Below are 288,358 nucleotides of genomic sequence, written 5' to 3'. Positions count from 1 at the left end.
ATGGAACAGCGATCCGAAGCTTGCAGCTACTTGAGAAGAGAAGTTGTTCAGGCAACTTCCTGTTTCCTGGAGACCTGCTTTATACCCTTAGGTAGCCATCCATTGGATGAGAGAGTCAGCTGAGGGGTGACCAGGCTATCATTGGTGGAGGGTCTGGTCAGGTGAGACAGACAATATGGCTGTGCCCATGACCGCCGCCGCAGGAACGAGGATTGCGTGGAAGTCATCAGACCCCAGGGATAATAATCAGCTTGTCACCCACCACCGCACCTGGTGACTGAGCGCGCGGCTAGTCAGGGGTAGTCAGCGCCACAGTGAGTAACGCCTGATCCCAGGTTGAATCCTGACAGTGTAGTTGTACACAAGTGACAGATCGGTTTTAATGTGTACAGTAGTTGTGAGCAGGTGATCAGTTTAACTTTAAAGTTAAACTGTTTTGATGAGAGATTGGAGATGTTAAAAAAACAGCATTAGTCTTAACTGCCTGTCAAGTCCTATTATAGTGAATTGGAAAATGAGGGAATCTTAAAACTGAGACTACATTTTTTTTGTGACTGTATGAATTCAAGACAGCATAAATCTAGAGCTTATAAGTAGATGTGTCACTAAAAACATTCCCTTACTTAATTCTGTGTTAGAGGTTAGCCAACATAAAATGCAGCTTTGCAATTCCGTATGAAGCTGAATCACCCCCTTGGTCATCCACCCTAACAGTCCAGGTTTTAAGGATATCCATGCTTGACCACAAGTGTCTTAATTAGTACCTCAGTCAATTTGATTTAACCACCTGTGCTCAACCATGGATATCTCTAAAAACCCGAACTGTTGGGGTGCCTTGAAGACTGCGTTCGGGAACCTCTGGTATAGGCATATTAAAAAGAAAAAAAAACATAAATGCAATCGTAAGTAGCACTGACTGAACATACTGATTCAAGAACAGAGAGTTCAGGTTACGCATTTTTCCACTATAGCTAATTTCATCTGGTATTAAAAGATTGGCTCCATTTCGCTTTGCTTTGTTTGTTACGTTTACTGAAATAATGATCTCACAACAGGAATTTCCTTAACATCTGTGCTGTATAGGACAAGGACTGCTGTCACTGCATGCAATACTGTTTTATTCTCCTTCCAGGAACTTCAGCATCCAATGAGCGCTCAGATTAGAAGACAGAGACATATATGGGGTAGATGTACTAAGTCTTGGAGAGAGATGTAGTGGAGAGAGATAAAGTACCAACCAATCAGCTCCTAACTGTAATTTTTCAAAACAACCACTTTATCATTTTCCAAAGCTTAGTACATCTACTCCATAGCCCTGTATTGTACCCAGCGATAGCGGAATCGTTATGATTTACCGCGAGACCCATGCCCACTGGTTGGAATCCCGACAGCGACATCCCGGCAGAGGAGGAAATCCAGATTGTCTAAGGTAAGTATATACTAACCTATTTCTACCCCCTAACCATAACCCTCCCTTAGGGGGGCCTAACCCTAACCTTCCCCCCCAGCGCCTAAACCTAACCCCCCCTTCCCCGCCGCCTAAACCTAAGTCCCCCGGGGGGTGCCTAACCCTAAGTCCCCCCTGGGGGTGCCTAATGCTAACCCCCCCTTCCCCTAGCCGAAACCTAACCTTACGGGGGGGTGCCTAACCCTAAGTCCCCCCCGGGTGCCCTAAACCTAACCCTCCCCCCCGCGGCTATCCGCACTCGGCGTCCGGCGTCCCTTTGATCGGGATGTTGGGCTCCCGGCGTATGTCTAATGACAGGCGTCGGCATATTGACGCCTGTCTTTAGACCCTTGCTGGGATATGACAGTCAGGAAGCCGGCTGTCAGGATTAGGTCCGCCGGCTTCCCGAATGCATACAATAGCAGCGCACATTATTAGCTGCTTCCATAACTGTAAGCAGTAGGCAACATTCCTGGGAAATAAATATAGTATATATCCATCAACGTAAACGGAACACAGAGAGAAGAGGGTGAGTAGTGCAGGCCAAGCAAAGATGTTTAACATTGTGGTCACATAAGGCCATTATTGTAATGACCACTGGGAGCAGCTAAAAATGTTGCCATGTTTTCAGGGCCGACTCTAGGGGTGTTCGAAAAGTGCGGTCGACCAGGGGAGCAACACGTAGAGGGCACACCCTCCCCAACATCCCGATTTCAGCGAGACAGTATTATCCCACTGTTCCACCCGTGGGCCGAAATGGCCCACAGGTGGTCAAATCGGGAGGTGCCGGACCCCGGAGTCTGAATAGATGCTGCTCGCATGCATCCATTCAGTGACGGGAGATGGCTGGGGGGAAGCCCAGCTAGTGAGGCTCCCCCCAGCCTGACATTATTTGGAGGCGTGCCATGCGGGCAAAACTCCAAATAACAGTAAAAATAGGGTATGTGCGCTCTAATCATCAAACCTGGTGGTATTAATGGGAGCAGCTTAATGGTCGGGTCACCACTTAACCCAAAAGTAAATACATAAACAAGCAAGCATAAAAGCTTAGACCAGCAAGCGCTCAATCTTAAACAATAAACTATGTGGCACTCTACACAATGTAAACCTATGTCTGTCGTGATTCCCCACACCAATCAATAGATAACCATTGCTAAAATGAATGTGATATGTATAATAACAATACCTGATCAATCAAGAGCGTGGAAATACGTTTAATATTATGTACAATTCAGACAGGATGGTCTAAATGTACAGTAATGCAAAATAAATGAAATGAAATAAACGGAATAAAATAGGAAGTACCAGCGATAAGTAAATTAATAAGTTTACGGACCAAACTGAACAGGAAATCTAAAATAGATAAAATAAAAGTAGCACAATACACTAAAGTTGTAGATCTGATCGTAGCATAACAATCTACAATGCAATTATCAAAAATAAGAAAAATGAATGCAATAAACAAATAAACACAGGTGACACATAAGGAAGGGGAAGGAGAGTGGACAAGTGGGGATGATACAGTTAATGATGTATCAGAGAACAAGTATTAAAATAATCCAGTTGGATAGCAAAGTTTAAAATGTTAGAATAACAAAGTCTTGTGATGCAAAAATTCAGTTGACCATACAACTAAAGGACAAATAATGCTGGAGTAGTACATGAGTCTTGATGCACCATATAATATCCGTGTCCAGTAAAAATCAGGCTGATGTGACTAACATAGTCCGGCATACAAATAAAGGTCAGTCCTGAGAGGCACTTGAGTCCGGATAGCCTGGTCTGTGAGATAGTGAATACGGGTGACCATGGCTCTGCAGTAGCCAAGGCCCGCACAATCTGCTTCACTGCTGCCCGGATGCGTGCTGGAGGTGCCCTAGCAGGAGCGCACCTGGTCAGCCTGGAGCAGTCGCGAGCGGGGACAGCCCACCAACACCTACAATCGAGATGGTGTGCGCGCTGACGGTGTGGTGGACGCCCTCACTCACTAAATCCCCTGTGTACGTGCAGGCAACTATGGTGCACCTAACGCCGCCGCGACCGAGTGCATGAGCCTCAGCGGCAGCAGGGCAGGTGGAGACCGTAGGCCAGAGATGGAAAAGGGGGATATGCTTACCGGCCGATGAGATGGTAGGCACTGCTGACAGGGATCCTTACCAGCTTCCTCCGGCAGCTAGTGGCGATGAGCGTGCGTTGCGATGTTCTTCCTTATTCCAGGATTCCACAGAGGCTGGAGTTTGCTTGATGGTCAGTGTGCATGTCTCCAATGCGTTTCGGCCGAGTTACAGTTTTGATTATCAGGGGGGTTTTTTGGGCTCCCGATATAACAAGGGTCCATTTTCCTTCCCACTTTCTGATGTTTTCTCCAAAATTCCTTGTTTTTGTTTTCCCTCACTGTGGCTCACTGCACTTACTGCTCGTAGGAAATATGTTTCCCGTGGTTCCATAACAACGACTACCAGGAGGCGCGGCTTAGCAACTTCCTCCAATCAGAAGATTAGAGGAGTGTCTTCCAGCTACACAAATACAGACACGCTACAACTGACCATTATCCTTGAAACAGGCCGCCATTATCGGCCGAAACGCATTGGAGACTAGCACACTGACCATTAAGCAAACTCCAGCCTCTGTGGAATCCTGGAATAAGGAAGAACATAGCGACGCATGCTCATCGCCACTAGCTGCCGGAAGAAGCTGGTAAGGACCCCTGTCAGCAGTGCCTACCATCTCATCAGCCGGTAAGCATATCCCCCTTTTCCATCTCTGGCCTACGGTCTCCACCTGCCCTGCTGCCGCTGATGCTCATACCCTCGGTCGTGGCGGCGTTAGGTGCACCATAGTTGCCTGCACGTACATGGGGGATTTAGTGAGTGAGGGCGTCCACCACACCGTCAACGGGCACACCATCCTGATTGTAGGTGTTGGTAAGCTGTCCCCGCTCACGACTGCTCCAGGCTGACCAGGTGCGCTCCTGCTAGGGCACCTCCAGCACGCATCCGGGCAGCAGTGAAGCAGATTGTGCGGGCCTTGGCTACTGCAGAGCCAGGGTCACCCGTATTCACTATCTCACAGACCAGGCTATCCGGACTCAAGTGCCTCTCAGGACTGACTATGTTAGTCACATCAGCCTGATTTTTACAGGACACGGATATTATATGGTGCATCAAGACTCATGTACTACTCCAGCATTATTTATCCTTTAGTTGTATGGTCAACTGAATTTTTGCATCACAAGACTTTGTTATTAACACATTTTAAACTTTGCTATCCAACTGGATTATTTTAATACTTGTTCTCTGATACATCATTAACTGTATCTTCCTCACTTGTCCACTCTCCTTCCCCTTCCTTATGTGTCACCTGTGTTTAATTGTTTATTGCATTCATTTTTCTTATTTTTGATAATTGCATTGTAGATTGTTATGCTACGATCAGATCTACAACTTTAGTGTATTGTGCTACTTTTATTTTATCTATTTTAGATTTCCTGTTCAGTTTGGTCCATATACTTATTCATTTACTTATCGCTGGTACTTCTTATTTTATTCCGTTTATTTCATTTCATTTCTTTTGCATTACTGTACATTTAGACCATCCTGTCTGAATTGTACATAATATTAAACGTATTTCCACGCTCTTGATTGATCAGGTATTGTTATTATACATATCACATTCATTTTAGCAATGGTTATCTATTGATTGGTGTGGGGAATCACGACAGACATAGGTTTACATTATGTAGAGTGTCACATAGTTTATTGTTTAAGATTGAGCAATCGCTGGTCTAAGCTTTTATGCTTGCTTGTTTATGTGAAAACTCCAAATAACATCACATAGGGGGCATGGCCTGTGGTAATTAAGTCACGCCCCTATTTTTGGTCAGGGTGCACTATAAAGAGCCGGCACAGGGTGCTCCGACCCCTGGAGCCGGCCCTGCATGTTTTAGCACATTGTGAGGGAGATGTGCTGTATTAAACCTTCAAAAGAGGACAGCAATCTCCCCAGTAGGCCTTATTTGTTGTCTTACTCTTTAAAGGAACTTTGTAACACCAGTCCTTATCTACAGTACAAATGCCTATGAAAGCTGTCCCCTCAAAGTTCCAGAAGCTCTGTTACATGTTATGGATAAATGAGTGTAGAAAGATCTACCAAGTGTATTACTGTTCACTTTAGAGCTTTTAGATGTGTAGATTTATATGGTAAACTGTGCAAAGAGAGTCTAACCTCCATTCCATATTTAACCCAGAAAACAATAACAGCAATGCTAAACTCTCTTCCATAATATAACATGTCTGTAAGACTGCCGGGACAGGGAGTTCAGGAGAGAGGAGGATTGGACTCATTAGAAGTCAAAGCAGAGGCCAAGGCAGCAATTCAAGAGGGAGTTGTCTACTTGTGGTTTTAAAAACACCAGCTTTGAATTCTGCTTTATCCTATAAGCAGCACCCTTTATGGACTGTGGTATGCTTGTGAAGTTTTTAGACAATGAACCATAGTCGGCTGGCTGTTTTTGTATTCAAGACCCATTCTGCACTCACAGAATTAATATTACATAGTTCTGAGATATCTCATGATACCTCCTGTTGTGGTAAGCCGGTATTACTGCCCAGTGCTGATAATTCACATTTTAAATGTAATAAATGAATATAACTATAGTTGCTACAAGATCTTCTAAAACCTGTATATTCTTTGATACAATTATTATTTTAAAGAAGTTAGTCCATCAAATATATAAATAACATTTTCACTCAAATATTGACTGGTCAGATGTAGTCATAATGTCGACATCACAATGTCTGCAGATATATCTGTCCATCGGCTGTGCCTCACAGCTGACGCAATGTGTCTGTGAACAACGTCACAGATATATCGCTGGTACACACTGGCCAATGGGCACCAGATATACTGACCGATCAATTGATCTGTCAGTGTGTACCCAGCTTTAGTCACCACTAGACCACCTGGGATGTTTTGTCAACACTCTAATCATGTCAACGTTTCATCAGTGTCAACATGATAAATGTCGATGTGATCAATGCCGACATGCCAAGCATGTTGACATTCTTATATCGACATAATGAATGTCGACAAAATATACCACACCCTGACTGCCACTAAAGGTCAGAATAATAAGTACAGTGAATAAGGAGTGATTTTGGGGCCTTTATAGAAATAGAATACAATTTTTACTTACCCATTATATTGATTTTGAGAGCTCTGTATGGTTGATCACACACTAGCGTACGCATGGGGGGTTTCTGATTTTCCCCTACACTGGCAGCAGTGGAGCTGGAGCCAATACAGCAAGCCCCACCTAATGATGCAAGATGCCCACCCCTATTAGCAGCCTGCAGCAGCTGCTGCCTCAAAAGTGTAAGCATGTATGTGTAATGTGTATATATGTGTATGTATGTGTTACTGTGTATGTGTTAGTGTGTGTATACTGTGTATGTGTTAGTGTGTATATATGTGTTAATATGTATATATGTGTATGCGTTAGTGTACTTATATATGTGTATGTGATAGCCTGTATGTATGTGTAAAAATATACTGGTAGGCTAATTGGCTCCCAACACAAATTAACCCTAGTGTGTCTGTGTGTGAGCATGTGGTAGGCAATATAGATTGTAATTTCCACTGGGGCAGGGACTGATGTGAATGGCCAAATATTCTCTGTAAAGCGCTGCGGAATATGTGTGCGCTATATATATATAACTGGTAATAAATAAATAAAAAATGTGTATACTGTGTATGTGTTAGTGTTTGACAGTATACACACAGTAACACATACATACATTCTATGATGACAGGGGCAAACACAGTGAATCCTCCGTTTGCCCCTGTCATCTGCACTTGTTCTGGGACAGGGCTTGGTCACACACTCCTTCCACACTACTATCTGGGTTCCCTTCAACATTCTTTTGGCTGCTATAGTTTGCAACATGCTTTTTGCAATAACCTCTCCCTCTCACCTGTTTGATTTACTGAATATTACAACCAAAGCCAGGAATGACAAGATACAAGCACTGTGAGTGATAGCAAGGGAGAAAAGGGGGCCCTGCAAACATATATTTAGCAGGCACTTGTAGCCACAATAAAAATCTCCTACAGTATGAGTACACATAAGTCTATTAATAATAGGTTTAATTTTTTTTTGTCTTTATAACCACTTTAAATAATATATAGTTTACCATAACTTACACTGAACCAAAACCCACTTGGTAAAGTAGATAATTTTAATGATCAACTGGAGCAACTTGGTACTTGCTAGTGCTGACATTATATGTTTTTGTATACAGTTCGGTTTGAATGCTTTCTAACTCCCTTGTGGCCCTTTTATATAAAACATGGTTATGTGCACAACATTTCTTTTCTTACCAGATTATTTAACAATAATCCCACAGTCGGGTCTTCCGTTAAAGCACTGTGGGGGTCATTCAGAGTCGGTCACAAACGCTGAGCGCTCGCAACCGACTCGATGTTGCCCCACTGGGCATGCGCACGACGGAGCTGAGATATATATCACCAACCAATCAGCTTCTAACTTACAATTTGCAGGCTGTGTTTAAGAAATGATAGGAGCTGATTGGATGGTGATATAATTTCACAATTTTATCACACATCAAGCTTTGATACATATGCCCCATGGTCTCTGGAAAAAGATGGTTAACAACCTGCATTTTCTGTGGTTTTCTATAATTGCTGAAACTATCAATAACCAATCAATTACCCTTGAAATAAGGTACACACGTTTTTATAATGTATAAAAAAAATGCAACAAAGAGGCTGAATTGAATTTAGCCACACATTGCTAGCACGACACATTCCCAGCATCATTTTTTCTGACAAATCCTTTTCAATAATCAAGCAGAGAAAAAAGCGCTAATTAGCAAATGCATCAGCATCTCTATAAATCAAAACCACTGTGACCAGACAGGATTTTCTGACTGCCTATTGTGTTTGGAACTGGCAACATCCTATCTAATTCCCAGATGGGTTCTGCTTTAGTAATCCATTTACATACTTGTTCATTGTCTCTCTCTGGTTACTGAACACACGTTTTCAGCACTAATTTGACATTCAGTTATCCTCAGAAACCGAACCTTGGGCTTGTATTAGAAATAATACACAAGGACAGAGAACTGGAGGACACACTAGATTGGAGATATGCAACCTCATGTTAAACTACAACTAAAATTATAATAAAAAGTGTGATAATAAAAAGTTGTAGGCTTATAGACCAACAGCATATTGAAAACTATCACAACTGGACAAGTATGTACAACAATATAAAAGATTTGTGGACAGGTCATGCAGGCCCAGGATTAGGACTGCAGATAGTTAGGCCACCAAAAACTACAGCTGGCCCTGATGGATGTTTGGGTACCCAAAACCAGGATTTATCACACATTTCTGCCGGTCTCCTCAGGAGGAAGTTAGCAGAAATGTTGGCGCTGGCGGCTGTTCACACCCTAATGGGGCAACAATTGAATTGCTCTGTTGGGCACTTAGCACTACTAGCCGTCGGCGAAAACAACTAAATGGCTCTCTCAGAGCTTAGAAAATTGGTAGCGACAAATCTCCTAGCAGCTAATATGTAGATAATTGATCAGTTTATTTCCAAGGATTGATAAATATAAAAAAGGAATACACATTAAACAAACATATGTTTATGCTATAAAAAACATACAATGACCAAAAATAGACAATCACTGACAGCTCTTGCTATATAAAATTGTAACAGCTAAAGTCACAATAATAAACCAATAATCAACTATCTACATATTTGGCGCTAACAATTTTTTGACATCCACTTGACTAACCGGAGAAGACGCTGTATGTATAACGGATCCCCGGACCCCCGGGGAACATGGACTGCACGAGTAAGGGGAGTTTGCCACTGAAAAGAGCTCATCAGCCCAGACGGTGTAATGGTTAGCGTTACTACCTCACAGCAATGAGGTCATGGGTTCAAATGCCACCATGGCCCTAACTATGTGGAGTTTGTATATTGTCCCTGTGCTTGCGTGGGTCTCCTCCAGGTACTCTGGTTTCCTCCCACACTCCAAAAATATACTGGTACAGTAGGTTAATTGGTTCCCCCCCAAAAAAATTAACCTGTGTGTGTGTGCGCATTTGGTAATATAGGTTGTAAGCTCCACTGGGGCAGGGACTGATGTGAATGGCCAAAATATTCGCTCTGTAAAGTGCTGTGGAATATGTGTACGCTATATAAATAACTCGTAATAAATAAAATAAATAAAATCAGCGGTGCGCACCCCAATAGCAACATCTACGAGCTGCTGACTTGCACACTTACCATACCGGACCATTACAGCAGGCATCTTACTGGTAAGACCGCACAAACTCCATTACACCTGTAGCTTGGATAACAAACAGGAGGAATATAAAAGTCACTTTGAAAGTTTCAGGATCCTTGCTCCAACTATTTAAAGTGAAACTGAAGCAACTTTGCTGCAACTACAGTGGGAACTTGATACTTTATTGCAAACTGCAAACAGTTCCACAATAACAGCATTGGGGAACAGAGGGCTAAGGCTCCCTCTCTATTTATATGCTATTTTTAAGCCATTTTTAGCAATTTTAAGCTATATAAATTATTTTAAACTGTTTAAATAGATGTAATAATTTGAAATGTACATGCTTTTATACAAATGTCTTATAAAGCGCTTTTTATGAATATAAATTTTATTTAAAAGTGTACACAATTCTAATTGTCTTCAGTATAAATTTGTGCATGTTATATCCACTTTTTTCATTATATTAATAAATTGTAATATTTAATATATGTACTTAGTCTCTGTAGATATTGTTTCACATATTTAGGTGAGCGCCAAATAGGATAAACATACCCCTTATGCTTCATAGGGTGTTGGTGGACCTCTAGGATACCTGCCATCCTAGATAGATACTGCACAGTGGGTGCCTTTTTGCTTCCTCCTTTTATTAACTCCTCAGAGCAGCCCTCCCAAGTAAAGTTAGAACTAGATAGATTTAGTTGTGGAACTGCAGCGTGTGTGGCTGTCATAGTGCCCAGAGGTGAGGGACACTAATAGGTCACTACCAGTAGTGGTTCCAGAGGTGGGGCTGCTGTGCAGTCCAAAATTCAAATAGGGGAATCAGACCAACTGCCATTTCAAATGCTGCCAAACATAGATGGCTAGGACTCACTGGTAGTTGGTGTGGCTCCCCTATTTGAATCTTGGACTGCGCTGAAGCCCCACCTCTGAAGCTGCCGCTGGTCACCACCATTCCCCTCTGCCATATTGAAGATCCTGATCTGCTTACCAAAGAGCAGAGTGGAAACTTCTTCTCAGCAAATCTGGCATACCACATGCCTCATGCTCAGAAGTAGTAGGAGGCTCATGCAGGTTCATTGGTGTATTTAGATCATGAGTGCAGATATCTATATAATGGGTGCAGGGCATGATGGTCACCTGGGTCCCTGCACTTATAGACCATACTTAGCTGAACGCCATATAAATCTCTGAGAAAATGGCACCGGCACCATTTTTCCGAAGTTTTGCACATGTGCAGTAGACTCTGGCAGAGTGCCAGAGCCTGATCCTTGTATGCACTAGCTAGAGGGGCAAGGGGCATGGAGACAGCAGCCCCATCCTCTTTTGATCTCCCCTGGCTGGGACCTTACACAGATTTTGTAATAAGGCTAAGTGATGCACTGTTCTGCACCTTACTAGCTTATATGAAGCATCTAAATGGTGACTCACTGACTAAACTTTAACACAGGCAAAGGGCAGACTGTTGGAAGCTGTAACTAGAGCATGTCCAAAGCAAATAATTTGAGCTAAAATAGAACAAGGGATAATTACTTACAGATTATTTGGGCAGGAAAGTTTTAAATCCATATTCAGGGATTGAAAGTGCTGCAGACAATGAAACACAGGTACTCAGAGCTAACTAGGGGTGTGCAACCAGTAGGCTTGAGAGCTCAGATTCCTGGTCCCGGCCCCCGCTTCCGCAACATTATTATGTCACATGTGCTGGGGAGGGGGACGGTGGGGTTGGTCCAGGCAGTGTTAGTGTCCTGCTACATCATTGCAGTCAGCAGTTAATCACATATGTATAAAGGAGAATTGTGATAACTTATCAGGTGAAATATTACAGGAGATAGTTACTAGTATAGAGAAGGATTAACCTGCAAGTACCACTCCAGGATATTACTGGAAAACTGCAGGATATTGCGCCAATGGATTCAGCAGGCACTGCACAATACTGGAATGCAGGGGATGCCAGGCCATGGATCAATTATTCAGTACTGAGAGATACAAAATGGAATTCCCAAAGGTAAAATGTAACACAGTTTGGCAGTTTAGAGCAGCGTCACTGATGAGAAAAATGCAACAGTTGGAGAAGCTGGCAGAGTAGTGGGTACACAAACAGGAGGTCAATGTGGATACCGGACAGGGCAGAGTAGGAGTCACAAACAGGATGTTTGTCCCAACAGTAGACAAGGCAGTGCCAGCATCACAATCTGAAATCAGAATACAGACCAAATTTGCCAACTTTTAGTTGCTCATCATCAGAAGAAACCCGGAGAGGAGATGCAGCTGTCCATTTCAGGGGTGAGGGTGGACTCTTCTTATCATCAGGACCCGACAAATTGGTGTGAATCGCAAGTCCGTGGGGAAGGGGCGGTGCTAAAATGACACAAGTTGCAGATCTGTGGGAAGAAGTGGTGCTAAAATGATGCAAATTGCAGATCTGTGGGAAGAAGTGGGGCTAAAATTACGTGACCCACATTTGGATGGATTATCTCTCCATCCTGCTCATTTCACTTGGAAGTGGGCAGGATGCAGGAGACCCACCCACCAATCGGGGGTGCAGGGGACTTCCAGAAAAATCAGGAGTCTTCTAGCCCTTCTGGGAGAGTAGGTAAGTATGATACAGGCTAAGCAGCATGTGCAATCCCACCCATAAGGCGCCGTCTTAGCCTCACCTCACTAGGATGTGTTTGCTTCTCCTCTAGTTGTGCTATTGAACATTACAACGTCACAATCACGTACTGCCAGAAGCAATGCGCCTGGAGCCAGCAGTCAGTCAGCAATTAAACAGCTGCTGGACTCCAGCCAGCCCCTTCTTAACTGTTGGGCACCCCAGGGCTCATGCTCCACCTAAATCACCCTCCTACGTTCCTGGGCCAGGTAAGACCTGATAGCAGAGTTTACTGTCACTATAATGTGCAAGCGCACTGTGCCGAGAGCAGTATTCCTCCAGACAATAGTTAAACTAGGGTATAATGTGCTTCTCCAAGATGCATGTGTTGATAAATATGTAATGCAGTTGTTGGTGCTGGTAAGTCCACACGTGGCACAGCTTAACCAGTTAGATTTACTGGATCAGGTAGATAGAACAACAAGTGGCAAATGACACAAGGATATTACAGGCGGAAGTAACACTTCTTCCAACAATTCAAATGCAGTGGGAGATTTATCAAATCTTGGAGAGAGATAAAGTGGAGACATTGCCCATAGCAACCAATCAGCTTCTAACTGTCATTTTACAGCCCGTGCTAGATAAATGAGTTAGAAACTGAATTTATATCTCTCCAAGATTTGAAACATATCCCCCCAGTCAGAGCCGTAACTAGACTTTTTGGTGCCCTGTGCCAGAAATAGCATTGGCGCCCCCCTCATTTTTCAAAGGGACATAATGCACCCAAAAAAGGGCCATGGCTTCATGGGACAGGGCCAGGTAAGAGATAGGAGAGGCCAGGAGATGTTGGGGATGAAATAAGAGCAAGCTACAAGCAAGAATGGTAATAAACAGAAATTTGACAGACCCAAACAGCGCCCCCTGACCAGTGGTGCCCTGTGCAATGGCACCGGCCGCACTACCCTAGCTACGTCCCTGCCCCCAGTGTCTAACTGGCTCTGAAGTTCATGCTCTGTACTAAGGGCCTAATTCAGCAAGGATCGCAATTGCGAAGCTGCACGCAGGCTATAGATATGATGTATGCACGCAGGCAGCTTTGCAATGCGATCTTTGCAATCATGCAAATGCAGCAGGAGGTGTATGACACCCACTAATGCATTTGCGATCCCAGCACTGCGACGGAGGTAGCGGTAGTGGTAGGATAATTTTAAAAAAATGGGGTCCTTTTATATATAACTTTTATTTGTTGACAATAAAATGTTTGTTTCTAATGTTAAATAGTGAATTACTTAAAACAAAGGGGGAATTCAATTCAATGCGATGGAGCTCCCAAAGCTATTCAATTCACCGCACTGTTTGGGGGGGGTAAATGATTTCTTCTCGCACCCTCCTAGGGATGCGAGGAGAAATCCGAAAAAAGTTCTGGTCGCGCAGCTGTTTGATGGCCGCACTTTAGGCGGAGAATGCCGGTTCTCACGACTAAACACCCAGGTTCAGTCGCAAGAATCAGCATTTTCTGACAACCAATTCCTGACCAGGCAAACAGCACAGTGTATTGAATAGCTCCGGGAGCTCCCTCCCACTGCTATTCATCATCCCATTGAATTGAATTCCCCCCCCATAGATAGATACAATTTGGTGTGTTGAAACTGTGATTAAGAACTTATTAACCTTTGCATCCCAATTGTGTCTTATTAATTTTGTTGTTCATGAATGCATATAGAGGCCTGGTCTTGTGAAGAAAACACGCACTCTTCAATACACCAAATCATTTTTAAATATTTAGCTATATACCATTATTAACAAACATTTTAATATTAACAAATAAGTTACACTTTTTCACTGCACCACAGAGAGACACTCATCGCGTATTCTCCATTTTTGTTAATTGGGGTTTTTCTGTGTCCTATCACACATTATCTCTCTACGTGCCCATTTTATGCCATCAGAATTCTCCAGATGCTCCTTTTTGGGCCATTAGACTGCTGCAGATACACCTTATATGTCATCAGACCCCCTTCATAGGCACCTTATGTGCCATCAGACCCCCCAAAATGCCTAGTATGTGCCATCAGTCTCCTCCTCATGCTCTTCATGTACCATCAGACCCTTCCACCTGCCCCTTTATAAGCAGCTTCCCTTGATTAATATCCCCTGGTGTGTAATGTGTGTGCATTAATAATGTATGTATGTGTGCTGGCATTAATATAATGTATGTGTGTGTGTGTGTGCTGGCATTAATAATATGCATCCCAATGTGTACACATGCATAAAGTCCCAAATGCTTTATCTCACATTTTGTGAGGTTTATTATTATAATGTGTGTGTGGGATGGGTGATTTTAATTTAATGTGTTTGTGTCATTGGATTATTATACTGTGTGTGTAATTGTATTATTTTCATATGCCTGTGATGGTATTAATATAATGTGTGTGGGGTGTGGTATTAATGTAATGTGTGGGTACTATTAGTGTGAAATAGCAATGGCTATTAAAGTTATATAGTGAGAATATTAATGTAAATGAGTAGATAATAAATAATACTAGGGGGGAGAGAGTACATTTTTAAATCAAGTTAAACTGTTTTAGTGTTGAGGCTAGTAGGGAGAGGAAGGCCTAAAGTGTTCATCTTTCCAGTAGAAAGACCCCTCACCCTCTACAGGGGTTGGGTACGAGATGGGTTTAGCATCCCACTGGCCAGAATCCCTAAACCTCACTCCCTGCAGCCTAAACCTAACCCTCCCCGCCACAGCCTAAACCTAACCCTCCCAGCCCCCACAGCCTAAGCCTAATCTTCCCCTCTAGTGTCTAACTCCTAACCCTCCCCCTAACCCCACTACTTACCATCAGGATGCCAGTGGCCGGGATGCTGGTGCCAGGATTCTGACTGGTGTTGGCATTCTGAGTGCCAGCATCCCAACAGCCAGGATTTAAACTACATCCACTCCACAAGGCCCGGCAACATTTAGGGGTACTCCTAGAAATTTCCCAATCTGATTTTCCATCCCAATCCACCCCTGGCAATATGCCTTGTAATTCAGGACTTATTCAGATAAAACATTATCATTCCTACTAAAGGTCCTGGTAATATACCTATTCTTCTAATAAGAAACATGGGAAAAAGACTTCCTTTTTCAGAGGTTTTCCGTAATGCTCATATGTATCAAGCTCCGGAAAGCAAAACTTTCTGGAGTTTGAGCCTGATAGGTAATGATTTATAGATGGTGTTGCCTACAGAAGCCTATAAGCTTCTTTTTGCAGAAATCTCTGGAGCCGGATCCGAAAGATCCCTCTCCGTCCCCAGTCCCCTCGTTGATTGTGTATGTGCAGGCCAATGATTTTCAGGACCCTCCCGGCAATTCTGGGAGAGTAGGCAAGTATGATTCTACCCATATTGAGGTAAGAAATTATTAATCATAAAATTCGACTCTTACATTTGTGGTATAAATTATTGTTATTGTATTAATATGTATTGAATATTGTCATTATATAAATTTATATGAATGGTTGTGTGAATTGAAAAATTGGATGTGCTGACTGAAAGTAGTTTTCTTATTTACAATGTCAGGGATTTTATAGGAGCAATCTCAATGGAACCCCGTGGCGGTATACGTTTATGAAGCCAGTGGATGGAATTCATACCGCCGGCTTCTAGACTACTAAATCCCGGCGAGGGTTAAAAGACAGGTGCCTGTCATTTTACCGACGCCGGGAGACCGGCGCCCGGCATCCCGATCGAAGGGATGCTGAGCGCGGACAGCCGCGGGAGGGGGGGCGGTTTAGGTTTAGGGCTCCAAGGGGGGACTTAGGGTTAGGCACCCCCCCTGGGAGGTTAGGGTTAGGCTAGGGGGAGGGAGGGTTAGGGTTAGGCACCCCTGGGGGGAGGTCAGGGTTAGGCACCCCCCCAGGGGACTTGGGTTTAGGCGACGGGGAAGGGGGGGGTAGGTTTAGGCACTTAGAGGGTGGATTAGGGTTAGGCACAGGGGGGAGGTTAGGGTTAGGCACCCTTAAGGGAGGGTTAGGGGGTAGAATTAGGTTAGTTTATACCTACCTGGGGATGATCGGGATTTCCTCCTCCGTCGGACTGCCGGGATTTGAATCATACCGATTTCCCTTTGGCTCAGTAAGAAGCGCATTAACCTTGCATGAAAGTAATTTTCCTTTGTATGATTGGACCATAAGAGATGCTGTTCCTATGTCAGAAACCTGTATGAATTGAGAAGAGGGAATTGATACTGTAAGTACAGAGGGCCTGATTCAGAGCCGCTTGCTCTGACAGAGCGCTCGCTCTGAATCAGGGCCAGGATTTTTTTTTTTGGAGCGGCCTCCCACAGCTATAGCGAGCAGCCATGATGATGGTCGCGATGGTCAAGACCATCGGGCTTGCGACGATACCCTTGTGGTAGGGTCTCGTCCATCACAAGCCCCAGAGAGCTTTTGGTTCTAACAGAGCCAGAAGTTCTCCACTGACATCACTTGTGGCAGGTGTGTACCCCGATATGTCTGTGAATGACGTGTCCCAGAAGCAACAATCCCAAAAATCAAAAATGTTGCAGAAGCCCAGATACAAAAATTATGCCTCAGTCTTGAGTGGATATAACTCCAACCAGTGTGTGTCGTAGGCCAAGGCATATACGTGAGGAGGTTTTACTTACCTCCACCTCCCTTGGACAGACAACTGGTAGAAGGTTCTGCTAGTGAACGAAAGCATTTTTTTCCAGGTGGGGGCCCATACATAGTAGACATGCACTGCTAAACCTACAACAGGTTTTTTCAATGCAGGTGGAACCGTCGAAGGCATAGCACCTAACTGGGTTGGGCGACTGAGGAGCCCTTCGAAAGAGAGGCTGCAAACGTTGCAAGGCTTTATCCCCAGACATGGAAGCTGGTTATATCATCTCTAGTCAAACCTCCACATATGTACAACCAAAGTCTATGAAAGCCTCCATGTCCATTTACTGCTTAATACAACAAATGGTGAAGGTCCTAGGGGGAGGATCCACTGCAATACTATTCTAGGGAATGGGGGAGAATTAAAAAAATAACTTTAAATTTAGAAATTACTTTATAAAATATACAGTCAGGTGCATAAATATTGGGACATTGACAGAATTTTCATATTTTGGCCTCTATTCACCAACACATGGCTTTGAAATGAAACAAACAAGATGTGCTTTAAATGCAGACTTTCAGATTTAATTTGAGGGTAATTACATCCAAATCAGGTGAACGGTGTAGGAATTATAACGGTTTGTATATGTGCCTCCCACTTTTTAAGGGGCGGACAGTAATGGGACTATCAACTCAAAAGCTATTTCATGGACAGATGTGAACTATTCCCTCGTTATTTCATTATCAATTAAGCAAGTAAAAGGTCTGGAGTTGATTCTAGGTGTGACATTTGCATTTGGAATCAGTTGCTGTCGACTCTCAATATGAGATCCAAAGAGCTGTCACTATTAGTGAAGCAAGCCATCATTAGGCTGAAAAATGAAAACAAACCCATCAGAGAGATAGCAAAAACATTAGGTGTGGCCAAATCAACTGTTTGGAACATTCTTAAAAAGAAAGAATGCACCAGAGAGCTCAGCAACACCAAAAGACCCGGAAGACCACGGGAAACAACTGTGGTGGATGACAGAAGAATTATTTCCCTGGTGAAGAAAAACCCCTTCACAACAGTTGGCCAAATCAAGAACACTCTCCATGAGGTAGGTGTATATGTATCAAAGTCAACAATCAAGAGAAGACTTCACAAGAGTGAATATAGAGGGTTCACCACAAGATGTAAACCATTGGTGAGCCACAAAAACAGGAAGACCAGATTAGAGTTTGCCAACATCTAAATAAGCCAACATTTGGCTTATTAGAATTTGGGATGTTAGAATTTGCCAACATCTAACATCTTTAGAACATCTAAATAAGCCATTACAGTTCTGGAACAACATCCTATGGACAGATGAGACAAAGATCAACTTGTACCAGAGTGATGGGAAGAGAAGAGTATGGACAAGGAAAGGAACTGCTCATGATCCAAAACATACCACCTCATCAGTGAAGCATGGTGGTGGTAGTGTCATGGCGTGGGCATGTATGGCTGCCAATGGAACTGGTTCCCCTGTATTTATTGATGATGTGACTGCTGACAAAAGCAGCAGAATTAATTCTGAAGTGTTTCGGGCAATATTATATGCTCATATTCAGTCAAATGCTTTAGAACTCATTGGACGGCGCTTCACAGTGCAGATGGACAATGACCCGAAGCATACTGCAAAAGCAACCAAAGAGTTTTTTAAGGCTAAAAAGTGGAATGTTATGCAATGGCCAAGTCAATCCCCTGACCTGAATCCGATTGAGCATGCATTTCACTTGATGAAGACAAAACTGAAGGGAAAATGCCCCAAGAACAAGCAGGAACTGAAGACATTTGCAGTAGAGGCCTGGCAGAGCATCACCAGGGATGAATCCCAGCGTCTGGTGATGTCTATGCATTCCAGACTTCAGGCTGTAATTGCCTGCAAAGGATTTGCAACAAAGTATTAAAAAGTGAAAGTTAGATTTAGGATTGTTTAGTTTGTCCCATTACTTTTGGCCCCTTAAAAAGTGGGAGGCACATATAGAAACCGTTGTAATTCCTACACCGTTCACCTGATTTGGATGTAATTACCCTCAAATTAAATCTGCAAGTCTGCAGTTAAAGCACATCTTGTTTGTTTCATTTCAAAGCCATTGTGGTGGTGAATAGAGGCCAAAATATGAAAATTCTGTCAATATCCCAATATTTATGCACCTGACTGTATTGAAGCTACAGTTTTCATGTATATGCAATATAACCTCTTCAACATATTTATACTTTGATTTTTTTTTTTTGAAGACCCCTTTAGTTTGCTTTTCCTTCCCTCATTTCTACCACCATATCCTCCCCACTGCTTACAATGGCACCCAACCTTTGGGATCTGCTGCTCTGCTGCTTATATGAGTATTATGGCTGCTGGTGCAACAATGTTTATAAGCAATGTCCAAATTCTGCAATATTCTATATTTTATGTAATTTTTGTTCCTGTTTTTGTACACACTGTTTCTGCTTTTGTACTCTGTAAGGTGCTGCGGACGGACCCCTGGTGTTGCTATAAAAATAAAGGATAATAATAATAATATTGATTTTCATCTTTTTTATAAAATAAAATAATTAAAACAATAAACACAGTGCTGGTATAACATACGATGTGTTTTCTTTTCCTTGCAAAATCTGTTGACATTTTATAAGTAAAGTTCAGTTCAGCGCTAACCTCTTGTGAGATATAACAGTTGTTGGATTGCTGTTGCCCAGCTGCTAATAAATCTCCTTCCTGGCTCTGACTTTGTGACTGCCTCCCCTGTTCTATTTACTTGATGGTGCGTAAGTTGCAAGCCTCGGCTGCGGCTAAATTGGCAAAGTTTGGCCAAGGGGGGCCAGCTTCAGCTGAAGCGCCATCTTCCCTCATTCTGATTCTGCTCCCTCATCCCCTGGCATGGCTGCACCTACTGATGTCACCAAGGAATAGCTACTACAGGCCATCACAGATTCTGAGAAGAGGCTGGTAGACAAGGTAGCAAAGGCTCATATTGCCATCTCCCTTCTCCCACAGAATATGCAGAACATGAGGGACAGAATTGGAGAGATGAGAATAGTTTTTCTACTCTGGAGGACTCTAGTGCCCCTGTCCTGGGAAAACTGACTTTTTGGAGATTCAGATGGTGACCTGTCAGCAGAAGGCAATGGATACTGAGGGCCGTCTCCATTGGAATAATGTCAGATTTGTAGGACTGCCTGAGAAAGGGAACAGTACAAATCCTGAACAATTTCAGCAAAGATGCCTTTAGATGGAAATTTGCTATTGAGAGAGCCCATCAAATCCCTCCATGCCCTCTTCTACCTGGAGTACAGCCACAATCTTTTATTGCTAAAGTTCTTGCATTATTCGTGATGCAAATCTTCAATTGGCCAGAACCAAAGGTCCCCTGGAATATAATGGTCAGAGAGTTGCGGTATGTCAAGATTCTTCCACTGACGTCCAAAGTTCTCGCTCTCAGTTTCTTGAGGAGAAGCGCCAACTGCAAAACCTTCAGCTTCCTTATTTCTTGACTTGTAGGTACCAGGTTGAGTTGCTCTACCCTGATATACCTTGCTGCACTTAACTATAATTCTCTCAACTAATGCTAACATGCATTATCTGCTGTTTATTTGTCTGTCTCTGTATTGCTCTGACATTTTTTTCTTTTGATAATTCAGGTAACGGGTATAATTGCCTATTTTTTTCCTTCTTAATTTTCTTCTTGTGGGTTAAGTTTAACAGTCAGGTTTATATTTTAGGGCCTAGGCGTACCTGTTTTGGAGAGGGTATGCTGGGTGGGGGTGGATGGGTTTTTCCTATGTGTTTTTTATTTTCTATATTTTTTCTTTATTTCTTTTCTTACTTTGCGAGCATATGTCATTTTTGTGGTGCAGCTGGTGGAATGTTTGGAGGTGCATATCCCCTTTTTCTGTTTGTGATGGGGTGATGGTAGACCACCCTTCCTGTCCCTTGGTACTTCCCATTCTTATGTTGAATATTTCAACTTGGAATGTAAGGGGGCTTGAATGATAAGGTTAAATGCTACTACGTTTTATGGCAAATGAAAGTCCCCTTCCCGGGGATAGTTTGTCCTTTGTTTACGCATTTGTTGGGTAGTCATGTTCTCTCACTTAAGAAACCATGGGTGAAATGGACTTTTCACTCTACCTTTCACTCGAATTCTAGACAGGGTTCTATTCTGATACACAAATCCATGTGTTTTGTTTGTCATAAAGTACAGGTGGTTCCGTTCAGCCGATTTGTTTTTTTTGCAAGTGCCATTCATGCTTCCCCCTTTGTATTGTTGTTTCTTCAGCTCAGTTACACTCAGTCTGTGATTTCCTTCTGGATTTTCCAAATGCCCCTTTTATTTGTATTGGGGATTTTAATACTGTGTTGGATGAATCCCTGGATAGGTGGTGCGAGAGTACTTAATTTTCATGTCTAATCTCAAAAATGGGTCTGATACATGTATGGCGACAGCAATTCTCACTGGACAATTGCTACTCTTGTTTTTCCAGATCCCATAATGTTTTTTCACGAATAGATATGGCCCTGCTGTCCCATTCTCTGCTCCCCTCTGTTATGGGGGGAGAGAATATTTGTCAAGAGGAGTCTCGGACCACTCCCTTTTGCTATTGACCTTAAACCTTAAATTTCCCAAAGGTGCCTCCTTTTGGAGACTCAATCCATTTTGGTTGATGCAGATGGGAGCGACTTCTGAACTCTTTGCAGCATGGTGGGAATTTTAAAACCCAGTTTTTGGTTTGGGACACCTTTAAAGGTGTTTCTGAGTGGATCCTTGATTTCTAGGGCTGCACAGCTTCAAGTCTTTAATAAAAAAGCGTGAGGAAGAGTTGGAGTGTTAAAGTAGAGCCCTTGAGGCTGTATATATGGCTAGCAGACTTCTGGCCGACAGGGTGAAATGGCTTGTTGTACATAAATGGACAGATTTTTTGTTAGACAAATCAAGATGGCATCTTTGTTTCCTGTCCATGATTATTGTATTAAGGTTGATCGCACCGGCAGGTTCCTGTTTTTTTCCTACCACTATTCACAGATTGCAAGATGCCGCTGGGTAGATTTATGAGGACACCCTCTCCATTGCTGCTGTGATAGGACCCACTATGTATGATGTTTATAGGTCCAGAGCTCAATATTCCTTTTCCACGTTGACCTCCTATTTGGATCAGTTTATTTTGCCCACTCTATCTACCTCCTATCAGCAATATTTACATTCCCCTGTTACACTAGAGGAAATAGAAGATGCTATTAAATCCTTCACTAATAGTAAGGCTCCTGGTGTAGACAGTCTCCACATTGAATATAAAACCCATTTGGGTTTTTTGTCCCTAAGCTGTTGGAAGTTTTTGAGACCATGTTGGAGCAATGCTCTCTTCCTCCCTCTATGGCCGAGGCCATGATTGTGGTTATTCTGAATATGGGAAAGTACCCGATTTACCCTGGCTCCTATCATCCCATCTCATTGCTATCCACTGATATTAAAAATCTTGGTAAAATTTTGGCTATCTGGCTTAACAAAGTTGTACTTGAAATTGTTCATCCGATTCCAGACCAACTGGGTTTCATGCCGGGGAGGTCCACTGCCATTAATCTTAGAAGACTATTTACCTACCTACAGGTGGCTAGTGATTGATGACACAGTAGTTATGTCCCTTGACGCAGCTTGCGCATTTGATTCAGTGGAGTGGCCCTTTTTTTGGGAGGTGCTTTCTAGATTTGGTGTGGGCCCCAGATTTTTGGCATTAAACTGCTATATTCCTGTCCGGCTGCCCGGATAAATGTGAATGGCTTTGTTACTGAGACTTTCCTATTAGAATGAGGGACTAGGCAGGGTTGGCCGCTGTCTCATTTGCTATTTGTCCATGCTATAGAGCCATTGGTTTGTGCGGTTAGAGCCTCCCCAGAGATTTCTTGTTTTATAATTGTGGGTAAGGAGGAGAAAATTGTCCTACAGTATATGCTGATGACATGATTTTGTTTCTAAGTTCCCTACCTGCACTCCTGGACTGGTGGATGGTTAGGGGCTATACTCGGGCATTCACATTAACTGGGATAAGGCCATCGTTTTCCCTCTCCCCTCTACCAACTCTCAATGTCCTGAATATTATATTCACCTCAGGTGGTATACACAATTTAAAAATCTTTGGAAATAGCTCTCATTTCCCGGCTGACTTTATTTTTTTAAATCTTACCTCCCAAATTGACGATTTAAAGATCAAATCTCATGTGTGGCAGAAGCTTCCCCTCTCAGACACAGGTTGTGTCAATCTTATAAAGATAGTGATTCCGCCTAAACTCTTCTGTATACGTTGCCCTATCCCAGTTTGACATAATTGCTAGTTATATAACCTCTTTTGTATGGGGGAAATAGGAAAGCACATATTGCCTATAAGATACTTTGTCAGCCTCTAGAGAAGGGTGGTCTGGCCCTGCCTTATCTGTATCTTTATTATCTGGCAGCTCAGTAAACTCAGTTAAGAAAGTGGGTTGGATCAGAGAGACCCTCCTCTTGTTCTCCTTGTGAAGGCTGGTTTGGATTTTGGCCCCTTGTAGTTTTAGTTGGCTCCCACCCTGCTTTCACTTTGCCCCCTTTTACTGCAACAGGTACGCAGAGTATGGCTTGCTGCTGAAAAAGTTTTGGGAAGCCCACAACTGATCCATGTTCCCCATTTTATAGTAATTCTGCCTTTCCAGAGGGCAGTGGACTTAAGGGTAGTTCATTGTTGCTATTTTATGGAGTGGCAGCAAATATTTTTTAGATATCTACAGCTCCAGCATGCTCTCTGTGTACAGTGGGAGAGGGTTTCTCCTGTCCTTTCTGAAACTCCAGTTTGACTTTTAGTCCATACTCTCTCTGGTTGGAGATCCATTTTCCTGGACTACTCCTCTCTGTTGTCATCTCATGGGGCAGTAAGTCTGTGCAGCCTTAGATCTCATTAGAGCCATTTTATCCAATGATGATTGGAAATTTATCCTGGGTTTTTCTCAGGATGCCACAGCATAAGCCAGATATCAACAAATAGAACTTTATATTCTGCACAGGGTTTTCTGGACCCCAATTAGCCTTTGTGAGTTTGGTGGGTCATCCTTTGACTCTTGCCCCAAGTGTGCTGCCTCCTCTACTGGGTTCTGGCATCAGCTTTGGATTTGTCCTCAAGTAGCTTCCTTTTGGTCTGTGGTGGTTGCTTGTATTCAGAGTACGGGTGTGCAGGTTCCTTTCCTAGCCCCTTGCATTTGCTTCTTCGGTCTCAGCCTGGCAGATTCCCCTCATTGCCCTTTTACAATTATTTAAAAATAATCATTTAACATTAGCCCAGGAGTGTATTGCTTGGGCATGGATGGCTCCCAATCCTCCCTCCTTTCCCTCCTGGGCGGCTCTAGTTAATGTAACAGTTTCTCATGAGCATTTTATGTGCTAAAAATTAAAGTGCCCTCTAAAGTTTGACAAGGTCTGGGTCACGACCAGGGTTTCCTGGCATAAGAGACGACCGGTATTACCTGTGAGGGCGCTGTGGTGTGGTCCTTCCAGCGGAGGGGCTGGTGTTTGGCGGCAGGCGTTGGCTGTGCGAGGTGTTCCGCAGGCACTGAGTCATTCTATCTGGGGTAAGCCTGGTGGTGTTCCCATTCCATTCTGGTATGGGCGCCGCCATCTTGCTTCTGGTCATGTGACTTAGTTGCTCCAATCCTGGCGTGTCACATGCTCTCTCCAGCCATTCACGATCTTGCACAGAGTACTTAAGGAAGTTCAGAGTTTCCATAGTTGGCAGTGCAACGTGTTTCACAGCGCATGCTGTGATAGAGTTCCTGTGCTCCTGAGACCTGTCTATTCCCTGCTCGCCTGTACTCTTGCTAGATCCCAGCTTCCAAGCAGCCTGCATTACTCTGCCTGCTCCCAGTCTCCTGCTGGAAACACCCTGCACCTTCTATTAACCCTCTCCCTGCCTAAAGACCTGAGTGTGCAGTTAACCCTGTCGCTACACTGCCTCCAGTTACCTAGCTCTCTGCAGCTATCCAGTTTCTACACTGAGTCATCTCAGTACTACTCATCAGTTAACCAACTGCTCCTACTATTCAACTACTCCAGTGGTTCTCAAAATTGGTCCTCAGGACCCCACACAGGTCACGTTTTCCAGGTCACCCAGCAGGTGCACAGGTGTAATCATTACTCACTGACACATTTAAAAAGATCCACAGGTGGAGCTAATTCTTTCACTTGTGATTCTGAGGAGACCTGGAAAACATGCACTGTTTGGGGTCCTGAGGACCGAGTTTGAGAATCTATGAACTACTCCATAACCTCTCTGGATTTCATCTCACCAGTATCAATTTGTAACCTGATATCCTGTCTGCAGTCTCGCAGTAACCATTTGGACTACAAAGACTTTTTATTATTTCTGTCACTACCTGGACATTACCCACTCTTGCTTCACTTCAGTTTCAAGTCATCACCCCCCATCTATATTCAGGACTTTATATTAACATTGTACATATCTTCAAGTTCACCCATTAAAAAACCCACTTCTCAGTTTGTCTGTTCAGGTGTCTGCTCCTGTTACTAGCTCGGGTCCACAACAAACTCAGGGCCTGATTCAGACCCACTCGCGAGCGCTAAGCAGGTCGATGGTGGCCCAGTGCGCATGCGCACGACGGAGCCGGCTCCGTCGTGTACACGCACGAGACCCGGATAGCGATGGGCAAACCGTTGCTCCGGGTCTTGTACCAAAGGGGGCGTGCTGTCGATGTTGAGTGACAGCACGCCCCCTTTGGTGGGCGGGCCAGGGGAGTGGCTGCCCAAACGGAGACGTTCCCATGTGAATGCCTCCGTTTGGGGCGGCCCCACTGACATCATGAGTGATGTCAGTGGGAGAGATTTCGGCTCTGTGAGAGCCAAAATCTCTCTGGGGCTTGCGGCAACGAGACCCTGCCGCAAGGGTCTCGTCGCAAGCCCGATGGTCATGATGGTCTTGACCATCGCGACCATCTTCCTGGCCACTCGCTATAGCTGTGGGTGGTCTAAAAAACAAGAAGGCCGGCCCTGATTCAAAGTGAGCGCTCTGTCAGAGTGTCTGGCTCTGAATCAGGGCCTCAGATCCTAACAGTTTGCACTGGTCCAATGGACTCGGCCATGGAACAGGAGTCTGGAACAGATTTAATTTGGTGCATAGCAGGCCGTTTGGAAAACCTAGAAGCTATGCAGCACCAAATGGGCAAGTTTTGAAATGACTTCTTTGACTACTTCAAATGTAACAGTGGTTACTCCTGCTCCTCCGTCTGATAATACAGGTTACAGGACATTTCCCTGGCTGCACCTACCTATGCCTATACCTATGCCAAGCAAATTTTACGGCAGTCCCAAGTTTTGCCGCGGATTTCTTAATCAGTGTGATGTGCATTTTACTTTGCAGCCAGATAACTTTCCTTCTGCCAAAACTAAAGTGGCCTATATTGTGTCCTTATGGTCCGGTTCAGCTTTGGATTGGGCTTCTCCACTCTGGGAGCATTCAGACCCCCTTCTGGATAATTATACTAAATTCCTAACATCATTCAGGAGGATTTTTGATGAGCCAGGAAGAACCGTTTCAACCTCATCCAGTATTATGACTCTAAAACAGGGAACCCGTCCTGTCAGCCAGTTTCAGATTTTGGCATCAGAGCTCAAGTGGAATGAGGAAGCCCTTACCTCAGCTTTTTGGCATGGACTTTCAGACCAATTAAAAGATGATCTGGTCACCCACGAGCTTCCTACTAATCTTAAGGATATGATTTCTCTCTGCAATAAAATAGTCCTACGCTTTAGAGAATGTCAGGCTGAGAAGCATAAAACTGACTGTTGCAAGCCACTCCTACTATCCTCTCCTACCCGCCTACCTCCTTGTCCTACAGATGAAGAGCCCATGCAGGCGAATCATACCCATCTCTCTAAAGAGGAATGGCAGAGAAGAATAGTAAAAAACCTCTGTCTATATTGTGGAGATTCAGGACACCTGGTGGCCTCCTGTTCCCGTAAGTCGGGAAATGCCCGTTCCTAACTGGTCCCGGGGACATCAAGTTAGGAGTAATAAGTCATTCCCCAAAAGTTAAAGATTCAGTCTTAGCCGTAGCTTTAGATTTAACACCTAAACCTGTTTTCGTCACTGCTTTGCTAGATTCTGGAGCAGCGGGAAACTTCATGACCTCTGTAGATGGATGAACTCTCTTAAACGGAACTGTATCTAAGGAAACCCAGTCAGTCTTGGATCATATTGGAGCACTCCATTTGAGCATCTTAGGTTCCTAGTTATACCCAAGGCTTCCCATGAAGTTATTCTAGGATTTCCATGGTTACGACAGCACAACCCCAAGATTGACTATTGCACAATACAGGTCCTCTCATGGAGTACAAGTTGTCAGAAATCTTGTCTTCCCAAAGTACGACCTGTGAGGAAAATAGCATCGATAGTATCTCTAGTAATACCTAAAGAATATCAATCCTTTGCTGATGTCTTTTCTGAAAAACAGGCTAATGTCTTACCACCTCACAGAAAATGGGATTGTCCAGTCGATCTACTACCTGACAAGATGCCTCCTTGTGGTCATACTTATCCTTTGTCCCTGCCAGAGATCAAAGCCATGTCAGAGTATATCCGGGAGAATCTGGAGAAAGGTTTCATTTGACCTTCCACTTCTCCTGCTGGAGCAGGTTTCTTTTTCATTGCTAAGAAGGATGGTGGGATAAGACAGTGTATAGACTACAGAGGCCTTAATGATATTACGGTTAAGAACAGATATCCACTCCCATTGTTACAGAATTATTTGATAGAGTCAAGGGATCTACCATATTCTCCAAGTTAGACCTACGCGGGGCTTACAATCTGATTTGTATCCGCGCCGGAGATGAGTGGAAGACCGCATTCAATACAAGGGATGGAAATTTTGAATATCTTGTCATGCCCTTTGGGATGTGCAATGTACCTGCTGTATTTCAAAGTTTTGTCAATGAGATCTTCAGAGATCTGTTATACGTCTCCGTTGCTGTCTATCTAAACAACATTCTGATTTTTTCTTCATCCCTAGAGGACCACCAAAAACATGTAAAAGAAGTCCTGTCTCGTCTGAGGGAGAACCATTTCTACTGCAAATTGGAAAATGTGTCTTCAGCATTTCAAGTTTAACATTCCTTGGATATATCATCTCCAGATCCAGCCTGGAGATGGATCCTAAAAAAGTTCAAGCTTTTCTAGACTGGTCTCGACCTCAGACATTGATTGCTGATCAGAGACTGCTCGGATTCGCCAATTATTATAGATGCTTCAGCAAGGAATTTTCATCTTTAATGGCTCCCATTACAGCATTAACATGCAAAAGTGCCAACCGTGCTCTGTGGCCTCCTGAGGCAGAAACCACTTTCCAACTTCTGAAACAGGCTTTCATAACAGCTCCAGTCTTTAAACAACCTGACTTGGATAGACCCTTCCTATTATAAGTGGATGCATCTTCAGAGGCAGTGGGAGCTGTCCTCTCTCAATGATTTGAGGATAATCGAATCCATCCATGCGGGTTCTTTTCTAAGAAGTTCTCTCCAGCCGAGAGGAACTACGCCATAGGTGAACAAGAACTGTTAGCCGTTAAGTTGGCATTAAAAGAATGAGGATACCTTTTGGAAAGGGCTAACTTCCCCTTTATTGTCTTCACTGATCATAGGAATCTTATTTCCTTAAAAAATATCCAGTGCGTGAGTCCTCATCTGGCTCGCTGGGTAATATTTTTCACTCAATTTCAATTTACTTTGACTTTTCGCTCAGGAGCTCTCAACCAAAAGGCTGATGGCTTGCCATGGTCTCTGTCCTGTGATAACAATTCTGAGATTTTATGTAGTACCCCAGTGCTAGAGTCAAAAGTATTTGCTACAATTCAACTACAACCTCCTGTCGGGAAAACCTTTGTGGCCCAGGAGTTAAGGAAGCAGCTACTTACATGGGCTCATTCTTCACGGTTTGCAGGACACTCTGGCATTTGGAAAACTTTGGAGTTCCTAAAAAGGTCTTACTGGTGGCCATCAATGAAAAGTGACATAGTGGAGTTAATTTCTTCCTGTACTTCATGTGCTCATCACAAGTCTCCTAGTCAATCTCCTGCTGGTGAACTATTACCTCCACCCATACCATCTCACCCGTGGACACATCTCTCCATGGATTTTGTAACAGATTTGCCAAATTCTAATGGCTATACCACCATCTGGGTTGTGATAGACCGGTTTTCAAAAATGGTTCACTATGTTCCTCTAAAGAAATTACCTTCTGCATCAGATCTGGCTCATCTTTTTGTTCACATATTTCATCTCCATGAACTTCCTGCCTCTTGTCTCGGATCGTGGTGTTCAGTTTGTAGCGAAGTTTTGGAGGGCGCACTGTTCTGTTTTACAAGTGAAGTTGAATTTCTCTACGGCCTATCATCCGCAAAGTAATGGATCTACTGAAAGAGTAAATCAGGATCTTGAGACCTTTTTAAGAATCTTCATGTCCTCCTCCCAAGATAATTGGTCCGAATTTCTTCCCTGGACTATATTGTCGCACAACGCTTCTTATCATTATTCCACGAATCAAACCCTGCACCTTCTATCAACCCTTTCCCTGCCTAAAGACCTGAATGTGCAGTTAACCCTGTCCCTACACTGCCTCCAGTTACCTATCTCTCTGCAGCTATCCAGTTTCTACACTGAGCCATCCCAGTACTGCTCAAACCAACTGCTCCTACTATTCAACTACTCCATAACCTCTCTGGATTTCATCTCACCAGTATCAATTTGTAACCTGATATCCTGTCTGCAGTCTTGCAGTAAACATTTGGATTACAAAGACTTTTTATTATTTCTGTTACTACCGGGACATTACCCACTCTTATTTATTTATTATGTTATTTATATAGCGCACACATATTCCATAGCGTTTTTACAGAGAATATTCGGCCATTCACATCAGTCCCTGCCCCAGTGGAGCTTACAATCTATATTCCCTACCACATGCACACGCACATACACACACTAGGGGTAATTTTTGTTAGGAACCAATTAACCTACCAGTATATTTTTGGAGTGTGTGGGGACACCGGAGTACCCGGAGAAAACCCACGCAAGCACAGGGAGAATATACAAACTACGCACAGTTAGGGCTGTAGTGGGTATCGAACCAACGACCTCAGTGCTGTGAGGCAGTAATGCTACCATTACACCATCTGTGCTTGCTTCACTTCAATTTCAAGTCATCACCTCCCCATCTATATTCAGGACTTTATATTAACATTGTACATGTCTTCAAGTTCACCCATTAAAAAACCCACTTTTCAGTTTAAGTCTGTTTAGGTGTCTGCTCCTGTTACTACCCCTGGTCCACAACAAACTCAGATCCTAACAGTCTGGCTCCCTGGCAGGAATCCCTTTATGCCCTTGCCACTTCTTCTAATCATCATTCTTAATTACTCAGAATCTTTTTTATTGCTGTGCCTCCGACCAGTCCGCATTTCTGATGCTGTTTTATTGTGACTATTAATTGTTGCCCAGTTCTAGATTATAGTCTGTTTGCTAAATTTCACTGCTCTTAATGTACTGTACATTTGTGTATGTATTTGCTACCATACATTTAACACTTTACCATTTTGATGTAATATTATGCTCATATATTTTGGCGATATGTTTTGAGTGGGTGTTTTGTACCCTTTGTTATAGACTTTGATGATTTAAATAAAAATCTTTAAGGAAAAAAAAAATAAATAAAATATATAGTACAGAAGGTGTAATGGTTAGCATTACTGCCTCACAGCACTGAGGTCATGGGTTTGATTCCCACCATGGCCCTACCTGTGTGGAGTTTATATATTCTCCCTGTGCTTGCGTGGGTGTGCTCCGGTTTCCTCCCACACTCCAAAAATATACTGGTAGGTTACTTGGCTCCGAAAAAAAAAAAATTAACCCTTGTGTGTGTGTGAGCATGTGGTAGGGAACATAGATTGTAAGTTCCACTGGGACAGGGACTGATGTGAATGTAATTTTTATTTTGTTTTTATTAAAGTCTATTACAAAGGGCGCAAAACATCCACTCCAAACATATCGACAAAATTTAAACAAAATCAAAATAACATACAGTATAAAACATATAACACATAGAAAAACAAAACAAGATACAACATAAATTCAAATTTGCGAGATAAATAGCTACCAGAATAGAAAATAAGAAGAGCGTGAGGAAGGGGAAGAGAGAGTAACCACCCGAGAGAGTATAAAAAGAACTGATTAAACAATTGAGCGAGTTAACGAACTCCACTAATGTGGCCTGAATAGGACGAAGATTCTTTAAATACGAACCAAGGTCCCCAGATATCACTGAACTCTCTAAATTTAGTAGCTCCAGACATCGTAAGGTCGTCCATAGTCAAACAAAAATCCAGCCTGGAGAACCATTCTTCTATGGTTGGAGGGGTCGGGGATCTCTAGAGCACTCGAATTACAGCCTTGGCTGTGCTATTGAGATGTTTAAAAAAAAATTATAGGATGACACAGGACTATCAATCTTATTAAGAAGCCAGAAAACAGGTTCTGAGCTAACTTACTGGCCCACAATCTCTTTCAATCGCACCAGATGGGAGTAACGATTTCTACATAAACTAAAATCTGTTTTAACCCATTCATTTAATATTTCGTTAAGTTCAGCCCTGGTATGTAGCTAACAAAGAGGCCTTGTGTGTCAGTTCTAGTGATCTAATTTGCTGGAGCAATTGTAGCTTATGGCCCTCTCACTGTTACTTAGGAGAAGAACCGAGCTCTTTTAATTTTTCCCGCAGCACACATTTGTGTGCCTTCCATACAGTAAGGCTGGAAACCTCAGGGGAATCGTTTAACTCAAAATAATCAGTGAGAAATTGGTCCAGCTGGGGCTTTCAGTAAGAATCTGAGAGAAGGCTTTCATTCAGATATCAGGGCTTAGAGGAAGCGAAACTGGTAGAAAGCGTAAAAGTGATCGGGTGTGGTCATACCAAGTCATTGGCTCAATAGATGTGTGTGTAAGAGGTGTAAAAACTGATGGGGCAGTAGAATAGAATCCAGTCTGGAATAGGAGTTAAGAGGTGAGGAGAAGAATGTGTAGTCTCGGTCAGTAGGATATTGGAGTCGCCATTTATTGACCAGCTGGTGCTCATGTAGTGTTTGTCAGATACTCTGGTATAGTTCAGATGGGTGACTATGGGAGGAAGTGGAAGTATCCACATCAGGATGAAGTGTCCAGTTCAAGTCACCAGTGTGAGGATCCCCTCTTTTAGGGTGTCAATGTGGTCTTGTAGCATCTTGAGGAATGAGGGTTGGTTGCTATTGGTGCGTAATGCCCTGGAGCACTTTTCAGGAATGTTGAGCACCTTTACATCAATTGAAAGAACACGGAGGGTTGTCCACCTAGAACTAGTCACCATCAGGTAAATAAATTATTTATATATATATAAATAATGTTCTCTGGTAGGGGAAAGGGACAGGGGAAGGGGAGAAAAAGAGAGAACAAAAAGGAGAAATGAGAGAGAAAATCAAAGAACAAAAACAAAGAGTAGAAAAAAGTGAAAACAATAAAATAGAACAGAAAAAAAAATTCTCCTTAACCGCTGGTATGGGAGAAATGGGGGTCAGTGTCAACAGTTCGCCAAATTAAGAAATACACAGTGAACTAACAATACAAAGATCTACCTAGACATTCTCAGTAACAGAATGCTAATAAATATAGGAAATCGGGTGTCCTTGCAGATATAATAAATCTAATAATACGTCAACATACCATCAGGATATGAAAAATAAGAAAAAAAGGGGATAGCATAGAAAATCTGTCAAAACATACAGATAAAACATCAAGCGTATCAGAGGCAGAGTCTATGAAAAATTCAGGTCACTTGGCTATCAGATGGCCATCGGCGTCATTTAGGACCCTTCATCGTATGCTCATCGACCTACCATTTTTCATCGTCCATAAGTAATGCAGGTGGAATAGAGCCTGTGGTCAAATCTTTCCACTCTGGCAGCTGGGGTAGAAGTAATTCCTAAGGCAGAGCAGAAGGTAGGCAAATCCAAAGGATCTTTAAAGATGATCTAGTTTCCCTGGTGCATTACTTGAAGGCTGAAAGAGAAAACCCATCTGTAGCGCAAGTTGAGATTACGTAATTCCGCTGTGAGGGGCTGGGGACTCTGCAGTCGTGAAGAGTAGACTTCGACAAATCCTGACAGATCTGGATCCTCCAGTCATCTATCTTAAAGGATTCTTGCATTCTCTGCAGATGATTTCCCTAGGCTGGTCTGCCGCTGCACTGTGACCCCTATCAAATACAATGGAGGATTCTGAATCCTTACTCAGGATGTTATTAAAGATTCTAGTGAAATAGTCGGTCAGGCTATTCACAGGTATATCCTCCAGTATGCTCTGGATCCTAAGGTTGTTGCTTCTGCCTCTTTTGTCCAGGTCATCCAACCACTGAGACATAGCATAGCCTGGCATACCGTCACTTCATACAAGCCTTATATGCATCCATGGAGCTGTCCCTAAAGTCCTCACACTGAGAAACCCTCTCACCTAAAAGAGAAATGTCTGCTTTAATCTCCACCAGTTCTGAACAGATTGCTTCCTTTGAGCATAGTCTTCGGGATACTAAGTCCTGACAGATAGGCATAGAGCGCAGTACTTGTGAAAGTCCCCCACCCCCCCATCGGAGACCTGGAAAGACTGAGGGGGAGGAGCAGGGAGGTCAAGTTCCCCAGAGGACTCATGTATTGGCAAGGATAGGAAACAGAAGTAGTCACTGGGCAGTGATGGGCCTTTCGGCTTAAGGAATTGCTGCATACCTGATCTGGAAGGCATAAAAAGAGGAGGACAGGAGTCCTTTTCAGCAGTATGTTTTTTAATCTTCCCCATGGCTCACAGAAATTGGGATGTTAACGTAAAAAGATAAACACTTCTAAAGATCACGAGACGTGTGCACTGAAAGCGTTGAGGCAACTGTTGGCCACATTCCCCTATGAGCAGAGAGGCTAGGCAGCCATAATTTTTTGTTGGGGGCATTCATCCCAGGGCCCTGTCCAGACCCAGCGGGGCTGTAAAGCAGTATTTGAGGTAGGTAGTTACTCAGAGAAAAAGAAAGGGGAGAAGGCAACTGTTCTGTAGTATATGCAAAGAAGGGGACTCCAGTAAAGTGACACAGATCCCCCCCCAGCAGGATGATGTACCTCACCAGGTCCAAACAGCATGGACTGTAGGCAGGGTATGACTAGGTAAAAGCCTACTGTGAGTCTCTTGTAATGAAACAGCTTGTTGTTATAATATGCAATCAGCAGGCAACTCACCAGCACTAGGAAACCATGAAGGAAAACAAAAAGAGACAATCCCTTTCAGCCTCCAGAGTGTATGCTGCAGCTAGTGAGGAATGCAGGACAGGGATTTTATACAAGTGCAGCACCAGCCATGTCGCTGTCCCAGACGACCCCCGGGACCGCAGCCGCAGCCCTTGCAGGAGAGAGGCACACTAGGATGCAGGGGGATCTGGCCACATGGTAGATAGTCAAGCATCAGGGACCGCCAGACAGTACTAATAGAATGGGGCAGGCTGCAGAGCGGAGCGCCGATCCGGACACCAGACAGGAAGCAGGTGAGTATTCCAGCGAGTGACCAGAGCCCACTCCAACCACCGGGGCCCCAGACAGTTGTTGTAGCAGCACAGGCAGGGGTAGGACCAACCAGGACACCGGAGTGGTCCAGCCACAAGTGATCCGAGTAAATGCTGCCATTGGGATCCTCAAGCAGGCAGGACTGGCTTCAGTATGCCCCAGAGGGCTGCAGGGCCGAATGTCAATAAGGGCACTGGAGCTGCGGTGAGTTCCCAGGGGTATGCAGAGAGTGGAGTCTCCTGGAGGGCTAAATCTAGCTGCCTGACACGGAGCTCTCACTAAACGTGTCTGATCAATATGGCCGCCAAATCATACCCCCTCCCATCTATATTTTTTATATGTTTTCTGTATTTCCTGTATATGTTTTTATGTTTCTTATGTAAGTTTTTGGTTTTATTTATTTTTCTTTTAGTTTTGCTGTTTTATTAATGGAAAACTTTCAATTAAAATATTTGATTAAAAAAGTCAATAACAATAAAAAAATATAAATATTTGAATAATTAAATATGTATCAGAATTAAAAACATTTGCATATTTAACCCCAATGAACTGTGCAGTTGTAAGAGTTACAATGTAATATTCTGTTGACAAAGCTCTAGATTTAAAAGAAAAAAAATCAATGTATGCTTAATTAAATACACTCTTTAGTCATTACCAGCCTATACTTTTTCTGCTTCGTGGTTCCAATGAAATGAAAATCAATACACTGCCAATTTCATATGTTGCTCCAAACAAACACTGACAGGACTTAGTAAGTTAAATACAAGTGAAAGAAAATGACCCCCCATTAATAGTCTTTGTTTGTTTTAATTGCATTTGAGTGTTATTATTACTTACTTGTTCAATTTATGCTTCTTTATTTTGGTAAATAGAGAGGTCTCACTTTTGTTTCCCACTATTGTAATGCTTTCATGTACAAATCTTACTATGCAACTTTTGGCATGTCGTCTGCAGTGAGAGTGTTACACTAATTTCTAGGTCCATTTAATGAGTGTTAATTAAGAATGTGTAACGCAATTTCCTGTGCTTAAGATCTTTGTCCGGACTGATAATAAAATTGTAAAAGTTAACGAGTTGGAGTGGTCATAGTTTATATAACTCTCCCATGCTGTTATTTTTGTCAGGTGACAGGATTTATGGGATAGAATTTAGGGTCATAAGGTGATATTGTATAATGGCCCATTATTAATGGGTCTGCATTGCAAAAGCTACAATTGTAAATGCTAGTTTCTCATACCATAACTAACAACAAAACCCATGCCCAGAAAGCCTGGACAGCATATTGAGATAATCTTGTAATACCATACAGTCATTTTAGAATCTATACATTTTTATAACCAGCCCACGAAAAAAATGACTTTTTAGGACATGATCATTTTTATTTGATTTGGATTGAGTGGGAATTAAGTAAAAGACTCCAAACAAAACCTAAACATCTACTTTTTTGTGGGATTATCATTATAATGATAAAGGGCCTTATTCAGTGTTTAGCAGAACACAAGTGGCAGCTTTTTTTCAGGCATAACTCACAACACACTCGTTTGTGTCATTTTCTCACTGTGTATCTTTTCCAACATGCAACTTGGACTTACGAACATGTACAACTAGGGGCCTGGGATAGGGTTGGAGTGGATATGTAGGCACAGCATAAGGAACTGTAGTTGTGGCCAAAGTACAATAAGGGTGTGATAAGCGCATAATGATGTGATGGGATGTAGTTATAATCCCGGCTGTTGGGATACAGGAGCTCAGAATGCCAGCACCGGAAACCTGACACCAGTCAGAATCCCGGCACCAGCATCCCGATAGTAAGTATTGGGGTTAGGGGGAAGGTTAGGATTAGGCTGCGGGGGGAAGGAGGGTTAGCTTTAGCATACCTCCCAACTGTCCTGATTTCAGCGGGACAGTCCCGTTTTACAGGCACATTTATTCTGGGTAATAAATGATTATATACGCTGGTTGTAGTTTATGGATTGCTCTCAGTTCAGAATAAACTATACGAGATCCGTCGGAGAATTGGTGAAATTCGCCATGTTAAATTTCACCGATTTTCAAATCACAACAATTTTTTGATCGTGATCGGCAATTCAGTGAAATCCAACATGTTTACTGCAAAATGGTGCGCGTCGGTCAGGTACTGCATGAAATCCAACATGTTGGAATTCACTGATCCTGCATGAAATCCAACATGTTGGATTTCACCGATCCTGCAACCCGGCATCTCTGGATCGCATGAACACTGCAATCTGTTGCTGGTGTATGGGGGCCATAACTTCCACTCATGTGTGCGCTCTCATTAATAAATCACAGGTCAGTGAAACACCTAATTAAGCTATAAAAACTCTATAATGGCCCCATACATCAGCAATCAATTGGAGCAATTTGGGGTTTTGCAGATGATTGTGTAAAAAACAATCTTCAATGTATGGGGTTTACAGATCACAGATTCCGACCAAAATGTGACTGTAATTGGTGAATCAAGTTGTCCAAAACGTTGAATTTCACAGACCAATCTGAGCTGTAGTTTGCTAGTGTATGGTAACAATCAGCCAATTTGCAGAACGTTACTAGTAAAATGATGAACCTTTCAAGATTGGCAGATCTATCTTTCCTGAAAATGATCGGCAAATCACTGAGAAATATCTGTAATGTATGGGCACAGATTGGTGGATTAGGCAATCTTTAAATTGAGAAAAAAATTCACAGGATCTGTGAATCGTTTATTTGTTGTTGCTGATGTATGGGCCCTATAATTACTAAACATAAATTGTGGTACAAAATAAGAACATTTTACTAGTAATAGTGAAACTGATGCAAAGTTCAGTACAATACTCAAAATCAGGGTGTAAAGTAATAGCACATTTTTACACATATACAGAGATTAAAATGACTTCCGCCTTTTGAGAAAGCAGCTTCTTGTAGAGAAACGCTTTAAGAACACGGAGTATGCACTATTGGGGATACTACTCTAGAGGTGCTTTAACAGTCATCTTATCTCAGCTTTTCAGCACACCACGATTGAGACAAAGATCATTCTGCTCCAGGACCATTAATGAGGTCCGGAACACAGCCAGCATTGTCATCATAGCGGCTGTGTTTCCCAATCATATCAGGAACGGTGAGCACTGTCTGGGATTACATGTCATAGAGCCGGTTGCATGTGCATAGGCGCAGCGGTCACACTGCACTAACACGTTGCAACTTCACTAACACACTGCTCCAAATAGAGGGACTGATACTTACCTACATTCAGATCTCCCTACAGCGGCACTTGTGGATTAACACATGGATGACCCAGCTGAAGCATTACCTTACAGAGTCAAAATGCAGATTGTGAGGTCACCTCTGTCTTTTGGGTGAGCATATTTCTCCCCGATACATTACACTGCAGACACCTATTGCAACCTATTGGGTTGCATATTTTCTGTGGCCTGTGCACACACAAGCCTGAGAAGACATTGGAGAACTGGATGCTGGTCACACAGGTCTGGAGAGAGAAGGTGCTGGGCACAGGTCTGGAGAGGACTTGGAGAGGCTTGACAGCATGTGTTCTGATGAGGACATACGGGAGCTCCTAAGCATAAGCGGTGAGGAGGAGATCATGTGTCACATGACGGGCACAGTCAGGAATGCCACTGTGTATCATAACATCACAAAGAAACTGGCAAGTTGTAATATTAAAAGGTCCCAGCAGCAAGTTATAAACTAGTTGAAGTCTATGCGCAAGATGTTTATCAAGGTCCATGACCATAGTCTCAATAAAAGCGGTGCGAAAAGGATGGAATGGAAATACTATGATGCAAGTTACTCTATCTTTGGGAACTCCACGGTAACAAATCCGGTCAGCCTGTCATCTTCTTTATTCTGCACCACCAGCAGCACCAGTCAAAAACCGGAGGGGGAATGCAGTCAGTCAAGTCCTCAAAGTCTGCTCAGCAGTCTAGCCTGCCCGAAATATCCGTTGCTGCTTTCTGATGAGCATGATACAAGCAAGCATGATTCCTCTGTTGGGATGAACACAAATGATTTAGAGAACACACAGACAACCATGTCGCAGAGCACCATGGCCATGTCGCAGAGCACCGTGACAATGTCGCAGAGCACCGTGTCACAGCCCCCCTGTCCTAAACCAGAGACATCACAGACTACCCAGAATCCTACACTGCATTTAAAATCGTAACTATAATATTTTTTAAATTGTATCTGTTGCAGAGTGTAGCAAGTGTGCATTTGGGAATAGGCCAAATACACATGTACGCTACCTTTGCTTTTAATATATGCTACGGTCTTCTGTTCATTGAAACTAAAATTATCCCTTTAACATATCTGCACCTACGGGGAATGCAAATGTCCCAGCAACAAGTACAAAACAGAGTGAAAAGTCCTGCGCCCAAAAAATATAAGTTCCAGAGAGTAGCTTTTGTGCAGGTGGGGAAATGCCACAAACACATGTACTGTATGCTTACACATCTGCTATGTCTATATATGCCTGCAGAATCTAATATTTTGTTTTGTTTACCATTTTCTAGTGTTCACCATTCCTAGTCGCAAAAAAAACGAATTGATCGGAGAAAATGGTGAAAGCTATGGTCAACCCTACTGGTGGATCAGCTTTGTGAGATGGACACCGATAAGCAGGCGCATGAGGATGCACGCCAATTACGCTTCCTTGAAGCAGAAAAAGAAATGCAGCAATCCTTCATCGCACAGATCATGGCGCATGCAAGAATGCCTAACCAGGGAATCCCTCAACATACATATGGCGTTCCTGGAGTGTATAGTAAATAAGAACCCTACACAATCACTATATCAAGCACCACCGCAGGAGCACCCTTATGCCCAATATAATAGAGGGCAAAGTTTTTATGACCCTTCTGCTACATCGTCAAACCCGAAGAACCAAGATTACTTAATCTACAGGCAAGGAAGGAAATATGGGGTAGGCACATCAAAAATGGCAATAGATAAATCTAGAAGCAGCTCACCAGGGAGGAGTGGCTAACCCCTTTGAAAACCTTATGGAAAAACAAAAATAACTGGGAGTGCTGAATGACACTAGTAGTGTCTAAATTTAATGTATGCAGATATAGTCATGAAATAACAAAAATACATATAATAAAATTCACATATTATATTAAATAGACCTTAAATCAAATCTATAGGGGACAAAAGGAAATAAAAAATAAATACAAATAAATAAAATTAAAAAATAAAAAAAATATGAAAGGAACCACTGTGGCCACAGAAAAACAGACAAAAAAATCAGCATGCATAAAAAAGGGGGATATTTCCCAATGAATAAATGTTAGTATAGATATGTGAGTTTTTTCTTTTTATCTTTTTGTCTCTTTTTCCAGGATTGTATGGAATTGGAAATGAATCAAAAGTCTGTTGGATTTGACTTAAATAATAAGAAATAAAATCAGTGTGCACAGCTACCGAATGATGGGCTTATTCCACAAAATTAAAATCAATTTTTAGTGAGAGTGAACATTAATATAAGTCATGTCTGGGGATATATTGCTGAATCCACCAAATTGTGACTAACAGTCTCTGTGTAACCAATAAACTGGTACCGTATTGCTGCTTTGCAGCGTAGATCTTGGGAGAGGCCTCTCCTAAAAGCATCCAGCAAAAGAATCCTCAGTGTCCGACATGTGTCCAGAGATGCAGACCGTGGTGCAGCGGTGGAGTTCACAGACTGCTGTAGTGCATACCGTGTGCTGGCTAGGAAATCGCCCATCATTCGGTGGCTGTGCACACTGATTTTATTTCTTATTATTTAAGTCAAATCCAACAGACTTTTTGATTCATTTCCATACAATCCTGGTCCTTACCACTCCGCAGTCCCACGTCGGCACGGGGTTTTGGCGCTGTAAAACGACTGGAAAATGGCTGCGGTGGCCATTTTCCCGGTGACCTACGCATACACTATAGACTCTGGGCAAACTCTAGTGCCCAGAGTCTATAACTCCAGCGCTGGCCGCATACAGCTCAGTGCGCTGCTGGCCGCCGGGAGGAGAGGAGGGGGCCTGTGTTGGAGACTGCACACGGGCCCCCTCCTCTCTAGAAACACCCCTGTGGCTGATCATTTCTCACTTTCCAGAGCTTAGTACATCTCTCCTTATGCCTGGTATAATACATTGTCACTACTATAATGTACAATAATGTACAAAAAAATTATTCCAAATTGTAGACTCTTACCTAGCTTTTCACATTTATAACAACAATTTAAATAAACAAAAGTACAGCTATGAAAATTTGAACAAATAACAAAAAATTCTCAGCTCCTTAGGAAACAGTCAGCCATCCTGCTTCTCCTCTGTGAGCCTATAGAGAGCGGAGTTGGCCAGAACTCGTGCATCATGTGTTCGGCCAGGCCATCCCACAAACACATTTGTGAAGCTACAAAATAAAGTTTATCAGATTATGTATCCTAAACCACAAAACAATAAAGCAGTGACAATTGGATATAAAACACACCATTAAAAAATGCTTACCAGTACTTGTGGTCCATGACAGCCTGTAGTACAATGGAGGTCCATCCTTTGTGGTTGTAGTAATCTTCTGAGTTGTCAGGAGGTGCAATGATAGGGATGTGAGCTCCATCGATGGCACCCGCACACTGGGGATAACTGCGCCTCAGGTAGCCTCGGATGGTGTAATCTAGGCGTTCACATTCAGGCAAGCAGATGGAGCGGCGATAGAGATTATCCAGTATTGCTTGCGTCACCTGGTACACAATCTTGCACACAGTGCCGATGCCAACTCCAAACAAGCAATAGATTGTACGGTACTCCCTGGGGGTAGCATGCCACCAGAGAGCAATCGCTAGTCTCCTACTTGGCTCGATGGGCTTTCTGAAATTGGTCATCTGCATGGTGAGTGCTGGGGTGAGTAGGTCCAGTATTTACTGAAATGTAGCACACGACATCCGGAATTGTGCCATCCACTGCTCGTCCTGAAAGGCTTCCGCAGTCATCATGAAAGCCTCTCTGTGCTTGCGGTCTCTGACCCACATTCTCGGTTGTTTTGCTGTGCTTATTCTCAGTATGATTGCCATGGTCGATGAAATCAGGGCTCTCGTCCTGCACAAATACTGACCTCAAGAATTAGCCCTCTATGTCAGAAATTGTGCTCTCCTCCTCCTTAAATGACACTGCACTTGGCAGCACAGTGTCACAAGCTGAATCATGCTCTCAGTTGCTGTGTGAAACAGCAGAAAGCTACAAACAAACAATCAGGAACTCTGGGTTACACACTGGTAACTCATCGGCCATCATTGCTGCAATGCTGTGAGTAGTCCTCACCCCTCCCTTTTGTGCCCTTTCTGTGACCTCATCTTTGTGAGTCTAAATAAAGGCCATTATTTATGACATCCATAACCCAGGAAAAACTCGGGACAAGGGTGCAGTGAAAACGAACGGTGTAAAAGCCGAGTACGACCCGGCAAAATACCGGGTCAAAAAACCTGGGTCAGACCCGGGATTTTGGTGGAAAAGGGGTATTAGGCAATTCCTCAATTCTCTTCCCCCATATCTTTAGCTATACTTCTGCTCCAATGCCCACCTGAGATGCCTTTGGCCCCATTGCCATATTATTGGAACAGTTTGTTCACACAGTAGGGAAACACATAGGATCATTCATGCTCAGTATATGCACTTAGGGCAACATTGTGCTAGATAAATGCATTATGTGACCACAAATATTATTTAAGCATTATTCAAACAGGATAGGTAGTTATGCAGGTTATTGTATACCAACCCACTGCTTCTAGGAATATAATCGGAGATATCTCACATGAAATCACCATTATTATTAGTTACACACCTCATGCATTCATTTACTTAGACATTCCTACAAAGATATAGAAACAATGTAACCTAGCTGCATCCAAGGAGAAACATTATGAAAAGGTTTCCTTTAAAGCTGGGTACAAATTATGCGATATATTGTTCTTGAAACGATATATCGTACAGATCGTGCAGTGTGTACACCCAATTGCGCGTTCACGAGGGTCGATCATGGTATGGTCCCATATGGTGTTCTGCAGAGCAGATGGGACGATGCCATGAACAATGCGGTGCTACTAAATGCGGCATGTCACAATACATTGCGCCGTCGTACACCGGATCGTATATTATGATGTCGTTACATCGCGACAATCCGTCGCCGGGTAGACACGTCGTAGAGTGTTTACCTAGCATAAGTGCTTCCTTAGACCAAGTGCAGTTGCCAGCATAACCTTTAAAGACTGGATACATGAAATACGTTCTGCATGGTTCCATTTCAACTTGGTCAGATGGCTGCAATTGTTATTAGTGTATACAGAGAAACATAAGTGGCAAGTGAGTGATTTGGATAACTTTAGTACCAAGATTTAGAAACATATATAAATACTATTATTATTATTACTGCTACTACTACCACCACAACCACTACTACTAAATTATTATTATTATTATTATTATGGAAATTATAACAAAAAACACTCGCAAATTACTTATTTTTCACATAAGATATCGGTTTGCATAAGGTACCTTATTTGTAGTATTTGGGCCTATAGTCAGTCTGTATTAGAGATTACACAGAACCACCTTGTACACTATAGTGAGTCTCTGTGGCAATGTGTCTTCTGCATCTTTGGAAGAATAGAGACTTGTGAATGGTGAAAGTAACAGAGTATGAACCTGTATGACCCTGTAGCCTCTCTCCTGGAGCCACAATTAGTCACTGTTTAGTTCTCATTTGGGGAAGGGGAGATTAGCTTAACCATGCAGAACTGGCATTTTCCTTATCATTACAATGTCACATTATAATATATTTATGTACTTCTTTTAGGCATGTGTTGCTAGTACTGAAACAAAATTGTTATATACATAAGAAAAAATCATACACAAAGCTTCTACATACACCCCAACACCCTCCTCAGTCATTATCTCATTCCTCCTGCACACTGACTCTGTCTTAGATAACTAAATGACCCTCCCCTCCCCCTTCACCTCCTGTAGAAACTTTCCAAAAACAATTTTCTACCAACTTTCTATTACTGATCTAAGAAATTAAGTTGTTTTCTTTGTGCTCTTTTAGGTACAATTTAATAGAATTCCTCTAGCAGGTTGCCTCTGGATTTGGTAGCTACAGGGTTATGGCAATGAATTCCCCTGAATATATGAGTAAGTATATATGCTTAAGTCCATCCGTCAGATAGGTAACAAACAGCAGTATTAGGATTCAGCACAGTCATTTACATTCTCTTCCTGTGGTTTACAGCCAAACACAGCACAAGTGCCATTGCAGTCTCTTTCTGTAAATATTCAAGTTGACAGCAGTCAGAATTACTTAGTGAACTCCTTTAATTTATTCCATTGGCCAAAAAATAGTTCCTGGTTTCAATACATGTTTAAAGAAATTATACACTTTGTTTTCTGTACCGCTGAAGTTTTTTATGGTTGAAAATAAATATATGGTGCAGGGGCATTTTAAGAGAGGAGGGGGCCCGTGTGCAGCCTCCGTTTGGGCCCCCTCCTCACTGTTAGCGGCACTGAGCGCTGTATATTCTGGCTTCATGAATCTACTGCGGACACATGGGTCTCTGGGAAAATGGCGCCCGCACCTACTTCCCAGGGACATCTTTTCTGCACGTGCGCAGATCACTGGGAAAATGGCTGTCGTCATTTTCTCAGTGAGCCAGTCGGGCTCTGTGGAGCAGCACATCGGGATCGGCGGAGAGGTAAGTATAATTACCTATGGGTGCAGTGTGGGCCCCCTGATGTGGTGTATATACTATATTGAAAATGTTGTTTTGAGATTTGTTTGATGGAGCTCTCCTCTAGATGCTGAGCCTCTTGAAGTTAAACCCATGCCTTATTCTAATATACAAAGAATTATGATTAAAGTCATACTCGCATCCACATTTCAGGGAGGATCCAGAACTCTAGAAGAGTAGGGTAAGGAACAGAGGGCATGATGTTGCGAATCACATTGCCTTGGCCTCGCCCCTAGCAACACAGTACTGAAAATTGCAAGGGGTGGGGACACAACACAAATCTTAGCTCCACACCCCCAGCACCCCACCTGGACCTCACCTCTTCGGAATATCCTGGAGGAGAGCAGAGAAAGTATGGCCCATATGATTACAGTACAACTTATCAACACAATTTAAATAGAATTGTCAAAATCACTCCCTACAATATTTGGGTATCTCCTCAGTTAAAGAGAAGAATCTTCTCAATTAAAATTATAACCCATTATTTAAGCAACTTCAATCCTTGGATAAATAATGAGGTTTTGTGGATGGATAGGATGACAGCTGTTAAAATGTTGTATCTCCCCAAACTTTTATATTTCATTAGGGCTATTCCCAGAATTCTCCCTCACTCCTGGCTTAATAGATTTCGTACTATTTTCATACTATATTCATACTATTTTCAATAGATATATTTGGAATAATAAGAGGGCTAGACTTGCTATGAAATATATCACAATGCCCCAGTCGGTGGGAGGTTTGGCTTTCCTGAATTTAGAACTGCATGGCCAGATTAACAATGGAGCGGATGGAGCTCCAGCTCCAGGCCTCTACATAAAAATAGGCCCATTGTCATGACAACATGATGTTGACTGGCCATCTGCTCTCCACACGGTCAGCCATAAATCATAAGTAGTAAAATTGTATTTCTTTTTACCTCACAAAATGAAACATTTGTTTTCTTTTACATATTTAGGGCAACATTGGGGCTGAGAGTATAGAGGTGTACATGCCCACATGTCACTGGCCACACCCACACAGCACTGGTCACACCTCCTCTGCTTCTCATAATAGGCCCTTTGTCATTTTCAGCTCCAGGCCCATGTGGCCCTCAATCCGGCCCTGTAGAACTGTACAGACTTTGTCTGTTAAACCAAATTAGTGATTGTCTATATTCATCCCAAACTAAACTTTGGGTCTCTTTGGAGGGTGACATGCTTGGTAGTTTCCCCTTGCAGGGCTTGTTATGGATTCCAGCTAGAACCAGACCTCTCCCCACTTCCACATCTAAGGAAAAACTGGCAACCCTTAACGTGTGGGACAAGTTAATTAGCTTTTTGGAGCAGTTCCTCCTTCCCTCAGCCAATTTTCCCTTACTGAGCCTGGGCCGCCGAATCCCTTATTTGAATTTGTCCACCTGAATTCCCAATAGTATTCACACCATGCGTGATCTATATTCTAATGATATACTTATGTCATTCACCCAACTGCAATTCCGCTATTCTGTACCCTCTAGCAACTTCAAAAAATTTCTCTAGATTAGACAATGGATTAATTCCTTCCCCTATTTATCTGTCACCCCACACACAGTTGTCTGGTACAATGGATGTACTAGATCCAGCCAGGAACATGTAGGGTAGCACAGGTGTTGTGCAGACAAACGGGAGCACACACCTGTGTGTATACATACAATGGTGAAAATGTATTCGGCACATGCTGGCATATCTATGTAGCAATATAGCAGTGGTGATATAATGGAACATGCAAAGTCACTGGCCTGAGAAACTACACAGAGTTGAACATAGACCTAACTTTATGATGCTACCATCATTTAGTACTTCATGTTATTAATATCAATAATTGAATATTAAGTTATTGCCCTAGTCAGTGGTGAATTATAATAGGTATGTTATGGGTGGTTTGCTTGTGGTCAAAGATCATTAGGGATACCAAAACGTTTGCCATTCAAATGTGTTCTAACAATGAGATAGCTAGAGCTTGGGTGACAGTGTGCTGTATATTCCAGTGGGTTCTGGTAGCTGTTCTTGCTGTTTATTCCAATTATTTAGCTTATGGGGCATTTAGCGAAGTGACCCACAGTTGATACTAAACATTTACAGTATGAGTATTCCAGTGGGTAAATATCTATGAAAAATATGCTGCCAGGGATTAAGGGGCCTATTCATGATGTTAATTATCGGGGTCCGAACGAACCCCGATAATTAACATTCTAACTCACCACGGCCACCGGAGCAATTCAGCATTGCTCCGGCACGGTGGAAGCTGATGTGAAATCAGCTGCCCCCGCGAACGGCTTCATTGCTCCTCTTGGAGCAGTGAATCTTTTCACTGCTCCTGTCGGAGCAGTGACGGAGGTGCGCATGCGTGACCTACAAGTCACGCATGCGCACAAGAGCCCCGATGTCCGGCGGAAGGAGCCGGACAGGGGCAGAGGGATTCTAAAGGATCCCTTCTCGCAACCCGGACCTTCTTCCCATAGGGAAGAGCGGGTAGCGATCCACAAGCAGAAGTATTCGCCATCTGAAGAATGCGAATGCTCCCGCAGTCAAGCTCCGAAAATATAATATTTGGAGCTTGATGAATTCTGTCCCCATACTAGTGTATGGGGACAGCGGGCCATTCCGCAAACAGAAGGTAAGTAGGAGATATCTGTGATATCTTCTGCTTTACCTTCTTAATGAATGGCCCGAATACTTAATTATCACAATTTCAGGTGAAAATGTGCTTTTTCACCTGCTTTTGTGAAAATTAAGTGATGATGAATAGGCCCCTAAGTACTGTCAGGAGAAAGAAAAAAAAAGAAAAGTAAAATAAAACAAGTCATTGTTTTGATAGATTTGTTTACATCTATAAAATGTTTCCTGTGTGCAGAATTCCTAGCTATTCTATAAATGACAGCTGGCCAAACTATCTATATTGAGTATAGTGTAGTGTGTCATGAACAGAATTTGCATATGTGCTTGGATTAAAATACAATAATATATGTAAATGTGCAAGGAAAAGGTTATCACTTTATTTATTTAAGTGTTATATTAAAAAATATTGTAGGGGTCGCACATTTCTAAAGAAGAAAACTAGAACCCCCATATCTATATCACATTTGTTTTGTTATTGTGACCAACCCACAAACCCTTTAGAGGTTGTAAAGTAATTACAACGGTTGTAACTAATTATATTGATCTGGGTTCATGCTTTTGAATTACCTGATTAACATTCCTACTTTCAGATTTACCGTCATAAAAACAGGTACATATGGGAGCTCTCCCATATGACCTGAATAATGTTCCATTAAAAGCTACTATAGCATGTCTCATTTCAGGTGCCAGATAATGTACAACAACTATAGGGAGCTATTTGCACTAAGGCTGGGTACACGCCTAAATGACCTGCAATCGTGCTTATGTTCAGGGCGATTTGCCTTCACCCTGGACATAGCATGATTGCCGGTACACACTTAAAAGATTTAATGAACAACAGAACTATCACTGTTCCGTCCTTCATTAATATGTACAGCCTCACATGCGATATCGTGTGATTCACTGTGCAGCACGACCAATCACACAATATTGCATGCGACCATGGGAGCGCGCAAATCGGGCATACACACTACATGATATGCCAGATTTGTTGTTCCGATTTAGCCAAATGGGGCCGATATCATTCATGTGTGTACACAGCCTAACTCTAACAAACTTGTGGCCTGATACAGACCTGCTCGCAAGCGGGTCGATGGTTGTGAATTGCGCATGCGTGGCATGCGCCATGCGCAAGCCCAGTAGCGAGTGAGAAATTCACTCGCTCCGGGGGCTCGCTACAAACGGGGCGGCTGTTGATGTTGATCAACAGATCGCCCCGTTTTGTAGGCGGTGTGGGGGGGTGGCTGGACAAACGGAGGCGTTCCTGAAGGAACACCTGCCATTTGTGGGCAGCCCTACTGACATCACCAATTATGTCAGTAGTGAGCTTCCGGCTCTATTAGAGCCGGAAGCCCACTGGGGCCTGCAGCAGACAAGACCCTACCACAAGGGTCTCATCGCAAGCCCGATGGTCGCAATGGTGGCGACCATCACCTGGCTGCTCCCAAAAGCTGTGGGTGGTCACCCACAACTTAGCGAGCGGCCAGCTTTAAAAAAAAAAAAGCGGCCACCCTCATTCAGAGCGAGCGCTCGCTTTTTGCGAGCGGCTCTGAATGAGGTCTTTGGTTCATCAGGAGTGCGAATTTTAGGAATGCAATAGGTCAGACTAAATGATTTCAAGCAAAAAAAAAACTGGGACTATCCTTGGAACAGCTGAGACACAATGAAACTCTATGCATATGATATAGTATGTACTATGTAAACAGCAAATAAACTTAATAAATAAATAATTCCCCATTGGAATAGCTTTTCACATAGCTGCAAATACAGTAAGCTGAATTTCAATGGCTTATTTAGGGCCAAAGCTGCGTTCTGCTGTTGGGACATCAAGAATTTGCTCTTTTCACAAGATAGCATCAATCAAATGTATTTAATTTATTAACATTTATTTATATAGCGTCAGCATATTCTATGGCACTTATAATACAACATTACAGTGTATCCTACATAATCTTTTAATTAGAGATTAGTGAAGCACCTGCCAAATTGCATGTAGTCAAGTTTTGAGGTGGGACAGTCCAAGGCGAAAAATTCCAGACATTTCCAGTTTTGACTCCCCATTCTGTGATATACCAATACTGTATATGTAAGTTTATATTTACTGTGAATCCATTCTGACCTGTGATATTGTTGGGATATTGGAAACCTAGCATATTAAAACTTTACAAAAGTAATAAGTATAGATGTTGACAGAAATGCACTAAAATGAAAGTTACTAGCCCTGGTTATTCATTAATTTTGCTCACTGGCTAGTAACTAACACATCCAATAACGACAGAATGCTCTGTCCTGTTGGATTAAGGAATGGTCTTTTACAAGTTTACAAAAAGTGGCTGTGGCCAAGTTGCTATAGTAGTCAGACTCATCTCTCCTGCCTCAGTCTAGGACTGTGTGCACAGGACAGCATACTGTAGGTGCACAGCACAGCACACTGTAGGTGCACAGGACAGCATACTGTAGGTGCACAGGACAGCATACTGTAGGTGCACAGGACAGCATACTGTAGGCGCACAGGACAGCATACTGTAGGTGCACAGGACAGCATACTGTAGGTGCACAGGACAGCATACTGTAGGCGCACAAGACAGCACACTGTAGTTGCACAGGACAGCATACTGTAGGCGCACAGGACAGCATACTGTAGGGGCACAGGACAGCATACTGTAGGTGCACAGGACAGCACACTGTAGGTGCACAGGACAGCACACTGTAGGTGCACAGGACAGCATACTGTAGGCGCACAGGACAGCATACTGTAGGCACACAGGACAGCATACTGTAGGCGCACAGGACAGCATACTGTAGGCGCACAGGACAGCACACTGTAGGCGTACAGGACAGCATACTGTAGGTGCACAGGACAGCATACTGTAGGGGCACAGGACAGCATACTGTAGGTACACAGAACAGCATACTGTAGGGGCACAGGACAACATACTGTAGGGGCACAGGACAGCACACTGTAGATGCACAGGACAGCACACTGTAGATGCACAGGACAGCACACTGTAGGTGCACAGGACAGCATACTGTAGGCGCACAGGACAGCATACTGTAGGGGCACAGGACAGCACACTGTAGATGCACAGGACAGCACACTGTAGATGCACAGGACAGCACACTGTAGGTGCACAGGACAGCATACTGTAGGCGCACAGGACAGCATACTGTAGAAGCACAGTACAGCATACTGTAGGCGCACATGACAGCATACTGTAGGCGCACAGGACAGCACACTGTAGGTGCACAGGACAGCATACTGTAGGCGCACAGGACAGCATACTGTAGTTGCACAGGACAGCATACTGTAGGTGCACAGGACAGCACACTGTAGGTGTACAGGACAGCATACTGTAGGTGCACAGGACAGCATACTGTAGGTGCACAGGACAGCATACTGTAGGTGCACAGGACAGCATACTGTAGGTACACAGGACAGCATACTGTAGGCGCACAGGACAGCATACTGTAGGCGCACAGGACAGCATACTGTAGGGGCACAGGACAGCATACTGTAGGCGCACAGGACAGCATACTGTAGGTGCACCGGTTGCACAACTGCAGCACACCGGCTGAAAATTTGTACATTTGATCAATATTTGCAATACCAGAGAAGTTATTGTCCTAATCATTCATTGCTTTATAACCGATAGGACTTCAGCCAAACTCATGTCAGGATAATCTAGCCCTAATAATGGAATATACGGCACGTTTAAGCACATTATAATTGAATGTCAGATAGTGTTGTGATTCCTCAAAGATAACCTTATAACATTCAGTCCAAGTCAACTGTACAAAAGCACATCCTGGTTTTCAGTAGGGGTGTGCACCGGCCACTTTTCGTGTTTTGTGTTTTGGTTTTGGATCTGGATCTTTCTTCGTGTTTTGGATCTGGATTGGTTTTGCCAAAACCACCCTTCCGTGTTTTGGGTTCTGGGTTTTGTGTTTTGGATCTGTATTTTTTTGAAAAAAAGCATAAAAACAGCTAAAATCACAGAATTTGTAGGTTTTTCTGCTCCTATGCTATTATTAACCTCAATAACCTTAATTTCCACTCATTTCCAGTCTATTCTGAATACCTCACACCTCACAATAGTGTTTTTATGTCCAAAAGGTTGCACCGAGGTAGCTGGATGACTATGCTAAGCGACACGAGTGGGCGGCACAAACACGTGACCCATCTAGGTGTGAAACTGCAGTGGCAGACAGGATGGCATTGAAAAACTAGGCCCCAAACTGTACATAATGCAAAGAAAAAAAAGAGGTGCAAGATGGAATTGTCCTTGGGCCCTCCCACCCACCCTTATGTTGTATAAACAGGACATGCACACTTTAACAAACCAATCATTTCAGCGCCAGGGTCTGCCACACAACTGTGGCTGAAATGATTGGTTCGTTTGGGCCCCCACAAAACAAGCTGGCAATTAATCTGTCCCTGCACAAACTGGCTCTACGGAGGCAAGATGTCATCCTCATCCTCCTCATCCACCGATTCCTCACCCTCTTCAGTGTGTACATCCTCATCCTCACAGAGTATTAATTCGTCCCTGCTGGAACCACAGGTCCCTCTGTACGTTCTGGAGGCTGGTCTCCCTGGAAGAGTTGATAATTCATTTTATGAACATCATCTTCTCCACATTTTGTGGAAGCAACCTCCTACGCCTTTCGCTGACAAGGTTCCCGGCTGCACTAAACACTCTTTCGGAGTACACACTGGAGGGGGGGCAACTCAGGTAAAATAGAGCCAGTTTGTACAGGGACCTCCAAATTGCTTCTATTTCCTGCCAGTACAGGTACGGACTGTCTGACATGCCTACTTGGATGCTGTCACCGATGTAATCCTTTAACAGACAGACGCACGCTTGTCGCTGCTGCTTTGAGGATTCAAGTGCGGCTACAGCCCACACAATTCACAAAGACAGAAAAAAAAAAAGAATATTTTTATTGTTTGTGGAGCACACTTTGAGGGTTACACCACCCTTTAACAGACAGACGCACGCTTGTCGCTGCTGCTTTGAGGATGCAAGTGCGGCTACAGCCCACACATTTCACAAAGACCGAAAAAAAAAGAACAATATTTTAATTGTTTGTGTAGCACACTTTGAGGGTGTCACCACCCTTTAACAGACAGACGCACGCTTGTCGCTGCTGCTTTAAGGATGCAGGTGTGGCTACAGCCCACACAATTCACAAAGACAGAAAAAGAAGAATATTTTTATTGTTTGTGTAGCACACTTTGAGGGTGTCACCACCCTTTAACAGACAGACGCACGCTTGTCACTGCTGCTTTGAGGATGCAAGTGCGGCTACATCGCACACAAGTCACAAACACATTAAAAAAATAGTTTTTTATTTTTTGGAGCACTTTGAGAGTTACACCACCCTTTAACAGACAGACGCACGCTTGTCGCTGCTGCTTTAAGGATGCAGGTGCGGCTACAGCCCACACAATTCACAAAGACAGAAAAAAGAAGAATATTTTTATTGTTTGTGTAGCACACTTTGAGGGTGTCACCACCCTTTAACAGACAGATGCACGCTTGTCGCTGCTGCTTTAAGGATGCAGGTGCGGCTACAGCCCACACAATTCACAAAGACAGAAAAAAGAAGAATATTTTTATTGTTTGTGTAGCACACTTTGAGGGTGTCACCACCCTTTAACAGACAGACGCACGCTTGTCGCTGCTGCTTTGAGGATGCAGGTGGAATCTAGACGGGATTTGGAACCGAGGACACACTACCTCCATCAATTGTCTAAATCCCACTGCACTAATGTTGGATACCGGACGCACGTCTAACACCAACATAGCAGTCAAGGCCTCAGTTATACGTTTTGCTTCAGGATGACTGCTGTCGTACTTCATCCTCATCGCTAGGGACTGTTGGAGGGTCAATTGTTTAGTAAAAGTAGTGATGTTCCTACTTCCTCTCTGGGATGATGAACAACTCCCAGCAGCAGCAACAGCACTAGGAGGAAGTGGTTCTTGATCTTTCCCTATTTTATTTTTATCGGAGAAAGTTTGGTCCTCCATTTATGTTATATTGATATATAATATACGTGCGGCTAAAGCGCACACAAACACAGAAAATATTTTTTTATTTTTGCTGGAAAGTAGTGCACTTTGTGGGTTACACCACCCTTTAAGAAATGAGCCAGCCGGCTCTTTACTTATGGGACACAGGCGCACGCTTGGCGCTGCTCCTTTGTTGATGCACGTGCAGCCACAGTGCACACAAGTCACAAACACAGAAAATATATTTTTTTTTGGTTTGGAGTGTACTTTGGGGGTTACAGAACCCTTTAACGGTCAAGCCAGCTGGCCCTTTACTTATGACACAGGCGCACGCTTGGCACTACTTTGTTGATGCACGTGCGGCTACTGCGCACACAATTCACAAACACAGAAAATAATTTTTTTTTTGGTTTGGACTGGAGTGTACTTTCGGGGGTTACAGCACCCTTTAACGGTCAAGCCAGCCGGCCCTTTACTTATGACACAGGCGCACACTTCGCACTACTTTGTTGATGCACGTGCGGCTACTGCGCACACAATTCACAAACACAGAAAATATTTTTTTTTTTGGTTTGGACTGGAGTGTACTTTGGGGGTTACAGCACCCTTTAACGGTCAAGCCAGCCGGCCCTTTACTTATGACACAGGCGCACGCTTGGCACTACTTTGTTGATGCACGTGCGGCTACTGCGCACACAATTCACAAACACAGAAAATAATTTTTTTTTTGGTTTGGACTGGACTGTACTTTCGGGGGTTACAGCACCCTTTAACGGTCAAGCCAGCCGGCCCTTTACTTATGACACAGGCGCACGCTTGGCACTACTTTGTTGATGCACGTGCGGCTACTGCGCACACAATTCACAAACACAGAAAATAATTTTTTTTTTGGTTTGGACTGGAGTGTACTTTGGGGGTTACAGCACCCTTAACGGTCAAGCCAGCCGGCCCTTTACTTATGACACAGGCGCACGCTTGGCACTACTTTGTTGATGCACGTGCGGCTACTGCGCACACAATTCACAAACACAGAAAATAATTTTTTTTTTGGTTTGGACTGGAGTGTACTTTCGGGGGTTACAGCACCCTTAACGGTCAAGCCAGCCGGCCCTTTACTTATGACACAGGCGCACGCTTGGCACTACTTTGTTGATGCACGTGCGGCTACTGCGCACACAATTCACAAACACAGAAAATAATTTTTTTTTTGGTTTGGACTGGAGTGTACTTTCGGGGGTTACAGCACCCTTTAACGGTCAAGCCAGCCGGCCCTTTACTTATGACACAGGCGCACGCTTGGCACTACTTTGTTGATGCACGTGCGGCTACTGCGCACACAATTCACAAACACAGAAAATATATTATTTTTTTAGCACTTGGGGGGAGCACCCCTGATGGACAGAGCACCCCCTGGACAACACTACAGCACCCCTTTAGGACTGGGACACTGCACAGGACTTTGGAGTGGACACAGCCCCTATGGAGAACTGACTGCACAACACAGTCCAGCCAGCCCCTATGGACTTTGAAGTAGTGGACACAGCCCCTATTAACAACAGCAGCACAGCACAACACAGCCAGCCCCTATGGACTTTGAAGTAGTGGACAACAGCAGCACTACACTACACTACACAGCCCTAACTCCCACCCTCCCTCTTCACTGTCCACAGCCGAGTGAGAAAATGGTGCCGACGCGGGTACCTTATATAGGATCCAAAACCCGCGAGACTCGGAAGGCGGGATGATGACGTTTTGCCTCGATTTCAGATCCGAGTCAGGCGGGAAAAGTCGAGCCTGATTCGGATCGGACTCGGATCGGGGGGGCTCGGGGGGGTTCGGATTTCAGAAATCCAAACCCACTCACCCCTAGTTTTCAGGTATTTATAATTAAGTCTTCCCAGCAAGAAAACCATATTTTGGAATTGGTGAATCAATCACTACAATTGTCTGCAGCTTTACCATCTTCTGCTACATTAATTAGTGTCAAATGCACTTTGAGCTGTATAATAACCAATTTCAAGTCTGAAAGATTATGGGGCAAATGTATAAAGCGTGGTAACCCTCTGTTTCACCATTTGCGCAGAAATAGGGGTTATTCTCTCTTTTCCAATTGTATTAAAAGGCAGACCCTGGAGAAATCAGACATTTGTACAGCAGCGCCTTTTGCTTCTGTTAATTATGCTGCTGCCATAACTAGCTATGGTGAAGAAGTGTTATAGGCACTTTTTGTCTCTTGACTGCTAGGACATAGTGACATCAGTCCTGCCACCGCCGGACAATGCTCGTTCATGTGCCAGCAGTTCTTGCAATTAGATCTTGCAATTTTACAAGCTCTCAGGCATGCGCAGTGTGGCCACAGAGTCATTCCGTATCACATCATCTCAAGGCTGATGTGATACAAGCACATACCTCCCAACTGCCCCGCTTCCAGTGGGACAGTCCCATTTTTTTGGGGCTGTCCCACCCGTGGGCCGCAGTGTCCAGTGGTGGGAGGGAAGTTCGGTAGAGCACATTACCGCTGCTCTGGTGTGCAGGAGGAGAACAGATGCCGTTTGCATGCACGTGTACGGACTGCCTGGGGGCTGCCCAGCATCTCGGAGAGTGAAAACGCCCAGTTTTCAGTTGACTCCGCCCCTTTTCTGGAAGCCACACCCCCTCCATTCATCTTTGAAATGTTGGGAGGTATACAAGCAGGACAGAGGTCATAAGAGACGTGAGTTAGGGTAACTCCTCTACGGCGACTCTCTTTGTAATACATCTCAGTGCTAAGACATCCTGCATCACTGCAATAATTGGTGATGCAGGATATCTCTTAGCACTGAGACAAATGGAATATTAGTTCATTGACCTCTAAAAGGTATGATACAGGGGTGTAAATACAGGAGGTAAGGGACATTAGTAGTCGCCTATGGGCACCAGGAGGCACACCGCACCAATGTTCATAAAAGGGGACAGGGTAGAGCCTGGAGTGCATGGCCCCACCCTCCATTGCTGTATATTGTAATATATCTATATATATATATATATATATATATATATATTATAGACGGCATACCCAATGCTGCTCAGGAAACTTGTCATGATGCATGCAATATAGATAATACAGATCCCATTCAGGCAGCGCTCCCCAGACTAGTCAGCGACATAATAAATATAGTCAGTACATCACATTCCTTATACCAATGTTTCAGGTTTATTCCAACCTGTCTTCAGGGCACATAAGAATAAACACATAATTATTACCTTAAGTAAACACCCAGTGATTGAACGCCTGTCACCTGTGGGCTCCATCGGTGGCTCAGTCAGGACTTCTGGTACAAGCCCGGCTCACTTTCCCACATGGACACCCCCCCGTAACCACGGTAACTAGATGCTCTATATAGTACGAGCATTCCCTACATCAAAATCAGATGAGAAATAAAGCTCATAAAACAATACAACTAACAATATAACACTACAATCTGGTTACATCTCGTTAGAACTCTATCAAATCATGTGACTATAAATATAGCAGCATATATTAAAAATAGCTTTATCCAAAACATACAGTATCAAATCAGCCGCATATGGGAAAATTAAACTGGATATACAATAACATATTATTAGGAAAACTATAGAAATAGCAACAATGTAGCTTTAATCATTATATGAAAAGATTATAGAATCAACAAGGATTTCTAGAATTATTTCCATATATCCAGATAGAGCAAAAAGAGGAAGCAGGAATCTAAAAGAATATCAACAATATCAAATATATTGACTAAACAAAAGGTGGAAATTTAGACCATGGGGCTTTACAATAACTAGTAGAAATTTAGTTTCAAGCTGCAAAGGTTTTTTATGATGATCGCCACCACGTGGACTATTCAGTACGTGGTTTATTATGATATGTTTAAAACTATGTCTACTTTCTGCAAAGTGCCTTGCAATAGGTTGCCCACCTGCAGCTTTGCAAATCCAAGCATCTGTGTACACAGCCACAGCATCAGCCACAGATCATTTCACTGGTGCAGTCCTGAGTATGCCTATGGTCCCATAGAATGGGCTTGGGAACTGAGACGCCAGAGCCATATTGTGACACACTCCCAAAATGCTAGCAACCCACACCTGCGTTCTTTGCCGCCACTCCCACTTACCTCCCCCAAACTCTCTTTTACTGTCAATCACATTGTGAGTAAAAAGTATCTGCCAGTGCCTATGGTAATATACTGTGACGCATGTGCCATGTAACTTAGACGCAGGGGTGTATCTAGGGATCCAAGCGCATCTGGCAATGTAATGGACTGACGCCCCCCTACCCCCTATGCAGTGCCCCCAGTAGTAATCCCCCAGTAGTAATCCCCCCTATGCTGCATTGCCCCCAGTAGTAGCCCCCCTATACAGTGCCCTAGTAGTAGACCCCAGTAGTAGTCCCCCCTATACAGTGCCCCCAGTAGTGGCCACCCCCCATAAATTGCCCCCAGTAGTGGCCACCCCTATACAGTGCCCCCAGTAGCGGGCACCCCCCATAAAGTGCCCCCAGTAGCGCCCATCCCCTATTTCAGTGCCCTCGCCCTGCTGTGCCAGGCTTACACGCACACACAAAGAACAAAAAAAAATTAATCTTACCTGATCCCTGCTCCTGAGGCGACCCCGCTGTCTGCTATGAGTCCCGGCCCGCTCTTCTCCTGCATGGGAGAGACGTCATGACGTATATGACGAATCTTACATCACATGCTGCGGGGGGAGCCGGAACACGGAGCTCATGAGTGAGCTTCAGCCGGCTCCCTCCGCGGAGGACGCAGCAGCAAATGACAGTCTGTCTGACTCTCATTGCCTAGCTGCTATTACAAACACACAGCCGCCACTGGCTTGTCCACCCCTTGAACTTGTCCACCCTTGGCTGCTGGTGGCACTGCCTGACGGCGCCCCCCTTTGGTCGCCGAAACTGGCGAGTGCCATCCTGGCCAATGGGTAGATACGCCCCTGCTTAGACGCATGCGCAGATTGGCAATTGTCGCTCATCTGCGAATACATCGGCATAGCATACAACTCTGAATCAGGCCTGTAGTACTAATATGCCAAATAACATGACTGCATCCAGCACAATTGATAGCATTGAGTTTGTTCCCTTATTCTGCAACACTGGTGTTTCCTCCACAACAACGATACTTCCAGATGCAGCATCTACTTCAAAGGATAATAAACTTTCTATCGTCAGATGATAGATACGCCCCATAAACTTAAACTATACTTAACTAAAATAATCACGCAAGACCGAGTTATGCCGTTCAGAAATAAGTGGTCAGCTTTATTTTGTTACAATGATAAGTATGGTGGCAGAAGAAACAATAGCGAACTACCAGCATCCACTTGTCTTAGGCAAAAGGATGTCAGAACTCACAAGGGCCAGCTATCCCAATATCAAGGGCAAGTGTGATATTAAAACTTGCAAAGACCAACTCTCCCTTTCTAAGCAAGTGATGCAGTATCTGACACCCATGCCAATGCACCATTCAGCCTGCTCAGATGAGAGGCGCTGCTGATCCCAGTAGGGAGAAATCAGCCTAACCAATGCATTGAAGGGGTGCGCACCGCTCATACTGCCGCAAGATGGATGCTTCAATATTGCCGGTCTTTCCCTGCTATTAAATAAAGCAGACACAAGACACAATAGGAGAGGGTGGGTGGGAGACCAAATTCAAAGAGGCAGAGTTACAAATGTAGATTCCCCACACCCTCTCTCATAACCACACCCCCTAAACCTTTCATCCTATCACTGCTGCCAACCCACTATCAAAACAAACACAACCATACCCCTATCTTTATTAACCCCTCTATCCCTGACTAGAAGTTTATGCGCCCTCGGTTCTAGTCAAACCTCTATTATATCACTGTCACAGAAACTCTTTCTCAGCATGTCTCCTCTATTTTCGGCTGCATGTCTCGTCTATTTTTGGCTGTTCTCTCTTTTTACATCTTTCTCACCTCTCCTTTTCCCACTCACTCATTCTACATTTTTTACATCCACGCACAATATAAACTTTCTGTACAGGTCAGCAATAGCAGTGTATTCAAAATGACAATATTCATAAAATGGGGGAGATGTACTAAGCTCTGGAAAGTGATAAACTACCAACCAATCAGCTCCTAACTGTCATCTAACAGGCAGTTTGAAAAATGACAGGAGCTGATTGGTTGGTAGTTTAACGCTCTCCAATTTATCACTTTCCAGAGCTTAGTACATCTGCCCCAGTATTAGATATCAACTAAAGACATACGTGTGTGTGTGTGTATATATACATAAATATATATATATATATACATATACATATACACACACATACATACACACACATTAAAAAGAATATAGTTTAACACATTTAATATTAAATACAAATTTGATACAAAACCTTGTATAGAGTACTTTAAATAAAGACTGGAGACAGAGGGGTAGAACAATAGAAACTTTGAAGGCAACTGGTAACTTGAATAATATTGTGAAACCGTAATTTGGGCCTGCACATTCCTTACTATTCATTGACACTGCGTATACTCGCCATGGTAACGCCTCAATCACATGATACATTGGCCATTATGCAGTACAAAGGGCCTACTGAATAGACCATGATCCACCATGTCATGTGAACTTTTAAGTGTTTTACAATACTGAGCCCAACTTATCAATTGGATGAAGTAATCATTGTTGGGACAGAAAGCATAAAATTGCGCCTCTGTACTTACTGTGCCATCTTGTTTCAGGGAATTCACCACGGACATCTGTTTCTTTAATCCAGTGTTGGGTTCATTCTCTTTAAAAGCAGTTCACATTTTGCTCAATTATATTTTTAGGTAGACTAGTATAAAAAGCACCAGCCTTTGGCAATAAAGGAGTTAAATTATGTCTTATTCAATATAATAGTGGTAAGTGGAAATAATTTTGGAGTTTCAAAATATATCATAAAAGTCAACATACATTTTTTTCAGAATTTGTGTGAATAAAAAGAAGTAGAGAATTTGGCAACTGATGATAAAGACTTAACAAGGTTTTTGTTTAATGTGATATAAATTTTAAAAACCATCCATTCACAAGTACCTCCCTTCCTCAGTTCAACACAATGAACCATCGCAGCTCAAACTAATAGCAGGTAGAACTCAGGTTCAAGTTCTAGTGCAGTTACTGTGGGCCTGATTCATAGGTGGACGCTAATCGCGTTGGGGCTGCGACTTTGTATGCAGCGGTTCCGCAAAAATATGCAAATAATGCAGCCGCCAGGATTTATACAGAGACGCCCATCGCGGCATCTCTAATCCACCACTTGCTTACAAACACGCACCATTGATCACACATTGGTCGCACCATTGATCACACATTGGTCGCACCATTGATCCTCTGAGCAACCCTACGGTTGGTCAGAATGTTTATCTGAAGTCAGCCGTTGGAGCCATTGCAACTGTGTACACTGACGCAGTCGCTGGATGAGAGATGCCCCTGTGGTGCCCCATTGGTCGCACCATTGATCCTCTGAGCAACCCTACGGTTGCTCAGAATGTTTGTCTGAAGTCAGCCGTTGGAGCCATTGCAACTGTGTATACTGACGCAGTCGCTGGGTGAGACATGCCCCTTTGTGGTCACGGCACGCCTGCATTCGCCTCACCATCCCCTGTTACCTCCCACAAATGCACACTGACTATCAAATTAATCCAACGGGACGTATGCGCAGTGTGACTCATATGCCTGTGCAGTACAAAAATAATTATCTCCGCAAGCATCAACATTGCGTCCACCCTTGAATCAGGATCTCTATCTCAGTGTCTTAATGCCAAGCATTAGGTAGCAAGTTTTAGAATTAAAAAGCTCAGCACAATGGTGTATAAAAGGTAAGTAGTAAGTTTTCCAGCCTTCTCGAAAAGGAAACATACAAAAGATCTTTAGGCCTCCACCACTGCAAGACTATGGAAGACCAATTTGTAACTGGGTTCTGCTAAAGCTTTACTCAAGAACCTGGTCCATTTCACCACCTCAAATGAAAAGGCATCTTAAATCTTTAGGATGGTGGAAGCAAAAAAAAGTCAAAACACCACTCCAAGGGGGTATATTTACGAAAAGTGCAGGTTTTGAGAAGTGGAGATGTTGCCCATAGCAACCAATCAGATTCCAGCTATTTTCTTCTAGAAGGTACTAGATAAATAAGTAGAATCTGATTGGTTGCTATGGGCAACATCTACACTTCTAAAACCTACACTTTAGTAAAAATACCCCCAAAACAAAGACAAAGTAACATTTCTGCTATAATTGTCAGAATGCAAATGAAAACTTACTGAATATGACATACACACACCTAAAAAAAAAATATACAAAAGAATAGAATACATAGATAGTGCACGAACTACAGTACAAAGTAATTATCCAATACAAGCAATGGGTCAGGGATAACAGGGATAACAGAGATCCAGGAATAATTATTATCTGAAAGCAAGGTCAGAAGAGCTTGCAGTCCTGGAATGGTTAGTCTAGAACGAGGTGCTTTACCGAACCTCTGACGTCACAACCACGTGCTTTGTGACAAAAGGGGGAGAGGCAAGGTTCAGAACGGGGGCCAAATGTATCCCCTCATGGACTCGCTTCTCTCGCCACAGATATATTCCCCCTCTATGCCCATGTGGATAGCAGCACTGGTAACGGGCTGGCCCTGCTGTCGCGATCACTTGGTAGTGACGTCAGAGGTCCATTCTCCAACTTGGATCTAGCAACAACCAATCGGGATGCTACTCCCAAAATGATCTACCGATGCAGGATTCGCTGCAGTGTGATCATGTGATCACAGTGCACTGGTCATTCAGCTACACAGAGGTTAGCAACCAAGCAAGTGTGAGTGATTATTACATATAGAGGATCGCTATAGAGCACATCCTAAGCAACTGCTCCAAACAGCTAATTATGTCAATGTTACCCTACTACTGTATATCACTGGACCCAACAAACCCCTCTCAGTGTACTTGAACAAGATCCACAAGTACTTTTCTAATGGGTGAGCTGAATAAATAGGAATATATTTTTCTGTGAATGCAGGATGAATCATGATACAGTTTTCTCTATTTGTGTACATCTACGATCCATGTATGTTCATGGTACATATTTTTGTATATTGTATGACTTTTTTTTCCATCTAGATAATTACACCCCCCACCTGCACTGTTAATGCTCTGTTCACCTCAGGTGAAAGTAAAATATCAAACACATATCTACTGTATGACAAACCCAGTACATTTATATGCATAAACTGCTTAAAAAACTGCATTAAAAAATCATATTTTCTCAGAATTCTGTATCTGCTGAATGGCACTAGCATATTTTGTATGCACTGGTAACAGTAAACTATTGTGCTGCTGCTTTTATTGCTTGTACCAAATGACATTAACTACTTAGAAGCTTGTGCAATAATTTGTATTAGACTCAACAGGCAGTGGGGGCAAGTTGAAGTCACAAGGAAAATATTGAAGCAGAGTAGGACTAACTAATTGCCAGTCACTGAATATAGCAATTAGAACTATTGCTGATCTCTGTAGGAGTTACTGCAAATTCACAGTTACATGTATAGATAGTCAGTGATTGGTAGCACTCACTAGTTCTGGACACTCTGCCTAATATTATCATCTTATTTCTGTCTGACATTTGATCTGGTCTCCCTCATACTCTTAGATCTGCCTCTGATCTGCATATTTCCTGCCTATGATAATTCCGCTCACCTGCTATGTACAACAGTATATTCTACTCCCTATCTCATACTATTCTAACAAATCCATATCCACTCTGGGTCTTTCTAACGCCTACCGTCTCAGTATTGCCCGCTACATCCAGATTGTAAGCGGTCATGACCAGGGCCCTCTGCCTCAAGTCTGCACCTCATTCATCATCCTGGTATATACTAGTTCTGTTTTCATGTATGATTTGTATTTTGTATGATTTCTAATGCCAACTGAAGATGCTAAGTTTTGTGGTACAGTTCCATTAATTAAAGACTATGATGATACATTCCCTCGGTGGTGGGTTTTCAGCATGCGGCCCTCTGGCTGTTGTGGAACTGCACATTCCAGCATGCCCTGCCATAGGAGCAACCTGGAGAACAGAGGCATCAGAGACCATCTGTGTGAATCATTGGAGGTAGTACCACTACCGAAGAGTGACGTCAGCAGCAGGCGCCCGCAGCTAGCCGGCAACCAGACACACCAGGACCCGGATTATTGCTGTCAAGACAAGGAAAGAGGTCATCCATGGCTTGTACACCAGGAGAAAAAAGGTTTGGCAAGCATAGGGTGAGACATTGCTATCTACATTCCACCTTTTATCAAAAAATAGCTGTAAACATTTACTGCAGTGCTTGTTTATATGTTTTGATATTTATGTTCATGTCCACATTTTGGGCCTCATTCAGAGGCGGTCGTAGGATGCAAGCGGTCGTTCAGAAACAGGGCGGCCGCTTGCATCCTGAACGGCGGCCTCCATGTCAGTCGTTAGGCTGTGGGTTAACACCCACAGCTCTAACGACCGCTAAGGGAGATGGTCACGATGGTCAAGACCATCGCGACCATCGGGGCTTACGACGAGACCCTAGGGTAGGGTCTCGTCAATCTTAAGCCCCAGGGAGCTTCCTGCTGTGTTTCAGCAGGAAGCTCCCCACTGACATCACTGATGATGTCAGTGGGGCCGCCCCCAAATGGCTAGTGTTCCGGCGGGAATGCCTCCGTTTGGGCAGGCACGCCCCCTGCCCACCCAGCAAATGGAGTGAGCTGTCAATCAACATCGACAGCTCGCTCCGTCTGCTTCGAGCCCGCTAACGACGGATCACCCGTCGTTAGCGGGGGCTCGCGCATGCGCACGACGGAGCCGGCTCCGTTGTGCGCATGCCCTGTGGACCAACATCGAGTCGGTTGCGAGCGCTCAGCGATCGCGACCGACTCTGAATAAGGGGCCTGATTCAGACCCACTCGCGAGCGGCTGTCCGCTCGCAAGTGGGTCGATGTTATGGACTGAGCATGCGCACGATGGAGGGAGCTCCGTCGTGCGCATGCGCCAGACGCGACGAGCGAAGGAAAGTCCTTCGCTCGTTGTGTCCGATCAAAGGGGGCGTGCTGTCAATGTTGATTGACAGCACGCCCCCTTTGGTGGGCGTGCCAGGGGCGTGCCTCCCTGACGGGGGCGTTCCCACGGGAACGCCTCCCGTCAAAAGCCGGCCCACTGACATCACTAGTGATGTCAGTGGGAGTGATTTTGGCTCTGATAGAGCCAAAATCACTCCGGAGCTTGCGGTTGAAAACCTCAACCGCAGGCTCCGGCTCGCAAATTCGATGGTCGCGATGGTCTCGACCATCGCGACCATCACAATGCATGCTCGTATAGCCTGTGGGTGGTGACCCACAGCTATACGAGCGTCCAGGAGGATGCTCCATGAAAATGGAGCCCGGCCCTCATTCAGAGCGTGCGCTCTGCTCAGAGCGTACGGCTCTGAATGAGGGCCAAGGTCCTTTGTCACTATACCATAATTAGTGTCCACACATATCAGCGCTCATTTGTAATAGCATGCTAAATTTGTGGCAGGGCATGCTGAGATGGGCCACATGTTGGATACCCCCTAGGCAGATATAAAAAGAAGCCCATTTGCTATCCATCCTGTACTGATCAATGTGATTTTGATAAACCACACCAAGGCTTTACTTGATTACTCAAACTTTGCCAGTATTCCAGAATGATGTTTATTTCAAAATGTCATACTCAAGATTCCTGTTGATTTGGATAATCTAAATAGCCCCACCAGTAAAATCTGCCACCACAGTGAGCCAGTTGCAGTCCGTGACTGGCAGTGGCTTCCCATTGGAAATGCTACCTGCCAATCACAGAACAGGCAGCCCCGGGGGAAGTGTTTTCTTCCCCTGGGATCTCCAGTCTGGGCTGTAATTAACAGAGAGGATGCTTTCAATGGGAAGTCATTCCTCTGCCTATTGCATAGCCCTACACAGCTTCTAGGGGCTGCAGTTGAAGCAGTCCCTAGAAATCAGTGTTCTGTACATCCACTGTCCCACTGCCGCATGTGCGCATGCACCGGTCACAACGCCTGCCAGATCCATTGCGCAGGCACTGGGAGACGGCCATCTGGTTCGGGACTACAGTGTCTCCTCCTCTGAGTGCAGGTCGGAGCACCAGCAGCAGCAACGTCCCGCATTCAAGAGGTTAGGAGCCGCTGTTATTTCTGACAAGTTTTTGAAAAACTGACAGAGACAGACACAGAGAAACAGAGATACAGAGTCACACAGAGGCATACAGAGGCAGAAAGAGAGAGGACAAACTCGTAATGAGCAGATCAAACATTTACAGCACTTTTTGCTGCAAGACTTAAAGCTGCAACCTTTTGAAGGCAAAACCATGCAGAGTGGGACAGAGGTAAAGAGACAGACAGACAATTTACACACACACTCTCAGGGACATAACACATCAAGCGGGTATATTTTTCAGTTTGATTTTGCATCCAGTTTTATGTTCGATTTAGCTCACCTCAAATCAAATCAAATCGAATGTAGAAATCTCTGTCAAAATCCCACATTTACTAAAATTCAACTTTAGAAGCCTTTTCTTAATGAATTCGATTTGGTTCAGTTTAGAACAATGATTCCATGTTCGATTTTTCATGCCCATATACAAATCCTACTCAAAAATGAACTTCAAATCCCCAAATTAATAGACCTGCTTCACGCTTACGATTTGGGCATGAGCAGGTATGAATTATACAGATGCATGCACAGATCAGTGAGATCCATGCATGCCTTTGTGTGTAAAAAGCTTGTAAAGTGTTACATTTAAAAAAAAAATTATGTGGGGTTCCCTCCCCCCTTAAAGCACAACCAGCATCGGACTTTTCAGAGTCAGTCCTGGTTGTGTAAATATGGGGACAAAAGATAAATGGGTCCCCCATATTTTGCACAACCAGCACTGGGCTCTGCGAGCCGGTCCTGGTTTTGGAAATACAGGGGACAAAAGATGTAGGGGTCCCCCATATTTTCCAAAACCAGCACTAGACTCTTCCTAGCGGGGGTGTAATATAGTGCAAAAGGTAGAAGTGGAACCTGAAACCAGCGCTAATTGATGTTAGATGTTAATTAGAGCCCGTTTAGAATGCACTATATTTTGGGAAGCAAGGTTGATCACCCAAAAAATAATCTAATTTAATTACACATAAAAAAACACATAGGGTAAATACAATACAAGGCTCTTAAGATGATCGTCCAAAGAAACCAAGGTTTTCAAAAACCAAGATGAATTGCCCAAATTTATGGGGGTAAAATATCTCATTTATTCTCTTAGCAATGCAAAATGACTCATATACTTCCAAATATGAAATTCAAATAGAAACATTAAAGATGGTCTCTGGATTAATCCTGTTTCCTACCCTCAGTGGCCAGTGGGTAGGAGGGTAGAAACAGGATTAATCTAGAGATCATCTTTAATGTTTTTAAGTGAATTTCATATGTGAAAGTATATGAGGATGGTACTTATGTTCGTGGGTCTGGACTTGTGTTTTTTTTGCTTTAAGAAGGCGTGGATGCCTACATGGACAAGAGGATGTGTCCAGGGATTGTAGGGGAGTATGTGTGAGAGGGAGTGTAATAAAGTTATACTTTCATGGTGTGTGTGTTTATTTTATTGCCCTGCAGGCTGGTACTTGTGGTTCTCCAAGTACCAGCATGCAGGGGAGGCTTGCTGGGACCTGTAGTTCTACTGTAAAAGACAATGTTATTATATCTAATTTTAGATTTAGACAATCAACCAGTCAACCACCTTCAAGTGGAGTCAGTGCTAGCCCCCGAGCTATCAGCCGAGGCCTGGGGTGCCCTGGAGAGGGGAACCACTTTATTGGCGAGGTCCCCATCTCCCCAGGGATCCCTGGCCTGGGCTGACTAGCGATTAGGTATAATGCTTTGGCCGGGGGACCCGGTGAAAAGGTTCTCCTGGCTGTGGCATTACACCCCTGCTAGAAAGAGTCTGGTGCTGGTTTTGGAAAATACAGGGGACCCCTACATCTTTTGTCCCCTGTGTTTCCAAAACCAGGACCGGCTCGCTGCGCCCAGTGCTGGTTGTGCAAAATATGGAGGACAGCTATGCCTTTTGTCTACCATATTTACACAACCAGTACTGGCTCTGAAAGGTCCGGTGCTGGTTGTGCTTTTAGGGGGGGACCCCACATAATTTTTTAAAGACATTTTAACATTTTACAAGCTTTTTACACACAGATGCATGCACAGATCTCACTGATCTGTGCATGCATCTCTGTCATTCATGCCAGCTTTTGCTAAAATCGCAAGCATGAAGCAAGTTTATTATTTTGGGGATTTGAAGTTCGTTTTTAAGTTCAATATGGTGTTCCTTTTCAAATCAAATCTTAGTAAATGTGGGATTTGTATTTTGGTCTATGTAAAAGTACCAATGTTCTTCTGATGTTTGATTTGTAGTGGGATTTGAGTTGGTTTTGGTCTTATGTTCAATTTGACATTCCATTTTGTCTTTAGTAAATACCCAAATGCAAATCGAATGTCAAATCACTAAAAAATCTAAATCGAACATTAGTAAATACACCCCTAGGTCTCCTAAATAGAGCAAATTTTATCCGCAAAGCTACAATTTATCTTTCTAAACACCTCTATGTTCAGTGAATCTAACAGTGTTATCATCTAACAAAATCTGACATCCAAAGACAGAAGATGAGGTAATTAAAAAGGAAATCCAGTATCTCAATTTACATTGTTTGCTATAATTTGCCAGGGAACTTTCACAATCCATTAAAAAGAATGGTGTGTCTAACAGTTTTCAGTCATCAATCATTAGGAGCGAAGTATGAGAATTGTCAGCGACATTTGTTTATTTTGTTGTATAAAGAAATGTAGCTACAAATTGTTTAAATCTCTCTGTGAAAAATCTAAATCTGGTCTGAGATAGTAGTGTCTCTCCACATGTTAAACTATAACTCCCGGGCTTTGGTTGTCAGAGGATGTGTAAAGCACAACCCTGCAGGTCCATATCTGTGGCTAAACAAGTAGATCATATAAGGTCTCATGCAGCGGATGATACCTGCACACACATGAGATTATCATCCGATTATCTAGGCAGACCATGTTGGGCTGAAACAGCCTGCAAACCCTCTCTGTGATACAGAGAGGGTTTGCAGGCTGTTTCAGCCCAACATGGTTAGGAACAGCAGGTGACTGCATTGTTCTTAGGGCATTCAGGCTGTCTACAGCTATTCATGATCAGTTTCAGTATTGTTATTATTAGCCGTGCGTCCTAGGTGCTTGTGGTCACTTGCTTTTATATGCTCTCCATTCATCTGGAGGCTAGCCCCATACTGTATGTGTTTGGCATTTGATGCTTTCAATGGCAGCTTTAGCGGGAGACCCTTGACGGTTATAGTGTCTCAAACTGTACAGATCAAGCCATTTTGTTGTCAGGCAGAATAGCTGATTCACAGGCTGCCCTATTCTTTGCATTTAGCTAAAGACAGTGGCGTATTTATCACGGCTGCATGGGGTGTGGTTTACACAAGGGTCCATTGTTACACACTGCACCCAGGACTGACCAATTCGCAATTGTGGCTGTGCCCATGCAGCAACTCACCTATACTTGCATCCAGTAATGGTGGTGCCCTCCTTCTTGGCAAAAAACTTTTAATAAGATGCAGTACAGGAGCGAGCAAAGATTTTGCCAGAATCTTTGATCTCTTTTGTGGATGTGCCATCTTTCTTAATATATATCACCGGAAAGATGGTGCAGCCGGGTACAGGTATGGGGGGCTGCACGGTGGTTGGGGCCCTACAGCACACGGCTCAACATAGTTCTTAAAATGTCCCTGGCCACTACAATTATAGCAAATTAAACTCTACAGGTCAAGCCATTTTGTTGTCAGGACATAAAGCCGTCCTATTCCGTTAGTAAAGGACTATACACTTGCCAATACAATCATTCAGTGGCTGTACTTAGAAACGTATCTACAGTCAAATAATAATGATAATAACCAGGAATACATTGCTTCAAAGCATACTTGCCGACATTCAGCTCCGTCCTTCCGGGAGGGAGCTGAATGCCTGCATACAGTGGGGGGTGTGGCCGGGCAATGACTCCATATTGGGGACGGGGACAAAATTAAAAGCATTGTGAAGCAGGGGGCGGGGCCACAATGACGTGATTCAGCGTGAATCACTTCATTGCCCCCCCTCCCCGCTCTGGGGATTTCTATTAGTAGTCCGGGGCGGCAGGTAGCAGCCGGGAAGCTTGCCTGCCTTTCCGAGGGGTCAGGGTGGCACCTGATATTCGGGAGGCTCCCGGCCAAATCGGGAGGGTAGGCAAGCCTAATTCAAAGTCAAAATACTTATTAGCACTGTTCGCATCTGTGACCATGTATTATATTAACTGAACTTATATTTAATTGAGCACATACAGTATTTTTTATAAAGTTACAGGAATGAGGGGGCCTACTGGTAAATTAGGAAAAAAGATACAGGAACGGGCAGGCGTCATGGTGAATTAGGGAAAAAAATGTTCTATAACTATATGCCTTTGCTTTGCTGACAGACAATACATCAGCTGTTATATCGTCTAATGCTCTTATCGGTGCTGTGCCATGATAATGTTATGACTGTGAGACCAGTGTTCTATGTTACTACATGAGTAGAAAATTACTGGAAGATAGATGTTGCTCATGGCCCTGTTATCACTGTAACATTTTGAAAGTAAAAGAAATTTCAAGGGAGGATATAGGATCCGTCCCTGAAAGTTCATCTCAGTATGACTGTTAGAGACACTGCCAGTCACAGATAACAAATAACATAAAATACACAGCTGTTAGTCTGAATTTATCTCCTTAAATAAAACACTGACTAAGCTAAAGGCTAGTCACATATGGAGGAAGAAGGTAATGGATGAATAGTTATTTGAGCATTTGTTTTGCATACAGCTTTGTAGAAAGCTTTTTTACGTAACTGTTATGTATATAGGAGCTAGCGTTATATTTAGAATTTGTATTTAATTAAGGGGCGTATCTTCTATAAGACATAAGATTGCAAAAATGATCAACAAATTTTTGTAGCATTGAATAGTTCAGCAGCAGTATCTAATCATCAACATCATCATAATTTTACTATAATCCTAACCAAAATATAATAAAATTGAAGGGGACGTTCCCATTTATTGAAAAGCATCATGCCTCCAATTTTAGATAAAGCTATTATGTAGTGTTTAACAGAGAATATATAGTCATTCACATCAGTAACTGCCCCTGCAGCTTTAAGTCTACAGACTATCTCGCTCGAATCGCTCTGGATCCCACAAATTGCTACCTATTACATTTGTCCCACAAGTAATTAATGCCACCCCAACTAAACCTCTATTCTTTGCTTTAAATAAGAAAATTAGTTTACCTAAAGATTGCAATATGGAGGAACATAAACTGTTATTACCTAATTACGTTCTACCCTCCCCATAATTACGGGTAGACACTTTGTCTTCTCACACATCCCTGTGAATGCGAGGAGAATTCTGACAAAAGTGCCGGGCACGCAGCCGTTTGCTGGCTTAGTGCGGCACTGACAGCCATGCGCCCGGCACTTTAGTCAGAGAATGTCGGTAACCACGCCTGCCGCAGCTATTCCTCATGAGATTGAATTTAATTCGGCCCATTGTGTCAGCCATGCAACATGGCAGATGCAATATATCTTGTGTCTTCCGGTATGTACGGGTGACCAGCCGAGAAGACCCATTGTGCTGACCGCAAAAATTGTTGACAATGACATCACAACTGGGCGGGCAAATTTAAATGGCTGCCCAGTTGTAATGTCTGGTCAGACATATCGAGCGGCCAATTGGTAAGTGTTTATGCTTACCAAATCGGTCATAAGCCTCTCCCTAAAAGGCAACATGATCGTGTAACCACAAATCACAACTGCTGAAAGTAGTCAATGGGGTTTATTTAATGAACAAGATTTATATACTAATTGTTTTTTTTTTATAAAACCTGGTGGGTTGGGTTGGAAGATATATTTTCTAAACCAACAAGTTTTGCCTTTTGAAAAAATCATTGCCTTAAATCAAAAATCTGTGATGTTGACAAGTTGCAGCTCATTAAATAAACCCCAGTGCCTTCTACAAATCAGTTCACTCTATCATTAACATTACGATGGCTGGCAGCATTTTCAGCCAGCATAGGCAGACATTTCTCCATTGCATGGCTAGTGTGAAGTCATACATCAAAAAAGTTATTCTGCATTTTGAACTCAGGATCAATAGCAAGAGGCCTGCAATGGTATGTTACTTTTGGTTAGGACCACTGGTGAAATCCCTTTCAGTCATAGGTTTTCCCTGTGCTACCTACTGATTATCACTGTAGTTGGTGTTACTAAGCTAGCACTATAATTATATGGTGGTCAGTATTGTAGTTGTATCATACCAAAAGCACCTGTACATCCTTAAAGGGGAACACAGGATGACTTTGCTGCATGATAACCAAGCAGGAAAATTCATGCTCAGTTTGACAACATATGTGTTGTTCCTATAGGTCCATTAATTATATCAGGGTTGTTTTACACACAACTAAGCTTGTTATTGAGTGAACTGATATAAGCTACAGGGTTTAGTGCACTAGAGTGCAGCTTTACTATACTTCTTTGGATTCATTTATAGGCCCCTAGGGACAGGGGCGCTGAGTGGGAAGGGGTGGGAGCGGGTACTAATTACCGATTCATTTATAGGCCCCTAGGGACAGGGGCGCTGAGTGGGAAGGGGTGGGAGCGGGTACTAATTACCCCTTTAGTTTGTTGCTGTGTCAACTGCTGAGGTGGACATGTTCCCCCTTGTATGCAGGGTACAATGCGTTGCATAGTATATTTTGAAAATATCGATCTCTCCATAATTTGGCCATGCCCCCCAGTACCTGGACCGCCTTTCACACAGTACCCAGCTCTGCCGCTAGAGAGGAGACATGTCAGCAGAGGACCTGGACTGCAGACATGCTCCCAGGGTAATGTGGAGTCACCGCCTCCCACACAGTACCCACTGCTGCCGCTGGAGAAGAGACATGTCTGCAGGGGACCCAGATCGCAGTCATGCTCCCATGGTAAGGAATCATATGATATAATGGTGGATGGGATGCTGGCAGTCAGAAGACTGACAGTGGCATCCCGATGGTGAAGATCCTGACAAGGGCTGGTAGGTAACCTAACCCTTCCCCTCTCCACCCCTAATCCCCCCTCCCCTATGGTGCCTAACACTAACCTCCCCCCGATGGTGCCTAAACCCCCAGCGCAGCCTAACCCCCCCCCACCAAAGCATAACCCTAACCCTCGCGGGTCGGTGCCTAACCCTCCCCGGCAGGTCGCTAAATCTAAACCCCTCATTCCCAGCCTAACCCGCATACTTACCTTCAGGATGCCAGAAGTCAAGATTCCAATGATGGTATCTTGATCCTTTTGGGACACCAGCATCGGCATTCTGACAGACGTTGGGATTCCAGCATCTGTATCCTGACGTCCAGCATCCCATCCACCGGCATCTTGACTGGATCCCCATGGTAATGTTAACAGCCAGCGACACCACCGCCTTTCACATAGTACTCACCTTAACCACTAGAGTGGAGACATGTCTGCAGGAGACCCGGACTGCAGACATGTTCCCATGGTAATGCTAACAGCCAGCGGGACAGTCTGCACAGGACCTAGATAGACAGACAGACAGACAGATAGATGTGGCATATGCATCTTAAACCTTACGTGCATGAAATGCACCCCGGTCAGTGGCGGGCTGGGCCGGGGGGCAGGGTGCCATGTGCCCCCCGGGCTGCAGCGTCATGCGGGCCGCCTGTGTCACTGTGACACAGACTGCTCCGCGTGTGTAGCGCTGACTGGACGGAGTTCAGTCAGCGCTACACAAGTGACAAACACACAGCCGCCGGCACCGGCAGCTGTGTGTTTGTTTTGATCAGCAGCCAGACTCTCATTCATTAGCTGCTGCTGCACCCACTGCGGGAGCCACTCCATCTTCCGGCTCCCGCAGTGGGCAATGGGAGAGACGTCATATGACGTCTCTCCCATAATGAAGAGCGGCACGGCCCGGGAGGACAGACGGACGGAGGAGCGGATGGCGGCGGCGGGAGTGGGGATTCAGGTAAGTGTTTTTTTTCATTTTTTTTTTAATATTACGTGTATCTACTGGGGGGGGGGGTCTGGCACTACAATGAGGAGACCGCCTACTGGGGCTGTCCCCTGCAGCCCTGGCCAGTGGGTGCCGGGTTGATAGTGTAGTGTGTTGTAAAAATTAGATGTGAAATATTGTCTTTAACTGTGGAACTACAGGTCCCAGCAAGTTTCCCCCCCGCATGCTGGTACTTGGAGAACCACAAGTACCAGCATGTGGGGCATTACGGGCCCACTGGTACCTGTAATTCCACAGCAAAAGCAATACTTAAAAACACACAGAACACACACACCATGACAGTAAACGTTTATTATAACATACATGCACACACTCATGCACACTCACACTCATTATCACACATACTCACCTAGTATCCCTGATGCCATCATGTCCCCTTGTCCTGTAGGAATCCATAGGGTACCTATATTAAAAAATCCATACTCCTATGCGTTGTTCATGTCCTCTTCGGTCCATGTAGGCATCCATGGGGTTAAAATTAAAAAAACACAGAAACCTGAGGAAAAGTATGTGTTTACACATACCCTTCCTCCATGCGAATGACTAGGGCCCACGTGTGTCGCCTGGTCTTTAGATGGCTGGCTGCCACAGCCTCACAGTTGCAGTCTTAATTCACAGTGTTTTAGAGGTTTAGGATTTTCCCTACCTCCTGTAGGTCTGAACCCCGGCTTCCTAGCCACCAGTGGCTTCCCAGCACATACTGGTCTCCAATTGCAGTCCCAACTGGACTGTCTGACTCCTCCAGCCCCACCTGGGGTCTGTGTAAAGGGCAGCCTCTAGGCATATTCCCACAATCCTTTTCTTCTCTGCGTGGATGGATCTCTCCTGCCCACACAGAATCTGTTGCTCACCAGCACCATGTCTGGTGACACTGTCACACAATAAATATAAATATATATATATATATATATATATATATATATACATACACACACATATACTTGTTCATTATATATATATATATATATATATATATATATATACACACACACACACAGACATACACACACACACACAGTAGTTAATGCAGCAGTCTGGCACTCCATGAACGGGTTTCTATGCCAGGGTGCCCGAGCCATCCAAGCTGTAGGTGTAATTTTGATATTATTGTTTCTCTGCATCTTGAAAAAGGTGTTTGTTAACTCCGAAACGTTGATGGATGAAATTAAGTTATAAATACTTTGTAATATCCTGAAGTAGTCCGGGAGTGCCATCCTTTATCTTTTTCTACTATACACACAGTATATATATATATATATATATATATATATATATATATATCTAGGTATGTCTTGACAAAAGCATTAAGTTGCTGAAACATTGACAGCTATTTGTGGCTCTGCCTAGTTTATTTACACGAGCTACGCAAGTCCCACTGAGTGCCCTTTATTCGTTTTTCATATATATATATATATATATATATATATATATATATATATATATATATAATCTTATTTTAATTTATTTTAACAGAATCTGCACCTGGGAGCCCGGCATTTCATTAAGTACAAACCGCTGCCGCTGGAGAGGAGACATTGCCGGGTAATACTGCCCTGATGATTCTTTTGATAAATAGCCAAAAATTATTTTTTGTGACCGCAATTACCAGTAATAGAAATTTGGAATTTACTGGTCTATTTGATAGATAGACCCCTTAGTGTTTATTTATAGATTTTTTTTCTTTTTAATTATTTTATTTAGAAGTTTTGGTTGGCAAGTAAGCAGATTTTAGTTATTTAACGTACAGCAGTGCATTTTAAAGCGCAACTAGTGGTGCGGGGGTTTCTTTGCACTGGAGTGTTATCCCTTAAAACAAGTTTATTCTGATACTGCCAGAGGATTAGTGGCTTATGGCTGCTACTGTGATCTTTAAATGTAAGAGCAGTCATGTGGTTAACCATTTACAGTCTAGGGGTTGGTAGCTCATTGCTCTGGATTGAAGTTAAGCCTATAGAGACCTCAGAGCCTCTCTGTCCGACACTTGTATATTCATAAAGGATGATGCACAAAGATCGGTGCTGTTTTTACAGTGAAACAACTTCTGTCGTTTTTTTGTATTATAAAGCATGTTTTGAAACTGTTGAAGTACAGTATGTAGCCTTGGAAAAGTAGTAAAAATAATACATAGTTATCACTTTTTGAGCACATTGGTTTCTGTATAAACTGTACATTTTGATGTCAATGGGCTCATTGATTCATAATTCTGTAGCCACCATGCAAATTAAATATCTGGTTCATATCAATTTAAGGTGGCAGATCCAAATCTACCGGAGCAATTCATTATTGCTCCAGTGCCAGAATAGCACCTGTGAACGGCGCAAATTACTAGCGGCAAACATGTGGGACCTGAGGTCATGTATGCGCACTGCCAGGGTCGGAGGAGCTGGGGAGATCCATTCGGATCCCTCCAGCTCAGATTTCGGATTTCCTGCCCATAGAAATAAACGGGCTCAGCTGGCTGGCACCATCTAAAGATGGTGTTAGTGCCTGCAGTTGAGTTACTATAACTAAGTTTTTGGAGCTTAATTAAGAGTTGTCCCCTACTAGTGTATGGGAACAGCGTGCAACAGTGGGACTTTATAGCATGCAAGAGATATTCATGATATCTCCTGCGTTATAACATTACTGTATGGATTCATTACTTAAAAATGTGAATAACATTCAGAATCTACAGTTTACACACGTTTCACACATTCATGTTGATAAATAAACCCTTTAATCTCACTAACTGGACCAAACTAGATAGATAGACAGACAGGGTGGTGTGCGAGTGGTGCTGCCATACAGAGCCCTGTGGTCCAGTGCTGTTGCTGCCCACAGTCAGGGGCTGGCTGGCAACTTTTAGCCTGGGGGGCAAATGCATGCAGGTGGCCCTGGCAGAGGAGTAGCGTGTAGCCAGGGTGCCCGGAGCACGTGCGTGCTACGGTGCCCCCACCCCCCCCCCCCTCAAGTGTTCCAGGGAGGAGGCGGGTCCATATGGAATTAATGTAAAGTAAAAATAAAGATTAGGGGCAGCCCCCTGTAGTGGTGCCTATATGCAGGAACCCCTGTGCACCAGGAGAGGACCCCCTTATGCAGGCCTCCAGTAGTGATCCCCCCTATGCAGTGCCCCTTATACAGTGCCCCCAGTAGTGGTCCCCCCCTGTGCAGTGCCCCTTGTGCCCCCAGTAGTAAGCCCCTTATATAGTTCCCCCAGTAGTAATCCCCCCCTTGTAGTGCCCCAGTAGTGCTCTCCCCCTTGTAGTGCCCCCAGTAGTGCTCTCCCACTTGTAGTGCCCCCAGTAGTAGCCCCTCCCTAGTAGTGCCCCCAGTAGTGCTCTCCCCCTTGTAGAGCCCCCAGTAGTAGTCCCCCCCCCTTGTAGTGCTCTCCCCCTTGTAGTGCCCCCAGTAGTAGTCCCCACCCCCCTTGTAGTGCCCCCAGTTGTGCTCTCCCCCTTGTAGTGTCCCCAGTAGTGCTCTCCCTCTTGTAGTTCTCCCAGTAGTAGTTCCCCCCTTGTAGTGCCCCCCCCTTGTAGTGCCCCCGGTAGTGCTTTCCCCCTTGTAGTTCCCCCAGTAGTAGCCCCCCCTTGTAGTGCCCCCAGTAGTGCTCTCCCCCTTGTAGTGCCACCAGTAGTAGTCCCCCCTTGTAGTGCCCCCAGTAGTAGTCCCCCCCTTGTAGTGTCCCCAGTAGTAGTCCCCCCAGTAGTAGTCCCCACCCCCCTTGTAGTGCCTCCAGTAGTGCTCTCCCCCTTGTAGTGCTCCCAGTAGTAGTCCCCCCCCCTTGTAGTGCCCCCAGTAGTACTCTCCCCCTTGTAGTACGGTAGTGTAATTTAAAAAAAAAAAAAAACCACTTACCTGAAGAAAAAAAAAACCACTTACCTGAATCCTCCCGGGCCGCTCTGCATTATGGGAGAGATGTCATGACGTCTCTCCCATTACCCACTGCAGGAGCCGGAAGATGGAACGGCTCCTGTAGTGGGCGCAGCAGCAGTCAGTGAGGGTCTGACAGACTCTCATTGGCTGCCACTCAAAACAAACACACAGCTGCCGGCGCTGGCGGCTTATTATATATTATGAAAGTGCTAAAATACATGCACATGGTACACGGCTTAAACTAGTCAGCTAAAGGCACCGCTTGGCGGCAATACGACGCATTTAGGACACAGCAGGAGGGGTAGCAGTGTTTTAATTCGGTTTCAAGGACGTCGAGGTTTGGCTTGCAGTCAATCAACTGCCTAACGCGCTTGCAGATTCCTCGGCTGGTCTGAAGCAGCCTTTTCTGATCCGCCCTGGATCTGCAGGCATCAGTTGCGTGTCGTGCTACGCGTGTAATAACACGCAGCATCATGAGGGGCAGGCTGTGGATATTGGCATATCTGCATGCTCTGCGGGAGTGGTCACCCAGCCAAGATGTGCAGGGGGTCTGCGGCGCAGGAACAGGTTGAGGAGAATAGGGCAACGAGCATCGCGGAGGTGTTCAATGAAGCGCCGTTGCTGAATAATTTGGGGGTTTTGAGGAGTTGGTTGGGTCGTTATCCCCTTGGGGAGGAAGCAGCCTTTTTTTGGGGGGGCAAGTTTTTGGCGTGGGTTGGTGTTTACCTTTGACATGGGCGATATCTGGGTTTTCTAGGAGGATTCTGAAATCAGCGCATGTCCATCTGGAAGTCGTTAGGTGTACGGTGGAGGTGGAAGCCAGGTTAGGGCACATGTGCGGCCACCTTTTTGCATCCCCCCCCTTTTCTGAAAGTTTAGGTGCACCGCCTTTAAGGCGGCGCCGTAGAGGGAACCGAGTAGATTTGGGTTGATACAGCATCTCTCTTGCCCAGATAGAAGGGTTGGGCTCCCACGCATGATGTCCATCAGATTGTCGTGTCGTTTGCCAATCTGTTTATAAAATAAAAAAAATAAAAAAACGCCCTGGAGATAGTACAAGGTTTCGGGGGGAGGGCTCTACTAGCTAAGGCGGATATAGAATCCGCTTTACGGCTGTTGCCCATTCACCCCGAGTCCTTTAGATATGTGGGAATTAAAGTAGTAGAGCTCTATTACGTAGACTGATGTCTGTCGATGGGCTGTTTCATTTCGTGTACTTTTGGAGGGTTTAGTTACTTTTTTGCTTGCCGGCCTTGTTCGTCGTTAGTAAGGTCTACTTATGCGCATATATTACTTGGATGTAGAAACCGATACCTTCATAGGGTTATGCCACTTGTCTATGGAGAGGGCGTGGCATTTCGGGGGAGTTGCTAGAAGCGTTCATTTCGGTAAAGAAGGTTTAGTTAATGTAGCTGCAATCGCTAAGTTTCGCATTTAGAGTCATACCTAGGAGTTGGTTTTTTTTTCAGCAGATGGCTAGGAGGAACCTCAGCGGGGGTTAGGAAGCCTCATAACCTCATTCTGCATCTCTTTGGAGCTGAGTGAGGTTCTGCGTTTTTGGTTGGTTGTTTATGTGCGAATTCAATGGTGTAAAGATATGGCCTCCGGCATCTGTAGCCAATTCGAACTTCAACTGTTTACAGATGTGTCCGGTTCCTTAAGTTTTGGTGCATTTTGTAAGGGTGTGGTGCATGGAGCCCGGGCCGGCTACTTATGGGTTTCAGGGCCTAAACAAGAACATCCTTCTTTTAGAGAGTGTTCCCAATGGTAGGTAGCTGTAAAAGAGCAAGATTTGCAATAGGCGAATTCCCTTTTGGATAACTTAAGCGTGGTGTAGGTCGGTGCTAATCAGGGACGGACTTAGATCCGGCCTTACGGTTGTTGATGTATTTTACACTGCTAAGTGGGTAAGGAATATTGAATTTAGGGCATGGCAGGTTTCAGGCGCTGCAAACGGTATGGCGGACGCCTAAAATCTTTTTCAGTGGGACAGGTTCATTTTATCGTGCCTCCTGTTTAAATGGTTTAACCTTCCCTTTCCATGCCCGGCATTTCATTGGGCTGGCATCAAGGACCTCACACTGAAGTCATTGACACCTAGTACATTAAAGACCTACACGGCGGTTTGGTACGATGGGCAGGGTTTTAGCTTCCAAGAGCGGGTGAGGTAGGTCGATTGATGATTATATAGCAGAGTTTGTCTGGGGCTGCCATGAAAGGGGGTCATTCCAAGGCGGTTTGTCTTCAGCATTATCAAGTATCTCTAAATTTTTCCAGGCACGCCGTGGGCGGATCTGGCCAATTACATTATACTAAGCATGGGCAAGCTAGTTGCTGCTAATAAGCTTTATGCGCTAGCAGGTTTAAGGTTTAATAAGGTGGTTATTAAGCAGGTATTGATCTTATGCTAATTACATAGGTTTAAGACAGATTAGCTGGCCAAGGGGCGTTGCATTTCTATTCAGGCGCTTGCATATCTCGTGATTTTGTCCAGTTGCTCAGGCAGGGTGCTTTAATAATGTTCGCCCTCCAGGTGGCGGGCACTGGTTTATCCTTGCTAATCTAACCCCCTTTGTCCAGGTGGCAGTTTATGAGGGTATTTCAGAATTATCTTATTGCTTTAGGTATAGCTACGGAGCTTTGCAGGACTAATTAACTTAACTTAATTTAGTTAGGGGCAGCAGCTTGCGCAGCGGGGTCAGGTGTTTCAGTCGACTTATTAAAAACAGTTAGGGTGGTGAGGTCGTATTTAAAGGAGGATAAGTTGCACTAGGTAGTTGCGCTCCTTGCGAGTTTGTTGGGAAACCTAGGGGCCTTATGCCTACTGCCGCTAGGGATTCTGAAAGGATTTTCAGCTTTTGCCATCAAAGAGGTTTTGCTGTTTTTCATCTTCAGATGGGTCACCCAACTATTTTGTTTCCCTTTCCTTGGGGTTAAATTGTTGTTGTTATTATTACATACCAATTTCTGTCTGTATTAAATTCCAATATCTGTCTGTATAAATGCCAATTTATGTCTACGTGAACTCTCGGACAGGTTTGTCCGGGAATGCTAATTGTCGGGTGTGGGTAAATTCCTAATTTTTACTGGGCTAGCCAGCACCCCTTGGATTTGCAGGTCCAATTTTTTGTTGTGAGTGGGTAAGTTGCAATTGTTAGGATTACGAGAAATGCATTGGAAGCGCCTGCTAGATGCCCTATGGGCAGCAGACGAGACGTTTGGGGCCCCACTTGGGAGGCAATGATTTGGGCGCATGCATGGGTATTGAGCGGATATGGTCATTGCACACTTGTCATTTAGCATTGGCGGACGCGTCATGCAATACCCAAGTTTTTTACGTTACAGGGCGGAGAGCTTTCATAGACCCAATGGGGCTAAACTCCTGGGCGCGGGGCTAGTGTGGTTGATCAGTGACCTCTGCAGTTTCCCTTTATTTTCAGGAAGGTAACAGTTTGGTGGCGGGCCTGGTTCTGCGAACCGGGCTTTGGCGGGAAGCAGTGCTCACGGGCGGCCTATTATTAGCGCAGGAGTGCCTGTGGTAGCATCTTTCCTTTGAGAGCGGCCAGTTTGTCACCGCCTAAAGGGGGGACATGGTCTTTGTTCCAAGGGAGGGGCCAATGCTGTGCCAATTAGGGAAGGATGGTACTGCCCCAGGTCAGTCTGCGCAGGGTGGGGATCCGCCCCTATTATTTAGTATTGGTATCCATCGGGCTGTGGCCTTGGAGCAGTGCTTTCTTCTTGCCACCTATTCTAAAATTTCAATTTGATCAATAAATTCTGGCTGTGACCTCTTTTAATTCCATATACATGTGTCAGTGTGTTTATTTCTAGGTTTAGGATTAAGTTAAATTAACAAAAGGGAATAATAAAACAAATGGGTGACTTAGTGTTTGGCTCTTTGAGAAATGTTTGCAATACTTACAAACATACTGTCAATCATAAGTAGCAATAACAAATAGTCGTATTTTAGATCTTACTCCTAATTTACATGTTTCAAACTTTCTGTATGTTCAACATTCTCTGCTGCTCTGAACGAATTACAGATAAGACTTCCATGTTTCATGCATGTTGTTGTTAAAACAAAACACCAGTATCAGGTTTGTTTTGTTTGATTTTTACCAATAACACAATTATAGTGTTAAATAAGTTTACACACAAACAAATAATTTTAATTCTGAAATTTTAACAAAATGCCAAAAAAAAACATTTTAATTAAAATCCCATTGTACACCTAACTGAAGATGTCCCAACCAGTGTTCATGGACTTAGGACTCCTGTGGTCTACTCTGCTAGTCTGGGGCTAATGCAGAGCTGAGAGCAAGTCGACTGTAATTGCTACACTGGGCCTGATTCAGCAAGGAATGCAAATGTGCGCACGCACACACTAGGCCGCTGCGTGTATATGCTAATCAGTGCAAACGCACGGCAGCCACAGCACAAGATGCAGACACCCAGCAATACATAATGCCACCCACTTCCCTTTACTCACAGCCTGAGTAGTCCGCAAGATAGCGAAAACATCGGTAACATCGCGGGCCATCGAAACCATACGCAAAATTAGCGGTTGAACTGACCCCCCCCCCGCAGACTTTGCTACATATCCTGCATGCAGTGAGACCTCAGGTTGCGTGGGGCCCAGCAATAGCTAATTTATGCACGCCTCTGCAACGGCTTTGAAACGCACTGTGACACATCTGCGTTCGCATGACTACACCCCGTCACCGCCCACAAATGGCACTTCTTGTCAATCACTGATAGAGGGGTCTGCATGCACGCTGCATATGCTCTGCATACTTTCCTGACCACACTGGTTGGTTCGCGCACGCGCAGTGTGATGCATACACAGTGCGAAAACATCATCCGAGTGCGTGCACGCATTTGCGTTCTTTGCTGAATCAGGCCCACAGTACAAAATGTGGATAGTCCAGCCATATGCAGAATTAAACACATGTCTGCAGCGCGCCTGTCCCCATTGTTCCCTCTGCCGTCATCATCATCAAGCTTGCACTAACACTGGGCCTGGTTCAGACCCGCTCGCTAAGATGCATACTCTCGCTGCTATCGATGGTATGCATTGTCTATACATTGTGCGCATGCATCGCAGTGCGCATGTGCATACCTTAGCGAAAGTTCACAATGCACTCGCTCGCTGCGCATAGACAGCCCAGCAGAGTGAGTGACAGGGGAAGCCGTTTGTAGGTGGTAACAGGGGCTGGCCATTAAAAACGGGGGAGTGGAGGTGCAAACGTAGGCATGCCTGAGCATCTCAACAGCGTTTTAGAGGTGTCCATAATTAAAAGACAGCATCATAGTACTGTACATGTCACCTGGTTTGTTTTTACACTGAAGTGCTCGCAGTGCTTACGGTAGGGTATAGTCAACCTCAAGCGCTGCGATAGCATCCAATGTACCGATGGTTGCATACACTTCCTGGACATGAAGTGCACAAGTGGGCGTCTTAAAACAGGGTGTCTGCATACACTATGTGATCGCTCTCTAAGAAATACTGGGCGCGTTAATGTATTGCTGTGCGATAGCACTGCCTACGCAATTTGCATACACATCGTGCGAGCGATCGCATGTAGCGAGCGGCTCTGAATCAGGCCCACTGTCCTCAGTGCAAATGATCCATCTGAAAACAGGCATAATTATGCGTACGCGCAACTCCTGCAATTCCATCAGCACACTCTGTGGGAGATGTATGAAGGGGTGTTATGGGGTTTAGTGGTATCAGCACACGTTCTGTGCACTGTTACCGCTTCTCCCCCATGTATTAATGTGGAGAAGGTTTTGAAATGACCGTGCGCTATGCGCCCCTGTAATTTTTGGCGCTGCTATCTACAAGATAGTGCGCCAATGGGCAGACATATGTATGAACGGCCAGTGGTACTGACCATTCCGACAGCTGCAGCTATCGATTTCGACAGCTGCAGCTGTCATTGCCACATGCACAACACTGTCCCTGGCTGCGGCGGCTGCCGGGATCCGGGCTGTGCACAAGAGATCTTGCGACGTTTGCGAGATCTCACTCATGCCCACTGGAGCTGGCCGGGAGATGTGACAGCACAGCAGCACTAGGTTGATGTGCTGTGTGGTCTGGCAGGGATCGCCAGAGTGAGGAATTTTCACTCCCTCCCACTCCGGAAGATGAGATATTAACACGGTACTGCTTCCTGCTTTACCTCGGTAAAGAATATAATACATCTCCCTCTCTCTGTGAACTTAGGGTCTCATTCAGACCCGCTCGCGAGAGCTGTACGCTCGCAAGCGGGTCAATGTTACCCAAATGCGCTTGCGCACGATGGAGGCGCCTCCGTCATGCGCATGCGCGAGACCCGGCGAGCGACGGGGAAGCCGTCGCTCTGGGTCTCGCACCAAAGGGGGCATGCTGTCGATGGTGAGTGACAGCATGCCCCCTTTGGTGGGCATGCTGGGGGCGTGGCTGCCCAGATGGAGGTGTTCCCATGGGAACGCCTACCGTCTGGGACCGGCCCCACTGACATCACTAGATGTCACTAGATAGAGCCAAAAGCACTCCTGGGTTTGCGGCAGCGAGACCCTACCGCAGGGTCTCGTCGCATCTTTTTGGCCGCTCGCATAAGCTGTGGGTGGTCACCCACAGCTATGCGTGCGGCCAGGAGGCCGCTCCATTTTAAGCTAGGCCGGCCCTGATTCAGAGTGAGAGCGTCCGGCTCTTTATCAGGCCCTTAGCCTTTGTGCTTACACTGTTGCCATCAAGTTACACCCCTTCAGCCACGAGTGGATATGTGACTGAGTTGCGTAATACTCAGCATGGCCTGTAGTTACATACGCTCAGTTCCGGAGCATACACAGCCCAAAAATACGCAAGATTCGTCCATAAAACCGACTTGCATTCAAATCTGCATAAGCTCTGTCAAAGTCAAATAATTGGTTATGATCGTTGTGCAATTATTATCTGACGATCTAATCGTCTATGGCCTGACGATGTGTTTCCACAATGCTACTTTGCGTCACGAAATCCGATGCGCTAAACTGCGTATTAACAACACACGTACACTGATGCACATAATGCACACACATATAAAATATATATATATATATTATATATACACTTATATACACGGACGCTCATATGCATATGCACATACTTGCACATAGACGCTCATTTGTATATAGCTGCTATTCCAACACACAGACGCACTTTTGCGGACGCATATGTGCAAGATGGTTCCAACACATTATAGTTAATAACCAGTGTTATTAAAGGTATTTTTAGCTAATAATTATGATGTAATATGTACTTAAACGAGATCTATGGTTTAGAATATAGTGGACATGTCATGTTTGGTATTATACTAAATCCCTGTTTAATTGCAGACATCCGTATCTATCGGCAAGGAAGTCACATCATGCGTCCGCTAGTTATGGATAATAGGAAGTTATTGGATAGAAATGTTATAACATGCATGTAGTGTTGTAGCCAGTATTAACCAGTTGTTCGGCGGGAAGCTACACAAAGAGACCGTTGGAGAACTGAGCCATACTCCTGATGACACCTTATGAACTAACCAATGACCAGATCAATCCAGAAGCAAGAACCAATTGAAACTTGTCAACTGGTCCCTTTGTTAACTCTTAACTTTATAAGGTATATAAGTAAGCTGTGTCCCGATCCCAGTGTACAGACATCCTGTTTGATGATCACAGGCTTCTGGATTGATGACTGTATGCTGGGACCAGTGCGCATGCGTATGTATCGGCTTGTACTTTATTATTGCTTTTTACTCTATTTGTTAAATCTTTCATCTTGTTACTTTTTCTTTACATAAATAACTTTTTGTGCTTTGGAACCACACGAATGGACTGGAAAGCAATTCTTTCTTAAGCGACTTGCAACGCTAAATAGCGACTAGCGACTATTAGGAATCAATAGCTTCTTTTCCACACCTGGACAGCCACAAACTACCACATCTCAGTGATTAAGGATAACGCTGCTGACAATGCAAAGACAAGCAGAGAGTTCTTATGTAATGCTCTCACGACATTCAAGAGGCCCGCCGCCCACCTAAACTAGGATTGTTATTGCGTTAGTAATTCTAGTTTTTATGAATCATTTTAATCCTGATAATAAAAGCCCGTCCCCTACGTTTACATCATTTATACAAGTTCCAGTTCCATTTTATGTGACAGCCCCACACCATAGTTTTTAAATTGCTGTAGAAATCTACACTGTGCCTGTCGAGTCAGAGAAACCACAAATGACATCCGTAAGGGACATACTAGCTGGAACAGAACATTGTATTAATGCAAAGCATGACAGTCTGTGGGACAGCATGCACTAATCTTCCCATAGGATTGTGAAATTCTATATTATGTTTAACTTTATTCATTGTTACAGGTCTATTCTGCAGCTTTCATGCAGTGCAAAGGGTGGTGAGGATGTCTGGAGAAAGTCACTGAATAAATAACTTAAATAAATATTCATATTTACTTTATGCAAGTGAATATATTTCTCATACTTTCAAAAGGAGTATGTAGTTAGTAGAGAACATATAACAATGGCTTTATACACTGTGGAGTAAATTTAATACAGTGAGGGTTTTTAGAAGTGAGTTTTAAAAGTGATGTTGCCCATAGCAACCAATCAGATTCTAGCTATTATCTTCTAGAAGGTGCTAGTTAAAAGTTAAGTAGAATCTGATTGGTTGCTCTAGGCAACATCACTTTTAAAACTCACTTCTAAAAACTCTCACTTTAGTAAATTTACCCCTTTATATACAAATTTTCATTAGACTTTTTCTCTCCACCAGAGTAATAGGCTACTACAGTATGTGGGCTTTTTATTATACCCTGCAATAACTATAATTTATTATGAAATTTTCATGGCAATAAGAGAAGAGTTTCCTTCTGGGATAGTGGCTCAGATAACAGCCCTTCCTGTTGAAGAGTAAAAAGTAAAGTGATAGCTTATAAACAACAGGCAGTGCATACTACAAGTATGGGCTGATGGTGAAGATTTGCAAAAATGTACGCTATTGGCTACAATGGTGAACACCAGCTAAAGATAAAAGGTTTAGTTTTATGGAGTTTGCCAACATTAATTTGCACAGAAAGTTATGGCCACTGCTTTTGGAACCAGATACAGAGGGACTACTGCAGACATCTGTTTAATAGCCCCATATTTAAATATTGCAGATATCCTTTGAAAATAGCGGTCTTTGGAGGTTTGAACCCAACAACAATTTTATAAATAGCTCCCTATTTCACACTACTGTAGTAGTACACCCTTGTTCAATGTTGGTTTTATCACAGTGGAATGTAGGTAATCGATAAATGTATCAAATAATTGCATTGTATCAATCATGACCATAGGTGTTTGGAAGAGCTGGTGTTTTCAGCCCAGGGCAGTTATTTTTCTTCGGGGGTGGGGAACTATTTTGTTTGCAGGACAGATTCACTGCTGGAATTCATGCCATGATGAATAGGCTGGGGCTGTGTCACAGTATGACGGTGAACACATGCTACGGCTTTCCCTGTAATAGTATGATCAACCCAGCTTCTCATGACCTGGTGCTGTTCATCCCTACCACAGTTGAAGCAACCAGCTCAGGCTAGAGATGTGTCCTCATACATCTAGGGGTCTATTTACTAAGCAGTGTTAGGAAACAACGTGAAAGGAGATAAGGTACCAGCCAGTCAGCTCCCAACTGTCATTTTTCAAACACAGCCTGTGACATGGCATTTAGGAGCTGATTGGCTGGTACCTTATCTCATTTCACTTTGTCTCCTAACACTGCTTAGTAAATAGATCCCACAGTCTCAATAAACCATGCACGCGACTTGCCTTGCGGGAGTAAGCCACCAGGTCCCGTGCTACTCTGCTAGTGTCGGGTGTCTTTTTTTGCCGAAAATGTGTCTAAGTCGCAATGCGACACAACTAGGACGCACCAGCAGACTGTGGTATAAGAACCACAATGGAACTTGAAATGAAAAAAGCTGCAGCCGTTACATTTAGCACTTCGTATACAGTTTCAGAGACTCAGTCTCACACAGATATACAATTGTTGCATATCAAATTAATCAGCACAGTCTGCATTGCGACTAAGATGCATTTTCGGCAAACATAAAGATGCAAACAAGACGCCTGGCGCTAGCAGAGTCTTATGGGACCTGATGCATCAAGAGGGACTTTTTTAGCGCAACTGGACCAAAATGTGTAAGGACACATCTGTATGAGTGTTTTTTTTTTAATAATATTTAAATGTTTTTGTTCTTTTACAAGAAAAAAATAAAGTGATGAAGAATGGTGTCTTGAGTATGCCACTGCATATGGTACACTTAAGGGGGAATCCAATTAGTCGCGAGGCTTACCCCACACCTAATTACCCACTCGGCACGGGGAAATGCTATTCAATTAGATAACATTTTCCATGGATTAATGTGTGCTAACCCACTGATTCTGTTTAAATTGCAGAATCATTAACGTTAACCCCCCGTAAGTGCCTTTTTTGCTGACTTTTCCTCGCAGCTCCTGAGTGCACCTCTGCAATTTAACATGTGCGGTAAACCCCACTGATTGAATCACCCTGCAATGGTAATTAGCTGTGGGGTGAACCTCGCAGCTAACTGGATTACCCCCTTAAAGTGTATCTTTATGCACTTGAAACTAGTTTTGTACATGTGTGTGTTTATTTTTAAGTTTACATATCATGTGCAACTTAAAATATTCATTAAATGTGCTTTGGATTGAAATGCATCCAACTCTAAACAAGTCTTTATAGCTTCACTTCTATGGCATGATTATAAGAGCAGAGGCAGCATCACTGTCTCCTTAGATAAAGCGGTCTCAGAAGGCCTAGAACATTCTGCCGTAAGGCGTAAGCCCTCCTACTTTCCAACATAATTCATTGGCATTAGTCTGCTGTCCAGTTGGGGAGACTGGACGTGATTCATCATTGGCTCGTGCCTACTGGTTGTGGTATAAACAATTAGAGCCGTATTCAATTTGATTCACACCCGCGATACTTTTTCGACTCCCGGACTTTCCGCCTACTTCGCCTGTTTTGCATGCGGAAAAGTATCGCGTGGGTGCCCGTGTATCCCCGTATTCAATTTGAAAGTACGTGAAAACGGGACCTGGCGACACTGAAAAAGGCGGAAAGTCCTGTCAGATTTGGGGAAATCACCCTGACACCCCCCCAAAAGATGCTCTGACATGGGGGTTCCATATGGTTACCCCCGATTTGGCTTGCTGAAGGTATTTGGTATTTTTAAACAGGCTCAATAGCTGCTAAATAGCGTTTTTGTATAAGTGATGCAGAATAGTATTCAGGAGGTTTTTTTGCAGAAAAAAACTTATCCCAGCAAATTTGGGGTACTTGAAAATGGGGGTCAGCATATTTTAAACTTGCTAAAGTTAAGTTTAAAAAAATCTTGAAAAATCCACCTGCCGCAATCCCCTGCAATAAAAAAAAACACCTGGGACATACTTGGGGACCCCCCTAGAGTCTAGTTCACTAGTTTTTAACTTTGTCCCCCAATTGTTTTTTTTTCGCCCCTAAAATGAAAGTGATTTTTAGGGGTGTTAAGTGTTTTTTTTTTTATTTTTGATGCAGTTCACCTTTGGGGGACTGTCTGAAGGCTGCACGGAGGTTCCCGGAATGTTGCACCCCAATTCTGCACTTTTTTCCTCCTGCTATTCATAGGCGAAACTTTTTCGACTATTACATTGCATTGACTTTCCGCCTAGGTGGAAAGTCTTTCAAAATGAAAACAGCGATACTTTTCGGCCTGGCAAAATGACGTCATCGGCGAAACTTTTGCGCCGATTCCGGCTTTTCGCTCCAAATTGAATACGGGCCTTAGATGGCAAATTAGGTCATTATCAGAATATTTTGTTTTTCATGCTGTACCCAAATTTGGAGTGGAACAGTTGTCCTTCTATGCTGCCACGGCAAACTAAGCATGATCTGTGAGAGGAAAAATCTATTGGTGCTATATAATTTGGTGGCTATATATCCATATATGAGGTACCCTATTCCTTATAAAGGTACACCCACTTATTTGTGTCCAGGTGCCCCATATGCTGTTTTGTTGACGTGATCTGGTCCTCCCACTTACCCGGGGGGGGACCTAATAATTCATACCAAGCCAATAAATGTGCATATGTTGTGTACAGTATCAATGTTTGTAGTTATTGTCTTGCACAGGTCAGATAAATGTGTGTTTAATTCTTAATTAAGGTTAATTTATTATTATGCCACTCATAAGTTATAAATTGACAGGCAATGTGTCAAACTCCTGAACTCCCTTTGTAAAATGAACAGGTATTTACTCACATGGGCTGTATAGAGCTATTGAATATATTGACATCTTGTAAACAGAAGGTTATAATTTCCATTACACATTGGGGTATATTTACTAAAGTGAGAGTTTTTAGAAATGGAGATGTTGCCCATAACAACCAATCAGATTATTTTTAAAATGTAACTAGTACCTTCTAGAAGATAATAGCTAGACTCTGATTGGTTGCTATGTGCAACATCTCCACTTCTAAAAACGCTCACTAGTATATATACCCCATTGTCTCTGTCTGCTTTAGTATTTATCATAACCATTTGTTTTCCTTGTAATAATGCCACAGAATACAGTGACATGTAACTTGCCAAATGTCTCTAATTTCCAGGGACAGTCCAAGGTTTTAGAGATTTATCTCTGAAAAAAGTTGTCCTTGGAAATGTCCCTATTATTTCTATACTGTATTAATTTTCAGTTTTATTTTCAGCTAGTGCCAGTGCACATACAAATATCTGTACATAGGGCCTGATTCAGCAAGGATCACTGATGCGATCGCGGCCGTAATCGCGCACGCATTTCTGCTGAAAAAAGTATGCTAATATTTGCAATCGCAAAGCACTCGCACGGATAACATGCAGTCACCCACTTCCCCTCTCGCACATCTGTAACACCTTGCAATCCAGCCAAAACATCGGTAACATCTAAGTACATCGGAGCCACTCGCGCATTTAAGGCAGGTCTGACCCTGCCACTATGTAGCTAACTTTCCTGCACGCAGTGAGAGCTCATGCTGTGTCTGCCATCACAGTGTCTAATTTACCCCTGCAACGGCATTCAAACGCACTGACATGCCTGCGTTTCTCCACCCCCGTCACCACCTCCAAATGGTATGTCCTGTCAATCAAGCAGTCCCGATCACAGTGAGGCATTCGTGTGCACACACTGCGATGCATATGCATGCGCAGTACGCAACAATTGACCGTCTGCGTACGCTTTAGCAGTTGCGCTCCTTGCTGAATCAGACCCATAGTAAACAGTAGACAAATTAATGATTTTTCAGAATTAGCACATTTAAATGAACTGTTTTTTTATATAGCACACACATGTTACATAGTCCATATAACACCATTGTCCCTTATATTGACCACTTGAACATTTGTACTTAGGGTGAGATTTATCAAAGGGATTTTTAAGTTAAATATTCAAATAAATGCAGTTTTCTGAGGTTTCCCGCATCACTTTAGGATGCCCTATATGTATGATTAGGGTATACAGCAGCACCCTTAGGTCCCTCAGCACAGCAGCACCCATGGGTTTCTATAGGGCTGCGACCTGGCAGAATGTAACAAGCTTGGGGCCTGATTCAGAGCCGCTCGTAAGCGGACGCTCGTTCGCTCTGAGCGATGTTTGCCCAACTGCGCATGCGTACGGATCGTTATACTCATGCGCGAACCAGTCAGTGCGGTCGAAATTCATGTGCTCGCAAAATAGCGAATGCCTGATAATTTGTGTGACAGAAAGAGGCGTATGTGGGTGGTAACAGGGGAAGGTGCTTGAAAACGGGGAGTGGAGATCCAATCGCAGGCGTGCTTAAAGGTCAAAACGGGAGTTTTATGGGTGTGCATAATTAAAACAGCAGCGTCATTGACCACGTCACTGGGATATTTTATAGCCAGAACTGCTCGCAAAATTGTGGTAGCAAAAACCAACCACAAGAATAGCGAGCAGCTCATACCCTGGTCGATGTACTCGATTAATCTAATAAATAGCGGACATGACGTAGGATGCGAGCGGCCAGGGGGCGTAGTTTCCCAAAAAACGACCGCAAGTTTTGTTCGCTTGTTCAGACCTAGAGGCGTGAACAGACCGCAAAGAGCGAACGGTTCATTTGAATAGCCACCCCTATTTTCTGGACGAGCGAGTGCTAATTGCATCCGGCTCTGAATCAGGCCTTTGGTCGCAAAAGCTAACGCAATTAGGGCCTGATTCAGAGTTGGGAATAGAGGCCCTGATTCAGAGCCGGACGCTCTTACAGAGCGCTCGCTTTGAATCAGGGCCGGCCCTCTGAATTTAAGAGCGGCCTCCTGGCCGCTCGCATAGCTGTGGGTGACCACCCACAGCTATAGCGAGTGGCCAAAATGATGGTCGCGATGGTCTTGACCATCGCGACCATCGGGCTTGCGATGAAACCCTTGCCTTAGGGTCTCGTTGCCGCAAGCCCTGGAGAGCTTTTGGCTCTATCAGAGCCAAAAGCACTCCCACTGACATCACTAGTGATGTCAGTGGGGCCGGCCCCAGACGGTAGGCGTTCCCATGGGAACACCTCCGTCTGGGCAGCCACGCCCCCGGCACGCCCACCAAAGGGGGCGTGCTGTCACTCAACATTTACAGCACGCCCCCTTTGGTGCGAGACCCATAACGACGGCTTGGTCGTCGTTATTCGGGTCTCGCGCAGCGCACGACGGAGCCGCCTTCGTCTTGTGCATGCGCACTTGGCCAACATCGACCCGCTTGCGAGCGCTCAAGAGCAGGTCTGAATTAGGCCCAGAGTGACATATCTCTCTCAACTGTGAACCTGAACAAACTATATTGCAATGCAATGTAAATACATAAAAAATTTTGCATGTGGGGTAGATACTGCCTGATTTTGCATGTAGCCCACAATTACTGCACAGCTTTATTATTACCCTATAATTTATGTCAGTTTGGACACACTCCTCCCAAATCTAAATCTCTCTGCACATTTTAAATCTGCCCCACCTGCAGTGATGCATGGTTTCACCAAGATGATCAGTTGAGAGAGATTTAGATTTGGGGGGGGGGGGTCGCAAGCGGGTCGATGTTCCCCCACTGCGCATGCGCACGATGGAGGGAGCTCCGTCGTGCGCATGCGAGAGACCCGGCGAGCGACGGGCTCTCCATCGCTCCGGGTCTCGCACCAAAGGGGGCGTGCTGTCGATGTTGATTGACAGCACGCCCCCTTTGGTGGGCGTGCCGGGGGCGTGCCTGCCAGACGGAGGCGTTCCCATGGGAACGCCTACCGTCTGAAGCCGGCCCCACTGACAATAGTAGTTATGTCAGTGGGAGTGATTTTGGCTCTGATAGAGCCAAAATCACTCCAGGGCTTACGGCAGCGAGACCCTACCGCAGGGTCTCCGTCGCAAGCCCGATGGTCGCGATGGTCAAGACCATCGTGACCATCATCATGAACGCTCGCATATACTGTGGGTGGTCACCCACAGCTATGCGAGTGGCCAGGAGGCTACTCCATTTTCATAGAGGAGTGCACTGATTCAGAGCGAGCGCTCTGGTCAGAGCGTTCGGCTCTGAATCAGGCCCTCTATTCCCAAGTCTGAATCAGACCCTTAGTTCATTATGGAGAGGAATCCCTCCCTTTCCGCTAGTCACTGCTTGTGCATGCGCAGCCCCATTGCTGCACATGTGCATTTCAACTACTGGGTCAGAATAGACTGACATGTCGGTAAGGCTGCGATGATCACAGAAACTTATCGTATTTTATTACAACTGTATTCGTGCACATAGAACCTAATTCTGCAAGGGTTGGAGTTGCTAATACGCACGCATTCAGTCAGTTATTGCACACTGCTCGCAGTGCACTTGCGCGAACCAGACATTGCCATTGGAACTGCAACCGCAGTGGCGACACAGACCCATCGCAGAGTGATTGACAGGAAGTGCCATTTGTGGGTGGTGACGGGGGCATGGTCGAGCGAACGCAGCTATGCCAGTGCGTTTCAACACCATTGCAAAGGCATGCATGAATTATCCACTGCAAAACCATACGCAGCCTGAGGCCTCATAGTGTGAGCAGAAGTTAGCAGTTCCTGAGTGAGGTCTGACCCTGCCTTAACTGTGAGTATGGGTCTGATGTTACTCGATGTTACCGATTATTTTGCTATGTTGCCAAAGTATACGGATGTGACTACGGGGTAGTGGGCGTCCTTATGTTAGGCTGCGATCGCAATGTGACTGCGTATTAGCAGAATAACTATCCTTACTGAATCGGGCCCATAATAAACTTGGCGGTTCAGAATTTCTTAAAAAATGACAGATCCGTGCAGGAAATGCTGGCTATGGTCTGTAAAATATTTGCACATTTTCAGCATTCTACATCTGCATGTAGAAGATTGCAGCAGCTGCAAGAACAGTATAATCTGCCATGCCACCAATTTAAGCAAGAGGTAGTAATCTGGTGGAATTCCACCCTTCATATTCTTCAGTGTCTGGAGGAACAGCAACAAGCCATCCAAATGTACACATCAAGCCATGATATTGGGAGAGGGGGGACATGTTACCTTACTGCAGCCACTGGAGAATACTCACAGTTTTAATGCAAGCTACTGAAACCCTTTGAAACTGTAACCAATGAAGTGACTTCAGACACTGCCAGACAGGTCATACTCTTAAATAAACTACTGAAAAAGCAGCTAAAGAAGCTGAAGGAGTAAATGAAACTAAGGGATTCCGCTTAGTATGTTACATTTGTAGATCAAGTTATTTATTTGCTTTACCAGGACCAAAAGGTTTGCAGCATCTTGCAATGGATTCAGTACATTTTGGCAACCAAGCATGATCCAAGGTTTACAGTGCATCCGAAAAGTATTCACAGTGCTTCACTTTTTCCACATTTTGTTATGTTACAGCCTTATTCCAAAATTTAATAAATTCATTTTTGTCCTCAAAATTCTACACACAATACCCCATAATGACAATGGTTAAATAGTTTGAAATGTTTGCAAATTTAATTTAAAAAAAAGAAGAAATCACACGTACATAAGTATTCACAGCCTTTGCTCAATACTTTGTTGATGCACCTTTGGAAGCAATTACAGCCTCAAGTCTTTTTGAATATGATGCCACAAGCTTGGCACACCTATCTTTGGGCAGTTTCACCCATTCCTCTTTGCAGCACCTCTCAAGCTCCATCAGGTTGGATGGGAAGCATCGGTGCACAGCCATTTTCACATCTCTCTGGAGATGTTCAATCGGATTCAAGTCTGGGCTCTGGTTAGGCCACTCAAGGACATTCACAGAGTTGTCCTGAAGCCACTCCTTTGATATCCTGGCTGTGTGCTTAGGGTCGTTGTCTTGCTGAAAGATGAACCGCCGCCCCAGTCTGAGGTCAAGAGCTGGTTTTCATCCAGGGTATCACTGTACATTGCTGCAATCGTCTCTCCATCTATCCTGACTAGTCTCCCAGTTCCTGCCACTGAAAAACATCCCCACAGCATGATGCTGCCACCACCATGCTTCCCTGTAGGGATGATATTGGCCTGGTAATGAGCGGTGCCTGGTTTCCTCCAAACATAACGCCTGGCATTAACACCAAAGAGTTCTATCTTTGTCTCATCAGGCCAGAGAATTTTGTTTCTCATGGTCAGAGAGTCCTTCAGGTGCATTTTGGCAAACTCCAGGCGGGCTGCCATGTGCTTTTTACTAAGGTGTGGCTTCCATCTGGCCACTCTAATATACAGGCCTGATTGGTGGTTTGCTGCAGAGATGGTTGTCCTTCTGGAAGGTTCTCCTCTCTCCACAGAGGAATACTGTAGCTGTGACAGAGTAACCATTGCGTTCTTGGTCACCTCCCTGACTATGGCCCTTCTCCCCCGATCATTCAGTTTAGACGGGCGGGCCAACTCTAGGAAGAATCCTGGTGGTTCCAAACTGCTTTCATTTACGGCTGATGGAGGCCACTGTGCTCATTGGGACCTTCAAAGCAGCAGATATTTTTCTGTACCCTTCCCCAGATTTGTGCCTCGAGACAATCCTGTCTCGGAGGTCTACAGACAATTCCTTGGACTTCATGCTTGGTTTGTGCTCTGACATTTATTTTTATTTATTAACAGTTTCTTATATAGCGCAGCATATTCCATTGCGCTTTACAATTGGAAACATAAATAGAACAAAGCTGGGTAATAACAGACAGATATAAAGGTAGGAAGGCCCTGCTCGTAAGCTTACAATCTATAGGGATGCACTGTCAAGTGTGGGACCTTATATAGACAGGTGTATGCCTTTCAAAATCATGTCCAATCAACTGAATTTACCACAGGTAGACTCCAATTAAGCTGTAGGAACATCTCAAGGATGATCAGTGGAAACAGGATGCACCTGAGCTCAATTTTGAGCTTCATGGCAAAGGCTGTAAATACTTATGTACATGTGATTTCTTATTTATTTTTTTTTATTAAATTTGCAAAAATCTCAAAAAAACGTTTTACACGTTGTCATTATGGGGTATTGTGTGTAGAATTTTGAGGACAAAAATTAATTTATTCCATTTTGGAATAAGGTTGTAACATAACAAAATGTGGAAAAAGTGAAGCGTTGTGAATACTTTCCGGATGCACTGTATATACATATAGAGATAAAACTTCCATCCTAATAATTTTTACAGTAATCCAAAGCCAAAACAATTGAGGGTGGTTTTCCAAAATCCAAATCAAAACACAACAATGATTTGGAAGCAAAACCAATTATTAGTGTAACTGCTGCTGCCTATTCACTGTATTTGATATTTGCATGTGGTCTGCTGCAGGAAAGTATACCCCCTCTTCATTTTTAGAGGATGCATTGGTGTATCTATAATGGGTGCAGGGTGTGCGGTGCACACATGCACCTATTTTTAATGCTTACCTCTCCAGAGTCCCATGTCGACGCTGCTGCAGCAGCAGCGCAAATCAGAGGGAAAATGGTGCCGTGGCCATTTTCCAGAAGATTTGTACATTAGAGACGTCTCTGGCACCATGGCTTGGGCGCCTTATTACCAGAGACCTGCGCATGCGCAGTAGACTCTGGCACAATGCCAGAGTCTATTGTTCCGCAGAAAGGAGGGGACCCGTATGGAATCAGCACACGGGCCCGCTCCTCTCTTAAACCGCCCCTGAAAGGATGTTTTTATTTATTTGAACTTAATTAGTACTTTTATTTTGTATTTGCTTCTATATTTAATTGTATTTTACATGGTAAATTTGACTAAAGTATTTATTATTAACATTGTTCAGACACAGACTGTCATATATATGACGGGTGTGGAATGTATAAGGCAGGAGAGGTATAATGTCGACAAGGTCGGAATGTTAACATGCAGCATGTCGACATTGACCACACTGACATCCATCATGTTGACACTGGTGCAATGTTGACAAAATGTCCCTGGTGTTCTAGTGGTGACTCACCTGGCACGACGGGTTTCACCGGTGTCGTCTTGATGACCTCTAGTGGATCCTTTGTCACTTCTGGTGGTGAATAACGCTAATCCTATCTCCTAACCCTTCCCCTAGTGCAGTGTTGGCTAACCTTGACACTCCAGCTGTTGTGGAACTATATATCCCAGCATGCCCTGCCACAGTTTTAGCATGCTCTAATAGCAAAACTGTAGCAGTGCATGCTGGGTTATGTAGTTCCATAACAGCTGGAGTGTCAAGGTAATACTCCTTTTACACCTAAATTCCGGGTCTGACCCGGAGTTGGAACAAAGTTCCTATCCGGATCAGACCCGGAATTTTGCCGGCGCTGACTCGGGATATTCCCGAGTCAGCGCCGCTCACACCGCAGTTGGGTCTGCAAAGACCCGGCTTTTGCGGAGTGAAAGTGGACGCTTGGAGATGACGTCATCTCCAAGGGCCACTGAAGCCGGGCCAATCGGCCGGCTAGCAGCGCACTCCAGGTCTTTGTGACCCGGAGTGCGCTGTTCCCATAGCAGGGTTTCACGGGCTACGCCCGTGTTAAACCCTGCTAGTTACCTGGGTTGGATTGCCGGGTCATTTGACCCGGCGATCCAACCCTCTCCCCTTTTACACCAGGGAGCTGCCCGGGTTAACCCTTCAAAAACCCAGGTTTTAGCTCCGGTGTAAAAGGGGTATTAGCCAACACTGCCCTAGTGTCTAACCCTAAACTCTCCTTCTGCAGCCTAACTGTACCCTAACTGTACCCTAACCTCCCCTTCCGCAACCTAACTGTAACCCTCTCCTCCCGTAGCCTAACCTTAACCTCCCCTTCTGCAGCCTAACCTCCGCTGCCGCAGCCTAGCCCTAACCCTCTTTTCACGTAGCCTAACCTTAACCTCCCATCCTGCAGCCTAAAGCTGGCCACACATCTAAAGATTATCTGTCCAACCAGCCAACTAGTAGATTGGTTGGAATGAAAATCTGGTAAGGAATACAATCAGCAACTTGCTTCCAGACGCTGAAAAATGGACCAAAACTGTTTTATAATACATTTAACAAACTTGTCTGAACGACCATTTTAATCTGTTTTCTGGCATTTAGGAGTAAATTGCTGATCATCAATTACTCCCATTCCTTACCAGATTTTCATTCCAACCAATCAACAAGTTGGCTGGTTGGATGTAAGTTGTTCTAGTGTGTGGCCAGCTTAACCGTAACCCTCCCCTCCCGTAGCCTAACCCTAACCCTCCCATAGCCTAACTTTAACCTCCCCTCCTGCTGCCTAACCTTTAATCTTCCCCTCCCGTAGTCTAGCCCTAACCCTTCCCTAACCTCACCTTCTGCAGCCTAACCGTAACCCTTCCCTTCTGTAGCCTAGCCCTAACCCTCCCATAGCCTAACCTTAACCTTCTCTCCTGCAGCCTAACCGTAATCTTCCCCTCCCGTAGCCTAACCCGCCTAACCTTAACCTCCCCATCTGCAGCCTAACTGTAACCCTCCCCTCCCTTAGCCTCTTTAACCTCCCCTTCTGCAGCCTAACCATAACTCTCCCTTCCCGTAGCCTAACCCTCCCGTAGCCTAACCTTAACATCCTCTTCTGCAGTCTAACCGTAACCCTCCCCTTCCGTAGCCTAACCCTAACCCTCCTGTAGCCTAACCTTAACCTCCCCTTCTGCAGCCTAACTATAACCCTCCCTTCCCTTAGCCTAACTTTAACCTCCCCTTCTGCAGCCTAACCATAACTCTCCCTTCCCGTAGCCTAACCCTAACCCTGCCGTAGCCTAACCTTAACATACTCTTCTGCAGCCTAACCGTAACCCTCCCCTTCCGTAGCCTAACCCTAACCTTCCCATAGTCTAACCTTAACCTCCCCTTCCGTAGCCTAACCCTCCCATAGTCTAACCTTAACCTCCCCTTCTGTAGCCTAACCCTCCTGTAGCCTAACCTTAACCTCCCCTTCTGCAGCCTAACTGTAACCCTCCCTTCCCTTAGCCTAACTTTAACCTCCCCTTCTGCAGCCTAACCATAACTCTCCCTTCCCGTAGCCTAACCCTAACCCTCCCGTAGCCTAACCTTAACCTCCTCTTCTGTAGCCTAACCGTAACCCTCCCCTTCCGTAGCCTAACCCTAACCCTCCCATAGTCTAACCTTAACCTCCTCTTCTGTAGCCTAACCCTCCTGTAGCCTAACCTTAACCTCCCCTTCCATAGCCTAACCCTAACCCTCCCATAGCCTAACCTTAACCTCCCCTTCCGTAGCCTAACCCTAACCCTCCCGTAGCCTAACCTTAACCTTCCCTTCTGTAGCCTAACCCTAACCCTGTAGCCTAACCTTAACCTCCCCTTCTGCAGCCTAACTGTAACCCTCCCTTCCTGTAGCCTAACCTTAAGCCTCCGTTTCCACAGCCTAACCTTAACCCTCCCCTCCTGTAGCCTAACCCTAACCTCCCATTCTGCAGCCTAACCGTTAACCCTCCCCTCCCATAGCCTAACCCTAAAATGTCGTAATTCTGCAGATACCAACACCATAATGTTTTTAGTTATGTCGACATTGTTGAAATGTCAACATAATGACTAGCGGCATTGTGGTGTTGACATTATGAATGTCAACATTATGACTACATCCCAAATATGAAAATGTATATGTACTATATTCTGCTCAAATTTGGTACTGTGACTTCAGCATTTATTACTAACACTGTCAAGTCACATTGTGTAAACTAAGTTCAAATACTAAGTTTATTTAAATGTCAACATGGGAGCATATACTACTGTTTTATTCTGGTGCATTTGCTACTCGTACAGAGCTGGACACATCTTGAGATGCGTCTGTCTGAACAAAATTGTTTGGGGGGTGCATTTTACATTTGTGTATTTGACATAAGTACTCCCAACTGGTATACAATCGGGAAGCCGGCTGCCTTAATACCGGCAGCCGGCTTCCCGACTGTCATATCCTGGCGAGGGTGAAATGCCGAGCGTCTAGACGTAGACACCTGACATTTCCCCGACGGTGGGAGACCGGTGCCCGGCATCCCGATCGAAGGGATGCCGGGCGCCGTGAGCGGACAGCTGCGGGGGGGAGGGTTAGGTTTAGGGCACCCGGGGGGGACTTAGAGTTAGGCACCCCCCCGGGAGGGTTAGGTTAATGGGAGGGAGGGTTAGGCACCCCCGGGGGGACTTATGGTTAGGCAGCGGGGAAGGGGGGGGGGTTAGGGTTAGGCACTTAGAGGGGGGATTAGGGTTAGGCACTTGGGGGGGTTGGTTAGGGTTAGGCACCCCTGAGGGTTAGGGGATTAGGTTAGGTTAGTTAGTACTTACCTATCCACGATCAGGATTTCCAGCGCTGTCGGGCTTCAGCTGCCGGGAACTCTGCTGTGGTCGCCCAGGCGACGCCGGGAATCGGTTCATACCGCTTCCCTTACAACTTTATTGTACATCGGCCCCTGTATCTGGTAGCTCTGGTAGTCTACTGTTGCTATTTTTCAATACTAACCACTTGCAAAAATAATCCCTTATTTTGTTAAATATAGATGTAATGCATATAAAGTTCATTGATTTGTATTAAGTCAAATGATACATAAAAATATGATTAAATGAAATTAAATGAACTGATATGATGGGAATTTCAGTATCAGATGTGGTGCGCTTAGCTTCTCTGACTCAATCAGCAAAATTTACCTGGACATCATTTTACGTATTAACCTTTAATTAAAATAATGACATTTTTAATCATCTTTATAACATATTTTGTCAACTTACTTATTTCCTTTTGATTTTACTACTCAACTTATCTCTTCCTTGTCTGGTGATTTTTCAATTGACATGAATTATGTTATAATCATTTGGGAACGGATGTCATTATTAATGCTGCTGTTATTATCTTATTATTGCTAAACAGTCTACAATGATCTGAACATCTCATGATTCAACACCTAGGAGGGGGGCTTTTCACAGCAGCCCCCTACTGAAAAAAATCTCTCTGTCCATCAGGTTCCCACACTAGGATCTAATTGTCAGGAATGAGCAGTGTAAGTGAAGGCTTGTTTCCCCTTTAAGATTGAGTGACTCTGGGCTGTCTCCACCTCCCCTGGTGACACAGCAGTTGTAAATGTCCTATCAGTAATTTAAAGAGCAGAGACTCCTCCTTGAAGTGAGGAACTGGGGGCTGATGGAAATGTAGTGAGCAGTCTTAGACAGGCACTGGGTGAATCATTAGCCAACTGCTTCACTGGGATGCTTTTGTCTGGAGTCTAAAAGGGAAATATATACATTTACATATCCATACTGCAATATCTACTATTTTTTTCTGACTGAATATTTCTATTTTGGAGTTTTATCAATACACCAAAGTGGATGTAATATCTTGTGGATCTCGAGTCCAAAATGCTGCTGGTTTCCCAGCGCATAGAAGCACCACGCATGGAGCCCTATATACCAGTAAGTAACGTAGTGTAGTGACTATACAGAGCCGCGCTGTACCTCTCCCTAAAGTGACATTGTATATGATCATCCACATGAAAGCCTCGCAGTGTGGGGCTGTGAATTGGACCTTAAAGTGTCAGCCCCGTTACTTGCAGTACGGATGACAATGAGATATATATATATATATATATATATATATATATATATATATATATATATGTGTGTGTGTGAGCATCTACTTATAGCGCTAGCATATTCCGTTGCGCTTTACAATTGGAATGTGTGTGTGTTGGGTACATCAGCAATGTCACCCCCCTCTCCCATGCAAAAGTCTTATCAGTAATTAGTGATGCATAATGCGCATTTACAGACTTGTCACTGTGTGTGCTCTGTCTGTATTGTATAATGATAGAGCAGGGATTATATGAAAGTGACACAGACTGTTGTGTGTAACCTTTATATAGCCACTATCAGGGAACAGGGACAGCTGCCCTCTGCCTAGTGATCAGAGCATGTTAGCGCAGCCACTTGTGTTGTTTTGCAGGTCCAGGGTTAGTAAAATGCTGTTTGATTTATCCTAGATTAATGGTGACTGCACAGGGACTAATAGGATTAGAATCTGCCAATAAACTCTGCCTTGCAGGCTGTAATATCCCTGTGCACACAGAGGCAGGCTGGAGAGCTCTCTGCCTTACGTCCTCATGGTTTAGCGGATAGCACGCAGCGCTGTTTAGCGCCCCTCCTGGCACTAAAGGTGTTAACCTGCTCTGAGCTACGCTGTAGAGCGGTACTGAGTCTCATTCAGAGCGCACATACACTTCCCGTTGCTTGAATGGGTTGGGAGTGTTACATGCAGCCTATTAAACTCACAGCTTCCATTACACCAGTAATAACCAGAATTACTCCATTTGTTGCTATTCTGTGCAGGTCAGAGATCATTCGGGTGTCACTGTGAATTAATACAGCAGCAGGCTGGTAACTGCAGTGCAGACCTGTGTGCCTTTTATTCTATTCATCCAGACAATTATAATACTTTCATTTTTTTACCCTTGGTGTGTGTGTGTCTAAGAATCATGCCCTGTGTTTAATTCTTAATTTGATCGTATGGGTTAATTAGGTAGTTGCTAATTCATCCAGTAAAACACTCCTCATCCAGTTATTGTTATCTTTTGTAGGCTAAAGACTTTGATAAATGCAGCCCCCTCCCTCCCTTCCTTTGGTAAAATGACACCTGCCTTGCAGACTTGTATTGTCAATGACTGGCAGCATAGCTGAAGCTGATGTGGTTTGGCTCTCTGGAGCCCTTGTCCAGCAGGGGGTGAATGAATATGTGTGTTGTGTGCTGCTGAGCTATAATCTAGGATGACTTGATGATCATTGTGTGTTTGCAGATAACCGCCCACTTCCAGCGCTGCAGGTGTTAATGTCGCAATATCTCGCTTCTGGTATTATTCCTTCCTTTTCTGATACTGGAAGGGTTAACGTTTGGTGCTCCTGCACCGCATTGCACTGGCAGAACTGCCAGGAAAACACCACCAGAGCCTCCCAGACACAGTGTGGGAGCATGAAGCTGGCTCATGTCTTTTAAAACTGGTTTATCCCCCCCCCCCCCCTCACAAATTAACCCATGCACTGCTGCTATGGCTAGAGAGAAATTGTGCTGCACAGCAAGGGATTGCATCGGGATCTCCAGCACAAGGAGAGTTAAACCAGTGATTCCCTTGTTGACTGTCCTCTAGAAGTCAGTGGCAGTTCATGTCAATCTATTGTGTACATTATACCCTCACATGGCAGCAGGTTGTGATGCAGTATTAATAAGCGTTTTCCTCTTCGCTCTACAAAGGACAGAGTAATATGTTCTGTTTAAGGAGCATCTTAATTCAATGCTGCAGCAAGCCGCCTTTCTTCATTGAAGTGTAATAACACCCTACATCAAGCAGTAATGGGAGAAAGCTGCTGTCCCCAGAAGCTTACAATCATTATGTTTAGATTGGAGACGCAAGTCCAAAGTTTTTCTACCTGTTGAATTGAGAGGTTAATAAATAAATGCAGCATTTTAACCTTTCCTTTCTTAACTATATATTTTGGTGAATGTATTTATTTTGTAGGATAAATTAGTGTGTATAAATATTAAATGAAATAGGATGATTTTCAGTGATTTCTCACTCACCAATGGTAGTAACCCTAAATCATTCCATCTGTAAAAACTCAAGCTGTAGCACATCGCATATCATGGAATGGCAGCAGGTCCAATGTAATTTGGGAGGTTCTCTATCAGTCACGTCGTGGACCCCTCACCCATTTTCTTGTGTGTCTTCATTTATTCCTACCCTTTTTAAAAACTCTAGGACCTTCTGATAATGGTTATCTTAAGTAGTGGGTGGGTGTTTTCCCGAGCAGTGGTAAAATCAAGGTGAGGGGTACAGGTGAATAATGGACCAGTGTCTGTCCCTGGCTGGCCAGTGAGATGAACAGCTGTCTGGCTGGTTAGGTAAGGAGTGGCACTGGCTGGCTCATCCAACACTGCCTGTTATAGGGTAGAAATATGGGGGGTGTTGTTATCCATTTAATTGGAGGGTACTGATTATGGCTTATTGATGTTGGTTATTAACGTGATGTGTTATGCTTAAGCCCTTAGGCGAGGTATAAGATGTTATTTAGTAAGGTATGTTTATTTACAATTGAAAGTTATTTATGTTTTGCTCTACTAATTACTATTGAATCAAAACCCATTAATATGTGCCATGGCCATTAATTGCCAACTGTCTGAATAATTTATGACTTATGTTAACTGTAATTAGCTAATTCTACTTATGCAGTTGTCTATTGCATTGAGGTTGGGTTCCCCTATACATGCGTTAGCTCCCACTTTAATAAGTAACTTAGGAGCTTTAAGTCTTCTAGATAATAACAGTGTAAGTATTTTTTTTTTATAATTATTATTTTATTTTATTTTTAAGATCTTTAAACCTATAAAAAAGTTTTGTTAAATTAGTGATTAAGGGAACTGATGCTTTTTTTTTTTTTTTTTTTAAACGTCGTAGTTGCCAGCAGTGCTATTTAAGTGCTTTGTACAATGACCTCTATAGTGTGTTGGGAAGAGTCAAGTAAGTTTTTTATTTTTTTTCTTCTGTGTATTTTGCAGCATACCCGCTTTCCCCTCCCATCGCATGTCCCAGTGGTGCCAGGCCCTTGGATCACAGGCTTGGCTTTTGTTAGTGTGGCATCCTGCAGCTAATCCCTCTTGTCTATATCTGAAAAGCAGAGCCAATTCTTATTTACACTCCCATGGAAAATAGGCTGACAGTCATGGAAATAAAGCATATCAGTTTTTTCCTCTTTATTGCTGATAACCTCCTGACACCGTATCACAGTCAGTTATTGTTTTAATAAACTATTATGAAAAAGTGAACAGTAAAGGAAGTTAATATGGGTTAGCCTATTTCATCTGTGACCATTTATTGTTACCATGGATTAATCCCCATTGCCTTCATGGTGTTATGTACTTACAGTGTAAGAATAGTACTATACAAAGTTGGTGTTTGAGTTCTCATGTTAGGTCACCTAGTGAATTGATAGATTGCAGTGTTATACGCATTGGGGTCATTTCAATTAGATATGATTTTGCAAAAGGAAAGTCCAATTATACAACTTATGTTCATCGCAACAATGTGCAACCAGGAATTGGGTGGCAATTTGTGGGTAATGTGTCAATGTCCGCCATTTTTCTCCAAGAGGCAACCTGGGAGTAGTACATGGGGGAAAAAAGCAGAAATACTGAACCCATAAAAAGGGACAACTGAGATAGCAGGACCATACCGAAGGTTGTTAGTGGCCATAAGGAAAGTTACTGGAGGTTCTTAAAATGGTTAATATTTAAATTCTTCTTATTTTTTTTTAATGGTGGGAAAATATTCTTTACAGTATTTGGGTTACATTAAAATTTCATGTGTTTTTTTTTTTCCAGAAATTTTATAGAAATTTGTAAATTGTTGTGGAAAAAAAACTTATTGTAACCATCTGCAGGTTCAAAAGTCCATTTCCCATCAATACAACACCCAACATACCGGTCCCACATCATTTAATCTATTTATTGAGCTGTCTAGAGAAAATCATCTAAAAACTGACACGTCTTTATTTTCCATATTATGCTATTTAAATCCAAAGTGCATTATTATTCATTGTGTGGGGTGTGGGAGAGGTTCTGCACTGTGGGTCTGATTCAGCAAGGATTGCACGCAGGCAGCTTTGCAATTGCAATCCTTAAAATAATGCAAATGCAGCAGGAGGTGCATGACACCCCCTGCTGCATTTGCGATCCCAGCACTGCGAAGGAGGTCGCAGGCTGGGATCACCATCGCGACAGTCAGCTTACTCAGGCTGGCCGGCTTGCGAGCCCAGAAGACTGCGTACGTCCAGGCAGTCTCTGGGCTGGCCACTCCCGGAAAGCAGGGTGGATACGCCCCATTTCCGGGACCGCCCCCGCACCACCCCTTAAATGCCTCTGTCTGCACACTTGCAGAATGGGTCCTGCGCACACACGGATACCCGATAATCACAGACGGTGTAGTGGTTAGTGTTACTGCCTCACAGCACTGAGGTCATGGGTTCGATTCCCACTATGGCCCTAACTGTGCGGAGTTTGTATATTCTCCCTGTGCTTGCGTGGGTTTCCTCCGGGTACTCCGGTTTCCTCGCACACTCCAAAAATATACTGGAAAGTTAATTGGCTCCCTTCAAAATTGACCATAGTGTGTATGTTTGTGAGCATGTGGTAGGGAATATAGATTGTAAGCTCCACTGGGGCAGAGACAGAAGTGAATGGTAAGATTCTCTGTAAAGCGCTGCGGAACATGTGTGCGCTATATAAATAACTGGTAATAAATAAAAATTAATCGGTAATCTGCATTCAGCAGTGTACTTGCGTGCATGCACTGTTGAATCAAGTCATGTGTCCCCATATTTTTACCTTTACAATAAAGATTTTCCCTACCTTTTCACAAAAATTGATTGCAAATTCGGAATTCAGTTGCAAATAAGAATTGCGGTGCAAATTCAGTGTAAAAACTGCTCACAAGACCCAACTCACTCCCAATTTAATTGACCCTATTGGCTGTTTCCAGTCTCCTTTGCACTGAAGATCATTTTGTTATGTAAGCATTGGCGCAATTTCTCTACCCCTAACCTAGGATGAAAACCTGGATGGGGGAGGACCAGTCGGAAGCAGCAGGATTCATCCTACTGCTCACAAACCCCAATTGCCACTATCTTAAAATAGTGAACATAGTTGAGTTATCAATTTTGTACTGCGGAACCGACTGAGCCCTGGTTAAAAACTGGGGAAAGATTAGGTGAGTGAAATGTTATAGTCTATGGTAGTGAGGCGTAAGGGGGGTATTTATCAAAGCTGAGAGAGAGCTATAATTTTAAAAAATAAATTACCAACCAATCTGCTCCAAACTATCATTTTATAAAAACAGCCTGTAAAATGTAAATTGAAAGCTGATTGGTTAGTACTTTATCTCTCACAATTTTATCTCTCTCCCAGCTTTGCTAAATACCCTCCCACAAACATTTATATTTCCAACATATGCAATAAATATTAAAATCAACTCTCTCCCAAGAATGGCTGTTGTTGCTGGTGGCTGTGTAAGTATTTTAGTACATCAGCTTGCTGGGACTTTAAAGTGTTTGTAAACTTTCATTATGGTGATCTAAATGTGCAATCCATTCTTATAAGCATATCAAGGACAGCTTTATAGCTGCAGAGGCTGATTTAAACTGTTGTTGATCCCATCAGTCTATGGGGAGCCTGGTAACCAGGAGAAAATGTGCATCATTAAAAGTCTCCCCACGTGATGATTCAGTTGCCCGATCTTCAGACAAATGGATCTGAGGTTAATTTAGTCCAATATGATGGTTATTGGCACACATATGCCAATCATTGGCTGAGCAGATAAATATTAGAAATAAATGCTAGAAATAAATGCTTATTTTATTTGTAGCATAAATGCTAGAAATAAAATAAGATTTTTATTGGTCCGTATGGGAGCTTGTTTGGGAATTGTTCACCAAATTTGATTACCAAATCAGCAAGTGTGTCGCCAGTTTAAAGGTCTACTTTTGGCAGCTCTAGATTATAAAAGTTGTGTATGTGTTGTACTGTAAGTGTAACCAAATAGGTATATATGACTAAGCATGTTGCAGTCTTGGGTGCTCTTGTGGAATAAAAAGGAACTAAGGGTAAATGTAACTGGCAGGAATAAGAGTTGGGGAATGATATATAATTAGTGTAAAGCAATATGGGATCTAAATGTTACTTTTGGGATGGCTATGGTTTACACAAAATTAGGTACTTAGTAGTTCAGTGGTATTGAAGCAATCAACCTGAATAATGTTGAGTTAAAAAAAAAAAAAAAAGACGTTTTTAGTGTGTGTTAGATCCTCCTCAGAAAGTCTTACGACATACATGGGAGGGGCCCTTGAAGACAAGTGCTCAAATTATACTCTGTTTACAAAGTTCTGGGACACAGTGAGGATTAGAGTAGACCTGTTTCACAATTCTAACCATTTAGCCCTCTTTAGACTAGACATGATGACGCTGTGTTTGGTTTGATGTTACAGAGTAGAGCTGTTTTGCTCACACTGCCCTTAGCAGGACTTCAGCCATCAACCCTTCTTAAGACAGAGCAATGCCAAATGATTGTCACTGGCCCTCTCCTCAGTGATCTCTAATATTTGTACATATTCTGATTTTTAAATGTAAGCTGCGATCATCTTTGTTTCCATGACACTGGAGAAGTCTTTTGAGATTCCCTTCCCACAAATCTGCCCTCCTCCCTGTGTCTGCATCAGTCAAGCCACCAGCTAAGACTCTGGATTTGCATGAGAAATTGTGCAGGAAAGGGGGGGTGGGGGCGGGGGGGTTAGGTCTGGGGAATGAGTGACTGTGTCCCTGCTTGTTCTCTTCTAATAGAATAAGTAGAACAAAGCACAGGAGAGAAGAATATTTCTCAAAAATAAAAGTCCTAGCGTTTCTGACTTCTGCAAAGTACAATAAAAAGAACAAAAGTTAGCACTTTATAGATTGTAGACTGGATCAATGGAAACCTGTCCAAATTTCGAAAGGATCAAAAACTGATTAAGATAGACAAGTCTATACAGGAAAACTATGCAATGAGTCGGACAAACTCTTGGCAACAAAAAAAGAAATGAAAGGAATCCAACTTGGCTGGAAGTTGATAACTTTTATTGCAAGCATCACTGCGTTGTAGAACGTACATAAACTGTAACAAATCCTCCTCAGATTTCGGTGGGTTTCAATGCCTCAGATGGAGAGGGGTTAAACTGCAAGCTTATGACACATGATCAACCGCATAGGATTGGCTCTTGCCATAAATAGGCTTATTTCCCTACCCGTTTCCTGTTGCTGTGGTCATGTTGCCTTCGTGTGTCCTTTTCGTGGCAAATCTCCATATCCGTTACATAAGACTTCTATTGAGAATGCAGGGAGTCACCACCACAGCCTTGCTGGCTACTTATTCGTTTAGTTAAAATTAGTTGTAATAAATTTTTACCCACGCTATTGACATGGTCAGTGTATAACAGCTCTCACGTCAGCTTTCCACCAGCTAAAAATGAATAAGACACTCCAAAATTCTGTAGAATGTATATGATCTTCAAAAGTTTTCATGATTATATTTTGCAAGTTGCTGGGATACACTAATGTGTACATTAGCCCTTATGGTGCTGTAGGCATTTAACTTTAGAGATCCATTATCCTGTAAAAGACTGTGTGTGTGTGTGTGTGTGTGTGTGTGTGTGTGTGTGTGTGTGTGTGTATATATGTATATATATAATATATTTATTTAATTGATCTGTAATATCCTCATTACCTAGGGGGTACATTAACTCTCAAATTTTCCTTTTACTTGTAACGTATTTAGGATGAAGAGTTTTAAATCTGTGTTGAGAAATAGTCTGTCACTCCCAAGTAAAGGTTGCCAAACTGTCCCATAAAATCATCATGCGGAGCTGTTGTAAAGCCTTTAGTCATGTCACTGTGTATTTACTGACTGCAACAAATCCATTACTGGTAGTGCATCAGATTTTATCACAGCAGTTGTATTGCAAACCCTTTGAAAAAAGTGAGGAACAGTGTTTTCGGGGTATATTTACTAAAGTGCATGTTTTTAGAAGTGGAGATGTTGCCCAACCAATCAGATTCTTCTTAACATTCATCTAGCACCTTCTAGAACAGGGGTGGCCAACCAGTCAGAGTCAAAGAGCCCAAAAATATCTGTAGGTATGTCAAAGAGCCTAGATCATGTGCACGCCACAGGCACACATACATAAAGGGGTGTGGCCTTGTGCCAGCTAGGCCATGCCCCTGGTATGATATTTGCAGGAGCATATTAAGCACATGCACACAATCACAGTGGCGGTAACTATTAAAGGGAAAGAAAAGGCCCGAACAATGTAAAACATTGGAAGAAATAGATCCACATAAAATACAATGACCCAAGCCAGATCCACATAAAATACACTGAAAAAGCCACATCCACAAATAATACACTGAAAAAAAAGAGATCCACATAATACAATCCAGCTCCCCATGTTCACTTCAACCCCTCCATGTGTCATTCCAGCAGCCCCTCATGTGTCACAACTGCAGCCTCTCCATGTGTCATTCCAGCAGTCAGTGTCAGTCAGGGGAGCCACATCAGGACAATGGAAGGGGTGTCAGTCAGGGGAGCCACATCAGGACAATGGAAGGGGGTGTCAGTCAGAGGAGCCACATCAGGACAATGGAAGGGGTGTCAGTCAAGGGAGCCACATCAGGACAATGGAAGGGGTGTCAGTCAGGGGAGCCACATCAGGACAATGGAAGGGTCACATGTGCTCAAGAGCCACTGGTTGGCCACCACTGTTCTAGAAGATAATAGCTATAATCTGGTTGCTATGGGCAACATATCAACCTCTAAAAATGTGCACTTTAGTAAATATACCCCTTCAGCTCCCAAATAACCGTGAGCCCAAGGTAGCTGCCTGTTCTGCCTAGCCTTAGTTCCAACACTGCTTGCAGTAGCATTGGAAAGTTTAGAGGTGTGTTTTGGAAAACCATTAGAACACTACAGGGTGATTAAATTCTCTAGTTGCACTGTTCTTTATAGACTGTTTGTTATCAGTGTTGGTTTTAAAGTTCTCCTGTACAGGTATAAAAATTATAAGTAGCCTATTGTCAACTGTGGAATAGTTTTAAGTCTCTTACTCCCTTCCCTACTATTGTAGTAGATAAGTTTGCCTGAAAAATTGTTTCTATCCCGGAAAGTAATTATTTCCTCTAACAAAGTAGCCACCCCACTGCAGCCAAAAAAATAAATATAAAAAGTTATTTGTTTGTTTTTATGTGTATATGTGAACAGGAGTGGTAGGCCTGTTGGCGAGAAGCACCCAGATCAGCGGCTCTCAGCCCCACCATATGTAAAAGAAAGACCCTTCAATTGAGATGAATATAGGAGGAGTAGAACTCTGTTATTCATTTGGAAGTTGGGTGATTAAGAGCCCTGAAATGAAAAACCTTGACATTAAAGACCATATGATGGTGCTGCCAATTGTCTTATTGGTTTAGAATATCATTATACACTTTGGTTTGAGTATTTTGAGTTGAGAACACCTGATCTACATATAGAGATGAACCAAAGTACACTTATTTATGCAGAACCAAAGTTATAATCACCAGTTCTATTCTCATCCTTCCGTTCAGTACTTCTGTAGAGTGAGATTATCAAAAAGCAAAGCTGCTGATGTGCGAGTTTTAACATATGGTGCCTCCATGAAAGTGGAGCCGTATCGGCCCTGAACCTGTCGGACTGCCCAGCTGCTTTTTACCAGCCCGATCAAATAATCGGCGTCTTGCTTCAAAATGAGTCTTCTCCTCCTCCAGTCACTGCTTTTTCCAGACTCTCTCTCTCTCTCTCTCTATATATATATATATATATATATATATATATATATATATATATATATATATATATATATATATATATATATATTATTTTTTTTTTTTTTTTTCTGTAGGGTGACATTAACTTGTCTGCTGGTGAGTTTTTAAGCAGTGTGACACTAAGGTAAAAATCAAATGCAGCACTGGTACTATGTGCTGTAGAGGAACCTCTGTTAGAAACAATTAGAAAACATAGGCCCTCATTCAGAGCCGTACGCTCTGAGCAGAGCGCACGCTCTGAATGAGGGCCGGGCTCCATTTTCATGGAGCGTCCTCCTGGATGCTCGTATAGCTGTGGGTCACCACCCACAGGCTATACGAGCGTGCTTTGTGATGGCCGCGATGGTCGAGACCATCGCGACCATCGAAATTGCGAGCCGGAGCCTGCGGTTGAGGTTTTCAACCGCAAGCTTCGGAGTGATTTTGGCTCTATCAGAGCCAAAATCACTCCCACTGACATCATTGTGACCGACCAGCTCAGAATTGTCTGATTAGACCGATTATTGCACAGTGTGTATCTAGCATCAGTTACACCAGATTTGATCTTTCTGATCTGCCCAAGATACAAACTTGCTCATTTTGTTCAGTTTGGCTACCCATCTGTGTGTGGCTGAATAGGGACACCTGAAAAACAGGAAAATTGACAGGCCCAAACAGCCCCCCCTGCCCTGCGGTGCCCTGTGCCCTGCTTGTATATATTAGGATTAGGCAACCTGAGACTACTTGTTGTGGAACCACACAGCCCAGCATGCCTTGCCAGAATCTGGTTGGTGAGACATGATTTTTTTTTTCCTTTTCCTATTATGTATTTCAGATGCAACTGTATTGTGCTAAAAGCTGTTGGAGTGTGTTTCTCTACGCTGTGACTATGTGGAACATTAACCTTTTTCAGATTGATGATGCATTACAAAGCCAACTGCAGCTCTTGTGGAAAAACACTTATCTTTTTAAAGGGGCATTATGCAGACAGGCCAGAGTAAAGAGTGAGTTTTCTGATTCCCATGTCTGAGAGGTATTAATCATTTGTTGGCCTGATAGCAAAATTTTAGTAAATTGTTTTTTAGTACATGATTCTCCCTGGTGTGATGCCAGACTGACTGTGACCATCAGAAAAAATACACTTCATACGTCTTCAAAACCTCACCACCAACCCATTCAACCACCAAAATCACCTTTGGGTCAGGACTGTTGCGTATGTGGTTGGTGAGCAGTGGGGATCTCCCACAAGGTTGGGCAAAGTCATAGGACACACCTCAGGAGGACAAACAAGACTACTCTATACACATAAGGCTTTGACCGTGGAGGTGGGCACCACAGCTGCGAGCCCAGAGCCCCTTAGCTGCTCCCCCTGCTACTAGTAGATGAATAGAAAAATAGATTCTACCGATAAATAAGGCTTATGATCCCCTTTTAAAGGCCTTTTCCACACTTGCATGCATTTTTAAATGATTTTCTTTCACATATTGTATTACAAGTTATTCTGCAAATGTTGCTGTTTTTTTTTTTTGTTCGATTTCTTCTGTACTTTTCAAGGTATCTTTAATAGCATGCATAATCGTTTCATTATTATTGTTGTTGGTAAGATGCCACAGTGTTCTACAGTACTGTATAGAGGGGAAAGCAACGCATACGTAAAACGGGACATACACTCTAGACCAGTGATAGGCAACCAGATACACTTTGAGGGCCTCTAAAATTGAAAAGGCCTGCACATTATTCTTATTCTGAGTTGAAAGTAAATAAATCCATTTAATCAAAGGGGTTGGATACAGGATCCCGGAGGTCCGAATCCTGACGGTGACCATGCCGGCTCTGGAATCCTGATAGCCATCCGACGCATGTTGGTGAGTATAACCCTAACCCTCCCACTAACTGTTCCTTCCCGCAGCTTATCCCTAGCCATCCCTTCCTGCCGCCTAACTCTAACCCTCCCCCTAGTGCAGGGATGGGGAACCTCAGGCCCGGGGGCCGTATAAGGCCCCCAGAATCATTTTGGTCTGGCCCTCTGAGCTTTTTTTCTGCTAGCCTCATCTGGCTAGCAGGATGCCTAGAATGGCACCCTGGAGTCAGAATCTATGCAGCAGTGCTGCCTGGAGCTTCCTTAGGACGCTTCAGACGATCACACCGCTGCCCTTACAGCTCCTCAGGATGCTCAGGGCATTGATGTAATCATTGGTGATTGTGGCCCTGCCCCCGAGTGACGTCACATGGAGGGGGCGTGGCCTGCATTGGACCCACTATTAATGTTATATATATATCAAAATGGCCCCCGGCAGAACAAAGTTTCCCCACCCCTGCCCTAGTGGCTAACTGTAATCTATAACCCTAATGCTTACCTTCGGGGTTCCAGAGCCAGTATTCTGATGACTGTCTGGTTTCTGAAGCCAGTAGTTTGACCATGGGTATCCTGACCGCCGGGATGCTGACTATTCCCTAATCCTAGAAAGGCACCTATCTGTAATAATATATGAGCAGACCTTTTAAACAAGCATTACAAGCTAGAACAAACAAATAAGACAACACAGCATGGATGAGCTGGGGGAGCTGCAAGCAAAGGCTTGGAAGGTCACATGTGGCCCTAGGGCCGTCTGTTTCCCTTTACCTCTCTGGACAAGAAAGAGGATGGTTGTCACAGAGGTAGGCTTGGTCCAGAGATGGTTTCTTTAGGGTAGATGCTAGGGATCTGCTTTGTTTTTGTTGCCAAGGGATGATCAGTAATATAAGTGGTTAAGCACAGAAGACGGCTGTAGATAATGTCTTCTGAGGGAGAACGAAACTCGTAGACAAAAGATGCGTTCACATCAGCACACTATTGCAAATGTATTATATATTTTTACCACCCGCCAGAACTATTCAGCATATACTTTGCACAATCCGGATTTGACCCTCCAACTTGACCCCTTCCATCACAAAATGGTCTGCTCCTGGACTTCCCTCTAAAGCTGGGTACACACTGATAGATATATTGGCCGATCAGTTGAACGGCCAATATACCTGTGCGCGTCAGCCAGTGTGTACCAGCGATATGTCTGTGAACGACGTCGTATCGCGTCAGCCGTGCTGCACAGTTGGTGGACAGATAAATCTGCAGACATATCTGTCCATTGGCAAGTGTGTACGGGCGGTCTGCCGACTGCTCGTACACATGCAGCGGCAGCTGAGGGGAGGGGGGCAGACCCCCCCTCAGCCAGCAGGAACCACGGCTGCCTGGAAGACTATGGTCGTTCAGTGTATATGAACGACCATCATCTACAGATCACTCGATCTACAGATATATCTGCTAGGTGTGTACCCACCTTTAATTTATGATGTGTTGAAACACCCTTATAAATAAACTAGTTCAACCAAGGTGACTGCAATTATAAATTAGGTGGGAAGTCCCAAGGCAGAGCATTGTGTACCTAATAGAATTGGTCATGTTGGAGGGTCTTAAGGTGGGCACACACCTGACAGATATATCTGCAGATAATGGTCGTTCATACACACCGATCGACCATCATCTGCATGCTGCAGCGGGTCCCGGGGGCAGATAGGGGGCATGGCCTAATCGTGGAAGGCGTAGTCACGTCCCCTTCGGGAAAAAAAAACAAACCTTTGCGGCACTGGGGAGGGGGCGCTGTGTGCTCCTCAGCCTGGCGTGATCAGCGTGATCGTTCCCCCCCTTTGGCATAGGAGACTGTTCGGGCTGCTGCTTTAGCAGCCTCGGACAGTCTCTCAGTGCAGCCCAGCACACAGCAGTGTGTGCTGGGTTGCTGTGGATGGGGTGCTGTGCCAGACCCAGGCAAGTAGTACCCGCTCGCAGCTCCCCCCTCCCCCCCCCTTTCTCTGCACCCCTGTGTACGGGAGATCTGCTGATCACCCGTACACACTTGCCGATGGACAGATATGTCTGCAGAAATATCTGTTCATTGGCTGTGCAGCACAGCCAATGCGATATGTCTGTGAACTACATTGTTCAGACATATCGTCTGTACACACTGGCCGATGGGGGCGCGATATATTGGCCGATCGATTGATCGGCCCCTATATATCGTCCAGTGTATACCCAGCATTAAACTATATTCATTACCACAGCGGAAAGCTTTTCTGGCTCGTTACCAGTAAGATACCCAACAGCAACAGGGCCAGAGGGTACTGAGACTCACTATACCCACTATAAGTGATCCCCATATTATCATAGTCTCCCACAAACCTTTTAATATCTGCTCTGTCTGATAAAAGAATTAGTATTGTACTTGTGGTTAATATCATTTAAGCTGACACTGGGCTTGATTCACTACGGATTGCTATTGTGAAAATATGCTAATGAATGCAATCGCAAGCCGTCGCGCAGCAAGCATGGAGACACCCACTACCGCTATCACGCATCTGTAGTACCTTGCAGTCCTGCATATACATCAGTAACATCGGCCCCTCACACAGAATTACAGCTGTTTTGACCTTCCTCAAAACTTGCTAACCTTGTTGTACACAGTGAGTACTCAAGCTGCTTATGCCGTCGCAGTGGCTAATTTATGCACTCATGCAACAGCGTTCAAACGGACAGGCACGCCTGCGTTTCTCCAACCACTCCCCCGTCACCACCTCCAAACGCTGACCTCCCGTCACTCACTCTACGATGGCTTTCTTTCTGCGTGAGTGTTCGCAGAGCGATCGCTATGCTAACAGTATGCACCATCGACCGATCTCCGTACGCTGTTGCAGTTGCGATCCGTGACTAATCAGGCCCACTGTATGAACTTCAGTGTTGTCACTGGGTTGGTTAACATACTGTATATATCCTGTTTGTTGAAAAGTTGACAGCAATTTTTATACTGGTTATACATAGAATACATGACCTTTTACAAGTGTTTTTTTATTTCCATGTCTTATCTTAGCTTTTATTGCATGTCTAGTTTTAATAAATACTGTTTTATGGTTTAAAGAGAAACCTCTTCTATTTATATCAAAAAGCAGATGTTGTTTGATTGAATTTTATTAAATCAAATAAGCACAGTCAGTTCCCACTTTTCTTTAAAGATAATGGGGGAGATGTACTAAGCCGTGAAGAGATAAAGTACCAGCCAATCAGCTCCTAACTAACTTTTCAATCAGTCTGTAAAGTGGCAGTTAGGAGCTGAGTGGTTGGTACTTTATCTCTCTCTCCCAGTCTTAGTACATCTCCCCCATGTAGCATAATAAAATCTCCAGGAAGACTTGTACAAACTGAAGGAGGACAACCCTTCACTTGCTTTTATTGTGGTAAATTCCCTAAGACACGAATCCTCATGATGCTCTCTGGCTGCTGTCAGAAGTCCCATTACACTTGGGTTACTAATGGCACAGAATCCTAGAAACTGTAGCTTTGCCACACAGACCTGTACCTGACATTACAGCTAATACACAGAGGGGAACACAAGCTGTATATGCAATAGTTCTGTAGCCAGTTACGTCGCCTGTGTTGTATTTTATAATGTAATTCTAGGACGGCCTGCTACAGAACAAGTCTCGGTCCCCCATGTCTGTGCAAGTGTTAATAAGTTCAGTGAAATCAGTACAAAAAAGGACAAGGATATTCCAGACACAGGCGATACAGAGTCCTGTTTTCCTGCTGCTGACGTTTATCATGACAAAGATTTGCTGTGTGGGTTGAGACCAGAACGTCACAGAGTTTTAGCTCAACCAGGAAATGGCCTGTTGCTGAGTGGTGGAAAACAAACAAGCCATCATAAAATACACGTCTAGCAGCTTGGAGTTTATCCCCAGCACTGAGTATTAAATAGCAGTGGTTTTATTCTACAGTTTTGTTTTTTTTTACTTGAAAAAATATTGCTTTTTGCCCATTTACTGAAATTAAAGTCGTAAACAAGCTCTCAATCTGAAAGTACTTGTTTTAGCAACATAAAGAGTATATATTCATACGTACGAAAGAGATAAATAGATATTTTAGACTAACATCTGTTCTGACCTCTTGGCATTTTGTGCTGTAATAATCAATGCTGTGTGGTGTACACTGAGAGGTGGAAATAATGGGATGTAGTCGGCATCCCAGCAGACTGGATGTAGACGGTCAAAATTCCTGAGCCGGGATCTCATACCCAACCTGGAAATAATACAATAATGGTTATGTTTTGCTGATAAACTGTCAAGTAAAAATCTAAGAAAAAGTATTCCTAATGTGTTTAAAAAGCAGGACATAAGTGACAAACATGTAGATAATGATATCAGAGCTGTAATTAGAGTTTTTGGTGCCCTGTGCCAGAGAGAGAATTGGCGCCCCCCCCCCCCACCCTGAAAAAGGGCCATGGCTTCAGGGGGAAGGGCCAGGGAAGAGATAGGGGAGGCCAGGAGATGCTGGGGATAAAAGAAGAGGAAGCTACGAGTGAGAATTATAATAAACAGGAAAATTGGCAGGCCCAAACAGCGCCCCCTGCCCTGCGGTGCCCTGTGCCATGGCACAGGTCGCACTAGCCTAGTTACGGCCCTGAATGATATCACTAGGGGATACAATGTCACTGTCAGCATCACTATGCTGACATGTTTAAAATGCTTAAAGCATGTTGACAGTGTTTGCAGTCTAACATTCCTATAGCAGCATGTTTCCAGGATTTCAGCCTTGGTTGCATTATGGTGCCTACATAGTGCTGCACACATGACATTTGTGACCTAATGATCGCATACCCTCACTAGTCATTTTCATGTGAATAATATCACCTAACTGATTTTACCATGTCATTATTATTCACCATAACATACGCCAACATAAAGTGGCCATTTGTGAGAATGTAGACACCAGGATTCTGCAGCTTCCAGTATAAAACCACCTTTACCAGCAATAAATTGAAATAATAGTTTTCTGTATGAGTTTATCTGTCTCTCACATCGTATTTGAGGAATTTCGTCCCACTCCTCCTTCCAACACTGCTTCAATTCATTGGTGTTTGAGGACATTCCTTTGTGCACAGCTCTTTTCATGGACCAGTCATGGCATCAAAATGAGGTCTAGGTTGTGACTTTGCTATTCCAAAACTTTGGGCCTTTTCTTTCAGCAGCCTATGTAAATTTGCTGATGTGGTTAGGATCAGTGTCTTGGACAAGTTGCAGTTGTCTAATAGAAGGAATCGCATTTTCCATACTCTGGTATAAAGTGGAGTTTGTGGTTTACTAATTGGTTGCAAGGTGTCCATCTCCTGAGGATGCAAAACAGCCCCATAGCATCATCTCTACACCATAGTTCCTGACAGTTGGTATGAGGTGTTGTGTATTAAGTTATCATGGTTTGCCCATGTGCAAAGTTACTACTATTGTTTTTTTTTTTTTTTTTGCTTGGCTCCCAGCTCTGAGAGGCATATGACGTGTCTGTGTATATAAAATATGTTGGCCTGTGAAACTTGCTGTATTGAGGTAATGACATGGTGATAACATGGGTCTCCCGGAGCCTTGGGCATCGGAGTTGTCACCTTGGTGTGGTGTAACAGTTTATGTAATGTCAGATAATTCTTCATGGTTAGTTTTTTTATGTTATGCCCGCAAGGCCATTTTGCTTACCTGGCGAGGACAGATCTGTTTTGATATTCAAGTCATTTTAAGTTTACTTTCTAGTTAAACAAAAAAATTAACTGTTCACATTTGACAATTCTCCATGTACAGCAGTTTGATTTTATTTTGACCCCAGATGTTGTTCCATTTTAGTACATTTCCACAGTGGTGATTTCCACGAATGACAATAATCATTAACAACCTTTTTCTAAAAAATGTTACTAGTGTGACTTTTTTAATGAAACTGCTCTGCCCATTTCAGGAATTTGCCCCTGTCCTCCCATTGCTTTGCACCCATATGTCATAGACAGGACAGGAAAGAATCAGTGTTAATCATACACCACTGACATTCTGTCCAACATCCTATTCTCCTGCCAAATGATGCACCAGGAAAACTCCTATTTTACTGTCTTTAATTAACCAGCCTTAAGTCGAGGGCATGTATTTATATATTACAGCATGTACCCAAAATTATAAACCACCTAACGTGTGTCTTTTGTATAGGTCCCATACTCTTAAACCTTAAATAAAATAGCAACACAGACAGGAATGGCATTAAAAAAGGTTTAGCTTTTATTGAAAAGATCAACAATTTACAGGCCAAGAAAGGACGGCCAATAATCATCGCTGCCCAGCAATGCAGCAACACAAAACATGCATTGTGGGCGCAGTCAGTCCTATGGATGTTTACAACACACATCTAAAAGGGGTATCCAACTCAACCTTGCAACATAATAAGTCACCCGGAAAGGTGTAGTGCTGCCCCCGGTGGGGTGGTTCAGGCTTTGGTCAACGGTGAGTGCACCCAAAAACAAATCAACTGCATCCGAACTGAATGACCTGACATTTTTTCCCGCCAACGGGAATTAGCCAACAACTGATCGAAACCAGGGTGGGAGGGCACATTTGTCAGAGGCTTGTACCATGTGACCCCAAACCTTAAATACCCTAACTTTTAACCCCACCCCTTTAACAGGCTAAAACTAACCCATGTGACCTCGCACAATACACCCATAGTCTCATGGTTTAACCCTCGACAGGCATACTCTGCCTTCTGTTCTTCTTTTCTTGGTGGGTATTATGGTCAAAATTATTAGTATTCCATAGACTAGAAGCTGTGAGAGACTAAAGTCTGGCAAGTAGCATATTATTCAGATACTAACGGTCTCACACTTTTATTTTTTACCTCAAAATCTTGGATTAGTGAAATAAGAATAAAACAGATGTTTTCAGGTTGGAGAGCTGTCTCTACATAATATATCAGCCAGCCTTTGTAACCAGCCATTCTGGGTCCATATTTAGCCTCGAGGGACATGTAAGGAGAGATTTTAATGTATTCCCACCCCCACAAGGCATATAAATAGCATTTTACTAATGGATTTTAATAATAGTAAAATGTACATAAGAGAGTCTGACCGTAATAACACTTGTTTCTATTTCCCATTTACACACTGTTTTGTTTGCGTTCCGTTTTTCTGCACACATGTTCTATTTTATTTTTTTTGGTGAGAAGCCATTTTTTTTTTTTTTTTTGCAAGTAAAAACACAAGACAAACTAACGTTAAAAAAATGCAAACACAAATACCTACACAAGTTGTTATGGAGCCTTAGGGGTTGATGTATCAAGCAGTGAGAAGTGGATCAGTGAAGAAGAAGCCCATAGCAACCAATCAGCATTGAGGTAACATTTATCAAGTACATTTTATTAAATCATAGGTAGAAGCTGATTGGTTGCTATGGGCAACTTCTCCACTGGTCCACTTCTCCACTCTTTTCACTGTTTGATAAAGTGTCCACCATTTATCTTCACAGCGAAGTAGAAATTTATAAAGCTTTTAATCCTGTTCATTGAGAGATGGGAGACTGAAGTCAATAATTTTTTTTCATTCTGGTACATAAATCTGTTTTCCTCCAATTTAACAGGCAATAATTCTGAATTACAATCTCTTTTGATATTATCTTGAACTGCTTTGCTTGAGGGAGGTTGGGGAGTGCAGTTGGAATAACTTAAGTGTTTTTTAGATTTGAGTTTGTATTTTTTTTTTCTCCAAGATTGCTGTTTCCTGCCTATAGTAAATGAAGGGGTTATGTTCATCAAGGCTATAGTAAGCTGGGACTGAGGACACTGCCTCTATAAGTTAGGACATGGTCAAAATCACTGTCAATGGGCTCGATTCAATCCAATGTGAATTGAATAGCGCCGGGAAGGAGCTCCCAGAGCTATTCAATTCAGCGCACTGTTAAGTCCAACTAAGGATTTCTTCATGTATCCCTCCTGGGGTGTGATCACAAATCTGACAAAACTACAGACATGATGCCCTTTTCTGCCCTTAGCGCCACCCAAACAGCATTACGCTGGGCAGTTTAGTCGGGAGAATGCCAGTTCTCGTGACTAAACACCATATTTAAGGGGCGAGGGGCGCGAGAACCAACATTCTCCGAAAAACAGCGAGCTGAATTGAATAGCTCCGAGAGCTCCTTCCTGGCGCTATTCAGTTGCGTGGAATTGAATCGTGCCCAATGTCTCACTTAGAGGTGATGGCTGCAAGTCTGTGTCCCCTGGGTATCTGTAACACAGCTAAATAACTTACAATAAGGCATCTCTTGTAAAACTACTCATGACAAGCTGACATTCATGTAAAACCAACATCATAACAAGGGAATTCCACTGAGCCCTATAAGTAAGTCAGGCCCCTTACAACTGATTATAGTTGCTTTATATTAATATGTAACAGGAATTTATTGTCCTACGTTACCATTTTGTTATGCTGCGTTTCATAGCTGCAGCAAAACCAGAGCTAGGTTTTCACAGTAATTCATATTAATATTGATTTTATTTTATTTTTTACTTTTTTGAGGGGGCTTACGTTTTAAAGAGGGAGTTTTTATTCCCCAGAGCTGTTGGGCAATTATCTTGCTGCCATAAATGTTGATACACACATAATGGATGTAACAAAAAAAATCTCCTTATCCAAGCAGAAAAAAGGCAGAGTGTTTGTTGGAGCAGACAGAATGCTGAGAGTGTGAATAGACAGACCCATATGTCACTGGCTCAGTAGATAAATGATGGACAAACAGAAGTTGGTTACTATGGATCAGCACAATAAACCAATTCCCATCATACATCTCTCTTAATAATGTACCAGATTTAAAGCAATTGAAAGGTAACCTAGGTAGCAGCAGTCAACTGTAAGGTTTCAAATGTTCATTTGTATCTGTAATGCAGAAGTGTTGTACCATACAGTCAGCTGTAACAAAGAGAAACAAATGGATTTGGGTTGTAGTTTATTAATGTGGTAGGAATTTATAAAAAAAAAAAAAATTCAAACATGTAGATTAATTCTGTTACTATGGCTGACGCGGGCAGCTTGATCAGATGCTTGTACCAGCTTTTTAAATTGGGATAGCTAATTGAAGTTCCTCTAATAGCTAAAAAATGTAAAAGGTGCTGATCGCAACCTGTTGGAATTGGTGTGTCTGCTGGTGCATTGAAGAAAAAAAAATCTCAACCCATCGTACAGACCTGACGCGAATTGCCAACAGTCACACACCATAAAATAAAATGTGAACCTGGTCGTAATAAAAGTACATATCCACTGGCATGGGTGTTTTTTTTTTTTTTATTATTATTATTATTATTGCAATGCTTGTAAAAATGCTTATCAACTGTTTTTGGTCAGATTATGATATGTTTGTTTGTTGGCATTTGCACACATTTTTGCTAGTGTTTGGAATGTTAATATGTATGCTAACTGAACAAACAGCGCACCAAAAAAATATTGAAATTAAGTTGAACTAATTAAAAATGTAAAATTAAATGTGTTTTGTTTTTAAAAAGCCAGCGGGTAAAGTACACTAACGTTCGTTTGTTAATTATGGTGAATATGCATTAGCTTTCTATTTCTGCACAAAGCTGTGAAGAACACTGGACCAATAAAAGGTTACTCTATGAGGCAATATAGGTTGAATGGAGTGGTTGCAATGTTTAGGAATACACCCTGTTCTACTTCCTTGTGTTTTCCATCCCTTACCGTACAGAAATGGTATTGTTGCAGCTACTGTTTCCCCCTCTCCTTCTATCAAGGTGGTTACACTAATTTAGAACAGCACTGCACAGGTTTGATTTGGAGTGTTATGAGCTGACCCACTGAATGCACTGAATGTCAGCAGTGACACCATGGCTAGAAATGATTGAATGGTGTCAATCATTATTTCCTGAAGCCTCTCTTTCTTTGTAATAGAGATCGGTGTTGATAACCCCAGCAGTCAGGTGTGTTTCTCTGGCTGATTGATCTGATGTCTGGAGAGAAACTGTTCGTTTTAAATATAATGCAAAATGTAGGTTTCATACCCTGAGGAAAAACTAAAATGGAAAAATAGTGTGCATGTGTAACATAAATAAACGTGTTTGTGTGTGCGTGCATAATATGTGATGTGCATTTGTGTGTGTGTATAATTAAAATATGTGTGTGTGTGTTATAATAAATGAATAAATAATGAGAATGATAATCTGATGTTTTTGTAAACGTAATGGCATTAGTCTTCATTAAAGAAGTAATTAATTTAGGAATTGTATTGATGCAAATAGCAGCCTCTCTGTTGGGGGGAAATTCAGTTGTTGTTGTTGTTGTTGTTGTTTGGGCGCTCGATGAAGCAACTGAATTGTTGCTCCGATCAGGCGCAAGTGCCACGGACGCCCAGATATCTATTCGTACCGTCCTGAGGTGGTGAGCAGAAATCCACTAAACTCTGTCTTTTGGGTGCTCTAACTAGGACTTTAGATGGGTTTAGCCGCTTTGTGACTAAACTCTGTACATTTGGGCATGATAGGTAACAGGCACTCTTGCCCAATCGGAAACACCAATTGAATTGCCCCGTCAGGCATGTAAACACAAATTGAGTGCCCACCCCTGTGCGTGAAATTCTTAAAGCAAATGATCAGTATGTGAAACACATTGAATATATGTTTTGTTCTTGATGAGTATGTGCCCTTCATGCAGGAATTTTTCACAAAGAATAAGGTGATCCTACAAGATAAGCGCATAGTTTCCTGGAGAACCATATCAAGCTTTCATGTTATGTTATGTTTCTGTTGTAGCACTAATTCTGATATGTATGCTGTTACGACACACTTTCTTTAATGCACCCTAAAACAACTTAACTTTTCTGCCACCTTTAGTTTCCTTTAATTTGCAGACTTCCATACAGATGTGTGCACACACCTCTATTCTCCTTCCACGTTAAACAGACTCTGTAGCGCCGAACATCTTTTCTTGCAACTTTTTCTATTCAGTGGTCACTTGGTGGAATCTACCAGAAGGGAACAAACCGTGGTCACATGAAAAGCAATGGTGCTTCCATATCTTTAGGGATCCAAGTGTGGATTCCACAGATGTAGAAAATACACTAGCTATAACTACCTCAGCAGACCCTCTGACATGACACGTTCCATTAGGTACAAAATGCTCCACTCCTGGACTTCCCTCTTAATTTATGATTGCAACCACCTGTGTTGAAACTAGAGATGTTCGGTTCTCCAGAAATCCGAATTTACCTGAATTTTGTGAATCCAGGTAAATCCGAGTCGCGGTCCTAATCTCCTGAGGAGATTCGGGTAAACCCGGGTCGCGGTTCTGATGTTTTTGCGGTTCGGAATTCTGATTTTAAATCCGAGTTTCAGATTTACACAATTTTAGCTGTATTTAAAACTTTTTATCTATTTTTTATTTTAAAAAATCCAGATCCAAAGCCAAAACGCTTGAGGGTGGTTTGCAAAACCAAATCCAGATCCAAAACCTTGAAGGAGATACAGATCCAAAACCAAAACACGGGGGTCGGCGCACATCCCTAGTTCAACACCGGTGGCTGCATTTATAAATTAGGTGGGAAGTACAGGAGCAGAGCATTGTGTACCTGATGGAAGGGGTCATGTTGGAGGGTAGGCCTCAGTAGTGCGCAGAGCTAATGACTCAGACTGTAGCTTATTCGCCATGCCATTTCTCACGTTTTGTGTAGCAGAGGCTAAATTAATACTCCCAAGTACAGAACTGAGGAAGGGGAGGAGGTAGTAACTGTGACTACACCACCTGAGCAGGTTTTTATTTTTATCACTACTGTATATGTACAAGACACGGATGTGATTTATTTTTGGCCATACAGTACATATGCAGATGTTGTAGTTCAATCGTATGCAACTGGAATTGTGGCTATTTTCTCTGCACCTGTGGTGAGAGCAATTGACAAGATGAGGTGGTTTGTCAGATCATACGGCAGGCTCATAGGGCAATCCAAGACGTGTGGTTGGCCATTAATACCACTAATTTGCCAATGTGGTCATTAGCCAATCTGATTTCCTAACACGCAGGATTACAATCCGATTACAGCGTGATATTTTCTATTTGGTCTCTTGTTTTGATCTTTGTATCATATTAAAAAAAAAAAAACAACTCCTATCAAATCTGTGCGTGTGCCTAGCATGAGATTTGTGCGTTAAGATAAATACATATGTTTCTAATATGTAATGTTGCATAAATATAATCGCATGTGTATATGGATTGTGATGTTATTTTAAAAGAAAGCTAAAGATTTCATCTCTTTTAAACCTATCTTGCCAGAGGACAAATACATCAGGATTTAGACATTTGCAGACAGACAATGTGTTTTTCATTTGTTCTATAGACCAGTTATGGATTATGTTAGCAGGGAGGCTGTTAACTGCATTAGAAGTAGGTTTTTTCCTTCTTCTTTGTGTCAGTCTATTGCACAGTGGTGTCTGCTGCAGAAGAAATACCGTTCTGCGATACACTTCCAGGCTTCCTTTATAGAACGTCTCATTTTGTAGAAGCCGTTATCTTATTGAATAGTGTTTCCTTATAAAGGCTGTAATTAAATACATATATTAATATGACCTTGAGAGAGGAAGCTTTTTCACGCTAATTGAGGACTCCTGCTTAAACTACTCTATCCCTATTATTAATACACTATCTACATAAACAAACATATATGGAAAAAAAATAGCAAAATTAAACATTTAACAAAATAACCATAATAAAATAAAATTTTCTTTTTTAACTGTAGAACTCAATTATAAATGAGCACATATAATGAAAGCTGTACTTTAACATGGCTGAGTGTATGCAGCAATTTATTTTAGGTTAAAAATTATAAAGTTTATATCCAAATTTGATTAAAACTATAATATACCTTTTTATCACTAGTTGTTACGTTTTTTATTTGTTTTGTTTTGCCCAATTCATCCTATGTGCAGTAGCCTCAGCCTAGTCTGCATCTTGCAGCGGCGCTAATCCGTCTCTGACGCACCATTGCTTGCACATCGAAGCTTGCACCAGCCCTATGGCAGATGCAATTTCTCCGTCTGAATATGGCGTCCTGTGTCAGCGACTCCTGCGTTTTTAGACACAGCCGCTTACAGCAACATGCCCTCCTCTGGCTAGACAACCCCTGTTGCCTCCCAGGAAAGCTTACAGCATCATGCCCTCGTCTGGCCACACACCCCCTGTCACCTCCCAGGGGTGCTTACAGCAACATGCCCTCGCCTGGCTAGACACCCCCTGTTGTTTCCCAGGGAAGCTTACAGCATCATGCTCTCCTCTGGCTACACGCCCCCTGTTGCCTCCCAGGGGGGGTGCTTACAGCATCATGTCCTCGTCTGGCCACACCCCCTGTCACCTCCCAGGGGTGCTTACAGCAATATGCCCTCGCCTGGCTAGACACCCCCTGTTGCTTCCCAGGGAAGCTTACAGCATCATACTCTCCTCTGGCTACACACCCCCTGTTGCCTCCCAGGGGCGGGTGCTTACAGCATCATGTCCTCGTCTGGCTACACACCCCCTGTCTCCTCCCAGGGGTGCTTACAGCATCATGCCCTTGCCTGGCTACACACCCCGTGTCGCCTCCCAGGGGTGCTTACAGCAACATGCCCTTGCCTGGCTAGGCACCCCCGTCTCCTCCCAGGGAGGCTGACAGCAACATGCCCTTGCCTGGCTAAGCACCCCCTGTCTCCTCCCAGGGGGGGGGGGGTGCTTACAGCCTCATGTCCTCGTCTGGCTACACACCTCCTGTCTCCTCCCAGGGGTGCTTACAGCATCATGCCCTTGCCTGGCTAGACACCCCCTGTCGCCTCCCAGGGAAGCTTACAGCAACATGCCCTCGTCTGGCTAGACACTCCTTGTTGCCTGCCAGGAAAGCTTGCAGCTTTTGCATCTAAATTCACAGTAACCTTTGGGTCAGTGTAACTCAGATGCATTTGTAGAACTTCCAACATCGGCCAACTGCGTGCATATCAGCTTTGCGTGCAGTTAGCATTCACTTCTGAATCAGGCCCTATGTGAGGACTGTTAAATTTGTGCAAGTAGACATAGAATTGTGATCATTTTAATCAGTTTTCAGTTTTCTAGAATAGATCATATATGACAAGAGTTATAAACCAAACATGAGATATTTTTCTATCTCCGTATGTGCGATCCTTTAATTCTGATATGAGTGTGCGAGCTGATATGTGAATGTTCAATTATTTAATTGTATTGATTTTCAAGTATGACCTCCTCCATGCTATGTTGTGTGTCCCAGTTTGCTATAATCTTTGTACATATGGTTATATGTCTGCTCTGCTTATTGTCATGTTTTGTTCAGGGGACCCAGCTGGCCTATCACCAAGGGAGTGATTACCCTAACCTCTAATTAGTACACCTATTTTATAAGTAGTTGCACGTGGTGCATTAAATAAAAAATAGAGTGAGACAAAGATTCAGAACATTTTTACAACTCAATTTTTTGGGCTCATTCAGATGAGCAGTTTATGAGTGTTTAGTGGTAATTTCTTATTACTGTGTTCCATGTGGAACACTAAGGTGGAGATGTACTAAGCCTTGGAAAGAGATAAAGTACCCACCAATTGACTCCTGTCACTTTACATGCTGTGCTTGAAAAAATGACAGGAGCTAATTTGTTGCTACTTTATCTCTCCAACATTTAGTACATCTAGCCCTAAGTGAGCAAACCATTCTGAATATTGCACATGCATTGGAATCACTGATCTCATTGCCTGCATGACTCTGCTGTTGAGACCAACCGTGTTGGAGACTGCAGGTCATAGGGCACAATACTCTGATGTTCAGGGCTGATCTACAGTTTCTAATGCTCTTTGTCTAAAGAGTAGAGGCATCAGGATAATTATAGTTATACCTGCTTTGTATTCAGAGCATTTTGCTCATGTCAGGTAGAATACCGTGCAGGTAAATTGGTACTAAACGCTTGTTAGCTGCTCTACAAGCACTTAAGTAAGAGCACTTCAAGTGCATGATGCATTGTGATTAACTAATTATGTTGACTAATACCATGTGCTCAGACAGCACCTGCAAAGACCATAGGTCTGTGTTGATCTTAATAGTACATTTCATGCAGCTGCTGCAACTTTGGCCTTCTCTGATAGGCATATACCTCCTGATGATGTTTGGGTTGGGTATGGGATGCCGACTGTCAGAATACCGACAGCAGCACCCCGATGGATTTTGGTAAGTATTCTAACTTCAATCCTAACCATCCTATCCCGCAGCCTATCCCTAACCGTCCTCCCGGAGCCTATCCCTAACCCTAATACTCACTGTCGGGATGTCGCTGTCAGTATTGTGACCGTCGGAATCCTGAGCACATCCTTGATGTTCAACCAGTGACATCTGCCATGTATACGTCCTGATATCCAGCCAGTGACCACTACGGCTTACATGTTATTTGTAAGTTGCATGAACTTTAACTGGATTGTTTTAGTTGAAAGTTTAGATTTTTATTTTTATGCCAACTAATGATAACACAACTGCAAATGTAAAACAATTTAATAGAAAGAGAGCAGTCTATGGTATACCAGGTTGAATTGGCCATGATGACTAGACCTAGCCATGACAGACGGTGTAATGGTTAGCATTACTGCCTCACAGCACTGAGGTTGTGGGTTCAATTCCCCCTACAGCCCTAACTGTTTTGTATATTCTCCCTGTGCTTGCGTGGGTTTCCTCCGGGTGCTCCGGTTTCCTCCCACACTCCAAATATATGCTGGTAGGTAATTGGCTCCCAGAAAAAATATTAACTGTTTGTGTACATGTGGTAAGGAATTTTGGGCCTGATTCAGAGCCGTTCGCAATTTGCGGACGTTCGTTCAGGAAAAGGGGCTGGCTATTTAAAGGAACCGTTCGCTCTTTGCGGTCTGTTCACGCCTCTATGTCTGAACGAGCGAACAAAACATGAGAGCGTAATTTAGAAAAAAACGCCCCCTGGCCGCTCGCATCCTACGTCATGTCCGCTATTTATTAGATTAATCGAGTACATCGACCAGGGTATGAACTGCTCGCTATTCTTGGGGTTGGTTTTTGCTACCACAATTTTGCGAGCAGTTCTGACTATAAAATAACCCAGTGACGTGGTCAATGACGCTGCTGTATTAATTATGCACACCCATAAAACGCCCGTTTTGACCTTTAGGCACGCCTGCGTTCGGATCTCCACTCCCCATTTTCAAGCACCTTCCCCTGTTACCACCCACAAACGCCTCATTCTGTCACTCAAAATAGCAGGCATTCGCAATTTAGCGAACAAACAATTTTCAGCCACAATGACTGGTTCGCGCATGCGTATTATGATCCGTACGCATGCGCAGTTGGGCAAACATCGCTCGGAGCGAACGAGCAGCCACTTGCATCCGGCTCTGAATCAGGCCCTTAGATTGTAAGCTCTACTGGGGCAGGGACTGATGTGAATGGCCAAATAGTCTCTGTAAAGCGTTGCGAAATATGTGTGCGCTATATAAATAACTGGTAATAAATAACCAACACATTTCAGTTAGGCTAGGTCCATTTAGGTTTATTGCCCACCCCTACTCTAATGCTGCGTACACACATGCCATGTTGGCCTGCATGCACGGGCGGTGGTCGATATCTATATCATTCGTGCCCATGCATTGACCGTCATTTGAGGGGGCCAGAAACAGGATGATATTAACGATATAACGTTGATCGTGGGCCGTTCTAGTAGTTAGGGGGTTCCTGGATGTTCGATCCAGCACATTAAGTCGCTCCGTGTGTATGGAGCTTAAGCCGTAACCATAATACCCTAACCCAGAGGTTCCCAAATTCGGTCCTCAAGGCACCCCAACAGTTCAGGTTTTAGAGGTATCCATGGCTGAGCACAGGTGGTTAAATCAAATTGACTGAGGTACTACTTAAGTCACCTGTGCTCAACCATGGATATCTCTAAAACCAGCACTGTTGGGGGGGAGCCTTGAGGACCGCGTTTGGGAACCTCTGCCTTAACATTATAGGGCAGACTGTATGGGCCATGTGTTTATCTGCCATCAAATTCTGTGTTTCTATGTCCACCGTGACCTGCAAGAGTGAATCGAAGAGAGTGTAACACTAAATGTTTATCTTCATGCTTGAAATATAAAAAATATGGACGTTGCCTAGTAGTCCACCGAGGTTTGCAGCATGGTAGAGCTTCTCCAGATGCACAGTGTGCAAAGTGTTGCTGTTAAATCATAGTCCAATCTCTTATCAGTTTAGAACAATAAGACTTTTTTATTTTGCTAATAAAACATTGGTCTGGCAACCTGGTTTATCTGTGCACCTTGGGTGGAGGATAATGTAGGTGCAAATTAATAAATAGAGCATGGCTGTTTCTGCACTGCAAATGCTTTTAATGCTTTGTAAATTACCTTCATAATGTATAGATGGCTGAGTCACTGTAAATAGTTGACCTGGCAATCTCATTTGTATCCTCCCTTAGAATAACACCAATATGATACTTTATATTCTCTTGGCACACGTATACAGTAAATACATCATATTCTTAATAATATGATGTTTTTTGGTATAATGAACCTAGATGTGACAATCCCTTCATTTTAAACATCACTGTTATTTTGTCATTATTTAATCGCCAGTGTGTCAAATGCACTTTACATACTGAATCATGGGACTGATTTGAAAGCAGCTCTGTCTCCGTAATGCACCTCCATTAGACTGAGTCAGTTATTTGCCAAGTTTAGGTTGGGAATCCCAGTTTAGATCAATATTTTCCAAATGACAGCTAGTTTGCTTAATGGTTTCTCAGCAGCAAAGCTCTGGAGGCTGAAATGCCCTATTGTTTCTAGGTACTTGGTAAAAGTCCAGAATTAGGATGCTTGTTCCCTGTAAATGCTGCAACTATTTAGAAGCAGCTGTTTGTAAGGACTTTTTGGAAAGCTGGCTTGCTGAAGCAATTCCATAAGAACGGTTAAGCTACACCCCTTCTGCAAGTACTGGCAGCCAGCATAAACAGCATTTACAATTTGTAAGTTAAAAAAAAAGTAAGTGCACAGAGTGAGTTTGTGGTTATTGGTGCTGCCATTTCTGTGGGCAAGTTCACATAATTATAGCAAGTTTACATAGCCTGAGGGGTATGCAATCGGGAAGCCGGCGCACGGAAACCCAACAGCCGGCTTCCCGACTGCTTTATCCCGGCGAGGGTTAAATGACAGACGTCTAGCTCTAGACGCCTGTAATTTTCCCGACGTCGGGAGACCGGTGCCCAGGGGAGGGAGGGTCAGGGTTAGGCACCCCCGGGGGGGAACTTAGGGTTAGGCGGCGGGGGTTAGGTTTAGGCACTTACAGGGGGGATTAGGGTTAGGCACTGGGGGGAAAGTTAGGGTTAGGCACCCCTAAGGAGGGTTAGGGGGGTTAGGTTAGTTCATACTTACCTGCGGACAATCTGGATTTTCAGCCGTGTCGGCCTGCCGCTGCCGGGATTTGATTCCGCTTGAGAATCCCCCAACAGCAGTCGAACTACAGTTCCAAGCATGTGTATTAGGGTGGGAGTAGTGACTGTGCACCATATGAACAAATACTCTAGTCAACTTGATTCTCTTAAAATGCTCTGCCCGTTATATACCTTTTATGAATATTATTGTAGAAATAAGGATTTGCTTATACAACTCCACCTAAGAATGGTCGTAGTCCAATGTTTGTGGCAAGTACTACTTAGGAGATCCAAGCTGGCACAATGAACAGTGTGTTTTCCTGCTTGTATTGAGCCTTTCAGGGAAACGATGAGGGGTGAATATGCCTTCAAAACGCTAGGGGTCTGGACCACCACTGTTTATTTAAGCAAGTAGTGTAAAGCAGTTTTAATGAAAAAATACACAATCATGCAAACGAGGTAAATTGTACTCTTACCAAAATAAAAACAGTCTGGACTGGGTACCCCATGGTATTCTTCAAATACTCCACCGGCAACACCAGCAATCACCATCCCGGCTCCGGACCGAGTCTACTCTCCCAAGCTGCCCACTGTGAAGCAGGATACGGTGTGTCGGAAACAACCTGCCAGCGAAGGTGACCTTGGAGTATAGGGTGGTATGTGCGTCTCCAGGCCACACCCTAACGTGTTCAGCATCAACTTCCCTCAGAATAATAGTTGTATTGAACAAGAATCCAATGTTTCAAGGCCACACAGGGTCATACATATACAGTAAATAAGATGGGGGGGGGGTATTTTTGTAGGTGCAGCAGGCATATTTAATGATTGGTAAATAAATATATATTTTATTTAGTAAATGCATTTAAAAATAAATACATTTATTTATTAATGAGTATTATTAGCATAAAGCCATACACCTTGAATACTTTTTACTAATCGGTATATTCTTGAATTGGGCTATGTTGGGTAACTGAAGTCAAATATAGTAAAAAAAAAAGTTTAGAGTTTTTTTTGCAAAATTGCCATGAAAGTGGATTTAAGAACTTAACTATCTGATCCTCTGATAATCGCTGTTCTAACTGAAACATCATTGGATAATTTGCTGCTATTAACCCCAGAATATATCACGGACCAATCAAGTTATTTTGCTATCACTCAATGCCATTATTTATAGGGATTGGAGTATTTGAGGAGCTCTTAGGCACTTTCTGGGCAATTCAGTTGGTTTAGTTGTACATCTGGCTTGTATGTTGCTGTTAGTATGTAATGCATTTGCTGATTGGATTAATGTAGAGGTAGAAGGTAAATGGATGTTATTAATTACATTTCTCCTATAATCACAAATTGACAGCGAGTACAAATTGTTCTGTTTTCAGTTTGTGACAGTTTAACCCATTATCTGTGGAAATGGATAGTTAAGCTCCAGCTGCAGTTACTTTCAATACACTATTAGAATAATATATCCATCCTTGAGCCTTTTCTCCACTCAAAAAGAATATGATCATTAGGTTGGTCAGTGCCAAAACATATTATCAAGCAGTTGGCCTTTAATGCGCTGGGCCTTGAAAATGACACTATGTGATTGGGAATTTACATTTCTTTTAGTTGAACGTTGTTTTTGGAAAGTTAACACTGAACATATTTGACAAAACACAGTAATGTTGTATATTAAACTGCATAGATAGATTCTAATACAAAAAACTTTTGTATCCTTACTTTATAATGTATGAAAGATTCTCTATGTGATCAAACCACTGATGTCACTTTGACAATTTACCGGGGAATTCAATTGTTTTTGTGCACTACTGTTAGTAATAGGCTCCTGATAGAGCAATTCAATTGTTGCTCCGGTCTGGCACGAATCCCGCGGCCTTACAGAATTCTGCCCGCACTGCCGTTTCTGAGAGCCAACGAGGACTATGCACAGGGTTTAGCCGCTTTATGTGGCTAAACCCGGTGCTTTTGGGTGCGACATGCGCGAGAAGGCACGAGCACCCAAAACAATTGAATATCACCATCCCATCATCTTTCCTCACTTTAGAGAGGAAATCTGGTGCAAAAAACTATTGAATTCCCCTCTTATACCCCTTTTACACCAGAGAAAAAACCTGGGTTATTGCTGGGTCTACCCGGGTCGCAGCTCAGTGTTAAAGGGTCCCTGAAAAATAACCCGGGTTAAGTGACCCAGCAATCCAACCCAGGTAGCTACCAGGGCCGGACCCAGGATGGACCCGGGTAATGGTGCAGTGTAAACTGCGCATCCCGGGTTATCCAACCTGGCTCATGCCTAAAATGAGCTGATTGGTGGTTGTGGATTAGTTACCTCCAAATTTGTATGACCTCACCTGTTTAGCAGGGCAGACCCAGGTTCAGTGTGAACGGGACTGACCTGAGAATAACCCAGATCGATGGTGCTGTGTAAATGGTGTCTGACCTGGGACTGACCTGGGTTGGAACCATGTCCACAAACACAGGTCGGACCCGGGTTTTTGGTGGAAAAGAGGTATCAGAAAGAAGTAATGTTTAAATGATGTAGCCAAATATCTTGCACATAATTATTTTACCTTATTGTTTATTAAGGGCCTGATTCAGAGCCGGACGCAATTAGCGCTCGCTCGTCCTGAAAATAGGGGTGGCTATTCAAATCAAACGTTCGCTCTTTGCGGTCTGTTCACGCCTCTAGGTCTGAACGAGCGAACAAAACTTGCGGTCGTTTTTTGGAAAAATACGCCCCCTGGCCGCTCGCATCCTACGTCATGTCCGCTATTTATTAGATTAATCGAGTACATCGACCAGGGTATGAACTGCTCGCTATTCTTGTGGTTGGTGTTTGCTACCACAATTTTGCGAGCAGTTCTGGCTATAAAATAACCCAGTGACGTGGTCAATGACGCTGCTGTATTAATTATGCACACCCATAAAACGCCCGTTTTGACCTTTAAGCACGCCTGCGTTCTGATCTCCACTCCCCGTTTTCAAGCACCTTCCCCTGTTACCACCCACATACGCCTCTTTCTGTCACTCAAAATAGCAGGCATTCGCTATTTAGCGAACAAACGATTTTCGGCCGCACTGACTGGTTCGCGCATGCATATTATGATCCGTACGCATGCGCAGTTGGGCAAACATCGCTCGGAACGAACGAGCGGCCGCTTACGAGCGGCTCTGAATCAGGCCCTAAGTTTTATATATAGCACATCTATGTTTGCGCTGCAGCACATAAATAGTTAATTTCCCTGGGGTGTTCAGATGTGGATATTGCCTGGAGGAATGTGAGTGACATCATTGGGGGAGTAATATGGTGTCATAATGATGGAATTTTACATCATTATGGGTGTAGCCAGCTGCAGAAAATACCAAAATATGTAGAAATCTGGCGAAGAGGTGGCGTAATATTTTGTTTTATTGTCCCTTTCCAATCGAACATTCATGTTAATTTCACTGTAAATTCATGCATATTTCGATACTTAGTGGATTATGAATTATTTAATACATTGCCATCTGTGGTGAGTTTTACATTTTGTACTCTTACAAAACAATGTATTATTTAAGTGTATCATGAAGGTTTTCTTCAAGACCTTTATTTATTAAGTTGTTTATGTAGCGTACACATATTACGCAGCACTTTACATAGAATAACATTAGTCCCTGTCCCAGTGGAGCTTACAGTCTACCCCATGGACACACATACACACACTAGGGTTATTATTTGGTTCATTCCATGTGAAGTGGACCAATTTTGAAGATCGTCCCCACCTGCTGATTGTGGAGTCAATGACCGTTGCACCCACCCCCACTTTGAGAGACATAGATTTGCTACTATTGCAGATTATGAACTAAAATGTTCCCAAAGTTAGGGGGAGATTCATGAAAACATAGAGAGAGAGAGAGAGAGAGAAAGTACCAACCAATCGGCTTTTAACTGTCACTTTTCAAACCCAGACTGTAAAATGACAGGAGCTGATTGGTTGGTATTTTATCTCTCTACACTAAATCTTTTTCCAAGCTTTGATACATCTTCCCCTTAGTCTGACATATATGTCAACCTTCATGTAAAATGTTATCAAAGTTGGAGATGGTCAGATGGGGACCCCTGGTCCACTAGACATGGAATGACACAAAGCCAATTAACCATCAGTATATTGATTGTTGGAGGAAACCCTCGCAAACATAAGTGGGACCTACACATTATGCACAAATAGGTCCCAGGTTGGAATTGAACCATGACCATAGATCTGTGAGACAGCAATGCTAACCACTGTGCCACTATAACACACAGTGACAGTGAGAGCGATCACCTCCAGCAAGTACAATATATGCATATTCATATTCTATAACAGGAACCATTTCAGAGGAACAAAATTGACTGCGTACAGGGCAGAGAAAATATGAACATAACATTTTAATTCCTGGCTAATTGCAAAGTCTGACTATCTAGATAGGAATGTGACCTGCCCTTATTATAAGTGCTCGCTCTCCCTTCCATAACATCAGCAATATGATCTGAGCTGCCTTATTAACATCCATTTTAAATGTGCTTAAGCTGAAAAGTGAAGGATTGGTGGCAGAGCATGGAAACCAGTATTATGATGGCCACACGCAGGTTGATATCTCTCAGTTGACTGAACATTGTGGTGTATGTGTTACATGGCCCCAAACTACCCTTAATGCCCAATGTAAGAATTTACCTGAAATAGTTTTTCATTATTTTAGCATATTGATAATTGGGACGATCTAACAGGCCCTAGTTATCCTGGAAATTATCTGAAAGTTTGGATCTTATCTAATTTAGCCTCATATATATGTACTTGAATTTGACTTTTTTCTGCCACTGGGCTCATGCTGCAGTATTTGTGCATATCCAGGTTTAGTTGCCATAAGCCACTGTCCATAATACACAAGAAATCTTGGGGAAGAAATAATGATTAAGCTGATAAATCGATGAAGACTGTATCATCTCTGCTGTGGACATGCATAACAGAAATCCGTTGGTAATGATAACCTATATTTTTGCCTTTTAAAACAACTGTAGCAATCACACTACCAACAACCTGATTCAGTACGGATCGCAACTGCGATTACAATAGCGATTACACAAACAGTCTCACTGGAAAGATATGCTAATCCAACGTGATCGCTATGCCACCGCAGCACAACATAAGGACGCCCACTTTACCTTACACACATCCGTAATCCTTAGCAAGACTGCAAAACCATCGATAACATCGAGTACCATCACAGCCTCACACACACTTGCACAAGCTCTGACATTACTAGGAAATTGCTGACTTAATCGCACGTTATGAGTACTCAGGCTGCGTAAGGCATCGCAGTGGCTAATTTATGCAAGCCCATGCAACGGCGTTCAAACGCACTGGCACGCCTGCATTTTGCCGACCACCCCCCATCATCACCCACAAACGGCACTTCCAGTCAATCACTCTGCGGTGGGCCTGCGTAGTCACTGCGATCGCAGTGGCCGGTTCAGGCCTGCGCACTGCGATGCATGCGCAGAACGCAATTATCAGCCGATTAGGTGTGGAGTTGCAGTTGCGATCGATAATGAATCACGCCCTGAGAGTGGAGATGCTTTCAGAAATATATAGAAACACTGCCAGTTTAATGATCTTTAATGTGTTAAAGTTAGACGACACCATCTACTGGTACACTAAATGTTATTGTACCTGTTTAGTTCTCATCAGGTTTTGTGTGTTTACCCTGTGACCATAAAATGTATGTAAGCTTCATAATTGGATATGGATCCTTACAATAAGAGCAAATACAAACACTACATAAAGAAGATAGTAGATAAAATGCCTGTGATGGCCCCAGAGCTCTTCTTACACAGCCTGTCAGCTGTTGTGGAGTGATTTCATTACTCTGTAGTGTTAAACTAAGAGAATAAATCTCTCTGTCTTGGGAATGGGAAACCAATCCAGCAGTCAAAGGACAAAGCTGATAGACGTGAAGTGCCAGTGTGACGGTGCTGATACTGAAATGCCATTGCTACACTTGGATAGTACTTCTAAAACCACTACAAGTGTTAAATGGGAATTCATTGTACCTTTTCACAGTCATATGTATATTGGTTGGAAGATTTTCCCTTCTAGTCATATTATTGTTAAAATCTTATATATGCTTTTTCTTTTATTTAAATAGCAAGTTTAGTACCTCCTTTTTAGCATGCATCTGATTTTTCTTTGTAGCCTTTCAACAAATGATTTCCATTTTTGAAATGTATCTGGATGTGTGTAACATATAAAAAATAACAATAATTGTTACCACAAGTCCGCACAGCTCTCAATTTCACATGTCATGTAAAGACAAAGGGAATCTTAAATTATACAGAGCAGATGGAGCTCAAAATGGCATTCTAAAGCCTCTCTGCTCAATACACAATCACATACCAGGTCACTGAGGTTGCCATTGGTAGTCTTTGACCCTGTTCAGAATTATAAATCATTACTAGTGAGCCTCAAGAAACAAGCTAAGGAGAAAAGGTAAATACCAACCTTGGGGGTCTATTTATCAAATGATGTTTGCGGAATGCAAGTGTACCAGCAAATATTAAGTATCTTCTGAATGTATGTACAGTGATTGCAGGAGATATCACAAATAACTTCTGTAGTACCCCGTTTTCACTCACAAAAGCAGCCCCCATAAGTTTCTATCGCTGCTTTTTTACGGAGTTTACCAAGCTCTGGAATGCATGCATTCCGGAGCTTGGCCCCAGTAGCTAATGGCAGCAGACTATGCAGTAGTGCACCCAGCTCGTAGGAGAAGTGAACTGGTCACATTAGCAATCACTTCACTTCTCATACACAGCAGAGATGTTCTTTCAATCAATAATTTCATATTGCTATAGCGGCAATAAAAAGTTATAAGTATCGTGTCTAGGACCCGATTAATTAATACATTTGCCCCTGTTCTTTTAGCCTTCTATAGGGATTTATGTTAAATACGTCATCACTGCTTTAGGCCACCTTTTTAGCAGCTCTTATCAAATACAGCTTGTTATGGCTTTGAGAGATGCTACATTGTTGCCGGTTGTTTCTGATTTCCTAAAACTGCCTTTAAATATTTATCTCTTAAAAAAATGTCCTTTGTTTTTGTCCAACACTTATAATCTGTACATATTGTTCCTGCTAGATCGCGGGCAGGGAGCTGAGGGTGCAGGCAGGGAGTCTCTTTGCCTTCGAAAAGGGTTTGTGGCCGACCAGAGAAGGGATGTGCCCTTGTGACATGCCCCCAATTTGTCACACTTGGGGGTATGGCCAGCACTTACGGAGGTGCTGAGCTTTCCCCAAAGCTTTCCCCTCACGGGCAATGGAACATGGCATCTATTCATCCGGTGAAGATCGGTCCTCGCAACTTTTCCCACCAGGGGGACACTGCTGCCCATGGGTGGGGATGGCACAGGGCAGGCTGTTTTAGCGGGTGTGGCTAAAAGGGCACGGTGCATTTTGCCCCTTTAAAATCAGGCAGGGCGCGGCGCCCCACTGAAATAGCCTAGCGGGAACACTGTGTAAATATTTATTCTGTATATTAATACCTGAAATGTGCATTTCTATATTAAAGCGGAAACCACATAAAAAAAAATGTTTTAATTAAATCGCAAGTCCAGTACCCTTTCAAACATGCATCTTATTATTTTTCTTTGCTATCTTCTTTCAAATCATCCTTCAAATTATCTCCTTTCAAAATCTCTCTGGAAAGTAAACTAAAATTTCTGCCACAGTCAGATTCTGCACGCTCTCTCAGTACGCCATGTGATGGCAGAAGGGGAGAAGGAGGATGTCATAGTGCAGAGAGCACTCAGAGGGATATTTTATATGTCCCCTTCACACTAGATATTTTGCCATGTGACACTGGTTTCCATGCGAGTCGTGCATCAGAAATTGTTTGCAGCCTGAGAGGATTTGTTTTTTGTGTGTGTGGTGGTACTATTGATCTAGCAGAAATTGTTTCATTGTGGCATTCCATTGTATGCTGAATACAAATAAAATTTATAAACTGGATATGACCATTATATTGTGTTTACTAGGGTTCTTAAATATTGACACTAGGATATACACCAATGTCCTAGTGATTCATTGTTCCTGGAGGGACACAGCCAAAAACAGAGCAAGCAGCTGTTTTTATATCCAGTGGGGGCGATTCAATTGTTGAGTGGGTTGTGATAATTAATAGGCGTCCAGTGTTGCAATTCAATTGGTCTGGCTGCGCCCAATAATTATTGCCATCTTCACGGCCTATTCGCCTGGGTTTAGCAGTGTAAAATGGCTAAACCAGTCAAATGTCCTGGTCAGGATGCCCTAACTGCTTTTGGGGTGCCTTAACCACGGGTTTTTCACACATTGTTGCTCGCACCCTCCGCTATTCATTTTGTGATCTTTAAATATATTGCATGTATTTATTACAATCAAGGTGCCAGTACAGAACTTTTGAAAAAGCTCACCTGCGGCCTAGAAGCAAAGTATTCGCTACCGCTATCATGTTACTGCCAGGTTTGGACCCATGCAATCATCAGTGGGAGCTGACATGTAGTGATCTGATGGCTTTCTCTCTGGTGAAATACGCTACTATGGGCTAACGCCACCTGAAGATGATGTTAGCTACCAGGGCCGAGGGGCTGCTTTTGCTGTTGGAAATAGAGGGGCTACAGCAGAAAGCCCGGCAGAGGTGAAGATCCAACAGCAGCTAAGGTAAGTACAAAGTAACCTAACTCCAACCCCCCCCTGACCCTCCCTTAGGGGTGCCTAACCCTCCCCCCCCCCCCAAGTGCCTAACCCTAACCCCCCCTTCCCTGCTGCCTAAACCTAAGTCTCCCGGGGGGTGCCCAACCTTAACACCCACCCCCCTTCCCCTATAACACTAACCCTCCTGGGGGGGGTGCATAACCCTAAGTCCCCCCGGGAGCCCCTAACCTAACCCTCCCCCCCCCCCCGCCTGCGGCTGCCTGCGCCCGTCGCCCGGCTTACCTTTCATCGGGATGCTGGGCGTTGGGCTCCCAGCGTAGGTAGAATGACAGGCGTCGGGATTTTGACGCCTATCATTAGACCCTTGCCGGGTTTAGACAGTCAGGATGCCGGTGGTCGGGATTTAGACCTTCGGCATCCCGACTACATACCCCTACTTATACCCTAGGGATGCTTTCCTTTCTGTTTTAAGGGATTCCCCGATTCCTGAGTTTCATAAATATGCCTCCAAATTTGGCAGGAATACAATAGAAAGTGTGGCTTGACTTTGAGTACAAATGATATTAAAAATCGCAGTACACATTACAGAAGATGGCCAAAATGTACAGATAATAAGTACCAAATGGATTGTGGCAAATGTTCCTTTTTATCATTGCATGCAGAAATACCAAATATTTGTGCATCATTCCCCTTCTCAAACAGAGTAGCAACATTCTTCATTTTTATAAAATGAGTGCTCAGTACAATGTAATATTTATTTTACATCAAAGTGTAGCACTTTACATTTGCTTTAATGGGTGTGGCACAGACACATTTTTTTTTTCCCTTTAGGCCGATGGCATGCATCTTTAGAAAGATATATCGGACGATATATCGTCTATTTGCCCAACCTAAGGCACCTTTGTGTGTGCGTGAGTGTTCGTTCATACTGTTCCTGATTATGTATGTTGTAAAGCGCTGCAGACTCCTTGTGACAACATTTAAATAAGGAATGAAAATAATAATATATAAAGCCATGTACAAGGTGCAGGAGGTACGGTGTGGGCTTGGCTCCCACTATATAAAGCCGTAATCCAGTGCATTATAGAGTGGGCGGTCACAATTCATTGTGAATTGTGGGCCTGGTTCAGCAAGGATCACTATTGCAATTGTGTATGCCAGGGATGGGGAACCTCCTGCCCGGGGCCTCGGAATCATTTGGTCTGGCCCTCTGAGCTTTTTCTTTTTTTCTGCTAGCCTCATCTGGCTAGCAGGGTGCCTAGAATGGCAAACTGCAGCCAGAATCTATGCAGCAATGCCGCATGGAGCGTCCTTACGATGTTACAGATGGTCACACCGCTGCCCTTACAGCTCCCCAGGTCAGGCATTGCTGTAATCACCGGCGATTGTGGTCCCTGTCCCCGTGTGACGTCGCACGGAGGGGGCGTGGCCTGCACTGGGCCAATGAATAATGTTATATATATAAAAATGGCCATCGGCAGAAAATGGTTCCCCGCCCCTGCTCTAATGGATCAGTTTCCTGCAAGAGACCGGACCACAAATATACGTAAATGTGAGTCTTTTCCATCAATTGGCTTTTGGTGCATTCCAAAAACCTATCTTACAGCTGGAACAGCTGTTAAAATATTGAAATAATTTTGAGTGTAACAACTCAATTTCCAGTTTTTGAACACATTGTAAATGACAAATGACTGCATAAATGAGTTTAATCAAAGAGAGTTGTTACCGGAGTAGGAAATCTTTATAGTATATTTCATTTTCACTTGTTTTCTTCTACATAACAAACAGCCTTTAACATGTACACTTCTAAGTAAATACACATTTGTTGGTAACGCTGCAGGACAAACATTAGGACTTTGTACGCTCTCTAGGCACAAGGAAATTTTGTGTGTGATCCAATTTGAGTTCAGTATAATACATGAATTGTTAATACCTCCATTGTGCCGGAGTTTCATCTTAAGTGCTGATTGCAGATGACTTTTTCTTTTCCAATTGATCTAGTTGCTTAAGGAACAATGCTGTTTTTGTGTTCTGTGTATACTGTGCTAGTGAGGACTCCGAGATCCATTTCTATGTGTTTTTGAAGTGTAATTTTACTATGTTTTGGGGCAGGAAAGCATTTTTTTTTTTTTTTTTTTTTACCTGGCTATTACTATTCCTGGTAGACAGCCTGAGGTCTGTAACTGAGAGGTGTTCAATTACAAGAAAGGGGATGGGGAGGAGGGGAACCTGCTTAATGGCTAGCAGAGCTATGCACTTAAGCTAATTTACAACAGTAGACAGGTTTCCCTAGCACTGAAACCTAGGGTATAACTGTAAGTGTGAACACATCATTCTGACTTATCTCAGACAGCTTGTGAACATAAAATGGTTTAATATACAACCCTATTTCTGTTTTAACTCTAAATTGTCTGCAGTGTCTAGCATACGAAAATATGCTGAATTTGTTAACTTTTTTTTTTTTTAAATACTATTTTAGTAATTGTGTAACATAGCTTATATTTACTGGTAGAACAGAAACCTTAGTTTACAGTTTCGTGTTGGATAGACGTGTGCAAAAGCCAGACTTGCCGACAATCTGAAGGCAGCCAGGTCGGCACAGCGGGGGGCGTGACACTATTTTGGGGGGGTTGTGATCACGGCCCCGCCCTAGCTACTCAGTGCTGAAATTACTGGCGGTCCGGGACCACGATGACGTGATTCAGCGCAATTTGCGTCATCTCCCCCCGGACCACCCACTTATACAATGGGGGGGGTGCGGGGTGTTTTGGGAGAGTAATCAAGTATGGCAGAAGCAGATTTGAATTTTCACGCAAGTTAAACAAGGCGGCACAACATTTCGGCCATAGTCTTCCAGTTTCACTTTTTTTTTTTTTTTTTTGCCATTCTACAATTCATTTTCATTTAAAACTCATTTCACCAAATTTTATAGCCTATGAATAGAGCAATGAAGAACATTGCAGTGGAACAACGTGTGCCAAATATCTACGGCCTAACACCACCAGCAAAACACACTAAATTCTGCAACCAAATTTGGGGGGGTGCGAAATCATGACATGAGCAAGACTTAATTTTAATTAGAAGTGACTCTGGAAACACTGTAAAATGTGTCCAAAGTAATCTAAGAAGAAAAAAAATTGAAGATTCTGATATATAAGGAAGACTGAAATGTCGTCCAGAGCTTAACACTGTATTTATTTCAGTACATTATATTAATCCCATTGCTATGGTCTTTACTACACTACAGTAACTTTCCAATAAATGGCTTTTAAATCAGTAAAATATAATATTCCGCTTGGTCAAAGTCCATCAGGGAATTGGTTATAAAATAAATATGAATCCACTTAAAAAATTGAAAAATTGATGGAGCAGATCCAATCTTGTATACTAAACATTTATTTAAGCCGCTATACATAAAATATTAAGTAAACCAATTTCATTTCCATTAGCCAATAAACTTGGACGAAACTACACAGTGATGCCCAAGTGTTTAGCTTTGCAAATGTTGTAGATTTGCTCAACCATATTAATAGCAAATAAGAAGATGTCAATGTAATTAATTACAATAAAACAGTGCGGAGAAGATTATTAAAAGTAGTAATTTGTTATAGTTTTGTACACATAAGGATTTACTCAATATCCTTGCATTCTGAACCCGTTGGCAAGTTGCCTGTCTAGTGTTCTGCTATATGCTAATTGTATTGATTTTTTTTTTTCAAAATATCTATAAATCAATTTTATAAATTGGTCCTATGAAAGCCTAAGTACTTTCAAGCTCGCATATTATTGTTTTGCTATTATAAATAGGATAATAAACTAATGTACTACAGAAGGAGTTTAGAAGTCACACTTCAAATATTGTACTTTAGCAGTGTGTATTTTTGTATGTGTACACTTGAGTTTTGAATAACAATCACTCTAGACTATTAAGGCCAACAGGGGGTAATATAATAACATGACAGATGTCATCTACAGTATAATTACGGAGGGTATATTATATCTCCTGCCGCACCTGTTTGCAGGGTACCCATTTGATGTGCCCTTTCCAGGTGTTAGCATTGTTCCCCAAAGTCTGAGAGACTTTGGTCCATGAGGAGGATGGTTTCAGAAAAAAATCAAATATGTGACTAGAATTATTAGTTTTTATTTGTTTTTTTTCACCAGTGGCAACACAAGCCCAAATATGTAAGGGTGAGTACACACACCTGAATGACCGACAATTGTGCCGATGTTCTGGATGGTTTGCCCTCCCCCTGGACATTGCATGATTGCCGGTGCACACTTAAAAGATTTAATGAACGATCACTATTCCGCACTTAATTAATATGTACAGCCTCACATGCGATATTGTGTCATTGGCCGTGCAGCACAATCAATCACATGATATTGCATGCGATTGCGGGAGCGCGCAAATCGGGCATACACACAGCGCAATACGCCTGATTTGTTGTTCCAATTCTACGATTATCGTGCAGATGTTTACCTGGCCTAAGGGTGTAACTCATCAGAAGTTGTGATTATGCAAATCTCACTTTCCTGAAGTCTCCCTGTTCTGTATGTGGATGTTGCTTTTAATAAAGATAAGTGGAGAGATGCACCAACCAATCAGCTCCTAACTCATTTTACAAACACAGCCTGTAAAGTGAGTTAGGAGCTGACTGGTTAGTACTCTATCTCTCTCCACAGATGGATACATCTCCAAGGAGGTTTTGATTCAAAATAAAATTATTACTATGTTTTGCCAATAAAAATCAGTACAAATCTCCACCCTACTGCCAAAATGGCTACTGACTTTTAGCAACATACTGGCATTGCTAACAGGACCCTTGGTTATACTGTACACCAATACTGAGCAGCTGCCACTCTACTTACCATTATGAAGGGACCTTGGCAAATAGACTATGATGGCCTTATTGTCAAGCGTTCTCTTCTACCTATCTTTCATTGAAATTGGAGGCAGGGACCATGGCAGATTATTTGCTTCCTTTTAACCCTGGTCCTGTCCATATCCAGCCAGAACTAAAAATCACCTGAAGCGATGGAAGACTTTATTTCATCACATGATTTGTGCTATTTCTTCTATATAAATTTATCTTGACAAATGCACTATCCATTACACGTTAATTCAGGTAGCAGACTGCATTATACAAAGGGTACATACTTGTCTTTAGAACATAGTAGTCTGGTCTGATTTTTCTTTACAGCAACACCATTCACCCAGACAAACTTCAATATCTACCAATGTTCTAATGCTGGTACCTGAAAGATTGTATGAAGTTTGTCTCGGTGTCGCTGTACTGTGTTTATTGAACATTAGTGTAATACATACAATAAATGAATGTATGTTAAAATTAATCTCCTTGCTACTCCAATGTTTTTAATACATTTGATGTTTGGACAATCTGAAGCTGACCATTTATTTATTATCAGTTATTCATAGTGCGCACACATTCTGCAGCGCTTTACAGAGAATGTTCGGCTATTCATATCAGTCACTGCCCCAGTGGTGTTTATAAACTATGGACCTCATTCAGAGCCGCTCGCTCTGAATGAGGGCGGCCGCTTTTTTTATTTTTTATTTAAGCCGGCCTCCTTTTCTGCTCGCTAAGTTTGTGGGCTTGTGACGAGACCCTTGTGGTAGGGTCTCATCTGTCGCAAGCCCCAGTGAAATTCCGGCTATAATAGAGCCGGAAGCTCACTACTGACATCACTGGTGGTGTCAGTAGGGCCGCCCTCAAATGGCATGCGTTCCTTCAGGAACGCCTCCGTTTGACCAGCCACCCCCCTCCCCGCCTACAAAACGGGGCGAGCTGTCGATCAACATCAACAGCAGCCCCGTTTGTAGCGAGCCCCGGAGCGAGTGAATTTCTCACTCGCTCCGGGGCTCGTGCATGCCGCGCGTGCGCAGTGCCCCACCATCGACCCGCTTGCGAGCGGGTCTGAATCAAGCCCTATGTTCCCTACCACATGTACACACACCTACACATTTGGGTTATTTATTTATTTGATAGGAGCCAATTAACTTGCCAGTATATTTTTGGAGTGTGGGAGGAAACCAGAGTACCCGGAGGAAACCCACACAAGCACAGGGAGAATATACAAACTCCATACACCTAGGACCTTGCTGGGAATTGAAGCCAAGACCTCCGTGCTGTGAGGCAGTAATGCTAACCATTAAGATGACCATTTTAAGGCTGTTTCTCTTCACTGGACCTTAGTTCTGGAAGTACATTTCACTGTGGATGACAGAAAAACAATGGTAGATATCGGTGTTGTAGGATGTCCTATAATTATTCCAACTAGTCAGCAGTAAATTTGGTAATAACCTGACCCTTAGACATCTGAGACCTGCATGCCACAGTTGGGAATTAGCGCTGCCTACCCGTTCATGAGAATACTCACATTTTTACTTTAAGCTGGAGCACATCATGCTCTCAAGTGAGAAGTTGCCATGAAAACTGCCAGGGTTTACAAAGAAGTGAAAAGTCTGAGCATTTCCTACAATTAAATAGCCTATTACCATGACATAGTCGCTTTGCACAAACACAGCACTATTTGTTTAAAGGGATAACAATCTGCTACCGTCAGCTAAATGGGTTCTCTGTGATAAATCTAGTGGTTTATTTCATATTAGACTGTGAGACTTTTGTAAATTTGGTTGCAGTTTTGTGTCAACAGTTTTGTATCCATCCTATGATTACTCTCCTGCGTGGATTTGTATACTAGCCAGTAGTTATTGGAGAAAGCTCTCGGATACACTGAAGCTGGTATAGTAAGTGAGCCAGTGTACAGAAATCCTGCCGTGAGCTTTAAGTACGCTGTAGGCTAAATGTTGGTGTAATCCTCGATTTACAAACTTTGTTGTGGTTGGAATTGTCGTAATAAATCTGTACAATGTTCCCATGTGCAAAGTTTTAGCTTACTAAATCCAGCACAACCGCACCTATGGAAAATGCTTAAAGTGTATGCGACATAAATGTTTTATATACTGTGTTGTGTTACATTAATAGATGCAACCCTTGCCATTTTCAGATGGTAAAGCTCTCACTCCGCTAACAGAATAATAATCCAATCCTCAGGTACATGATCTCTAAATACCGCCTGAAATCTGCTGCGAGTGGATTTCGTTAGATCGATCCTTTATGGTCGTCACTGAATGTACAAAGCTTTAATCAGTGAGATAAACAATATGAATTCTGAACATGATGGGGAAATATGTGTGTTGGGTTCAAAACCATTCTGCTAGTTGCAGGGGATCTATATAATAATTTCATAAAGTCTGTCCCATCTCCTCAATGCGAGCACCTTGGAATCCAGATCGTTCTTTCTCCATAATGGCTCCCACTGCAATAGAGATGGGACAGATCTAGCACCGCAGAAGAGGAACAGGGATGGGATAAGTACGGCCACGCAGGGCGGAGAGGAGGCAGTAGAGCTTGGGGGAGGTTAGGGTGGAGCGGAGCCTGTTTGAGGTTAGAACTGAGTAGGGTTGGACGGATGAAATGAGCAGCAGTCGGGGGCGGCGGAATGGGTGGAGGCAGACTGAGGTGACCCGGAATATGATGGGCCCCTAGACAAGTGTACACAATCTTTTTAAAATAATCCTTTGAAAGATTAGTAACCAATTTAGTTTGAAACTTAGTAAAAAAAAATATCAAAAATTGCATAGGTCTAATTATATTTAGTTTTTCATACAGTTCATAAAACGCTTCTTGCATTCTTACACCAAACACTTGTTTATCATTACTGTATTGTGTGTTTATATCTGGTGCATTTTTCTAAATATTTGATTATAAAAATAAATATATTAAATCTAAAATATATATTGCAGAGTCCAGACGTACTAATCTAATAAGTGGAATTATAATGTGGAAATATTGCATCGATTAAAGTGTGTTTGAATTTTTTTTTAAATATTTTTACAGCTAGAATTAATCTCCCTCCTAGTGATATTTTTGCTGTGTACCAATTCTGTATTCCCAAAAGTGCCAGCGACTGTATTACTTCTAGTAAGAAACCAGCAATCCTAGCCTTGTGAGTAAGACCTGTTAGAGATTAATTGTACAGGATGCTTTGTTGTGGCAATAAACCCTTACCCTATTGAATAATGACAGATGTTCACTGCCCCTGAGAGATTGCAGGAGGAGGTTTTTTTTTTCTTTGAGAGGCAAATGATGATTATTAACCCGTTCAGGCTTTATATGAATGAGATTAGTTATCACATAAAATAAAAAACTGCAACAATGACCTCTGTAAGCCCATTTACATTTATAGTGCATCAGTTTGTAATGTTTGCCATGTTGCATAATATGTTTGCTGCAGAATTCTAATTTTTCTATGATTTATTTTGATTTAGAGGAAGAAAGGATAATCCCATATTCTGTGTGAATTATTTATAAAATCATGCTATATTGCATGTATGATATATTCATTTTAATCTTTTTAATGCATTTCATGTGATTTAGGGGTCTATTTACTAAGCAGTGATAGGAGACAGAGTGATAAGGTACCAGCCAATAAGCTCCCAACTGCCACCTCCCAGGCTGTGTTTGAAAAATGACAGTTGGGAGCTGATTGGCTGGCATGGCATCTTATCACTTTCTTATTACTTTTCACTCTGTCTCCTAACACTGCTTAGTAAATAGACCCCTCCATATCCATTCACTGCCTGAAAGACTTTTGATCACTATGGTCAATGACCAACTTTGGTAACTTGTGTCTTTTGGCTGAAGAGAATGTTGGGTATTCTTGGTCTACACTGGTGGAACTACAAGTGGCTTATTTAAAGCATTATCCTTGTCCATACTACATTTGCTATTAGGGGACTGCAGTCCATCAACTTAATGATCTAAAATGTTCTAAATATGTTTGATTGTGTGACTGGATCATATAGCCCACTAAGCACTTTTATCCTATATAAAATGTATACAACTGTGTATAAAACTATAAATAAATAAGTTCTAGTGTCATTTTACTGCTGCTTGAACAATGAGATCTGTACTTCAATATTTAGAATGTCAGGTGTTGATATCTCTACCCATCCTGGTGGCGCGGCCCGTTACACAGCCATATGTCATAATGGCCGCTGATACAGCTATAAGTCATGGCAGCAGTCCGTCCATCCCTGCCAGCCTGCAATGCTCAGTGTCTAACAAAGAAAAACTGTAGGCTATGGAGATTGTATTTCTGGAATGTACGATGCTTCTACCTGGCTGACAGAGGAAACAAACTGTTTTGCTGAAGTAAGCAGATATTATTGCTGGGTAAGGGCAATCGGTAGATTAGAGTGTGTTTTGCATGTCCTGTGGCTTTACATATTTCCTAGAACGTGTAAGGCCATCTTTGAAAGGATATTTGTCTAGATACGTTTTGTACAATGAATCGCAGCCTGGCGAAGCTATATGTGGGATCATTATAACACACAGAGGATAAATATACTGCTTTTGCTTGAGGCTGTCCTCAGGCTGTTTGTTATGTGCATCTTAGACTGTCACTACATCACAGGCTAGCTATTGCCCTACAAGCCTGTCTAATGGGATCCTCCGCTGCTGATTTCAGCTTACCCTGACCTACTTCTTTTCTTGTGTCCCAGCAAGCTGTCACTAGCTATCAGAGCACTGGGAGCTGAAATAAACACTCGCAGAGGAGAAAAAAGCTAGCATGTCTACGGAACATAATTAGCTGTAACTAGCTTGTCTACCTCCCTAGCTTTGCGCCATTTTACTACCGTTCTTCGCAGAGATGTGGTAGATAAGATGACATCACCAAAACAGTTGGGTGGTTGCGTAATAGAGTACCATCATTTTAGAAAAATGTTTTATCTGATGTAAAAAAAAAAAAAAAAAAATTAGTTCCCCTGGTAATTGAAACATTACAATATTTTGAACATGTATCATTTAAACTGTTGTGAAAAGCTGTAAAACCACTCCAGCTACACATAAAGGATTTCACAATCTGAAGTACATGTTCGTTGACAATAAATTACATTCTGTATATCATTTCACGTTTTCTTAATATGCTGTTTTATGAACATATTTTCTGCAATAGTGTAAAGAATTCCAATCAAAGCTAAACAATAGTATTAAGCTAAAATACTACTTACCTCTGTACTAGTGTTGACTTGATTATCAGCTTATACATTCCCACCTACAAACTTATTATGAAATATTTGCTCTTTGCTGTGCTCTTCAGCCATGTCTTCATATAACCTGGAAGCTGTTTATTTTTATTGGTCTTGTACTCTAATACCTGCCACCCAGCTCCAATCATTTTGTTGTGGACTGGGTGTTAGGTATTAGAGTATAACAAAAATAAGTATTTTTCCCATTTAATCTATAATTCCTATCTATTGACATAACTTGTGAGATCTTACAATGCCCCAGTTACTTGGAAACATGTATTTATACATTTGTAACCTCTGCTTCTTGGGCTGTATTACGTTATCTCTGGCAAAGTCTGTGTACCAGTTTCTTCTTCTCTTCTCTGTATTAAATGAAATGCATGAATGCTTAGGACGGGGAATGCCTCGGTGCTCGCTCACACACTTCTAGAAATGCATAATAGAACATAGAGCCACTTTTAATTGCCATAAAGACATCTGTGCTAACATTAGTATGTGTCCAGTATGTCTTTCTGTATATGGGATACGTTCAGTCTCCCAGCACAAGGGATGTCTGAGCTTAGAATACCGGCGCCAGAATCCAAACACCCGACTGCTGGCATCCGAAGGTAAGTAGTGGGGTTAGGGGGAGGGTTAGGCAGTAGGGGGGGTTCCTAACCCTGTCGGGATGCTGGCGTTGGGATTTTGACCGCCGGGATCCCGAGCGCTGGCATCCTGTACCCATCCCCTGTGTATGTATATGTGTGTTTATATATACATACACACACAAAGTTAGAAGTGGGCACTCCTTACGTTCAGATATGTGCAGAAAGGAACGTCACTCTGGAAAGAGTCTGAATGCATGAACTACTTGAGTTTATTTGGTGCAAGAAACTGCAACATTTTGGGCCTGCTCAGGAGCTCAAGCTATGAAGGGTCCTGAGCAGGCCAGAAATGTTGCTGTTTTTTGCATCCCTACGGTCACCATCAGTGGCATCCCGGCAGAGTACGGAGGTACAGATTTGTCCACATAACTTGGAGCCGTGTCACACTGTAGCGCCGCCCGCGGGTAGAGGACAGAAACTGCAGGCTGTTTAGCGAGGTGCCGTGCTGGAGGGCAGCGGGAACGATAGTGCTGAGTGTCTTTTCGTGCGACTTTTTACCTTCAAATGCGTCTTATTTGCACATTTCTCATGCAGATACCCCTGCAGTCGCCCACAGAATATAGGCATGCCTCATATAATTTAATCAGCAGAAGCTGCTTGTGCATGCTAATCTATGTGCGAATAAGATGCATTTGAAGGTAAAAAGTTGCACAAAAAGACACTCAGCACTAGCGTTCCCGCTGCCCTCCAGCGCGGCACCTCACTTGAACAGCCTACGGGTTCTGTCCTCTACCCGTGGGCGGCATTGTACCGCGGATGGGGAAAACGGCAGAGCAGCGGTCACCGCCAGCATCCATTCACACTGACTGCGGCGGTTGGGGACAGCCCGGCATGTCCGTAAGTGCCGGGCACGCCCCCGAGAGTGGCGAAAAGGTGACGCGTCATAAAGACGTCAAAAACCCTTTTCATTGGTTACGCCCCCCTTTTCGGGCATGCGCCTTTGGCACACTCAGAAGTGCCCTTACTCTAGGTCCAGCGCCCTGCCTGTCGCCGGACCTAGGGTGAACACTACAGCACTACCAAGTCATACCACGGCATGGAGCCACTAGAAGGGTTGTTTAACTCGCAAGGAGGCTAGATGTATGAGGGCACATCTGTAAGTATTAGGCACTAGGGGAGGGTTAGGATTAGTATGTGGGATGGGAGGATTAGGGTTAGGCTGAGTGACTGGAGGGTTAGGCTGCAGGGTGGGGGGTTGTTAAGGTAAGGGTTATAATACTTACAGAAATCTGTTGGGATGCCGCTGTCCGTATCAAATTAGCTTTACTTTGTCTTACAAAATCCAAGTACATTTTAAAGGTGCATTTAGCATTTGTTACTTCTGAGGTCGGCTGAGTGCACACAGTGCTATTCCATATCTGGCATGCAGTACTCAGTCCTGATAAGAGAGAGGTAATTGATACCTATTGGGAAGTACACGTAGAATGCTGGAAGTGACAGTGACTGCAAAATATACACTTGGTCTGTTCCTGTGTTCCTTGTGGACTTTCTTATAGAGGACAATTAGCCCAACTACGAGCTGGATACAGCAAGTGACTGTCACATGACCTTTCCATACTCTGGGTACTGGCCAGAGTCTTAGGTACCCCAACATTTTGTTTGGACATATCTTCTATGGACAATTACAGATTACATACAGGCTACAGCATAGCAGTTCTATAACCTGATATGTACAGACATGTTTGTTTATTTGCTGTGTAGTTCCATAAAATATAAGCTGCGGAGATCCTTCTCTTTAGCCACAATACTTAAATGACTGTTGTGTATTGAATTGGGAACAGACAAAGAGAGTGAGACCAAATATTCATATTCTTGTGACTGTCACCCTTTTTTGAAGCAAGTGGCTTCATTAATAAATGAAAAAAAAAAATGTTCCCATCTTCTTTCTGCATCTGTGCATTTAAATTATGTAATCTTTAGGAGTTATTTTGTATATGCTGGTGTGTCACAGTGTGGTTATAAAATCTGTCTAGGAGCTGATTACATTACATTAATTAGCCAATCAAACCATACTGCAAGGAATTACTTCTGCAAGAAATCTTGATTGCTAAAGTTGCATGTACGTGTGCCCTACATTTCAGACGAGCGGTATTAGACTATACTCTTATCACTGGCACGCTCTGCGTTTTGACGGAAATGCAGAAACGTTTAAACTTTAAAGACTTCTCTCAACTATGGTGGAGCTATACTTTATTAAATATCCCCCCTACTATGTACAATACCCCTCTCAGGACTTCCCAAAGCCAAGCACAGGCTATAAATACATATAAACAGGTCTGAAAATACAGATGTGTCCACATACATCTATTCTCTGTGCGCTACAAGTCGCGCTACACATAACATGGGAGCTCCGTATGACTCAGTAGCGCAGAGCGTCATTTCGTGCAACTTTTTACCTTCAAATCATCTTATTCACACAGTGAGAATAGGTAGCACAAGCAGCTTCTGCTGATTAAAATGATATGCAGCATGCCTATGTTCTGTGAGCAACTGCGAGTGTACAGTATCTGCATATGAAATGCTACGTTACAGAGTTACAGCGCTGACAATGTAATGAAGCGTTTGTGCACATTAGACACATTTGAAGGTAAAATAATCGCAGGAAAAGATGCTAGGCGCTACCGAGTCTTGTCACAGCATGGCGCGACTAGAAGGGCTGGTTAACACGCAAGGAGGCTAGATGTATGAGGGCACATCTGGAGAACCAATGTTTTTATAAGACACTATACCCACTTGTGTTTTCATAGTATTTTTGTGTTACATTTTGTTGCTTTTTTTAGTGCATGTATCTTACTGTTTGATATTGGTGAAACCTACTCTGATCTGCTATTCAGTCGGATGGTCGACCGTAACCATATCGACATTCATGATATAAACACCACAATGTCGACATTAGAATGTCAGCGTGGTTCAACATGTTAACAGGCACAGTATCAACATCCTAAGAATGTAGGAATTTTCAAAATGTCTCCATGTGAATTGTCCAAATTCTGAGGATGCCAACGGCTACAGTTAGGCGGCATTAGGCTGCGGGTGGAGGGGAGGTTTGAGTTAGGTACTATTGGGATGGTTAGAGGTAGGGATTTTGGAGAGGGGGGGGTTTATACTCATCAGAACGATGCTGTTGAGACGTCATTGCTGGAACTGCTTCTCAGGTGACTGCCAGGATCCAGAAGAAGACACTGCAGCCGCCAGGAGAAGGTAAGTCACCACTAGACCTCCAGGGAGGTTTTGTCAACAGTTCATCTGTGTAGACATAATGAATGTCGACCATAACTGTTAGCCAAGTATACCAAACCCCAGTGATCTCCTGTGACATCAATATGCTAATAGCACATGTTTCCGGTATAGAGGAGGTTCCTGGAAGCGGGATAACCCCTATTTGTTGTAGGTAGGGGGCATCATCTATTACTGACCCTTTGCCTACCACAAATTAATAGTATATTACAAGTTTATATTCTCTCTGCAGAAAGGGACAAACACAATGCACAAAATGCTGAAAAAAATTTACTGAATAAACCTTAAAAACTGTCAGAAATTTTGATTATATATGTGCGGTACATATTTCAGTCCAACCAATCTACAGTGATCCAATGTGAATCTTGTGCTTTTATACTGAGAAATCACAGTTACATGGTGGTTAAGGTGTGGTAGTTTAGGTCGACATGAAAATACAGACATCAAAATGTCAACAGCTTAGCATGTCTACAGTGACCATCTACACTGATGACATGATAAAATGACACCCTAACATCTCTGGTGGCCCAGTGGTAATTTACCTGGTCCCGGTGGCAGTGGCATCTCCAGCGTTTACTCGGCAGTCATGTGACCAGCAGTTCTGGTGCAGACATGTGGCTCAGTGTGGTTTGGTGAGTGTTTTCCCCCAATCCTAACCCTCCTCCGCATGCCTAACCCTAACCTCCACCTACTGCCTAACCCTATCCCTCCTGGTGTCGCCTAACCCTAACCATCAGCATTCTGAGAATGTAGGCAATTTCGTATGGCCACACTTTAGGTGTTCTAGTGTCCACATTGTGGTGTTGACATTAAAAATGTCTACTTGGTAACCATTGACCATGTGACCGGATAACGGTGGTGAACGCTGCTGTCTCACACTGATGGCCTAGTGCTGACCTGGAGCCTGTATGTGAGGAACTTGTATGTTCTCTTTGTGCTTGTGTTGGATTTCCTCCGGGTACTCCAGTGTCCTCTCACACTCCAGATACATACCGGTCGGTTAATTGGTTATGGACTAAAATGTACCTGTGCTTGTGTTGTATTTGGTAATACAGGTTGAGTCTCCCATTTCCAAAATGCTTGGGACAAATGGTATTTTGGATAATGGAATATTGCTTATTTTGGATTATTTGCATTTAATAATGAAATATATTGAGAATGGGACCCAAATATACACACAGAATGCATTTGTGTTATATACACCTTATACACACAGCCTGCAGGTAATGTTATACAATATCTTCAATAAATTTGTGACTCAAACAAATTTTGTGTACAGAAATGAAATTCATTTAGGTTTCATATACACCTTATACCTGTAGGTCATTTAATACATTATGTTTAATCATTTGTGCCTTAGACAAAGTTTGTGTACATTGAACCATCAACAATCAAAGGTTTCATTATCTCAGTCATGCCAAAGAAAATTTGTATTTCTGAATATTCCGTATTTTGGAATATTTGGATATGGGAGACTCAACATGTGTATATAATACTGTAAGCTCCAATGGTGCAGTGACCAATGTGAATGACAAATATTCTCTGTACAGAATGGCACAATTTAGATTAATAATGATGGTAACAACTGCACAAATTCTTGAGTGCTATTACTAACATTGTCATTTTCTAAACTTATCAAATAGTTAATTTTAATGATTTTTGTAACCGGAGCCTAATCAATAATTGTACATGGAACATCTCTAAAAATGTTCTTTCTGTTTAATAAAAAAAAGTATGTAGTGTTAAAATTTTGCACTCCCCATATATTCAGTTTGTTACATAAATGCCATCTGTTTGCTTCCAGTGCAATTTGTCGCCCGTTCTGGAGCTCGTTTGGTTAAAGTCTGCATGTGCATACTATCTACTGAAATATTTAAGGGCCCAATGAGTCATGCCTAATTGCACCAGTACTACATCTTGACTCAGATAGCAGCCAATAGGAGTCTCCCACTGTGCAGTTCACAATGAGGACTGTTCAGCCTGCAAGGACATCTATTAACAGTAATGTTCCTATTTGGGATTTAATCAGATGAGGTTTGACTTTCAACTTCTAGGTCAAGTGAGTTGATGCAGTGTTGCTCTGTGTCGAGCTTTATGGGGCGTAGATAAATAGCCATCGGCAATAGCTAGCCAAATTTCACATAAGAATTCTAGGTTACTCTAGGCTTTTGTTTCTTTAGTACATACAGATATGTATAGAAATCCATTCTGAAATATAATATATGGGAGCACTTGAGTTTATTCTATATCTTCCATTTATATTTCTATCTGTTTGTATGCCATTATAATACTTGAATGTGGATTATATTATGATTTCCTTGCAGCCTTCAGTGAAGGGGGTTTTCACCCTCCCCGAGTAATTGATTGCTGCTTTTCATATGGATCATTTGGGAGAACTTCCAAGGGATGGGTATTAAGTGCTGAACAAAGTGTCCCCCAACTGCTCTGTATGGCACAGAGGTGCAGACTCAGAGTCACAGTCTGCTGCAGCTGCTTTAGCGCCGTTTCTATTGTTGCATTAGCATAAAGTCGCAGATGTTAGTATCAGCCGTTCCCCAGTTGTACAGTTGTGCGTCTGACGGTGCAAGGACTGGGGATACCCACTTTGTGCATCTTTAGACACACCAATTCCACTTGGTGTGTCTACCATGGACGCGCCAGTTATATGTGCACCTGTCCCATACTAGGTGCAGAATCTCCGTCAGGGTATAGCCGCAAATGTAGGCGATTAAGCATCTGAATTTGCAACCACATCGGCCTATGCAATACGCCCACAACGCCCATAAGACGGTGCATCTCCAGACGTCTGAATAGCCATCTCCCAGTCACTGCCCAGGAACACTCAATTCATTTCTGACACACTGCACTTCTCAATTGCAACTCCGTGTACCCACCGTGGGATGCATGCAGTGTGCAACTTTTTAGCTACTTAGACACATGCACAGTTAAGTCCTTTACCATTGCATATATATCGCATTGTGTCTGAGCCCCACCCAAATGCTGATCGCTGACTGCTAACCATCAGGATTTATGGCAAGGGGAGTCTACAACTTGGTGGGGTAAAACGGACTGTAGCTAGTTAGTTCATAAAATTTGTCACAGCAGTCAGAGCAATTGCAATAGACAAGCATGCTGGTCTTGTCTGAGATAGATCAGTGCTGCATGTTACAGGGACAATGTCACGGGGAGAGTCACGGAATGAAGGAAAATCTGACGCCACAGACTCAATCAGACATTGGAAGGCGTAAGATCCCTTACAGCAAAAAGTAGTGACGTGAGGGTTGTGATGTGAACTTATGAGGTTATGTAAATTGCAGCTTGCATTTGCTATTCTGTAGGCAGGGCCACCATCAGGGGTGTCAGGACAGAGCTTCAGCGAAAGCAATCGCTGTCACGGTGAATGAGAACCCTGCATTACTGCAGTTGAAGTGTGTGTGTATATATGTGCATATATAATATGTATATAATATAATTAAATTATAGTGTGTGTTTTTATATGCATAAATAAAATATATACACACGTACAGGGGCAAGATATCCTTGCCTGAGTCTTCCATATGACTGAGACTGTGAGCCTACAGTGGATTGGATTCTTTTTATTAGGAAAGGGCAAAGTTAAACAAATGTTCTGCGTTTGGTTCCTATCCCCTGCAGTATAGAATTAGCACCCACACAGCTAGGTGATTCCATGGCAGATTGTGATGCACAGTTCCCCAGCTCAATGACCCTATTATCCATCACACCACAAAGATAAGCAGATCCCTATTAAATTACATTCAGGTTAATACCTGTTTGGATTGTTTCTGCTAAATGGCTTTTCCAAGGGAAAATGATTCCTGGAATCCTTTCAAATCTGTGAAGCGATTCTCTCATTATTCTCTGTACAAACAGCTCTCTCATTGTTAGCAACTGTCAGACAGTACAAATACCTTGTAAATTAGAGCTCTGACTGCAGGAATAGGCTTACCTCGCTCGGTATGCTGGGCGTCGGGCTCCAGGCGTAGGTATAATAATGACAGGCGCCGGTATTTCCACACCTGTCATTAGTACCCTGCTGGGATTTGACAGTCGGGAAGCCGGAGGTCGGCATTTCGACCGTTATCTCCCTGACTGCATCCCCATGTAGCTATTACAGGATGTAGTTAATTTACCGGCGTCCGGAATGCCTGTCGTCTGAAGCCCAACTCTGTACTAAAGATAGGTATTTAGACGCCTATCTTCAGCCAGATGCGGAAATCCTGACGCCGGGCATCCCGAACAAAGGTAAGAGGGGACTGTTAGCTGTTACCTGCGGGGCGGGGGGGAGGTTTAGTGTGTGGGAAGGGGTGGGTTATTGATCGCAGGGAGAGTTGGGGATAGGCACCACCAGGGGGAGGTTAGGGTTAAGCACCACTAAGGGAGGGTTAGGGTGTGGAGAGCGGAGGGTTACGGTACTTACCAGCCCCAGTCGGGATCCTGACTGTTCAGGCTTCCATCGTCTGTATTTAGTCCGCCGACAATACATCCGGCGGCATTACAAACCGATTCCAGCTATTACATGTACGTGTCCAGTGATACGCCTAGTAATTCAGCCACTGACGTTGTGCCCCAGTCTGTCTTTATGCAGACTAACAAAAACATTTGTTAATGCATACTATTAAATGCATTGGTCATGTTAATCCATTATTAAAACTATAAGCTTAAAACAATCAACATACATTTTTGTAATAAAATTAATTGTTGCAAAATAGTTGCTTCCATTTTGTTGCCCCATTAAAATTGCTGGAACAACTGCCTCCACTTACCCAATTATAGGCACACCCCTATATGGGTCACTAATAACAAGCTCAGACAAACCTGCGGCTAGTACATGCTGACACACCTCTATACAATGGTTACCAAACTTTCTTGAATAACGGCGCCCTAGAGTATCAGCATTTTGTTTGCAGCACCCATAGGCCAAACGTTTCTTAAGAAATTCAGCAAAAATTATTAAATTAAGTTAATTGTGTTTTCCTGTCATCCTTGGGCGACCCTGTCCACCACCACACAATTGGGCCTCTCTGTTTGTCCACATATTTCTGAATGGCAGCCACCAGCATTGATTTTGACAACCATAATGATTATAGGTTCATTCCATGTCAACCGGACCTGGGGACCCCACCTGATGCTGGTTGCGATGCTCTCTTGGTATGAAGGTCCTGTAAGCAGATTCACCGTTCTGAATTCCATGCTCATCTGCTGGCTTTGAACATTCTTCTGTAATAAGAGCATTGCACTTTCTATCTACTAGACATTTAAAGGGAGATAGAAAATAAACGTTTGCACAAAGCTGTGCCAGGTATATGCAACAGTCGGATTCCTGGCAGCAGGACAGTCTTAATAGCATTGTCACCCCTGGTCAAAGCAATGCACTGGCACCCCTACTCACCCATTCCTGGGAATTAAAATGTAAATTGTCAATAAAATGAAACCTATAGATTTATTAGTACGGAGGTTTGTAGTGTGCTCCCACTACTATTCGTGCCCAGATGGAGCAACAAATGAATTGCTCCGTCAAACGCCCAAAAGAAATAGCCAGGGGCACAAACAATTGAATTGCCCCCTATAAACCTTGCAAACAACACAAACCATTCAACATACAATGATAACTGCAGGCCATGAATGTACAGTACATGTACATATAGTCATATACATAAATACATAGTCATACACATGCGCACACAGTCACACATACAGTATATACATATATACAGTGATATGTCATACACACATATAGTCACACATCTATACACATATAGTCACACATTTGTACACACGCATACCTACAGACACACACACACACACACACACACACACACACACACACACATATATACAGAAGTGTGCAAATCATTAGACTCAAACAAAGAATTTACAACAGTCACACTTTTTGGAGGAAACTTTTATTGACATACTGTTTACAAATATTAATACTTTTTGTATGATATACTTTGTTTATAATCGTTTTGATACAATTTGCCATGCTGTTCACAGTTTATCTTCATGTCTTCGCCTATGCCATATTCATTTAAGTTCTTCTGTGAGGCCATTCTTTGTGGTAATCGCCGCCTTCTTGAGTTTTTTATTTACAATTGGCTAAAGATTCTCATTGGATTTGTATCTGGGCTGTTACCTGGCCAGGGAAGGACATCTACATTATTGGCTGCCATCTTTAAAAAACAAAATTTCCCTACCAGGTTTTTTTAAATTAAGAACCTAGAATCTTAGGTAACACATGAAAATACCTCATTGCATTGCAAAACGGTTCTACAGTTTAAGTTTGTGTCCAGTAAGTGAGGAAAACTAACTTAATAACAAACCTCTGTGCATAGTCACATACACATAGGAAGGGGACAGTGTCTATATGTATCTGAGTCCCTTTTACCTTTTATAGGCTGGCTGCTGAATAGTCTTCATCACTCTGGTAACTGGGTCTGCAGCAGCTCCTCCCCCTCTCTCCCATGCTGCTGCTGGCACAGTACCGTGTGCCAGCACGGGGCCCCCTGCTCTGACTCCCACCTCCCTGTGGGGCCCCTTCAATTGTGTGGCCCTGGGCTGCAGCCCAGTGTACCCATACCTTAAATTGTCAGTGATGGGAGTAAAATTCCAGCATTTCCTGCCAGCTTCATGTCTAGACCAGTGTTTCGGAACCTCTTGTCACTATGGGCCTAATTCAGAAAGGAGCGCACAGGAGAGAACGCACGCACTTGGCAGATGTTTTTGCTCTGTGTATGCATAGCACTGCGCGTGCGCAAACTTGCCAGTGCGATAGGATTATGGTACGCAGACAACACGCAGTGTGTACGCAGATCCTTTCTAAACTGATTGACAGGAAGTGCCGTTTGTGGGTGGTGACGGGGGGTGGTCAGACAAACACAGGCTTTATAGGGGCTTACATAATTAAGGCAGAGCGGTGGCATATGCAGCCATACCATATGCTGTACACAGGAAGCAGCCAAATTCCTTCGGCAGGTTAGGTCAGCCACTAGTATGCTAATGGATACGATGGTTCTCGATGTTACCAATGTTTAAGCTATTTTGCGTGCTGATCAGTAAAGGTAGATGGGCGGCATAGTATGGGGCTGGGCGTATGCATCTTGCAAACACAATGAGAACATACAAATTAGGGATGTGCGCCGGACCATTTTTGCCGGATTTGGATTTGGTTCTAATTCGTCGTCCGGCTTTGGATTTGGATTTGGATTTGCCAAACTGCGGTGACTGGCTTTGGATTTGGATTTGGATTTGGATTTTTTTACAAAAATTGACAAAAAAAGCTAAACTCACATAAATTGGTCTTTTTTTTCTTCCTAGAGTATTATTAACCTCAATAACATTAATTTCCAGTCAATTTAGACCATATCACAGCTTATAATATTGTTTTCAACATTATTGGCCAAAGGTTGCAGTGAGCTGACTGGTTACTAAGCGACAAAGCAGCGGCACAACGACACCACAGTATAAAGCACATCTATGACACATTGCCACACAGCAGTGGCAGAAATGAAAAGTAGTGCACCCACCCAGTGGGGTACGGCCAGCAGAGTCACAGTACTTGTTTACAAAGTGGGCTACGGCCCTAGGAGTCACAGTGCACAATCTTATTAGCATTACACCGCACATAGGGCCTGATTCACATTACACCATAAAGTAGTGTCTCTTATTTATGTTACGACACACAGTAGTGCCCCTTTTACACAATGCCCACAGTAGTGACCCTTTTACACAATGCCCACAGTAGCGGTGTCCCTTACACAATGTCCCCCAGCAGTGGTGCCCCCTATGCAGTCCCCTTAGTAGTAGGGTCCACTATGCAGTGCCCCCAGTAGAATGCCCCCCAGTAGTATGCCCCCCATTAGCAGGCCCCCCCCAGTAGTATGCCCCCCATTAGCAGCCCCCCCCAGTAGTATGCCCCCCATTAGCATGCCACCCAGTAGTATGCCCCCCCAGTAGTATGGCTCCCCCAGTAGTAGGCTGCCCCAGTAGCAGGCCCCCCCAGTAGTAGGCTGCCCCAGTAGTAGCCCCCCTGTAGTATGGGCCCCCCCTGTAGTATGGCCCCCCCTGTAGTATGGGCCCCCCCTGTAGTATGGCCCCCCCTGTAGTAGGCTGCCCCAGTAGCAGCCCCCCCAGTAGTAGTAAGCCCCCCCAGTAGCAGGCCCCTCAGTAGTATGGCCCCCCCAGTAGTATAGCCCCCCCCAGTAGCAGGCCCCTCTGTAGTATAGCCCCCCCAGTAGTATAGCCCCGCCTAGTAGCAGACCCCCCCAGTAGTATAGCCCCCCCCCAGTAGCAGGCCCCTCTGTAGTATGGCCCCCCAATAGTGCAGATCCCCCCCAGTAGTATGGCCCCCCCAGTAGCAGACCCCCCCCAGTAGTATAGCCCCCCCAGTAGCAGGCCCCTCTGTAGTATGGCCCCCCCAGTAGTATTGCCCCCCCCAGTAGCAGACCCCCCCCCAGTAGTGCAGACCCCCCCCAGTAGTATAGCCCCCCCCAGTAGCAGGCCCCTCTGTAGTATGGCCCCCCCAGTAGTATAGCCCCCCCCAGTAGCAGACCCCCCCCAGTAGTGCAGACCCCCCCCCCAGTAGCGCCCCCGGACCTTTGACAAGTAAAAAAATAAAAATAATAAAACTTACCTGATTCCCCGCTCCCGCGCCGTCCGCTCTGTCACACGCTGAGGAGGGAGCCGGAAGACGGAGCTCATGTGTGAGCTCCAGCCGGCTCCCTCCGTGCAGCAGCCAATGAGAGTCTGTGTGACTCTCATTGGCTGCTGTAACAAACACACAGCTGCCGCTGGCGGCTGTGTGTCTGTGTAGGGCTGCGCTCTGCCCTACACGCGAGGAGACCTGATGTCGGATTCTCTAGTGAGAATCCGACATCAGGCGGCCGCCGTTCGGCCCCGAACGGGGATCCGAGTCAGGCGGTGAACACCCGAACAGGGTTCGGGTGGACTCGGATCCCCAATGTTCGGAGCGGTTCGGATTCCACAGAATCCGAACCGCTCATCTCTAATACAAATGCCACACAGATTTTTGAATTGAACTCATGACACCAGGGCACTGAGGCAGCAATGCTGACCACAATGTCAACTGTGCTGTCCCGATGATTGACCTCATTGAGTATCATGGTTGAAGTAGTTCAGCTGTTGTTACAAAGGATGTCCCTTATAAAATCGGAGGTACCATATTTGTTGTTAAGCTATATTTTTTGTGTGATTATTTTACAGCCCCATTTTGCTGTAATAAATAACTGCACTTAGCTCATCAGAAGGACAGGGAAGTCTATGGTAGAATGATTCTGCCCTTCACTGTAGGTCATTTTTACATTGATTCAGCAAAAGCACTGATCGCAAAACCTCACTTGTGGTGCTGGAGAGCAAGAGCTCAATGCATAAGCAAGAGTTTCTGTCATGCCTGCTGTGATTTATATCCTCCACAGAGCATAGGTACAATACATATCTGGCCACATAATACATTACATTTTAGCCAGGGTGACACAAAAGATACTAGATGAAAATTGGAGGAGACCTGAATAAAACAGATATTTATTATTTTACTTGCTGTGACAGCAGTGAAAGTGTCTTTTGTTTGGCGGTTTTAAAGGCAGTGACTTTTACTAAACACAACTAAATGCTTTGCTTCACCCCATTAACTTGGTGTTTTATCAGTGTTTCTTTGTTAATGTCTACTCCTAGTGTCTCTTTTAGGTCTGTCCAATAGTCACTTGGCTGTTGTTCAGGTCCCTGCCCCTCCGTGCTTCCTGTGCATTGCCAGATCTTGTTTATACAAAACCCAATGGAAATGAGTAGAATGTACATGTTCAGCCAATGATGATGATGATGGGAATGTTTGTAACGTTTATATGGACAATATAGTGAAAAATATATATTTAAGGATATCTGTGTTCCAGACCTTCTCTTTCGAGAGTGTTTTGTTCGGGGGGCTAACTTGCGTTACTGCACTCTATGGGGCTGATGCGATTGTGCCCCAAATCTCAGGCTACAAGTGTGCTCACTAAAAATAAATGTAATTGTGGATTTAGGCAGAGTGGTTACATGTGGTCGGCAGGCCCGCCAAGAGCCGCGGAGGGCCCGGGTAACGGGGCGTGGCCTAATTGCGGGAGGCGGAAAAAAAAAAGATTTTCAGCACTGCGCGGAGGCGAGGGGGGGCGCTCTGAGCCCACTCAGCCCGGCGCAAAGCCAGGGGGGGGCGCGATCAGTGTGATCGCTCCCCCCCCCACAGGCATAAGAGAGTGCTGTGGCTGCACCAGTAACGTATGCAAAAGGCTTACGTCCGTTAAGTTGCATACACTTAAGCTGGGTACACACTATACAATGTGATGTAACAATACATCGCTCCTGCTGTACACAGTGCACGATCCGATGTACGATGGCGCAATGCGTCTTTTCATGCTGCAGGTGACAGCACCTGGTCATTCACCGCATCGTCCCATATGTTTTGCAGCACAGCAGATGAGACGATGTGATTAGCGACCATCGTGCACACGCAACCGGGGGTACACACTGCATGATCCATAGGATATATAAATTCCAATCTACATCAGAACGATATTGTAATTGGCTTTACACCCGTGTTTTTAAACAATTAGTGTTATATGTGAATATGCCTAGGTTATTTATGCTTTACATAAAGATTTCAAAACATCACTATAATAAAACACAATTGTGTTTTAAAAGTAATATTTGGAAGCATACAGAGATGGATATAGATATATCTATCTATATCTCTATATCTATCACTGATTATTTTTCTTTCGTCAAATATTTTCATGTTCTGGTCTTGTGGGTTGGTTAAATATGATGAGAAGTGAAGTTTAGCAACACATCTCCCATCGCCACCTTAAATCTGTTGTCAGTGTCTGCTTTGTAAATCCTAGTGTTTTCATTATGCTTTTTGCCATTTTTTGTCATGCAGCCGATCCATTAAGCTTCCCCACAGCTGTAAATAAGCATGTGACTAAGCTTCCGGACGTGACCCTGGTGATTGCCGGAATACAGTGATGTTTTCTGACTCAGAATGCTCCCTTGTGAGTTTCTGGAACAAGAGAAGTTTTTGACACTTTTAGCCTATGCAACTGTTTAGCTAATCTCATCCTTGGTGTATTTTATTCCTTGGCAGTTTTTGTTTCAGGATGAATTAAAGACAAAGTATTTTATTAAAAAAACAAAGCAAAACAAATCCTGTTGATAATCTGAAAAAGTTTGTGACCTAAAAAGTGGCAGACACACCACTAATGCGCATCTTGATTGCAGATAGTAAGCTTTTGAAACTTTGAAATCATTTTTATTGTAAGCAGCTGAATAAACTAATATGAACACTGTATTGTTCTTTGCTAACAATATAGCATTATGGCTTTCAGAGAACAAAACCAAACATTTGTTCTTTTTTTTTTTTTTTGAAAGGTCTAAAAAGAAGTTTCTAAGTCATATTAAGGGGCATATGTATCAAAGCTTGATGTGAGATAAAATTGTGAAATATATATCACCAACCAATCAGCTCCAAACTATCATTTCTTAAACACAGCCTGCAAAATGTAAGTTAGAAGGTGATTGGTTGGTGATATATATCTCACAATTTTATCTCGCATCAAGCTTTGATACATATGCCCCTAAGAGTGGTATTCTGAATCTTCTCTGCATTTATTAAAGGCTAATCCCATAGAAGTTCATATCTATATGTTACACATAAATCAAAATACCGGTTACCTGGAGGCTTGTAGTCCATCCAGCAAAGCTGATCCTTTGACTTTTGTTGCTTTCAGGGGAGGTTGTTCTTGTACCTGAGGTATGATAAAAGCATTTCTTGGCTACTGCATTACTTCATTAACCACCATTACCAACACACTCCTATGTGTATATTTACTAAAGTGTTGGATTTTAGAAGTGGAGATGTTGCCCATAGCAACCAATCAGATTCTAGCTATTATCTTCTAGAAGGTGCTAGATAAATAAATATAATCTGATTAGTTGCTATGGGCAACATCTCCACTTCTAAAAACCCACACTTTAGTAATTATACCCCCTAGACTTGTTTGCAGCAAATGTTTGAGAGTTGCTGGACAAGGTGGATTACTGCACCCAGGTAAATGAAATTGTTCCATTCATATGAGTTAAACTTGAAGGTGAGAGCTTTCATATTTCTTCAGGTGCAAATGGAAGTATAGTTCATAGTTTCACGTCACACTCTGCAATTATTGATAAACAGCAGAGCCATAAGTCGGGAACACACTGTGCATTAATCAGGTCGATCAACCAATTTTCGGCTTGTCTGTCTGATCATTGCAGTGTGTACACAGCACCCAGGGCCAACGGTCATTCACAAAGCTGTCAGATCAGCTCTCTGCATCAGGAGTGCTGTACAACATTTGTCGGACCCGATGAGCTGATATCGTGCCACAAATGCAGTTTGTACCCAATCTGGCCGACACAGTGCAATTAAAAACGTTACCTCAATGACATTTATCATTCAGGCAGGAATTGTGTAATGTGTATGCAGAAAATCGGATGTCCATAGGATCGTTTTATCTGTCAGGCAAAAAAAGTGTATAGTTTCTGTTATCTGTATGGGTGTACTTAGCATACCATTCTTTTAAATTGTGAAACTATGAGAAAGACGTGTAGGAACCTTACAACCAGGGCCCAGCCATATCATGAGGGGGTCGTGCCAGGGAATCTGAAGAATGTGGTCTGTCATGCCTAAATCAGTAGTTTTGGGGGGGGGGGGGTTGGAACACAAAATCTCTTATACTGAAGCACCAAATCTTTATTCAGAAAGTAAAATATAATATTGTTTGCTTCATTTGTATCACAGCCTGCCTAGGGGCTCTTATATACTGGCTATAATAATATTCAATGTGTTTGTGTGTGTGTGTGTGTGTGTGTGTATAATATATATACACACACACAAACGAACATTCTAGCTGTTAATTTGTTGAGATAATCTGAAGAAATTTCACCCCACGCTTCCTGAAGCACCTCCCACAAGTTGGATTGGCTTGATGGGCACTTCTTGCGTACCATAGGGTCAAGCTGCTCCCACAACAGCTCAATGGGGTTGAGATCTGGTGACTGCGCTGGCCATTCGATTACAGACAGAATACCAGCTGCCTGCTTCTTCCCTAAATAGTTCTTGCATAATTTGGAGGTGTGCTTTGGATCATTGTCCTGTTGGAGGTGGAAATTGGCTCCAATCAAGTGCTGTACACAGGATATGGCATGGCGTAGCAAAATGGAGTGATAGCCTTCCTTATTCAAAATCCCTTTTACCTTGTACAAATGTCCCACTGTACCAGCACCAAAGCAGCCCCAGACCATCACATTACCTCCACCATGCTTGACAGATGGCGTCGGGCACTCTTCTAGCATCTTTTCATTTGTTCTGCGTCTCACAAATGTTCTCCTGTGTGATCCAAACACCTCAAACTTCAATTTGTCTGTCCATAACACTTGTTTCCAATCTTCCTCTGTCCAATGTCTGTGTTCTTTTGCCCATATTAATCTTTTCCTTTTATTGGCCACTCTCAGATATGGCTTTTTCTTTGCCAGTCTGCCGAGAAGGCCAGCATCCCGGAGTCGCCTATTCATTGTAGACGTTGACACTGGCGTTTTGTGGGTACCATTTAATGAAGCTGCCAGTTGAGGACTTGTGAGGCATCTATTTCTCAAACTAGAGACTCTAATGTACTTCAGAAAAAAAAAAATTCCCTCCAGCTCACTGCAGCAATATCAACAAAAAATACTTAAATCCTACATGATAATAGAGATTCAGAGGTATTAGTTACATACATTTGCAAACATATGAATAAGCGCCAGGCCATCGTCAAGACTCCTCTATACTGGCGTCCCTAACATTAAGGGGTTCACGTCCGAGAAGCAAGGTACCCCAAAAAAATTCCAGCCAAGGACCATCCCCAGGGCATTGCACGAAAAGGGGAAAAAAGCTGATAAGTGAAGTATAAAGATTAATTTATAAGTGTTAATGAAATGAGAGAGAATTAAAATGACATAAATAATAAACACACAATTAGAAAAGTGATACAAAAATATCTATGTGAATTAAGTGGTGATGCCCTGAAAAAGGTCCAGCCAGAACAACTTCGGGGGCCCCACTCCCAAACGCTCACCCCAAAATAATTATTGCTACATAATAGTAGCACCCACTCTGGGTCATATAATTACAAATTAGTGTACTGCATAATAACAGCACATGTATAAGCTGAGAGCTGACTCACCTTGGAGGTACCCCAGAAACCTCCACATGGCACTATAAGGACCAGCACATCCTCCTAATGCTGACTCCCTTCATGCCTCTCAAGATTGCAAACAAAAAGTATGGTGGTCACTCATATCAGCTTAATGACCTAGCACAGGTGCTTGTAAAGGGCGGGGTTTACACTGAACCACAGAAAAAAAAACATTCCCTCCAGCTCACTGCAGCAATATCAACAAAAAATACTTAAATCCTACATGATAATGGACATTTTTTTTGTTTGCTCATGTACTTGTCTTCTTGCACAGTTGTGCACCTGGGCCTCCCACTTCTTTCTACTCTGGTTAGAGCCTGTTTGTGCTGTTCTCTGAAGGGAGTAGTACACACCATTGTAGGAAATGTTCAGTTTCTTGGCAATCTCTCGCATGGAATAGCCTTAATTTCTAAGAACAAGAATAGACTGTCGAGTTTCACATGAAAGTTCTCTTTTGCTGGCCATTTGGAGAGTATAATCGAACCCACAAATGTGATGCTCCAGATACTCAACTAGCTCAAAGGAAGGCCAGTTTTATAACCAGCAAACCCGTTTTCAGCTGTGCTAACATATTTGCACAAGGGATTTCAAGGGTTTTCTAATCATCCATTAGTCTTATAACGCGCTTAACAAACACAATGTACCATCAGAACACTAGAGTGATGGTTGCTGGAAATGGGCCTCTATACACCTATGTAGATATTCCTTTAAAAACCAGACGTTTGCAGCTAGTATAATCATTTACCACATTAACAATGTATAGAGTGTATTTCTGATTTAATGTTATCTTCATTGAAAAAAAAAAACAGTGCTTTTCTACATTTGTAATTGGGCTATTGTAATTAAATTCTTGGTGGATGTAGCAAAAAACCCACTTAAATGAATTTGCCTAGTTTTACGTTCTAGCGGGATTATATGAGGCTGACCCATTCCTACACAAAAAGGATGCTGCAGTTATGTGGGGTGAATCAATATTCATATGGTCAATTCATAAGCACGATTATAATCACTAAGTGCCTCAGTGATTTCACAGAATTGTAGACTTGGCTTAATGCACCTCTACGATCTAGTGAATTAAGGGACTGAATATGGTTCATGGCACAGAATGGCAGCCTCTGTGTGCAGATGGTGGGAGTGCTTAAAGTATGCTGTAAACAATGCAACATGTTGCCCAAATGCAAGGCCTTTGCTCAGCTTCTAAAGAGGAGCTGGGTGTAGAGGTGCTGTGAGCTGATCAATCACTGTCACCAGTTAAACTGTTGTTACAAGGCACTACACCAAATTCATTGTGCGCATCTGGCAATAAATTGGTTGTACAGCACTTCAGTAATGTCTGTTGTTTGCTCAGTAATATCTAAATGAAATGTGTTCTACAGAACACAAAACTCAACTGGGATTGTCCCTTAACATGAAGTGAGGCCGCAATCCATTTTGACTGGGAGAATTATGTTTGCAAATTGTGTTTTTCCATTCTCCTTGACCAGTGTAATCAGAACTGTTTTACATTGCACTTTGCTGGAGAAAGAAGCAATTGCTCTTAAAGGTTATTGAATTGTCTGTGCCAGAAAATGATTTATTGTTTCAGAAGCCCAGATATCATTAAATAATTTTGAGAGGCTGATAGGTGCTACATTAATTTCTGCTGCGTGCAGCCTTTGATTGAACGAAAATGTGTTTCTAAGCCTGGGCTGCTGGGATCTGTCTATTGGTTGAGGTTGGTATAACATTGGGCTGTTTAGTGTGAAATGGAATTCAAGATATTAAACTATTATTTCCCAAACATCCTAAAAGCTACTTAAAAATACCCTTCAGAAACAATTTGATGCCTTCACTCTGAGTTTTTAGTAACTAGTTGAATTTATAATTTTGCTCAAATACTGAATGGCCAAAATATATAGCAATTCAATTTACGGGGTAAATAAAGTGTTCATCCACAGTTACAAACAGATGGGAGTTACTTTTAATTAAATCATCCACTGACCAGATAATTGTATAGATCTTATTTTAATGCTACTAAATATGTTTTGCCAAGTGCAGTGAGAGCTGGACCCCCTCACAGCTCTCACTGGCTGCCTGACATCTGGACACAGCCGCTCTTCTCCCTCCAGCACTGTTTGGATGCATAGGACTGTTCTCTGAGTCCTGTCGGTACCTGGAGCCTGCGCAGACTAGACTTGCGTAATGTACAATATTTCTCTTGATCTGATACTTTTCATTCACTCCAGAAATCTGTAAGGTTTCCTTTCCCCCACTAAGAGTGGGCAGATTACATTACCTGGTGATTAGGTAATTTCACTTGTTGGCTTTTCAAGTTGGTTGGGAAGTAATCTTCTTGACTTTCTCAGCAGACACAAATACACACATCACACAGTGAAGATTTTCAGAGGTTCTGTAAAGCAGAAGTATTTGTTGGCCTTTATTCAACAAGGTCATGGAAGGTCAGTCATAACTGTAGAACCTTTGCTTCATAGGTAGTTTATCATATAAAGTGTCTCCAGTATCTCTTCCCTAAATACTAATATCACAGCCCTACTACAAAACACACACCTAGCACTCTGCTTTCATATCTGTAATGATATGCCTGGTGTGTATATTGTGCAATCTAACCTAACCTTAAAGGATAATTCCATCTGTAAACAATATATGTAATCTAATATTTGCTAAAGAACTGGGTTTTCGTTGTTATGAGCCCAGTAATACCTTTCATAGATACTTCTCTCCGCAACGATTTGAAAATAAACAAAAATATTCACATTTCTACAATTCTATATTTCATTGAAGAATCCAGAATAATTTTTAGCTGTTGTGCCACTGTTGAATAGAATTACATAAGGTAATACAAGAAAGCCTAGAGAATTTTAAAATGGGAAGACAAACCTACTATATTAGACAACTGGAAAGTATGAATGAATAATATTTTCAGTGGCATCATAGTTCTCAATTATAAAGTTCCACACATAATCATCTTCATAAACAAAGCTTCATTGTTTCTGAAGGCGAATTTTGTTCCGTCCCTTTTCAAATACTTGTATGGTAATAACCAGAGGACACCATTTTTCTTTACATCTATGTTTGTTGGAAGTCGTTAGTTATTATAGTAGTAATATAGTTTAATATGTAGACCAGTGCCATCACTATGGGTAATGACACCTAGTGGGGCATCTAGGGACTCCCCGTAGGTGTGCGTGAAAGGGGGCGTAGGCTTGTGACTGCGAGGTCACGTCCCCTGATATTCAATGTTTTGGTAATACTGGGGGCTTACTCTGCACTCCGGGACATACTGGGCAGTCTCCAGCCTCTCCCAGCACAACAGATGCAGTGCAGCTCTGCTGTTTTGGTGTCACCCAGTGTGGCCTGCAGCCCTTAGCGACACCACTACTGTAGACTATAGAGTTTTTTTTGTTTTTGTTTTTTCTCATACAATTGTTACTGAAGTGGGAAGTAATGTGCTGCGTTTCTCATCTATGCTATGAGTTGGTGCAAATTAAAATCTGATGGTCACTGGGAATGTTAGAAATAATATGCCCAGTAAGGTATTTGGCCAGTGCACTCCAGGTTATGCAGATTAGAGTTGAGAGACAATTTTGGTAATTTTAAAGGCACCATTTTCAGGCTGGTCTTGGTAATCTTCAATATTTTACACACACGCGGCTAGAAAGCCATCACTATGATAATAGTAATTAATGCATAACTGTTATAACATTTAAGTTATGTAATATATAATTTGTGCCATCCTTATTTGTTCTTTTACATAAAAAAGCGATTTATCACCAGTTTGTTTAAATATGTGTATTTACTGAGATGATTATGTGGCCTTTTTATCAATTAGTATTTGTGGGATATTCCCTGAAAATGCTTGTTTTTGGGGGGATACCGCAAGTATTAATCCCCCGAATGTATCATGGAAGAACCGCAGCAGATATCTCTGATGTGTGTTGCGGGCCCTTCATTTTCCATCTTCAGATGGTGTTACCCTACAGCAGTGGTTCTCAAACTCTGTCCTCAGGACCCCACACAGTTCACATTTTTCAGATCACCCAGCAGGTGAACAGGTGTATTCATTACTCACTGACACATTTGAAAAGATCCACAGGTGGAGCTAATAATGTCACTTGTGATTTTGTGAGGAGACCTGGAAAACATGCACTGTTTGGGGTCCTGAGGACCGAGTTTGAGAACCTATGCCCTATAGTATGTGCAGAATGGCCTGGCTCACGATACAGAAGTGAAATGATTGCTATTGCGATCATTTCACTTCTTATCACATTGGAGGGATGGGCTCCTTTCAGATATAGGGGCATATGTATCAAAGCTTGAAGATAAAATTGTGAGATATATATCACCAACCAATCAGCTTCTAACTTACATTTTGCAGGCTGTGTTTAAGAAATGATAGTCTGGAGCTGATTGGTTGGTGATATATATTTCACAATTTTATCTCACATCAAGCTTTGATACATGTGCCCCATAATATTATTATTACTGCAAATAGCAGCAATAAGAAATTCTAATTATCAGGTCTAAAACCCAATCATTAGTAAATATGGTATGTAACACAGAACGCGTGTGGCACATGAGTCTGCCTGCGTGGTTCTCCGAGAGGTTATTCTGTGTTTAGTTGCAGCCAAAAGGCGACAGGAGAAAATGTTTAGAAAGAGCTCATTTAAATGACCCCTTATGTGTAAAACGACTCTTACAACCATGACTGGTTCTACAGTGCTCATGTTAACTAGTTGTTTGCTGGGCATACTGAGTGATGTACATTAGTAACAGACCCTGAAAAGTCAAGTGGGCATAAAGGCCAGAGTGATGCGTGTAATTCCCTGCATTGCCGTTACCTGCCCTGGTGGTGATGTTCTGATAAGTTGCAACCCAAGTGGCAGTGCTTGGTGAAACCAACATGATATTATGCTCAGTTGAGCATTCATTGCCTTGCCACAGGAATGTGGTGTCTGCTAAACGGAGAGCTTTGTGTTCCTGAGAATCGGCCCTTTGTCTACAGGAGAACAGTCATTTTGTCTGCATTCCACAGGAGCTGGATGAGAAGTTTTCCTGTAGTGCATGGTGCACGGGATCTGTTTTGTTATGACACAAACCATTAACCATTATTTTAAACACAATGTTGCATGTAGGCCTTCTATAAATTTCCTCACTCACCCAATGTTAGATCTCAACCAGCAAACACTGAAGTAAAGTAACTTGCCTCTGGCTCTTTATCTGTTAGACAAGAGGCTGGTTCATGTTTTCAACTCCATACAACACAGGATGTGTCAGAAGATTTGATATACTGTGGTAAAGGCCATTACCTTATTAAAGGTCATTGCGTATTTGTTATAGACTGTAGGGAATTTGTTCGACAAAGAGAAAAGATAATAGATTGAAGTAAAGCAACCTATTTGTAGCTGGCAGCTCAGCCAGTCTTTGTCTACTTAATGTAATTGTTACAGACTTGTTACAGATTTTCATAAAGCAAACTGTAAATCTTCCAGTCTAGACCAGGCACAGACCAGCTTTGGCAGCAGCTGTTGCTGATCTGCAAATGCAAAGATTTATTGGAAGTTTAAGGTGTCCATACGTGCTGCCGAATCTCTTAGAAAATTGCCAAACTGACCCGAAACCTAGCATGGTCTACAATAATGATCTGATCTTTGCTGTGTATGCTGGTAAATCCCATGGGAACATATGTGTGCTGCTCTTGCAGGCCCCCTTGTGTTTCAGAACTGACCCAAGTACTCTGCCTGAACACAGAACAACTGGGTCCTGTGCAGTTTGGCCGCCTATTTAAAGGGCATGTTTTGTTTTTTTTTAACCTCCACTCCAGGAGATCCCCAATGGAAGGTCCATGGGGGAAGGCTGGGTGATGTCACAATTCCTAGTGAAGTAGATGGGTTCCAGGAAGCTGATCTACTCAACCCAGTGTCTGGGAGAACACTCCAATGTTCTGAGTTTCTTGGACATTCTGTGAGATTTAAGCATACAGCATAGGGCCAGTTTAGCTGCTTGGGTCGAGTGGCAGAATAACCGTTTCCATATTTAGTTAAACAGCATCTGTAAAACATTGTTTTTCCATGAACTGCATGAACAGAAGCTTTCTCCTCCTAAAAAAGATTTATTCATCTGCACTTATGAGTAAGAGTGACAGCATGATGAGGCGGTGGGATGAGTTTTGTTGGTTTTGGGTCTATTCTGGCAGGACACGGTCTGTTTTGGGATTAGATTGTTCAAGTGCTTTCATTTCCTCCAAATAGTCCAAACTTATGTTGGTTGGTTAATTCTGTAAGTGCAACTGGAACAGGGACTGATATGTGTGGTTAAGCATTATCTGTTAAGCACTGCGTAATATATTTGTGTGTGTGTATATAAAGTGTAAGGTAATATAGATATTGATCAGCTGAGGTGCCGTGTTCTTTTATCTACAGACTGTATTGTGGATGTGGTTGCCAGATTAACCATAAATCTGCCAGGAAAATGTATATTTTCAAGCAGTTTCCTAATTGTGATAACTGCGTGCATGTCTATATGTGTGTGTGAATGTGTGTGTTTGGTCCTATACAGGGCAGTGGTTCAGCCTGAGGGCTCACTAGGCATATGCTAGACTTAATCCTAATGTCCCCCTGTACAGGGTATGAGAACACAATGCTAGCGGTATCTTAGTTTGCATACTGTCCATCGTATTTCTTAAATACTGGAGCCAGGCTCACACCTGCCCTGCCTACGAACATGTGATGCCATGCGAGGAGTCGGGGCCACCAGCAGGAGAAAATGTAGAGCTTTCCGCATGTCAGCTCTACACACTACAGGGTGCATGCCTGCAGAGTCTTTTGGGCACTCTGTGCAGCACTGCACGGAGCAGTAACAGTGCTGCACACTGGGCCCTGAGCAACGGCATAACTCGCACACCTCTCCTTACAGCCCTGTATTTCATTCACAAGGCCTGGGACTACACCCAGTGATTCTATACCCTTAATGTTGTAGGGTCACTCTATAGTAGCGGGGTTATTAGCACACCTGAAGAAAGCTGGTATAAGGATTTGGGGGGTTATTAGTGCTCTAGGCAGAGGGGAAAGCAGTGGGCAATAGGAGGCTCTGTCAGCAGGCTTACGTACACCTTCTTAGTAGCTAGAAAAAGTCCAGTCATCAGCAGTTTAATATTGAAATTGCCAAATAGCTCAACGGTTTCAATTTACTGGGAGACAGCATGTTTGTTAGTACTTTACAGGAAAATGCACCATTGCAGTGTGGATTTTTCTGAGATAACCTGGCTTAGAGACCCGAACTGGTAATGAATAATGACAAGAGAAAAGGAATATTGACTTAAACATCAACCAGCTCCTCAAAATACACTTTTTATCTACTGCTTTCATTTTTATATGCACAAACAGCTCACAGCAAGTCTCACTCTGATTCCATGATAGCGGCACAGCCAAGAACTTGCAGCTAATTGCAGCAACACAGCTTGTAATATTAACACTTTCAGACACTTATTTTCACAATAATATCGCTTTCTTTTTTTTCTTTTTTAATCTGTTTCCACCTGCTAAGGAGATATACAAGAAACTTCTGCTTTTTCATCGCCTAGAGCAGAGGCAGGAAGAGCATACAGGGAGGCTGTAGGGGCAATCTGGGATATGAGAGCCACAGATATATACCACTGATATTGATCGTGCTGTAGTTACTGCACTGACTTTTTCTTAAATGTGTGTCGCTCTCTAAACTATACAATGAGTCCATCCACAAAAAAATATTGGGGAGAGATGTATTATTAAATGTGTGCGGATACCATAGAGAAAACTAAAAGTGGATGTTCCATGTGAGTGTCACAGTGCGCTGGATCTAACACATTTGACACTTAACACCACATCATTCATCTCCCCCTTTGTGAGTAAAGACAAACTTCTCAGTACTTGTTTCCGAAAAGGAAGAAACAATATAGTTCTATGTTATGCATACATTTGGAAGTCATCTCTAATATTTGGATATTAGTACTACTTGATAGTAGTATACATACATGCAAACTAATTCCACGTCATAATAATCTCATTTGCATTTAGGGAGAAATAAAGATGTAATGTGAAAGCCCTAACAGTAAGTGGATATAAGGAGTTGATTGAAGTATTAGTAGTTGATCTATCACTCCTTACCATTTCTTGTTTGGCTTGTCATTTTTCTTTGTTTTGTACTGTCCACCTATCTTGGTACCATGGACAGTGGCATATAAGACAAGTGTAACAAGAAGCAGGTGTAAGGGGCACAGAAGGATAAGTTGTGCAAGGTTTTAGTTTACAGTGTTGTGCAATGTTTTCTGTTCCTCATGTGGAATGGAACATATCGCCTGTAAGAGTTTTATAGGCTCAAAACATACAACTCAAAAGAAAAAAAAAGATTACTGCAATGGCTGTTTCCTCCTTATATTTGTATGAATAATCAGGGTAACTATGCACTGTTGGATTTGTATTATGAATCAGGATAACTACACTTTTGGATTAGTATTAATAATCAGGGTAACTGTTTACTGTTGGATCAGTATTAATAATCAGTGTAATTAGCATCTGTTGGATCAGTATTAATAATCAGTGTAATTAGCATCTCTTGGATCAGTATTAATAATCAGGGTAATTAGCATCTGTTGGATCAGTATTAATAATCAGGGTAACTGTGCATTGTTGGATCGGTATTAATAATCAAGTTAACTGTGCAGTGTTGGATTAGTATTAATCAGGGTAACTGTGCAGTGTTGGATTAGTATTAATAATCAGGGTAACTATTCACTGTTGGATCAGTATTAATAATCAGGGTAATTAGCACTGTTGGATCAATATTAATAATCAGGGTAACTGTGCAGTGTTGGATCAGTATTAATAATCAGGGTAACTGTGCAGTGTTGGATCAGTATTAATAATTAGGGTAACTGTGCAGTGTTGGATCAGTATTAATAATCAGGGTAATTAGCATCTGTTGGATCAGTATTAATAATCAGGGTAACTGTGCAGTGTTGGATCAGTATTAATAATCAGGGTAACTGTGCAGTGTTGGATCAGTATTAATAATTAGGGTAACTGTGCAGTGTTGGATCAATATTAATAATCAGGGTAACTGTGCAGTGTTGGATCAGTATTAATAATTAGAGTAACTGTGCAGTGTTGGATCATTATTAATGATCAGGGTAACTGTGCAGTGTTGGATCAGTATTAATAATTAGGGTAACTGTGCAGTGCTGGATCAGTATTAGTAATCAGGGTAACTGTGCAGTGTTGGATCAGTATTAATAATCAGGGTAATTAGCATCTGTTGGATCAGTATTCATAATCAGGGTAACTGTGCAGTGTTGGATCAGTATGAATAATTAGGGTAACTGTGCAGTGTTGGATCAATATTAATAATCAGGGTAACTGTGCAGTGTTGGATCAGTATTAATAATCAGGGTAACTGTGCAGTGTTGGATCAGTATTAATAATCAGGGTAACTGTGCAGTGTTGGATCAGTATTAATAATCAGGGTAACTGTGCAGTGTTGGATCAGTATTAATAATCAGGGTAACTGTGCAGTGTTGGATCAGTATTAATAAGCAGGGTAACTGTGCAGTGTTGGAGTAGAAATAATAATCAGGGTAACTGCAGTCTTGGATTAGTATCAGGGTAATTGTGCAGTCTTATATTAGTATTCATAATCAGGGTAACTATGCAATGTTGTTTTACATTTTAACTGTTTCCAAGTGGCTTTGTTGGTCCTGCAAAACAAAAACAATTGTTCACAGCCAGACATGATAATTGTTTCGGGAGAAGGAAAACCAGTCCTGGCTGTGGCTATCCATATGGGTCTGGATATTCTGGCATTATTTCAAGGTTTCCCATCGATGTGTCCGTGTCCGTGTCCGTGTCCATCTCAACTCACCCAGAGGCAGCGATGAAAAGTCAACATTTATTTATCTTTCCTGGGTATTTGGGACACTGCTCTAGCATTTCATTTCTTTTCTCCGCTCTCTCTTCCTCTCAGGAATAACTGGACATGGACTGAGGAAATATTTCTTCATTTTGTCAGTGTTTTAGAGTTTCACAATACCGCAGCCGACTGCAAAGTCCTCTAACAACAAAGATGCAAATATTCCATAGAAACATAAAGGCCATTTTCAGCACATTGTATTTACACAAAATAGTTGTTATTGTACATGAAACTGAGTTGCTGAGGAATGTAGTTATATTATGGCTCAGCTGCCAAGAGTAACTTAACAAAGTGAAACAACTAATACTTCAAGCACTTGTACACTTGCTTGGGCATTTTTCAAGTGTCTTTTTGGCGTGTCATGGTGGGTGTACATTGTGCATTTATGTATATGGTGATTGTGCCCTCTATACCTAGGCAATGTCGCAGGTGATTTGGTACATTGGGGGAGATGTATTATAGCGGAACTTAACGTGCCGCTATAACGCTTCCTGCTTCACCTCTTTACCGAGGTGAAGCAGGAAGCACTAACGATGAGATGTTCATACATCTCATCGGCCGGAGAGGGGGAGCCTTAACTCCCCCTTCAGGTGATCCCTGCCTGAGGACATAGCGCATCAGCCTAGTGCCGGTTGCCTCCACTGAGCATGCGCGGAATCTCGCAAGTATTGCGAAATCCTGTGTGCAGCCCTGGAGCTGGCAGCCGCCGCAGCAGGGACAGAGCTGTCCCTGCTGTGGGAATAGGGCATCGCCAGGCTGTAGCTGTCGATAACGAAAGCTACAGTGGGCGGTATGGTTAGGCGATCTGACCGTTCATAGCGCAGCCCCCCGATCATACATCGGGGAGAAACGGTATCAGCACACGCTCGCTTCTTACATCTCCCCCATTGTAGTATACTGAAAAATACCTTAAGCAGATAGAGTAGAGACTTGATGCTGAGACATCTGCCCTGCTGTCTGCCATCTCTGGGCTTCTCTGATGCTGCAGAAAGCCAGGGGGCAGGTGGGACTTTGTTTTTCACAAGCCTGTGCAGTATCCAGTGAAGCAGGGAGGAGAGAGGAAAAGCACACTCTATTCCCCTTGTTCTGCTGATTGGCCAGAGCCTGTTCTGGAGCAGAGTTAGAACGGGAAAGCACACTTCCTTCCCTTGTTCTGCTGATTGGCCAGAGCCTGTTCTGGAGCAGAGTTAGAGCGGGAAAGCACACTTCCTTCCCTTGTTCTGCTGATTGGCCAGAGCCTGTTCTGGAGCAGAGTTAGAGCGGGAAAGCACACTTCCTTCCCTTGTTCTGCTGATTGGTCAGAGCCTGTTCTGGAGCAGAGTTAGAGCGGGAAAGCACACTTCCTTCCCTTGTTCTGCTGATTGGTCAGAGCCTGTTCTGGAGCAGAGTTAGGGCAGGAAAGCACACTTCCTTCCCTTGTTCTGCTGATTGGCCAGAGTGCACCTGCGGGACTTGGCCTTTTTTTAATGTCACCCCATTGTCATTGTATATGAGACACCAGCTTGTGACAGTCTAAGGTGTAGTGACACACAGTGTGAAAATTTCTGGCCTGGAGCACAGCTTATGGCCATCATTCACCACAATCTGTGTTTATGACAATTGTGTTACTCTGAGTATTTCTAACAATATAACTTACATTTCTTACTAAATACACCCCCACACTTTATAAATCTGTACAGACCACAACTAAGGAATTATGGGCAACATGACAGCCGGGACACATTTCTCACTCCTTATGTGTACTTCTTGTGAGGTTTTTCTTTGTTGTCATTTTTTGCTACAACTCCTCTTAATCCAAATGGGTTCGGCAAATAACTAGTAAGTTCCTCTCACCAATGAATCAAGAAAGATTAGAAAAAAAGGCAAAAAAATGCATCGGAGCTGCTGAAATGAATAGAAACTGTACAAGGCCACATGGTAAATATTGCAATGTGTTTGGGGATTGTGCATATGAATACTGTCCCCATGGTGTAGTTGGGCTGACCTGCGTTCACCTTGGTTGCGTGGTGAAAACCGTTCAACTGGTATTGCAAATGAGGTTCATCGATCCCACTGAGAAAAGAGCTGACACGACACACAAGCATGAAGTATATGGAATGTGTGTATTCACCACTTTCCTCAATAGGGTCCATATACCCTTCATTCAGTGGAAATTGAGCTACATTCACCAGTGAGAGAGAGGGGGACTGGAGGAAAAGGGTGAGCCCAAATCCTTAAAGTGAGTGGAATTAAAGGCAGGAATATTTACAATTACATGAGCTTTATAGATCCATTTTAAATAAGTTACTGAGCAGATCAGGGCTGGTAAACTGGTGGGGGGGTTTATATTTTTTCTGCCCCTTGCTCACTTGGATTTACAGTATATCAGGCCCTTCCCATGGAATATGAACACAGCATTGTACAATTAAATTAGTACACGCATATTAAAATGAAGAGCCACCAATATGTGAGACTATTATGTGCTAGTCGCACATATGAAAATGCAGCTTTGTTTGTTGAGGAAATTTTTTTTTTTTTTTTTTTTAGTCCTTTTTATACACTAGAGAATACTGTAGCAAATGAATTACTTCTAATACAGCCACATTGCTTCTACTAAGAAACAATACAGCAATTAGTACTTTAATCTTCATTTGCAAGAACAACATTGAGGAACGTTTTTTTTTTAATAGTCTAAATAGAATTTCTACTGCAACATTATCCCGCTGACAAGGGCCTAACATCATCAAATTTAGTATTCTGCTTTGTCTCTTATCATTTGTAACCTACATTGCTAAAAGGATTTTGATTGTAGAAGCAGCAGTTTTATCAGGCAAATGTGTTCTATCCAATCTAAGAGCTTGTTAAGATTGTACTATCCTTATTAAATCCTTGGCATCTGCAGTGCTAGAGGGACCATGGAATTGTGATACAGATTAATAGATTAATCTGTAATATATTACTTTATTACATAGTTTTTTTTTAACATCCATTTTGTTCTCCTTCAAACACTGAAGTATTCAGGAATAATTGTTTTGGATGGTTTTGTTTATTTAATCAATTGTTGAATGATTTTTCAGTCACAAGACAGATGCTGAATATCAATATTATATTATAACAAACTTAGAAATTAGAATTTCTACCTTGGGCCAGAGTGCTGTGTGCATGGAGTACACACGTTTTCTCCAGAGTAGCCATAGCTGCGAAGTGATAATGGTAGAGAGATTGCAAAAAGATGGCACAACCACCACGATGAAAAGGAACCCCCTTTCTCACATCTACATACTAGGAGAGAGTAGTTTTATTTATAAGAATATTTTATAGCATTTACACATTAACAGTTAGTGAGCAATGAGTAAGAGCTTGACACTATCCGCACAGAAAATATAGGGGTCTATGTACTAAGCCTTGGAAATAGATAAAGCAGGTGGAGATAAAGTACCAACCAATCAGCTCCTAACTGTCATTTGTGAAACACAGGGCCTAATTCAATTAGCAGCGAAAAGTGCCGTATGTCGAAAAGCCGTATGAATGAATTTGCCTCATTCGCCTGTTTTGCTGCTATGTTTTCTCCATGCGCGTCCCAGCTTTTTGCCCTGTTCAATTGTAAAACAGCCGAAAACGCAGATAAGCGAATGTTTTCCGAAGCGAAACTAGCGAAAAGGAAATTTTTTTTGTGGAATTTAGTCTGTACCCTACAAAGGGCTTCAGTGACCCTGGGAATCAATATAGAATAGTATTAGTAGCCCTAACAAAAGTATTTAGTGAACTTATTTTGAGGCAAAGAGCTGTTATATGCAAATATGCATATGTGTGGGAAAATTATAGAAAGCAATGTTTTTTTAGAAATATAAGTAACATAGTTAAATTTGGGGTGCATGAAAACGGACACTAGTATATTTTGATATCTCTAAAATAATGATTTAAAATAATGTAAAAATACACCTGCTGCTGCCTCCTGCAATCTCAAAAACACCTGTCTCATCCATATAGCCCCCCAAAATACCAGCCCCCCGCCCCACCTTTTACCCAATTTCCAGCACTTTTTACATTTTCACTCCAAAAATTGACATGTAATTTTTAGTGTGGTTTTTTTTTTTTTTAAATTTAAGTTTTTCTTTGACTGATTAGTCATTAGGGGGGGTGTCCAAAGGGTTCTGGATCAATTCCCCACATTTGCACCCCAAAATAGCTATTTTGCACTTCCAATTCACCTGCCCATATATAGAGAAACTTTTTCACCTATTTTTTCATGTAAAGTTTTCGCGTAGGCGAAAGCGTCCTGGAATTGATGTCAATTAATGGACAATGCAACATAAAAACTATACACAGATCTGGTCCTGGTCATAATTGAACCCATCATTCCAGTCCTGTGAGGCAGCAATGCTAATCACTGTGTCACTGTGCTGCCTAAAAGTGTTTATTTCTTACCAAAAATGGATACTTTGAAGTCTTCCATGTCTGCATGTGCTCCAGCTGGTCTCTCCGCTGTGGCCTGTAGCCCCATGCCACTCCTCCTCAACATCTCATGCAGCGCAGTATTTCCCATTTCCTTTAAACAGGCTTGATGGTATTTGCGCGGGAAAACAATATTGAACATGATGTTGGCCTTTCTGTTTCGGCCTCCATCACTGCCCAACAATCCATCAGTCGACCACAGTAAGACACTTGAGCACCACTGCTTTAGGTAATTTAATGGAGCTAAGCACCTGCACCAAAGGCTGTAAGGTTTCAGCTGTTGCATTGTAAAGCAGAATGCAGCCTAATGTCCAGCTATAATGTGCCAGGAAGTGTATTCTGTGCTCTTCAACCTATTTACAGGACCATAAGCTACAGGTCATTATAAAATCATTACATAAAATAAAGCAAGCAAATCATGGCTTTTTTTCCAGCCTAGTACCTTTTGACATAATACCAACTTTTTGTAAGCGTAGATGCATTAATCGAATTAATTAAAATTGCATTATAGAAGTGCATTAAATTGGTGTTTAAATACAAACGCCTGATACTGTCTTTTTAGTTCTATTTCCACACACACCTAAAAGATATGATTTGCCGTTACCTTTTTTTTTTTTTTGCCCAGTGAGTTTTGTCACTCTGTAATTAGTCATACAGGTACAATGGTGAGTCCTCCAGGGACAACTGAGCTGCTGGCGAAGCAATTTCATTGTAGCTAGTAACAGATGGGCATGTCCTGGGGCCTCAGAATCCAAAACACTTCAAGCGTAATGCTATAGAGCTCCATATTATTATGCTGCTATATTCATGGGAACAGTGTTATATTTTTGGAATTAAGGAGTTCCAATTTGTTATTTTAGTCAAAGGTCTATGTTTGCTGAGGTTTTATTTACAGTAGTTCCCCGAACTGTAGGACTCTCAATATAAAATATCAAAAGCAATAAAAATTGTTTGATTGCATTTAATTACTTTTGTGTAATTTAGTTGTATTTCATAATAAACCCCAAGAGGAGAAATAGCAAGCATTTAGTCTAGTATGTGAAAGATGTAGCCTATACTTTGAAATGTTAAGCAGATTATTGAGAGGTGTGTGTGTCCGTGTCCGTGTCCGTGTCCGTGTCCTAAGTTGATTAGTTTCAATTGGAGGTGGGAACAGCACATAACTTTGAATGATTTAATATATATATATAATATATATAACAATCATGCCATAGTTTTTATCTAGGCTGGGGGAGTGGAGAGGCTGTGTCTAGGCAATCAGAAAGAGCTGTAAGGGATCCAGTCAGCTCTCTACTGCGGAACTGCTTAGCCGGAAATTATTGTTTAGAACTATATATAAAATATACTTATTTTGGTCTATGATTAAATCTCCTTAAACTGACACATAAGTGCCTTTGCTAAATACTGATAAACCGATAGTTCTCTATAAATATAGAAGCACCATTTTTAAAGAGTTTAGAGTATTTAAAGATTTTGTCTTCCAAAACCCATTGCCATCTTTTCTTGGGAGTAAAATACCAGCCTTCCTTCCTTTTTGTTTCTGCATTATCAATAGCATTGGCAATATTTCCCTGTAAAATCCATATCGGCTGATGTCAACCCACACAGTTGACAAATAACGAATACTTATCTAATATAAAGACTCACAGGCAGATATTGGAGGAGAAAAGGGTCATTTTTTATTTAAATTTTAAATTATCTTATTATTTAAAAGAGGAAGTATGGTGGTGAAGGACAGCCCTACTGACAGTATAACCATCTGCAAACTTCAACACCAAGGCCTAGATGGGGGAGCCTTCTGCTGTCCCATCATACTCCACTCAAGGTATTTAACTCCCCTTCCAATGACACACATCCAGAAGGCCCACTTGGACGGGTGGTGCAGCTGACCCCAATAGGGTAGAATCAGCTGTAACCATGTATTGGTGAGGAGCGCACCTTCATTTCTAAAGCCAAATGTCACTGCAGCCATAGTTTCCTGCAAACCCAGAAAGCTTACAACATCTAGGAAGGGAGGGATGACAGGATGTCAGACAGGCCAGAAGAACTAGAAAGTTCCATATTGCCTGTCTTTAGACATACCCTAAAACACGACTACACTCCTTCCCTAACTATATGACCAATGAAAATAAATGTATATGTAAAGAAAAAAAGCTATAACTATTAACCCTGTACAGTCACCCTCTGCTGACCCATTTTCTTGTGCTTAAAATCCCGCCAGACGCCTTCTGTCACTCTTATACCAGTTATGTGGCAAACCTGACTGACTGTATAATTATAGTCTTTAATCATTTTGATGTATTTCTTTGTTTATTTGTTACATTTCTTTGTCACAACCTTGCAACAGCTCCGCTTCTGAGCTAATTTACTCTGCTTTTTAAGGAGCTTACAATAAGGTCTGATAATAAAGACTACAGTACTCTTTTCATCTCTCATCTAACACTAACCAGTGTTTCCGATAGTGACGTAATATAAACATTCCTTTATCCTTTTGTACCGATTTCAAGTATGTAATGTCTTTTTGTCTCTTTCAAATTGTTCAGCACTAAGTAAACTGTGGCTGTTTTGTAAATACTGAATAATAATGCACTAAACAATTTGAAAATCAATGTTTTAAAACTGGCACCTTCCCCCTTAATTTACACAAACCTAACCCACTTTGACACGCGGTATTACAAGGGTGAAGGGAAATTGGGCGAGATTTTGGCTTTGTGGAACAAACCCACTCTATACTGTACATATAGCGTCTGATTCAGATGTGGACGCAGTGCCTATATATATATATATATATATATATATATATAATGGAGATGAGCGGTTATCGGCCGACTGTGTGCGTCACTATCACATTGCGCACACGCCAAGTCACCTTAGCGATGCTGCTCACAGTGCAGGTTTCTGTGCAACGTGATTGACATTCAGGGACCGTTTGGAGCTGTTTTGGGGAGTGGCAGAGAAAACAGGTGTGTCACAGCCGTGTTTGGGGTATGTATCCATATACTAATGCGATTCCATACGCACAAAAAAAAAATGGCGCCAATGGCTCAGTTCCCACGGCCATTCTGTGCGAACATAGGATTACTCAGATGGTCGATTATCGAATGATCTTCGAGCGCCGCTGCCTGTTTGGACCGCACTTGCTTGGATTTGCAAAGCCGCTGGTGGGCGTCTCAATACATGGCCAGGTGGCTGCATGCATTAGCATATGTTCAACAGCAGCTGTGCACCGGATCGAAGCTCCGATTGCATTAACATCGGGCCCATAGTGTCTTGTACGATGTATAGGAAGAGGGATTAGAAAAAAGGTTTTAAAGTGTGCATTTTAGCATTGCCACTATGTAGTATTCAAATGATTTAGAAAAATATTTAGATTAATAGTAGGATCCCTGTGTTATGTCTGGAAAAGAAGGCAGAATAACCATCCTGCCAATTACTTGGTGAAGGTCTGCTGGAAAGAAATTGTTGTAGGTCATGATTCACTGCAAGCCGCACACAGTGACTTTTATTTGACAATTTTGTCAAGTCTACCAAATTGTGCAGTTACTCCACAGTGAGACTGGGCTTTCCCTACAATTTGGTGAATAAAGCGTCCACATGCTTCTGTGCTCTATCTGGTCAGTTGTGTGTTTGTGAAAGTCTGAAAAACTTCCTTTCTTGTAAAGATATAATTGTAAATTGTCATCTTTTCACCTGAAATTATTATTACTACCAGTGATTTATATAGCGCACAGATATTCCATGGCGCCTTACAGAGAATGGTCATTCACATCAGTCCCTGCCCCAGTGGAGCTTACAATCTATATTCCCTACCACATGTCATGTACACACACCCACTTACACCTAGGGTTAATGTTTTGTCAGGAGCCAATTAACCTACCAGTATATTTGTTGCGTTTGGGAGGAAACTGGAGTGCCTGAAGGAAACCCATGTATTCACCGGCTGAATATACAAACTCCACATAGTTAGGTCCTTGGTGGAAATCAAATTTGCCTCAGTACTGTGAGGCAGTAATGCTAACCATTACACCATCCGTGCTGCTCTAAAATAATGTGATGTGATTCATGTCTGTAATGGGCTTGTTCATTCTGCTTCACTGATGTCTTTAGGGTTACAGATGTGGTCATTGACTGACCCCATTTTTAGTCCCCACAATTGACCAACTGTATTATAGTGGGGTCTTTATGTAAAAGCTAAGTGACATCATGCAGACAGTAATAAAAGGGTGAAGTAGTTACTAACTAAGGGATGATGTATCAAGGAGTAAAATGAGTGGAGAATTAGACCAGTAGAGATATGGCCCATAGCAACCAATCGGCTTCAATGTAGCATTTATCAAGTACATTCTAACAAAATGATAGGTAGAAGCTGGCCCATGTCTCCACTGTTTTCACTGCTTGATACATGAACTATATGTGGAAAAGCTGTAAATCATGGTACCTCCATAATCAGAGGGCAAGCTCTACTTATGGCAGTGTACTGGCCATCACATAGTTCAAGATTTAACTTGTATTTATTACTATATATGTCCATAAATAGCACACAGTTGCCAGGATGTACTAAAGGAAAAATGCAGTAAAAACCCTTTTCAGGGTTTTTACCGCATTTTCATATGTACTAAGCCCTGGCTGCCCAATTTTTGAAGCGGAGGGTAATGCTAGAAAAACCCTTATACCTTTTACCCTATAGAAGCGTATGGGCTTCTTACCGCATCCCATCCACCCCGCACCTCTCACTGCCGCCCCCTCACCTCAGACTCCTGCGTGCTCCTCCTGGGTCCCCCGCCTCCTTCTCTTCTTCCAGGTGCAGGGAGGAGGAGGAGGAGCCCTGGAATTCCTGCAGAGGTTACCAGCAGGAAGCTCCCAGGGCTAGGAGAGGGAGGAGACCCGCGGAGACCACCTCACTCGGCGGCGGCAGCTTCGCAAAGGGCAGCTCTAATCGCAAGAGCTGTCCTTTGCGATACTAATCGCATATGTTAGGACATATGTGATTAGTATCAGTGCTGTGACTGGCGGAATGTATACTGCACGGTGAGTACTTCCCACCCAGTGTGAGGACTAAATTAATGCTGGCTAATCTGCTGTCACAAATAAATGAACACAGCCAGTTCATATCGTGAGCCCATAGAAAATGGCCATGTCAACGAGCGCTAATGATGTTCATTTCCTTTGAAAAAGGTTAATGGAACTCTGCTATTAACACCTCCCAAAGTTAAGGAATTCCAGAGTTACTGATCCGATTGAAAAAGTAATAATTTTGTAAGAAGTGATTACATTTGCTTTAATTAGCAAATCACGATTGCTCAACAGAATGCAGCGGATTGTTATGTAGAAAGTCTGAAATATTACCCTGACCCCCTTTGCCTCAGTGAAATTTGATCATCAGTCACCTTGCTTGGCGTTTGGTTTTCTTTTTTCTGGATCTACATGGACTTCTTGGGGTCTCCTCTGTGCTGCATATCTATCACTGTCTCTAGTGCACCCTATTTCCCCTGCAGTTTAAATGCTAACCAGAAACAAAATGCTCACAGTCAAGCCCATAATAATAACTATTGATTTCACAACTGCACCTCATTGACCATTAAATTTCACAACTCCTTGCAATCCAGTTGCAGAAGTGTAGACCTGCACAATAGCATACCAGATCACATAATGTGTAGCCTTCCTTTAAAAATTATTTCATGTCCATTTGATAATCCAAATGATAACAATAATCCAAACTCCCATCTGAGACTGGGATTGGAACATGCGGGAGAGGTTCAAAACTGAACCATTAAGCTCTATTAAAGTCTGAAAATGGCTGGGAACTGAGTGGAAGGAACTTTTAAAGCTGAAACCGGATCTACTATGTTTCTCTAAACTTAGAAGTATAGTTTAATCTTTAAAAAATTTCCATAGTTGGAGTTAGCACATGGAAAATAGAAGATTCTTCAGAAGAAATTATTGCCTTTCCCTGCAAAGGTTTATTCAGACCAATCTGGTAATATAACCTGATAAATATTACTAAACCTTTACAGAGTGGAGATCCCTGCTGTATTATTATTTAAAAAAATATATATATAATTTATTTTTAAGTTGCACAGAACAAAAGGGAGAAGTGCACAAGGTTGGATGTGATCATGGGAAATGAAGGGCTGATAATTGTGGTAAAAATCTGTGTTATTCAGAAAATAAGAGGAAGTGACATAATTATTCCTCACATTCAACAATGGAAATCTGGTAGCGGCTCTTTTCCCTCTAACTTGGGAGATCAATTTGCATTTAATATTTTTCCCATTTCAGTTGGTCTTATTAGTAACAACTTCTACATTTCTGGTCTCCTCTTTTCCCAGCAGAGTAATGTACTTTGGGGGTGGGGTCTTTGGTATCACACTCCTAATTTAGCTGGATTACTGTAGGTATTGGTAATTTTTTAATGCAGATAATGTATCCCTTACTGTTAATAATCCAGTTGAAATAGATTCTGTAGCCATCGAGCGTGTTGTTGGTATATGTAATGCAGAAAGAAAATGACCGCTACTGGCTTTGTGAGCAGTCATCTTCTGAATGCGTTCACAGTTCGATGGGTTAAAGGGCCGAATTTCATCCTATGTATATAACCAAATTGTATGCTCATCCAGTGGGTAGATGCTTAACTGATGCTCTCAGATGATCTTAACTGAAGCCACACAGATGATCAAGTTGCTGTGATATCAAAAAATACATTCATAAAAACTGTTCTTAATGCTGCACATTTATTTTCGAGCACCCAATGCGGCCAACATGTAACTCTGCATCATCCCACATTGTGATACCCTGTCAGATTCACTACCAATATTATAAAATTGTGTTTTAACATACCATTGAGTGTATTAAATTAAGTAGCTGTGAAAAGGACAATATTGAACACTAGTAATTACTTTTTACAGAGATGTTTAAAATCCATTTGTAGTAAGAAACTTTTTCATTTTCCCTTGTTCCTATGATTAGCCTCTTACTGTATTTATCATTTCTACTTTTAGCCTAAAAGCTTTTTGTCAGGTGTCTTCAAAATTGTACTAAATTGATTACAATCAAATAATCTGTATGAGTTGTGACCAGAGACTGCAAATTTGGCCTAGCACCAAATCCACCCTAGAGTTTTTAGCTAATCTGTATATCTGGTTTTGCATTACTTTATTCTTTCCAAGAACAAAAAAAAATATTTTTTTGGATGCATAGAAGAAAGCAAAGTTACTGTAATATGAGAAAATATATGCATATACAAGGAGTGGCCATTAAATAACGAGACTGGGTGAACATTGTCCTTGGACTATCCCAAAAACGGTTTTGCAAGTTTCACCCCTCTCGCCCAGATAGTTTGCTTCCTTTAGGTAGGTTTGGACTGTGCAGGAATCCAAAGTACTGCTCTAGAATTGAAAGGAAGGTGTAATAATGGAAAGAGGTCCAATATTGTATTTTTAAGCTGTTAATTTCGGAAGACAATTGAAACGCAAACATCTGCTTCATCTTCTGGTTCTACTACGTCATTTCTGGTTTCCTTCCTTCCGGTTAAGTGGTGGAACGCACTTCCATACTATTTCCGGAGCTCTATCATTCAGGGATCCAATACATTGCACCAAACATGAAAAGAGTAAACGCATTAAACCTCTTGCATCAATTCATTACATATGGGAGAACCCATAAGAAACATGAACAGCATCTCCGTCTTTAAGTGATACGATTATGTCACTTCAAGCTTCCAACTTTCCCGACTCAGCAGTGGAACACACTACAGCGTTTCTTCCAGTCCTTCAAACGGCGGATTTTCTGACTATAAAAGGAGGCCCTTGTGATAAGCATGGCATCTGCACAGGAAGGACATTCGATCAGAAATGCATCACGCAGACGTCATGCTGTAGTAATCTGGACCTCTGACTTACCAACTACAGAAAGGCATACACTTAAGGTGTGTTGTTGAACTTGCTTCTGTCCAGAAATCGGCCAACACCATCTGTTTACACACACCACTTGCCTACTATGGTATGAACTAGAGGACTTTTTCTAATATTTCTGTATCCATGTTTTATTAAGTTTTATTGTGTGTTGTTCAACATTTTTGTTGAAAATGTGACTAATTTTCACTAATGACTTTGTCCCAAAGTTATCTAATGGGTAATCTGCAACCTGAATCATTCCCATTCATTTGGGGGTATTTGTACATCCATCACTAATTAGCGCTGAGTGAAATTTACTACTCTTGTTTTACATTTTCCTGTGCATTGTAAAAATGCTTAGTTCAAAAGTAGAGCAGCATGTTAACTTAAGTTAAAACGTGTTGACGACTTTAGATTGACCAAAACGCCCACCAAATCTTCCCGTAAGCAAACCGAAGCTTACGGGGCAGATTGTATGTCACCTGCACATGTCTTTGAGTGGCACAAAAGATTTAATGACTGACATGAGGATGTCGAAGATGATAAATGTCCCAGAAGGGCTTGTATGTAAAAAACAAAAGAAATTGTGGAAAACATGTAGAAAATTGTTCAACTTGACCGTCCACTCAGCATCTGAATGAATCAACATTACTACAAAAATGTTCTAGCAACTCTGCGGGAAAGAATCAAGTCAGAGTTGTGGAAAAATGGTTTGTAACTTGCTGGTTGCCTTTTGCACTGTAGGCAGCCAGCACAATTCTGCTTCCGGAAGACCTGTAAGTAAAGTGTTTTGCTGTAGTCAAGTTGTGAGGACACAAGGACATGTATTTGTGTAAGAAGAGCCTGTAGTGAAATAAAATAATCATGGCTTTACGTGGCTAAGCCCCGACATGCGTGGAAAGGCATGGCTGCCTAAAACTGTTGAATATAAAGGCCCCCCCTCCCCCCTGATCTTCTGTCACTTTAGAATTCCCCCTGATGTCTAAGGTTCAAGCTGCAATCAAGAACATCACAAAGATTTCACATACAATAGTAGAGCTTTTTGGACACCTCAGCCAATTTATTGGCCTAGCTACAGACTTGTTCTATAGTGCGCCCCCATCAGTAGTACATTTATTTTATCAGGCATATGATCTCAGCCAATTCATTTAGAACTGATAGTTTTGTCTTTGGAACATGGTAAAAAACAGGTAGATCTGTGTATCGTCCGTATAACATTGAACAAGTAAATGTCATCTGAGTATTTGGCATGTACATTGCAAACAATTTAGGGGATAAGATGGAGCCTATTAGCAAAATACATGTCAGGGCAATTAGTGCAGATAAGTGCACCAATGGTATAACTTTCTGTAAGGTAGGGAAGATTTGAACCAGCTGTTCCACTAGGTTTGTACGCATTCTGCTAGAATCTAATGTTCCACTGTAATAATGTTTTGTGGAGAGATCATAAAAGATTGTCTGAACAATCACTTCTGTCTCTTTGCACCAGAAGATCACTCTGTACACAGGATCACAACCAGATACATGATACATTCCCATAGAAACTGATGGCAAACTCATAACATTGTTGGTACAAAGACAAACATTATTATTATTATTATTATTCTTTATATGGTGCCATAAGGGTTCCGCAGTGCCTTACAAAGTACATAACTGTTTTTCTTGTGCGCTCATTTGTTTAACAGTACAAACAATGCAGGACAAATACATGATTTATAAACATTGCTCCATAACACTTAAATAAGCAGCTGAGTGTCAGCAACTAAGTGTTACGTGCCTTTGTAAATGAAAGTATAAGTAAGGCAAGGAGAAGCACATGAGGGAAGAGGGCCCTGCTCGTGAGAGCTTGCGATCTAAAGGGGAGGGGCAGACAAACGGGTGACACAGATGGGCTAGTCTCTCTACAGCACAGGAGAACTTAGCTGGTCTGTTTTCTGCAGCCATGCTCTTACAGGATCTCTGATTTCTCCAGTGGTTGTAGATTGGAATTCTTCCGTAGCTTGTCCTGACACCGGTCCTCCTCCTGTGTATTTCTAGCCTATAGTCCAACTTCTTTAACTCCCTGATAGTATTGTCAAACCAAGATCAATGGTCATGTAAAATGTGTTATTTGTTAGTCTAGATGTGATACCTCTCCTATTTTCACAGTGTACAAGAGAACAAGGATCTTCACTTAGTTGAAGCTGGAATATCCAGGATTACTATTGGCCTCCTATGGAGTTACACTCCTCTGTGCATAGTATCTAGTTATCTCAATGAGCCAAGATCTCTTAGTGGGGAAGTTTTATTGAGAAACTAATGGAGTGATGGCCTCACCAAGTGTTGAGGTATCTCCATTGCTCTGAGACTTTTAACCCAGTTTAAAAGACTAGATCCACTGTGTGACCACTTCTATGGGTAACAGAGAAACCAGCTGTGTGAGACCCAGAGTTATGATTGTTCAAAGAAGGTCTTGACTATAATGTGAACGTTTATCAACCCAAGAATCTAAACCCCTGATGATAAGCTATTGTTACTGTTCTAGGAATAGACCTACATTGATGACTTAAATCTTTTGTAGCAACATCTTCCCATCTCCGGGGAGCGGTACATGAGACAGACTCTGTGATGAGTCAGTGTACTGTACATTTCCTTTATAGCATATTTGCCTTTCCCAAATCTGTTTCTACCTCTATAACCTCATGAACATACATACTATGAAAATTCTATTTTTACTAAGAACCATCAAAAAGCTCTTTGCATGTTTGCTCTTTATTGGGGTGTAGTGTCTATTTAATTTTTTGACCATGATCTTGCAATATCTGATTAATGATGCTTGGTTTAGCAGCTAGATTGATATTGTATCTGAAAGCAAGGTCTCTACAATGCTGTCAAAGTGTACCCACCACCTACCTTTTAATTGCATTTATCTAATACTCATTCATCATGTCATGCTGATATTCACCATATGCTTTTGCATTTTTCTTGCCTTCTTTGCCTGACTAGATACAATCACAATGTGTTCGATAGTGGCTACTGACCCAGGCATAAAGCTGTGAAAAGTGTACAAATTGTTGACTGTGAATAAATGAGAAAACTGTTTAGTTAGAGAAGAAAATGAAAAACTTTAGATGAGCTATGGCAGACTGTTATCACATTGCTCTTTTTAATAAACCCTAGTTCAGTATCTTCAGCAGGCTTCGGAGAACATGAAATCATTCAATATATTTTAACAATATCACCTCTCTAAAGTATTGTAACTCTGGGAGATAGGATGGGAATAGAGGGTCAATAAATCCATATGTATAACATTTACAACTTGTTCCATTTAACAGTTATCGCTCCATCTTCCATAGTCTTGCAGAAACTAGACTCCTTAGCCATGCTGCCCGCAGGCCGTCTCTCTCCCTATAATCACTATACATAGAAATGGACCACTGGTGTCCAGTACAATCGATGTCACAGAGCGAAATCGGAGACGCTTAAGACAAAGCAGGTCATAAAGAGAGAAGGAAATTTGTTTTTAACTTGCGTTACTAAACGCATTTAATGCTGCATTGGTAAATACAGATGTGATAATTTCTATTTTTATTGGTGGTCCTCATTGTACTGCTTAGAAATAAAATGTATCCCTTAGCAAAATGATGTGGAAACTTTGTTTGTAGAGCAGGACACATAGGTCAGATTGAAAACAAAATAATAACATTGTGATAATCAGAAGTTTGCCTTTAGGTCTGGACTGAAAAGCAGAAAACTGTGGCATTTGCCAGAAGGGTTGGTGTTTTTAAATGGACTGATAATGGGCCCGTTACGCATGCTTAAATGCTAGATTTCAAATGTTTTAAGTAACAATGTTTTCGGAGTTTGCCTGTGAGAACATACTTGTGGTGAGTTGGATACTTAATCATGGGGGACCATTCGGCCCCCAATGATGAATAGGCCCCTTAATCCTGGAGTCCAGTTTTCTATACAGTAGTTTTGGGCTGAAGCTATTGCATTGATCTGCACTCTGTTATAAATAAGGTATTGGGATGACCATTCCATCAATATACACAAAGTAAGCTCATTCTTCCCTGTCTAGCCTTGATCCTGCTGAAATATATATTGTGGTTGCAAAACATAGTAAAATAACCTCTATTGTATAAATAACTTTTTAGGAAAGACCTTCAAATGCTTTCCAGGAAGCCGAATACATATTTAATACTGATGAAATGTAATAATAGCTTTATACAAGTTGAAATGTTGGCACTACTTGACTGCACTGTTTCTATGTACTAAAGACCACTTATACATACCCAAAATGCCATAAAGAGGGAGGCTTTCCTCTGTGTGCTCTGTGTCGTTCAGCCGAGTCCAAGCAGCTGTCAATAGGCCACAAAAAAAGCTTTGGAGAACTGCATGCGGCCAGTCAGTTGAAAAGCCTAGATATATATTGCAACACAACTTTCTCACTTCCAGCTGAGTATCACGGGAGATGTAATTAACGCTAGAAATACAAAAATGTATCTATCTTAGAATGGCTTTGTTGACTGCCTTGGAGAATGTGAATAGTTATCAGTCATAAAAATTGAGAAACACAAGTCAAGAAGAGAAGAAACCAGCATTTTACATTGCTAATACGGTTGTGTTAGTGAAAACGTTAATCTCTAGTGTATATATCCTTTCATATCCTGGCTCTGCTAAATGTCGAAAAGCCACAAGTCTGTTGATCTTTGTACTCTGAGTTTTCTTTGAATGTCTCTGTGTAAGTGAACAGCCTGTTTTCAGTTTCTTCCTGTGGTTTCTTTTGTTGTAGAGGGGAACTGTTTTGAATTTTGTGAGCTTTGGTGAAATTGTTAAATCGAAGTCTCTTTTTACCAAAATAAGATAAAACAGAGTATATTTTGGAAACCTAATGAATCCATATCCCAGATAACACTAATTACAACAAATCCTGCCCATCTGCAAAACCAGACCAGCCAGAATTGTTCCTAGGAAGATAAAATGAATTGACTTGTGAATATTACCCTTAAAGTATTGATTTATACATAATGGATGCTATTTATCACCACATACATTTACAATGTGGATGTGCAACCTTTTTTAAGCCTAAATTCGCAACATAAAAATTAAAATGAATATTTTTACGTATATAGGAATAACCTCTTGTTACTATAGGCTACATCATCTTCACATGGTGGTAGTTCGGTAGTGGCCAGGGCCAAGCTTGCATTCTGGAGCTTGGTAAATCTGTCCACCTAGTAACCCCCATAGAAACCTATGGAGACTGCATTACGGTCTGTAATGGAGGGACTGTGGCAGATATCTGCTGCTGTCTGTCTATTTTAAATCCTGGGGATCCTTAATATTTGCAGGTTCCCCCTTTGAAATGTTTAATAAATATGCCCCAATATCTCAACACAAACGCCAACGAAAAACGTGTGAGACCTTTTTTCGTTTAACTGTTCTTTTCAGGTGTCCACCTTTTGGATGACTTTAATTTACTGGTAATCACATGACTTCCTGTAAAATTTGACAAATATCTGTACCTCCTATGACTTCCAACTGTGCATTTCAGCCATGTATTTATATTATCGGGTACAGTTGTTTGTTTTGTTTGTTTATGTTTTGTTTCCTGAGATAAAACTACAGATTTGTTATGATCCTTTTTTCTCTGCATTGGATACAATAGTATCCAGAGCTCAACTTTGCCAAGACAACAAAACTAAGCTCCTGATTATGTGAAGACATTGTTAAAATACACAGAAGTCATGTAGTTAGTTATAGGTGGATATTTAAAAGTCATCCAGTTAAAGTCAACTAGAGGTGAAAAATTTAGTTGAACAAATTCCCACAATTTAGGTTGCATCAGTAACCCTCTGACAGTTTACAAACTATCTACACACCTAATAAAGAAAGTGCTATATAAATAAAATTATCTTATTATTAGTAACATATTGTACAGTTTAGCATTTCTTAACATCCTTGTATTTCAGCTAGCTGCGTTTTGTATTCAATAAAGTTTTCTCCACTTTTTATTTTTGCTGTGATCCGTTTGGGTCTTTTTTTTTTTTTTTAAGTTCTGTTTCTTGGTCCATGAAGAAATATATCTATTTTATAAAGCTCAATCCGTTCACCAGTTGGGAGTGTTTTCCTTTAACCTGCCACACTTTCCTTACCACTGTCTATTTTTTTTTTTTAATGCTTTAATTAATGGTGTTGGGAGTATTTTCTAGTGGTAACTATTGCACTGCACAAATATTGTTATATTGTAGAAACTTACTCCACTGTTCAATAAGTGGAAGACATTATTATAGAACGGTAGTGTCGAGAGAGTAACTTCCACCTAAATTTCCCACATCTTTCATAATTATGAAAATTCCCAAGTGTGAATCATGCCCTATTTTCGAAACAAATGGAACAATTATCCATTTGTGAATGTGTATCCATTTAAATAAAAACACAATTTATTAAAAATAAATCCGTATTTGGCTTCAACTTTTTGTAAATGTTGCTCTGTCATGGCGATTGAGCTCTGCTCATCTTCCTTTTTGCACAGCTTCGCAGTGGGTGCAAAAGATGAAAAAAATTCCTATGCAGCTGCACCAACCTTTATAGTTGTAGCACACTATTAACCACCATGATGGCAAAACAATTATTTCTGAACGTATTTTCACAAATGCTATAGAAAATGTATGTTGTATCCCTTTTGCGCAGATACTCAGGTTTATGTCTGCGGTGCTTAGTCTGATGAACAGAGCAGAAATTGAACACAGGGTGAAGTGAAAATAGAAATCATTGATCCTTACACTTTCAATAGACTGACCAAAAATATACCAAGTTTTATCTAGGCCTGTTAGCTTTTTTAATATAAATGTTGGGTTTATAGAAAATGTGCTATCCATTATTCCCTATTACACAAATCTTTCATCAAACCCTTTGCTGTGGTGTGTGCCCCTGTAGAATTTAACTTGTGCATTTAAAAAAAAAAACCTCATGATCAACTTATGAGCATGTAAAACCATTGTGTATACATATCTGAAAGGCATTTATACACTATGCAGTGGATGTTAACATGCGTTAAACACATTTCACAAAGCAGTAGTGCATTTTATAACAAATTAATTTGCCTAAGGCTGAAACCCACAATGCCATAGATGTAATTACGCACCACCAATGATTGGCTGAAATGACAAACGCCTAGAAATATGAATGACTGGGACACTTCCTTAATTAGCTGACCTGACTAGTGAAATATTTATGAAACAATCAAACTGCGGACATCAGAGTAAATCAGACATTAACAAGCTCCCGTTTCTCTTTAACATTCACAGCACATTGGATAGTGTGTGCTACGTAGATGCTTGCTGCCCTCTAATATGTAAATAAGTGTCTAAAATAGAATCACTATTAATTGCATGCTGTATTAAGAGTCCATGAATGCGGACTGAGACTGCTGGAGGTGGCGGATTTATACGCAGATTATCCTTGTCATTTCACTGGCTGCCAGATGAAAGGCAACATTTACCATATTTCAGCTAAAGTAATAATTGTTATTGAGGGAAAACAATTGTCTTAACATATTTCCATGTGAGAGGCATAGGTTGCATGTATGTAATATCACCTAGATAACTACCTACATTGTATGGTGCTTCTTATTTGTGATCTGCATCCGGCACTACTTGTCTTGGCTTTGTTGCTTTATGTGCATGTTTTTAAGATGCATTTTATTAAACTTGTATTGGAATGGGTAAGTAATGCCGGCTGTCGGGATACCTCCTGTCACAATACCGACAGCGGCATCCCGATGGTTGGTATCCCTTCTTATAGCCTAACCCTCCCCTGTAGTTCCTAAACCTAAGTCTCCCCCCTTTCTGCCTAGCCCTACCCCCTTAGTGCCTAAACCTGACCCCACCCCCAGTGATCCCTGACCCTAAAAAAAACCTAACGCTAACCCCATTATCTGACCTAAACCCCGCCCCCCCGCGCGCGGCTTACACTAAGGGCGCCCGGCTTACCTTCATTATTCGTGCACACGTCCTTCTGGATATTCCGGCGTCTGTATTTCAACATCTATCTTCAGTCCCTTGCCGGGATTCCAGCGTCGGGATTCCAGCGTCGGGATAGAGAACGGTGGCATCCCCTTGTATTATCCCTTCAACATTTGCTGCTTCTTGTAAGTTATCTGTTTGCTTGAGTCATAATATATATGTGTGTGTACTGTATATGTATGTTTGTTTGTGTGTGTATGTATGTGTGTATATATATATATATATATATATATATCTCTTTCTCTCATAATATATAATTATATCATTTCTCAGCTATTGTGTTCATTCCACGACGTTACAGTCCCAGTTAATCAGAGCCCCTTGGGCGTGTAGGGCTCCAACCTTGAAATGATCTTGAGCTTCTTTAAATGTAATACAGTATATGTTTATTGTGCCATATGCAGAGCTGTTCTATTTTCATACCCCGCTGTTAGAAAAGAAGGCTTACCAAGATTAATGCTCTCTGCTGATATTAGCCACAAACAAAGGTCAGAAACTCGGCATGTTTCTGGAATAAATCACAGAAAATAAAACTCCTTTTTTTTTTTACACACTTGAAGAATAGTTGGTTCAAAGGAGGGCACATTAAATCTTCAGACATACAGCAATTAATGCTCTGAACACAATGAGACAAGGCTCTGCAACTTGTCATGTAATAGAGATCTGTCAAAACAAAGTGCAGTGAAAACAAAAAAGAACTCCTTATGTATTCTGGTACTCCAGCTATTGCTGATCTTGTTGGCTTAAGAAGGGTCTATCCAGATGTGGATTCTTGTTTGCATATGATGCAGTGCTAAAGTTTGCTGCATATATTAATATTATTATCTTTTATTTATATGGCGCCACAAGGGTTCCGCAGCGCCTTACATAAACACAGTACATAAAGAGTTGAGCAGAACAAGAAAACCGTGACATTCAGTACAAGACAATGCAAGACAAATATAAACATTGCTGCAACAGTAGCAGGATGGCAAAAGTCACGGGTTAGGTGCTTTTGAGTATAGAGTAGATAACAATATAAGTAAAGAAAGGAAAAGCACATGAGGGAAGAGGGCCCTGCTCGTGAGAGCTTACATTCTAAAGGATATATATATGTATGGAAATGAAATGGGTGACATGGGCAATAATGGGATTTGTGCCAATTTTTTTTCTTTTTGCGTTTGTTCCTGTCAATGCAGTTTAGGAGCAGTTCGAGTGCTGAAAAATGCCTTGTGTTCTACTCCAGACCCGGACTGGTAACCAGCCATTCCCCAGGATGCTGCTGGTCCAGGGGTATCATTAGACTGGTTTGGACTATAAAGCATTTTACAAAGGGCTGCTCAACCCTACGCAGCTTTGTAATCAGAGCGGAACTCAGTACCTCACGTTGTGCTGACGGACATCACTGCGATGTTGGCTGCACACATTTATATTACAGTAGGCAATATTCGCCATATTAGGAAAGCTAGTATTGGCAAAGTGCCTTCTCCCCACCGCTCAGAGGCACTTTACGTCTCGTGTCACTTATGGCTTAGCTGCTGAATGGAAAAAAAATTGTGCTCTTTTAAACACTGTGTTAACCAACTTGTAGACCGCACGGAGCCCACCGCAGAAGCCACACTGTTGGTGAAAATACTTCTACATATCTGACTATCACTTCATAGTTTTTCTTACTTATTATTTGGTTAGGTTTTTTACATTATTTTTATTATTAAAGTAATTACGGACTATAGCATGGCTATAACTCTTCACAGCATATTTCTACAGACACTATCCTTATTAAACATATTGAATAACTCCCTCTTACTACCATTAGTACATAACTTTTTTATTCTAGTATTCATCTACATTTTTTTGTTTTTATTTTTACCATAGTTCATTATATCTCATTATATATTTGAGTATGTCATACTAACAGTATACTTTATTATTAAATCTTGTGTTAACAGACTAGAGATTTACCTGTTATAAGTTTATTATTATGTATTTATATGGCGCCACTAGTGTTCCGCAGCACCTTACAAAGTACATAAACAAATAGGTGACCAGTGACTTACAGAACAATACAATACAGGACCAGGACATGGATAATATACATTGCTACATTAGCGACCATAACACCCAGATAAGCAACAGAGCATAAGCAACCAAGTGTTAGGTGCCCTAGTGGGGAGTAAGAAGTAGATGAAACTAAAGTAGGGGGACGCACAAGAGGGTAGAGGGCCCTGCTCGTAAGAGCTTACATTGCTGTACATCATCTCCTGCTTGTTCACCAACCTTGTTAATGCTTCTCCCCCCCCAATTCTATATTTCATTACACTTTTATAACCGTACTTGCCGACATTCTGACAGCCATCTGGGCAGGTGGGGGCATATGGGGGCGTGGCCGGGTGCCCGGCATTCGGAGTGAAGCGGGTGCCGTGACCATGCAATCGCATCATCGTGGTCCTGCCCCTGCTGCACAATGCTGAGATTACCGGCATTGTGATGCAGGGCGGTGGGGGGGGGCTAACTGCGATGACTCTATTCAACTTGAATCGTGAGATTGCCCCCCCATGCTGCAGGGCGGTGTGGGGGGTCTGGGGGTAGTCCAGCAGGTGGCAGCTGGCCAGGAGACTTGCCCACTTGGCCGGCCGAGACGCTCTTGGCCGTTCCGGGAGAGTAGGCAAGTGTGATTCGAACAGTGGGCCTGATTCAGTGCGCACGCTCGGTGTGCGAGCCCCAGAGCGAGCGCAAAAAGCGCTCGCTCCGGGACTCGCTACAAAAGGGGCGGCTGTCGATGTTGATCGTCAGCTCGCCCCATTTTGTAGGTGTGGCGGGGGGTGGCTTCACAAACTGAGGCGTTCCCATGCGAACGGCTGCCGTTTGTGGGCGGCCCCACTGACATCACCAGTGATGTCAGTGGGAGAGATTCCGGCTCAATTTGAGCCAGAAGCTCTCTGGGGCTTGCGGCCACGAGACCCTACCACAAGGGTCTCGTCGCAGCCCGATGGTCGCGATGGTCTTGACCATCGTGACCATCATTATGGCCGCTCGCTATAGCTGTGGGTGGTCACTCACAGCTATGCGAGTGGCCAGAAGGCCGCTCCTAAAAAAAAACAGCGGCCGCCCTGATTCAGAGCGAGTGCTCGATTTTTGCGAGCGCCTCTGAATCAGGCCCACTGTTCCTGATAAATGACACATCACTGGTAATCTAGAAGCTAAAAATTCCCATTTACAGCCGTACCCCTACTACACTAACGCACAATAACTTCCCCTCAATCCTCCAGCATATACCACTTTCTCCAAACCACTTTACCTGCCCATATTAACTTTGGTTATTTTATATTATTATTATTATTTATATATGTATATTCCACTGTAAATCTAAATTCATTATCCATCCCGCACCCACCCCTTACTCCATCATCTTTAGTGGCTGGTATAACAACCACATCACACACAACTGTACTCACATGATGCCCTCTCTCTCACCCACACCATCTCTTATACCAACACATACATTATCACATGATGCCCTCTCTCTCACCCACACCATCTCTTATACCAACACATACATTATTACATGATGCCCTCTCTCTCACCCACGCCATCTCTTATACCAACACATACATTATCACATGATGCCCTCTCTCTCACCCACGCCATCTCTTATACCAACACATACATTATCACATGATGCCCTCTCTCACCCACGCCATCTCTTATACCAACACATACATTATCACATGATGCCCTCTCTCACCCACGCCATCTTATACCAACACATACATTATCACATGATGCCCTCTCTCACCCACGCCATCTCTTATACCAACACATACATTATCACATGATGCCCTCTCTCTCACCCACGCCATCTCTTATACCAACACATACATTATCACATGAATACCGACACCAGTCAGAATCCCAGCGCCAGCATCCCAACCACTGGCAACCCAATGGTAAGTATTGGGGTTAGGGTCTGTATCCTAAACCTGACAGGATGCCAGCGTCGGGATTCTGACAGCCGGCATCCTGTACCCAACCCATTATCTCGTAGTCCTCACAATTTCTTTATACTTTCCATCTATTTTCCATCTTTCCCCACAGTGCACACAGCACAATCCTTCTGCACCCTTCTTTTACCTACCAATTAGTCATTAATGATCTATTAACTATTTTATCTTATTTTATTAAATAGCATATAAATAGCATATAACAATGGTTCTCAAACTCTGTCCTCAGGGGCGAGATGCATGATGTATCACATTTGGGATGCGATTCATCCCACCACTCTTTGCATGCATGTCGGCGTTAATTACGTCGGTATGCATGATGAAAAAGGCAAAGGGCAGCTCTCTCGATAAGCGCTGTCCTTTTGCGAGTGAGGGACGGGTCTATGACCCAGAAGTCCCTCTGTCGTCGTTCTGCGCGTGCTGGGAGGGATCTGATTGGATCTTTCTCAAGGAGGAAGTTGTGAATAGAAGCCCATAGGCTTCTATTGGGCAATACCATCTAAAGATGGCATTGCCCACCGCATCCAATCCCAACAATGTAAGCTGCATTTTCAGGGGCATTGACTGCATTTTTGACTGCTTTGCTGTATCCCCGCCCCATGGTTCCAAACAGTTCATATTTTCCGGGTCACCTGTGGATCTGTAAAATGTGGCATTTGGTAACACACCTGTGCACTAGCTAAGTGAGATGGAAAACGTGAACTGTTAGGGGTCTTGAGGACGGAGTTTGAGAGTCACTGGCATATACCAATTTTTTTATTTTTTACCATCCTGCTTCTCAATCACCCACCACCACCGACCATGAAGTCCTTTGCTACACCACTCTGGACATCTATATCTGAACCCACAATTTGCCCATCACTTCACAGCAATGCATGACTAAGCTTCTATTACTATAGTGCTAATATACAGTATCAAGCTACCTGGAGAATGATTGAGCCCTTTGTGGCATCATTCGGATGAACCTTTTTATTTTGTATGCATAAACAAATGTGTTAGTTGTGGCTGGCTTTTAGTCGCAGTCAGAGCCAGGGGTTACATATGCCAAAATAGTAATCTAAACTACAGCGATATTAGACTTATACTTAAAATTTAGTTTGTGAAAGTTCACTATTTTGACTTGAACTGCGAAGGTTTGCTTACTGTGGCACGGCTTTGCGTTGGTCTGAGGTTCACTAATGCCAGTGTTGCTGTGGTCTTCTTGCCCACCTATGGGCAGGGCTGTTTCAGATAGGCAGCTTCATAGTCTGCTTTTCATGAACATAAAATAAATTTGCTTAGTACAGTGAGCTCTTCAAAAATTAGATTTGTTTTTCTTTGGATTTAATATGTAAGCTTTGGAGTATTTTTTTATAGTTTTGCTTCAACTCCAGCTTCTACTCATTATCAGAGCATTCAGCGTAATACGTTATTGTGTGCAAACTGGTGCCTGATTATCAGATATGCTATATGTTATATTAGGAAATGCCCCTTTTGCTCTCTTGTCGACATTTCGTCTGCCCCCTCTGGGAGGGGTCAGCCAGGTCGGCACGACGGTGGGGCCTGACGTGGCATATGGAGATGTGGCCGGGGGTATGCGGGCTGGTGGCTTGCCTACTTTTCCAGGTGGCCTGGAGAGCCACTCAATTTTCGTGAGCCTCCAGGCCGTTCTGGGATGATAGGCAAGTATGCTCTTTTGGTGCCCCAGAACTATAGCACACTGACATTGCGTCCAGCTTTGAATCGGGCCCTAAAACAGCAGAATTATTTCAATAACCTTAACAAAGAGAGTGCAGTAATCTGTTTTGCATAAAATGTCATCACTTGCTGTTTAGTATAAGGTTATGAACAGGTTCATCACTTAATTGAGCCCCAAGCACAGAACTGTTCCAAAACCCTAATTTCTTTATTGTTTGCTACAGTACATAAGTTACACAGCAGATAATGCCAGTGGCGTTTCCAGCTTTACAGCCCTCCTTTGGGCTTCTTCTCAGTTGCAGGTCTTAAAATAACTTGAGCATAGAAAATTGGGACTGGCCTGTGAAAACTAAGATCATAGGGATGCGTTTAGGTTGGATCCCAATGACCCTTTTTTTGCTAATTAATTGGGCAGTAACAAATATTTAATTACTAATGAACTGATTTTAATTAGATTTTTTCACTTTCTTAAGCTGTCCATACAGTACACTGCACAATCATGCAGTTGACCAGCCAAATGGGAAAAAGGCAGGAGCTAATGCCTGAGAAACGGCGTGCCTACATGCACTACACTTATGTACGGTGGTAATTTCCATCCGCAGCCTGGGGTTGGCTGGACAATGGCCTGGTGGATCGGACAGGCATGAAAACCAAACTGAATGGTCCAGACAGTTTTTCATCCATTTTCAGACTGTGAACCATCATCGTTCAGTACCATACACTAAACAGTAATCAAACCAGTCATTGGGTTGGCTGGTTGGCGTGAGTATAGTGCATTGTATGGCCAGCATTATTCATGCCTAATATGTTGACAACAGTTACGTAAGTTAAGCAACTATTCATAAAAAATTGTAAAAATTAAAGAGTCACAGTACTGATTAACACACAGAGGAGGAGATGTAAGAGGTGGTAAGTGCCAAATACGATATAACCAGCACTATTTGACACTCACGTTGAACCTCGGTATATATGAAAGCTGATAAAGTAGAGCAAGATTACTTTTCTCTACGGTATCTGCAAACCTCTAACGATATTGCCGTCGCTAGTGCATTTTTTGCGGCTTATTGTTTTTTGGTTTTTTTTCGCATATCGTCAGGATTACCTGCCGGTATGTGTACATACTCTTGGGGGGCTGGTCAGCATCCCTGGGAGTCTTAGGCTGCACACAAGATGAGGCCATGGGGTAGATGTATTAACCGTCGAAGCAGCATCGACGCGCATTATGTGCGCTGATACCTCTTCTACCCCATGTATGATTGGGGGGGCTGGGGTAAATGACAGGGGCGCTATCCACTCCTGTCATTATCGGCTCTGCGATCTACAAGATAGCGCCCATAGCCTGGGCAATGTATGAATGGTCAGTTCGCCTGACCATTCCGCCTGCTGCAGCTATCTATATCGACAGCTGCAGCTTGCCGATGCCCTATCCCCATAGCAGAGACAGCACTGTCCCTGCTGCTGGCTGCGGTACTTGCCAGATCCCGCTCATGCTCAGTGGAGTTGGCCGGGAGTGAGACACAGTGCATCAACACTACGCTGATGCGCTGTGGGCTCCAGTGGGGATTGCCAAAGGGTGGAGTAATCACTTCCCCGCTCCATCCGATGAGATGTTAATACATCTCATCGTTAGTGCTTCCTGCTACGCCTATGTAAAGAGGCGAAGCAGGAATCCTTATAGCGGCATGATACAGGCCGCATTAATACATCTCCCACCATGGGTGGTGGTAGATCTCGCACATGAGCAGTGGGGCAGGCCTGGCAGTAAGACACAGAGCAACAGGTTGATGTCCTGTTGCATACCACTCAGTCCTGATTTTCATAAGGCAATCAGTTTCTGCTGGTCAAAAGTAGAATGGCCTATCACAGGAAAGCTGTGGTCTCACATATAATGGGATGATCAAGCCATCTAGCAGAGGTGTGTGTGTGTGTGGACCAGGGACATGGTCTAATTTATCCCCTAATTTGTCATGTCTATGAGTGCACAATATGAGCCATTCAGTTAAAGGTAGAAAGTTTCGACAAAGCACTAAACCTAATATAGGATTATACCCCACCACCAGTGATGATATCTTATGACCTGACCCCTGATGGAGAGGTATCAAGCCTTGGAGAGAGATAAAGTACCAACCAATCAGCTTGTAACTGTCATTTTACAGGCTGTGCTTGAAAAATGACAGAAGCTGATTGGGTGGTATCTCCAAGGTTTGATACATCAAAACATTTCCATGTGATTTTCACATTACAATGTATGGTCAAGTCTATAAATTCTTAAATTAAAGGTTCTGTTATTTTTATACGTGAAATTTTTGGTTCAGACATACTGTAGAAATAATGCTAATCAGTTCTTTAATTGCATTTTAAACCCCACTGTTCCTTATTGTACAGTGCTTTTATCAAGGCCACAGTGTGTTATCCACGCAAAACTTTCCACACAAAAGCTATGTTATGAATAAGTAATTCTGATGCCTGTGTGTTTCCTATGAAATCACTTTTTTTTTTTTTTTTATGTAGTGTTTTGTTTCAGGCTGTTACTTTTTTTAGATTTCACGGCATGAGTTCATCATTTTATTTAGTAAAGAGCAAATAAACTCCTGATTGTATTCTATATTGGTCTTTTAAAACCCCTGAAGGAGCACAGCTTCTGTCATGTGCTCTGCAGTCTTACCATCTGAGTGATTTGTAAAGTCACAAGTTGGTAGATATTAATTTTACAGTCTCATAATGTTTTTGGCGCCTCGTGGATGAAGTAAGATCTGTGACACTATATAGTGGTTTGGTGGAGTCAGACGTTGTTGTTATTATTATGATTGTTATTTTTTATCATTTTACTCTTTATTGTATTTCTACTTCAGGGTCCATAGGGGGTCCACAGGGTTGACCTTGGGGTATAGGTTGGGAACCAAATCCGGGCACCACGCAGTTAAAGCTTTTAGCTCCCAGGATGCACTGGGTCCACTCTCCCTATAACCCCACCCCCAAGCCAGAGGCACCTCAGTTTCAGTTGGTGCCCGGCCGGAGTCGGGTCACCGTTAGCGCAGGGGGAGCTGATTAGCAGCCCCTAAGCTTATTTTATTTTTTTAGGGACAAAGTTTTTTCCATGGACTTTGGACTCTTCAGAGCGGCAGCGTCGGACTGTCCATAGGACGTCTAAGCTGCTGCTCCGTCACCCCGCTGGCGCTGAGACGCCAGTACAGATCTGGGGATCTCAGCGGGACCCCAGAGTCTGTACTAGCCGGACTCTGTGGGTGCCCAGGACTGCTGCCGGATCCACGGGGAGCAGGTAAGGTCGCGGATCACCGCTTGCGGTGATCCGCGCATTTCAAATGCAGTCCTGTGCCTCCGGTCTCAGGGGACAGACCGGAGGCGCCGGCAGTGGCGGCGGGCCCCCCATACCCCGTGTGTCCACTAGACCACCAGGGACTTAACGATCGGTGCAGGGAGCCGGCGTCCCGGGGGTTAATAGCCGGCCAGGGGAGGCAGCCTTCCCTGTTACAGCGGCTCCTCCCCTCAGCTCAGCGGGCCTTTCAGTATCCATAGTCTGGCGTCGCTGAGCTGCTTCCTCCGCGGGCCACGCTTCCTCTGAGGTCTCCAGCGGCCATTTTATCTCTGTGGTGCAGCAGAAATCTCTCAGGATGGCAGTTGGTCCAGTCCCCCTGCGTACCTCACCATCAGGTCAGTGTACACAGCGCTGTAGCCTTCCCAGACACTGAATCTGGGCAGTTGAATGCAGTGTAATAGTGCAGTATATTATATGACATGTTTATGTATATATGTATATATCTGCATTGTATGTGACTTGTGCTAGTGCTGACTGTACTTTATTCTCTCACCTGTCAGTGTATATCTATCCCTTTTCTTTATCTGCCCTAATACAGCTGTACTTAGGGTGGTTCTGAGACCTCACATTTATATACTTGTTAATATTTGTGTGGTTTGTCACATACTGTTGCGTGCTGCACGTTGCCATATTTTAGATGGAACTGTGTGTTGCATACGCTGAAAATGGGTCCCTGCAGCTAATTTTTGGCATCAGTCAGGACCAGTATAGCGCTGCTTAATATTTCCACCAAGATTGGTCAGATATGTCTGACCAGGAGATAGAGCGTTATACTGCACCCATTTTTACTATCCTGCAAGTCATGTGCTGCAGGTGTTAGTGCGGAGGATTTGACTCATAAAGGGCTCTGTATGTGGCGTCATCTGGTGCTGGCCTCTTTCACGACCCCCTTGGGCGGTTTGTTTTCTCGGGATCCTCTCAATTGCGGATCGCCGGGCGGGCCCCATTGTTGTACCTCACTTGGGGTTACTTCACCATACTGCCCTTTTCATCTCAGGGTATCTCGCAGCTTCTTGCACTCTTCCCCTGTGACACAGACTACCGCTCCCTGCAGGGGTTTTTCGCAGTATATGAATTCCCCCTGGTGCCACAATAGTCTGTCATTCCCCTTGCAGGGATTACCACAACAGCCACCCTGGGTGGATGTCGTTTTCTACGAAACGCTAATTGGCGTGGTTGACGCCCTGTGGTTACTTCCCAGTTGGCTCTGCCGTGAACTGGATACTGTTTGGGGCTCTTTCCCTCTTACACGGGGGGAAGCCTATTTCAGGTATTATTATCCCTGCTTTAGGGCTGGTAGCAGGTCCATTCTGGTTAGAGTGAATGTTGACCTGCACCTGTATCATACACCCTCAGTATTGCGTGCCTTCGGGTTCCCTGTTGCTGACTAGCGGGTGGATCGCATAGCGGGACTCTGGCTGTTGCCAGATAGGAGGTGTTACAACAGTGTTTGGCCTCCTGTCCCAAATTCCCTGAGGGTCATCACGAGCCCCTCCTGGGGTGGATGGGCGTGTTACTCGTCTGATTACAGACGTTACTACGCCTCCCATTCCTGCGTGGTCGGATTCTTTGGATCCGTAGGTGGTAACTCTGCCTGAAATCAGTATACTTGCTTTCAGGAGTTGTTACCCATCCTACCATGGCTATAGCATGGTTGGTTAATACTATTGCATATTGGGTTGATGCATTTGTAACGTTTTTTCCCCTCCAACACGTCGGGGGTTCAAATGTATTTGGTCGCTCACGTAATATATGCAGTTGTCATAGGTGGAAATGCCTATATTGGATACCAGTCTCCTAACTTTCAGAGTTCCGGCTGCGACTGTATCCTCCGTAATACCCTATGGCTGCGCTCTGGGAATGCAGAGGTGCAGATACCATCTTTAGGGTTGATATTGTTTGGTCCTGACCTTGACAAGATTGTAGTAACATTGGCAGTATTACTAACGACAAGTTTACCGCTTTCAGCTATGCCCACTACAAGGCCTCAGACTAAGTCTGTTAAGTCTTTTTTGTCCTCTGGCTCAGCCTAAAGGTCTGTTTCTTCGTAGACTGTCGGCATCTACAAGGGCCGACATATCCAGTACCGAGCAGGCCTGGACTGCCAGCCGATCCTGCTTCTGAACCTACGGATATCTCTTCAGCCTGACGGGACAGGCCTACAACTGGGAGATACCGATTTTCTCAGTTCGCCCGGTACTAGTGTCAAGTTGCCGCGGCTACGTGGGTAGGAGGGTACGCCCTCTTTGCTCAGGCGGCCTCTTTACAAGGGCCTTACAGATCCAGAAAGCTATGCAGTTGTTGCGGTAAGCGGAGCTAATTAGGCCATCCCCACTATCTCAGTGAGGGACTGGTTGTTCTGCTTTCTTTCTGGTGCGGTGGCTGAATGGTCCTCTTTGGCCTATTCTCTGTCTCAATTCCCTGAACCAGTTCCTAAAGCTACCTGGGCTCAGGAGGAAATCCCTATGCTCCATCATACGATGTTTGGAACCTGGGGACTTTATGGTATCACTGGATATACAGGACGCGTGCCTACGGGTACTTACAAAGACCTTTCCTCAGCATGGGCTGAGGTTTGCTGTATCACAGCAACACTTACAATTTTTCGGGCTCTGCCTGTTGGGACTGTCCTCAGCCCCACAGGGGTTTACCAGCGTTTTGGATTTTCTGACAGTTCTTCTGTTCAGTATATCCCAATGCTCCTGTACCTGGACGGCCTCCTGCTCTTAGCGGGATCACCGGGGTACTTTACGGCCAGGTCAGGATGACTGTGGCTTCTTCAGGGTGCAGACGTTTAATCAACGGGGAAAAAGTCCTCCCTGCATCCCTCTCTGGGTATTCTTCATCTAGGATCCCTGCTGGATTCTCAGAATCTGAGAATTCTTCTGGCGTAAGACGGAATCTCCACTCTTCCATTAGGAGTACATGGTTGTCTGCGCAGTCGACAGATGTCTTTACACTCTGGGATGCATGGTGGAATGGGCTCAGTTCCATTCCAGGCCTTTCCATAATTGGCTCATCTCCAGATGGAACGAGTTTTTTCTGTCGGATAACTGTTCAAACGATGATGCTCTCTCCGGAGGCAAGTCGGTCCCTGTCCGGGTGGCTATGGCCATCTCGTCCAGGGTTTTCTTTGCTATGGACAGTGTCTGGATCGAATCCTTTTCAGTGCAGTTGGATGTCTGTCGATTCCACCCTGTCAATTAACTTACTCTGGCATAACTCTTGTTTCCCGGTGAACCTGAAAAGGTTCAGTCCGACAGGGTCAGGACAGTGGCTTCCTTTTTAGCAACACTGTTCGTTGGGTGGCAATGACAGGTATGTCACATATTCGGACATAGTCCGAGGGTCTCCTCCCGACCATCTCGGCAGCGTTCATTTCAGGAGCTCTCCATTGGGAAGCGGGAGTCCTCAGCCGTCACGACGTGCATCCCGGGGACTAGTCTCTTCCCCAAGAGAGGTTTCATCTCCTGGTGAGCAGGGGGGGCCCCCCTGAGGTGACCCTCATGGCCTTCTGACTTTATCACACTATGGTGTTACAGTCCAGCTCTGGGGATTCTGAAGCAACCTTCAGCGACTCTTTGTCGGTGAAGTGGTCCTTCCACTTTGTGTACCTGTGTTCTCCGGTCTCCCTTCTTCCTCGAGGTCTTTGGAAGTGTTTTCAATCGAGACGGAGATGCTTTCCTGCTGGTGGCTCCTGATTGCCCCAGATGTCAGGGGTACTTGGATCTTCGGAGTCTCTACATCGATACTCCATCCCTGATGCTTCACTGCCCGGACCTGTTGTCTCAGGGTCCTTGGTTTTGCCTTGGACCTGGGTCGTTTGTCTTTGACTGTGTCCTTACAGTGGTCTTACAGCTTCCCTGGCTTTGTCATCGTTGGAATGATTAGAGCACATGGATCAGCTTTTGCTGGGACCTACCACAAACTGTGGCAGCCATAAATCTTATGGTATTGTACCTGTCGATACAATCCTCCGGTGTCCAGGATTTCCAGATATTCTGGCATTCCTTCCGGCTGGCTTGGGTTTCACACTTGGCCTGGTCTTCCTGACAGTGCGGATCTCTACACTGTCAGTATGGTTAAGATATGGAATTGCTCCACTCTGGTATCCAGTTCATCCTTTGGAGTGTTTTCTTGATTATGCCTCCATTTGTCCTCCCTAGGGACTCCTTGGGAGTAAGTAGTGGTTCTTCGTTACCTCCGGGGACAGTCAATGGAACCGCTGGTTGTGATAGCCATTACATGGTCTATTGCTTAGGCTCTCTCTTTCTCTCAGGGTGTTTATATCAACCAGGAGAGTGTCTGAATTGGGAGCGTTCTCATGTGGCTCCCTCTTCTGGAGGGCATCATGTCAGGGTGTGAGTTGCTCTCGCCCTGTGTTTCTTCTTAGTGGTTTTCAGGTTCCATATTATTCTGGAACTTATGGTACGGCCATTCTGTCCCCAGTCCTCTCGGCTGGTGTGGCCTCATTGACTGTGGTCTGGCCTCTTTGGATTTATGTGATCCGTTCAGGTTCCTTACGGAAATCGGACTCCTTATTGGTGGTCTGAGATTTCTGGTTTTCACAGGAAAGGATGGCCGGCCTATAACCAAATGTTGGCTGGATGGCCTCGTAGGTCTTCCTCAGGGGCCTACCCATGGGTAGGCCTTCCTGTTGTTGATGCTTGTTTTTTCTCGGGCCATGTGACCCTCGTGTGCGGCTCGCTGTGGCGCCTCGGCTGTTTTGCCTTACTAGGTGGCCACGTGGTCTTCTGTCCACACCTTTTTAAGGTTCTAGGCATTGGTTTCCTTTGCCTCTCAGGATGCTTCCTTTTTGGCGACGGATTCTCCTCTCAGCACAGGAGCGTCCCCACCCTTGGTTGAACTGCTTTGGGACATCCCCAAGGTCTACCCTGTGGACCCCCTATGGACCCTGAAGTAGAAAACAAGAGATATGGTAAGAACTTACCTTTGTTATCTCTGTTTCTACGAAGTCCATAGGGTCCACAGGGCGCCCGCCCTGACGCACCTGGCTTCATATGGGCTGTGTGGCTGGTCACCGGTTTTCCGTCTCCCATTTCTGTGAGTATGGTTATTGAGTGTTCCAGTTTTCTCTCTCTTTTTCTCTCCTCCTCCGGCCTTTGGCTACTTACAAACTGAGGTGCCTCTGGCTTGGGGGTGGGGTTATAGGGAGAGTGGACCCAGTGCATCCTGGGAGCTAAAAGCTTTAACTGCGTGGTGCCCGGATTTGGTTCCCAACCTATACCCCAAGGTCAACCCTGTGGACCCTATGGACTTCGTAGAAACAGAGATAACAAAGGTAAGTTCTTACCATATCTCTTGTTCTTTCAACACACGTGGCAGTACCGTATTTAAGCGGCAAATGCAGGATTCTAGGGGGGGTTCCCAAATCCTAGACTTTAGAGCGAGTGGGGCTAGCCCATGGATGGGGCATAATCAGCATGTAACAAGCTGTAGTCTGCCTTATGCAAGGTGCAGTACATGTAATATTTCAGACATATACAGGGCCAGCAATCATGGTAAGCTGCAGTAGGGCCAGCCCGTCTGAGATGAATGGGTTGTTTTCTGAATGATGGTCAGAATCCAGGTCCCCCAAGTCTTAAGGCTGGTACACAGTAGACTATGTGTGTACCAACTTTGTTAATGACTGGACCCGGCGGGGTGCCGGTATCGGCAAGTGCGTACACACTTGCCGGCAGCGACGGTGGGGGCCATGCTGCATTCGGGTCCATGCAGTTCCGTAGGGCGATGTTGTCAGCACCATAGTGGGTACAAACTAGACGATATCGACTTATCGGCTAGTGTGTACCCGGCATTAGGGAGTGGCACAGGATGCTAGCAACGGCCCTGGTCTCCTTATACACTTGTCTAGGGGCAGATGTATCATTCATTGAAGAGGGATAAATTAGAGCGAGATAAAGTACCAACCAATCAGCGCCTATCTCTCTCCACTTTATCTCCAAGTTTTGATATATCTTCCCCTATGTAATTATAGTATTAATAATTAACACTATCGATTGTCTACTGATGGATGGGTGGAGGAGGGCTTGTAAATGGTATCTAGAGGGGTCTGGGTGCCTCTGGAAAAGTGAAGGGTTTGACTAACTAAAACTTTAACTCCGCTACTTCGTAGCTTCTTGACTGCACTTTGGGGGCCCCCAAAGGTTAAAATACATGGGTGGGTGCCTGAGCTAGGCAGTATTTCCCCCTCGTCTGTCACGTCTGAGGACGGCCATCAAGCTCACCGGTAGTTACAGCCCTGATGTGGTCACTCCCTCCTATTTCTTGAGCATCTTAGGAACGATATGGCTTGGTCTCAAACTGTGCTCCTGTGTCTACCTCTGGCACTGAACACTGTACATTGCACGAGCTCTCATTCCTACAGCTCATAATGTTCTTGAGGTCTGTTCTTCCCAGGCTCCCCTGCACCCATACTACTATATTGGGTCTAAAATGTGATATCTCCATAGTCAGTGGATTTAAAATGCATTTTTTTGTTAAGATATTAAGATGGAAACGGCTCAGAGATGAGCATTATGGAATAGTTGCTGCGGAATTTCTCACAAATGGAATTGTGTGACGGAATAGCCTGAGGTTCATACAGTTTTTTGTGTTCTGCATTTGCTTCGCCATTGCGTGAAGTGGTATTTCACACTAAATTTGTAAAATAGCATTTTATAGAGTTTATAGTCTGGGCAGATCTGGGATGACGGTGATCAATCCATTCTGCTGTGTAGTGTGGTTAAGGATATTACTAGCACAATTCCTCTGGTATAAGAAATTAAAACATGAGACTATTGTGCATAACCCCATTAAGAATTTTTCTCTCTAACCCCATTATTACAACTTTATTTTTTCAGGATAGCTTTCCCCGAACAAACTTAAGATCCCCTTGGTTTACTGTGACCGAGCTTATTGTTTTACAAAAAAAATGTACATTAATTTAGGTTGCTAAGGAAAAATAAATTGGAGCCCACCACAAAAATATCCCCTATTGAGGTCAAGAAGTTTTTTTTCTGCTCCTGAATGGAGGCATATGGAACGTGTTGTAAAGGAGGCGATAAGCTATTTAATGCTAAAATAGAATGTCTGCTGAGAATAGACAAAGAATAACTGTAGGGGGGCTATTAAAATGGATGAGTACTTCATCGCTCCTAAGAATTGCAGGCTCTGTGACAGAGCAGAGGGGCTTAGGTATTACTGAGACTTTGCTTAAAATCTCCTGCCGTAGGCATGTAGCATGTATATTTACTAAGAAACTGCTAGTTTTTGCATTCAGAGTTTACACTTTGCAGAGTACTTGCGTAAAGCTATTGGGATTTGTAGAGCCTCAGAGAATATTACAATCATCTTGGAAACAAAATCTGAAGATAACACAACGTTATTATGTAGTAGTGTGTATACATATGCAGGGCCTGCCAAGTCCTTGGTGAATACATTGCACTCTGTTGTGCCTTGCTTTCTTTGTTGCTCCCAAACAGTTTTCAAGAGAATATAAGTCAGTGATGGGCAACAAGTGAGCCCCTTAGGACAACATTCTGGTGATTCTGGCATTAACACAGGTGCACAGTGAGTCACACAGCTGACGCAGAAGGGTAATCTCTATCACTGGATGAGAATACTGCAGCCAGTGGCTAGAATGGCCAGTAAATCAGAAACTAGCCTGTTGCTTCAGTACTATAACTTGTGCTTATACATTGAGGACTTAAATAAAAAACATTATAGTGGTCGCTCACATCAGCTTAATGATATTGCACAGGTGCTTGTAAAGGGTGGGGTTTACTCTGATCCACAGAAGAAAAAAGTATTCCCTCCAGCACACTGCAACAATATCAGCAAAAAACACTTGAACCCTATATGATAATAGAAATTCAGAGATTAGTTGCATACATTTGCAAATATATGATGAAGCGCCGGGCCAGCGTCAAGGCTCCTCTATACCGGCGTCCTTAACATTAAGCGTTTCACGTCCGAGGTGCAGGGCACCCCAAAAGAATCCAGCCAAGGACCATCCCCAGGGCATCACACCAAAAAAGGGAAAAAAAGTTGATGGTGAAGTGTAAAGTATAGATGTGTAAAGATAATCAATAAGTGTTAATATAATCAGAAATAATAAAAATTACATAAATAATAAACAAACAGATACTTTTTCATCACCTTTCTATGTGAACATTGATTACTTAATAAATATGTAAAAGCTCTTTCATATAAATACAATTGATCAAATCCTATAATTCCATGATATTTAATGCTTTGGGGATGATTTAATTGTTTTGGGGCACCTGTGGCCCCCATCTTATGTGGCTGGGAGCTATTCAATTGTTTTGGGCACCCAACCTCCTGAGGTGCAAACAGATATCCACCTGCAGCTGTAAAGCAATGAACAGACTAGCAGAGGGCCTGTAAACCCACTGAAGTTAGTATTCCTTACTGCTAGTTAAAAATCATGATGGTTTATTTAAATAAGAATTGGCTATTTAACGCTGGGATGCAGGATGTTAAATATAAGGATAGCTGTGACAACTTATTTCGTTAAGGGCAGAAAAAATATGTATGTTACCCATACCTATCGCGTATCCTGAATTTAAAAGCTTTCATGAAAGTGGGCAAATCAGGGCAGGGTTTATTGTTCTTGCTTCTAAGTGTGTGTGTGTGCGTGTGTGTGTCTTCTTTTGCTTGCTATATGCCTTTAAATATAAGGCACTATTTTGTCACATTCGTTACTACAAATATCAAGCTTGACACTTCTCCTGGTTTACGGATTAGAATTACTGTGTGCGTAGGTTACTCTGATGTTTAGCTGTCCTCATACTGCCTTCGTTATAACCCATACATTTATTTAATAGTGATAATACTAATTAGTAATTACCCTTTTTTCTCCCACACTATATAAATGTGACAAGTTATTGAGAATGAAGAGCCAAATTAAAAAAAAAAATCAAAACAAAATGAAGGCACTTTATGGGAAACTTAGCGACCAGGTATATGCTTCTAATGGTAATGTCTCTTTAAAACTTGATTATATGATGCACTGTGTTGTGTTTGATTATCCAGGCTGTATTTAGTAGTAATTTTGGAATTGAGTAGTACTTACCACCCACTGGTTTTTTTTGCAGTGTAATCTGGATTACTTGTCAGATCTTGAGCACCTTGATGTTTAACTGCTTTTGTCCAGTTTGTATCTTGTTAACATCTTGATTACTTGGTTTCTTTGTCTGTTGTGCTTCCTTTGGGCTATAAAGATTTTTCCTCATTATGTGAGGCAGTGGTGTTAATGATAGATTAATCAAGCTGACACCTATGTCAGAGATATTAAACCAGTGGCTGCACACACTGTAATAATAACACTTAACACAGATTGGAATTATATGTTGTGTTCTGTTATAGTTCTGCTTTGTGTACACCTTTTTTCCCGGGCGGGGGGATTATAGAAATAGAGGCAGGTCTTAATTTCTTCACCTGTACATGGCATTTTCTGAAGCAAAATGCTCATGTATTGGAACATTTTATTATTTTAGGCTTTCATTCAAATGAATGTTCAGGCTATTTACAGATGTTTCTGAAGTGTAAGGGTGGGTACACGCCTAAATGACCGGCAATCGTGCCGATGTTCAATGCGGTTTGCCTTCACCCTAGACATTGCATGATTGCCGGTACACACTTAAAAGATTTAATGAATGACGGAACGATCACTGTTTAGTCCTTCGATAATATGTACTGTCTCACATGCGATATCATGTGATTGGTTGTGCTGCACAGCCAATCACACGATATCGCATGTGAACGCGGGAGCGCGCAAATCGGGCATAGACACTGCAAAATATTTCCGATTTGTCGTTTCGATTTGGCTAAATCAGCCAAACCGGGCTGATTATCGTTCAAGTGTGTACCCAGCCTAACTGTTGGTGCATCATACTAAATGCATGGAACTAGCAAGCAGTTAGCAAATTGATTGGTGGGATTAGTCCTTCTCTTCCCTTGTACAAAGTAATAACTTTGACTTCGCCATCTTAAGGTGCGTACACACACTGGGCGATAAAGTGGACGACTGAACGATAACGATATCGTTCAGTCGTCCACTTTATCGTCCATTTTTAACCCCAATAAGATGAACGATAACGACGATGCGCGTTCCCGCGGGTCGTTCGTCATTATCGTTCATCGGGCTGACATGCAGGCCAACCTGACGATCTCGTCAGGTTGCTGCATGTCAGGGAATGGGGGAGAGAGCCCGACGCTGAACGATATCGTTAATGATATCGTTCAGCGGCTGTGCTCAATGTCATGAACGACATTGAGCACAGCCTGCTGGGGACAACACTACACGATATCGCTCAGGGAGCATATCGTGTAGTGTGTACCCACCATTAAACATAATATAATTACCTCATAGTATTAGAGATTCAGGGGTTTCAATGGTGTAAAATGCTAGTACCTGAGGCCACTTCACAGTTTCTCTCATACATTTTAGCCTTTACAGAATAGTCAGTTTGTTTTATAGTGTTACTAAAATAAATTTTTTCTTGGTTTGAATATGTACAATACTATTTTGTGCTATCTTTTTTTTTTATTGGTATTCGATGTAGTGAGACTTATGTGCATTTATTAACAAATAGAGTTAATAGTGTCTTTGGTTATTTTTCAGCTGCAAGGATCCATAAAGAGAAAGGTGGAAGATGACCGTTCCCCTGTGTCCTCTGGCATTAATGACATCATATTTTCAAGTGACAACAAACGACTCTGTCTTGATGATGTTACACTTCCTATGGGCCAAACACAAAGCACGAGCTCCAGTGTATCATGCTCTGATTTGCAGCACTCTCCATACGCAACCAATCACAGCTCTTCATCCCTGGGTGTAGGTGGTCATCAAGTTCTGCTTGAAAATAACCACATGAATGGGAGAGGTATGGCTTCTCCATTCTCTGTATCACAAAATACAGATATGGGCCAGAAGGTACCATATGAAGAAAAAAACAACAATCTGCACTCTGTGGACCAAGAACTACAGGATCTCTTGGAAGAGTTAACTAAAATGCCAGATCCCTCGCCAAATGATTTGGACATCATCTTGCCTGACATGAATCATTCACAACCAAATTTAAGTACAACTCCTAAGCTGTCCCCACCACAATCATCTCACTTGGACAACCATATCTCTAGCAAGGATTTCTCTGGTGGTTGCAGCTCTGCCAATGCTGGTTCCCCTCAAATCAGACCCTCGTCTGCTGGAACAGAAAATTATTCTAAAAATTATTCTATTGCTCCATCAAATAAGCCTATTCAGTCACCCATTGCCACAGCTCAAAGCAAGAGTCAGTCGCAGACTATGTTACCTGTGTCAATGGCTAACATGCCTGGTGCTAATTGGCATGCACAACAGCTGAAACAGCTGGCTGCAAGTAAACAAGGATCTTCAGGCAAGCAGCAAGTGCCGACTCCCAACTGGCCAACAATTTCACCCACAGGTCTCTCTCCACCATATCGACCTGGATCCTCTCCTCAGCAGCCTTTTAGTCCACAAAATATCATGGTACCCAGTATGAGCACGGGCAGTTTACAGGGAAATACCATACAAGGCTCACAGAATTCTCTGTTATCAAGCATATCTTCTACCAGCAATCCAACCAACAGGCCTTCTCCTCCTTACGTGTCAGAAAAGATTGCAAGTCCCGCTCTTAGTCAGCAACCATTCAGTCCACAGAACTCCATGTTACAGAATATGACCTCAAGCAACATTCCAGCTAACACCATCAAAAGCCCCCAAAGCAACATGGTGCCAAGCATGACACCTGCAAATGCTGGGCCTTCTCCACCCTATCAGCCAGAGAAGCTTTCAAGCCCAGCCTTGCATCAGCAGCAATTTAGCCCCCAGAATACCCTGATATCCAGTCTTGCTCCCACAGGCAGCCAACCCAGTCTACAAAATTCACTCTTCAAGTCATTGGCCACAAACCAGCCAAAAAACATGAACATGATTATGCAGCAGCCTTCCAATGGTTTGCAGACTGGGATAGTCAGTGACAACCCAGTAGGTCATGATCAATTTTCCTTTAACAATACCAAGCCACTGTCCCATTTTGCACCTGATTCTTCTGGCCAGAAAATGAACTTGTCACCTAACCCCGGGTCGTTGATTCATTATCTTCAGCAGCAGCAACAACAACAGCAGCAGCAGCATCAACCTCCAGCAGTGCAGCAGCCTCAACAAGTCATCAAAAATCAGTTTCTCCAGCAACAGATAAGGCAACTAATGCAGCCTTCCCAGATGCAGAGACAAATGCAGGCCAGTGGTTTGCCAGCTCAATCCAGACAGGTAAGAAATATTGGTGTTTGCCTGCACAGTGCTTCAATAAAAAGGTGGTTGTACATATAGCAAAATTCTGCTTTTCTAGAAAAAAAATCAGGAAACAGAGCGTGCACTCCCCAGGCTAGACTGGATATCACTTATAACTGATCCTTTCTCTGTTCCTGGGTCTGATACAATTTTAGATTTCCTTGAAGAATTATTGATTAACTAGGAGATGCTACTCTTTTGTGGTTGTTCAATTGTTAAAGGCCTCTCTGTGCTTGTAAGTCTGCTTTCAATGCGAAAAATTCCCCTTAGATTAACACTTCACACTATGAAAAGCTATCATATTTTTCCAAGTACCTTGCTCATTCTGGATATAACAAAGGTCAGGAAGGAAGCATATTTTAGAGGGAGATAAGTACCAGAATAGCTCTGAAACTGTAGGATATAGGCTAAAGGGAAATGTGAGGAAATGCCGCGCGTCAGTAAAAACAGCAGCCAAGCGGATTTGATAACATTAATGTGTGTTAATAAGGCCCACATGCATGGGCGTGTGTGTACACACACATACATACATAGGGAGGTGGGATATGAAAAGAGATGGGTATGAGGGCAAAATTATGGTCATGCTCATAATACGGCTGCCCACTCGTTCATTGAGGGGGCAGATATTTGTGAACCAGTTAGCTTTATTACAGCATTTCCCAGCCCACCTGCCTGCTCTTGCCGAAGTCTTTCAGCTCCAATTACGATGATCAGTTGAGTTTTGTTTTTGTTTTTTTCTTCCCAGAATAACCGGCAACTATGAGTAGGATGTATTGAGGGTAATTCCCTAGAGTGATGTAGACATACTTGCCTACCCTCCCGATGCGGCCGGGAGCCTCCCAAAAATCGGGTGCTGCTCCCGGTCCCCCGAAAAGGCAGGCAAGCTTCCCGGCCCCAGCAAGCCGGCTGTATAAACCCTGGCAGCAGGGGGGCCGGTGATGCGATTCACACTTAATTGAGTCATCGTAGCCCCACCCCCTGCCTCACCATGCCATTAATCTCAGGATTGTGAGGCAGGGGGCGGGGACATGATGACGCAATCTCGCTGTCATGCCTTATGCCCAGCCCCCAATCACATGGTATGCTCCAGGCCATGCCCCCTTTTCGCCCCATGACACGGCCTCCCCCTCCCCCCGAGTGGTTGCCCGACCACTCCCTCATGGAAGGAGGGAGCCAAATGTCGGCAACCCTGGATGTAGAACAGCGTATGATATCATGGCACATACACAGCTTATTAATTTCTGTTTACATGTTGTCGAGACATAAATGATATTCTAAGGGGTAGATTTACTAAAGTGCAGGATTTTAGAAGTGTATATGTTGCCCATAGCAACCAATCAGATTCAAGCTGTTATCTTCTCTAGGATGTGCTACATAAATGTTATGTATAATCTGATTGGTTGCTATGGGCAATATTTACACTTCTAAAAACCCGCACTTTAGTAAATCTACCCCTAAGTATCTAAACGCATATTTTTTGATGCCAACATAAATCTCCATTTAACACACGTAACTGTCCAGTTAGCAGTTTTCCTGATGGAGGTTTGTTTGAGTTGACATCAGATGAATTAAAACTTGGTTTGCAGGGAGATCAGTTTCATAGATTATTGTGGCTTAGAAGAAACTACATAGAAATAGACCTCTGTACTGCTAGCAGATGATCTAACACATGGGTACAAACATGTGATCCAGCTCTTTAGCACCCCACCTATTTGTGTTTATGCTAATCATATCTTTGCATAGATCAGTTTTAAAAGTTTGCTCCTGTTGGTAGAAGTATTTTAGGCCATCATGCTTGTAATTGGCAGATCGATTCCTCTACACCTTAGAATGAATTGCTCATGCCCACCCCTATTTAGTTGATGAGCAATATTATTTAAGTAGAATGTTGTGGCACAAAGAGTTGATCGGTGACTGTGATTCATGTTAGATTGCTAGCTTATATGGGGACCACAAAATAGTATGAATAATAATATTATACAGATCCCATAGTGATTTTTCATACTTTGTTCATGCATTGTCGTATCATGAGAACATCAATAAATTCAGCATAACTGTACATATGCTGTGGCAAATTAAGTTACTAGTTAGTGCCACAGTGCCATGAATCCATACCACTCGGCCATAGGAGCAATACAGTCTCGTTATTTCACATTTAGTGCACCTTATTGCAGAGGAACGTAGTAAATCCGACTCCATCTGTGCAACGAAACAATTGTAGCGGTCTCTTCCCATATCGCATCAGCTGATCAACAAAATAATTAGAGACCCCTGTCACCTTGAGTTTTGCGCAACAAATTGAAACATTGTTTACATTCTTGATTGCATATTTCATGTGAAATGATTCTGCTCTATCATAACCCTCATTTCTAATATAATTAGAAGGGTACTTTAAATGCAACGTCTCAAGAGGGTCCTTTTAGTGTTAAGGTTATTAGAATTTTTTTTATTTATTAAACTGCCCAGAGTCTGGAATGTAGATGCACTATTGGTAATAGAGAGACCTGGTACAGTTTAAGGTTGGAACTTAAGCTGCACACATTGGTTTTCCCCATATAATGGAAAGAGGTGCAGCTTGTGTACAGAGAAGGAATGTGGACGACTGCCAGTTGGAGTGGGAACACAAAGACATGTAATCTGATCCGTGTAGCAAACAGCAGAGAGAAAGGCACAGCTGTTGTGACATAAACCCAGAACAGCCTTTTAGGTACTCCGTCCTATTGGAAGAAAAGTATCCAAGAGCCATTAAACTATTCTTTACATTATATATGGTGAACATGGTAACCTGGGTGACAAAACCTACATGTCTGGTGCTGCACTGATTGTATTGTGGCAAATTCTGGTGGCTTTTGGTTACATCACATACTGTATATATTACATCTGTACTGATGAATGTAAGCTCTTACGAGCAGGGCCTCTACCCTCTTGTGCTTCTCCTTACTTTACTTTCACCTACTCCTTACCCCCCACCAGGGCACCTAACACTTGGTTGCTTACTCTCTGTTGCATATCGAGGTGTTACTAATGTGTACTATCCATGTCTTTGTCCTATTTTGTACTGTAAGTCAGTTGTCAAATTATTTGTTTATGTACTATGTAAGGCGCTGTGGAACACTTGTGGCGCCATATAAATAAAGGATAATAATAATAATAAATGCATACATCTAATTTCCACATACTGTAGGGTAGTGCTGCTTAAGTTGGCCAGTGAACAGTGTCAGGCTATGTTACCCTAAATCTGGTAATGGATTTTGTTGAAGTTTTTAAAGGCTTGAAGGATTGCACTGGGCCTGAGAGCCTTCCACTAAACAACCCGGATTAAGGAGATGGTAAGTGTGTGTTACTTTAGAAGAGATGGGTGCATTGCAGGCAGTTGGTTTCCCAGAAATATTACACCTATAATAATTACATTTCATAGGGACTTAATGTGCAAATGTTTTATTTCTGTTTAAAAACCTAAAATGTATTTATAGAATAGTTTTGAAGGTTAAAAAAAGTGGTTGTAAAAGAAGCACTTTCACCTAGACTCAAGGTAAGCCTCTATTTTGTGGGCAGAACTAATATACACAAGACCATTATATATAATTCCCATATAACCAGGACTAATTAGACCTCTAATTAGTGCAATCAAGAATATAAACAATTATTTAATTTGTTGGGCAAAACTCATGGTGACAGGGGTCTCTAATTATTATTATTTGAGATCCTAATGCGATATGGGAAGAGACCGCTACAATTGTTTCGTTGTTCAGACGGAGCCGGATTTTCTATGTTCCTCTGCAATAAGGTGCGCTAAATGTAAAATAACGAGACCGTATTGCTCCTATGGCCGAGCGGTATGGATTCATGGCACTGTGGCACCAACTAATCACTTCATTTGCCACAGTATATGTACAGTTATGCTGAATTTGTTGATGTTCACATGATACGACAATGTACGCTTTTCTTTCTTAGTACAAAGTATGAAAAATCAACATGGGATCTGTATAATTATATTTTTGTGGTCCCCATATATGCTAGCAATCTAACATAAATCCCAGTCAGTGCTATAGGTGTCACTGGTTTTAGCTTGTTGTCAGGCTACATGCTAAATGTACTAATACATACTGTAGCTCATAATGGAAGGAAACCTAGACGTCGTGTAGGTGTTCAGGCCCACAGGAATGTATTATTCACTCAATTTCATGTGTGAAGGAGACAAAAAAATAAAGCACAAACTCTGTGTTACTATGAACACAAGTATTTAAATTCTAGACATTTCAGGCAGAAAATACAAAAAAAAATATATATATATATTGCAAACAAGTGATACTAAAGTTATAATGTTCTATAGACATTGGTTACATACAATTACACTTCGCTATCATAGACCATATTTATTAAGCTGGACAATGTGGTTTGCACATCATAGCAATGGACTGTCCAGTTGTCTTAATATAACGGGCTCAAGAACAGTCCCCTCCCCTTTAGAATGTTAGCTTTCACGAGCAAGGCCCTCTTCCCCATGTGCTTTTCAATATCTTACACTACTATCTACTCCATACTCCTTACAACAGGCACCAAATGCTCTATATATGCCACCCTACTACTTATTTGAATGTTATACCGCTGTTGCAGTATTGTTTATGTACCATGTACTTAGCCTGCATTGTCTTGTGCTATAAGTCACTGTTCTCTTGTTCTGCCTATTTTGTTAGGTGCCGTCTAACCCTTATGGCGCCATATAATAATAATAATGAAGAACATATGTAGATCTAATTATTTATAGTAATAGTTTAGTATCAACCATAAAAATGTAATTCAGAACAAACTGACAAGTTTACCAACTATTGTCCCCCATACAATATTTTGCTGCACTATAAGCAGCCCAAACATAAATGATACACTTCTGTCTTTGTACCATAATGCATTACTCCCAACCTTTCAATATGACGTAGCGGGACTTTGCGCGAGTGCCAAAGGTGGAGTGGCTTTGTGTATACTAGGCCACACCCCTTAGTTTATGTCATTTAGGGGGTGTGACCGCAAGTTACACAACCATTTCTCGGCACACTGGGAGTGATCCCAGCACTCCGGCTGCCCCCAGCCTCTCCTGGCACTAACTGGACGTCGCTTGCAGAGTATTCCCTTCCCTTTAGCAGGACACTGGTGCCCGCATGTGTGATAGCGGGACAGTGCTTAAAAAGCAAGACTGACCCTCTGAAATCAAGATTGTTTGGGAGGTATGATATTACAGTTGATCTGTCACGGAAACATCATGGTGGCAGCAATTTTGTGAATTTAATAATGGCTTAATTATTTTACTGTGTGTCATATGACTCAGTGATGTCACATTGATAGTGCATAGATGGTATTCATTATTGGTTTAGCTGATAAAATAGCTGCTTCAGCACAGTGCAGGTAACAATGTAACTCCCTGTGCAACATCTGGTTTACCCTGTTGTCAGTTTCTGAAACATGATCCCATAGACACCTGCTACCTAAAGATCTATTTACCACCATGCTTAGACTGAGCAAACTAACTATCCAGGTGTAACATTTATACAGATCACACACAAAAAATAAAGCTACAGCAAATGAGCTACCGTTGTCCACAATGTTTATTATCCCTTTCAAAATGTTTTTAATCAAGTGCACAAAATGATTTAATTTCAGTCAATTATAAAAAGCAGCTGTTATGGGAATGAGCGTGACTAAAATTATGATGATTAAAAAACATTGCTCGGTAAGGAGCTGCCGCAAGCAGAATCTTATAATAGCACTAGAAGCAAAATTATTTTATACATATTAATTACCTATGAATGTCATGTTCTCTCTTCGTGCACATCAGAAAATCTGAAATTAAAGTGTACCCATTATGCAGTGCAGGCAGCCATTTTGTTGGCTGAACCAATATTCATTGGATTACAGACAGTATTATAATTAATAAACTAGTGACATCGGCCTCATTTATGTGACTCACTCCTTGGGGGGAAATGTATCAAAGCTTGGAGAGAGATAAAGTACTACCAAATGAGCTTCTAACTGCCACTTTACAGGCTGTGCTTGAAAAATGACAGGAGCTGATTGGTTGTAACTTTCTCTCTCACAGCTTTGATACATCTCCCCCTAGTGAGTTTGTTTTAGGGGCATATTTATTGCAGTCCACATTTTTAATGTGGATGTGATAAATATCTTTTGCTTAAATGCACCTCTGCTTGGGTGTCTCGCAGTCAAACCACATCCCTCTCCAGAAGAATTTGATATAGTAGCCCATAGGATAATGCCATCTGGAGATATTCTATTGGGGCCAAGCTCTGGAATGCTTTGTATTCTGGAGCTTGGTAAAGCGGCAGCACAGAAGCCCCCCATAGAAACCTATGGGGGCTGCATTTGCGGACATAAATCGAGGGACTGTGGCAGATATTGGAGATAGTACATTGGTGGATCCTAGAATATTTGCGGCTAACCCCTGAAAAAAGGCTTTTTCTGAGAGAATCCTGCAAATATTTAATGATAAATAGGCCCTATAGTCTCCACTCTGTGTTTAGTCTATAGGTGCAGTGCAAATAATTGTGTATGCCATCAGCTGTTAAATGCACCTAAAACCAGCATAATTATTAACATGCTATATGAGTACAGTATTAGTACATACCAGTAATAAGATATGGTAGATTTAACTATTAGTGAGTGGGAGGTAGCCAAGTCTTTTTAAAAGTGTTTTCAATTCAATGGGATGAGTTCAGTATCCGGTTTTATTTAATGTTTCATTATTTTACTAATTGCCTCCTCTGGTATTATATTGGCACAGCTCCATCATAGAAGTTCTGCAGTAGACCAGACTAGAGGACAGTACAACCTGTCCTACTGAAGATGGACACTTGTCGCTAAGAAGAAAGTGTTGCTCCAGCAGAGCTTCCACTTACACTTTGTAGATTTGGGGAGGATAAGTGTAGATTTAGGTTGGTAGAAGAAGGTTTCTAGGACTTCCTTTTGGATTTTATAGTCTTTGGGACACTTTATAGTACATGTCATAAAAGCTGTTTTCACCAGGTGGAATACTTAAATATTCACATCAATACTATCTTTATGCTACTTTCAGTACATGAACGATGAAGCTTGACCAATCACATCAGACGTCTGGCTTTCATCAGTTTAAAGCTGGAATGTGAAACTACATGAATTTGCCATTCTATTTCCTTATGCAGCTTTTTTTATTATGAATATCAAACTTCAATACATGTATTTCCTGTCCAGTGCCAGATGCTAATGTATGGGCCGAAGGAAAAGTCATAAAATATTTATGGTTGCCACTTTTTCTGGAAAAATATACATATTCGATTAAGTGTTTCTGCCGTTTTTCATAACATTGGGATTGATTATCATTTTTACCGGACAGGTGGCAACTCCATCTGTACTGCGAATGCGGAGCCATCATATCAGGAGAGGTTTCCCAGAACCCGATATCATTGTGGGCTTCCCTGATGGATTTCTGCTCTAATGTGGGGATGTATTGCAGATAGTAAGCCTAATATTTGTTTTCATCTATCAAGCTTTAGCCTTTAATCAGTTTCTTGTGGTCTAGAAAGCTATCCATTATCACTGCTGCTTGGCACATGTTTAGTAATCTCGTATGTCAATACGTCTTTAGTGCACCACTATCAAGCTAGTTTAAGAGAAACACATGACAGTAAATGGTATGGTCTGTATAATGTATTCGCTTGTCTGGCTATAGGAATAGAATTTGCTGCTTCTACACATGAGGATAGATTATGTAATAATGAATCTATATGATGGAAAACCACACATTCAACACACAAAGCATGATTCCATTGAAGAAAGATGCAACCTTGCATAGCAAATGCAGAATACAGTGAATCAGTCCCATAGCAGCGCGATTTTACACCCTCTGCCGGTCCCACCCCATAACATGTGAAGTCACACCGAGGAGATGGGGCCACTGGTATCAGAAAAACCAGCATTGCATGGAGCATCCTAAGGGCGCTCTGGGTGTATCTACAGGCAGGGCTGTCGAGAGCTCTGATGGGCCCTGGTATTGGAGGGCATGGTCAAATCTGGGAGGCGCCCCTCCCCCAAAGACCTGTAGCTTTATAGTATGTGCTCCAAGGGGGAGGGACGGTCCAGGGGCACACCTGCAGCTGTAACAATTCTCCTCTCTGCCCACTACCACTGGGCCGCATCTGTATAGCAGCGCAGCCGCATCGGCACATCGGCAGTGAAAGAGAGGAGACTGCTTCTACTCAGTGGCAGCAGTTTCCTCTCTTTTACTGCACTGCTGCAATTGCGCTGCTATACAGACAGAGCCACAGCAGTAGTGGATAGAGATGAGAATTTTTCAGTTTGGGGTGATCGCTGACCCAGGTCCCTCCATCGGCCCAGGTAAGTAGTACCCACTCCGCCTCTCCTTCGCTCCTCGGCACCCCTGTCTACAGGCTGACTCTCCGAGCAGCTCTATTGGCTGCAGGGTGCTATTCCAGGCATCCTGTACACCAGATGCAGGTACTGCTCTTGCCTTGTGCACGGTGTGGCAGCATTGATTGCACACTCCTAGTTACGGTTCTGAAGCTGAATATTCCGCACAACTTGTTCAAATGTAATTTAGTTTTTTCTCCAATGCTATCAACTGCAGTAGCTTAAAAATAATGGACAAGTAACTTTCCACATAATAAACAGTTGGCCAGTACAGATTCTGATCAAAGCATTCCCACTCTTTTGTCTGGCTGACTGGTACATGTAATATATCATCCAGCAACATCCTGTATTCACACAAATGTGGTAACATTTGCAGGAAGTGAATTCAGAATATCTTATGAAAATAGCTCTTCTATGGAATAGGAAATGTCTGAGTGTAGTGTCTACAACCTGTTGCTCTACAGCTGAGACTCCTTCTCATTACCAGAGGCTGGTGACCTATATGAAACTGAGGCTTGGGGAAAAGATGGTTTTGCCCATTGCAATGTATGGGTATTGCTTCTAGAGCACTATATAAAATGAAAGTAATTTTCTGATTCGGTCCCACAGCTTTGCTTTAATTTAATTCCAGAGAGTAGGTAACTATGCTATTGGCATACAGAGGTGTATGTATGTATGTGTGTGGTATGTGCATGTGTGCACACGACCAATCCCAGCTACTTAAAAAATGACATTCTGCATTCATTACCTTGCATTGCCTGTCATAAATGATTAATTGTTTAATTCCTCCACAACCCCAATGCTGCTTGGTCCTATTCTTCACACGTGTGTACTGGCTAAGTCTTGCATTTATTTTATATTTTTCTTATATGAGCTTTGCAGTTGTTTAACGGACTGTAAAGAATCAATTTTATAATGTCTATAAAATGTAACTGCGCTTTTAATTGTACACAATTATTCAAATGTAGTTCTGCTAGAAAGCTGAATGTTAAGACTTGTTTTATTTTTGCAGTGGGGTGACCAAATAGTCAAGACTCAACACATTGCAGAATAGTCTATGCATGGCTAGGCATCAGATGGTACATTTTTGCAAACAAAATGACATAATATCAGTGTGTAAGGAAACCTAATTAGGTTTCATTAGAAAATAATAATAATTAAAGAATCATGTTGCTTGCAGGATACAATAACCTTGAGAGATCCCACAAATGTGCTGCAAAGCAGTTAAAAGGTTTGCTCAGCAATTACCATTCTCTCAGAGATCTGTACTTCAAACCTCCTTAAGCTCCTTCTACTAAGAAGGCAGCTTTTCACATTTTTGAACTGCATAATGTGAGATGTGTAGTTCTACTTAAAACCAGAAGAAGAATCTGCGGGAGATCCTTTACCCACTGAGCCTTTCTACCACTATTATGCTTATGTAGCGGGTGATGGCTGAGGTTGTTTTCAAGGGTCTCGGGGGTAAAGCACCTTTTGGCATGCCCTCATGGCCCCCGCTCTCTTCATGATAACATGGAGGAAACAGTGTATGTATATGTTACACTTATCTTAACTATTTAAACATCCTCCACAGATGCTCCTTGGACTTGCACAGGTGAATGACAGCCAACAAGCGTTCTTTGTTACAGTTAGCTTTTTTTTGTGTGATTTCACTGCTTCCAATATATAAGGTGACCACAGTTTTATTATACAGTCCCGTTCACTTTCACTATTTTTTTCTCGAGAGTCACTTCCTATTTCTGTAGTCAAGAGTACACAGAAACCGTTTCCAAGTAAAGTGGGGATGGGGCTGAGGGGGTTTAGAAAAATGTTTAATGTGTGGGTGGGGAAACTGGCCCAGCTATAAACAGGAAATAATGTATGTGATTTTTACGACAAAGAAACACAGTTTCTCTATGTCAGCATCTATTATTTACTTTGCAGTACTGGAGAAAATCTGGGATGATTCAAACTCCTATCTACCTGTGTATACATTACTTAGAGATGTACTAATACTTGGAGAGAAATAAAGGGGTCTATGTACTAAGCCTTGGGGAGAGAAAGAAAGTGGATGGAGATAAAATACCAACCAATCCGCTCCTAACTGTCATTTTACAGGCTGCATCTGAAAAATGACAGTTAAGAGCTGATAGGTTGGTACTTTATCTCCATCCATGTTATCTCTCACCAAGGCTTAGTACATAGGACCTCATTCAGAGATTCAGAGCCGCTCGCTCTGAATGAGGGCGGACACTTTTTTTTTTATTATTAACCTGGCCTCCTGGCCGCTCGCTAAGCTGTGGGTGACCAACCACAGCTTTTGCGAGCGGCCAGGCATTGGTCGCGACCATCGGGCTAGCGACGAGACCCTTCTGGTAGAGTCTCATCTACCGCGAGCCCTAGTGAGCTTCCGGCTCTAATAGAGCCGGTAGCTCACTACTGACATCACTGGTGATGTCAGTAGGGCCGCCCACAAATGGCAGGCGTTCCCTCAGGAACGCCTCCATTTGTCCAGCCACCCCCCCACACCCCGCCTACAAAACGGGGTGAAAGGTCGATCAACATTGACAGCCGCCCCGTTTGTAGCAAGCCCCGGAGCGAGTGGATTTCTCACTCGCTACAGGGCTTGCGCACTCCACGCGTGCGGAATGCGTAACCATCGACCCGCTTGCGAGCGGGTCTGAATCAGGCCCATAGTCCTCAAAGTCCCAACCAATCAGCTCCTAATGGTCACTTTATAGGCTGTGTTTCAAAAATGGCAGGGTCTGGTTGGTTGATACTTTATGTCTCTCCACTTTAACACTCTCCAAGGCTCAGTACATCTACCCCTCAGGGAGATTCTTGCTAACGTTCAACCAGTTTCCAGCCTTTCGTCGCACCAGATTTATTTCAGCAGGTTTCAAGGCCACCAAAGCTCTTGGTGCTCCTTTACCATCAAAGCTGTGCCACTACCTCAGATGCTTCCTAAGTTAGCAAGGGAGAGGTGGGAATGACCTCTCATGCTCCCTCCTGTCTAGGAGTGTCACTAGGCAGTGATAATATATGCCAGCACCACACTCCCAGCCCATCAACTGACATCTTTGCTGGTAGCAAACCGCTGGCTGATTCTCTTCCATATCACCAGCCAGTGCTCCATGTGCCGGCTCCATACAGACAATAACAACACTGATGTCACTTGTTAAGTTTTTTAGGCATCCTTTAACCATTGCTGATGATGGCACTAGGCTTGCTTGGTTTCAGTATTTTTTCACCCCCAAGTTCCAGGATTTCTGTAGACCAGGAGATAGGGGTTAAAATTTTTCCCTTATTGTGTTACCAAAAAGGCCATTGGCTATGCCCTGGAATGGTAAAGATGCATCCGCTTACATCCTTGCCGATTGTGTTACAAACGTGCGCACGCATCGCACCATGCAATTACCCGCAGCAGCAAACGCTACAGTACACTATGGCGCGCACTGCGATCGCACCATGCAATCCTATAGAGTCACGGTTCCGAACACAGTGCATGGATCTGTTCATGGGCACACGCCTCGCACCATGCATGGCGCAATTTAACGCGTACACAGCAATGATGCAAAAGGACATATCTGTATTAGTATTCTTATGGTATTCTTATCTGGCTAAAGTTCCTTGAATCTTAACATTGTTTGGTTGCTTTCTGGACTTCACTGGTAATTCCAATACCATGGTATGCGCAGGAACTGCAGCCTCTAAGATTGGTGCTCTGACATCTCCTGGAAATCAAACTTTCTAGGCTCCTTGAACATTTGGCATTCCAAACATAATTTATTTAATTGAATTTGTTCTTCCTTGTGCACTGTCCAAATCCATGTTAATCAAAGTAAGTCTAGCTATAATAGATCTCATACCCCAAATTGTATAAGGGGATCAGCCTTCTCCAGTGTTCTTCCTTCAACAAGTATTTGTTGAAGGAAGAACACTTGTATCCCTCGTTTGGAACAATAAGAAATTGATGTCTTTTGAATGTTAAGGTGTGGTCTATCCTAATATTGAATTATAGTACTACTACACTGCACACTTTTCCCAGCAATTAATGCCGATAAAGCTACAATTATGAACATGATCATTTCCCTGTAGATCTTGTTGAAAAAAAAAACAGCCTAATTTTTGTTCTGTGCATTTTCGAGCTATCCACCTATTTACACATCCTGCACAGATCATATTACTCTGCTGTATTAGACTACTCTCCTGGCTTATTAAAATTACACCAAATGTCAAGGTTTTTTCTGTTTATGTACCATTTACAGTCCCCTCTTGATCCTGCCCTAAATTAGAGCTACTGGAATCTGTTATCCTAATTACCCCAGATTGTCTTGCTGAGAATGCTTTCCAGTTGACCTGTCCCATGTTTTGTTGCAGCTGTGTTCATGGCTTTAGGTCCCTTACATTGCACCTATACACCTCTGCAGTAGGTTAGTTGCTAACATCTGTAATTGCCTTTTAAATAGAACTTATGGTGTAAATGCTATATGTTGTGGCATGCCTGGCTGGACATCACTCCCACCACAGGTGACTAAAACACACTAGTGACATCCAGTGGCATCATTGTGCAGCTTGAACCTCTAGTCATGTTTTTTTGTGTGCTAGGGCAAATCCCTTCAGTAAGAAAATGTGTGCAGCACTTGCCACTGGTTCTTATTTTTGGGCAAACCAGGACCTATGCTAGGTCTCATTCTGTTTGTTGGGATCTATGACCCTGTATTCCTAATTCCAGATTGTAAATTAAAGATGTTTAAACTACGGGTATGCGTTTATGACATGCTATTATCATAGTGGCCGTTATTTAAAACAGATAAATTATTAAGTATAGCAACACTCACTGTTTTTGCCAACTCGCTCATAATGTTTGTGACTGGTATCCTCCAAGTACAATTTTATTGTATTGTTTTGGAATTAGTGTTTAGAATGTGACAGAAGCACTTTAGTTTGTTCTTTGTTGTCTTTTTTTTTTTTTGTGTAAGATGACAATGATTGCATACTTGTTCCATCAGAAGGTAGAAACTACGTCATTGAGAATGTATAAACAGATGGCAGAACCCTGTTTGCTGGGCATAGGGAAGGCGCACCCATTTCTCTGAGGGAGTCTGTACAGAGGCTGATAGATACATGGGATGATAGTTATGTAGCAACATTGCAGGTTACTGCAGCCAGGGAGGATAAAGGAAGATTAAAGGGCAACATATACTGGGCTTTATGCCAGGCAGGAAACAGACTGGGCAGCTTGGCCAAATGGTTCATATCAGCAGCTTTGCTTTTATGTCTACATGAAAAATAGACCTGGACAATTTTAAAATGACACTTAGAACGACAACAGGCACAGCGAGAGCATTTTTTTTTTCTAAAGCAAAATATTGTGATTGTAAGTGTACAGCAGATATTCTGGTTAATGCAAATGACAAATGTTTCTGTATTTTATTATTCTTGTAATTGAATCTATGGAAACATTGTAACAGAAAACATTTGCAGTGGAGATTTTATCATTTATAAGATCTCATTTTTTTTGGTACAATGTGAGTGTATATATGTATATGCGTGTGTACATGTGTATATATATGTGTGTGTGTATGTATGTGTGTAAATATATATATATATATATATATAATTATAGAAACTCACAAACCACAATAGCAAATCCACTTCTCATTGTCACCATGTGGGTAAAAATTACAAGCTGTAAATACAACTGTGTATTTCTATATGTACTAATATTTATAATTACAAGAAAAAGATTCACATTATCCACCCCAGGTCACCCGGTTTTCCTTTCCCCTAAGAATGTAGGCTCTTACAGGCAGGGACCTCCTCCCTCTTGTTCTTCCTTATCACGCCCAGTGTCACCAGTGCTCCCCTCTTTTGTCACCCTCCCCCCTTCAACCACTCTGACTTGGTTTGCTCGCCCATACATTGGGTACAGGATCATTGAGTACTGAATGGTTTCCCATCCGCAACTCACCACTCTATGCTCCTGCTAGCTTCAGTGAGATGCCCTATCCTTCCCCACAGTAATGCTTGGAACTTATGCTATGGTCTGCCTTTGTGTATTGTACTCATGCTCTGATATTGTGTTACTGTGATATGTTTCTATGTTTAACCTGTATGGAGCTGCTACTTTTATAGCGCCTTTTAAATAAATGTTAAAATAATTATTTTCTTTTTGTTTTCTTTTTAGTGTTTTTAGCGGTTTTTTTTGTTTTCTTTGTTTTTTTTGTTTTGTTTTTAATTCTCTGTACAACCATGGATTATTCCTTCAAAAGTTTGCGTAGTTTTTATTTATTTATTTTTGTTTTAAATTTGATACAAATGGCAAAGAAACTTGGGATAAACAAATGTCTGTCCTATGTTGTTTTTGTTTTTAGACTCTCAAAACTCAAGTCCTGATCAATGAGACATCTGAAACAGAAAACAAAAATAAGATTGTCAGCTTTGTAGCCAGCAGCTCTAGTCTATATATGGCTGGATTAAAAGAAGTGTAATAATTTATTTCTCTATAGTAACTCATATAAAGCACAACAAAACATGTTGAAATCTCAATTATTACTGAAATGAATTAATGCCTGTGAAATGTGGCCAGTGATGAATTAGTATTCATAATATGCCTTAAAACATTTCCCAGTACTTAAGATAAAGAGAGAAAGAGAGAACAAACCTATTACAATGTTATCAAACACTTCTGTATATTCTCTCATTTACCTGCATCGCAGTGGCTCATTGGAAGGGTATAGCTATTGCAGCTGGGGAGCTCTGGATTGTGTGACACAATGTAAAGGATAGCTGCCAATTGCAACTTTTAGGAATTTTCCATTGTATCATAATTTTAAACAGTGTGAATGATTCAGGGAGGAACAGAGTCTAAAAATAATATATTGCTGCATGTCCTCTTATTTGGATTATTGCATATAGCCAGGTAACTAAGTGAATGGACCTGTACGCATGCACTTTCTGACAAGGTCTTCAGCATCACAAGTGTAACCCTCCGTATAATAAGGTGGGAGTCTACAGGGGCCCTCTGTAAGAGCGCCGTGCACAAAGCTGCAGGGAGACTATAGGAACATTCTTCTAACTGTGAAGTCAGGGTTTTGCCTATGCTTTACCAGGTGTTGTCTCTCTGTGACCTTTGTGTATCAACCTATAGAAATCAAATACTTGCAAACGTGCACAACTACATGGCGCCGTGTCAGTGATTTATCTGTTCTAAGTAAGAGGTGTATTGTAACTAATATTAACAATAGCTGAAGGGACTGATCATTATCCCGTACTCACTATAACTTCACAATGTAGGTGTTTTTCCATAAGTAGAGCTTAAAAAGCAATAACCAATAAATGTTCCCTTTTTATCTTCCTGAAACTAAAATGTAACCCAAAATATCAGATTCCTAAAGCGCTGACATGTTATGGTTCCATCTGTGCCATATTGAATATATAAAATGTAGAGCTCTCCATAGCATGGACTTTCTAGTACGAAAAGCCCTTCCACCTAAGACGCATTAAAACAATGTGATTGTTAGTGGCATGGATAACATTTTTGGGCTGCAAATTATATGGGAGCTGCCATATATTTACTAATGCTAGCAGGGATGGACTAGAGCTAAAACATGACCCTGGCATTTATTTAAGGCAGACAAGCCCACCTTTGCAATGGGGTCGGAAAGGTATATTCCCCCTTCAGATTCTGTACCTGAAAGTGACGTCAGTGAGGGCGGAAGTGCGGTTTCCTGCCCATATAGTCCACCAAAAAAAGAAACTTGTCCTCTCGCGGGTTCGCTTCCCTCGCCTCGCTTCGGGCAACGTGGCTCGCTACAAGATTATATTGCCCCTCTATGCCCACGTGGATGGTAGGGAATGACGTTGGAAAGTAACTGATGTCAAGGTACAGAAACTGAAGGGGATCTATCCACTTCCCAATGGGGTCCGGTTTCTGACGTTGTCCTCTTGATTTGACGTCATTATGTCACGTCGCGTCTTACATTTATCCCGTCAAACAGAGCATCGGGAGGATGACCTGCTTAGCCAGGCCCCCGAATGGTTTAGCCTGTACATCCTAACCATGTCAGCTCATTAGCCCATCGCATGTGCCAGGTGGCCATTGCGACTCTGAATGCCAGGGCCGTAACTAGGGTGGTGCGACCTGTGCCATGGCGCAGGGCAGGGGGTGCTGTTTGGGCCTGTCAATTTTCTATTTATTATCATTCTCACTTGTAGCTTCCTCTTCTTTTATCCCCAGCATCTCCTGGCCTCCCCTATCTCTTACCTGGCCCTTCCCAATGAGGCCATGGCCCTTTTTTGGGTGCATCATGTCCCTATTTGAAATATAGGGGGGACGCCAATGCTCTTTCTGGCACAGGGCACCAAAAAGTCTAGTTACGGCTCTGCTGAATGCTACCATTTTCCATTGACAACATTTCAGTGCTGTGAAACTAGAATTACTCTTCAGTTTGTTTCTACTCATGGCTTGCAGCAATATACAATTTATTTCTACATATTATATTATACCGCCTAAAGTTGAGGGCAAAACTAAATGTGTTGTATGTAATTTTGAACAGTGTCCGGGTCAATTTTGCTATAATAGTGATACTCCCAGTATAATGGTCCCTAAGAATTGATAAACATTGCGCACACAATGTTTATTTGTGTACTCTCCAAACGCTTGTTTACCACTGTATTATAATTTAAATAAAATATTTTCTCTTGAATCTTGTAGTCCGTGCTGACTGTATGCAGAAAATTGTATAGTCCCCAGAGCAATCAATGCAAATTGCTGTTTGATGTGAGGTTAGTGGTATGTTACCCCCAACTAGACCTTTAATAATAAGAGCTGGACGCAGTGCCGATGTTTACGCACTTCAGCAATATTTTGCTAAGGCATATGCATGAGAAGCCCAGAAATCCCTTACTGCACACGCACAAAATCAAGTGTCCTATGCTGTTCGCAGTTGCAAACTGTATCGCTAACATTTGGTAACAGGGTTTGCGATCTCTGGGAGTATAAGGGTGGAGACTTAGGGGTGACCTAAATTGGTCACAAAAAGGACCCGTTTCATAACTGTTATGGGAGTGCCACCTAAGTTGTCTTGGAACACAAATTCAATGCTTCAGAGACCATGAGGTATATTTACTAAAGTGAGAGTTTTTAGAAGTGGAGATGTTGCCAATAGCAACCAATCAGATTCTACTTAACATTTAACTAGCACCTTCTAGAAGATAATAGCTAGAATCTGGTTGCTATGGACAACATCTCCACTTCTAAAAACTCTCACTTTAGTAAATTTATCCCCTTGTTTAGTTGGATTTGAGAAGAGTCGCTAGAATAGACCGACCCTAGGCTACCACAAATATCGATGGTGTGACCAATGTTGTGTCGATGTTAGAGTGTTTACTCCATCACAAATGCGCTGACCACGGAGCCTAAAAGTGGGCAGCTCACCGCTCGTACACTCCATTACACCATTGAGCATGAAGTGAAGCTTGAGATTAATTTTTGCATATACCCGCTATTGCGAGGGTGGCCTTGAATGGGGCTGCATTATCAACCATTTCTGAATCGGGCCCTTAGTCAGTGAAATCCTAAACTGGTTTTAAGTAATAAAACCACATGCACTGCAAATCTTTAATCCTTTAGGTGAATGATATTAGAAATTAGTATTAAAGAATTTATTCCAAGTGCTGTTCTCAATCACAATGTGATTTTGATCCATATCAGCCATGTCCTCTTTCCCTTGGACACAGTGGCTGGGAAGGGCTGCAAAGATGAACTGGGTAGACGGCTTCTTTCCTGAGTCCGGGCAGACACCAGACGGCTGAAGGAAGAACGGCACCAATCTGATTTAGACTGACTGCTCTGGACACGAGACGGAGTCACATCTAATTGGATTGCAGCTGTTGTTATTGTTCTGTCCTTTTCCATCTCCCAGATCCAATATTATTACAGCTAATCGGAACATTGTGCAACACCAGGATGCTAAAGGTTTCTTTGCCAGTTGTTTGTGATGTTTCCAGCATTAACAGTGACACTCAAGAAAATTAGTGTCATATTTATACAAGTTTTTCAGTTTTAATGTTGTCTTTTTCATTATGACAACTGAAAATCCCCGGGACTATTCTTCATTCACCGTGCACATTGCATACACTAATATTGTGGGCATTTCCTGACGCTCTGGAATAAATGAGCTGTGCTAGGTCACACATAACTGGTCATTATGGGAGGAAAAACTTGTTTGATTGCACAATTATCGGTGACTCGCACAAACAAGTGGTGTTCCTGCTTGGATTAGCCATATAGTAACAGCACGTGTAATTGAATCTGCCTCTTAATATCATAGCAGAAATATACTGTACAGATGTATCCTCGTGTAACTATCCTTCTAGCTGACAGAGTGGATATAGCAGATTGGACTGATATGCTTTCAGTGATACTAGCTTGTGGCACCTTGTGAGTTGAGCCCAGAGCCGGATTTAGATCTCAGGGGGCCCTAGGCAAGGTATCGGTGGGTACCGCGAGGGTACACTCTGGACCCCATGTTCTGAATCTTGTGCCTTCCTTTTGTTGCGGTCAGAGATCCTGCAGCCCACTTTATTTTCGACCTAGCCACCCCCCACACAGACCACCCTCCACCCACAGCACAGACCTCCTCACACCTCAGTGCCTTTCACAGACTCTAGGTTCTCTAGGGCTGGATTTTGGGGGGACCCCTGCCTTGGGACCCGCCGGGCCCTATGCGGCCGCCTAGGTTTCATAGCGGTAAATCCGGCCCTGGTTGAGCCACGCAAATGTTCGGACAGTACGATAGGTAAGAGGATACATCTGTAGTTTGTAGCCTGGGACAAACAACAAAAGGATCTGTACTGTTTAAGCAGGGGCGTATCTTCCTATTGGCCAGGATGGCACTTGCCAGGGGCGCCGGCCGGTGGGGGGTGCCGGTGGGGGCCCCCCCACCGGCCGGTGCCCCTGGCAAGTGCCACCCGCAGCTAAACCCCCCCTACCCCGATGAGTCCAATAATTTATTTATTTTTTAGATGGACACAGCTGTGTCTCCATTTCAACAGAAACGGCAAATGCTGCCGCGATCTCAGTTACAGAGAGTTCATAAGGTCAGAGGGAGCTGGGGAGCTGCTGCGCATGCTCAGCCACAGCTGCTCCCTCTCCCTCCTCACAGTATGTGTTGCCGTGGCTGCCCATCTCCTCCTCTCAGCCCCAGGTATGTGCTTGTGTGTGTGTGTGTGGTGTGCTATGTACAGTATGTGTGCACTGTACGTGTGTGTGTGGTGTGCTATGTATATGTATGTACAGTGCCAGGTATGCGTGTACAATCTGTGTGTGTGGTGTGCAATGTACAGTATGTGTGTGCTATGTATGTGCAGTGCTAATATGTGTGTACACTGTATGTGTGTGGTGTGCCATGTACAGTATGTGTGCTATGTATGTGCAGTGCTAGGTATGTTTGTGCACTGTACATGTGTGTGTGGTGTGCTATGTATATGTATGTACAGTGCCAGGTATGCGTGTACAATCTGTATGTGTGGTGTGCCATGTACAGTATGTGTGTGCTATGTATGTGCAGTGCTAGGTATGTGTGTACACTGTATGTGTGTGGTGTGCCATGTACAGTATGTGTGCTATGTATATGTATGTGCAGTGACAGGTATGTGTGCACAATGTGTGTGTGTGCTATGTATATGTATGTGCAGTGCTAGGTATGTGTGTGCACTGTATGTGTGTACAATGTGTGTGTGGTGTGCCATGTACAGTATGTGTGCTATGTATATGTATGTGCAGTGCTAGGTACAGTATATCTACATCTGTTTACTAACTGACAAAAAAAGGGGGGGCACCAGTCCCTTACTTGCCAGGGGCGCTCGGACCCCTAGATACACCCCTGTATTTAAGCAAACTCCAAACCATACCTTCCAACATGTGGGAGTTTAGAATTGGGACACTAGGCCACGCTCCTGGTAAAAAAAAATTTTTGAAAACTGTTACAGGCTGCCTGCAGCACTGAAATACCTTCCGAGATCGGTACAATGGGACAGTGCAGGCTAAATCAGGATGGTTGGGAGGTATGTCCAAACCTTGAAAATAAAAATAGCTAGATTACCTTATGACCCAATCATATAATATTTCTCTGTATCCATGCAAAATATTGAAAAAGTACTTATGACAGATATTCCTATTAAGAAACTGTTTATTATTATCCTTTATTTATATGGTGCCACAAAGGTTTCACAGCGCCTTACAAGTACATAAACAAATGAGCGAACTAGAACACCACGACTCACAGTGCAGAACAATGCAGGACAACAACATGGTTTATAAACATTGCTGCAATAGCTTATACTTGGCAGTTGTATTTCTTGTGACGGAAGGATGTGCTGGTCTTTCTTTAATGCATTACATGTTACTATATCAATAACGACAAAGACCAGAGTACATTTTAAAAGGTGAAAGATATCTGTTTAAAGCACAATATTGCATATAATGAAACACTTGGCATACGAGATGTGGACTGTTTGTTCTGTAATAAGAATATTTGTGTCCGTGTACAGCTACGCCATTGGGTTGGCAGTGAGAGGAATATATTTGGAGACTAAAGCAACAGCAAATGTAAAGACTTAATGCATTTTTTTCAAATGATTTAATGACCACTTGTGCGTCATGAAAGAGACAGCTGTAATTACAACAAAACAGAGCTTTGACTGCACTCCCAGTACAATAGTGCATTGCTGTAAGTACTGTAAGTCTACATTCTCCAGCCATGTATATTTCATACCTAAAAGCAGAATTTTTGGTCTGTCCTTGGTGTAATGCATACATCACATTCTAGGAAAGATACAGAGATTAATTGAAGAACATTCCACACTTTCAAACTTCACTCCATCATTCTTATGGTGCATACACACAGTCAGATTTGTCAGATCTTCGATATCGTTGAACGATAACGATGAACGATTTAATCAACGATGAACGATTTCTGACATTTATTAAAATGAATGAAATCGTCCAAATCTTACTGCAAACACAATCGATGTCCGATATAGTTATCTGACATGCGGGAACGCACATCGTTGGTTGATGCATGCCCAACATGTCAACAATAGTTATTGTTCATATATTTAAGAAAATCTGACCGTGTGTATGCAGCATTAGCATGGAATATAAGTAAAAATCTTAGACAATAATTCTCTGAAGATATTTCTTGCACATCATATCAATAATAGCCAGGAGATTACCAGGGTTTGATGAGATAGCAATAGCATTATTATATTGGGCTACAGGCCACAGAAAATAATAAATTAATGGGACATTTTATGTGGAACACTTGGGATTTGGAGTATTACTGATAGATATATAGATATCTATGTATTAGCATGTAGTTGGGCACTCATGGAAAATATATCTTCATGCAGGGGTGCCCTCCTTAGGAAACATAACGCATAATGGTTATCCAACAAAAGAAGGATCAGGCGGCACTCCTACGGACTTTCAACAGATATAATAGGTGCTTTATTAAATAAGCCGACGTTTCAAGACTTAGGCCCTCATTCAGAGCTGCTCGTAAGCGGCCGCTCGCTCGTTCTGACCGATGTTCACACATCTGCGCATGCGTACGGATTTTAATACGCATGCGCGTACCAGTCAGTGCGGCCGAAAATCGTTTGTTCGCTATATAGCGAATGCCTGCTATTTTGAGTGACAGAGGGAGGCGTATGTGGGTGGTAACAGGGGAAGGTGCTTGAAAATGGGGGTGTGGAATTAGATCGCAGGCGTGCTTAAAGGTCAAAACGGGCGTTTTAAGGGAGTGCATAATTAATACAGCAGCGCTATTGACCACGTCACTTGGTTTTTATTTACTCCGAACTGCTCGCAAAATAGCGGTTGAAAAAACCAGCCACAAGAATAGCGAGCAGTTCATACGCTATTCGATGTACTCGATTCATCTAATAAATAGCGGACATGACGTAGGATGCGAGCGGCCAGGGGGCGTATTTTTCAAAATTACAACCGCAAGTTTTGCTCGCTCGTTCAGACTTAGAGGTGTGAACAGACCGCAATTAGCGAACAGTTCATTTGAATAGCCACCCCTTGTTTTAGAACGAACGACCGCAAATAGCGAGCGGCTCTGAATCAGGCCTTTAGTCTTTTCATCAGGGTGTGCAAACAAAAGTAAACAACAATGCTTACCTAAAGTAAGGTGACATCATGCCCCGCGCCACCCGTCCGGCATCCGCAGTCGGGAATTACCAAGTGAGTTCTTTGGTTACCCTATAGCAAGGTGAAGAAACCAAGACTGATTAGGTCTTGAAACGTCGGCTTATTTAATAAAGCACCTATTATATCTGTTGAAAGTCTGTAGGAGTGCTGATTCCTTCTTATATGTATGTATGTGTATATATATAATATACACAAACACACTAAATCCAAAGGTTTGGTACTCTGGACAACAGTAGTATTGAGGGGTGCCTTCCTAAATGAATTTACAGCAGACTTTTCCTATAGTTGATAGAGAGTCCTGGATATTAAATAGGTGGGTAATGAGTATAATGTGCTTTAATTGGCCAACAGTGCTGTTGTATATGATCCCACTTAACCAGACAAAAGAGCGCTAATCATATAAATTAATAATTTAATACATGTTTATATAACACAAGAAAATACAAATGGCAATAACACACACATACATATAATACTCGCTGGTAATCAGTATTGATAATAACTCATATCTGTACATATGAGATCCACCTCTGCAGAAGGTGTCTCCAGTATATAATATACACAGTTACAATTCCAATCTGATATACATATAGTTTAACTCCTTTATCTATTCTATAATTATCCGAACTATACACATGAATATGGAAAAAGTAAATTTCAGAAGAAACTTTTTTTTTTTAAGGATACATAGTAGAAATGAGGATATGATTGAGATGTAAAAAAGTAACATATATATACAGTCAGGTGCATAAATATTGGGACATTGACAGAATTTTCATATTTTGGCCTCTATTCACCACCACAATGGCTTTGAAATGAAACATACAAGATGTGCTATACTGCAGACTTTCAGATTTAATATGAGGGTAATTACATCCAAATCAGGTGAACGGTGTAGGAATTACAACTGTTTCTATATGTGCCTCCCACTTTTTAAGGGGCCAAAAGTAATGGGACAAACTAAACAATCCTAACTCTAACTTTCACTTTTTAATACTTTGTTGCAAATCCTTTGCAGGCAATTACAGCCTGAAGTCTGGAATGCATAGACATCACCAGACGCTGGGTTTCATCCCTGATGATGCTCTGCCAGGCCTCTACTGCAAATGTCTTCAGTTCCTGCTTGTTCTTGGGGCATTTTCCCTTCAGTTTTGTCTTCATCAAGTGAAATGCATGCTCAATCAGATTCAGGTCAGGGGATTGACTTGGCCATTGCATAACATTCCACTTTTTAGCCTTAAAAAACTCTTTGGTTGCTTTTGCAGTATGCTTCGGGTCATTGTCCATCTGCACTGTGAGCGCCGTCCAATGAGTTCTGAAGCATTTGACTGAATATGAGCATATAATATTGCCCGAAACACTTCACAATTCATTCTCCTGCTTTTGTCAGCAGTCACATTATCAATAAATACAAGGGAACCAGTTCCATTGGCAGCCATACATGCCCACACCATGACACTACCACCACCATGCTTCACTGATGAGGTGGTATGTTTTGGATCATGAGCAGTTCCTTTCCTTCTCCATACTCTTCTCTCCCCATCACTCTGGTACAAGTTGATCTTTGTCTCATCTGTCCATAGGATGTTGGTCCAGAACTGTAATGGCTTTTTTAGATGTTGTTTGGCAAACTCTAATCTGGTCTTGCTGTTTTTGTGGCTCACCAATGGTTTACATCTTGTGGTGAACTCTCTATATTCACTCTTGTGAAGTCTTCTCTTGATTGTTGACTTTGACACATATACACCTACCTCCTGGAGAGTGTTCTTGATTTGGCCAACTGTTGTGAAGAGTTTTTTCTTCGCCAGGGAAATAATTCTTCTGTCATCCACCACTGTTGTTTTCCGTGGTCTTCCGGGTCTTTTGGTGTTGCTGAGCTCTCAGGTGCATTCTTTCTTTTTAAGAATGTTCCAAACAGTTGATTTGGCCACACCTTATGGTTTTGCTATCTCTCTGATGGGTTTGTTTTGATTTTTCAGCCTAATGATGGCTTTCTTCACTGATAGTTATAGGTCTTTGGATCTCATATTGAGAGTCGACAGCAATTGATTCCAAATGCAAATGTCACACCTAGAATCAACTCCAGACCTTTTACCTGCTTAATTGATAATGAAATAACAAGGGAATAGCCCACACCTGTCCATGAAATAGCTTTTGAGTTGATAGTCCCATTACTTTTGGCCCCTTAAAAAGTGGGAGGCACATATAGAAACCGTTGTAATTCCTACACCGTTCACCTGATTTGGATGTAATTACCCTCAAATTAAATGTGAAAGTCTGCAGTTAAAGCACATTCTTGTTTGTTTCATTTAAAAGCCATTGTGGTGGTGAATAGAGGCCAAAATATGAAAAATCTGTCAATGTCCCAATATTTATGCACCTGACTGTATGTATGTGTATGTGTGTGTATATATATATATATATACACACACAATCTTGAGTTTATGCCTGTCCCTTTCATTTTCTCTTTCTGAAACCCTGGCATACCGATGTATTGGGGGTTTATGTACTTCACTCTGAGGTATTCAGCGGTGAAGACAGTCACATACTGCTTAGGTGCATTTAGCTGTGCCATTAACCTGGGCTGTTTTTCTACAACTGCTGGCAGGATCTCTATACTGCTCACACACTCATATATTTGGTTCACTGTGCATGCATTCAGTTGCCTATTGCCCAGTGCCATAGTGTGTGTTTCATATAATTGGTGTATACTGTTGCATACTTGAACTGTAATTTGCTCAGTACCATATTGTATGTTTCTGTACTCTACAGTTACATCTGACAAGGGCAAGAGTACAAAACAATCAGCTGCACCTGTTGTGCTCACATGCAAATCTTGTGCTGCTGGTTTAACTCAGGAGGATTTGGTTCAGGATGGCCTTTGTGCTAACGGTTATTCGGCACCAGGTCAATCAGCTCCATTAATCCCTGCACAGGAGCCTCCCAGGGCTTCCTTTTCACAGGCTCTGGCCTCCATTGCAGACCGTCTGGCTGTCCCTGCTGTAATTCCTCCTATGGGATTGCCACAGCAGGTACAGACATTGCAGGTACCTCCTATTCCACCTTCGTGGGTTGATACCCTATACTCCTGTATGCTGACTCTGGCAGCTACGGCCTTTCAGACTATGCTACAGGGGGATAACCCCATACCTGGTAAATCTGCCAAGCATCCTGTGTTATCCTCACGATCTACGCACCTCACAGATATGGAGGTATCTTCAGAGGCAGATGGGGATGACTGCTCTACTGCTGAGTCCCTCACTAGAAAGGATGTGCTTCAATCTAATAAGGATATACCAGCCTTGGTGCGGGCGGTCAGGTCTGTTCTTCAAATTGAAGATGACGAACCTGCCCCTAAATCCAAACACCCAGTGTTTAAACCAAAAAAGGTGGTTGTGGCTGAGCTCCCTCTCTCGGATCAGTCAGCTGAACACATGGCGGCAACTTGGCAAACACCAGGTAAGAAGTTTCAGCCACAAAAGCGGTTGCATAAGTATTACCCTTTTCCTACCGCTCATTGTACTAAGTGGGAAACCCCTCCAGCAGTGGACTCCCATATTACCAGATTGGTTAAATCCTCTACGTTGCCTATTCATACGGCTTCCTCACTGAAAGAGCCTACAGATAGGAAAATGGATACAGCTCTGAAATCTGTATTCTCTTTTAGGTGCAATTGCTCGATCTACATGGCTATTTCCTGGATGTCTAAGGCAATTGAAAGCTGGGTAGACACCTTAAAGGACTCTGTCTCTCTGGATACCTCCTGAGATCAAATGGCATGCATTGCTCACATTAGGGATGTAGCCACATATATTGGAGAACCAACCTTGGATTCTAGTCTGCTAGCATCCAGAGCATCAGCTACAGTGTCTGCTCGCCACGCCCTCTTGTTAGGGTCTTGGAAGGTGGATACAGACTCCAAAAAGGCCTTAGAATTGTTGCCATATACGGGTGACATTCTCTTTGGTCCTGAATTGGATAAAATTGTGACCACATTAGCAGCATCTAAAGCTGCCTTTCTGCCTTCAGCAACTACTCTAAAACCCAGGACTACGTTTTTTCGGGCCTTTCATTTCCACGGAAGATCTAAGGGTCAGTCGATTCCTAGACACTCATCTTCCGCTAAGGCCACGAAGCCGAGAAGCAAGCAGGCCTGGGCCGCCAGACGCCCAGCAACCAAGTCTAAAGACAAGCCCTCTTCCTGACTGGTTGGGCCTCCACACTGGGATATCCCACAGTGGGTGGCCAGCTTCTTCAATTTGGTCAAATCTGCCGTCAGACCACCACAGATGCATGAGTGCAAGAAGTGGTCTCTCACGGATACGTCCTCTCATTCCTCTGAAGGCCTCCCCTCCAAAACTTTTATACAGGGTCCCCAGCGGACCCAGACAAGGCCAGGCTTCTACAAAACGCCATTCAGTCTTTACTACTGGTGGGGTTAATAGTGCCAGTTCCACCCTCTCAGCAGGCGAACGGTTACTATTCTGCCCTGTTCCTGGTGAAGAAACCAAACTGGTCGTATCGACCTATTCTGAATCTCAAGTCCCTGAACAAGTTTGTCAAGGTGCCAAGGTTTTGGATGGAAACTCTGTGGTCAAATGTTCTGGCTATGGAGCCTGGGGATTTTATGGTTTCCCTGGACATTCAGGACGCATACCTATAGCACCATCTCATCAAAAATACCTGCGTTTTGCTTTTCTACAGCAACATTTTCATTTTCAGGCTCTTCCATTTGCACTGGCTACTGCTCCACGGGTATTTACCAAAGTTATGGCTGCCCACCTGCAGGGTCAGGGGGTCGGATTACTATCATACCTGCATGAGCTGCTGCTCCTAGCAAAGGTCAGAGATTCTCCAATGACATCTGCAGATAACCAATCGTCTCAGCGGATGGTTCATCTGGGATCTGTGCTGGATTCTCAAACACAGAGAATCTTCCTGACTGAGGACAAGATTGCTACACTTCAAACACACCTTCGCAGGTACCTCCGCCACCGTCGGATTGGATTCTCCTCACAACAGAAGCCAGTCTCCGAGGATGGGGCGCAGTGATCGGTCAACACTCCTTTCAGGGTCCTTGGATGTTAGTGGAGTCATCTCTGCCAATCAATGTATTGGAACTCAGAGCCATCTACAGAGCCCTCATTCAGGCTCAGAATATTCTCCAGGGCAAACCTGTACAGGTACAGTCAGACAACGCCACAGCAGTGGCTTACATAATTCACCAGGGAGGCACTCAGTCGGGCGGCTATGGCAGAAGTGGTAGGCATCCTCGCATGGGCCGAGGGACACATCCCGACCATCTCCACTGTGTTCATTCCGGGAGTACTAAATTTTGAAGTGGACTTCCTCAGCCTCACGATATGCATGCAGGGGAATGGTCTCTCCACCCAGAAGTCTTTCAACTCCTAGTGGACAAATGGGGCCTACCAGAGGTGGACCTTATGGCCTCCCGACACAATCGCAAGCTGCTGGTGTACGGGTCCATAACAAAGGATGCCGAAGCAGCCTTCGTAGATCCATTGTCAGTACAGTGGACCTTCCATCTGGTGTATCTCGTTCTTCCTGACTCCCTGCTTCCTCGTTTTTCTTTTGAAGTTCAAGCAAGAAGGAGGCATGCTCCTTCTGGTGGCATCAGCTTGGCCCAGATGGCATTGGTACTCAGATCTTCTGAGCCTCTCCATATACATGCCGCATCTGCTTCCTCAACAGCTGGACCTGTTATTTCAGGGTCCCTGCCTCCACCCAGACCTGGGTCGGCTGTCTTTGACGGAGTAGCTCTTGAGACATCCCTCCTAAGGTCCAGGAGTTTCTCTCGCTCTGAGGTTCAGACTATGCTCAGGGCCCTTAAGCCGGCCTCTGCGCGTATTTATCACAGTGTGTGGCATACTTATTTTCAATGGTGTGCCACTAAGGGTTATGGCCCTCAGGAGTTTAGGGACTCTAGAGTCCTGGCCTTCCTTGAAGCTGGATTGGATCAAGGACTCAGTCTTAGTTCATTGAAAGTGCAGGTCTCTGCCTTATCCATATGGTTTCAGCGAAAAATTGCTGCCATGACGGATGTTCACACCTTCTTTCAGTGTGTCCTCCACATACAACCTCCCTTTGTTCCTCCAGTGGCTCCATGGGATTTGTCAGCCGTTCTCCAGGCTCTTCAGGGTCCTCCATTTGAACCTTTGAATTCTGTGGACTTCAAGTGGCTCACAGCTAAGACTCTGTTTCTTCTGGCTATAGCATCGGCCAGATTTAGGGGCACTGTCCTCTCGCTCCCCATTTCTGATTTTCCATCAGGACAGGACTGTTCTTCGGACTCGCCCTGGATTTCTTCTCAAGGTTGTATCCAATTTCCATCTTAATGAGGATATTGTGGTTCCGACCTTCCAGTTTCCTGACCTTTCGGCGGGTGAGGCCTTCTTGGATGTGGTCCGTGCTCTGAAGATATACATAGCCCATACTGCTTCTGTCAGGAAATCGGACTCTCTCTTCGTCCTTTATGGTTTCACAAGAAGGGCTGGCCTGCCAGCATATAGTCTCTGGCCAGGTGAATTCACATGACTATCTCACAGACAGACCTTCCTTTGCCAGTCTCTGTCACTGCTCATTCCACTCGCTCTGTGGGTCCCTTGTGCTGAACAGCTTTGTAAGGCGGCCACGTGGTCTTCTGTCCACACCTTTCTCAGGTTCTATGCCTTTGATACCTTTGCTTCTCAGGACGCTTCCTTTGGGCGCAGAATTCTCCTCTCAGCTCAGGAGCGTCCCCACCCTTGAATACTGCTTTGGGACATCCCCAAGGTATCCCTGTGGATCCCTATGGACCCTGAAGAAGAAAATGAGATTATGGTAAAACTTACCTTTAACTCTTTCTTCGAAGTCCATACGGTCCACAGGGCGCCCACCCTGACACACCTAGCTGCTATGGGTTGTGCTTCTGATCACCGGTTTCCCGTATCCTATCTGTGAGAGTGTGATTCTTCTGTGTGCCAGTCTTCCTTCTCTCCTATCCTCCTCCAGCCTTGGGCTTGCTAACAAAACTGATGAGGCTCGGGGGCGGGGTGTAGGGGAGAGGACCGGAGCATCCTGGGAGCTGAAAGCTTTAACTGTATGGTGTCCGGTCCTAACTACCACCTACACCCCAAGGTATCCCTATGGACTTTGAAGACAGAGTTAACAAAGGTAAGTTTTACCATAACTCTCATTACATCTGCGTGTGTGTGTGTGTGTGTGTGTATTTATGTATGTGTGTGTGTATATATATATATATATATATATATATATATTTATATTATTTATCTCTGATGACTGTGTATGTGCTGTAGCGCATCGGGGTTCCGATGTATAAAGCTAAGTGATTGCATGCTTTTACATACTTCAGGAGCCCCTGTCCCAAACTCTTTAATGTAGTTACACACATGAATTTTGTTATAGTTACATACACATGAAAGAGTTAATGACATTTTTCAAGGGTTCCCAATAGTGAGGCAACTGTTTACAGGCAGAGGAATCCTCTTCCAAGATTTCCAGACATAAGCAGGATCAAATTCCTAAAATAGTTTCCAAGTCCACCCGGTAGAAGAGACTTGTATGTTTTCTGGTAGCCTATGCCTATAGCTGAGTCTTCCCATAAATATGTAAAGCATTACTGGTTTTATCCAACGCGCCCTGCTGCTTGTGGTGATCTGTCCAAAAATGTTTTTCAGACGTTGCTGGCAGAGCTCTTGGGTCATACTAAACAGGTTTTGTTCTTAGGTGATATGGGGCTCAGTATAAAGGTAAAAAGTCTGAACTAAGCTTTTGCTTCCAAGTTGAATTTAATTCATGCTCATCACAGTACATGTTTTTTATTTATAAGCATATGATATGTATACATGGTTTTTCCTAGGAGCAGATAAACCATTTCATGTTCATTTCCTTTTACGGTCTGTTTTGACAAAGACCACCTATTGTGTTTGCCTATTCTGTCATCTTGTCTAAAAGTACTTAAGCAGATCCCGCCTTATCTAGAAAGGGGAGGGAGGATTGAGAGTGTGACAGTGTGTATAATATATGTGTGTATATTGTCCTTTTATACAATATCACTTTGTGAGTGTTTAGCTGACTGGATTGGCTGTGCTTTGTCTGTATCTGCGGTGAAGATTGGGATTTCTTTACTATAGAACATGAAGGAAAATGTGCTAAATTGATTACCAGCACTGTATCTCTTTTGTGTATTATACATTTTGGGAAAGTATATATGGCCAACTAAATACTTACGGGCAGTAAGCTTCTAAACTAGTGAGGGGAAATAATCTGACAGTGTACACAGTGATGCATCAGGCACCTACATAACAAGAGTTTTTTATAGTTATGTGCAATTAAGTAACCACTAAACTGAGGTACTGGTATGAAACATTAACCTGGCAACTTGGCAAGAAGTGTGTGCTTTAAGGCATTGTGCCAGATGGCAGAGACTTTATTGATAATGATTGTCTATGCAGGCACATATTAACGGTTAAGGAGGCAAGTGTTCAGCGGCCCCACCACTCTGCACTTTAGGCCACCCTTATAACTTCTGTTCTGGCCATCTTTCATATGATATTAAGTTGTTACCTTTACATCCACGCAAAGTTTTTTCATGTATATACTCACCACCTTGGCGCAGTCCTGTATATGTGTACGTGTGTGTGTGGGTACGTATATGTTTATCCATGTAGATATGTGTTTTCTTTTGTGAGTGCTCCTTTTTGGGTCAGCTGGTAACTGAACATTTGGACTTTCAGCAGCCTAGGTAGGTGAACCTAGTGCAAGGATAGTAGTCGTTAGACACTTACGACTACATCTATATATTTCACGGAACTCTGGGCCTGATTCAGCGTTGAACGCTATTCCAATGTTTACACAGTTGATCGATTATCGGTGGCTTGCTCATGCACTGTGAATGAAGTGCGATCACAGTCGCTGCAAGGAATCACTCACAATTGATTGACAGGAAGAGACCATTTTGTGGGTGGCTACAGGGAGTTCCGGACAAAATGTGGGCGTGTCGGCGCTCTTTCCTGGGCGTGTACTAGCCAGCGTCTGTGATCGCATATGCAGAGAACAAAGGTCCAGCATCTCAATTACAACGTCCAATGTGAGTGACCATAGACATACTCGAGATGTCGATGTTTTGAGGACCTGCATACAATGCTGTGTTGGTGTACACAGTTGCGGGCAGCTACGAGGGCTACGGTGAATGTTCCAATACAAAATCTGCCACCTGCTGCATTAGCATATTTTAGCAACTGCAATCTGTGAGAGTATGCAGCTGCGTATGCATTACCGTCCATCTCTGTATCAGGCCCACTGATAACTCATTCTGCTTGTTTGTAATTATTGGAATTTAGTTTATAATGAACCTTCAGTGATTTAAAGATTATATAATGAAATATTTCATCCATTATTTACAAAGCACCATCATATTACACTACAATGTACTATTTGATAATATTATTCTGTTCCTGTCCCAGAGGAGTTTACAATCTAATTTCCTAACAACATGTATATTGTTTACTTAATTACAATTTAACTAATTTACAGCGTGCAGAAATCTAGAATTTGCATATGTTCCTTATAGGCACAGTAAGTGATTAAATGGAAAAAGTAGCCTAAAAGCTAAGACACTGTGACATTTAAACAAAAGGGTAGAATTAATTTAATCCAACAAAGCTAGTAACACATGTGATTTTAGATTACCAATCGGCAGAAAGAAAAAAAAAAAAACCTTACCATTTAACTTTTGGCAAACCCTCCGCATTCCATGTTGCACTTGCCAAGTGTATCAGACCTTCCAGTTAAACGAGTGCTTACCTAATCATATGGGCACTTAGGAAATGTCTCTTGTTTTATTCTCAACTCCATTGCTTGTTTTATAAGCACATCATTTAGCACAAAGTTCAGACAGTAATTGCTGTCACAGTAAATATTACACTGTATATATGTATTGTTTAATAGGCTTTAAAATTAAAAATAGAAATATTTGGCATCCTCTTATTAATAGTGAATCTCAGGTCTTGCACATTCTTTACTGCATTTTCAATTTAGTGGACTGAAATTGTTTGGTGGTTAGGCATTTATAAAATACACAGTTTGCACTGTATAGTGCACCAGAAATAATTACACTAATACAGTGGTTCCCAAACTTTTTTGAATCACGGTACCCTAGAGTATCAGTATTGTCTTCACGGCACCGTGAGCCAAAAGTTTGTTATTGAGAAATTCAGAAGAAATAGTAGTAAAGTAGTCAAAGGGATGTAAATTGTGCTTACCGGTCATCCTTAGGGTCAGTTATGTGGTGGTGGACAGGTTTGTGCTTCTGTTTGTCCACATATTTACATTACATTGACCATAAATAATTTGATTTGGTCCTGGACCATCATCCTGAAGAACCCCATGCAAGTGTCCCGAGGCACCTCAGGGTGCCACAGCACACAGTTTGGGAACCACGGCACTAATAGCTTTTTGTGCATGTGTGCGGCAAAAATATATATGTTTTAAGTAAATATCAATTTTCATTATATGTCAGTGATGTCTTGATTTCTTTGCACAACGGTTCCCAAACTGTCTGCCGTGGCACACCTACAGGGGGTGCAGGTACAGTAGCATGTGGTCTAATCCTAAATAAAATTATATGAGCCGACTATTCTGAATGCTGTCCAGTGCCCTACTTGTAGCCTGAGAGAGATATAGGGGCATATTCAATTTGGCGCAAGGTTTAGAGAGGTAAAAAACCTTGCACAAAATTTTGGATTACCGCGGGTATGTGCGCTGCCGATACCCGCAATATCCAATAAAAATAAACTAAAAAAAATAAATAAAAATTATACTTACCTGCCCGGGGGTCTCTGGTGGTCTCCACGGCTCCCGGTGTCCTCCCCTCCATCTTCCCGGGGGCTGCTGTGAAGCTCCAAGTGCTGCAGGGAGGAGCAAGGGCTGCTGGGAGATGTAGTTCTCCCAGCGCCTGTTATGGGGAGGTATACTATCACTTTGGAGGGGGGCACACACCGGGGGTCTCACACACTCACTCATACACACTTGCAAACATTCACAAATACTTGACTTACTCCCCGCTGCTGCAGGTGACCGGATCCCGACGCTGGAGGAAGAAAACAGTTCTTCAGTGCCGTTGGGGTCCCAGAGCATTTCCTGACCATTTTTCCTAAAATTATGGATTTAAGGAAAAATTGTCATGCTCTGGAGGTGCGCAAAGAAAAAAATCTGGTGCTCAAAAAAAATCAAAAACCTTGCTCCTAATTGAATAGCAATAATCCTGTACCTGCAGGCAAAACCCCGTAGTTGCGGGATTTTTGCTTTTCTTGCCCCAATTGAATATGCCAACAAAACCGCACTTCTTAGTCTGCCCAAATACAATTTATCTCTCTTATCATCTGTGCGCATTCAGGGTAAGTCATTGATCAATGGCATAGGAAATCCATCCTTGCCTACTTTTGGTTTCTCCTTTCCGGGAGAAGCCTGGAGATGTGACTCAGCTGACCACTTCAGGGTGAGGTCTGGACTCTCACGTCATTAGGCCCTGTTAAAATATGCAATGCGCTGCATTTTAGCCCCGGCCCCTCCCTACTGATCCACAATTCCCAGCAATACTCTCCCCATCCTGCCCACTTCACTAGGAAGAGGGCGTGATACTGGAAATCCGGCCACTCTGAGGGTACAGGGGACTACCTCATACATTCCTACTCTCCCGGAAGTCACGGGAGGCTCCCGATTTTTCGGGTACCCCACCACACCCCTGGAAATGTAAGCACTTCTACCGCATTCTGCCCACTTCCTAGTGAAATGGGGAGAATTTTCTCGAAGATCGGCGGGTCCGCGAGTAGGGGCCGTGACCTAATGAAGCGATTCTATGAGATTTGCGTCATTTGGCACCACCCCTTGTTTAAATTGATGGTGTGGCACTTAACAACATGGTCCATCAGGCCCCGCCCCCAACACCTCCCATCTGCTTCTCCTCCCGGGCAAAGTAAATGTCGGCAAGTATGGACTACCCTAAAAGTGGTGAGACTCCCGCACCTTCCAGGAGAGTAGGAAGTATGAGGAAAGCTAAAGACAGAATTGGTCCAGAAATTATTACATTAGAATTATTTTGAAAAATGATGCTGTGATTTGGTATCTGATGGTAAATAAATTACATTTCTTCTCTTTTGTTGTTTAACTGCTCAATTTACTGAAGACATTCAGTGTTTTTTGTTATACGGCTTTATGCCCATATTAGTGAGAGATTCGTTGTTTGTATGTAACTACTTAATAAATGAAAATGTTAGGTATTTCTCTTGGCCTAGGGGATGCCCCAGAAGTTCTACTGAATGGGTGCAGGGTGTGTAGTGTGGGCCCCAATGGACTCAAAGGCTTGTGTACCCTGCACTCATTAAAGATTCGCCACTGGGGAGAACATACAAACTCAGTGCCAAATTAAGGTTTGTGGGTGCCCAGGGCAACTAGTTTGTGGCAATGTTATTAAAAAGTGTAATGTGTAAATACTCCCAGCAGCATTAATGTGTTAAGCCCACTGTAGTAGCCCTAGTTCACATTATGCCACACAGAAACACCAGTTCAGAGTTTCCTCAGTGCCCCCACACTGGTAATGTAGCTATGTGTGGGACCCACTGGGCGACGTGAAAAAACTCTACACATAAAGGATTTTGGTGGGAATCGAACCCAGGACCTCAATGCTGTGAGGCAGCAAGCTAATCATTGCGCCACCATGCTGCTCAAGTAATAATGATTACTGCAATTTTGTAGCCATTAGACATATAACAAGAAAAAAAGTCAACTCTAGAATTCGATTAGTAAATTATTTATTTAAATGTGTGTTGTTTAATAATGTATCACATTTGTTATTATTCGATAAGCGTATGACAGAGGTTTGAGAAGGCTAAAAATCAGGACTAGTTTGACCTAATTTATTTTATATTTTTCTATTAAACTTACTCATTCTCCATTCCCTGGAGAAAACCTATTTAAATGCACAGTTCAGCTACCTTTTAAACTGTAAGATTAATTGGATTTTATGTTTCACAGAGAAGAGAAATGGATGAGACAGGATGCCAGGCTCCGTATGACACAAGTGCAGGCTGTATCATTTCTCTCTGAAATTTATATTTTTATTTGTCTGTTTAGCCAAGTCACTAGATTCACAAAAGACTAGTGACCTCATCGAGGCATGAGGCATTAGTGACTTATGCCTCTATTATTTCACTAGTCTCTTGTTAATTAGTGGGCTTCACTGTGTACACGAGACAGATACACTTTAATACCTCTCATGAACTCTTCTTTCTTGCTCGCTATGTCTAGGTGCTTTCTAATAAGCCTTATGTACAGTTAAAAATAGCTACATAAAAACATAACTTTGACAGCAGAAAATAATTTCCCTGCATATTTCACACTCTTGTATCTGTTCGTGTTTATATGGAACACTCCTATTGCTTATGAATTAAAATGTGTGTTATAAATAATAATCGAGCACTTGCAATCTAACAAAGAGTATACAGTTTTACTCACTGGCAACACAAGGATGACAGACCATTTGGTTAGTGCCTTGGCAAAGTAGCCTTTTGGTAATGAAAATCAATAGTCAGTCATCCACTTCTGTGCTGACTGTCCTGTCATTGTGTAAAGAGATTATTTTTTGATGCGTGCTCTATATGTCAAACACTATAATTTGATTAATGCATTTATTGTTTAGGATCTGTTATTGCAGTTTGCCTTATTTTACAATGCGGGGACATTTTTCCCTACTTTATACTCAATGTGCAAAATTAATTATGATTATTATTATTTATTATTGTGACTATGAAAGATGAATGCAAGTCCATTCACAGGGCATTAAAAGTGTGTCTTGACGCATTGCTTATACGTAAAAAAAACCTCTGGATTAGAACTACGTCTAGAATGTTTTTGTGGCATTTTGTGCCTGGAAAGGATCAGAGGTTGGACGTGTAAGCTCAACACAGTTATGCCATGCAGGCGCAAGTCTAGCACTCTCATTACAGATGCATGTATAAATTTCTGGTGGGATGTGTGTAAAAATACTAGGCCCATCACCACCAACCTGCATCTCCTCTCTGGGCTCTTTCTGGAGAGGAAATATCTAAAGTCGCTAAGTATGGTGCACACCTTGATATATTATGTTCAGTGTGGAATCTAGGTGCTATTGTGCAAAGTGACGGCATTGAGTGTGCATTGTAAATTGGGTCTACTGTGTGTACATTGCTGTAGTCCGTAGACATTTGACTACAATTGGCGCAGGTGGTTAAGTGAAGCAACACTGTCATACTTGGCAATGGAGTCTTCAGCCACCACTGCAATAATACATTGGCTAAGCAGGTTCTGAACCTTTTACACAATCACATGCGGTTTCCTGTTCTGGCTCTTCTGATTGGCTGATCTCCCAGACAATTGAAGCCAATGTTCTATTGTGGTTGGGCTTTGCAAGGTACCATTATTTTTTCTACTAGTGTCTGTTGTTGTTGTTTTTTTTAATAGTAGTACTACAATTTTGAAGGTTTCCTCTGGCCTTTCTTAACTATGCTTATCACTGGATATTTTAGCATTCTAAAGCTAGTCCAGGTAGTAGATTTAAACATAAAGTACAACGGTCATGTAGACACAGTGCACCTCAGTCACTTGCCTGTATTTGACTTTGGCACAATTCGTACTGTTGGACGATGACCGCAATAGGATGTAGTTATGCTCATACAATCTTTACCATCCATCCCGATGGACATCTGATCTTAATCGTGATTGGCTGTGTTTTTCAGCTTATACGCTCTGATTTGTGGCCAAATAAGACTAATGTGGCTATCGGCGTGTATGGGCACCTTTAGTGTATACTGTTTTAATGATTTTTTTGCTGCAGAGTTTCTTTGTGATGGAGTCGGTAACAGACAATGTACTTACAGAATGATAACCTTGTTAATACTTACTTGCGGGATCCCATTCATCAACAGAGGTCATTGTTGCACCTGTAAAGAATTGCAAGGAGTCATTGAATTGGGCAGAATTTGATTAACAACATTCATCTTGTCAGGAAAAGCCATGATGTCACAGGATGTAATTCATCGGCATGCCACCAGCATATTTTCTGCTGATTTGTAGCTTGTAGCTCCAGAAACTAATACTGTTAACAATGTTTTTTTTCAAAGATACATCAGTGTAAATTGGGTATACAAGTTTACACATGTTAACACCAACAAACATTCCTTATTTGCATGTTGGAGGTCAGAATCTCCTATTGCAGTTTTGCATTGTCTGTGAACGTTTCTGTTCTAAAAGATGCACAAAATATTTATGCTATTATATATGTGTGAGGCCTTGATCAATACAGTGTACAGTAGGCATACAAGTGATCAGAGTGTTGCAAAACAAGAATTCATTTTATTATAGTTAAATAACGGGATGAGTGGGAACATTTCTAGAAATGTTTTCCGCTGTGCAAAGGGCACGCAAACCTTTCCACTGTGAGCGCAAGAGGACTTTAATGGGATGCTTTTTGCATCATTAGGCAAAGTGCACCTAGAAATGCATGTCTCTATCACTTCCATGATAAACTATTGCTCAGTTTAGCATAAATTAAAGTTTTATCTAATGAAAGGGATAGTTATAGAGTGGTAGCAGGTTGGTTTATTGATGTAATATACTGTATACAGTTACTTTTGAGCCCCTTCAGACTTTCCACCTCTGTGCACAGCTGGGCACACTACTAGTTATTGGTGGCATATTTTAGAGCAGAGAATGGGTACACACCATACTTGCCTAGAAACTGTGAAAGGCTCACAATTTTTTCGGGGTAGCCCCCCAGTACTCCCAGAAGAGTAGGCACTAACTATGGGGGCACTACTACAGGGGCATTATATGGGGGCACTACTATATGATTTCCTTCCTTTCAAATCAAGGGGGTAACGTCGGCGTATCTAAATATATTTTGGGGTAAAAGGTAAAAAAAGTTTTCTAACCCCTGATATACACCTTATGCACACAGCCTGCAGGTCATTTTTTACAATATGTTTAATCATTTTGTGTATCAAAGAAAGTTTGTGTACATTGAGCCATTAGAAAGCAAAGGTGTCACTATCTCAGTCATGCTCAAAGAAATTCCATATTTCTGAATACTTGGATGTGGGAGACTCAACCTGTATTATCGCTGTTTCCTGTTTAACATAGGGGTTAAAGCCAGAGAAATCAGAGATTTCTCCAACATTATCCTAGTTACCAGACATTACCCCATCCCAAAACTTGACTATGAGAGATTCATATATTAATCTCAGGATGGCGTGATCTAGTGCCTCCGGAGAGGCCTGGCTAGAAACTTTGCCGGATCAAATCACTATGTGCGATAGCGCTATCTCCTTCTACTGCAGCGTTAAGATGCCTGCAAAAGTATCTCTTACCATTTAGAAGGTGTTTTGCAATGGCTCCTCTTAAGATGTCCGGATTGTCATATAGCAACTTTAGGGGTCTATTTACTAAGCAGTGTTATGAGACAGAGTGAAAAGTGATAAGTCTGTGATAAGGTGCCAGCCAATCAGCTCCCAACTTTCATCTCACAGGCTGTGTTTGAAAAATGACAGTTGGGAGCTGATTGGCTGGCACCTTATCACTTTTCACTCTTCACGCTGTCTCATAACACTGCTTAGTAAATAGACCCCTTAATGTGATGATGTAGAATGATAGTTATCGCCGCCCACTATCCAGCATTGATAAATAGACGCTCCATCAACCTGTGACACTCTACTGAGCCGGAAAACTACCTAGAAATGATTGTGTACTAAATAGTGAAATTTGTGTGTACTAAATTTAAAGCCAACCGCTTGCAGTCACTAAGGATTTTCCTTTTTTTTTTATTATTGCTTTATATATTTTAAAAAAATACTATTTTGTCTGGTTGCAACAATAATGCACGTTTTGCACCATGTATTTCATGTGACGATGCTTGTGAAGGTCTTTTATCTGGGCTTGCAAAAATCAATTGTTCCTGACAGTCTAGATAGAAGGCAGCAAGGTCCTGCTTGAAAATGAATCTGAAACAGCCATTAACCACTATAAAGCGTAGACATTTTTGAGCAACATTCTGGGCGCCTGGTTGCAATGCAGAGTAGAGTCAGCAAGCCTGCGAGAGACACTCTAATCAGACCACCCACCACTTAGTATTGTTACATATGTACACTACATACATACATACTTTTATTGGAACTCTATGTTCTGTGGGGGCAGAATATTCAGCTGGTATTTTTTGTGCACTATGCAGTTTTTGTTGTGCTTGATGGAATACAGATGACTCCAGAGCATATGTTAATGTAGAAGGGGGTCCTGTTCCATGACCCGTAGCTAATAACAGACCAATCACGTGAAACTACAGAAGATTCCAAAGCTAAAACTTGCAATGCCTCAGTTATCTACACATAAACAGCATTAATTGCTCTGCAAGCCTCTTGCCTTAATACTTATGTTCCTTGTTAATGCGTTTCTGGATGTGTTTTCCAAAAAGGAAAGTGAAGGGGTGAAATTGTTTGAATTGTGCGAGCAGATTTACAGGAAGACATAAAGAATTGTCAGTTGTGAGAAGCTTCAGTTTATGTGCATGTCCCAAATGACCTTGCTCCAAGGCTAAAGAGGGAGGCTGATGAAATGAGTCTACAGATGGCAAGTGATCTCAACTCTGCAATAATGAAATGACAGAAGGAAAAAAAATGGGCCAGATACAGTTTGTAAATACAACAAGGACAAGGGACTGCCAGCATCCCAACACTTTACCAGGGTTATTTAAACAGAGAAACAAATCTGCATGCCCAGCGGAACAGGACCTGCCTTGTATTGTTCAGCCCTCAGTGGAAATTGGTTTGAAACATATCATCTGTCCTGGTTAATTGATACAATAATCTGTGAAATGGATAAGGTTATGTAATTATTTATTTATTTGCATTGTACTGACCCTTTCTCCATCACTGATTAAGATTGCCTACAATCTAAAGGAATATGGCTTGTTAGTTTAATTTCTTTTTGTGTTTGTTTTAACAACTGTACATTGTACACCTTTTAACCACTAGCACCCTAAATTTGTATATGCCCCAAAAAATGTTGTCTGCCTAAGTAACTACCTTAATTTGCTTAATGGTAGCATTGGTCCTGTGTGCAGTCATCAGAAGGCCAATTTGGATGCTGATGACGTATATAGTTCCGGGTACTTGGGATGAGGAGCCAGACAATACCACGCATAGGCACTTTAACTGGGAAAATTTGTCGTATAAGTTCGTATATTTTAAAAATGAAACAAGCAATTTTAGTGAAGTTTCTGCTGCAGGTAATGTCTTTTATTTCCATAATCTCCCTCCTTTTTCTTTTAAAATCATTTACACCCTGTTATGATTCTTCCTGCCGACTAAGCCAAGTTGAATCCCTTTTCTAGACATGAACCTTCATATTAGGTAGTCTAATCACTGTTACAGAGATGTTATAGAATAATAAAATGTTTTACAGAGGAGCCACTAAATCAACTTGTGTAGGAGGCAAAACTGACTCGCATGGCAGATTCTAGTTCCAGCAAGGTCGTGTAGGCTAGATGGGAATGTTCAGACAAGACTATAAAGCCTTTATTTCATTTAGTGGTAGAATGAAGTGATTGAGCCAGTGGCTTCTGCTTCCAGGGCTATATAACACACTGCTTTCTTATACAAGTACTACAAGCTATTTTTTTGCACTTGACCTGTAAATTGGCTGTAACAAAGTAATGATAGTATCGTACACCTGTGCATTGTACATGTCTGTGTGTTCAATTTTGATCAAAGCGTTTATAATGGGTTAATAGAGATTGATCCTTGTGAAAGGCTTGCAAAGCATATAGTTCATGTGTTAGCCCAGATGTCCTGTCAAAACTATTTCTAAAGATAAATGATATCCACTACACCACTGTGTGACCTGCATTTAGAATGAACACTGTAACGTGCAGCTTTTGTGGTTGTAAAACACCCATGTGTATGACTACACTGAACATCCGTCACTGGCTTTTTTTCCATGAGGCATAGTTGGCTTGTGCCTAAGGGCGGCAGAGGCTGAGAGGCAGGTGTTTTTCTGCACAGTGAATACATTTAGTCTTTGTTTGCAGATTAAATAAATTACTTTAGGTAGAAAGAAAAGTCGACCAATGTACTATGTTTAGCTGTGATGGGGAAATATTGTACCAACAATGACTTCCCTGAGGAGCAGGACATAACTGAGAAGGGGATGAGTGGTGCAGGGTTCTTACAGTGTATATCTGTGAATGGATTGTTGAGGCCATGTGATGTTCTATAGTCATTGTTGGCTAATACGAACACTGTAATTTATCCTGATACTTTTGCAGCTACTAACGTTGTTCACCAATTGGCTATAAAGTTTATCTTACATGAGAGCATGCAATGTTACAACTTCTATTTAATAAATGTAAATAAGCAGAGAAAAAGGTCTGGTCCATGTGTTTAGCATTATATATAGGAAAACATACTTAACCCTCCAACTAGTGATGGAAGGTATGGATGCTGTTTTGTTATATAAACCTTAGAGCTGCATAAGATCCGCCTAATCAAGGCCATCATGCTTTCATACATTTAGGCTTCACATACCTATGTCAGTTTCTGAGTCAATGTATAGTAGCCAGCTCTGTAGATAATTAAGCACCCCCAATATTTGTGCTGCGCACAACCATGTCTATGCCATGCATTTTTCAGTCATATGGTGGACCTAATATGAGCACCCCGAAACATTTCAAAAAGTTAGCTCCCATGAGCCCGTTCCATATTTAGCCCAGGCTTCATACTACACACAACACACAAAATACACACTATTTGTGGAAGGATGATTGGTAACTTTGGAAAAAATTCAAACTTTCATATTTAGTAATATTTCAGTGCATTTTCTTGACATAGTCATCCAGCACTCAACATGAATGCTGTGTGCACCTCTGTGTTGGGCTCAGTGATCCCTATTCTATATGTGTTTGCTGTAGCGGAATAGAATTGGACTGAACATACCACAGACACACATACCATGGGTATGTTGTTTTAGGGTGCCCATAAGTGAATGTGTCTAAATTGTGCTGTATTCAGTGTTTTTATTATCCTAACACTTGTTGAAATAGGCATAGGGATCGATTGTCCCTATACAAAAGGGTCTGTCCATGCACATAACTATATAATGTTTGAACTCTTCCAACAACAGTTTGACAGAAGCCCCATATCATTACTCTGTGCTGTTGTGAGGGACCCTACTTCTTCCACTACATAACTCTATGGCTTCCTGTTTCTTCCATTACCCCCCTAAAATACTTATTATTATTATTATCATCCTTTATATAGTTGCAACATATTCCGCAGTGCTGTACAGACAGAAGTACTTTGTGCTGCTGTGAACTTTCTGATGATGTGATTGGCTACAGGGTGTCCTGTCCGCACCCGCTTCAAAATTGGGAACATCCGGATAAGCAGGAGATGGAGAGTGATAACAAAAAGGTACCCTGACTCTAATCAAATGCACCATAAAACACATGGTAACCATCTTTCGCTTCTTCTAACATTGTAACAAACCTGTGCATAGACTGTTATTTTGTATAGGGAGAAGTAATCTCCATCCCTAGCTTAGTGAGCACCCTGTTTAATGTGCCATAAGGGCTTTGGACAAGGACACCCCATAGCCTTTACTTTTCATTAGTTGAGAAATGCTGAAGGCAAAACAAGGACACTCTCACATGTCCCTCTTTTCTTGGCTCTGTTTTACAACAGATATCTGACTAACTGCACAATTTTGTTTAGTGGTTAGAACTTTCCCTGCCAGGTGTGAGAATCTTCTCATGGCTCCCATCAAAGGCTTTATGCTTTGTTGTGTGCAGTTGGATGTGCCAAGCGCCACAAGGACAGAATAAAGACGAACTTAAAAGAGCTTCTTCACAATAGCATCTACTCATGGATCACTTACAGCCTTCAAACAAACTGACAGCCCCCGAGATAAACTCAGAAACCTGAGCTTGATACTATTTTCACATAGCTGTATATCAAGAAAAAGGAGGAAAGATGGAATAAATCTAAGGCTACATTATGGCTCCTTTTATCAGCGTTCATATATCAGGATTAGAAGAAAAGGAAAAACACAGAATGAAATGTCATGAAACTCAAATAAATTGGTTTCAGACCACAGACTTAAATTAGACATGACTCAGGTCTACAGAACTTGGTGCACAAAGTGTGGGGGGGGGTACACTGTAGTGATCTGGAGCAGACTCATTGTTTCAGTAAATACATCATCATCAGTTACAGTAACGCTGCAGGGCTCCTGTAATAATATAATAACAGCCTTTTATTTGGACGTTAATAAGAGCATTTTGTTTTGTGGTACTTCATTAAGATAAGGTCCTACAAGAAGATCATTGCTACAAATTGGAAAACAAGAGTTTGTTTAACGATGGAGCATAGCTGGGCTAAGCAGATGTACTAAGTAATCCAGCAGTTGCTAAACTTTTTTGAATCACGGCACTCAAGATAATCAGCATTTTTTTTCATGGCACCCCTGGGCCAAAAGTTTCTCTTTGTCTACATATTTCATGATTGGCAGCCACCAGCTCTGGTTTGGTCTACCACATCGGCCATAATTTAATATGATATGGTCTTGGACCACCAACACGTGGCACCCCTGCAAGCGCCCTGCGGAACCCAGATTGGTAACCACTGAATTAATCCATCATTTTAATTTTGGACTAGTAGGAAGTATGCATGTGGCAAATTGGCAATTATTTTGCACTTTGTGATGTTACACTATATAAAAACAGGTGTGACATTTCCGATTGACCTCCATTGTCTATAACTCTATTTTCTAGATACTCTAAACTGTTTTACCAAAGAGTTTGCATGCTTTTTAATAGGGACTACCTGTTGCTAATGGCTTTGTCTGCGATGAAATTGCTTCTGCCAAAAAAAAAATTTTCTAGGTGTTATAGTTGTATTGCTTTGCATAGGGACCCCCTGCTGGAGTGGCCAACGTGACCAGCAGTGCTATACAGACTGGTGACAGCAGTGCCTTCACCCACCGCTCACACCAATGTCACTGTGTGCCCTGTGCACTGACTGCTATGTAACCTATCCTATTCATCCACCACTCACACCAATGTCACTTTGTGCCCTGTGCACAGACTGCTATGTAACCTATCCTATTCAAGTGAACGTGGGCCCAAAGTACCTAGACCCACCCTTACTGGCAGCGCTGATGGTGCCACACCTATTTCTTGCATTGATTATGCCAATAAATTTAGTTTTCGTTATTGCTCAGATTTAACTTGTCATATCGAGGTGGAACAAGGTGCAGGTTATTTCTAAGCGCATATACCATTCCCTATTGTATAAAGTTGTTTCTAGGACTTGGCAATTAATGCAGTTTTCATGAAGATCGGTTCAGTAGTTGTTGCGCCAACTTGGAACAAACGGGTACAACGTTCTTATTATATTAGTATAGTTGAGCGGTTGGGTTTTGGCTCTGATCTTCCCGCCAAGTTTGGAACTCAGAATGAGGCAAAACTTCATCTTTCAAAGACAAAGATGACATTTTGTCTGTGAAAGTTGATGTTTTATCTCGTTCTGAGTTCCAAACTTGGCGGGAAGGTCCGAGCCAAGACTGATCCCCTTATTTCTACTTTTTAGTGCTTGCAGCCCTGCACTAATGTATACAGGGCTGGCAACAAATATTGGGGCCCGGTACACTTGGATCTCTGGGGGATCTAACCCTCCCAGTGCCCCCTCCTTGACTCGCTCCTCCAAACACACATGCTGGGTCCACACATGCACAGAAAATGATTACAGCTAGAGAAATGTGCACAGACACGCACACACACACATATATATATATATATATATATATATATACATACATACAGTCAGGTCCATACATATTGGGACATTGACAGAATTTTCATATTTTGGCCTCTATTCACCACCACAATGGTTTTGAAATGAGACAAACAAGATGTGCTTTAACTGCAGACTTTCAGGTTTAATTTGAGGGTAATTACATCCAAATCGGGTGAACGGTGTAGGAATTACAACAGTTTCAAAAGTAATGGGACTATCAACTCAAAAGCTATTTCATGGACAGGTGTGAGCTATTCCCTCGTTATTTCATTATCAATTAAGCAGGTAAAAGGTCTGGAGTTGATTCTAGGTGTGACATTTGCATTTGGAATCAGTTGCTGTCGACTCTCAATATGAGATCCAAAGAGCTGTCACTATCAGTGAAGCAAGCCATCATTAGGCTGAAAACTCAAAACAAACCCATCAGAGAGATAGCAAAAACATTAGGTGTGGCCAAATCAACTGTTTGGAACATTCTTAAAAAGAAAGAATGCATTGGAGAGCTCAGCAACACCAAAAGACTCGGAAGACCACGGAATACAACTGTGGTGGATGACAAAATAATTATTTCCCTGGTGAAGAAAAACCCTTTCACAACAGTTGGCCAAATCAAGAACACTCTCCAGGAGCTAGATGTATATGTGTCAAAGTCAACAATCAAGAGAAGACTTCACAAGAGTTCACCACAAGATGCAAACCATTGGTGAGCCGCAAAAACAGGAAGACCAGATTAGAGTTTGCCAAACAACATCTAAAAAAGCCATTACAGTTCTGCAACAACATCCTATGGACAGATGAGACAAAGATCAACTTGTACCAGAGTGATGGGAAGAGAAGGAAAGGTACTGCTCATTATCCAAAACATACCACCTCATCAGTGAAGCATGGTGGTGGTAGTGTCATGGCGTGGGCATGTATGGCTGCCAATGGAACTGGTTCCCTTGTATTTATTGATGATGTGACTGCTGACAAAAGCAGCAGAATAAATTCTGAAGTGTTTAGGGCAATATTATATGCTCATATTCAGTCAAATACTTCAGAACTCATTGGACAGCGCTTCACAGTGCAGATGGACAATGACCCGAAGCATACTGCAAAAGCAAACAAAGAGTTTTTTAAGGCTAAAAAGTGGAATGTTATGCAATGGCCATGTCAATCCCCTGACCTGAATCCGATTGAGCATGCATTTCACTTGATGAAGACAAAACTGAAGGGAAAATGCCCCAAGAACAAGCAGGAACTGAAGACATTTGCAGTAGAGGCCTGGCAGAGCATCACCAGGGATGAAACGCAGCATCTGGTGATGTCTATGCATTCCAGACTTCAGGCTGTAATTGCCTGCAAAGGATTTGCAACAAAGTATTAAAAAGTGAAAGTTAGATTTAGGATTGTTTAGTTTGTCCCATTACTTTTGGCCCCTTAAATAGTGGGAGGCACATGTAGAAACCGTTGTAATTTCTACACCGTTCACCTGATTTGGATGTAATTACCCTCAAATTAAATCTGAAACTCTGCAGTTAAATCACATCTTGTTTGTTTCATTTCAAAGCCATTGTGGTGGTGAATAGAGACCAAAATATGAAAATTCTGTCAATGTCCCAATATTTATGGACCTGACTGTATATATACACAGTGTATATATACTCTCACATATTCACATGTTAAAAACGACAATAACATTGTCACCTTTAGGCAGTGGACAGTCATGACATTAACTTTGTCCCTGCACTCTTCAGCTGGATCACTAAGGGGGAGAAGTTGGTCCCAGAGTGTGTGTGTGTCGGGGGGTGCCGTGAGGGGGGAAGGGGTCAAGGGGTGCTGCTTGGTGGGGGGGGGGAGAGTGCCGCAAGAAGGAAGTTGAAGGAAGCCGATGTGAGAGGAGAGAAACAGGAAGGAAGCTGGAGGGGTAAGGTGCCCGGAGCTGGGTGCAGGGGGATGTGCGGCCCAGGAGGAGGAGCACCAGCCCCTGCGTGACCTGGTATTTGACTAGAGAAGGTGTCAGTGGGCGGGCTTCGGCTGAATGGTTGGAAACCTTCATATAAATCGTATGTTTCTACCGCCACTCGTACATCACAAACTTCATCGGGATGTAATAATTAGGTTAACATTCGATGTCGACACCACAATTTTGACAGTTATGATGTCGTCATTATTAAAATGTTGAACGACAACATGTCGACATTGTCAGAATGTCGACATGTGGAATGTCTGTGGGCAGGGAGTTTTGGGTTAGGCTGTACAGGGAGGGGCAAGGATTAGGAGAAAAATATTTACTGGAATAGTGTAGGATCACAGGTCTGACCCGGAAGTCACAGTCACATGACCGTCGTGATCCGGAAGCCGCACTGGAGCCGCTGCAGCCGTAAGAAGCAGGTAAGTAAACGCTGTGCCACCATGGACGATATGACAACTTTCTATCGTGTCGACATTTCATCACTATCTACATGATGAATGTTGTCTTTATGACCATGTCAACATTCTCATGTCAACATATCATACCACACCCCCAAGGATACATTACTAATCGTACTGGGATTGCAAAATGTTTCCTTACCTTACAAAAGGCAACACACTAAATAAAATGTAAAAATAAACATCTAAGTAAATAAAAAATTATAACACAGCCAAATGGATTAACCCCTCCCACACCATGTTATTAATTACTTTAAGTACTAGGGAAAGAAAATGTTTTGTAGTCCCAGATGTGCAGTGCGATTTAGTGATATATAATACATCCATACTTGGATATAAAAGGTTATATATACATTGGCATATTTATCTTTACTCAGACCTAGGAAACTTCAGGTTTTGGCCTCACACTCACAGATTATTATGCACTTTAAAGCAATATATGTGTGATACTATGAGCTTGATGCACTGTAATGTTGCCGATAAATAGACATAGATTACATCACCTGTGGCTCTTTTTTTTAATCTTTTTTTATTAAACTAAAATTACTGAGAGCCTTTAGCTGGCCATGGGTCAGCGACGCTCAAGACCACAGGAGCGGGATAGAAACAGCTTGAGACATACAGCTGGTGGTCTGTAATTGATTCAATGGCTCATCCACTCTTTCTTACACAAACACTACCATTGAATATTGGATCTGCTTTAGGCTACATTTTCTGTGGTTCTAATTTGTAGCCCCCTTATCTAACAGAAACTAGTAAATAGTAATAGATGGAAGTTGACTAAAACAGTAAGATAATGAAAACAAAGTACATGATTATAAGAAGGGTTATTGCATAACTCCCTTGTGTACATCTTTTACACCTAAAGCCCTCATGACATACAAAACCTCTGCTCATGGATTTGTTATAGAAACCCATTCTGTAGGTGGTATGTTAGAATTAGCTTTTTGTGTTTTCAACAATATATAATTTGCTGTCTGTGGGTATGATATTTGGAATCGGGATGTCTGCTGAAGGGAGTGGGTGTCAGTGATTGCACCAAAAAACTCAATCTAAATAAAAAGTTGCAGTGCAGGTGACGTTATCCAGGTTCCATACATCACCCCTCCAGGTTTGTCTCTTGCCCGTTTTCAAACATGCGGCGTAATGCTGCCCATCCACTAGACGATTAAGTTGAGCGATTGAACGATAATGATCGTTCAGTCGTTTGCAAATCATTTGCAAATATGTCTAAAACGACCAGCAATGCGCGTGCCCGCTGGTCGTTTAGACATCTATCATCGTGCAAACATGCTGGTCAACCTGACGATAGCGTCAGGTTCAGCATGTTGCCAGATGATTGATGAGCCTGCACTGAACGACTGCTTGTTCAGTGCAGGCTCATCACAGACATAGAAACTACTGCACGATTACAATGTCGTAATCGTGCTGTCGTTTCTATGGTCTGCTAGTGGATGGGCAGCATAACTGTCAGAGCAAATGGGAAATTCACATAGAGACCTCACCAACCTCTCACAGCTACCAGCAGATCAGGTGTGCTTTGGATTATTATTTTAACACCTTCATATCCATTAGTTGCAATGTGAAGTGAATAGGATGCACTGTGCTGATTAATTTGATATGTGACAATTGTATATCTGTGTGCGACTGAGTCTGTGTACGAAGTACAACAGATTTTGGTGTTGTAAAAAGCCACGACCTCTGCATATATAGATTCAGAGCGTCAGTAGCACACAGATATACAAGTGTTGCATATCAGCACAACCTCCTGGTGTGTCATCGTCCCATCACATTGCAACTAAGCTGTATGTGTGGCAAAAGACTTAAAAAAGATGCCCGGCGCTAGCAGAGTTGCTCGGGACCTGGCGCGCAGAGAGGGGCTGCTTGGCGTGACTGCAGCAATGATGTATGAGGATACATGTGTAGCATATGTAAATACGTAATGGATCTGCAATTATAGCTGGTTTTCAGTCTCTGAGAGAGACCTGATGGGCGCTGACGGTTTAGGATCGTTAGAAGTACACGCCAGTTCTCGCTGTGTGATGCAAGCAACAATTTACCTTGGCATGGAACCTTTCCTAATTAAAATACCTATTTACTTATCAAATGTAAATGCTCAGACCCATTTTAAAACTTAATTAGCACTGCTAATTGTAAGCCCGTTAACTACAAACGTATTTGGATCTCCCTGTGGGAGGCAGAATAAATGAAATGGCAAAGTAATAATTCTTCCAATGTAAAGAGAATTTCTGATGAAAGACAATGAAAGCGTACTAGTTGTCATATAGAATTGCTGTGAAACGTATGCAATCCGGCTGTGTCCTGACCACCCAAGAAGACCGTTTTGAAGTTTTTAAATTCCAGCGAATACTCTTTCAGTAACAATAACAACTAGCTATTCTAATGGGTTGCATCTGAATTGCCCTTTAAAGTGACAAACCAATTTATTCCTTGGAAAACGTTAAGAAAATGCTACAGGGTTCACAAACCTCTTATAGTTTGATAACAAAGCTGTATTTCCATCCGTAACCTGTTAGCAACTGGAGATCCAGTGCTTCCCACTAGTGGCGATGTATCTCTCTGCACATACAGTATGCTGCTTTCTTTACAGACATTCTTACATGTCATAAAATGAGGCCATCGTGTTCAAAATATATATGTGCTGATGGGAGTTGACAAATAACCATCTAAACGTATCCATCAATGAGAGGAGAACAGACTGGCTTGTTAAGCTGCCTACATTTACCAGGGAGGAGAACGTGGTGGACATACTGGTACAGAGCCCATTGTTGTGACTTGTAACGAAATAGCCATAAGCAAAACATCAGAATGATTCTTGGTACGTTTAACGTGTTTCTTTCAAATAAGAAGCAGGCTGTCCGCACGCAACAAGCTGTGTCTAGGGAAGAAACTAGACAGCAGTAAGGATTTTGGTGGTAGGATCATTGCAGCCTCTTTCATGTGTGTAGAGTATACAAACCGGATCCGTCCTTTTTCAAATAGTATTCCCCCAGAGGCAATCTGTATTATTCAAAGCTTAACTGTGTCTGCGGAATAATAAATAGTATGTGACATAGATGCAGCAAGCCAGCTGGATATAGGCTATGGTACAGTGTTTGCATTTAGTGTCTTATGTTAAGGTGCTATATTAAACAACACAGGAGGGGAGACTGAATTCACCTGGTGACATATTGATAAATAAAGAAAGTGATCTTGGCTTCAAGTACCTGGCGGGGAATTAGGTGTTTCTGTGGTACATGTGAAAGAATAATTTTTCTAGTGTCTCTGACAGGCAATGCTCTGAGGGTATTATACTTCGTAGATCACAAAAGCCAACATTTATACTGAAAATGTTGCATATTTTAAGAAAATTTGTATATAACTATATTACCATTGCTGAATTATGTTTGTTTTTTTTTGTTTCTGTTTTTTAAAATTTTACGAAACATAAGTCAACTTCTGTAGTTACAGAATATTGCAATATCCAGGCAAATTTGACATAAAATGTACCCCAAGCTCGATCCATCCTATACACATTACCTACATATCACACCCTAATGTGACAAACCACGCTCACTTTCCAATGATACTCCACCCATATAAGCCCCCCGCCCTTTTGAGGGTCTGCAAATCAAAACCGCTGCAGTCAGCACAGTTGTGAGGTCTGGTTATAGCCATCTAGGTAACTTTAAAACCATATTTGAATTTAAATATACAAGGAGGCTTTATGTCATACCTCCCAACTGTCCCAATTTCTAAGGGACAGTCCCCTCAAACCAGGACATTTGCAGGGTGGTTCAGAGTTATTCACCTGCAATCTGCTTTTTTTTGTGTTCTGCATGGACAAAACATGTCCTATACCCAGAGTGCCAACCAGCCCACTCAAAGTAGTTGACATTAGGGAGACCTATCATAGTTTGCCGAGATCTATATATAGTGTGTGTATGTATATACTGTATGTATAATATATCAACTATATAGTATATATAGTGGACAGAGATAAAGGGCGGAATTTATCAAGCAACACATTTTGAATGAGATTACTACATGCATAGCTATGCAAATACAATTTTATTTAAAACCACAAAGGACATGTCTTCCGATAAAAGTTGTCCTTTGCGGTGTGAGAACTTCTGGGTTTATGACCCGGGAGTCCTACTGTCCACGCTCGAGCTTCCGGGGACCCTGGGAGGGAACCTATTGGATCCCTCATGGGGCATTCTGTGAAAAGAATCCTGCAGGCTTCTATCAGGCAAAACCCTCTATAGATGGCATTGCCTACCAGGTACAAGCTCTGGAAAGTTTTGCTTTCTGGAGCTTGATACATGTGGGAAATGTGGTGAAACCGCGGTTTTCGGATGTTTGACTGCATTTTAGTGTTAGTACATCTTGGCCAAAGTACCAACCAATCGGCTTATAACTGTCATTTTTCAAAATCACCCTGTAAATAGAATCTAATTGGTTGGTACTTTATATCTCTCCAAGGTTTGATAAATCTCCCCTTATAACAGGGAGGTCACTGAGTGTGGAGTTTCACCTGTTATAGATTGTTGTCTTCACCATTTTCAGTCACCATTTCTTGTTTAGTGCCAGTGACTTCAGTATGCAAATGAGAGAGAAGTGACAGATGAAGCATGATTTTTTATAGTATGAAAACAAACATGTCTTCTTCTAGGACTGTGGTTAATATAGCAAAGTTGAATAAAGAGGACCCATATTAAGCTGAATTTATTTTTTTTAAATCATTATGTACACTAAACTGTCCTAAGTGTATTTCACTTTAAAATTGAATGTTAATATTCAGGTCATCTTAGAACATTTAAGTTGCTGAATGCTTATTCCAAGGAAGCATGCTATTACTGTGATTTAAAATTAAATATTCCACTAACTCCTCACCTAAAAGCACCTCAGGTTCCCCCTTTTTTTTTTTTTTTGTATCATGGAGTCTTACAGGCTTCCTTCCTGTTCCTGAAGCTGTGCACAGCTTCCTGTTTCCCACAATGCAGACCAATTGGATTCAGTTCATAAGTTATTGAAGCTGAAACAGGATACAAACACACAATTTATAAATCGGGGATATATGGATTTGTTAACACCTACTATGTATTTAGGGAACGCATTGGTCTAACAAAGCAAAATCATAGAGTAACTTGTGGTTCTCTATGGTGATATTGGGCTACCTTGGATTTGTTCTTGTTAAATCTTCACTATCTTGGGCACTGTAACGGTCTCTAACAACTGTGAGAAATATATTAATGAATATAGTGTTCTTTAACACAAAACAAGGAACTGTCTAAGTAGTTAGACTGGAAAGAACATTAAATAATACTGTATGACCACTGCAATCTTTGATGAAATTACAGTTTAGTAATCATTCTCATCTGATTTATTGTTTTGGGTTGTTATTCCCTCTCTTCTCTATTGGCAGGATCCGAATGCTGGAATTGTTCCCAGAATGCAAGAACCAGGCTCTATACCAAGCGCAGGCCCCGGGCCTACTCCTCTCACGGCTAATGGTTACATACGCCATGCAATCTTGAAGGAGCAAATTATGAGGCGGCAGCAGGTATGGGAAAATCTTTTCTTTTCACCTGATAAAACTTGTTTTTGATATGTGTTGGGGAATTCAACTGCCCACCAAAGGAGCATGCAGAAGTGCCATTTAAGTATAGAAATAACCAAAAGTGAAACGTTAGCATTAATATATAATAAAATAGACTGTGTAAAAGAATTAGTTAGGGCTCAGTATTTTAACTGCATAAATAACATTAATTGAGTAATTACTTAAATGAGTTATTCCTAAACATTATTGTTCTCTACAGTATTATGGTATAAAATAAACACCAGTGATTTTGCAGCAGATGAGCTATTTTGCCTGACTGCAGACCTGATCTGAGATAAGGTCTTTACTGTGCATTGTTCCATGTGATGACCTTACAAGGTTTATCTGTGGCCTTAGCTTGTTTCTGAGCCTCCTAGCAAGGTTTGAGCTTGTTCTGCTTATAATCACATCATGGACAGTGCTGTGTGTTCTCACGCCAAAAATAATAATGTTATTGTAGTACACGTCTTCTTTTGCATATAATATTATTGCCCTCTTAAATTTCAGAGTCCAAACCAATGAGAATTGTCGGCTTGCAAAAGTTACCTCTTGGTACATCTAGCTCTATAGCAATGTATGCCGATGTCACTAATGCGTAGCTCAGTTTGCCATGAGTCTATGGCAGGTATTCAAATAGGCGCGGGGTTTACCCTATGACTAATTGCCGGCCAAAATCCCGTGCCGAAAAATCGGTATTCACACACGGAAACACACTGATTCTGCGCAAACTGCGGAATCCATGTTTCTTTTTCCCTGTGCGTGAGCCCGATTTGGTGATTTTTTTACGCAGATTTAACCTAGCACCTCCATGAGCTGTGAGGTATACTCTGACTGCAGGGACTCGCGCGCGAGGAATCCACGCTAATTGAATAGGTCCGGCGAAGTAAATGTTTATGTTTCTATTTGCTGTATATTTGTGCAGCTCTTAAGGAATATCACCATGCTGTGTGTCTGTGGCTTTTATTTTGTTCTCTATTTTTTGTTATTCTAAATTTCTGTTGTTAAGATCTTATTTTGGTTTATGCTCTCAGGTAAATAAAGGAGATGGAAGTGTGATGATATTATTATTATTATTATTATTATTATTATTATTATATTATTATTCCTCTTTTGGATAAACTTGATCTTGCCCTTATTACTTATTGTTTTTCATCATTTACAATGTTGTAACAACACAAACAACTGGTGGCTAATGAATATTTGCTGCCAACAACTGAGTCACTGGCACTCTGAAGTCACGTCTCTTATACACCTGTTTCTTACACACAGTAGAGGCAGCCATTTTGTGATGATTCAGCCGATCCATTGTATTCTCTAGTAGTGGTGCAGTGTGCAATAGGTTTGTCTGTCTGCATCTCAAAGGCACACTGTAACATTACAGGCCTGCTATAACAAACACTCTTTCAGACTGATTCATATTTCTTGTTTTAAAAGCACCATTGTGGTTTTATGTGCGCTTGCCAGATCCATTTTCCGCTCTATTTTTCATTAATGTAATAGAGGCTGATGCATACCTGCCACATTGGTGTGTGGCCTGCCAGGGTAGCCCAAGTGATTTATTCACAGGATTGAGAGAGGGGAAAAGGCATTCATATATATAATAAATGTAATTATGTCTCCTTATTTCAGGTAAAACCCAGACCAAATATGATGAGCATGACACCTGAGCAGCGTAGTGCATTTGTGGCACAGCAGATGAACCAGTTTCAAAGTAAGTGGTAAAAAATATAATTTATTTACTGCAGAAAATCCTCTAAGAAACCACTTTTTGTCATTTCAGTTAAGTTAAAAAAAATGTGTCTATTTATTCAACCTCATTATATAAATCAATAGGATGCATGGATGACTCAGAGTCACAGGGAGAGCGAATACTAAAGAGACGCTGAATATTTATCCTGCAAACATTTCCTCTTCTTGGCTCCATAAATGGTTGTTTGTCATTATAAATCTATAGTCCTAGAAGGCCACTGTGAGTAAGAAGGCTCTTCATAAGTGAACCACTCACACGCGGAACTTAAGGCGGGTATCCACTACCTGATTAAACAGCGATTGAACGATAATGACATCATTATCATTCAATCGTTTGTTAATCTGGCACAAATCAGGCGGCGTGATGTCAAAAACGACCAGCGATGCGCGCTCCCGCTGGTCGTTTTTGACGTCTGTCATCGTCCGAACATGCTGGTCAATCTGCCGATAACGACAGATTGGCCATGTTAGGGGTTGAGGGAGGGTGCCTACACTGAATGACTGATCATTCAGTGTAGGCACAGCGCAGACTGTGAAACGACTGTCCAATTACAATGTCGTAATCGTGCAGTCTTTTCAAAGTCTGCTAGTGGATGTGCCCCTTTACTGTTCACCCACATGGCTTTAACAGGACATATGGATGACTGATGCTGAGTAACTAAATAAAACCTAGGTAAATGTAGGAAAGTATAAAAAGACAGTTTATGATTTTGCATCCTTTTAGAATCTTGTTCTTAAAGGTCCAATCCATTTGCGCAGGACCGGATTAAGGGCTACTTAGAGTTAGGGTTGATCAAGTTCTGATTGTGAGAAGGGGAGGAGCTGTGACCAGTGCTGTGTGGGTGTGGCCAGTTACATGTGGGCGCTAGTACACTCCTACACTATCAGCCCCAATATCTCTCTAAGGGCCTAATTTATCAACAAGTTCTATCATTCACAACAAGTGATAAAACTCGTTGCATATGATAATGGGGCTCCAGCCAATCAGCTCCCAACTGTCATCTGTTTGAAAAATGACAGTTGGGAGCTGATTGGCTTGAGCACCATTTATCATACAGAACGAGTTGTATCACTAATAAATAATAAAACTTGTTGACCAATGAGGCCCTAAATATGTAAAAGCAGAAAATAAAAATAGAATTTTAATTTAATAATTAATGGCCAGCTGGACATTTGAACATCATCATGTCAGCATGTTTACATGTAGACACCAGGAACTGTAGTCCCAGTCGTCCCATTGTTAATCTGGCCCTGCACTTGCACTGACAGAATATACTCCCCGTGTGTTTGGTTGTTATTTGATTGTTGTGTATTATTACTCTTTGAAATCTAGTTTTGTTATTGTTAATTTGCTTCTTAGAAAAGATACCAACAATATGCATGCACACCATTTAAAACACTAGTTCTAATGAGCTCAGATGGGCCCACTCCCCAAGAGGGCGATTCAATTCAATGCATTTTGAATAGCGTTGGGAAGGAGTTTCCATATGTATTCGGTTGTCCTCATCGTGCCCTGCCCTTAGGGCCGTATTCAAATAGCCGCAATAAGCCGTTTTCAGCGAAAGTTCTCGCCCGTTACGTCATTTCACCAGGCGAAAGTCAATGCATTGGAATAGGCTAAAAAGATTTGCCTATGAATAGTGGTTGAAAAAATGTGCAGAATTGAGGTTTTGGGTTGCACACTTCTGAAAACCCCCCAGCACCCTTTAGACAGTCCCCCAAAGGTAAACTGCGTCAAAAAAATAAAAAAAAATACTTTAGATCACCCCAAAAAAGCACTTTCGTTTTGGGGGCAAAAAAAAAAACAAAGTTGGGGGACAAAGTTAAAAACTAGCGAAATAGACTCCAGGGGGGTCCCCAAGTTTGCCCCAGGTGTGTTTTGATTGCAGGTGCTTGCGGCAGGAGGATTTTTTACATTTTAAAAAAACTTCACTTTAACAGCTGTAAAATATTCTAGCACCCATTTTCATGTACCCAATTTTGTTGGGACTACTTATTTTCACCAAAAATTTATGTAAAATGCTATTCTACACCACTTGTGCAAAGGTGCTAAATAGCAGCTATTGAGATCATTAAATTACCCCAAATACCTTCAACAGGGCTGTTCGGGGATATCTATAGTGATCCCAAATGTCAGTGCATCTTTTGGGGGGTTTCAGGCTGATTTCCCCAAAACTGACAGCACTTTTCGCCTGTTTGAGTTTCGGCGGGTCCCATTTTCGCATCCTTTGGAATTGAATTGGGCGAAAATCGGTCGCACGCTCGAAAAGACTTTTCGCCAAAAACACGCGATGTAGGCGGAAAGTCCGGGAGGCAAAACTTAGCTGACTTTTCGCGACTAATTGAATATGGGCCTTAGTCGGGAGATGCCAGTTACCATGCCTTAAGTCGGGTGTTTAGTAGCGGTGACAGACAGTCTCCGACTTAAGCGCCTGCCTCGATGGTGTTTGTTCACGCGCTAACCCGGTAAACAGCATTGCGACCCTAGTTTAGTTGGATTTCTGCACTATCCTCATGAGGGTGCGAGCAGCAATCCTCTAGTTGGGAGTTTACAGCACAGTCAATTGAATTGCTCCAGGAACGCCCTCCTGGCGTTATTCAAATCACGCTGAATTGAATTGGCCCCCCAACAGTCCTGTTTTTTTTTGTTTGTTTGTTTTGTTTTTGGGGGGGGGAGTTTTGTCACTGGACAGCAGATTTTCAGTTTTCTTTATATATTCTAGGTGTGGCTTAGGTGAACCAGGGCAAGGATATTTGGGACTGAGTAGCAGGTGATTTAATTAGTGCCTCAGTCATTTTCACTTAACCACCTGTGCTCAAGCATTGAGGTCCATAAAAGGAGACTGTTGTAGACTGGAGAATACCTGCCTTAAATGTTAAATGTTCCACATTTTTGGTATAGTTCTTTCTCATGGCAAGTCCCAGTGTTTTTCAAGTCGAGTACCTGACTTTATTTTTTTTTACATGTGTTTCATTTTAATTTTTTCTACTGCAGCTCTTCCGCAGACTCTCCGTACGGATTGTGTCCAGCCTATGCCAACACCCTCCCAGAGCCATCGTATGATCGCTTCCTCACAAGGGATGATTCAGACCAGTATGGGCACTGGCATAACACCAACAACAATGAATCAGAATAGTGGAACAATGGTCATGATCCCACACAACACTGGAAAACAGCAAGGAATATTTCAGGCATCTTCCGATTTTAATATGCCACTCCGACAGAACCAGAATGCACTGAGTATGAACACCGGTTGCCAAACCGTGCACAGCCAATCCACTGTCCGACCTGGGATGACATTGTCTGGATATACTTCAAGCTCTTTAATAAATCATTCTGCAGCTCAGCAACATTTACGACAGTCCAACATATCAAGAATTCCGAATGTCTATGCCAGCCCTTCTACTCAGATGTGGACTCAAGCTGGAGTTTCAAGAATACCAGGTCAAAGCCAAATGGATCCCAGCATGCAACAGTTTCCTAACAACCCTCTCTTCACCAAACAAAATGTCAGACCAAATATGACAAGCCAGCAATTTTCACATCAGGGATTGGTTCCTCCAAACCAGATAGCTCCTGGGGTTCAAATAAGACAAATGCAAAAACTTGGTCTATCCCAGGCAAATCAAGGTGTAGGGTCTCTTAATAGCCCTAACATTGGCACCAGTTTGTCCCGTGGGCAGCTAGCAGCTCTTAATGCAATGAAAGCAATGCCACAAGGTGTTTCCACATATAACCAAATCAACTCTGGTCAACTTGGTCCACCTTCTTATGCACCAACATCAGTTCAAACACCTGAAACCTTTGATAGGATAAGTTGTGGGGCTGAGTTACACCATTATGACTTTGTTACGACACAGAACAGTTCTGTCTTGTCTGCTAACTGTAACGAAGCAGACTTCATTGACTGTCTAATGAAGGGCGGTGGCAGCAGCAGTACTGATGAAGACTGGCTAAACAATTTGACCATTCTTGACGATATCTTGGGGCAGCACAGTCAAAACCCTGGACCTGTGTAGCCCGCAGCAAAACAGACATATCTGTAACCCGGTCTCATGAATTGAAAATCAATTGTTTAAATACCGAGGTCAACAAGGTGGCAATTGTTTTCCGATGCCTGTAAATACTTTAAATATTTTTTAAATTATGTTTTTTTTCCAACAATAAATAGAAGTATTGCTACTTCTGTGCGTGACTGTACATAAAATTATAGCATAATGTTTTGTTACATTATAGGATTTTCATTTAAAATACCTTGTTTTAAATATGCAAATATTATCATTAGTGTCAGTAATACTGTGTATTACAGTCTAAAATAATTGTTATGTTTTTTGACATAACAAAAAGTAGGGGTGTCAAAGCAAACTGAATACAATGCATGCCAACAAATTTAGTTATCCTTCGTTAATATAGGCAGTTCATAATGGACTGTATGTCAGTGCCCAGGGTTGCCAACCTTGAGTACATTTATGGATAGTGCGTACAAATGAAATTACATTTTAATATATCTTTAAAAAAAGATAATTTCCAGTACAGATATTTCCCCCTTCTTAACACTACTCTGTAATTGTCCAACATTAAACCAATGATTTTGAAATATTGCAGGTTTGTACACCTACCCTGATGCACCATCTCTCTAGATTACATAGCAAAAAATCCTGTCTGTTAATTTTGTATGCAATTGATCATATGAAATATTTACAAGGTGTGGCAACCCTGCAAAAGTGGGCTCATACGTGCTATGAATGAAAAATGCAGAGGCCCAGGTCTGTTTGCTCCTGATTTGTACATTTTTAACAATATCTAGGAAAAAAATGCAATTCAGTGCACCAATGTGTAAACTGCAATTGACCAAAATCCTTCTCGGTTGTCCACTTGTGTAAAATTTGATTACAAAAACATTGTTGGTTTGCACACCTTTGTATATATTTGTAGTATAAAGGTGACTGGTTCCTGGTTTTAAGGCTTTTTCCCAATTATGTTTTACTGAAAAACTTTGTTTGAAAGAAAAGCCTAGACATGAATTTTGTCAATTTTGTCTATGATGTTTTCTGTCGGCTAATATTGTCCTATGTATATTTAAAAGTCTGTTTATAACAAAAATTTCACTGTACTGTAAACCTTTAAATGTTCATACTTTTGTGTAATCATATTTTAATAGTCACACCATATTTCTGTAATACATTTGTAATATAATGTCTGCATCAAGCACAGAATCAATGATGTTTTTCTTCATACCATAATAAAGAGCCAGGGAAAAAGTTGTGTTGTGTTGTGTTGTGCTCTGCACTTTAATGTTTTGGAATATATTTATAAGGACTACATTTTAAAAAAAAAAAAACCTTTATTAATCTCAAAATTGATTTTGCCCACAGTAATAGTGGTTCCCAATGCTCAGAATGATGTGATGGGGTGTGATACAAAAGGTCGACATGACAAAAAGTTAAACAGTACAGAACGTCGACAGGTTCAAAAGGTCGGCATGGAAATGGTCAACAATTTTTTTTTAACGCTAATCTATACCCTGACCCTCCCTTTGGTGCATAACCCTAACTGTCGTGGTAAGTGCCTAACCATCTCTCCTAGTGCCTAACCCTAAAAATAAAAAAAGTGGTGACCATTTCTGTATCAACCATTTCCATGTTGACTTTTTGAACCTGTTGACCTTCTTTCATGTTGACCTTCTGGTGTCAACCAAATCATTGTCAACCCTTTCATTGTCGACCTTTTTTATATGCAATGGACATGAGCAGTAGAGTGAGTCAATGTTACTGAAGCCACCTTTGTTCAAGGAATTCTGCGGAATTGCTGTTAGGACACTGAAACTGTACCAAAATTTGTCTATTTTATGCATGTACATATATGGGCACAATACTTTTTTAGCTTTTATTTTATCTTTAAACTTATGGGGTGGTTTTATATGTACTTATTATTAGGATTGCATGCCTCATTTTTTGTTAGTGCACAATCTAAAATGTTTTCCACTGCTAGAGTTTCTTTACTTCACACACAAGGGTGAGCAGCAACCACTGTGGGAGGAGAGATCTGAATAAATCTCCACAAACCCATTCTATCAAAGCTGTGCATGTGTAAAAATACACATACTGTACAAGTCCTCCAACGGGATGTAGTTACATTGCCGGCAGACGGGATGCCGGCCGTCGATATACCGACGCCTGGCAAAATGCTGGTGCCGATATCCCGAAGGAGAACAGGATAGCGACGTCGGCGTCCCAAACCACCGCAACCCCAATTATCCGGATACTAAATAACTGGTTTATTGCAGAATCAACATCTTTTGTTGGCCAAGATGAGGTAAGTCTGGTCATTCAACACAATTGGTGGACACCTTGATATTCCCAGTTTGGTATGCAGGTGGTGAATCTAAGTTCCCAGTTCTGGTTATTTGGTAGTTGATCTAAGAGAATTTAATGACAGACGGCCCTTGTTGTGTGGTGGCTCAATGATTGCTGCAATACAGCCATTACCTGACGACAGGCTGATTACAATCTAAAAGAGGAGAAAAGGTATTTTGATTCGGTTAATCCTTGATGAAGTATAATCATATTTTGATAACTGATAACAAACAAATTAAAACAATTGTATTTCCTTATTTAAAACCTTTCATGATGCAATGTGTTTACTGTCCACTTTGTTGTCTACTGAATGGGTTATTGATCCCTTATATACCCACAAAAGTATGGATAAGATTGATGTCTGGTGACCAGGGAGAGATCTGATACTAGATAGAACTGAAATCATTCTTTTTGACTTTCCAAGCCTGGCACCATGAACAAATCTTCCCAGGACAAGCACAAGAGTATCCGGATAGAAGATCGACAATGTAAAGGTAACCGTCAACAAGGTTGACATCAGATGGTCGACATTGGCAAAAAGTTGACTATGCATTACAGTCAATAGGGTTAAAAGGACGACGTGTTCAAATTGCCGACACAAAAAATGTTGACACAGTTTTATGATTTTTCAACATTTTTAAGGTTAGGCACTTGAGGGAGGGTTAGGGTTAGGCTGCTGGAGGGCACAGTTAGCATTAGGCACTAGGGTTAGGTTTAGGCACTAGTGGAGGGCACTAGAGATAGGGGTAGGTTTAGGCACTAGGGGGAGAGTTAGGGTGAGGATTAGGGTTTAATTTACAAATATAATTGTTTAGTATTTTTGGCAGAGCTGGCCCTAGGCATAGGCATGATAAGCAAATGTCTCTATGGCATTTGGAATACCTAGGGGCATTCCACGGCTCTGCATCTCCCCCCATGCGCTGCTGCCAGCCCGGCCAGTCAGGTGACTGGTGTCACCGACAGCAAAGCTGTAGGAGACCAGGAAGATGGCCACAGGACTTACAGGACGCGATGTGAGGTCACTGACCTATGTGTGACACAGCAGTCAATTACAATCACCACTTTTTCCCCAACCAATCACCTGCGTGCAGAGTCACTTTGTGCAATCGCTGCCTGAGCCCGCCTCCCACCCCGCGGCGGTCGCCGCTTGGTTATTACAGCGGGCTTGCGCCGGTGATTGAATGAGAGCGGCCATTGTCCCCTGCGCTGCCAGGTGCTGCTCTCCATTGAGCCAACTCTGTGAGGTGATCTCAGGTCAGCCTGTGTGACACATGGCTGCCTTTCTTTATGATGATCGCCACTCCGGTACCACTCTCCCCATGGACAGCTGCAGCTCAGCATGTACACATTTTTTTATCGTTTACAGGGAATATGTCTTCATGTGTTATTGTGTGTTATAAGAAAATTATATACTGTACAAACTTGTTCCCAAATGAACTAAGAAAAAAAAAAAAACTAGCACTCTCCAAACAAGTTTGACATAAAATCCATTTAATATGACGTTTCAGCAGAGACGATTTGTCTTGTTTTTACACGCTACAGACAGTGAAGGACTCTGCTCTGTAAGGGATCTCAGCCTGTGTGACCGGCAGCTGCTTGCAATCGGCACTGCAGTGTCTGGCGACCCTTATCCCAGCCTCCCCTATGCGTTGGGGTGACCACAGGCTATTAGTGTAGCTGGTAAGGGCAGTGACTATAACTGGATGCAATGTCTGCTTTCCACAACTCCTCGCACTGCTCTTTCTGGCTGTGTAGCTGGATATCCGTATCACTGGCTCCTCACACCGCAGCGCTGCTGTAACCCAGAGGATAACACAGAGGGATATGGACTAATTTTGTGCTTTACATCCCTCTGCCAGGGGCTTCCCTCATCCCGGCCCTGTACTGTGTCGTCTCGGGATCCGCCTCCAGCTCCTGTCCCTACACCGGCGGTGCACTTCCTCTGTCTATCTACCCTTACCCTCAACCTACCCCTAGTATTGCCTGCCCCTAACCCCATCCTACCCCTAGCACTGCTTGCCCTTACCCCCTCTGCCCCCCCCCCTGGTTATGGATTGAATGGTAGACACCAGATGTTAGACAGACAAAAGGTCGACACACTAAAGGCCGACGTGTAAGAAGGTCGCCCGGGTGAAAGGGTTGACATGGAAATGGTCTACATTTTTTTTTCTTCTAACCCTAATATTCACCCTAACCTTCCCCTTTGTGCCTAACCCTAATCGTCGGGCTAGGTGCCTGACCCTAACAATCCCTTCTAGTGACTAACCCTCTGGTAAGTGCCTAACCCTCCCTCCTGGTGCTTAACCCTCTGGTAAGTGCCTAACCCTAAAAAAAAATTAATGTTGACCATTTTCATGTCAACCGTTTGACCATTTGAACCCGTCGATCTCACATGTCGACCTTTTGTCCTGATCGACCTTTTGTCCCTTTCGACCTACTGTGTCTATCAAGACATTGTCTACCTTTTTTACTGTAGATCTTTAGCCCGGATACCCTGCCCCCAACTCGACCCCAACTTTTCCCTGCCTCTACCTCCAGCTCTACCCCAACTGCTGCTTACCCTTAGCCATCTTTACCCCAAATACTACCTGCGCCAAGCACTGGCCAAGCTGCTACCTGCCCTTATCCCCCATAATATGTAATGGGACCCAGAAACTGTGAAGCAGGACCCCTATGTTTTAAAGTGAGAGGTCCCTAGGACCCACACATTTTTTCAGTGGGGGATGTCCTAAGCTTGCGTCCCCACACTTATTACCACAGAAGTCCCTCTGCGCATGTGCAGAAAGGAGTGTGCGGCCGCGGGGACACTGGGACGAATCCAATTGGATCCCTCTCACAAGAAATCCTATAAGAAGCCCATAGGCTTCTATTTGGTAACACCATCTAAAGATGTCGTTACCCACCAGGTCCAAGCTCCGGAATGTATAGCATCCCAGAGCTTTGTACATATGGAAATGCGGCCAAAACTCCATAAACTGCATATTCAGAGTTTTGGTCACATTTTCATGCTTAGTACATCCCGCTAATAGTCTCAATTCATTTGAATTTTGTTCTATTAACAATAGTGTCATTTGTATTGGTTTACCCTCTGGCAGCGTCGTATGTAAAGTTCATTCATATCAATAATTTCATTGTAAGTATCCGTTACTTTTGCACCTGTAATAAAGTTCTACCTGCTAACCTCTGGGGTTATGGCTCTGGCAACTATATAAAAGCAGTTTTTCATCTCTCTGATAATGCTCCTTTGTTCCACTGAGCCGGTAACACTGTACTGTAACTGCAATAAGGCTTTCCTTGTTAGTATTTGAATAAAAAGGCGATTAGTACCACACATTTTAAAGGTCCACGTTAACTAAATGCTGACTAAGTTCTACAAAATAACTGATTATACTGTATGTGACCTAATGCGAGTTGTGTTGTATTAGGAGCTCATTATAAGATAATGTATTTTATTATCTACCTCAGACTTCTTTCTGAAAAGCCTGTATAAGGACACTAGTGGTAATTTCTCTATTTTTATGCAGTGAGAGACACCCTGCTGTCAATATCATAGTATACCAATACATATTCTGAGAATTTTGTATTTTAGTGGCTCTTTTAGGATGAAATGTAACCAGAATCTGATTCTATTTCCATGCTGTAATGATTCTCACCAGTTTGAGGCACTATTATGGACTACCTTCGTGTTTAAGTGGTGGCAATTGTGGTAATGTTGTGGATTTAGACCATGAAAATCTCATGGTCTAAATCCATATTGATACTAAGAAGAAATAGCACAAAGGTACTTATGAAAAAGTGATATATTGAAATTAATTTTATATATATCAGGGCAAAAAAAAATAAAAAACTGATTTGGGAGAAATCTAAAGTTCCAACTGTCAGTTTTTTCTGCCACTCTCAGTTAGGACCACTTTTCTGCTGTTCTCTATGGGGTATATTTAAGAAAACATAAGTCAGGGTACAGGGCGATTTTAAACTTGGGGTTTGTTTATTAGGTAGCTATTGTTCCAGGGTAGGTGCTTTTGGGGTTCAGGTAATTCAGAAAGTTAGTTTTTAAACTTTTACCTCACAATTGCGCCATTATACAGATAAGAAGCTTCAACTTGTTGCGCAGTCTCAGTAGGTGCCTCCAGCTGAGGGGTGTACTCAAAGTGAGTTCACTTGTGTGCACCAAGATGGCTGTCCTTTGCGGGTGCTAGTGGGAGTCAGGGAAAGGAAGCAGACATTAGAGGCAGTGTTGCGGGCTGCAGGACCCAGGGGAAGGTAGCTGGCGTTAGCGGCAGACAGATGCAGGCTCAGATCAGGAAGATCCGTGATGCCTGCATCTGTGTATAAATAAAACACAGAAGCACGGACAGGATCAGTGAGATCCGTCTGTGCTTCTGTGTTTAAAGAATTAAAACCTGTGTTAAAAAAAATAAATAAACGCTTGGAGCCGAGGACTGGTTGTGTTAAATACAGGGGACAAATGACGTAGGAGTCTCCCGTATGAAGCTCAACCAGCACTGGACTCTGAGTCGGTCCTGGTTCTGGAAATACAGGGGAAAAAATGTGTAGGGTCCCCCTGTATTATCCATAATGGACTTTTTCTAGTAGGGGTTAATGCCACAGCCAGGGGAGCCCTTTCACCGGGTCCCCCAGCTGAAGCATCACCCCTGACCGCTAGTCAGTCCAGGCCGGGGGATCCCTGGGGAGCTGGGGACCCCTCTATTAAAGGGGTCCCCCTCTCCAGGGCACCCCAGTCTGAGCCCGGGGCTATCCCCACCACCCCTGAGCGGTGGGTACGGGGTTGATAGTGTAGTGTGGTGCATTTTTGGATAGTAAAAATATTGTATTTTGCTGTGGAACTGCAGGACCCAGCTAGCCTCCCCTGCATGCTGGTACTTGGAGAACCACAAGTACCAGCATGTGGGGCATTACAGGCCCGCTGGTAGTTCAACAGCAAAATAAATATTAAAAGAAACACAAGACACACACACCGATGAAAGTAAGATTTTATATAAACATACATGCACACATTATCTCACATACTCACCTAGTATCCCCGAAGCAAATCAAATCCACTTGTCCAAGTAGATAATCCATAGGGTACCTGTAATAAAAAACTTCATACTCTCCTCCTCCTAGGCGTGGATCACATCCTCTTTGTTCCATGTAGGCATCCATGGTCTTTGCAAAAAAAAAAACTCAAATACCCGAACCCACGAACATAGTACTGCCATCTAAGGACAGTACTAGCTGAATTATGGCTTTGCAGTGGGTTATCACTACAGAAATCCCGGTGCGGAACACTCATTGGCTGAGAAAGGCGAGCCTTCCGCCTTTAAGCCAATGAAAGGTTCTCACCATTTAAGTCAAGGGTGAGAACCGCATAAGTAACTTAAGGTTACTTCCGTGACAATTTAAAAAAATGGCGCCTAAGCGCCATTTTTTAAATTTAAAGATGGCCGCCGTGAGTCAATAATGACTCACGACGTCATCGCCCCGACCCCTCGGCTGAGTTATATAAGCCAGTGCGAGGCAACAGTACGGCAATCCGACGGCAGGGAGGCAGCAGAGAAGAGCTGTCGAAAAAAAAAGATGATGCCGGGGGAGTCTTGGATGGGCGGCGCCCTCCAGGTGAAGACGGCGTGGAAGTCCTGGGGGAGGCGGCAGCCATGTAAAAGAGCTTAAAGGCTGCCGCTCCCCAGATGAAGGTGCAGGAAAATAAATGTAAAACAATCAGTGTTTTTGTTTTATTTTAATATTTCTTTTACAGGGGTACAATAGGTACCAGTGGGCCCTCAATCCCCCACTTTCTGGTATTTGTGGTTCTCCAAGTACCAGCATGTGTGGGGAGGCTTGCTGGGACCTGTAGACCTACTGCAAAAGACAATATTTTAACTTTCATATACACCACACTACACTATCAACCCAGCACTTACTGGCCAGGGATGCCTGGGGTGCCCTGGAGAGGGGACCCCTTTATGACCTGGGTTGACTAGTGGTTAGGGGCGATGCTTCGGCTGGGGGAAGCGGTGAACGGGTTCCCCTGGCTGTGGCATTACCCTCCCTGCTAGAAAATGTTCGGTGATGGTTCTGGAATTTACAAGGGAACCCTACACATTTTTTTCCCCTGTATTTCCAGAACCAGGACTGGCTCAGAGCCCAGTGCCGGCTGTGCTTAATACAGGGGACACCTATGTTGTTTGTCCCCTGTATTTTGGCAACCAGTACTGGGTCTCCAGAACCCGGGGCTGGTTGCTCCCTTGGGGGGGATGGAATTAGTTAATTTTATTTTTTTTAACACAAATGCATGGATGGTTATCACTGATCCGTCCATGCATCTGTGTCTTATTGATTATTTTTTTTCAGATGCAATCCACATGGATCACACTGATCTGTGCATGCATCACTGAATCATCTATTTTACAGACTCCTGTATCATGGATCTCACTGATCCTTGGATGCAGTCAGCTATCTTTAGAGCTTGCACAAAAGTTCTTAAGTCAAGCACCATATAGTGTCCTGGAGTGCCGGGAAGTGTTGAAGGGAAATCGTTCACGATATTGCAGCATGAGCACATCGTTCTGTGTTTAGGGGCCTTAAGAGGCAGTATAGGGCTGGGACCATCAGCGCCAGTGAGCCTTTCTGGTCCCCGCTGCTGAACCTGTGTACTGCCCCAGTGCTGCCACTGCTCCGCACCCTCGCTGCTGCCCCTGTGCACTGCCCCACATGCCGGCAGCCTGCCCCCTCAGCCATCTCTCCCTCTGCACCCCCAAAACACCTCCTGTGTGCTGTCTTCTCCACCGCCAGCACTAGTGTACCATTTTGTTGCCCTCTTCTGCAGGTGGCCCAGTTTGCTGCTCCC

The 288,358-nt window shown here is 42.7% G+C and overlaps 2 protein-coding genes across 3 annotated transcripts; one reads left to right on the top strand and one right to left on the bottom strand.

Annotated features, from left to right (window-relative positions):
- Nucleotides 1–40,940: 40,940 nt before the first annotated feature.
- LOC148517316 (uncharacterized) lies at nt 40,941–41,518 on the bottom strand. Its single transcript, XM_088478849.1, has 2 exons — nt 41,139–41,518; nt 40,941–41,043 (listed from the first exon to the last, which is right to left on the bottom strand). Exons 1-2 carry the CDS (start codon nt 41,516–41,518, stop codon nt 40,941–40,943), a joined length of 483 nt encoding a protein of 160 aa, XP_088334975.1.
- A 59,261-nt stretch (nt 41,519–100,779) lies between these two features.
- On the top strand, nt 100,780–280,402 carry MAMLD1 (mastermind like domain containing 1). 2 transcript variants are annotated; one of them, XM_088478845.1, is made up of 6 exons: nt 100,780–101,041; nt 218,187–219,857; nt 262,854–263,006; nt 273,229–273,366; nt 275,032–275,113; nt 278,147–280,402. In XM_088478845.1, exons 1-6 carry the CDS (start codon nt 100,988–100,990, stop codon nt 279,169–279,171), a joined length of 3,123 nt encoding a protein of 1,040 aa, XP_088334971.1. In that variant the 5' UTR covers nt 100,780–100,987; the 3' UTR covers nt 279,172–280,402. The 2 variants fall into 2 exon arrangements, with proteins under 2 accessions (XP_088334971.1, XP_088334972.1); XM_088478846.1 differs by lacking the exon at nt 262,854–263,006.
- Nucleotides 280,403–288,358: the final 7,956 nt, after the last annotated feature.

The sequence above is a fragment of the Taudactylus pleione genome, unplaced genomic scaffold, assembly GCF_031769625.1.
Source record: "Taudactylus pleione unplaced genomic scaffold, aTauple2 ptg000222l, whole genome shotgun sequence".
NCBI classification, from domain to species: domain Eukaryota; kingdom Metazoa; phylum Chordata; class Amphibia; order Anura; family Myobatrachidae; genus Taudactylus; species Taudactylus pleione.
Note: the sequence above shows the minus strand (reverse complement) of the source record. Positions and strands in the feature narration are given on the sequence as shown.

Bases quoted from the DNA above. Each gene is read 5' to 3' on its own strand.
- LOC148517316 (XM_088478849.1), bottom strand. From the start codon at position 41,518: ATGCAGATGACCAATTTCAGAAAGCCCATCGAGCCAAGTAGGAGACTA. The intron at 41,044-41,138 runs GTAAGCATTTTT...TTTATTTTGTAG, and splicing joins GTCATGGACCACAAGTACTG to CTTCACAAATGTGTTTGTGG.
- MAMLD1 (XM_088478845.1), top strand. From the start codon at position 100,988: ATGCTGCTGGTTTCCCAGCGCATAGAAGCACCACGCATGGAGCCCTAT. The intron at 101,042-218,186 runs GTAAGTAACGTA...GTTATTTTTCAG, and splicing joins GCATGGAGCCCTATATACCA to CTGCAAGGATCCATAAAGAG. The intron at 263,007-273,228 runs GTACCCTGACTC...CTCTATTGGCAG, and splicing joins TGGAGAGTGATAACAAAAAG to GATCCGAATGCTGGAATTGT.